The sequence below is a fragment of the Bufo bufo genome, chromosome 1 (genome assembly GCF_905171765.1).
Source record: "Bufo bufo chromosome 1, aBufBuf1.1, whole genome shotgun sequence".
In the NCBI taxonomy this organism is placed as follows: Eukaryota; Metazoa; Chordata; class Amphibia; order Anura; family Bufonidae; genus Bufo; species Bufo bufo.
Genome location: NC_053389.1, coordinates 484356378 through 484644735, shown reverse-complemented (window position 1 = coordinate 484644735; position 288358 = coordinate 484356378). Strand labels below are relative to the sequence as shown.

Below are 288358 nucleotides of genomic sequence, written 5' to 3'. Positions count from 1 at the left end.
GTCCGTCATAAAGGGAATCAACTCGGTAAAGGAAGAGAGCATATTTAAAAGAAGAAAAACTACCACAAGAGGACACAGTTTTAAATTAGAGGGGCAAAGGTTTAAAAGTAATATAAGGAAGTATTACTTTACTGAGAGAGTAATGGATGCATGGAATAGCCTTCCTGCAGAAGTGGTAGCTGCAAATACAGTGAAGGGGTTTAAGCATGCATGGGATAGGCACAAGGCCATCCTTCATATAAGATAGGGCCGGGGGCTATCCATAGTATTCAGTATATTGGGCAGACTAGATGGGCCAAATGGTTCTTATCTGCCGACACATTCTATGTCATCCACAGATCCCCCCCATAAGTGTCCGTCATCCACAGAACACCCCATAACAGTGTCCGTCATCCACAGATCCCCCCATAAGTGTCCGTCATCCACAGATCCCCCCATAAGTGTCCGTCATCCACAGATCCCCCCATAAGTGTCCGTCATCCACAGATCCCCCTATAAGTGTCCGTCATCCACAGATCCCCCCATAAGTGTCCGTCATCCACAGATCCCCCCATAAGTGTGTGTCCGATCCACATTTCTTATTTTTTTTATTCTCTTATACGTTAATAAGGATAGTGTTATGCAGAGGTGTACTTATAACAATTTTATAGACAAATGATACTATTTACAGTCGCGCGGGGGGCGCAAAATGTTTTCTTCTTCCTAGGGGGGGCATGACAGAAAATAATTGAGAAGCACTGATCTAATGCATTGAAGGAAACTGATATATTAATGTAGTACACTGAATTCACTAAAACTGCACAGTGTATTAAAGTAATACAGTGCATTCACTAACATAGGTATACTAAAGCAGTTATTGTAGTACAATATGTTTACTAACATGGGTATACTATACTTAATTTTTGCAACAAAATGCGTTTACTGAAAGCTCACATCTTAAATTATTACGTGTTCACTAAATTGGGTATACTAATGCAGCTATTGCAGTAAAATGAGTTTGCTGAAACTGCACAGTATATTGAAGTAATACAACACATTTTCTAAAACAGTATAATGATGCAATTTTTGCAGTACAGTGCATTCATTAACATGGTTAAACTAATGCAGTCATAGCAGTGAAATGTGTTTGCTGAAACAACACGGTATCTTAAAGTAATACAATATGTTAACTACCATTAGTATACTAGTGATGAGCGGCAGGGGCAATATTCGAATTCGCTATATTTCGTGAATATTTAGAATATTCGTCATATATTCGTGAATTCGCGAATTCAAGATTATTTTCTTGATTGTGAAAATCGGCTATGTATTATTCATGTAATGCGAGCAAAATACCAGCGTGGGGTAAGCAACTTTTTTATTGGTTGCTAGGGATGTTGCTAAGCTGTGACAAAGCCTTCTCATTGGCCCACATGCTAGAAGAAGGGAGGGATAATCACCTGATGTGTATTGTTTTAAAAAAATAATATGAATATTCCATTTTACGAATATATAGCACTATATTCAAAATATTCACAAATTCTCGAAGTGCCAATATTCGCAATAAAAATTAGCTTTTTGAATATTCGCGCTCAACACTAGAGTATACCAATGCAGTTATTGCATTAAAATGTGTTTGCTGAAACTGCAAGGTCTCTTGAAATAGTACAACATATCAACGTAAACAGGTATATTGATTCACTGAAGTGCACTGAAATGCCCAAATACAAATGGTAGATACATTGTAACTGTTTTGTAGGAAAAATTTAAAATTACTCAGCAAAGTACTCTGGCAAAGTCCACTTAATAGATCTGCCATTGCTGACAGTGGCTATTTATCGCCAGCTCAGTCATGCAACTGTCACTGTCTGTCTGCTTATGATGTTCCATACTGTATTGCTGCTGCTACTCCCCCTACTGCCACTACCATTACCTCTACAATGCTGCACATCTATTGCCTTGCCACTACTATTACCCCTTCTCAGCTGCACATCTTCTGCCTTGTCCAAGAGGTTCTACATCCACACTTTACTGATGCTACTCCCAAAAAGGGAACATTTTTGGAATCTTGTTCAAAACAAGCTGCAACTTTTTCAAAATAGTGATCAGGTCCAAATGAGATGCCCAATTACTGTATGTATAATAATTAAAACACCAAGGCCTTTTCTACAGGATTTTGAAGAAGTATGATAAATCTCATGCAATGCCCCTAAAAACATACTGTATATGTATATAATGTTCAGCTAAAACCTCACAGCATTATAATAAATGTAATAAATGCAGATTAAGGGCTCGTTCACACGATCCGGAAAACACTGATGGCGCCCATGTGCCTTCCGCGCCCATGTGCCTTGCGGAACGGAACAGGAGGCCTATTATAGAAATGCCTATTCTTGTCCACAAAACAGACAAGAATAGGACAGGACTCATAATTCTTGCGGGGCCACGATACATAGCAACGGATGCGGACAGCACACAGAGTGCTGTCAGCATCTTTTTGGAGACCCATTGAAATGAATGATTCCGTATATGGACCGTATGCGGAACGCAGAAAACAGCCTGTATACGGAACGCAAAATACGTTCGTGTGAACGAGCTCTAACACTGAGAAAGAATGCTGGCAAGAGGGGATAATGAAAGGGTATATTAGACCATACATTGGTATTACGCCCTATATATGCATTCATAGAAGCTTTAAGTAAATACAAAAATTAGCAAATCTGTTGAACTCTCTCTAAGTCAATTAAAAATTTTAATGGAGCTCTGGGCCAGGGAGAACTAAACCATGACTCAGCCATAACAATGTTAGTTGTCATCAGTCATTTCATTTAAAACATTCCCAATGCATTTTATTGAATCAGTTGGGCTGCTAGTCATGTATATAATGCTCAACTTGGTTTCTCCCCCTTTAAAAAAGCAAATAACAATGTGTAACTTCTGGGCACAAGCAATGTTAAATTGAATAATCTGAGCAGTTCTAAAAGTCATTTAACCAGTTTACTGATTGATGGCAGTGCCACAAGCTGATCTTTAATACTTAGGCTATTTCCATTTTACCTACATACTAGACTCTGTTCACACCACATTTTTGTAGTGTGCTGCTGTTTAGCTGCTTTGTTGAAGAACAAGGTCCAGTTAAATCCTATTTTTTTTTTCTATAGAGATTTATTTCTCTTTGATGGAGCCAGGACTAGTGTTGAGCGAACCTGAACTGTAAAGTTCGGTCGGTACCGAACTTTACGATTTTTGGTACCTGAACACGAACTATGCCGTAAAAGTTTGGGTTCGAGTTCGGTGTTTGGGCATTTAATAAAGCTTGTTGAAAGGCTGCAGGGCAGCCAATAAACAAGCTTTTAAGCTGTGTGCCCGTAGAAGCCATCATAGCCATGCCTACTAATGGCATGGCAGTGATTTATCCAGTGCATCATGTGATCCACCCTTTATATAAGCTGGATCACGTGTAGCACCACCTATCAGCTCTCAGTAGTGAAGGGACAGAAAGCAGGCAACTGAAGTAAGGGACAGTGTTAGTGCGATTTTTTTTTTGTGGGTGCAATACACCATCTTTGCAACCCTGACACAGTAAGCTAATCATTAATCTGGCTGTTAATTATGTGGGTGACCTATAGTGATGAGCGGCAGGGGCTATATTCAAATTCACAATATTTCACGAATATTTGAGTGAATATTTGTCATATATTCTCAAATTATTTTCTTAATGGCGAAAAATCGGCAATGTAATATTCGTGTAATGCGCACAGAATACAGGCGTGGGTGACTTTTGCTAAATTTTCCAAGCTGCTAGAAGTTTCCTGAGACTGGAGAAAATGGTTGGCATGGCAGAACATTAAAAATGGCCTTATATGCCGTTAGAGTGCTCTAATATATTAGCAATAGCGCTAATCGGCACTAATGATGCAAATATTTTGGCGCAATACGTGAAACTTCACATTTTAGCATGTCTGCATGTATGTATGGACAGCAGAACCTATCACACGACCTAACACCCTACACTGCAACAGCTACACTATATCAGGATATAACCTACACTGACTATCTGTATATATATATATAAGCTATCTAACTATCTATCTACTGTAGTTTGGAAAGTACAGAGCCCAGCAATGACACTGCTGTCTCTCTCAGAACTTTAAAAACTGTAGAAAATGGCTGTTGGGGAGGTTCTTATATAGTAAGGGGTAGGCAACTTTCCTATTGGTTGCTAGGGCTGTTGCTAAGCTCAGACAAAGACATTTTAGCCTACTCATTGGTCCACAAGCAAGAAGGGAGGTTACTGATGGAAAAAAAATCTAAAATATTCAAAATTACGAATATATATCACTATATTCTAAATATAGATTTGCATCATTTAATTTTCTGAACATACCCACAACTTTGAAGATGTTTTTTTTTTTTATTGTGAAGTAAACAACAAATAGGATAAAAATAACAGAAAAAGTCAATGTGCATAACTAATCACCCCCCTAAAGTCAATACTTTGTAGAGCCACCTTTTGTGGCAATCACAGCTCCAAGTCGCTTTGGACAAGTCTCTATGAGCTTGCCACATCTTACCACTGGGATTTTTGCCCATTCCTCCTTGCAAAACGGCTCCAGCTCCTTCAAGTTGGATGGTTTGCGCTTGTGAACAGCATTCTTTAAGTCTGACCACAGATTTTCTATTGGATTGAGATCTGGGCTTTGATTAGGCCATTCCAACACATTTACATGTTTCCCCTTAAACCACTCAAGTGTTGCTTTAGCAGTGTGTTTGGAGTCATTGTCCTGCTGGAAGGTGAACCTCCGTCCTAGCCTCAAATCATACACAGAGTGGTACAGGTTTTGCTCAAGAATATCCCTGTATTTAGCACAATCCATCTTTGCCTCAACTCTGACCAGTATCCCAGTCCCGGCTGCTGAAAAGCATCCTCACAGCATGATGCTGCCACCACCATGTTTCACTGGTGTTCTTTGGGTGATGTGTTGGGTTTGCGACAGACAGTGTTTTCTTTGATGGCCGAAAAGTTCAATTTTAGTCTCATCAGACCAGAGCACCTTCCTCCATACATTTTGGGAGTCTCCCATATGCCTTTTCGCCAACTCACAACATGCCTTTTTGTTGTTAGCTGAAAGTAATGGCTTTTTTTCTGACCACTCTGCCATAAAGCCCAACTCTATAGAGTGTACGGCTTAATGTTGTCCTATGTACAGATACTCAAGTCTCTGCTGTGGAACTCTGGAGTTTCTCCAGGGTTACCTTAGGTCTCTGTGCTGCCTTTCTGATTAATGCCCTCCTTGCCCGGTCTGTGAGTTTTGGTGGGCGGCCGTCTCTTGGCAGGTTTGCTGTTGTGTCATGTTCTTTCCATTTGGTTATGATAGATTTGATGGTGCTCCTGGGGATCATCAAAGATTTGGATATTTTTTTTATAACCTTACCCTGACTTGTACTTCTCAAAAACATTGTCCCTTACTTGTCTGGAGAGTTCCTTGGTCTTCATAGCAGTGTTTGGTTAGTAATAAGTCTTGCTTAGGTGTTGCAGCCTCTGGGGCCTTTCAAAAAAGGTATGTATATGTAATGACAGATCATGTGACACTTAGATTGCACACAGGTGAACACCATTTCACTAATTATGTGACTTCTGAAGGTAATAGGTTGCACCAGAGCTTTTTAGGGGCTTTCTAACAAAAGGGGTGAATACATCCGCACATGCCAATTTTCTGTTTTTTATTTCTAAACAATAGTTTTATTAATATATTTTTCTCATTTCACTTCACCAACTTAGACTATTGTGTTCTGATCCATCACATAAAATGCAGATTAACAAAACATTGAACTTAGGTCTGTAATGTAACAAAATACGAAAAAAGTCAAGGGATGTAACAAAATACGAAAAAAAAAGTCAATGGGGTAAATACTTTTGCAAGGCACTGTACATGAAAGGGAAAATAATATAGTTAATCTGTCTGTTAGTTCAGTGGGTGACCTCAAAGAATGAGGAGAGCATCAAATAAGGGATGTGGCCCTGATTGTGGTGATGCTGGGGTTGGGGGAGCTCCTGTTGAAGGGAGAGGATGTGGTTGATCTGTGCCAGCTACACGCCCAAATGAAACACCTTCCTCAGGTGCACGTAGGTGACAGAACGTTTAGTGTTATTTTGTAGGCCCGAATACCGATGTACAAATGGTGAGGCCAGAACAAGTAGAGGCGGTAGTAGATTGGGTGGCTGACAGTGCCTCCAGTTCCTTCACATTGTCTCCCACCCTGCCCCCTGCTTAAAGTGCAGAATTTGCACCTGCAGCCCATGGGCATCTGTCTTTCACCTCATCCTATTGCAATCAGCCAAGCAGTCTAAGCCCCAAGTCATGCAGCAGTCTCTTATGCTTTTTGATGACTCTGCTGGCAGGGCTTCTGAGGGCCGTCCACATAGCCCTGCTCCTGAAGTGGAAGAGATTGAGTGCACTGATGCCCAACCACTTATGTTTCAGGATGTGGACATGGGAGGACCACCGCAGCACATCTCTGATGATGACGAAACACAGGTACCAACTGCTGCGGCTTTCTTCTGTGTGCAGACCGGCAAGGAGGGCAGGGGTGAAGAGTGGGTGGAAGATGATGTGGAGGATGATGAGGTCTGTCACGACCCCCCCCCCCCCCCCGTTTAAATCAGACTTATGACTGCCAGAACACCCCAGCGGGGAGAAAAGCCCAACCGAGGTTGAACAGTGACAGAGGGGAGATTCAGGATTACCCAAACAGTCAATCCTGGACCCCCCTTATTTTCTGCTGCCACCACGTTCGTGAGTGAAAGACTCTATAATTGTAGGGATAGGGGTTCGGACCACTCACAGATCAGCCCCACTATCAGGCTACAAGCTAACACCAATCGAGTCATACTATAAACTATAAACAGTCTACTATAAACAGGAAGGTCTCTTCAAGGCATACAAGTACTGTGTTGCAGTGGGGCTTAGGGCGAAAAGAGCGAGGTAATGGAAAAGATATGAAAATATCTTTTACTTTAAGTAACACAGAAGTGAAACAAACAATGCATACAAAAATTTAGAAAAAGATTAGAATAGCAAGCTGGCAAGAATGTGGAAAATAAACGGGGATAAAAAGAGAAATTACTATCTTGGATTTTGCCTATGCAAAGTCCAGGCACAAAACTTACATTCCAACTCACAGCCTATTGGTGATGTGACCACAGGCCAAAAAGCTCCCCTCTCACATTGCGCTCAGACTTTTATGCCCCATTTTGTGGAAGGGTAAGGGGGGGGTTGGCCAAGGGCTGCACGGTGGGGATTCCTGAAGGAGGGTTTGGGAGGGCTTGTTCGCCCCTCCCTGCTGCTGGCCAGGCCAGTTTTGTCTAATTTTACAAAAAATGGCCCATAACGTAATAAATAATGTGCTGGGTCCCCAATGAATTTATGGACAATTCCATGGGTGACACCACACCTCTCCCCCCTCTAGATGACTAGTAACCCATTTCCCAGTCTGGGAAGACCCCAGAGCTGCCAAGTTTGGACTCTCCCGCTTCCTCTGGGTGAGAGGTGCATTTTGAGTGTACCTACATTTTTGTGTCATAATTCCATATAGCCCAAATATGCTTTTTGGGGTTCTCAGAGCAAGGTTCACATGTCTCTCCTTATGTGTTTCCCCCTCCCAGCTCTCTCTGCTTCTGATGTGTAAATTGACCAGGCTGCAAGGAAAGGCCAACTAGCATGTGTTTAACTTTCATGGTTTCAAAGTGGCCAGGAGACGCATGGTCTGGGAATTGTCCTTTGAAGCTGTCCTAGGTGTGAGGTGATCTCAGCAGGGGGTGATTAGAGTCTGTGGTCTACAAAGGGCTACAGGAATGGCCATATATGGACGTCCTGTTCCCTGGCTAGAAGTGGTTAATTTCTTTAAACTGACAGTCAACCAGATTCTACTCAAGAAACATTTTTATGAGTAAGATCCGGAAGGGGACGTGACATCGCATCACAAGGTCCTAGACCCCACATGGAATCAAGGTCATGCGAGTGACGTGTGCAGTTCAGAGGAAGAGGTGGTGGTCACACAGCACCAGACGCACAGCAAAAGAGGGTGCAAAAGCAGAGTGGCCGTCCCCTAGCCAGTACGCCTGCTACTGCCAACCGCAACCATGGACTGAGCACATCAATGCCAGCTTCAAGGAGTTCCCTTGCGTGGAAGTTCTTCAGACAATGTGCTGACGACAAAACGCGATTGGTTTGCACGCTGTGCAATCAGAGCCTGAAGCAAGGCATAAATGTTCTAAACCTGAGCACCACCTGCATGACCAGGCATCTAAATGCAAAGTACGAGCTGCAGTGGAGTAAACGCCTCAAAAACCATGAAAGATCTCAGGCTCCTCCTAGTCCCTCTTCTGCTGCAGTCTCGGCCTCTTCCTCCCCCTCTGAAGTGACAGTGGCACCTGCCACCCTACAAACAGAGGATGCTGCAGAAACGCCACCATGTCCGTCAACAAAAATCTCCACAATATCCCATGGAAGCGTTCAGCTGTCCATCTCCCTAACACTGTAGAGGAAGAGAAAGTACCCCCTACCCAGCCGCGATCCCTGAATGTCAGCATTAAAAAATTCCTGGCCTTTGAAATGCTGTCATTCCGTCTGGTGGAGACAGAGCTTTTTAAAAAACTTATGGAGGTGGCTGTCCCACAGTACGTGGTTCCCAGCCGCCACTACTTTTTCGGGCGAGCCATTCCCGCCCTGCACAACTAAGTGGCGGACAAAATTAGGTGTGCACTACACAAAGCCGATACATGGACCAGTAGGCACGGGCCGGGAAATTATATTTCCCTAACTGCACACTGGGTAAATGCAGTTTTGTTCCCTGGGCCTGAGGCAAATAGCATTTTGGCACATGTCCTACCGCCACTGAGTATTGCAGGACGTTTCTCTTTGCCTCCTCCTCCTACTCCGCTTCCTCGTCTACTGCCTCCTCATCTGGTCAGCGTAACACCTTCACCACCAACTTCAGCACAGCCAGGGGGAAATGACAGCAGGCTGTTTTGAAACTCATCTGTTTGGGGGAAAAATCCCACACCACGCAGGAGCTGTTGACGGGCATGGAACAACAGACTGATGAGTTGTTGGTGCCACTGAGCCTCAAGCTCTGCCTGGTGGTGTGCGATAATGGGCGAACTGTCGTAGCAGCTCTGGGCATAGCTGGTTTGATGCACATCCCTTGACTGGAGCATGTGCTCAATTTGGTGGTGCAGAGGTTCCTGAAAAATTTCCCTGATATGTCAGAGATGCTGCATAAAGTGCGACCTGTCTGTGCGCGCTTTCAGCGTTCTCATCATGCTGCTGCTCGCCTGTCTGCGTTGCAGCGTAACTTCAGCCTTACCGCTCACCACCTTATATGCAACGTGCCATAAGGTGGAACTCCACCTTGCACATGCTGGAGAGACTGTGCTAGCAGCAGCAGGCAATAGTGGAGTTTCAGCTGTAGTGCTCACTGGTGAGTCACTCTGCGGAACAGCACCACTTCACCACCAACGAGTGGGCCTCCATGCGGGACCTGTGTGCCGTGTTGCGCTGTTTCGAGTACTCCACCAACATGGTCAGTGGCGCGTGAACGGAAGATGTGTGAGTACAAGCGCACGCTGGTAGACATGCTGCTGATGGCATTTCCACCTGACACCGGATGCTCAGCGGAAGCACAAGGCGATGGCAGAGGAGGAGGAAGAAATCGCCAACGCAGCTGGTGCCCCGCAAGCACCTCAGAAGGGAGGGTTAACATGGCCAAAATGTGGAAAAGCTTTGTCAGCACGCCACAACAACCAGCACTACCAGCTGATTTTGAACATCTTAGCAGGAGGCAACATTTTAGCAACATGGTGGAACAGTACATGTGCATAAGTCTACACGTACTGACTGATGGGTCTGCCCAATTCAACTTCTGGGTCTCCTAATTGGGCACATGGCCTGAGCTTGCCCTTTACACCTCGGAGATGCTGGCCTGCCCTGCGTCCAGTGTATTGTCTGAACGTGTTCAGCACGGCAGGGGGGTGATCACAGACAAGCGCAGCCTCCTGTCCACAACCAATGTGGACAAGCTCATTTTCATTAAAATGAACCAGACATGGGTCCCACAGGACTTGTCCGTACCTTGTGCAGAATAGACAAGGATACCGGCCGCACCCAGCCATTGTTATACTCCAGCGCACTTTTTCTTTGTTTTCTTTTTATATTTCCCAATGTTTTGGGGTCTTCCCAAATTTATAAAAAAAATAAAAAAATAAATAGTGTTGGCTACCTTCTCCATCTCCACCACCACTTTTACCTAAACCGCCATGTCCACTGCCTCCTCAGCCTCCTACTCCACTTTGACCTCCACCTCCTAGCTCAATATTATAACTTTTCACATTTTTTCAAATTCTATGTTATTTTAATTCATTTCCCTAACCACATTTGTGTGCATGGCAATTGTCCTGTTCTTACCCCTATTTTTTTTTTCCTTTTGCAGCCCTCTAGCCATTTCTATGACTTTTTTAGAATCAATTTAGTGTCCCAAAGTTTGGGTCCCCATTGACTTCAATGGGGTTCGGAGTCAAGTCCGGGTCTAGTTTGGGTCCCAAAACCGAACTTTGCGGCGAAGTTCGGCAGAACCCGGCGAACCCGGACTTCCAGGTGTTCGCTCAACCCTAATCAGGACCGCTTTTGAGACCCCCCCTTCATAATATATCAGGTGGAACATCATTTTTCTACTATACCATTCATAATGTACATACTTTGTGACTATTTTCTTATACTACAGTACAACAGCAGCATGGGTGGCATCACTGTGAGCAAACCAACAAACAACAATTCAATAAAATCATGTGTCGAACATAGATTCTGTTTGCTGTACAAATTTAATGTTAAATTCTTGAGGTTTCTGTCCTCTAATTCTTCCAGTACCCTTGCTATTGTGAATTGGCTGAGCTAAAGATGATCGTGTGAATAAATAATTATAGATGAAGCATTATATTCATTAACAACAAAGTGAGAAAATTAGCTTTCATGACTGGAGGCTAATCTCATTCAGTATGTTTTCAATCACGTCTATTAACCATGGTATGGTTCAATGTACTGTATAACCACACTATACATGGCATTTAGAGTACAGTTACTAAGCAACAGCACACTGATTACATGAATGCTACTATACATTCATTGTACATGGCAAACTTAAGCTGGCATGCATGTTTCTTTACTTTTCTTTTTTTTTTAAACTAGCAGAACGACCCGGCTTCGCACGGGTACATTTTATGTATTTTATTTAATGTTTGTATGTGTCGTTAAAAGATATCGACAGTATCCACTATAACAGTGACATCTACAGCACCCCACCCCCTTAACACTGACCCCCATAGTGCCACGTCTCCTTAAAATGGGACCTCCACAGCAACCCACCCCCTTAACTTTGACCTTTACAGCAGCCTGCCCCTTTAACAGTGAGTTCCACAGCAGCACACCCCCTTGACGGTGACCTCCACAAGGGCTTGCGTCCTTAACAGTGACCTCTACAGCACCCACCCCTTAACACTGACAATAGGTTACAGTCTCCTTAACTGACCTCCACCATCCACAGCCCCTTAACAGAGACCTCCACAGCGATTTCCCCTTTAACAGTGACTGCTACAGTACCACACTGCCTTAACAGTGACCTCACAGTACCCTGCTGCCCCTTTGATAGTGGCCTCCACAGTCTCTTCCTCCCTTAAAAGTGACCTCCACAGTGCCCACCCCTTTAACAGTGACCTCCACAGCGGCCTGCCCCCTTAATAGTAACATCCACAGCGCCCTCCTCTTTGATAGTGACCTCCACAGTGACCTCTCCTTTATAAGTGACCTCCACAGTACCCCGTCTCGTTAACAGTGATTTCCACAACAACTCACCCTCTTAACAGTGACCTCCACAGAGCTCCGTTCCCTTAAAATGTGACCTCCACAACACTCCTCCCCCTTAACACTGACCTCTACAGCACCCGCCCCTTAACACTGACCTCCATAGCGGACCGTCCCCTTAACTGTGGCCTCCACCGTTCCCTGCCCCATAACAGAAGACCTCCACAGCGCCTGCCCCTTTAACAGTGACCTCCACAGCATCCCGGCCCCTTAGCATTGACCTCCACAGCGGCCCGCCTGTTTATTAGTTATCTCCACAGTACCCCATCTTCTTAACACTGATTTCCACAACACACCGACCCTTAACAGTGACCTCTACAGCAATCTGCCCCTTAACACTGACCTTCATAGTGGACCGTCCCCTTAACTGTGACCTCCACAGCAGCCTGCCCCTAGGGAGGCCGGAGGTCTGGTTTTAAGCTGGACAGTCTGACTTTCAGACTCCCTGTCCTCCGTCCGGCACAAGGCCTGGATGGACACAGGGATGTCTTTTTGAACAGCTCACTCTCAGACAGCAGCACTATGCTGTCTGAGTGTGAGCTGCAGGGAGAAAGTCACCATTGCTAACACCCCTGCAGCTGACAGAAGTTAATTTTTTCAATCCTCATCAGCTGTGGAGTGGGAGGGGCATGGCATAACCAGTTTGGGGTGTGGCTTAGCGGGACCTGGGGGAGTTTTTTTTAAGTCTGCCTTTTGAGGGTGGCTCGAATGGCCACCCTAAGCCTACCCCCTTAACTGTGACCTCCACAGCGCTCCGCTCCCTTTACAGTGTCATCCACAGTGCTGACCTACAGCAGTGAAGAAAAATTGCTGGGTTGTTATGGAAACCTGGTGTAATACTGTGTGTATGTGGAAACTAGGGTCTGTGAGCTTCTATTGGCAGATAAGGGTCATGTGACCGTGTGTATGGCAGTTGGGATATGAGGAGAAAGACCTGAAGGCTTCTATTGGCTAATGTAAGTCATGTGATGTGCCATATTTGCATTTTTTGGGGAATATCTCAGGAACGGTACATGCTAGAGAGCCTCATGTACCTGTGTGCCAAATTTTGTGATTGTAAATGCGACGGTGAAGATTCCTTTAGCAGACATACAGTACATACACACACATACATACACTCAGCTTTATATATTAGATAATACTTCTTTGTTCAGTTAAAGGGGCTTCAGGAAATTAAAGATTGATTACTTAAATTAAGGATATGTCATCATAAATATCATATCAGTGGAGGTCTGAGTCCTGGGACCCCATCTGATCAAACATTTGAAGGGGGTATGTCTTTCAAGCAACCTCTGCAGCCTCTTCACTGTATACAAAGCACAGTGCTATACATTGTGCTTGGTATTGCTGCTCCATCTCATTAACTTGAATGCGACAGAGCTGCTGATAGTCAGATCACCACTGGTTAGATATTGGTCATTAGTATTGAAATCCCCAAAAAAACCTTTTAACCAGAAGATAATAGTAATTAAAGTGTTGAATATAAAACAAAATGAGCAGCTAGCTTTCGGGTCTCTTGAGTCCCTTTGTCACATAGGGTAGACAATTTACAAATTGTAATAAATGAGGTTCCCTAGACATCGACATATTCGTACATTGTGTGGTCATCACCTCTCACAGCCAAGCATTAATTAAAAGCCAATACACATCTTGTCTACAACATAATCTGTTATGCAGAGGTGTCAGTGTAGCGAAAAACAAATAAAGTAAATCAGAAAACAAAAAAAACTCTTATGATGACCTACATCCCTCAGCTTAAAGCAGTAATAAAATACAAATGCTGGGAGAACCTTATTTTAGAAATTTCCCTCAAATTATTCAAAGCTGAATTTAGAAACTTGATTATCCCATTAGGTGTTCAACAGGAATTAATGCAAAATGAAGGTAAAATTGAAAAATGTAACAGTTTATTCTTTGCAGAATTTTGGTTTTAATAAATAATTATTAATAAATGTAATACATTTCCCTGTAACAAGTGTTAACAGCAAAACAAACCTTGGAATTGATTACCCCGATTCTGCAGTTTCACAGCAGGCCTCAGAAGGGAAGCCATATGGTTTTTGGAGAGTAGATTTTAGTGCAATGAGATGTTGCATTTGAAGAGATCCTGAGGCACCCCAACAGTCAAAATCCCCAAAAAGTGACCCCATTTAGGAAACTACACAACCCAATTTGTTTTCAAGGTGTGTAGTTAGCAGTATGACCCAAAATATATTTCATAGAATTTTGAAAAACTTGGCTGTGAAATGGAAAATTGCATTTTTCAAATAAAATGATGCTTTGAGACCAATTTTTTTTATTTTCCCAAGGGGTAACAGGAGATGATCACTCTACAATCTTCTGAATACAGCAACACCTCATATATGAATGTAAACTGCTTTTCAGAAAGACTACAGGGTTCAGCATGGAAGGAGAGCCATATGGATTTCGGAGAAAAAAATTTGGGCCCTATGTCATCTTTGAAGAGACTTTGAGGTATACCTACAGTGGAAACCCCAAAAAGTGACCTCATTTTAGAAATCACACCCCTCAACAAATTTAAGGAGGGGTCTATTGAACATTTTGAGAAAAGGGAAAGAAAAGTCACATAAATATTGTAGGTAAACATCTGAAAATTATTGCCCCTGTTATAACCCCAATATCCTAATAATAGGTCGTCAATATCAGATCAGGGGGGTTCTGACTCCCGACAACCCCTGCTAATCAGATGTTTGAAGAGGAAGTGATGCTCGGGCAAGCAGTGTGCCCTTTTGAATGTTTCCCTGCACGCCATTTACTTTGTAGTAGCAGTGCAGGGTAATTACAGCTTCCACTTCACACTGCACTTCTTCTACAAAGTAGAGGTAGATATGGCTATCTATACTGAGGACAGGTCATCAGTATCATGAAACTAGACAATCCCTTTAAAATTAGGTTAAGTAAAAGTTTAAGCAAAAGATAAAAAAGGTGACCTTACCTGCCTGACATGCCACCTATAAAAATTATATTCTGTGAAAATGATCTCATCCTCCAGGGAAGAAGGCAAAGTCAAGGGTATCATTGTATTGCACCTTAATTTTGGATCCATTGAGGTTTCAATTAAAATAGCAAATTAGGGAAATAATATTGCCACTAAAATTACTGTAATTATCTGGACAATTTATTTTAGTCAGAACAATCCCCATTTGATAAACTTATTCCATTGTGCTGCTGGGATCCACAGTGATCAAAGGAAATCTAAGACAGTGATCGATTCCCCCTACATCACTACTGCAGGGTAGATTATACCACAATGTGCCGGTCTTCCAGCATGAGAGACACTTTTAGTAACTGATCTCCTTTTCAGCTAAACAATGATACTGAAAGAAGCACCACCTTTATTAAAGAGGCCATCCAGGATTAGAAAAACATGGCTGATTTATTAAGAAAATAACATTTCTGGTACTCAAGTTTCTGCACAAAAACAAGCATGGCAGCAAATTTTCTCAGCTGTAAGTAATGTATATCTGTAGAGAGTATGTGTGTATAATTAATATATATATATATATATATATATATATATATATATATATTGTACATTATAGGGTTGTAAACAACCCTTATGCTCCTAATGTTATATGGAGAAATCAGTAATTACATCATTTTGTGTGAGGAACATAGCTGGTAAGGTCGAAAGAAAAGTTATCTTCTCTGTATCTAACACAGAATGTGTATTGATTGGACATGCTGAACTTTTATTCCATGGGATTACTGAATATCATTCGGTCTCTGGATCAGTGGAGTAATGGGTAGGCATGTAATTGACCCGTGTTAGTTATATGCAATACAAAGTTGTCGTTTCATCGAGCTAGCTAAAGACTGATTGACTTTTTAGAACTTTCTTAGTTCCTGAAATTAGATGCTGAGGTTTTTATACCAACTATTGCAATTATTTATTTCAGCCTTAATTCACAATAGATTCAGCTTTCATTTGCTTCTATATCTCCATGTGGATGAACATGCTCAATTTTATCTGACCATCATTTGAGATAATGAGTTGTACTCTGAAATTCAAGCATTCTCATTTTCTCACTTTATCCGGTTATTATGAAACAGAGAGACTCAACCGACAATGACAAAACAAAAAAAGAGTAAAATGGTTACATTTTAAAGGGATCTCCAAATAAAGAGCAATTCAATATATAAAAAAAAATATATTTTTTTATGTAATTGCATTTATTTTTAGCTCAATCATTTTTAAGTTGCTTTCTATTAAAAAAATATCTAATGGCTAGCTCTACAGGCCTCTCTCTCCTCTCCAGAATGATCATCTAAAGTCAGTTATAACTACATCATACAATAGTTCAACCTATTTGCTTGCTGAGCTGAATCTCTATGTGGGCATAATTTCAAATAGTAATCAACCTGTCAGTAAAACCATGCTGCCCTATATAGCATGGTTTAGTGATCTGTCTGATCTTAAAGGGGTTGTCTCACTTCAGCAAACAACACTTATAGTATGGATTAAGTTAATACAATTCACTTACTAATGTATTGTGATTATCCATATTACTTCCTTTGCTGGCTGGATTCATTTTTCCATCACATTATACACTGCTCGTTTCCATGGTTACGACCGCCCTGCAACAGCGGTGGTCATGCTTGCACACTATAAGAAAAAGCACTAGTCTATGTGAGCTCCCATGGTCCCGGCCACCAGAAAGGCTGGCGCTTTTTCCAACAGTGTGCAAGCACGACCACCACTAATGGATTGCAGGGTGGTGATAACCATGGAAATGACCAGTACATAATGTGATGGAAAAATGAATCCAGCCTGTAAAGAAAGCAATATGGATAATAACAATATATTAGTAGCTGGCTTGTATTAACTTCTTCTACATAATAAATGCTGAATTGAGACAATTTCTTTAAAGGGGTTATCCAGGAATTGATAATAATGACCTATCCTCAGGAGTCCTGGCAACCCCACCCAACAGCTGTTTCAGGGAGCTGCTGCGTGTAGACCATATAACCTATGTACAGTGACAGCACATGGCCTAGGAAGACACTGTGGCGCTCACAGAACGCTGGCCTCTTCTAGCAGCCGATTAGCAGGGTCTCAAGTGTCAGACCCCTGCCAATCTGATATTGATGACCTATCCAGAGAATACATCAATATAAATTCCAGGATGGCCCCTTTAATGAACTAAAGCACTGCCTTGTCATAGACAAAGCATAGTGGGCCATGACCCAATGGTCCATGTTATTTGCGGGCCAGCATAATGTTGCATGTTAATGCATTGTTCTGCTATTAGCTGCCATTAAGAAAAATATACAGTACATGAGGTCAATTGCATATCACAATCTCAATCTAGACAATACTCTTCAGTTTTTCATGTGATTATTATGGTAGAATTTTAGACCAGAATTAGGCTACTTTCACATCTGTGGCACTGAGATCTGGCTGCCTGATCTATCAGAGAATGCCGTGAATCCGCTTAACGCAAACCAGTGTGCAGCGGTTTGTGTCTGGACGAATCTTATTGGAGGTTGGGAGAGCATTCCGTTTGCATCTGGCACTGCCGGACCCGTATAATTCCAGCAGAGAATCCATGCTGCAGATGTGAAAGTAGCCTTAAAGATGTATAATGGTTTTAAGAAAGGGAAAGACAAATTGGTAAACGATGTCAAGCTTCCCAGCTAAGAAGAAGAACCCATCACAATGATTCTGCATCTTACGAGCCCAGCTTCCATATAGGTGCAAACAGAGATAGATGTTAGATTCTGATACGACTACCCACTGGGTGTCTAAGTATAGAAGGAACATAGATTGAAATGAAGAAAATACAAGTTATACTGCATCTTTGCTCACTATACATCTACTCAGCTCCCCCTGTTCTACAAAATGCTACCTGCAGATCAAACTGCATGTTCAACATGATGGGTTGAAGCTTACATGGCCAAGTACACACAGTTTGTGGTGACATTTTTTAGCAACAGGATAAAATACTAAGTATTCTAGGGTTTGCAGTAACTTTTGTAAAAGGGAGTAGGACCTATCCATCACTTCTTTATCGTATTTTGTCCTCATTGTCATCATGTAAAAACAGTGACCACGGATTTCATATGTAGTACCATAATAGTTTCCCAAGGGCTCCTTCAAGTAAACTGGCCCACATTCCCTTATGTGAGTGCATGCGGTGTGGCTTCATATGAAAGATGGTATGAACTAAGAGTTGCACTAAAATTTTGACACAATTTTAGTGTAAAATTCTGTCACAAGCAAAGCAAACCAATAGGTGGTATAAAGTTACACAAACTATGTAGCCATGCACGAAATGTATCATCCAGCCTGAGTCACTGTGATAAATCTGTGGCAGGTCTAGACAGCCTGTCTAAAGCTGCTTCATCTTTAGGACTAATAAATCTGTCCCACTATATGTAGACACATCAATAATTTGTCATTGACTTTAAAATAATATATGGCCAGTGTTTTTGACCTAAAAAGACACCTCCGCAAATTGCTATGTGAATCTAGCCATAGACTAGGGCAACAATCCAGCAGGTGGCTCAACAAAAAGCTTTTAAAAAAAAGTCAAGTGACCAAGTATATTTGGGCTAATTGACTGCAACTTGCTGTCACATGACTATTTTAGAGCTGTGATTTAGCTATAAAAATGCACAAAAATCGCTAAAAGTTTATATATGACTTGGTTTGTGATCTATGATGACAATGTCATGTGCAGGGTTTTTTGTGCTGGTTACAGTGCAGCCACAATAGGTCTTAAGTCACACAAAGAACCACTACCTGCAATCTCCATGCCGTAGCACATATGTAACCACAGTCTAAAGTCAGTTTTTGGACCACTTTTTTGGCACTCGCTCCTTTAAAAAGGACAAGACTAGTGTTGCGCGAGCATGCTCGGCCGAATACCTGTTCGGCTCGAGCATCGCTATGCTCGGCACATGGCGGTACCACATGTGTTCGAGCACCATGCCCGAGTCTCCTCCCCCCACATTTTGTGGCTTCTAAGCAGCCAATAAACGTGCAGGTAAGTACTGCCATCACTGTAATGCCAGTAGCCATGTTGGCTACTGGCATTACAGTGATTGACTGGCCAAAACGCGTCATCGGGTGCTATATAGCACCCGATGAACCGGGTTCGGCTCATTGCGAGTCATGGAGAGCTGCACTTAGGAAGGGACAGATAGTGTAGGGAGTTTGTGATCGCAAATTATTAAATTTTTTAAACATTTCAAAGACCCAAATGTCCTTTTAAGAAATATTGTGTGTGGTTCCAGCAATTTAATCTTGCAAAGTAGTCTTCGATGTTTTTCTCCATACTTTCCGATTATTTTTCTATAGAGGGTGATAGACTTGTGACATCTGTTCAGCAATACCTTCTGTGTGTCAGGGCCAGAGATAGGAAGAAAATTATTGAAAACAATGATATTTTTTCCATAATTTATTCACACTTTTCCTATAAACGGTCCTTGCATTGAATTGTCACATCTGTGCTGCAATAGCATGTGTGTGTCAGGCCCAGACATTGGGAAAAATATTAGCGAAAACAATTATATTTTTCCATAATTTATCCACATTTTTCCTAAAAACGGTCTCTGCAGTGAATTGTCACATCTGTGCTGCAATAGTGTGTGTGTGTCAGGCCCAGATATTGGAAAAAATATTAGCGAAAACAATTATATTTTTCCATAATTTATCCACATTTTTCCTAAAAACGGTCCCTGCAGTGAATTGTCACATCTGTGCTGCAATAGTGTGTGTGTGTCAGGCCCAGATATTGGAAAAAATATTAGTGAAAACAATTATATTTTTTCCATAATTTATCCACATTTTTCCTAAAAACGGTCCCTGCAGTGAATTGTCACATCTGTGCTGCAATAGTGTGTGTGTGTCAGGCCCAGATATTGGAAAAAATATTAGTGAAAACAATTATATTTTTTCCATAATTTATCCACATTTTTCCTATAAACGGTCCCTGCAGTGAATTGTCACATCTGTGCTGCAATAGCATGTGTGTGTCAGAACAAGATATAGTAAAAATATAAGAGAAATCTATTTTTCTTTTTCCATACTTTTATGTACTTTTTCCATATACTGTGCTTGCTGTGAACTGTGACATCTGTGCCACATCTTGTGTGTCAAGCCTGCATATAACATTTAATAAGAAGAAGGCAAGCATTAAAGGACGGGGAAGTGGCCGTGATGCTGATGGTGCACGCAGAGGCCGTGGCCCTGGGCGCAGAGAAACTGTGCCTGCTGCCAGAGCACAAGAAAAACAATCATCCAAGATACCTAGCTTCATGTCCCAGTTTTCAGGGCGACGCAGGACTCCACTCTAGTCTTGAAGTGAGACCAGTGTGAGCAGGATTGCAGCAGATAGTGCTTCCAGTCGGTTAAGCACCACCCTGTCTTCCACCAAGTCCAGTCTCAGTAGCCAGGAGTCTGGTCCACACAATCCTCACCCTGATCCTCCTTCCTCCCACCATTTACAGTCTGGCCAAACAAGTGATCCTACACTTTGATATTCCGAGGACCTCTTTTCATCGCCATTAATTGATTTGGCCCTCTCGCCAAGCACACTTGAAGAGGGACCTGAGATCTTGTGCCCTGATTCCCAACCTCTTGAGCATCCAGAGTCACAAGAACATGATGCTGGGGAACGGCAATTAGTGTTTAATGAGGTGGATGATGATGAGACAGGGTTGCCAATGACTCAACAGAAATTACTGTCTCAAAAGGCTAAGGAAGAGGACGACACACAGTTGTCAATCACTGAGGTTATGGTTAGGTCAACAAATTAGTAGGATGATCAGAGTGAGGAAGTGGAAGAGGAGGTGCTGAACGACGAGGTCACTGACCCAACCTGGGAAGGTTGCAACAAGCTGAGCAAGCAGAGCAGTTCAGAGGGGGAGGAATCTGCAGCACTGCAACAGGCTGGAAGAGGCAGTGAGGTTGCAAAAGGTAGAAGACGGTCACCACCCCCGCAACTGTTCCACGGAGCACCCCCTTGCATAAATCTCCCTTGCCAATGGGTAGGTGTTCGGCAGTATGGCACTTTTTTAAGGAAAGTGCAGACGACAAAAGAATAGTAGTTTGCAACCTGTGCCACACCAAAATGAGCCGTGGCGTGAACAATAGCAACCTCACCACCACCAGCATCATCCGCCATAATGGCATCAAAGCACCCTAATAGGTGGGCCGAACGCCTGGGTCCACAATCTGTGTCTGAGGGTCACACCACTGCCTGCTCTTCCCCTGTGTTACGTGCTGGCCAATCCCCTGTCCAAGACGCAGGCCCGGATGCCTCCCGCCCTGCACCTGGATCTTCGCAAGCACCATCAGCAACCACATCCACTTTCCTGTCCCAGCGCAGCATACAAATGTCATTACCCCAGGCATTTGAACGCAAGCGCAAATACCCAGCCACACACCCACAGGCCATAGCATTAAATGCGCACCTTTCAAAATTACTTGACTTGGAAATGTTGCCATTTAGGCTTGTAGACACTGAGGCCTCCCGCAGCCTGATGTTGGCGGCCGTCACTCGTTATGCAGTCCCCAGCCGCCACAATTTTTCAAGGTGTGCCGTGCCAGTCTTGCACCAACATGTGTCCCTTAACATCACATGTGCCCTGACCAACGCAGTTACTGGGAAGGTCCACTTAACCACGGACACATGGACAAGTGCTTTCGGCTAGGGACGCTACATTTCCCTGACGGCACACTGGATAATGTTGTGGAGGCCGGGAGCGACTCGCACCCTGCGATGGCACAGGTGCTACCGACGTCAAGGATTGCGGGCCCCAATGCCATCAGGGTTTCCGCCACCACCTACGTTAGTGGCTCCAACCCCCACTTCTCTGCCTCCTCTTCCTCCACTTCCACCTCCAAATTTTCCGCGTGCAGCACCAGTCAGTCATCAGTCGGTAGCTAGAAGCAGTGTAGCACTGCAGTGGGGAAGCTACAACAGGCCGTGCTGAAGCTGATCTGCCTAGGTGACCAACAGCACATTGCCGCAGAGCTGTGTCAGGGGATAAGAGACCAGACTGAGCTGTGTCTATTGCCACTTAACCTAGAACCAGGCATGGTTGTGTCTGATAATGGCTTAAACTTGGTCGCGGCTTTGGAGCTGGGCAACCTAAGACATATCCCATGCCTTGCCGACGTATTCAACCTTGTGGTTCAGCGGTCTCTAAAAACATACCCCAATGAGCTACTGGTGAAGGTGCGCCGCGTGTGTGCACATTTCCAACAGCTTCATCCGGTCTGTCAACGCTGCAGCAGCGCTTGAAATTGCCAGTTCCCCGGCTGTTGTGTGACGTGAGCACGCGCTTGAACTTGTTGGCCAGGTTTTGTGAGCAGGCAGTTGTGGAATACCAGCTGCAACATGGTTGTCTCCTTTCCAGTTAGCTTCCGCTATTCACAAACGAGGAGTGGGCATGGATGTCCTCTGTGTGGTTTTACGCAACTTTGAGGAATCAACACAGATGGTGAGTGGCGATAACGCTATTATCAGCCTCACCATCCCACTTCTGTGTCTTCTCAAACACTCGCTGCTCACAATTAAGGATGATGCTTTGCATGTGGAAGAGGTGGAAATGGGGGAAGGCATTACACAGGTTGATGATAGCCAGACCACCCTCAGTTCGTCTTTTCAGCGCGAATTGGAGGCTGAAGAGGAGGAGGAGCAGGAGACGGTTGCCTCCACTACAGAGGGTAGTACCAATGGAAGTTTTAGTCCATCTGTTCTGCGTGGGTGGGCGGAAGAGGATGGGAAGATTGGGAGTGATCCTCCTGATGACAACAGCGAAGTCTCGCCTGTTGGTACTCTGGCACACATGGCTGACTTCATGTTAGGCTGCCTTACCCGCGACCCGTGCATGATACGCATTTTAAACTACACGGATTACTAGTTGTTCACTCTTATTGACCCCCGCTACAAAGAGAACTTCTCATCTCTAATTCCTCTGGTGGAGAGGACGAGCAAAATGGTGCACTACCAGAAGATCCTTGTTGAAAAATTGCTCCACAATTTTACATCTGACAACGCTGGCGGCAAAGTCCGTACTTCCTTGGCCAACCGAGGAGGGGAGACAAGGGGAACACACAGCAGTTCCAACAGAGGCAGGGCAACACTTGCCAAAGCCTGGGACAGTTTCATGGCACCCCGCCAGCACCCTCACCCTGATGTGCGGCCTACTGCCACAAGGAGAGAAAATTTTGGAAGATGGTGAAGGAGTACATAGCAGACCGTGTCAGCATCCTCAATGATCCCTCAGTGCCTTACAACTACTGGTTGTCCAAGCTGGACACGTGGCACCAACTAGCACTCCGCTTTGGAGGTGTTCGCCTGCCCTGCCACCAGCGTTTTGTCTGAGCGTGTATTTAGTGCTGCTGGTGGCATTATAACAGATAAGTGTATCCGCCTGTCAACTGAAAATGCTGACAGGTTGACTGATATAAAAATGAACAAGGCCTGGATTAACCATGACTTCTCAACTCCACCAGAGGAATGCTGATGAACATAAAGGCACTTTACATGTGTTTTTAATGTAGTTAATAGACTGTATTCCCATGCACCCCTTCCACCACAAACCAGGGTATATGGTTGAATCTTCCTTTTCTCATCCTCCTCCTCCTCTTCCGTCATATCAACATGCATTGCTTATTCGTCACATATAATGCCCTCGCATATATGGCCTTCAAATATAATTTTTTAGAAGGTCCGCTCACCAGCAGGCCTTCATATATAATTTTTTAGAGGGTCCGCTCACCAGCAGGTCCTCACATCTAATTTTTTACAGGGTCAGCTCACCAGCAGGCCCTCACATATAATTTTTTAGAGGGTCCGCTCACCAGCAGGCCCCCACATATAATTTTTTTAGAGGGTCCGCTTACCTGCAGGCCTGCAACTCAAATCTTTTACAGGGTCAGCTCACCTGCAGGCCCGCAAATCAAATCTTTTACAGGGTCAGCTCACCTGCAGGCCCGTAATTCAAATCTTTTACAGGGTCAGCTCACCTGCAGGCCCGCAACTCAATGTGAATGAGGCCCTCCTTTATGTGATAGACAGGTTGTATTGGAGTGCCTCTTCCTTGTAATTTTTGGCAGAACTTGCACTTTATATACAAGTAAGTATACAGGAAAGAATGTATTCAATCAATTGTTCCTATAGAATCGATTTTTTTTACTTTGGTTTTGTGTGTAAAACCTTAATTAGATTGTGGGCCTGGTGATCAGCTTAAAGCCTTTTAAGTAGCATCAGCAGCAGCATGGTGATAAAAAAGAGGTGCCAATTTGAAATACTGTGGAGATGGCAGCATGAGGAGGCCACATAGTGGCACAATGACTGAGTCTGGATAAAAGACTAAGGACACAGATTGTTTAGAAAGATGCAGATGGAAACAAATCTGTGAATCTGTATGATGGTCACCTGTAGATTAATGCACTCCAGGGGCTTAAACTATAGGGGAAGCAGGGGCAACTACAGATTTGGGGCCCTGACCCAGAAGGGGCCCACATAGAAGGAGGAGGACTGAAGGAATTGGTCAGGGCCCCCTCAACAGTATTACACAATGAAATTATATACAGTGACAGTATAGACAGTGTATAAAACGGATGGAACAGCTGCTGACCTTGGTCTGAGAGAGCGATCTTTACTAGCCACAGGGTTAGGGGTGGCATGAAAGGAAGGGGTCGCTAAAAAATTACTGTGGGATGGAGCCCCATTTAAAAATTTGCTGTGGGGCCCAGTCATTTCTAGCTAAGCCACTGATGCAGCCCACAAAAGCAAGTTGGGTTTATCGATTCCAAAACCTTAACCACCTGCCATCTGGGCCATTTGCCCCCTTCCTGACCAGGGCAAATTTTGCAAAACTGACATATCTCACTTTATGGGGTAATAACTTTGGAACGCCTTTATTTATCCAAGTCATTCAGAGATTGTTTTCTCGTGACACATTGTACTTCATGATAGTCATAAATTTGAGTCAAAATATTTCACCTTTATTTATGAAAAAATCCCAAATTTACCCAAAAATTTGAAAAATTCGCAATTTTCTAAATTTCAATTTCTCTGCTTTTAAAACAGAAAGTGATACCTCATAAAATATTTATTACTTAACATTCCCCATATGTCTACTTTATGTTGGCATCATTTTGGAAATGTCATTTTATTTTTTTAGGACGTTAGAAGGCTTAGAAGTTTAGAAGCAATTCTTCAAATTTTTAAGACAATTGCCAAAACCCACTTTTTAAGGACCAGTTCAGGTCTGAAGTCACTTTGTGGGGCCTACATAGTGGATACCCCCATAAATGACACCATTGTAGAAACTACACCCCTCAAGGTATTCAAAACTGATTTTACAAACTTTGTTAACCCTTTAGGCGTTCCACAAGAATTAAACGAAAATGGAGATCAAATTTTGAAATTTCACTTTTTTGGCAGATTTTCCATTTTTTTTATTTTATTTTTTCTTTAGGAAGGAAGAACGAAACACACAACGGATCCCGTCCGCACAGCAGCCGCAAGGCCTGCAGGGCCCCACCAGAACCGGCCCGCGACCCGGCAGCCAAAAGCAGGAGTGGGCACAAAACACAGAAGACACGCAAATATTCCATTCAAGTGTCATTTCTGTTTTGGATCCACTCCTGTTTTTTTGGCATTAGCATTACTGATGGATTACTGACCAGCCGCTGACCGAGCGAAGGCAGACGCCCAACAGACAGGATCCGCCCTCCGTGGGCCATCGCTTTTTTTTTTAAATAAATTTTTTTCTTTAACACATCGATGGTTAACAGCCAAACAAAACTCAATATTTATTACCCAGATTCTGCGGTTTACAGAAACACCCCACATGTGGTCATAAACTGCTGTATGGGCACACGGCAGCGCGCAGAAGAAAAGGAACTCCACATGGTTTTTAGATGCCATGTCCCATTTGAAGCCCCCTGATGCACCCTTACAGTAGAAACTCCCAAGAAGTGACCCCATTTTGGAAACTAGGGGATAAGGTGCCAGTTTTATTAGTACTATTTTTGGGTACATATGATTTTTTGATCATTCATTATAACACTTTATAGGGCAAGGTGACCAAAAAATTGGTTGTTTTAGCACAGTTTCTATTTATTTATTTTTACAGCGTTCACCTGAGGGGTTCAGTCAAGTGACATTTTTATAGAGCAGATTGTTACGGACGTGGCGATACCTAATATGTATACTTTTTCTCATTTATTAAAGTTTTACACAATAATAGCATTTTTGAAACAAAAAAATTATGTTTTAATGTGTCCATGTTCTGAGAGCTATAGTTTTTTTTTTTTTGGAGAGATTTTCTTATGTAGGGGCTCATTTTTTGCGGGATGAGGTGATAGTTTTTTTGGTACTATTTTGTGGGACATACGCGTTTTTGATCACTTGGTGTTGCACCTTTTGTGATGCAAGGTGACAAAAATTGCTTGTTTTGACACTGTTTTTTTCGTTTTTTTTTTTACGGTGTTCACCTGAGGGGTTAGCTCATGTGATATTTTTATAGAGCTGGTTTTTACGGATGTGGCAATACTTAATATGTATACTTTTTTTAATTTGTTTCACTTTAACACAATAATAGCATTTTTGAAACCAAAAAAATTATGTTTTAGTGTCTCCATGTTCTAAGAGCTATAGTTTTTTTTTTTTTTTGAGAGATTTTCTTATGTAGGGCTCATTTTTTGCGGGATGAGGTGACGGTTTTATTGGTACCATTTTGTGGGACATACGCGTTTTTTATCACTTGGTGTTGCACCTTTTGTGATGTAAGGTGACAAAAATTGCTTGTTTTGACAGTTTTTTTTTTGTTTTTTTACGGTGTTCACCCGAGGGGTTAGGTCATGTGATATTTTTATAGAGCTGGTTTTTACGGACGCGGCAATACCAAATATGTCTATTTTATTTTATTTTTTCTATTTTTAACATTTTTTTTTCATTCCTTACTTTGGGCCTTTTTTTTTTTTACATGTGAAACTTTTTTTATTTTTATTTTTTCATCTTTATTTTACACTTTTCGTCCCCCATAAGGTCATACAAGACCTCTGGGGGACATTTACTTCACTTTTTCTTTTTTTTTTCACTGTTGATTTCTCCTGTAACTGGGGCTGACATAGTAGCCCCAGTTACAGAAGAAATGCACCCCCCAGAGAGGCTGTACAGCGTAATTCTGCGCTGTACAGCCTCAGAGCAGGGCTGATCGAGGTCTCTGAAAGACCTCACACAGTCCCTGCACTCTCCGGTCACGGCGGTCCCATGACCGCAGGGCCGGAACAGGAAGCGCACAGCACGATTAGCGTGCAGCTGCTATTTCTGAACGGACGTTTTAAAACGTGCTTTCAGAAATAGAGATCCACCCATAGGACGTTTATATCCTATGGGCGGACGTAAAGTGGTTAAATAAATTGTGGGCCTGGTGATCAGTTTAAGGCCTTTTAAGCAGCAGCAGCATGGTGATAAAAATGAGTGGCAAGGTGACATACTGTGGAGATGGCAGCATGAGGAGGCCACATAGTGGCGCAATGACTGAGTCTGGATAAAAGACTGAGGCCACAGATTGTTGAGAAAGATGCAGATGGAAACAAATCTCTAGAGCTGTATGACGGTCACCTACAGATTAATGCAGCCATCAAAATCAAGTTGGGTTTGTGAGTTCCACCTCAGCTCTCCAGCAGGCCTGCAACTCAAATCTTTTAAAGAGTTTGCTTACCTGCAGGCCCTCAGCTAATTATACCTAATAGGTAATTTGCGCGCATGCTGCCTTGCTTGGATGTGGTAGCAGTAGCAGTTTCTCAGGCTCCCTCTCCGGAATCAAACACTGATTCCCTGTTACCTGTAGTTACAATGGTTTTGAGCTGACTGTTACATAGAAAGTGGATAGGGAAGATATCCAAATGGATCGTGGACATCACAGGGATGTGCGATCAGGCAGAAGTTATCTAGAGTCAACAAAGTGGCAGCAGGGCCTCTCCTGTATAATGTTTCCTCATCCAAAATACTTCAGTGACATTCCCTGTAATTTTTTATTACTTATTCCAATAACAGGGCATCTTAAGAGTCCTGTATTGTTATTTATCGTCACTACCTCCACAAGCCGGGAGTGTGTGATTTGCGCGCCACCCGCTTGCCTTCCTTGGATGTGGTAGCCATTTCTCAGGCTCCCTCTCCGGAATCAAACACTGATTCCCCATTACCCGTAGTTTACAATGGTTTTAAGCTGATAGGCCATCAAAAGTTGATAGGCCAGACATCCAAATGGATCGTCACTGTCACGGGGACGTGCCATGGGCCCCAGGTTAACTAGAGTCACCAAAGCGGCGGCAGGCCACTGCCCATAATGTTTTAGATGGTCAGATTAGCAGGCCCTTGCTCCTAATGTTTTTGAGGGTCACCTGCAGGCCATCAATCATAATTTTTAAAGGGTGTATATGATGCCCTCCTTTATGTGATTTACAGGTTGTATCGGAGTGCCTCTTCCTTGTAATTTTTGACAGCACTTGCACTTTATATACAAGTAAATATTCAGGAAAGAATGTTTTCTATAAATTTTTCCTCTAAAATTGATTTATTTTCCCTTGGTTTTGTGCGTATTATTGTCATTATGTAAAAGTGCCGTACTATTCAGACAACATAGTTCCAAGCAGCGACCAGGGAGTCCAAGATGCATCCATACATCCTCCCCATGTTGTTACAGAACCATTTTGGTGGTGTTACCAGCAATTTCTGACATTTTCTTATGAACTAAGCACCCTCCTCTCTTCAGAGCAGGGGGTACCTGGTTTAATGCTCGGGTTCTCCCATTGACGTCCATTATACTCGGGTGCTCGGTCGAGCACCAGAATATCACAATGTGTTCGGCCCGAGCACCCGAGCACTATGGTGCTCGATCAGCACTAGACCATACCAATTTTTTGTCAATTTTTTTTTGGTCATTTTAGACCAGTTTTATAGAAGTCTGAGCCCACCCTAAAGCATTAGAAAATAAGTATTATTGAGTGTGTGTAATAATTAAGACCTTGACTACTGATCACTTTTCGAAGAATTGTGCATTTTATTTTTGGCTTTGGAATATTTTGTTGTACAATAATTCTACTGTGTATGCTCCTAACTAGTAACGAGTAATAAGTGTTTCCATCACTCCAGTAATGATTGCTTTAGCACTTTGATTTAGCATTGATCTACGTCAAGTAAAGTTCTGTGGCAGCTGGAATACTTCAGGGCTTTGAAATTGTTGTCTATCTTCATGTACTCAAAAAAATAACATAGTCCATATGGACTTTATAGAATTGTGTCCTCCACACTCCCAAAACATACCCCTGCAAATGAGCTAGAGTGGATAGCTGCTCACAAACAGCCAAACCAGATGGTTCAGTCTAACAATTTAAGGCTTTGAATTGCTTACTTTTGGCATGTTACAAATTCTGTTGAACAGATTCATAGAGATATCTGATCCTGAGAAAGCTAGGTGATTTCCTGTATGGCTGTCTTTACTATTCTCAAATGGATTGAAGTCCATAATGTCAAATCTGTCACTGACATTATGGGTTGTTTCATCCCACATACCTACATTAACTCCTAACTAGGCAGACTTGCCATTCAGGACACTAGAAAAGCTGAGTAAGTATCTCCTGTAAATGTTATTGTCCCCCTAGTGCCCATACTGTCCCTCAGCTTTGCCCGAAAATGGGATAAATGAGGAATGGCTAAATAGCATATGAAAACAAGACAGCTGCCAGAATCTTAATTCAAATCAGGGACATTTGTCTATGTTGAGAGACGCTCTTTAAAATGCAACATGTGAGTTTTTTGTCTACAGCAGCCACATGTATCACCTTAAATATTAACATAGAGGATCAAACTACTTACAAGGATGTGTCAAAGAGGGTGTATTGCTAAGGAGAACCTGAAGCTCCCCAGAGACTGAATTTTACAAACAAGCACATATTGTTAATAATTTAATAAGGAATGGCTTTACTTGCAAAACTAGGGCAAGGTGGTGTAAATTGTGCTTATGTTTGTCGGATGCAATTTACAGTAGCTGTCATTTTTACACACTGTGGCATGCACTGTGTGACACTGTGCTGGAGGCTTTTCAATTATATGCAAATTATACAAATTAGGAGTAGTTTATGCAGATTTTGAGAGTCTACCCCATTGCAGTAATTAAAAGGAAGGCATAGCAAATAAAACGCATGCTAATGAGATTTTGCGGTATGAAGTTTTGCTGTTTTTTTTACTGTCAGTTGGGAGCTAGCGGTAAAAGGAAAAACTGACACTTCTCTTTTATCCCCAAACACATGACAAATCAAATGATGGTGATGGAAGCCAATAACCATGTACTTTATTATTACTGAAACCTGGATAAACAAGATAATTAACTGCATGCGGATGTGTCCCATCGCTGCTTTCCACGTGATGTATTGCACTCTCAAATCAATATGAAGATCTTAATTGCTACAACAGGGGAGGAAAAAGTAAAACAACCTCTAGACTGCCAACACCTTCCCACAGGGGTGCACTGTGTCTACTTCTATTTTACATAGTAACACAGCAGAGTTGAGTTTAGTACTAGGGTATGTGTTAGTGTGGCGCTAGTAGAAATTTGATTATTGATTTTTTTATTTTTTTTATTTGTTTTTTAGACTATTGTTTGTTTTTTAGACTATGTAAGTAAAAAGCAGCAGTGAATCATATAGGGAAAGAATAGATACTACTTATCCACTTTTTTAAATTCACTCTTGGTTTTGGCAGGGAGCCTGACCATGTGACTGTACACTAACTTTGTCTTGAGGCACAGTCCTTCTTTGCCTGGTATGCAGTATAGACAACAGGTACCTATATAGCAGTGCTGTTGCATGTTGGTATATTTGCTGTTGCATGTTGGTATATTATATATATATATATATATATATATATATATATATAATATTATTAGAACCTGTAACTGTCTAATATGTGCTATGTGCAAAGTAACTGTCTTGAGGAACCTTCTTTAAATAGTTGCTCCCGCTATAAACAGCAGGTAAAGACAGATCAGGTACATTTGTTGCAGCTCCTTGTACTTTCTTTCAATGTAATGTCACAATACATTCAAAATATGGGGATAAAAATGTCTCCCATATGTAAAGTAACTATAGTAGGCTCAGTGCATATAGTAGATGCACATACTTGATGCATGAACACATAGGAGGGGAAGACCAAGGAGTACAAAAGGAATACTATGTCCTATAATTTGACACATCAGAAAGACATCAAGCTTTGTTGCTGAAGTAGATGTATCAGCAAGGAGCCTGCAGTTTCCCCAGCTGCATATCCTGCTATTTGCAGACATGAACTGGATATGGGGGATGGAGGAAATGGGATCATATTATAAAAAAATAATAATAATAATCTGGAAGAATGAATGTCAAGGAAAGCTACAATAGGAAACAGTTCAGTCACAGTAGTATAGGGGAAATATTGAAACATGGAGAAGGTTGGAGCATCTGCTGACACAGCTGAGTGGGTGTTTTTATGTCATGACATTAGCTATAATACACAAAGGTGGAAGCACACAATACAAACATCTGATAATCAGTTATGGAGAGCTTTCTATTGGATATGCTGTACATCACTGTTCATTGGTGGTATGGTTATAGTTACCTTCTTTCTCCGTGTATCACATAAGAACTCCTGAAGAAGCCAAGCAATTCATTCTCTATAATAGCATTATAAATGATCTTCAGGTTATAACTTTTCTGTGCCTCCAGGGTCCTGTTTAGAACAACCACTAAGACCTGGTTGGATGGATAAGCAAAGAAGTTTGAAACTTTGACTTCCCCTGCCACCTTGTCCTCTGCTACTTGGACCATCTCCACATTTAATCTGTGAGCATGGACCACAATATATCTGCTAGAGTTCAGACATTCAATCTCCACATTAAGTTCTCCAGAAAAAGTGAAGTTTACCATAAATGCAGAAATCATCAGATTATAGTGTAGTGGTCTTAAGTGTGTTGGTAATCTCAGGTAAGTCCATGGCTTCCAGTCTTCTTCCTGGTCCTTATCCTGCAGATGATTGGTCCCATCCCCAGCATCCTTACCTACCTCCAGATTTTGGTTAAACCTGGCTGCTTCCAGGATGCTGTTGTTAATTGTCCTAGTGGATCCATCTGTACATTCCTCAAACCTAACACTAAGGAACACTGCAACGATAGTCACAACGATCAAAGCCAAGATAGACAAAGCAAAGCCCAGAAGTAGCTTCCTGTGAACAGTGATCTGCCTCTCAGTGGTCCTTGGTCTCACAGCCACAGTATCTGCCCACTGGTCCTGCAGACCTCTGCCGTTCCTCATTCCGGAGTCTTGGATCACCATGGAGCTGTGAAGTAAGCTGTTTTTTTGTCCCTTATTGGTCACATCCATGGCAGCTCATCCTGGAACTCCAGACAAATACAGGTACCAGACAATCACTTTGCATGCAGATAGCCCACACTAGAACTTGGGGCATCACATTCCACTTCATATTCTGGAAGGAAAGAGTGAGACAGTTAAACCCTTATTGCAGGATGTCATCACTGGTGGAATCCTTCTTGCTCTAGTTAGAATGCTGTCACTGAGCAGGAGCTGCAGGAACTTGGCAAGGAATGGCTTTGGTTCTGGACAAGCCACTTTGTTTATACTGGGATATTCAAGGCAACTCTGGGCTTATGAGGGGGAGGAGAAGTGACAGGACTGCATGACATTTCACAGAACTCCAATCCTAGGCAAGGAAATCACACACACTTCTGATTGGGCTGGTGTCCCCTTCTCATAAAAAGAGCACAGATCCAAGACACAAATACATCCCGGGGAAGTTGCTGTGCTTCCAGCAGGCTTGTGTCCTAGAGCATCCCCATCTGGCCAGCACAGCTTTCCTGAGCTCACTCTACTCGGTGGATGCGGATTCTTCTTGCAGCATCTGCTCTCCTCTGTGTCAAGCAATGCCAGGGACAGTGCACCAGGACTGCTCAGTCACCATCATCCAGGGATCCAAGCAGGATGCTAGCAGACAAGGCAAGTGGAACAGTCTATGGACTAGTGTTTCCTAGCTAGTGATGTAAGGTTAGAATGATATACCAAACCTCCAGCTTGATGTAGTGAGTGTATGAAATGAGCAGAGCAGATGCCCCCACCATCTGCATGTCTCATTAATATCCCTCCTATACTACAGTGGCTGCAGGTTTCCCTCTCAACCTCTCCTTCCTTCTCATTCTTCCTTTTCTATTTGTTTTTCTTAATCCATTTCCTGCTCTTTACCTCCCCCATATCCAGTTCATGAAACATATGTTTGGCAATAACAAGATTTGCAGCTGGGGAAATGTAGCCTCTTTGCTGATACATCTACCTTGGCAATGGTGCTTCCTAATGTGTCAATTCCTTGATCTTCCCCTTATGTGTGCATGCATCAAGTAAGTGTGGAGTTTCATCATTAACTGTGTGCATCCAGCAGGCATAGCTACATCACACACAGGACCCAGTTTCATAGATTTTGCTATGATGTGCATAAGTCATACTGTGTTTAGAATAAAGCAGGAAAAGGACAGCAATTGAAACCATGTTCAAATTTGTCGAGCTGTCTGTATGGCATAAAATGTATTGTAAATAGGATATTCTGAATAATACATAGACAATGGAAGTGAACGCATCTAACAATGTTTTTAGTCATTAAAACAACAGTAGTGAATAAGTGCCAACTGTGCCAAGGAACCAGAGGAGTAACTCTGTTTATTTATTTATTTATTTATTTATTTAAATTATTATTTTAAGCCATTTCATCATTATAAGTAGCCTTGGAAAGCTTGGTGATAACCAGTATAATACAAATATTTGTAGTTATACAATAATATAGAAGGGGATAGATAAATGGCAAATCTTAGAAATCTAAATGCTGAGAAAGTTGGGTCAAAATCCCATTTGAGCAGTGACCGTGGTTGCATTGATTGGCACCCAGCTTTCCTAGAAACCATTATATCTAAGAAAAGGCAGATTAGAATTTGCAACAGATTGACAGAAGTTACAGCATGTAATCCGTATGTATGGAATGCAAGCAACAATTAGATTTGTTCTATTAGCCGATGTTCAAACAATTTTACAGGTTTCGTGCTTTATCACAGAAAGCACCCATCCAGTTGAAACATATGGAATTACTCAGCTTTCTAAGGCTACATGCACACGACAGTGAAAAACGGACATGTGATGTACATTTTTTTTTTTGTCTGTTTTACGACCAATGGTAGTCTATGGGGTTATTCACACGGCAGTTTTTTTGACTCGGTGAAAAACGGACGTCAAAAAATAGAACATGTTCTATCTTGTCCGTTTTTCACTGACAGACTGCCCCCATACAATTGAATGGGTCCATTTTTAAAGTCCGTTTCTCAGAAAGGCATCAGTGAAATAAACGTCTGTTAAAAATGTCTGTCGCGTGCATGTAGCCTAAGAGTCCTGAACGGTAAGTGATCCTAATTGTGTAATAAAAGTCAGCGGATAGATCACTGTGTAAGTTGGCAAGTTTGCTTTTCTGTAACCTAAGAAAGCTAGGTGATAATCCATGCGGAAATAGTAGTGGCAGCAAAATTTGTTGTCAGTAGAACTTCCAAGCAGAAATAAAAACTAAGTCACAGCTGAACAGATTGTTTTACAACTTGAAATGAGTGCTAGCTCATGCATTTACCAGTTTTTGCAACTGAAGATCTTAATTTATAGGTCACAAAAACAATTAGATCTGTTTGCTGAATATTTCACAACATTTACACAATATGGCAAGCACTGATATTTGGGGATATGGGGGAGGAAGAGAATGGGCAAGCACTGAATCTGAAAAATGAATCAGAGAGTGCGGGTAGAAGAGAGGTAGAGAGGGAAACCTTGCAGTCACTGTAGTCAAGGAGGGACATTAATGAGACATGCAGATGGTGGGGGCATCTGCTCCTCTCATTCTATACACTCTATACATCAGTGAGCTGGCTGTTTTATCTTCATTATAACCTTACATCACTAGCCTGAAAATACTGGTCAATAAACTTGCATTGGGATAGGTTTCACTCCCTAAATGATGGTGGCTGAGTAGCCCTGGTTCACTTTCTCCGCCAAGAGCAAATGCTGCAAGAAGATTCCACATCCAGTGTGTAGTGTCTGCTTACGCAAGGTATGCTTCTTCATTCTACAAGGTTTTCTAAACCAATCAGTTCCCCATGCTTTCCATCACCATTATCAAGTTGACATCTGTAAGTCTGGCAATAACAGGGTCTGCAGCTGTGTAACAGTGCTTAGGGCATTCTGATGTGTCAAATCATGTTAAATCATACATGGAATTGAGGGCATTCGGACCACCGTGAGCTGCTCTTCTCTGACACCATCAAGTGCTTCACCTGTTGGTCATGTAGAGCTGAGTTGAGTTCTCTCTTCTGTAAACATTTAGCAAATCAACTATTTATTGGCAGTTTTCAGCCTTACCTCTCCTGAAAAAAATTCAAATTATTATTTATTATTACTATATTAATTATTGATAAATATGGTATCAATTGCAGCAACCACACTGATACCTCATCACAATTTCTATTATCAGAGTGAGTTACAAGAGTGCATCTCCTTTATCGTATGGTCTCACTTAAAGGGCAAGATATGGCCATCATGAAGCTGAAAAACTCACCTCCATGGTCAGCAGTTTTCAATAGGATTAATAAAATTAATGACCAGTCACTCCAGTCTGATGAACGCCCTAGTATATGTCGTAATCAAATTGCGATCAGATTTGGTCCATTTGTAATGCAAAATGATGTCTCAAGTTTTTAAACCTATTTTGAAGCAAATGTGCCAAAAACAAATATCCAAGTCACAAATGAAATTCCCTCCTAGTCTGCAACATTTGAGTATATGGAGAAAGCGGCTACAACAAGTACATCTCGCCACCTTTCACATACAGGTGAGCTAAACAGGATGGTAGGTATTCTTGATGGTCTTCCTTTATAGTCCATGATTTCTTGTTTCCTTTCAGAAACTTTTGTGTATCCTCAGATCTTGTAATTCCACAGAACTTTTCAACTTGATCAGATCAGAAGACATAGTGCAGACCATCAGAGTAAATGGGAACACAGGATATTTTATTCACCATACTTACCATATGCCCCACTATGTTGTCTTTGCTCTTCTGATCTGATCTAGTTGAAAAGCGCTGTAGAATTACAAGATCTATGGATGCGCTATGTGTGAACAAGGAAGCATATATTGGACGACCATCAAAAATACCTACTATCCGTTTTACCTCATCTGTGTACGGAAGGTGGTGACTTGTACCTGGTGGAATTGCTTTCTCCATATACCCCAATGGTACAGCCCTGGAGGAATCTTTTTTGTGACTCTTATATCTTGGAACTTATTGGACTAGTTCCTTTCACTCTGTCATAGGCTGTGTTTGGAAAACAAATTTAGAACTTTCTAGTTTTATATATATATACTGTCCCTCCCTTTTTGAAGGGGTGTGGCTTGGTGGGGTAAAGGGGTGTGTTTACCAATGGGGTGTGGCAGAACATGCAACTATATGCACCAAATTGTGCTAAAATATTGTCACAATGAATAGGTGGTATAAACTCAAATAAAAATGTCTAGCCACGCACCAACTTTATCAACCAGCATGAGCCACTGTGATCAACTTGGTGCATCTTTAGACTGTCTAGTGTAAGTTTACACTAACCGGCACATTTATTAAGACAGGCGTTTTAGACGCTGGTCTTAATAAAGCCCCATAGCCGGCAGTGGTTCCGCAGAAGTTATGAAGAGGCGCCGGCCTCTCTGTAACTTGGTCTCATCCAGCGCTGCTTCTAATTGTAAGACAACTTCCTTGTTGTCTTACATTTAGACCTTTTTCTAGTGAATCTCCCCCATTATGTGAAATTATTTATACAGTCTTTCTCTATGGTCTAAAGGCAGCATGTCCCAGAGCTGGAGGAGCTGAGCAGATTGATATATAGTTTTATGGGAAATGATTCATTAAAACTTGTATTTTAGTCATTTAGATCTCTACTGTTTCTATGCTTAGGAGTCCAGTGGGCAGTCCTATTCAATGACTGACAAGTATCTCTGAATGTGCAGTCATATAGAAAAGGCTGTCAATCAGGGAGTAGGACTGCTCCTCAGACTCCTATGCATATAAAGAGCAGAGATTTAAATAAAAATGAAATACTAAATAAAATAAAAAATACAAATTATGCTGAAAGTTTTCCCACAAAATTACGGATGTAGCAGGGTTAACACACATGCTTTATGAGACATGTTATCTAAACTAAATGCAACTAAATGCGTTAAGCAATTGCTTTTCAATGGCTTTTGTTTCAAGATAACACGATGAGTTAAGAAATTTGAGTTAAGAATGTGAGCGTTAACTCTACTACATCTGTATATATCAATTTGACTGTCTCTTCCTGCTTTATTACATGCTACCTATAGATGGCCAGTATTTTCAGTGTGATGAACATTTAGGTGCTCTGACTTTTTTTTTCTTGCTTCAATGTCTGAGATAACTGCTACTATAAACCATATTATTAGGTATTTATATCCCTAATTCTTTGTCTTTTGATCTGCCAGGGAGTCATCCCACCTACCTCTCTCAGGTCTTAATCTTCTGAAACCATTCTTCACACTTTATACCCATAGATTCAATCAAGAACATGTCTGTGCTGTGAGAGGAATGGTAAGGGCATTGTGAATTACCTAGCAGTAAATCGCAGTGCCCTTTCCAACCCTCTCATTGTATAGAAATGTTCTTAATTGATTCCAAGTGTGAAGAATTGTTTAGAAGATTGACTAAATAGAATGCCTTGATGGGTTATTCATAGGTGACATCAGTGTGGGAAGAAGTTACAAGCTCCCTCTAGTGTTTAAAGCCTGAATGGAAAAGTAAGAAATCATAGATTAATTGCAGAGAGTGATCCACATATCTAAAACAACATTTGCTTCAGGCTTTGAAATCCACATTAAGGCTGTTTTCATGAAGTCAGTGTTTGGTCAGGGATGTCCTTCAGTGACTGTGTGCCAAAACCAGGTAGGAGTCAAAAACACAGAACAGGTAAAATCTTTCCATTATACGTAATCTCTATGTAACCTCCACCTTTGGTTTGGGCTCACAGTCACTGATGGAAATCTCTGATCAAACACTGACCAAACACTGACTGTGCAAAAAACAGCCTAAGCAAGCAATCTGTGTTGCTAAGGCTGTTTTATAACAGCTACATGTAGCAAATTCAAGAATTAAGAGATGTAAAGCCAAGAGTCTATAATAGCTTTTTTAATCACATACATTACTGTTACGAAACATTCATCTATTATGAATGTAAGAGCTTGGGAGAAAATAGAGAGAGACTGCTAATATAACATCTGCCATCTAAAGGTTACAAACTTGCATCTGCTCATCATTGGTTTACTTAGGACACTGCAAGAGAAACAAGTCATTTGGGGGAAGTCAGCCTAGATACAACTGGAAATGATTGCTAGTTCTAGCTAAACTCATACGATGACTTTGCTGAGAGTGAATCTGTCAGTGTAGGTTAGGGGGTCTGAAGAGAATAAATAGGTGTATTTTACCAAGTGTCTGATAAGTCATAGGAGGATTATTATAGCAATTCAGATACCAGCAATGTGTCACTCGGGCGTATTGTTCTCAAGTGAGCTATGAATTCAGCTTGATTTGATGTGTATGTATTTATGCACTTAATATTGTTGTTTGTGGATAACGTCAGAAATTAGATTGTATATTATCAAAAAAATCTATAATGTCAGTTAATATTTGTTATTTCATTTCAAAGGTAAAATGCGAGCTCACAGGAAAAGTGACATGTTCTGGAAATGCTTATGGGAATACGATGTCAGTCCACACATTCAGGCTTGTCCGATTGTTTTGCCTCATTTCCTTAAACAGGACCTGTCACCACAAAATGCCGTTTAATCTGCATGCAGAATGTTATAGAGCAGGAGGAGCTGAGAAGATTGTTAGTTTGGTGGGTAAAGAATCAGTAAAACTTACAAGGTATACAATAAAATTCCAGCTTTTTCTAAGTTTAGTTGTACACGGGGAGGTGATTGATAGTATTCTCTGTGGAAATAACACTCATTTCAGATAATCTGCCCATGTAAAGGTGCAGCTGAAACTGTCATTCGTGTAGTCATCTAAATTGTTTCTGGGCAACAAATCATGATGTCTAAACAGCAATCTGCTCTCCTGAAACAATGCAGCTGTATGAGGACGAGCGATCACAATGGCAATGCCTCGTCCTCATACTGTGGAGGTGATTACTGCATGTAAATGCAGCACTTTACCTTCACTTAGTGAGCAGCCAACTGTTAGGAAGGAATGCTTCCTTTCTGACAATCTGCTGCTCGTCGGTCCATGTAAATCAAACTGAAGTATGTATCCATAGAAACCCATCAGTCACTGATAGTTGTACACATTGGTGGCATTATCAGTGATTGATTCTCTGTGTAAGTGTGTATACATAAATAGCTGTCAGTCACTGATAGTTGTACATGGGGAGGTGTTCTCAGTGATTGATAGTATTCTCTGTGTAAGTGTGTATACATAGATAGTTGTCAGTCACTGATAGTTGTACACATTGGTGGCATTATCAGTGATTGATTCTCTGTGTAAGTGTGTATACATAAATAGCTGTCAGTCACTGATAGTTGTACACAGTGGAGGTGTTATCAGTGATTGATAGTATTCTCTGTGTAAGTGTGTATACATAAATAGCTGTCAGTCACTGATAGTTGTACATGGGGGAGGTGTTATCAGTGATTGATATCATTCTCTGTGTAAGTATGTATACAGAGATAGCTGTCAGTCACTGATAGTTGTACACAGGGGAGGTGTAATCAGCGATTAATAGCAGTCTTTGTGTTAGTGTGTATACAGAGATAGCTGCCAGTCACTGATAATTGTACATGGGGCAAGTGTTATCAGTGATTGATAACATTCTCTGTGTAAGTGTGTATATAGAGATAGCTGTCAGTCACTGATAGTTGTTCACAGGGGAGGTGTTATCAGTGATTGATAGTATTCTCAGTGTTAGTGTGCATACAAAGATAGCTGTCAGTCACTGATAGTGGTACATGGAGGAGGTGTTATCAGTGACTGATAGCATTTTCGGTGTAAGTGTGTATATAGAGATAGCTGTCAGTCACTGATAGTTGTTCACAGGGGAGGTGTTATCAGTGATTGATAGTATTCTCAGTGTAAGTGTGCATACAAAGATAGCTGTCAGTCACTGATAGTGGTACATGGAGGAGGTGTTATCAGTGATTGATAACATTCTCTGTATAATTGTATATAAATAGATAGCTATTGATCACTGATAGTTTACATGGGGAGGTGTTATCAGTGATCAGTGATAGTATTTTTTGCATAAGTGTGTATACAGAGATATGTCAGTCACTGATAGTCATACATGGGGAGGGGTTATCAGCGATCATGTGTACGCGTGTATACACAGATAGTTGTCAGCTACTGATGTACAGTTGTACACAGGGCAATTGTTAGTGACTGATAGCATTCTCTGTGTAATTGTGTGTAAAGAGATAGCTGTCAGTCACTGATAGTTGTACACAGGGAGGTGTTATCAGTGATTGATAGTATTCTCTGTGTAATTGTGTGTAAAGAGATAGCTGTCAGTCACTGATAGTTGTACACAGGGAGGTGTTGTCAATAATTTGTAGAATTCTCTATGTAAGTGTGTATACATGGATAGCTGTCAGTCACTGGTAGTTGTACACAGGGAGGTGTTATCAGTGATTGATAGTATTCTCTGTGTAAGTGTGTATGCATAGATAGCTGTCAGTCACTGGTAGTTGTACACAGGGAGGTGTTATCAGTGATTTATATTATTCTCTGTGTATGTGTGTATGCAGAGATATCTGTCGGTCACTGATAATTGTACATGGGGCAAGTGTTATCAGTGATTGATAGCATTCTCTGTGTAAGTGTGTATACAGAGATAGCTGTCAGTCACTGATAACTGTATACAGTGGAGGTATTATCAGTGATTGATAGTATTCTCTGTATAAGGGCACTTTCACACTAGCGTTAAAGTCCGATATTGAGTTCCATCATAGGGGCTCAATACCGGAAAAAAAAACCACTTTAGTTTTGTCCCAATGCATTCTCAATAGAAAGCAATCCGTTCAGTATGCATCAGGATGTCCTCAGTTCAGTCCCTTTTACGGTATTTGGCTGCGGTATATTCTCCGGCCAAAATTACGGAACAATTGCCGGATTGCCGGATCTGGCATTCATTTCCATTGAAATGTATTAATGCCGGATCCGTCTGACAAATGCATTGCAATACCGGATCCGCAGACCGGGAAACAGATCGGGTTTCGCAGGCTGCGCATATGCAGACCTTTAAAAATGTGAAAAAAGTAAATACCGGATCCGTTTTTCAGGATGACACAGGAGAGACGTATCCGGTATTGCAATGTATTTATCAGATCCGGAAGCAAATCATATCCGTTTCCATACAGATTTTCGGATTCTTCTAACGCTAGTGTGAAAGTACCCTAAGTGTGTATAAATAGATAGCTGTTGGTCACTGATAACTGTACACAGGGAGATCTTAATTCAGAAAGAGCGGGGGCTAAAATGTACAAATTTACTGAATCTTTTCTCACAGAATGGACCAGAATAGAAAATGGAGTGAGAATCTCAAATTGGGCATACAGATCCATGAAAAAAGACGGACATGTGAATAGCCCTTTAAATGATTAGCAAAGAAAATACAGTTGCGTGCATGAGGACTAAGACTTTAAAATATTTTGCATAACAGAAAGTAGGAGCCAAACTAAAAGTTTGTAAGGCATTGCCAGAACCATGGCAATCTCCTGATCATTGTGGCTGCCTCACTCAGATAAGGCACCATAGCCATGGTCAAATATTACAAGTAGCGAAGAGCTTCAAAGATTCCCAGTAAATACATACTTATAAAATACTTTGTTTGCTCAGTTTCTTGATTTATATGCAGCTTTCGTGTTGCACTTCATTTTATTTTTCATAGAACAGTAATTACCAAACAGGCCAGAAAGTCTTGTTCTTCAAATATATCTCCTCTTAACCGTTAATCCGATGTGCAGGAGTCATTAAATGCTAATAAATGCTAATAACTCTCACAAGGAGTAAACTGCAGACAAGATATAACATTTCTTCCTTAAAATGTCCTTAAGATATATTGGTTTGTTTTCATTTTTTTCATTTATGTACATTACAGAGCTTTATGTGTCCTCTGCGATATTAATGGATTGCAAAATGTTCTTATGCACAGGCTGTTTCCGATATACATTGTAATTAAGGAAGCAGATCATTTGTATAAAGATCAATACCATGCAATTTATTCAGGACCTTGGGAAACAAGGGGTCATTAATTTTTGTTCTTTCCTGTAAAAACAATAATTCAGGCTAGAGTGAAACAAAATGATTTCATTACTGGAGCCACTAATGTTTAACTTTGCATGCTGTAATTTTTAAGCAAAGCATTGTGCTACATTTCTCCACGATATATATCATGTAAGAGAAATATCTACATAATAGAAAATATGTTTGAAACATATGGTTGTGGTACTGTGCATGCAGTAATTTGCCAATAAATTGTTTAAGTTGTGATTGCTTTTCCCAATAAAATCTGAATTTTAGTTTGTGTGTTTTTGTAAATACAATGCTACATTTTAAAATCATCCTCTCTAGCGCCATCTTGTGGTGCACAGAACAATACCAGCTAACATCACCTATCTCCCTGTATTGGCCTAACTACAAAAATGAGCCTTAGGCTCTTTTCACGCACTTACCGTATATTTAAATGAATTACTTACATACTTACTGGTTGTATTATGGTCCAATGTTATCATATTGATACTTGTTTCACATATCTCAAATATGCAGTGTCTGTTTTCTAACTTACAGATACAAATGGCTCATTAAAGTCTGGAGATTGTTCAAGATGTGGATAGCTCTGAATAGCATAGGTATTGCATCAGCATGTAATATGTATTGCATTTGTATTTAAAAAGCTTTATGTGATTCCTGCTTTTTCTGCTTCTTCTAAGAAGACAGTCCATGATGATTATGGAAGCATTACCGTTGCAGTTCTGATGATATGAGGATCACAATAATAAGCATACTACATAAATCAATGTACCCTCAAGCAGTGGCTTGGGAGCGCTGAATTACAGTATGAACACATGCACCAGATGGGGGTACTGACATGGTAAGGTTCCCATACAGGAGGAGTACATTGATTTCTTGATTTCTCTCAAATAGTTCAGCATAGAGCTTTGCCCCTTATGCCTCTCTAGTTGAAAGCCATAAAATGTATTAGCTGAGTCCTTTAGGCAGCCGAGCTATGCAGGGGTGGTGTGGTTTGGCTAGATGTAAATAGCTACACTGTGCGGTTGTACCTTATTACTTTTTCATTTACAGGGTTGAACCCAGTCACGACAATATCTTCATGGGACATTTTCTTTGCAATACAATTAAGTAGATAAATAGAAATGAAAAAAGACACAAGGGCATATAGTTGACTATCATCCTACAGTGTTGATCCATAAAAATGCAAAAACCCTTATGATGTAGTAGCCAATTGGCTTATTTTAGGGGGAAATCCTTCTTAATTCCAAATAAGATCTATGCACAATCTCCAACTGCAGTGTCTTACTGCAGAGCAGTGCTCTACTGCAAAAAGTGAGCTTGCTGCATATTTTCTATATTTAGGCTGCTAAAAAAACTAAACTGCAAAACTGTGATTGACTGTGTATTTGTTTAGTGATCAGATTTGAGATAACATGCTTTATCCACCAGCCACTAGGTGGAGCTGTTTCCTCTCCCCACATACAGGAGTGAGTCAGCAAAGAGTAAAGCCATTCTGTGCCTAGACAGGGAGGTGTGAGGAGCTACAAGATGACACCAGCGCTTGAATAAATCATCCAGAGATAAGAGAAAGATAAAAGAAAAGAGCAAATAGATACTTCAAGAGAAGGCCAGATGTATAGAGTATGTGTAGTGTAGAACCCCATGGAGAATTGCTGTATGATAAGGACCACCAAGCTCCAAAGCCACGTGCTAAGAAGTTTTCTTCTGGTGCCTAGGCACAACTAAAGAGCAGACTGGCCATCTGCTTAAGAAAGATCCATATCCCAATGAGAACACTGGACGTGTACCTTGTGAGTACGGCAACCGGTGAAAAATATGCACAGAATGTAGTCTGATGTTGGGGTCCATCCCATACAGGGGCTTAATTACCATAGCGGTAGACCATGTGACTGCTATGGGGCCCAGGGCAAGAGGGGGCCCTGTCTTATTTGGAATTACCTCCTCTTCTACTGGAGGTGAAAACTGTAAAGGAACAACTTTTAGCAGATAAAGCAGTGGAAGAATGGCCCAAGGTTCATTGAAAGGGTTTAGGCAGAAAACCTTCTGTCCAGTCTGGCCTGGTTTGATCCTTGCTATGGGGCCCTTACTTCTCTATGTACTCCACTGATCCCGTAGTTTCATTCCATAAAAAGAGAAGACAAAGTGCTACAGCCCCATGCCCCATGCCTCAGCTAAAGCAGGAAAAGTGCTCCTGTGAGAAAACTGTGCCTGTTAACTAAAATCACAGTAATGGAACCTGTAAGACCTTAATACACTTGAACTTGTACCTTCAATAAAGAATTGCTTGCTCTTAACTTGGCCTGATTGTTTCCTGCGCTGCTTCACTGCACCAACATCTGTAGCTGGATCGAGGGACACTGCCTTGCACCTTAAAACCCTGGACACCAAGGGCACCTCAACCATCATTGAGCACCCCAGAACTGGAGTGTGCCCCTAAGGGAGGAAAAGGTGAGCCCTTCCACATCACTGCAGGCAAGTCTAGGAGGCATCAGAACCATGAGTACCACAACTAATACCCCTAAACTCACATACATGCCCCTGCAGCCTGGTCGCTGCACAACATTTTAGGACACATTACTTATAGTATATATTTCAAGTTAGTAATTGGTCATAAGCACCAGGAGAAAAATATCTAGGCACAGACACTTTAAAGAAAATTGACACCATGATTTGCAACTATTATCTATAGTAATACATAAGTAGTATTGCAATTAAATGCTATGTACACTTTTGGAGGCAATTTTTTTTATGATTGCATGTTACTCATTTTTGGCAAAAAAATATTTTTTTTGCAATTGCCGTTTATTAAAATATTGAGCCGTTCTGTTTTTCTCGCTGTGTGACTGGTACTTTCACTCTGTGCTGGTCATCTTATAAACCTTATCTCTAAACTACTGAGAGGTCATAAACACTTATTTGAGCCACATTCTTATCAGTAAGACAAGAACTGATATAATGAGTTTTTAAAATGTCTGAGAGCAGAGATAAGGAGTTTGTCTCCTCCTGGTCTGACGGAAAAGACAGAAACTCCAAAGGGTGCTACTAGAGCATGTCAGCTCTGTACAGAAAAAAGGATGCCATATTTTAATAGACCAATTAAAAAATATATTTTTAGCTCAAAATGAGTACAATGCAACAATAAAAAAAATGCCCCCAAAGGTGTACAAAGCCTTTAAATATTCCATAATGGAATTTTTAATTTTCCTGCTGCTCCACATTCCCCTGCTGTCAGCACTCAAAATTGCATTTAAAAACACAGTCTAGGCTGAGTCAACACTAGTGAGGACCTTTGCACAGCAGTCCTCACAATGTACATCAATTGGGCATTAAACGCTGACAGTGGGGAATAGAGGGCAGGAGAAAAAATAATAATGATCTATATTCAATATCTGCAGTACTATTCATGTATATAGATAATAATTCAAGATTGTGATTCCCTTTTTGTGATCCTTAGGATTTCTTGGAGAAGCATGCTACACAAATTCTGTAAAATGATACACATATTTTTCTCAAAGTAATCCCAAGAAAAAACGTGTGGTCCAGCTTCCTATAAAAACTTGCAGCTTTATTAATAACAATAAAAAACTGTTATCCAAACACGAATCACATACAAGATCCACTATGTCTACATATTTTTCTCAAGCAAAACCGCCTCAGTATTTTTAGGACTATAAGACTTTTTTAGCAATGAAAAAAAATGTGCTTAAAAGTGCCTGAATCTTTTAGAATGCAGTTACGGTGCTCCAGAAGTACCAGACCCCCATGACTGCTTCCTTAATGATCCAGCAGAGCTCGTTTACTCAACTTTGTTGGATCTATATGAGAGCTGTGCATTTGAGCACTTCTCTGTCTCCTGGCCTGACACCAATATGCAGTGTCGTAACTAGAACTTACTGGCCCCACCTCAAGTTTTTGAATGGAGCCTACCCAGCAACCCCCACCTCCCATGCAACTCTCACTCCTGCGCCTAGTCAAAATTGTTTTCTCAGACAAGGTAGCCATTCCCTTTCCTAGGTAGCCTATATATATTGTATGCTATGTCACTGTATATACTGTCACTGTATATAATGTCATTGTATAATGTTGAGGGGGCCCTGACAATAAAATCTTTTAATCCTCCTCCCGGGAGGGCACCTTCTGAGTTCGGGCCCCATAACAGCGGTTTCCCCAGCCAATATGTTTAATCAGTGCAGGAAGGAAAGGAGGCTGAGAGATCATTCAGATCATGGAGAGGGGTGTGAGAAACCCCAGGTAGCAGGGAAATACATGAAAGCTCTTATTGTAGATGTAGGACCTTTGATGATGTCACCAGTTTGAGGAGTCAGACCTTATTATGATTTTTATTCTCCTATCACTTCATCACAAGCACCATTGCTATTTGTTTCAATGGTCAAAAGATGCCACACTAGGATTAACAGGAGCTGACTTTAAACTTAGAACTCCCTCTACCCTTGTGTCTAAACCTCGCGTCTTATGGTCCAAAGAAATGTGATAATTTATTTCAATAATTCAAGCATAATCTGTCAGAAAATTTAGGAAGGTTTTAAAACGTTTTGAACCTATCAAATGTATGCTATTACATTTAAAGAGGACCTTTCACTACAATAAAAAATGTAAAGTAAGCATACAGACATGGAGAGCGGCGCCCAGGGATCTCCCTGCACTTACTATTATCCCTGGGCGCCGCTCCGTTCTCCCGGTATAGGCTCCGCTATCTTCATATGTTCGGCTCAACTGGGTGGAGCCTGCCGGCGTCTCCTTCTAGCGCTGGCCAATCGCAGCACTCAGCTCATAGCCTGAGAGGTTTTTTTTTCTCACAGGCTATTAGCTGAGCGCTGCGATTGACCAGCACTCCAGCCTGGGAGAAGGAGACGCCGGCAGGCTCCACCCAGTTGAGCCGAACATATGAAGATACCAGAGCCTATACCGGGAGAACGGAGCGGCGCCCAGGGATAATAGTAAGTTGCGGGAGATCCCTGGGCGCCGCTCTACATGTCTGTATGCTTAGTTTAGATTTTTTATTGTAGTGAAAGGTCCTCTTTAATAATATACTAGCATTAGATTTGGATAGAAGTTTATTAAGCATGGAAATTACTTATTAATGAAGATAAATATTTGACCAAAAAGTGCATCTACAGACCAAAAACCAAAGGCAACCAAATAACAATGATTAGAAAAATAAATGACAAGAATGAGCATAACACTCAAGTTTAAAGCTTTTAGATTAAGTTTGATTTCAATTGTTATACAAAATATAACATATGCAATCTTTTGACCGGTCATATGCCCTTCATCAGGCCTAGCATAGAATATGACATAGACTGTAATAACATTTATAGTAGACTATTACCACTATTATAGTTTCATAGTTATAGTTGCAGATTATAATATTGAATACATGAACCTACGTGCAACACCTGACACTAACATATCAACCTTTAGCAATTCTCTATGACTGTTGGGCTGTGTTTAGACCATTGTAAATGAAAAATGATGCTGCAGACTAAATTGTATTATTCATTGTTCCTTGTGTTTAGTTTCATTGAAAAATCTGGCTGAAGTAAAAGGCATCTGTTACAGCCCCATAGTTTGAATGAAAAACATCAATATTCTTTTGTGATTTTAATTGTATGTCATTGATGGATGTGAGTTTAGCTGTGAAAAACAAACATGTGTATTAGTGTAAAATACATTTGATGCATTAACAAGTCATCACAGAGTGATTATGACCATTGCCCTGACCATGAATGAAACCACACAAGAAAGCTTTGAAAAGTCAATCCACTGTCATTCTGGTGTGCATACAATGTATATAGATCAATCACATAAGAGCCTGATGTGATTAAGGATATTGTATCTGTGGGAGACCGCCAAGCTACTGTAGAGTCCTGTTGAGTGACCTTCCATATTGTAGCCCAGATGCTTTGATATATTGATAGAGATTCCAGTAGAGGGGGGCAGGGGCGGGGGCGCGGGGGGGGTCACAATTGTGTTCTTGTGCCCACACATTAATTCATCCTTATGTTTAACAACATTCTTGCTAGATTTTTTTATGCTCTTATGTTCTATCTGAGGATACCATCTCTTTGGAAATATCACCATTAGGTCTCTGTCATAACTGTTTTAATATTTTCCTGTTCCATGACATACTATGACATTTTGGGAATTATGCTATTAATTTATTATTTTTTAATATTGTATTTGCTGTATTATACAGTTGTCAACCCACTGTGGTGGCCAATATTGGAGTTCACTCTGATCCCTGCGATGCAACCAGGGATGCCCATGAGGCCTAAAAAAGGACTGCATGGTCTGCCATCTTATTATAACTATTAGAGTCTGCCAGAGGCAGTACCTAAAATTCTAAGTTGCCTGACATGCATTACACTGACAGGTTCAGTACACTGTTTATCATGTATAATAGGAGACAGCATGCCTGTACATTTATTTGATTGCTTCTTTTATTTAATTCATTTTCAACACCAGTGGTATAAAGCACATTTCAGTGCATAATATTCATCAGTGCAACATTTCGGGCATGCATTGGACTAGCTTGAAAAAGGGCAGCCACTTAAACGGCCCAAAACCACGTTGCACTGATGAATATTATGCACTGAAATGTACTTTATACCACTAGTGTTGAAAATTAATTAAATAAAAGAAGCAATAATACAAATCTATTAGCGTGTTGTCTCCTATTATACATGATAAAGAATAGAACAGGCCTTCTGGTGGAGGGAGACCAACCCTGGGGACACACACACACACCAAAGTCTTTGATGGGAAGAGTTCTGTGGTCAATACCTTGTTTACTCTGGTATAATACACTGTAATACATAAGTAGACAAAAGGAAAATCACTGCAGCTCTCACCTACCATCTCCTGGTGGAGCACGGATGATCAGACCTGGACTCAGTCTGGATAGTACACAAGGGCGATACCTCTGCGTGCAAGGTGTGCAAGGTGTCGAAAGAGTTACTGTTCCGGTTAGAGGGGGAGACCGTAGACAAAAACTTTATAGTAGAGAAACATACTGGATGTTCAATCTTGGAACATGTATACCTAAAGGGTTGAACAGGAAACATGATTTAACCCTACAATACAAATTATTTGGTTTTCTTCGATTAAGGGCTCCGTCCCACCTGATTGAGATTGTTTTCCCTATGACCAGTATTCTATAGCCACCAGGTGTTGGCTTCAGGTGATGGAAATCATTCAATCAAGTGGGCAGGTCTTCAGACTGTGTATAAAATGGAGGTTTTTAGTTTATTTGTTTGTCTTGATGAAGGGCTAGGATGTAACAGCCTGAAACGCGTCACTACAACATGTCTCACTTTTGATGTCGGATTTTATATGGAAGTCGAATAAAAGCCTTTTTGTTGTGAAGAGCTGGAATCCGTGTTCTTTTCATATACTGTAATACATAAGTATTTCATTGGATTATGTGAGTAAACAGGTTAGTATTTATAATTGTGAAGTCCCCTATCTTGTAATTTAACCTGCTTGGTGAATGCCGTTACAAAAAAATTAAGAAAAAAAAAATAATAATAATTATTGTCTGTTGTGCATTCCACTTGTAAAAATTATCAAAATGTTGTATGCACATAAAAATCTCAAACCCTCACACAGCGGCTCTATAGATGGGAAAAACAAAAGTTGTGATAGAAAAGCAAAACATTTTAAGTGCTTCTATTGTACAAAAGTGGAAAACATAAACAACTGCTAAAGTTTGGTATTGCTGTACACATGTCAATCATACCACAAATTCCATAAACGCAAAACAAAAAAAAAAGCTAAAAAAGTTTAGAATTGCTGCTATCTTTTTCCATTCCTTCAAAAATAAATAAACTTTTCCAATGCATTATATCTATCCCAATATAGTGACATAAAAAAATGCAGCCTATTCCATAAAAACAAGCCTTTACAAAGCTATGTTGATGGTAAAAAAGAAAACAGTTATGGCTCTGTGAAGTCTTGGGTCCAAAATAGATTGAAGAATTACTTGGAAAACTGTAAGGGTGGGAGTTGCAGATTTTGGGACATCCCGTGTTAACCCCTTCTGGCCCAGCGCCATACATGCATATCACAGAGCAGGTCTTTAAAGATGGCGCCCATTTGTAACTGAGCACCATAGCATCTGAAAGCACAAAAACCTGTAAGTGTGCTTCCAAGCATACACTGGCTCCCTCTAGTGGGGATCAGGGGAATCTAGTGGGAATCAGGGGAATAGTGTATGAGGCTGCCACACATAAGTTCCTATGGAGACCCTGCCTGTGGCAGGACCACATAGGAACATAGTGTAATCCTCATAGAGCTCAATGCTAATGCATTGGGTGTATGAGGGGTGTATAGGGGAATTATAAAAAATTGTAAAAAAAAAAATGCTTTAAAAAATATTTCCCAAATTCAAAATAAACAATACAAAAATAAACATCATGGGCAATCGCATCTTGTGAAAATGCCCTTATTTTTAAAATATAAGAACATGGCAAATAAAGAAATGTAAAAAAGTCAAAATGGCTTATTTGCTTTTTTTTTATTGCTTCACCTCTCGCTAAAAATTGTAAAAAGTAATCAAAAAGTTGTACACACTCCAAAATGCTATCAATGAAAAGTATAGATCGCTCCACAAAAACGATCGCTTGTACAGCTGGCGATGGCGATGAAAATAAAAAAAAAAAACGATTTTTTTAATAAGGTTTTTATTGTTCTTCAATATTAAAAAGAAAAAGTATGCAAATGGAGTATTGCTGTAATTGTACTGTCCCTGAGAATGAAAGTAACAGGTCAGTTTTATTGCAGTTTATGACTCCACAGTCCACAACCACTTTGAACCTCCGGTCAAGGACAGCTAGCTTACAAATAGACAACAGATACATTCAGATGTGGCCACTGTAAGGCCTGTGCATACATTAGACCGGATAACAATTATTTTTACTGCCAGCTCAGGCAGTACTACCTATTCCTTCCGCAGTTTTGAAAACTGTAATATGAATGGAGTGGTATTCCTTGCTTGTTGTATTTGTGACTCCATGTATATTGGAAAGACCTGTAGAGAACTAAAAGAAAGCTTATCCTGGAACAGATAGGTGATAAAAGAAATAAAAGGGATAAACCCATAGTAAGACATGTCATCAGAGAGCATGCTGGTGATCCCAAAGTCCTGAACTTCTTGGCTATTGAAACCATTAACATTTCTTTGAGGGGTGGTGACATGGGCAAAATCCTGAGACAGAAAGATGGATTTACCGCCTGAACACTGTGACCCCACAGATTGATTTTACCTGTTTTACTGATTAAATTGGCCTTTTATGACATGTTATTTGGTTACATGTTTATATGGGGGTTCTGTAACTCCCCCTTAGTGAAACCCCCTTTATACCCATCTATGTTTGTGTTTCTTATATCCAGCATTACATTTGATACTTCACATGGTATTTATTTTAATAAAATTGTTTGTAACAGATCTCCTGGCACTCCGACTGAGTACCTCCGTTGCTGGATGCTCCTAGTGCTTCCCAAGGGCTCCAAGCACTCCACTTGACACCATAAGCACTGCCGACCCCATGAATGGCCACAGCTTGGTTGGGATCTCGCTGTCTTCTACCCACCCTGGACCTACGACAAGGCTTCCAGGTTCCAGTGGGTGAACCTCTCTTCCTTCAGAGAGCGATGCAGGAACAAGCTCTTAAAAGAGCTCAAGGATTATATCCAGGGGAGTATACAGCATATAGCATTCCCCAGTGTAGATGCAGCCTTTTCCCCACACACATGAGATGAGGCTCTATGTTGAAGGTAAAACAGGAACTATTTAATGGGGCTACATGTTAGCCTTTTATGCAGGTCTTCCAGCAAGGAACACTCCCCTGGGGACCTTGTGGAAGACTGAGACAGTTTTTTCATTAGCCAATCACATGCATTTACAGTATGGAAACACTCCCAGAAATTGTACACTCCCCCCCCCTCTGCCTGTGATACAATTAAAAAAACTCAATGGGCTCTGCCTCTGATACAGTTACCAAACTCAATGGGCTAACTTAATCACTCCCAGAAATTGTACACTCCCCCCCCCCCCTCTGCCTGTGATACAATAAAAAAACTCAATGGGCTCTGCCTCTGATACAGTTACCAAACTCAATGGGCTAACTTAATCACTCACAGGCAGAAAACACAAATTTTTCCCAAAACACAGAAAACACCTCAAAGCCCCACATATTCCTATAAATTATACATCCCTGGATAGCTCTGATCTGGGCAAGCAACATATCCAGAAATCACCCAGATCTGAGCAGGGGTTCCCGAATCCCATGAAAGTCACATTTGACCAACCGCAAGCATGGATTTCCTGCCCAAAATAGTTCCACAGATTTAGGCTGTGCAGCATGTCTACCTTCTCCTTCAAAGTTTTAGTACATGGGCCATAATCCTGAGGCAAAAGGCTGGCAAACAGGCCCCTCCAAAACCCAGTGGTGAGATTATTTCTGCCACACATCTCCCCCTTCCAGGGAAGACTAACCAGGAACCTGACCTCCGGTCGATACCTGCGTTAGTCTGGCAGCCCATCCATAACCAAATACTGGACCTGTTAAATTTGGTAGCCTATCTCTGTCCAGTGAGTCCACCAAGGTTGTATTGGTAACTGGTACTCCCGGTCTCTGTGTTGCTCTCTGGCTGGGAGTGGAGGTTGCTTTGTGGGCAGAGATCAGCAGTACTCTGCCCTGGTGCCAGCGCTTCAGCTGGGCAAACTGGTGCGCAGTCCTGCTCTGTAACAAAGGGACAGGTAGGGCAGAGGCCAACAGCTCTCTGCCTGGATGCCAGTGCTTCTGCTGGAGTAGCCTGTGGGGAGACAGGCTCTGGACAAGAGGATAGGGGAGGGCAGAGTCCAACTGCGCTCTGCCCAGATGCCAGCTTTCCGCTGGGATGTGGTCAGGGAATCCTACCCCCAGGACATGGTTGCGGATATGCTGTGGAGAGTAGGGATCGCTTAGCTCCTCCTCCTGGCATTACTGCGGGGTTGGTTGGGGGATCTGTACCGGCCGTCCAGCATCCCTGTAGGTCTGGTGCAGAGACCGCGGTCCCATCTGCCCCATCAGAGTTAGGGGTGCTGTCCCCCTTTGGTTGAGAAGAGAGACCAGTTTTCTCCTCTCCCTGCAAGGTACACTGCCGCTGGGGAAGGGAGACAATGCTTTCCTCTCCCTGCAAAGTACACTGCCACTGGGGAAGGGAGACGATGCTCTCCTCTCCCTGTAAGGTACACTGCCGCTGGGGAAGGGAGACGATGCTCTCCTCTCTCTGTAAAACATACTGCTGCTGGCGAGCAGGACCGACTGTCCCTACTCCCTGAAACTCTGGCTGCCATTGGGGATCTGGTCCGACCGCCCAGCATCTCTGTTGGGCCGGTGGAGAAACCTCGGACCCATCTCCACCTGCCATATGGAGTTCCACCCTGAACCCGTTTATCAGGTCCCCTACCTCTGTAGCTAGTAGTGAAGTAGGGGGTACCTCAGCCGGGTCTTCCCCACCACAGGGCTTTAAGTTTGGGACTGCCACCCAACTCTCCTGCAGGTTATTATCAATAACGTGGAGCAGATGCTGGTAGTCCTGCTCCAGTCCACACTCCAGTATCACTAGATATTCCAAGTCTGGTCTCACCTCGTTGGGGTCAGCCCAATCTTGCATACCCTCCCTGAAGTCGTAGATGTCATAAAATCGGGTCTCCGTAGTGTTCCCGAACTCTGGTTCTGTGAAAGCCTCCCACAACAGGCCAGGGCCATCATAATCATACCCCTCTAGGTTGTCATGCTCCGCCGTCCAGGGTGTATGCCGAGCGGTATACCACCAGAGCGCCTGGTAGGCATTCTCAAGCCACAGCTCCTGTCACACCCAGAGCTTGAGCTCCTTCACCCACTCCTCCAGGGGCTGCTATCCCATGACTGGTCCTCGCTGGGGAGTCTCTCACCCCGCCTATGTTGTACGCCATTCAGAGCCTCATACCAGACTCCTTTCCGAACTGTATCCCGATCGATCACGTACTCCTCCTCGTGTTGGGACGCTGCTTGGTTACAAACTGGTTCCATACTGCTGTAGCCAGGGGCGCTGTATGGGGACAAGCGTTGCCCTCAATTTTGTAAATCCACAAACTGCGTCTCTGAGCTGCTGCTCCTCGCACTAAGACGCCATCCCACCTCTGCCACCACTGTAATGGATCTCATGGCACCCAGACTGAGTACCTCCATTGATGGATGCTCCTAGTGCTTTCCAAGGGCTCCAAGCACTCCACTTGACACCGTAAGCACTGCCGACCCCACGATCTGCCAACTTCTACCCACCCTGGACCTAAGACAAGGCTTCTAGGTTCCAGTGGGTGAACCTCTCTTCCTTCAGAGAGCGATGCAGGAACAAGCTCTTAAAAGAGCTCAGGGATTATAGCCGGTTAGTATACAGCGTATAGCATTCCCCAGTGTAGATGCAGCCTTTTCCCTACACACATGAGAGGAGGCTCTATGTTGAGGGTAAAACAGGAACTCTTTAATGGGGCTACATGTTAGCCTTTTATGCAGGTCTTCCAGCAGGTCTTCCAGCAAGGGACAATCCCCTAGGGACCCTGTGGAATACTGTGACAGTTTTTTCATTAGCCAATCACATGCATTTGCAGTATGGAAACACTCCCAGCAATTGTACACAACCCCCCTTCCTGTGATACAATTAACAAACACAATGGGTTTTGCCTGTAATACAATTACCAAACACAATGGGCTAACTTAATCACTCATAAGGAGAAAACACAATTTTTTCCCCCCAAAACACAGAAAACACCCCAAAGCCCCACATATCCCCATAAATTATACATCCCTGTATAGCTCTGATCTGGGCAAACAACATATCCAGAAATCACCCAGATCCGAGCAGGGGTTCCCAAATTACATGGAAGTCACATTTAACCGACCGCAAGCATGGATTTCCTGCCCAAAACAGTTCCACAGATTTAGGCTGTGCGGCTGGTCTACCTTCTTCTTCAAAGTTTTAGTATATGGGCCATAATCCTGAGGAAAATGGCTGGCAAACAGGCCCCTCCAAAACCCAGTGGAGAGGTTATTTCCGCCACATTATTAATTTGTTACTTTGTAATGGGGAGGTAAAAACATCCAACTCACCTGCAAAAACAGCATGTGCAAGGATACATTTTGTGTCTTGTCTGCTTCCTTCCATGGTCTGATTTCTCCCCTCAATATCTCCCAAATGACTAAGGCCAGAAACAAGGGGCATGATCTGTCCCCACACATTGTGTCAAGCCTGCAGCACTCTCACCTTTCTGGCAAGCATAGCACTGCACTGGAGTCACCGGCGCAGAGCCATGTCAGCAAGACAAGCAGAGAAGAAAAAGGGACATCATGTATGGAATATTCCAATAATACTATATGAAATGCTATTTTCATCACATAGTAATACATTTTGTGGAATGACCCATTTAATGCAATAATTTGGCATCTCTTATACTTTTATCCCAATAGCATAAGGTAGATAGATGCTCTCTGCAATACACAGAAACTGACTGTGGGAGCTGGTGCCACTAACATGACAGGATAGACAAATGGCAAGTGGCTTCATGTGTTTGTGTTGAGGTCAGCCAAAGACATTTCTAATATCCATCCTAATCAGGGGCTGTAACAGATTGACTAAGAGAGTACAGCAGTGATGGCATGTTGCTGAGCTGGCCCTATTCTTATGGATTGGTGCATTTCATTATACAACTGGGCAACATCCAAAGCTAATGTAAAATATATTGAGAAATGGCTTTGATTATCCCATTACAGTTTTTTCTATATAACAGTTTAATGCCCTTTTTATTTAATAGATAATATATTTCACCTGCATTTTATTTGGGATAATGTACACAAAGGTAATATGTTATTACAATGTTTTATGAAGTTATGGAATTACACTATAATTATTCATTTACAGTTTTATGGTTTACTTTTCTAGCACTTTTCTAGACATTGTATCCAACTGAATAACATTCTAGTAGTCTTCAGAAAAAAATATGTTTTTTTTTCAAATGGCAGGGATTGTAAGAGCTGACACATTCATTCTATCATGTTTAGTAAGTATATTACACTGTTGTGTTGGCCGAGGGCTACACTTCTAATGTGAGAAGCCTTAAGGTCTAAAGCATCAATAAGGTGTTTTCTAACAGTGTCCTGGCTTGTGGTATGACTTCAAATAGAGATTTTTTTCATAAGAATAATTTATTGCTTACATTTTCAAATTGACTTTTGTTCCTGCAACAGTTTTAGATGTGTCTCTATCCTGTTGTGTTTTTAATGATTTTTTGCTTTGTTGTTGAAATGACTTTAGTCAAACTTTATGTACATAATTGCTGCATTCATTGGCACATATCTCCTAATATCAGTGCACCTAGATTCTGGCAAAAATTGCACCAATATGTTTAGAGAAGGTTTAGAGAAAATGATCTGTACCTAGCACTACAAGAAGTTGTGATATTGGAAAAAGGGATGCAGTTTCATAGGAAATAGGACAATTCATAATGTTTAACATTTAGCACCAAAATTGCACCACAATTCTGGGGTAAAATTCTGTATCAAACTAAGGCTTCACATCACCATTTAGCTTTCCGTTCTTCTGATCGGTCAGAAGAAGAAAGAGAAGATTGAAAATCCCAGGCAAGATTTGGGATCTTTAATCAAGATCGTCATGAGGGCCTCTTTGGACTCAAATGGATGAGTTGAGTATGATTTATTTATTTTTTTAACCGGCATTTAATTGAAAATTGATTTCTTACTGTGAAGCACGAGGAAATTCGGTTTCGCAGCAAATCAAATTTTCCCTGAAATTCAGATCAAAGTCCACTTAGGATACTTCGATTTCCTGATCACTATTTGTTATGTAATGTGTTGAATTGTTATGTACTGTTATGTTATCTATTGCACCCATTGTAGCTATGTATAGATGCTACAGCCAGAGTTGATAATTCCGGTTGAGCCCTTGTAGGAGGCTAGGTGGTAGCTAGTTCCACCCCTAGCTTGAGATCATTCTAGGAAGACTTCAGAGTGATAGGAGGCAAAGTCCATGTGCTGCAGGGAGGGACACCATTAATATACTGTCACACTTGGGTACATCCTGGCCAGACATGCCTTTGAAACTCTGTCATAGTGGGCACTACAGTCAACATTGCAAGAGTACTATTGCCAACCATACTTTCTACTCAGAGAGAAATTAGCAAGATAGTGTACAAAGAGCGCCATAACTCCCATCCTTATCTAAATCCAAACATCATTATCTGAGAGAATACTGCACTGTGTACAGTTGGAACTGTGACTGCTATAGTTGGATGTACTACAACTTCTACAACAGATATGTTCATTCTTCTACCTCTGACCTGGTTTTCTGACTCCTTGCCTTGCACCAATACAGACACTTAACATCACGGACACCCCAAATATCATCAGACGAAAGCCCCAAAACCAAGGTATGCCCCAAAGGATGAAATGGAATGCCTTATTTTCACTACATTGCCCTAGGGAGCAATTATATGAGGAAAGCCACTATGATTGACTCTTCGCTGCACAAGTAAGCCCAAAAAGTCACAAAGCCCTGTTTTGCAAATTTTGAAGCCAAAGTACAGGAGTGAAGGTATTAATAAACTCCCCTCCCCCATGCATCCAAAGCTTAGGTCATTGATCAATTGTTGAGCTGGCCATAGCAGCACCAGTACTAGTCTTATCAATGGTAGAACATTTGCAGTCTAAATAAAAATACATTTTCTAATTAGTGTTGAGCGAACAGTTCGAGCATAGTTCGGGTCCGTACCGAATTTTGGGGTGTTCGTGACACGGACCCGAACCCGAACTTTTTCGTAAAAGTTCGGGTTCGGGTTCGTCGTTCGGCATGTATTTTGGCGCATTTTGAAAGGCTGCAAAGCAGCCAATCAACATGCATCATACTACTTGCCCTAAGATGCCATCGCAGCCATGCCTACTATTGGCAAGGCTGTGATTGGCCAAGTGCAGCATGTGACTCAGCCTCTTTATAAGCTTGTGCGCACGTCGGGACGTGCTCACTCCCGATGTGAATAGAACAGGGATAGACGCAGCTGATGCTAGGGCGAGAATAGGCAGGGATAATTGAATAACTGGAAGCAAATTTCTCTCCTCCACCTGTGATTCATCTGAACAACTGCAGCTGAGCTGCTTTTTTGATAGGGATTGGCTATTTTTAGAGTGGCCAGAGTGATTTTTCCATCCACATGTACCTGGGCTGACCGCCGGCCGCCATTTTGCGACTTGTAGTGCTGCAGCAGAAGCTGCCACAGTGTGCATTCCAAAGCTCCAAACAAGTCAGACATCTACACCTGGGATTCAGACCAATAGCGATTTAGCAGCACAGTCCAAGGCTATTTTTTTTAAAGGTTGTGCAGACCATTTTGTGGCACATGTTACTGGGCTGATAGGCGGCGGCCATCTTGGGACTAGTGCTGCAGCACAATCTCTCCCAACGTCCATTAATCACTTGTACTAGAATCTGTCAAAGAAAGCGGTACTCACATATAACAGTCATTCCATCTGTAATCCATACAGTCAAAAGACTGAAAGTATTCCAGTGAGGGAATTTTTTATTTATTTAAAAAAGGCCAAGTTAGTTTATCTGGCGTTCAATATACTAGATACAGTTAGGCCTGCGTTTCATACATCTGGAATTAGCAAACTAATGTGCTGGGGTTGGGAAAACATATATGTACCCATACTAGAATCTGTCAAAGAAAGCGGTACTCACATATAACAGTCATTCCATCTGTAATCCATACAGTCAAAAGACTGAAAGTATTCCAGTGAGGGGATTTTTTTTATTTAAAAAAGGCCAAGTTAGTTTATCTGGCGTTCAATATACTAGATACAGTTAGGCCTGCGTTTCATACATCTGGAATTAGCAAACTAATGTGCTGGGGTTGGGAAAACATATATGTACCCATACTAGAATCTGTCAAAGAAAGCGGTACTCACATATAACAGTCATTCCATCTGTAATCCATACAGTCAAAAGACTGAAAATATTCCAGTGAGGGAATTTTTTTTATTTAAAAAAGGCCAAGTTAGTTTATCTGGCGTTCAATATACTAGATACAGTTAGGCCTGCGTTTCATACATCTGGAATTAGCAAACTAATGTGCTGGGGTTGGGAAAACATATATGTACCCATACTAGAATCTGTCAAAGAAAGCGGTACTCACATATAACAGTCATTCCATCTGTAATCCATACAGTCAAAAGACTGAAAGTATTCCAGTGAGGGAATTTTTTTTATTTAAAAAAGGCCAAGTTAGTTTATCTGGCGTTCAATATACTAGATACAGTTAGGCCTGCGTTTCATACATCTGGAATTAGCAAACTAATGTGCTGGGGTTGGGAAAACATATATGTACCCATACTAGAATCTGTCAAAGAAAGCGGTACTCACATATAACAGTCATTCCATCTGTAATCCATACAGTCAAAAGACTGAAAGTATTCCAGTGAGGGAATTTTTTTTATTTAAAAAAGGCCAAGTTAGTTTATCTGGCGTTCAATATACTAGATACAGTTAGGCCTGCGTTTCATACATCTGGAATTAGCAAACTAATGTGCTGGGGTTGGGAAAACATATATGTACCCATACTAGAATCTGTCAAAGAAAGCGGTACTCACATATAACAGTCATTCCATCTGTAATCCATACAGTCAAAAGACTGAAAGTATTCCAGTGAGGGAATTTTTTTTTTATTTAAAAAAGGCCAAGTTAGTTTATCTGGCGTTCAATATACTAGATACAGTTAGGCCTGCGTTTCATACATCTGGAATTAGCAAACTAATGTGCTGGGGTTGGGAAAACATATATGTACCCATACTAGAATCTGTCAAAGAAAGCGGTACTCACATATAACAGTCATTCCATCTGTAATCCATACAGTCAAAAGACTGAAAGTATTCCAGTGAGGGAATTTTTTTTTTATTTAAAAAAGGCCAAGTTAGTTTATCTGGCGTTCAATATACTAGATACAGTTAGGCCTGCGTTTCATACATCTGGAATTAGCAAACTAATGTGCTGGGGTTGGGAAAACATATATGTACCCATACTAGAATCTGTCAAAGAAAGCGGTACTCACATATAACAGTCATTCCATCTGTAATCCATACAGTCAAAAGACTGAAAGTATTCCAGTGAGGGGATTTTTTTTATTTAAAAAAGGCCAAGTTAGTTTATCTGGCGTTCAATATACTAGATACAGTTAGGCCTGCGTTTCATACATCTGGAATTAGCAAACTAATGTGCTGGGGTTGGGAAAACATATATGTACCCATACTAGAATCTGTCAAAGAAAGCGGTACTCACATATAACAGTCATTCCATCTGTAATCCATACAGTCAAAAGACTGAAAGTATTCCAGTGAGGGAATTTTTTTTATTCAAAAAAGGCCAAGTTAGTTTATCTGGCGTTCAATATACTAGATACAGTTAGGCCTGCGTTTCATACATCTGGAATTAGCAAACTAATGTGCTGGGGTTGGGAAAACATATATGTACCCATACTAGAATCTGTCAAAGAAAGCGGTACTCACATATAACAGTCATTCCATCTGTAATCCATACAGTCAAAAGACTGAAAGTATTCCAGTGAGGGAATTTTTTTTATTTAAAAAAGGCCAAGTTAGTTTATCTGGCGTTCAATATACTAGATACAGTTAGGCCTGCGTTTCATACATCTGGAATTAGCAAACTAATGTGCTGGGGTTGGGAAAACATATATGTACCCATACTAGAATCTGTCAAAGAAAGCGGTACTCACATATAACAGTCATTCCATCTGTAATCCATACAGTCAAAAGACTGAAAGTATTCCAGTGAGGGGATTTTTTTTATTTAAAAAAGGCCAAGTTAGTTTATCTGGCGTTCAATATACTAGATACAGTTAGGCCTGCGTTTCATACATCTGGAATTAGCAAACTAATGTGCTGGGGTTGGGAAAACATATATGTACCCATACTAGAATCTGTCAAAGAAAGCGGTACTCACATATAACAGTCATTCCATCTGTAATCCATACAGTCAAAAGACTGAAAGTATTCCAGTGAGGGAATTTTTTTTATTTAAAAAAGGCCAAGTTAGTTTATCTGGCGTTCAATATACTAGATACAGTTAGGCCTGCGTTTCATACATCTGGAATTAGCAAACTAATGTGCTGGGGTTGGGAAAACATATATGTACCCATACTAGAATCTGTCAAAGAAAGCGGTACTCACATATAACAGTCATTCCATCTGTAATCCATACAGTCAAAAGACTGAAAGTATTCCAGTGAGGGAATTTTTTTTTTATTTAAAAAAGGCCAAGTTAGTTTATCTGGCGTTCAATATACTAGATACAGTTAGGCCTGCGTTTCATACATCTGGAATTAGCAAACTAATGTGCTGGGGTTGGGAAAACATATATGTACCCATACTAGAATCTGTCAAAGAAAGCGGTACTCACATATAACAGTCATTCCATCTGTAATCCATACAGTCAAAAGACTGAAAGTATTCCAGTGAGGGGATTTTGCTTATAAAAAATAATATATTTCATTGTGGTGCGAGTTGAATCGCAACAATGAAGAAAAATACTATTAAGGGACGAGGACGCGGTCGTGGTGGTGTCCGTGGAGCCTCTGTTGCTGGTAGAGGACGTGGCCGTTCGGCCCCAGGCGCACACAGTAGGGAACGAACTCCCTCAACTAGCCGGCAGAATGTACCGCAATATCTCGTGGGGCCCAATGCCGCTCTTAGGATGGTAAGGCCTGAGCAGGTACAGGCATTAATCGATTGGGTGGCCGACAGTGCTTCCAGCACGTTCACCACATGGTCTTCCACCCAGTCTTCTGCGGAAAGCGCACAGGTGGCACCTGAAAACCAAGCCCATCAGTCTGTCACATCACCCCCAAGCATATCCTGGAAACGGTCTGAGCCACAAGTTATGCAGCAGTCTCTTCTTCTGTTTGAAGACTCTGCTTCCAGGGTTTCCCAGGGGCGTCCACCTAGCCCTTCCCCAGTGGAGGAAGACATACCATGCACTGACGCACAACCACTTATGTCTCCAGATGAAGAGGACATGGGAATACCACCACAGCAGAGTCACCGACTCTCTGATGATGACGAAACACAGGTGCCCACTGCCGCGTCTTTTTGCAGTGTGCAGACTGAACAGGAGGAGGTCAGGGAGGGAGACTGGGTGGAAGACGATGCAGAGGACGATGAGGTCTTAGACCCCACATGGACTGAAGGTCGTGGCGATGACTTTCACAGTTCAGAGGAAGAGGTAGTGGTGAGACCGAGACAACAGCGAAGCCAAAGAGGGAGCAGGGGGCCAAAGCAGACGAGCCGCCGCCCCCAGAGTTCGCCTGCTACTGGACATCGCCAACAGGGACCCATCCCCACAAAGGCAGCTTCAAAGAGTTCCCTGGCATGGCACTTCTTTAAACAATGTCCTACCGACAAGACCCGAGTGACTTGCACGCTCTGCCATCAGAGCCTGAGGTGAGGCATTAACGTTCTGAACCTCAGCACAACCTGCATGACCAGGCATCTACATGCAAAGCATGAACTGCAGTGGGGTACACACCTTAAAAACCAGGCACTCGCTGAGGCTCCCCCTGCTCCCTCTACCGCTGCCGAGCAGCAAACAGAGGATGTGCCACCGACACCACCACCACCGCCACCGTCAACTAGCGTCTCCACTATATCACACAGCAGCGTTCAGCTCTCAATATCTCAAACCTTAGAGAGGAAGCGCAAATTCCCCCCGAGTCACCCTCGAGCCCTTGGCCTGAACGCCAGCATTTCTAAACTGCTGGCCTTTGAAATGCTGTCATTCAGGCTGGTGGACACAGACAGCTTCAAACAGCTGATGGCCATGGCTGTCCCGCAGTATGTGGTTCCCAGCCGCCACTACTTCTCCAAGACAGCCGTGCCTTCCCTGCACATGCAAGTGTCCGATAAAATCAAGTGTGCACTGCGCAACGCCATTTGTGGCAAGGTCCACCTAACCACAGATACGTGGACCAGTAAGCACGGCCAGGGACGCTATATCTCACTAACTGCACACTGGATGAATGTAGTGGCGGCTGGGCCCCCGGCGGACAGTTCCTTGGCGCACGTCCTTCCGCCCCCTAGGATCGCAGGGCATCATTCTCTGCCTCCTGTAGCCTCCTCCTCCTACTCGGCTTCCTCCTCCACTGCTTCCACCAGCTCATCCGGTCAGCCACACACCTTCACCACCAACTTCAGCACAGCCCGGGGTAAACGTCAGCAGGCCATTCTGAAACTCATATGTTTGGGGGACAGGCCCCACAGCGCAAAGGAGTTGTGGCGGGGTATTGAACAACAGACCGACGAGTGGTTTCTGCCGGTGGGCCTCAAGCCAGGCCTGGTGGTATGCGATAATGGGCGAAATCTCGTGGCAGCTCTGGGACTAGCCGGTTTGACGCACATCCCTTGCCTGGCGCATGTGCTGAACTTGGTGGTGCAGAGGTTCATTCACCACTACCCCAACATGTCAGAGCTGCTGCATAAAGTGCGGGCCGTCTGTGCGCGCTTCCGCCGTTCACATCCTGCCGCTGCTCGCCTGTCTGCGCTACAGCGGAACTTCGGCCTTCCCGCTCACCGCCTCATATGCGACGTGCCCACCCGGTGGAACTCCACCTTGCACATGCTGGAGAGACTGTGCGAGCAGCAGCAGGCCATAGTGGAGTTTCAGCTGCAGCACGCTCGCGTCAGTCGTACTGCCGAACAGCACCACTTCACCACCAATGATTGGGCCTCCATGCGAGACCTGTGTGCCCTGCTGCGCTGTTTCGAGTACTCCACCAACATGGCCAGTGGCGATGACACTGTTATCAGCGTTACAATACCACTTCTATGTCTCCTTGAGAAAACACTTAGGGCAATGATGTTAGAGGAGGTGGCCCAGGTGGAGGAGGAGGAGGAGGATGAGGGCTCGTTTCTAACACTTTCGGGCCAGTCTGTTCGAAGTGGCTCAGAGGGAGGTTTGTTTAAGCAGCAGAGGACAGGTTCACAAGTCGCCAGCCAAGGCACTGTACTGGAGGACGAGGAGGATGAGGAGGAGGAGGTGGAGGGGGACGAGGATGACGCAAGTTCACAGCGGGGTGGCAGCCCAGGCCCATCACTGGTGCGTGGCTGGGGGGATACGGTGGACGATGACGATACGCCTCCCACAGAGGACAGCTTGTCCTTACCCATGGGTAGCCTGGCCCACATGAGCGAATATATGCTCCAATGCCTGCGCAACGACAGCAGAGTTGCCCACGTTTTAACGTGTGCAGACTACTGGGTGGCCACCCTGCTGGATCCCCGGTATAAAGACAATGTGCCCACTTTAATTCCTGAACTGGAGCGCGACCGTAAGATGCGCGAGTACAAGCGCACGCTGATAGAGGCGCTCTTGAGAGCATTCCCACATGTCACAGGGGAACAGGTGGAAGGTGAAGGCAGAGGAGTGGCAAGAGGTCGCCAACGCAGCTGTGTCACGGCCAGCTCATCTGAGGGCAGGGTTAGCATCGCAGAAATGTGGAAAAGTTTTGTCTCCACGCCACAGCTATCTGCACCGACACCTGATACGGAACGTGTTAGCAGGAGGCAGCATTTCACTAACATGGTTGAACAGTATGTCTGCACACCCCTCCACATCCTGACGGATGGTTCGGCCCCATTCAACTACTGGGTTTCGAAATTGTCCACGTGGCCAGAGTTAGCATGTTATGCCTTGGAGGTGCTTTCCTGCCCAGCGGCCAGCGTTTTATCTGAACGCGTATTCAGCACGGCAGGGGGCGTCATTACTGACAAGCGCAGCCGCCTGTCCACAGCCAACGTGGACAAGCTGACCTTCATAAAGATGAACCAGGCATGGATCCCACAGGACCTGTCCCTCCCTTGTGCAGAGTAGTCCTTATTAACTGCCTAAAACATGTCTTGTTGTGCTACGGGCCACTTCTTTATTTGATACAAATTTTATGAAACCCACAGTTGAATGAAACTCTTCTCTGTCTGGGCGCCGGGGCCTAACCAGATGAAAGTGGCTGGTTAAACTAACGGGTGACATGAAGCCATAACCTCTGCCATGCTACCTCTGTCTTCTGTCTGGGTGCTGAGTCCTAAGTCAAATAAAGCGGTCTTCTGCTGTGCTGGGGGATATGAAGCTAATCTCTGACCTCTCTCCTCTGTCTGGGTCCAAAGGCCTAAATCACTGAAAGAGGCCTTCTCCTGTGGTGTGTGATATGATGCCAGAATATGTGCTGTGGGGCCTCTCTCCTCTTCCTGGGTGCAGGGGTCAAATAAACTAAATTGTGGCCTACTCCTGTGGTGGCTGATATGATGCCAGAATATGTGCTGTGGGGCCTCTCTCCTCTTCCTGGGTGCAGGGGTCAAAGTAACTCAATGGTGGCTTCTCCTGTGGTGGCTGATATGATGCCAGAATATGTGCTGTGGGGCCTCTCTCCTCTTCCTGGGTGCAGGGGTCAAAGTAACTCAATGGTGGCTTCTCCTGTGGTGGCTGATATGATGCCAGAATATGTGCTGTGGTGCCTCTCTCCTCTTCCTGGGTGCGGGGGTCAAAGTAACTCAATGGTGGCTTCTCCTGTGGTGGCTGATATGATGCCAGAATATGTGCTGTGGGGCCTCTCTCCTCTTCCTGGGTGCAGGGGTCAAAGTAACTCAATGGTGGCTTCTCCTGTGGTGGTTAGTATGATGCCAGAATATGTGCTGTGGGGCCTCTCTCCTCTTCCTGGGTGCAGGGGTCAAAGTAACTCAATGGTGGCTTCTCCTGTGGTGGCTGATATGATGCCAGAATATGTGCTGTGGTGCCTCTCTCCTCTTCCTGGGTGCGGGGGTCAAAGTAACTCAATGGTGGCTTCTCCTGTGGTGGCTGATATGATGCCAGAATATGTGCTGTGGGGCCTCTCTCCTCTTCCTGGGTGCAGGGGTCAAAGTAACTCAATGGTGGCTTCTCCTGTGCTGATTGATATAAAGCTGATGGTTGTGCCATCTGACATGGTTGCCAGGGTCTGATTCAATGGGGGCCTACTCCTGTGGTGGGTGATCTAAATGCCTGATTCTCTGCTGTGAAACCTCTCTCCTCCGTCTGGGTGTAGGGGTCAAAGTCTTTCAAAGTCGCCTTCTCCTGTGCTGATTGATATGAAGCTGATGGTTGTGCCATCTGACATGGTTGCCGGGGTCCCATTAAATTGTGGCCTACTCCTGTGGTGGTTGATATGATGCCTGATTCTCTGATGTGGAACCTCTCTCCTCTGTTTGGGTGTAGGGGTCAAAGTAACTAAATGGTGGCTTCTCCTGTGGTGGCTGATATGATGCCAGAATATGTGCTGTGGGGCCTCTCTCCTCTTCCTGGGTGCAGGGGTCAAAGTAACTCAATGGTGGCTTCTCCTGTGGTGGCTGATATGATGCCAGAATATGTGCTGTGGTGCCTCTCTCCTCTTCCTGGGTGCGGGGGTCAAAGTAACTCAATGGTGGCTTCTCCTGTGGTGGCTGATATGATGCCAGAATATGTGCTGTGGTGCCTCTTTCCTCTTCCTGGGTGCGGGGGTCAAAGTAACTCAATGGTGGCTTCTCCTGTGGTGGCTGATATGATGCCAGAATATGTGCTGTGGTGCCTCTCTCCTCTTCCTGGGTGCAGGGGTCAAAGTAACTAAATGGTGGCTTCTCCTGTGGTGGTTGATATGATGCCTGATTCTCTGCTGTGAAACCTCTCTCCTCCATCTGGGTGTAGGGGTCAAAGTCTTTCAAAGTCGCCTTCTCCTGTGCTGATTGATATAAAGCTGATGGTTGTGCCATCTGACATGGTTGCCAGGGTCTGATTCAATGGGGGCCTACTCCTGTGGTGGGTGATCTAAATGCCTGATTCTCTGCTGTGAAACCTCTCTCCTCCGTCTGGGTGTAGGGGTCAAAGTCTTTCAAAGTCGCCTTCTCCTGTGCTGATTGATCTGAAGCTGATGGTTGTGCCATCTGACATGGTTGCCGGGGTCCCATTAAATTGGGGCCTACTCCTGTGGTGGGTGATCTAAATGCCTGATTCTCTGCTTTGAAACCTCTCTCCTCCGTCCGGGTGTAGGGGTCAAAGTCTGTCAAAGTCGCCTTCTCCTGTGCTGATTGATATAAAGCTTATGCTTGTGCCATCTGACATGGTTGCCGGGGTCTGATTCAATGGTGGCCTACTCCTGTGGTGGGTGATCTAAATGACTGATTCTCTGCTGTGTAACCTCTCTCCTCCGTCTGGGTGTAGGGGTCAAAGTAACTAAATGGTGGCCTACTCCTGTGGTGGGTGATATGATGCCTGGTTCTCTGCTGTGGGACCTCTCTCCTTTGTCTGGGTGCTGTGGTCAAAATAATAGTAAGTGACCTTCTCCATTGGTGGGTGACTTGAAGCCTGATTCTGTGCTATGGGACCTCACTCCAATTAATATTGTTTAATTTTTATTTATTTTATGTTAACTCATCATTTCCCTATCTACATTTGTTTGCAGGGGATTTAACTACATTTGCTACATTTTGCTGCCTTTTGCAGCCCTCTAGCCCTTTCCGGGTGTGTTTTACAGCCTTTTTAGTGCCCAAAAGTTCGGGTCCCCATTGACTTCTATGGGGTTCGGGTTCGGGATGAAGTTCGGGTCGAGTTCGGATCCCGAACCCGAACATTTTTCGAAAGTTCGGCCGAACTCGTCGAACCCGAACATCCAGGTGTTCGCTCAACTCTATTTCTAATATCTTGTTTATGCACTGTTTGTGCTATGATGCCAGTTTCTAATTCCAGAAAAAATTCCAAGCGATTACTGTGCAGCTCTCCTGCCCTTCTAACTCACTTTAATATTTCATATTTGATAGAGCATTTTAGTGTAACCAAGTACTATAATGTGCTGTCAAACAGCTCTTTAAAATGTACGGCATTGGGAAGGAAGTGGAGCTACATGAAAGCATGTGTCTGTAGATTACTTTCTTTCCAGGGAACTGAGTAATGTGTAGGGTCTGCACAACACTTAATAGACAATAAACTGTCCTTCCTTATAGAAATTTAAGGAAGAGGAAAACAAATATGATTTTCACTAGTGAGTTTATTTAATAAACATACAGAATAGATAATATGGGGGTCATTTATTAAGATCAGCATTTTAGACGCTGGTATTAATATACAATATACCATTAGCTGGCAGTGGATGTGCTAAATTTATGTACAGGCGCCGGTCTCTACATAACTTTGGCGTATCCACTGCCTGTATAACTCTATACCTGCTCCCTTGCTGGTGTACATTCATACCATTTTCTACGCCTAAAACAGGTGTAAAAAATGATAAATGAGATAGGTCTGCCGTCACACCCCCTTCCTCACCCACACCATGTACCCTTTTTTAGACCTGGTGTGAGTGGAGAAAAGTTGCAGATTATGGAGCAAATAACCTTTGTGCCTCAATCTGCAAAAGATGTACACTAATATGTTTATTTATGCATATTTATTGAAATAAAATGGAAGAGTCTCAAAGTTTAGTACGAGAGGTACAACTTAAAAAAAAAATGTTTTGTACTTATTTTTTTACTAGTCCCACTAAAGTTCTACCTTGTGCTATGCAAGTGTCCCTCACTAATGATGCCACCAGAGTGTACTTGTTAATAGTCAGTCAGACTGATCCACCTAGGAACCAAAGGATCTCTAAAAGGGCCCGCCCCTGCCAATTTAACTACTGTACATCTGCTTGAGCCATGCTGTTCAAGTGCTTTTTCCCCATAGAAAGACTTGATCCTGTAGACTAAGCCCTTCGTTCGTTCGTCCACAGTGCTTTATTATAAGTGCCATCAATGGAAACACTTCACTATTGATAACATTTCGGCACATGTGCCGGTGATCTCCCATTTAGATGTGTCTCCTAGGTTACAGGACTATTGTTGTCTGCAGCTCTGTTTTCCAGTGAGCAGGCACAGAACATTCTTAATTGTGTTACTTTTTGTAAATAGCTGCCTTGTATTATGTACTTTGAGGTATTTCACATGGACATGCTCTTAATTGTTTTCTTTGTATACTTTAGATTGAACCTTTATGAACCCTGCCCCTATGGGGAAAATCTTCCTTAATGGATTTGTACTTGTTTAAACCATACAGTATGTGCTTCTTGTCCTTATGTATGTTTTTTGACCTGAAGAAGGGGTTAAACCCTGATATGGATTGTCTAAATTGTATCTTATTCCCTGTGTCTGTATATGTTTTTAATAAAGACACATTTACTGTTCTTACCATAGAACCTGTCTTCATTTTCACTTTTAAAATCTTTGATCTACTGGATGCTCCCTATTTCTGGTCATTTTTTTTCTTTTTCTTCTTACCTAGTTTCATTCTGTTTGTGGAAAGATTCATGGACAGTGGTTCCAGTGGCTCTGGCACCTGGGCAAAATGGCCATATATGCAAATATAGTTGTTGCGTCTGACACAACCATCAGGTGAGCACCTCTCAGTTGGAGAAAGGTGTTAATACTGATGTCCTGATGGTATTAGACTGGGGAGTACTGTATGTCTGTTTACTTCTGTTGGCATACTTCTATTCTTCTAGCACATGGGTTTTGAAGGAACTCATCAGGGAGGCTATTCCAAACATATTCGAAAACTAAGCACAGATCTCCTGTGGATATAGGCCTGCTGATATTCTTCTGTCTATTCCATGACAAACTTGATAATGTTGTGATCAGGGCTTTGTGAAGGCCACATCATCACTTCCAGGACTCCTTGTTCTTCTTTAAGCAGATGATTGTTCTTAATAACATGGCTGTATGTTTGGGGTCTTGTCCTGCTACAGAATAAATTTGGAGCCAACCACACACCTGATGGTTCTATGATGGATAAGCATCTGCGGGGCGCTGTCAGGCTTGTGCAGCATTTCCAGGATAGGACTGCTCCACAGGAGAACAGGTGAATCCCCTGGAGGGACCCTGAGCAAGGAGGGCCCCTGGTTACCCACCTTCTACATAACTAGCACATGACACAGTACATTGTCTGCACTAAATATAGACAGGCATTATACAGCATCTCAACCAGTCTATGTTTGTATACAAAATTGGGTAGGTTAACAGACTACCTAGTTTATTATTATAGAAACACCGGTTAGCTAAGATGACTTATAAGGACAGAGGTATGTCAGAGAGTATCCTCTTTCCCCAGGGACCTGCCTTGTTGAATTTGCTGCAGGGAATCATCTTGTAGGGTCTGCTGCTGCTGCTGCCACTGTGTGAGCAGGTAATATTTGAATGTAGCTGAGAATAAATTTAACTGGTGGGCCCTAAGCAACTCAGTCTGACACTGGGTCACCTATCTTTGCTTCGAGCAGCCTCTTCAGTACATGCATGCCTCCTGTTGCTCATAGCCTACGGAAGCCTGCCACAGTTTATATAAGGCATCCTCTCTCTGGGACAGGTGCCTGGGCAATAAGTTCTAGTTGCAAGGTTCCTGAAAAGGTGTACCATTGTCTTGTTTTTTTGCCTGTATACCAATCTCTGCTTCTTTCTGGATTTGACCTTTCACTGCCTGACATCTGCCTGTTTATTGTTTTGTCCCTGTGGTCTAACCTTTGCACTGTTTATTGGATTGCTTGTACTATGCCTGCTCTAACTTCAGCTTGTTTCTAACTACGGTTGTACCTTATCTGTCAGTGCTCTGCACCAGTGTTCCTTGAACTCATGGCTCAGCAGTCACTTGACAGAGACTACTGACCAAGAGGTAGTGACTAGAACCTATTACCCAGGCACCTGTCCCAGTGAGAGGATGCCTTATATAAACTGTGTATGGGTTAAGGAGTGAAGATCAGGGGAACCACTTAGATAACTCCCTTAGATGTAGCTAGAGTCAAATTTGTTCAGTGGCTCAGCAAATCCAGTTTTTCCTTCTCTTCAGGGGCATTCAGTTGATCCCTAGATAGAGTTGGGATAACCTCGTTTTCTTTTTTCTTTTTTCTTTTTTACGCTCAGCAAATCCAGCACATCCACTTCTGTAACAATATATTTTACACATTATATGTGTAAAATGTGGATACATTTGTGTATGAGTCCTGTCACAGAGTGTTCACTGTGACACTGTGTTGCCATGTAGTCTGGCTGCTGGCTCTATTGTGTACTGGCTGCGGAGTTGTGTAGATGTGTGTCTAGGACCGTATGCTGGTGGAGAAATGCTATTACTCTTTCCATATACAGTATGTTGGTTGTCAGTGTTGTGTGTTCAGGCTGCGGTCTTCTGTGGCTGTGTTTGAACTGCCTCATGTGACTGTGTTTCCCTGTGTTCTGTGTTTGTCACGTTCTCCATCTCCCTTGTATGGGCTAGGTGCGGTGAAAGTGTATCTAGGGTGTAACAGTGCACATCCTCCTCCATTGTGCAGACCAGATCCATGTATAGTGGGTGAAGACCAGGGGCGCATCAGAATAACCCCTTAGGGGTCTAAAGTCAAACTGGTCACTTCTCACAGTGATTTCACATCTGCCACTGATCTGCATGATTCGTAACATGTATGTATATAAACATGTGTGTGTGTGTATTTATATATATATATATATATATATATATATACACACACACTCACCTAAAGAATTATTAGGAACACCTGTTCTATTTCTCATTAATGTAATTATCTAGTCAACCAATCACATGGCAGTTGCTTCAATGCATTTAGGGGGGTGGTCCTTGTCAAGACAATCTCCTGAACTGCAACCTGAATGTCAGAATGGGAAAGAAAGGTGATTTAAGCAATTTTGAGCGTGGCATGGTTGTTGGTGCCAGACGGGCCGGTCTGAGTATTTCACAATCTGCTCAGTTACTGGGATTTTCACGCACAACCATTTCTAGGGTTTACAAAGAATGGTGCGAAAAGGGAAAAACATCCAGTATGCGGCAGTCCTGTGGGCGAAAATGCCTTGTGGATGCTAGAGGTCAGAGGAGAATGGGCCGACTGATTCAAGCTGATAGAAGAGCAACGTTGACTGAAATAACCACTGGTTACAACCGAGGTATGCAGCAAAGCATTTGTGAAGCCACAACACGCACAACCTTGAGGCGGATGGGCTACAACAGCAGAAGACCCCACCGGGTACCACTCATCTCCACTACAAATAGGAAAAAGAGGCTATAATTTGCACGAGCTCACCAAAATTGGACTGTTGAAGACTGGAAAATGTTGCCTGGTCTAATGAGTCTCGATTTCTGTTGAGACATTCAAATGGTAGAGTTTGAATTTGGCGTAAACGGAATGAGAACATGTATCCATCATGCCTTATTACCACTGTGCAGGCTGGTGGTGGTGGTGTAATTTTGTGCGGGATGTTTTCTGGGCACACTTTAGGCCCCTTAATGCCAATTGGGCATCGTTTAAATGCCACGGGCTACCTGAGCATTGTTTCTGACAATGTCCATCCCTTCATGACCACCATGTACCCATCCTCTGATGGCTACTTCCAGCAGGATAATGCACCATGTCACAAAGCTTGAATCATTTCAAATTGGTTTCTTGAACATGACAATGAGTTCACTGTACTAAAATGGCCCCCACAGTCACCAGATCCCAACCCAATAGAGCATATTTGGGATGTGGTGGAACGGGAGCTTCGTGCCCTGGATGTGCATCCCTCAAACCTCCATCAACTGCAAGATGCTATCCTATCAATATGGGCCAACATTTCTAAAGAATGCTATCAGCACCTTGTTGAATCAATGCCACGTAGAATTAAGGCAGTTCTGAAGGCAAAAGGGGGTCCAACACTGTATTAGTATGGTGTTCCTAATAATTATTTAGGTGAGTGTATATATATATATATATATATATATATATATATATATATTGTGAGACGGGACCACTCAAACAGTCTCTTTTCAGGGTTTATTAGGAAGACAGTACCGTACAGGCTTGCTTTCTTCAAATAACAGAACAGTCCAAATGAAATAACAAAACACAGTGATACAGGCTTCTCACCAGCTGCAGTTTTCTCCCAGCAAATCCTCACTGCCAAGAGGTTTGGTTCAGTAGTCTTCCTCTCAGACCACCATCCACACACACTGCTCTCTGGCAGAGTGTCTTTTTTAAAATCACCCTCGCACCTGTGTGTGTGGCGGTAACACCCGAGATGGAGTATGGGAGTGACCTTCCCACCCAAGCTCTTCAGTCACTCCTAAATCCCGGACCCAAATTCCAGCTACAACCAACTCAGTGATCTACCACCACTGGTCACTACTACCTCTGGGATTTACATCACTGAGCGTAGCAGCCTCAGTGACACATACCTACCATCTATGATGTCACCCACTGCATGCTTACATATCCCCCCCCCCCCTCTACCTAAAGCCGGGGGGCTTGGCACTTTCCATAACCAAACAATGGACTCTTGACAGGGCATCTGCATTGATGTGCAATTTACCTGGCCTGTGTTCCACCACATAGTCAAAATCCTGTAATGCCAGGAACCACCTTGTTACCCTAGCATTATTTCCCTTGTTTTGACTCATCCACTTCAGTGGGGCATGGTCTGAGACGAGTCTGAACTTTCTGCCTAGCAGGTAATACCTTAGGGACTCTAGGGCCCATTTTATTGCCAGACATTCCCGTTCCACAATCGAGTAATTCCTCTCACAGGGGTTCAGTTTCCTACTTAGATACATGACAGGATGCTCTTCTTTGTTAACCTCCTGGGACATAACAGCCCCTAGTCCCACCTCTGATGCATCTGTCTGTACTATAAATTCCTTGGAGAAATCTGGCGCTATTAGTACTGGTTGCCTACAAAGAACGGACTTTAGTTCTACAAATGCCTTTTCTGCCTCCGGGGACCACTGAACCATAACTGACTTTTTCCCTTTCGTGAGGTCAGACAAAGGAGCAGCAATACTGGCAAAGTTGGGGACAAACCGCCGGTAATACCCGACTATCCCTAAGAAAGCCTGCACTTGTTTTTTTTTAAGAGGCCGGGGCCAACTCTGTATGGCTTCTACCTTGTTGGCCTGGGGTTTAATCATGCCTCTTCCCACAACATAACCCAAGTATTTGGCCTGCTCCATACCTATGGCACACTTCTCTGGGTTGGCTGTAAACCCTGCTTCTCTGAGTGAGTCTAGAACGGCCTGGACTTTACTTAAATGGCTTTTCCAATCCAGGCTGTAGATAACAATGTCATCTAAGTAGGCTGCTGCATATTCCCTGTGGGGAAGCAAAATGTCATCCATTGCCCTTTGAAATGTAGCAGGGGCCCCTTTCAACCCAAATGGCATCCTCACATAGTGGAAACATCCCTCTGACGTAGAAAAGGCTGTTTTCTCTCGGGCCTCTCTTGCTAATGGTATTTGCCAATACCCTTTGGTGAGGTCTAATGTGGTTATATACCTGGCGGGACCCAACCTTTCAACCAGTTCATCCACCCTAGGCATAGGGTAAGCATCCATCTTGGAAACCTCATTAAGTTTCCGAAAGTCATTACAAAAGCGCCAGCTTCCATTTGGTTTTGGTACCAACACAATTGGGCTGGACCATTCACTTTTGGACCTTTCAATTACCCCTAATTGTAACATCCTCTGAACCTCTTCTGAGACTGCTTGTCTACGGGCTTCTGGGATGCGATACGGTTTTACTTTAACCCTTATGTGGGGTTCAGTGATGACATCATGTTCCACCACATTGATGCAACCTGGTAAGCTAGAGAATATGTCCGTATTACGTTGCAACAACTCTTTAGTTTCCTGTCTTTGGGGACGTGATAAGGAACTAGCAATTGTCACCTTTCCAAACTCAGGACCGAAAACAGTGGGAGATACTGTAAGAGCGTAGCTGACAAGGACTCCCGTTCTCTCCAAGGTTTCATTAAGTTTACATGATAGACCTGCACTGGTTTCCTTTTCCCTGGCTGATGGACTCTATAATTTACTTCCCCAACTTTTTCCATTACCTCAAAAGGTCCCTGCCATTTAGCCAATAACTTGCTCTCAACCGTAGGTACCAGAATTAATACCCGATCCCCTGGCTTGAACTCTCTGATTCTGGCAGAACGGTTGTACACACTTCTCTGAGCTTCTTGGGCCCTCTGGAGATGTTCCTTCACTATGGGCATCACCTTGGCAATTCTCTCTTGCATTTGTACCACATGATCAATGACACTTCTGTATGGAGTAACTTCAGTCTCCCATGTCTCCTTAGCTATATCAAGCAAACCCCGAGGGTGTCTACCATAAAGCAACTCAAAAGGCGAGAACCCTGTAGAAGCTTGAGGAACTTCCCGGATTGAAAACAACAGATATGGCAACAAACAATCCCAATCCTTGCCATCTTTCTCAATGGCCTTTTTCAACATGGCTTTAAAGGTTTTATTGAACCTTTCTACAAGGCCATACGTTTGGGGATGGTACACTGAAGTTTTTAACTGTTTAATTTTCAGTAGTTTACACAGCTCGACCATGACCCTGGACATAAATGGGGTCCCTTGGTCAGTCAAGATTTCTTTGGGGAGTCCCACTCTCGTGCATATATGAAACAACTCCCGAGCAATAGTTTTAGTGGAGGAGTTTCGTAACGGCACGGCCTCTGGATACCGGGTAGCATAATCCAGCACTACTAGAATATACTGGTGTCCCCTAGCTGATTTGTCTAATGGTCCCACTAAGTCCATGGCGATCCTTTCAAATGGTATCTCAATAATAGGAAGTGGCACCAACGGACTTTTAAAATGAGACAGTGGGGCCTTTAATTGGCATGTAGGGCAGGATTTGCAGTATTCGTCTATTTCTTTATAACACCCCGGCCAATAGAACCTCTGAAATATTCGTTCGCAGGTTTTATCTGTACCTAGGTGACCCCCTAACACATGAGTATGGGCCATTTCTAGGACCATTTTTCTATAGGGCCCGGGGACCACTAACTGTTCTATCACCTCATTGTGAGCTTTGGTAACCCGATATAAGAGGTCATTGTGCATTTCAAAATACGGATACCTGTGGTCAGCACCCGGCTCTTGGGGAACACCATTTAGAACAGTCACATTTGCTAAAGCCCCTTTTAAAGTGGGGTCTTGCGCCTGGGCCGTCCCAAAATTCCCTTGCGGGATATCCAGAACGGGTATGGTCTGCTCAGATTCTACGGTCTCACTCTCGTCTCCCACCAAGACAGATAGCGGAAATCCCTCAACTATCTCAGCTGGTTCACTAGGCATAGCCTGGTTTGTGATTTCCTCAACATGAGACACATCATAAGCAGGTGCAAATTTTACTTGTTTGGGTGACATTTTACCCCACAGTTCCCAAAACAACGGAAGATCCCGCCCTATTATCATGGCATGCAATAAGTTCTTCACCATGCCCACCGTATGCAATACAGTCCCACATTCAGTGGCTATGGTGACCTGAGCAACTGGATAGTTCTTAACATCCCCATGCACACACATCACCCCTATGCCCTGACCAGGTGCTGGCAATACGGGAACAAGATTTTCTCTAACAAGTGTAACCAGGCTTCCTGAGTCTAGTAGTGCAGTCACAGGGCTAGCATTGACAGTCACCTGGCACATATGAGGCCCGGTTGCCTGGTACTGGATGGCACTGCAGGCGGGATGGGCAAACAGGGAGCACCGTCGTGCCATATCACAATCCATATGTTCATTTGTCATGGGACAGTGAGCTGCAATGTGCCCCAGGTTATGACACCTCCAACAAACAAGACGGCGGGGTGGAGGTCTAGAACCAGTTTCTGGTGATTCTTTTTTCGTTTCCACGGGCACTTGTCCCCGCTCTCCCCTGGGTTTAAACCCCCTCTTACTGGGTTCCGCATAAACCCTGGGGTTACCGGGAGTTATTTTTATTTTCTCAGCTCCTGCAAGGAGGTTCTCCGCTGCAGTGTACCTCTCAACCAGGTTTATCAGCTGGTCAGCATTCTGGGGATCTCCCTGGGCAACCCAGCGTTGTACTGGCCCGGGAAGAGAGTGCAGGTAACGATCCATTACCACTTTTTCCACCATCTGCTCTGGGGACGACGACTCTGGTTGCAACCACTTCCGTACCAAGTGGAACAGATCAAACATCTGTGACCTCGGTGGTTTGTCTTGGCAAAAGATCCACTGTTGTACCCGCTGGGCCTGGAGTGCAGGACTGACTCCCATGCGAGCCAGTATTTCCGCTTTTAATTTGCGGTAGTCTCTCGAATCCTGCAAGGTCAGGTCATAGTATGCTTTCTGCGGCTCCCCAGTCAAATATGGAGCCAGCACCTCAGCCCACTGATCTACAGGCAGTTTCTCTCTGTCTGCAATACGTTCAAAGACAGTTAAATAAGCCTCCACGTCGTCCTCATAAGCCTCCAGTCATTCTCTGTAAAGCAGACTGCACAGTTTTCCGCACACCACCTGAAGCTTGCCCAGCCATATGCACCACTTGTGGTGCTGTCACAGCATCTCTGAGGGCCGCAATTTGCTCAGTTAATAGACGGTTAGTCTCGTGTTGCTGCGCATTAGCCTGCCGTTGAGCCTGTAAAGCCTCTGTATGGGCTCTTTGCTGCAGCTCCAGTGCCTGCCGCTGCTGTAGATTACTCTGCACCATCTGCTTGAGGAGCTCCTCCATTTCAACAGATTCTTGTTGCAATCCTGCTGCTGCCTTAACCCACGACATTCACCACTGACAGGTTTTCATGTCGTTGCTCCTAGCAACCAATTGCCCGCATCCTCCACCATATGTGACCACTCAAACAGTCTCTTTTCAGGGTTTATTAGGCACACAGTACCGTACAGGCTTGCTTTCTTCAAATAACAGAACAGTCCAAATGAAATAACAAAACACAGTGATACAGGCTTCTCACCAGCTGCAGTTTTCTCCCAGCAAATCCTCACTGCCAAGACGTTTGGTTCAGTAGTCTTCCTCTCAGACCACCATCCACACACACTGCTCTCTGGCAGAGTGTCTTTTTTAAAATCACCCTCGCACCTGTGTGTGTGGCGGTAACACCCGAGATGGAGTATGGGAGTGACCTTCCCACCCAAGCTCTTCAGTCACTCCTAAATTCCGGACCCAAATTCCAGCTACCACCAACTCAGTGATCTACCACCACTGGTCACTACTACCTCCGGGATTTACATCACTGAGCGTAGCAGCCTCAGTGACACATACCTACCATCTATGATGTCACCCACTGCATGCTTACAATATATATATATATATATATATATATATATATATATCGTTTTTCTCCAAAAAAGAGGCAGCACTCCAGTGTAAAAGATGAAATGACCCGCTTTATTCCCCTCTGCAACGTTTCAACTGCTCATTGCAGTCTTTATCAAGCATACAAACTGGTGCCAAAATATCCACATTGATACCCACAATACCTTGTGAGTCAATTAGTGAGTTAATCAGTGACAATTACATAATCAGATATACAAAATGTTAAAAATACATAATCCAGTGTAAGAAAAAGATACAAAACATATAATGTATCAGTGAAGTGTACATCTCGTGAATCCATAGTTGTTGATCTTCCAAAATCACATACATCGCTGTATATTTTCATAAAGTGCCATGTGCATTAATCAGAGTGATCACCTGTGCATGTTTAAATAAACGGTCAATCAGCCGCATAAATTATACAAAAATAAACATACACAGCACTGTACTTTGATGGCGTCCATCTCAGCGTCCCCCGTCCGTCAGTGCGCATGCCCGGTTACCCAGATACCAGTAGACACAAGATCACGTGACCCGCCACCTGACCACACGTGATCAGTGACGTCGGTCACGAGGCGTGCAGTGGCAACCCGACTCCGCCCCTGGTGCGTGACGAGCCAGAAAGAGGCATCCCAGCAACCAAGTCACAGGATCACATGAGCGCGTCACATGAGCCGTAGCTTGGCAACCGGAGAGCGTCCCAAAGCCGGCACATCACTACCACCCAGGGCGGACAGGGCACCGCTAGATCCAGACTTAAGAGGGGAAAAGTCACATGCAGGGCACCATAGGGATGCGTAATCCTACTCAGGAAGTTAATACTAACTGGACAGGTATTCAAGCCACATATTTCGGAAGCAACTAGAGTCATAAGTTCCCTATGGAAACAATGACTCCATATAGTATAGTAAAAGAATACAGGTAATAGGAGAGGGTGCGGTTTTTATGGTTTATGTCACATCAGTGACCATCACAACACACCAGTTATGGCACCTAGGTGTCAAGTGCGATCAGCACCCAGCATCCTCTGAGCCAAGATCCACCCATTTTCCCTCATCATGAGCTAAGTAACAATCTTCCATATGCGACTTATCCACAATAATTTTATCTGAGTGAGTCCAACCCCATTAGCCCAACATGAGACTAAAAACACCGTAGATGGCCGCCATCTTTTTCTACCACTGTGATGATAACCTTGAAAAAATCTATCAGATCCGATAAAATCTGAAAATAAAAAGAAAAACATGATAAGTAAAATATTTGACACCATAAGAGTATCAAATAAAGGAGACAAATCCACAGGAGAGAAGAGAGGATTCCCAAAAATACATATTACATGATATTCCATTTGAAATCGACATTCAGGCCCTGTGGTTTGAGGGTCTGAAGACGATGTATCCAACGCAGTTCCCTTTGTTTAAGGGTCAAGGTGTGGTCCCCACCTCGTTTAGCCCCTGGAACCTGGTCAATAATCATACATTTTAGTTCTCTCTCAGTATGGATCTTGGCTCAGAGGATGCTGGGTGCTGATCGCACTTGACACCTAGGTGCCAAAACTGGTGTGTGGTGATGGTCACTGATGTGACATAAACCACAAAAACCGCACCCTCTCCTATTACCTGTATTCTTTTACTATACTATATGGAGTCATTGTTTCCATAGGGAACTTATGACTCTAGTTGCTTCCGAAATATGCGGCTTGATATCCTGTCCAGTTAGTATTAACTTCCTGAGTAGGATTACGCGGCCCTATTGTGCCCTGCATGTGACTTTTCCCCTCTTAAGTCTGGATCTAGCGGTGCCCTGTCCGCCCTGGGTGGTAGTGATGTGCCGGCTTTGGGACACTCTCCGGTTGCCAAGCTACGGCTCATGTGACGCGCTCATGTGATCCTGTGACTTGGTTGCTGGGATGCCTCTTTCTGGCTCGTCACGCACCGGGGGCGGAGTCGGTTTGCCAGTGCACGCCTCGTGACCGACGTCACTGATCACGTGTGGTCAGGTGGCGGGTCACGTGATCTTGTGTGTACTGGTATCCAGGTAACCGGGCATGCGCACTGACGGACGGGGGACGCTGAGATGGACGCCATCCAAGTACACTGCTGTGTAAGTTTCTTTTTGTATAATTTATAATTGACCGTTTATTTAAACATGCACAGGTGATCACTCTGATTAATGCACATGGCACTTTATGAAAATATACAGCGATGTATGTGATTTTGGAAGATCAACAACTATGGATTCACGAGATGTACACTTCACTGATACATTATATGTTTTGTATCTTTTTCTTACACTGGATTATGTATTTTTAACATTTTGTATATCTGATTATGTAATTGTCACTGATTAACTCACTAATTGACTCACAAGGTATTGTGGGTATAAATGTGGAAATTTTTGGCACCAGTTTGTATGCTTGATAAAGACTGCAATAAGCAGTTGAAACGTTGCAGAGGGGAATAAAGCGGGTCATTTCATCTTTTACACTGGAGTGCTGCCTCTTTTTTGGAGAACTACTACCATTGATGACCGTCTTGCCCATGGTCTGAGGATTTTGCACCGGGATTTACCATATAGTGCTGCTGTTTTTCTTTGGTTGATATATATTTATATATATATATATATATATATATATATATACACTCACCTAAAGAATTATTAGGAACACCATACTAATACAGTGTTGGACCTTCTTTTGCCTTCAGAACTGCCTTAATTCTACGTGGCATTGATTCAACAAGGTGCTGATAGCATTCTTTAGAAATGTTGGCCCATATTGATAGGATAGCATCTTGCAGTTGATGGAGATTTGAGGGATGCACATCCAGGGCACGAAGCTCCCGTTCCACCACATCCCAAAGATGCTCTATTGGGTTGAGATCTGGTGACTGTCGGGGCCATTTTAGTACAGTGAACTCATTGTCATGTTCAAGAAACCAATTTGAAATGATTCGAGCTTTGTGACATGGTGCATTATTCTGCTGGAAGTAGCCATCAGAGGATGGATACATGTTCTCATTCAGTTTACGCCAAATTCGGACTCTACCATTTGAATGTCTCAACAGAAATCGAGACTCATCAGACCAGGCAACATTTTTCCAGTCTTCAACAGTCCAATTTTGAGGAGCTCGTGCAAATTGTAGCGTCTTTTTCCTATTTGTAGTAGAGATGAGTGGTACCCGGTGGGGTCTTCTGCTGTTGTAGCCCATCCGCCTCAAGGTTGTGCATGTTGTGGCTTCACACATGCTTTGCTGCATACCTCGGTTGTAACGAGTGGTTATTTCAGTCAACGTTGCTCTTCTATCAGCTTGAATCAGTCGGTCCATTCTCCTCTGACCTCTAGCATCCACAAGGCATTTTTGCCCACAGGACTGCCGCATACTGGATGTTTTTCCCTTTTCACACCATTCTTTGTAAACCGTAGAAATGGTTGTGCGTGAAAATCCCAGGAACTGAGCAGTTTGTGAAATACTCAGACCGGCCCGTCTGGCACCAACAACCATGCCACGTTCAAAATTGCTTAAATCACCTTTCTTTCCTATTCTGACATTCAGTTTGGAGTTCAGGAGATTGTCTTGACCAGGACCACATCCCTAAATGCATTGAAGCAACTGCCATGTGATTGGTTGACTAGATAATTGCATTAATGAGAAATAGAATAGGTGTTCCTAATAATTCTTTAGGTGAGTGTATATATACACACATTACAGACCAAAAGTTTGGACACACCTTCTCATTCAAAGGGTTTTCTTTATTTTCATGACTATGAAGGCATCAAAACTATGAATTAACACATGTGGAATTATATACATAACAAACAAGTGTGAAACAACTGAAAATATGTCATATTCTAGGTTCTTCAAAGTAGCCACCTTTTGCTTTGATTACTGCTTTGCACACTCTTGGCATTCTCTTGATGATCTTCAAGAGGTAATCCCCTGAAATGGTCTTCCAACAGTCTTGAAGGAGTTCCCAGAGATGCTTAGCACTTGTTGGCCCTTTTGCCTTCACTCTGCGGTCCAGCTCATCCCAAACCATCTCGATTGGGTTCAGGTCCGGTGACTGTGGAGGCCAGGTCATCTGGCGCAGCACCCCATCACTCTCCTTCATGGTCAAATAGCCCTTATTTTCAAAGTTTTCCCAATTTTTCGGCTGACTGACTGACCTTCATTTCTTAAAGTAATGATGGCCACTTTTTTTCTTTACTTAGCTGCTTTCTTCTTGCCATAATACAAATTCTAACAGTCTATTCAGTAGGACTATCAGCTGTGTATCCACCTGACTTCTCCTCAACGCAACTGATGGTCCCAACCCCATTTATAAGGCAAGAAATCCCACTTATTAAACCTGACAGGGCACACCTGTGAAGTGAAAAACATTTCAGGGGACTACCTCTTGAAGCTCATCAAGAGAATGCCAAGAGTGTGCAAAGCAGTAATCAAAGCAAAAGGTGGCTACTTTGAAGAACCTAGAATATGACATATTTTCAGTTGTTTCACACTTGTTTGTTATGTATATAATTCCACATGTGTTAATTCATAGTTTTGATGCCTTCAGTGTGAATGTACAATTTTCATAGTCCTGAAAATAAAGAAAACTCTTTGAATGAGAAGGTGTGTCCAAACTTTTGGTCTGTACTGTATATATATATAAAGTGGGGATTTGCTCTGGTAGGCAGCTTAGCGGATGCAGTATAGAGGCAACCACAAAGTATTTAACTTAAATAGTTCAGTGTTTATTCACACAAAAGGCAAAACAAAATAACAGTTCGTAGTATTGGTGTATGTTCACACCATGGAAAGTCCACAGAACACAAACGTTCACCTGGTTAGCAGTTTTTCATCAGCCATCCACTGCAGGCTTTAGGGGGCCTGTTTTCCAGCAATGCGGCTCTCAGCCCTTTAGCACGGCACACCTCATGCAGATCCCAAAACCACAGCGTCTCCACAGCTTCACTGTGAAGTGGAGGATAATCCACACAGCAGAGACTGCTGGCTGGGTTTTTATATCCCAAACCAAAACCCGGCCTGGAACGTGGGGAACAGCGACACAACCTACACTTTGGCTGCTCTCAGTAAGATCCGGCCCGGATCGGCTCTACAGCCATACTACATAACAAATAGTGTCAGTCAATAGAGTTGAGCGAACACCTGGATGTTCAGGGTTCGAGAAGTTCGGCCGAACTTCCTGGAAATGTTCGGGTTCGGGATCCGAACCCGAACCGAACTTCGTCCCGAACCCGAACCCCATTAAAGTCAATGGGGACCCGAACTTTTGGGCACTAAAAAGGCTGTAAAACAGCCCAGGAAAGAGCTAGAGGGCTGCAAAAGGCAGCAACATGTTGGTAAATCCCCTGCAAACAAATGTGGATAGGGAAATGAAATAAAATAAAAATTAAAAAAATGACCCAATATCAATTGGACAGAGGTTTCATAGCAGAGAATCTGGCTTCACGTCAGCAGAGAATCAGTCTCTTCATGCCATAGCAAAGTATCTGGCTTCATGTCAGCAGAGAATCAGTCTGTTCATGCCATAGCAGAGAATCTGGCTTCATGTCACCCACCACTGGAAGAGGCCACTGTCACATATTTAGGCCCCGGCACCCAGGCAGAGGAGAGAGGTCCCGTAACAGAGAATCTGGCCTTATGTCAGCGCAGAATCTGTCTTCATGTCATAGCAGAGAATCAGGCTTCACGTCACCCACCACTGGAACAGGCCACTGTCACACATTTAGGCCCAGGCACCCAGGCAGAGGAGAGAGGTCCCGTAACAGAGAATCTGGCCTTATGTCAGCGCAGAATCTGTCTTCATGTCATAGCAGAGAATCAGGCTTCACGTCACCCACCACTGGAACAGGCCACGGTCACATATTTAGGCCCAGGCACCCAGGCAGAGGAGAGAGGTCCCGTAACAGAGAATCTGGCCTTATGTCAGCGCAGAATCTGTCTTCATGTCATAGCAGAGAATCAGGCTTCACGTCACCCACCACTAGAACAGGCCACTGTCACACTTTTAGGCCCAGGCACCCAGGCAGAGGAGAGAGGTCCCGTAACAGAGAATCTGGCCTTATGTCAGCGCAGAATCTGTCTTCATGTCATAGCAGAGAATTAGGCTTCACGTCACCCACCACTGGAACAGGCCACTGTCACATATTTAGGCCCAGGCACCCAGGCAGAGGAGAGAGGTTCCGTAACAGAGAATCTGGCCTTATGTCAGCGCAGAATCTGTCTTCATGTCATAGCAGAGAATCAGGCTTCACGTCACCCACCACTGGAACAGGCCACTGTCACATATTTAGGCCCAGGCACCCAGGCAGAGGAGAGAGGTCCCGTAACAGAGAATCTGGCCTTATGTCAGCGCAGAATCTGTCTTCATGTTATAGCAGAGAATCAGGCTTCACGTCACCCACCACTGGAACAGGCCACTGTCACATATTTAGGCCCAGGCACCCAGGCAGAGGAGAGAGGTCGCGTAACAGAGAATCTGGCCTTATGTCAGCGCAGAATCTGTCTTCATGTCATAGCAGAGAATCAGGCTTTACGTCACCCACCACTGGAACAGGCCAGTGTCACACATTTAGGCCCAGGCACCCAGGCAGAGGAGAGAGGTCCCGTAACAGAGAATCTGGCCTTATGTCAGCGCAGAATCTGTCTTCATGTTATAGCAGAGAATCAGGCTTCTTGTCACCCACCACTGGAACAGGCCACTGTCACATATTTAGGCCCAGGCACCCAGGCAGAGGAGAGAGGTCCCGTAACAGAGAATCTGGCCTTATGTCAGCGCAGAATCAGTCTTCATGTCATAGCAGAGAATCAGGCTTCACGTCACCCACCACTGGAACAGGCCACTGTCATACATTTAGGCCCCGGCACCCAGACAGAGGAGAGGTTCATTCAACTTCGGGTTGCCCCGCAATATAATGGTAAAATGAAATTAAAAATAGTATTGAATGAGGAAGTGCCCTGGAGTAGAATAATATATTGTTAAGGGAAGGTAGTTAATATCTAATCTGCACAAGGGATGGACAGGTCCTGTGGGATCCATGCCTGGTTCATTTTTAAGAACGTCAGCTTGTCCACATTGGCTGTAGACAGGCGGCTGCGTTTGTCTGTAATGACGCCCCCTGCCGTGCTGAATACACGTTCAGACAAAACGCTGGGCAGGCCAGCACCTCCAAGGCATAAAAGGCTAGCTCTGGCCACGTGGACAATTTGGAGACCCAGAAGTTGAATGGGGCTGAACTATCAGTCAGTACGTGGAGGGGTGTGCACAGGTACTGTTCCACCATGTTAGTGAAATGTTGCCTCCTGCTAACACGTTCCGTATCAGGTGGTGGTGCAGTTAGCTGTGGCGTGTTGACAAAACTTTTCCACATCTCTGCCATGCTAACCCTGCCCTCAGAGGAGCTGTTCGTGACACAGCTGCGTTGGCGACCTCTTGCTCCTCCTCTGCCTTCGCCTTGGGCTTCCACTGGTTCCCCTGTGACATTTGGGAATGCTCTCAGTAGCGCGTCTACCAACGTGCGCTTGTACTCGCGCATCTTCCTATCACGCTCCAGTGTAGGAAGTAAGGTGGGCACATTGTCTTTGTACCGGGGATCCAGCAGGGTGGCAACACAGTAGTCCGCACATGTTAAAATGTGGGCAACTCTGCTGTCGTTGCGCAGGCACTGCAGCATGTAGTCGCTCATGTGTGCCAGGCTGCCCAGAGGTAAGGACAAGCTGTCCTCTGTGGGAGGCATATCGTCATCGTCCTGTGTTTCCCCCCAGCCACGCACCAGTGATGGGCCCGAGCTGCTTTGGGTGCAACGAGATTTCGCCCATTATCGCACACCACCAGGCCGGGCTTGAGGCTCACCGGCAGCAACCACTCGTCGGTCTGTTGTTCTATACCCCGCCACAACTCCTGTGCGGTGTGGGGCCTGTCCCCCAAACATATGAGTTTCAGAATGGCCTGCTGACGTTTACCCCGGGCTGTGCTGAAGTTGGTGGTGAAGGTGTGTGGCTGACTGGATGAGCAGGTGGAAGAAGAGGAGGAGGAAGCTGAGTAGGAGGAGGAGGAGACAGGAGGCAAAGAATGTTGCCCTGCGATCCTTGGCGGCGGAAGGACGTGCGCCAAATAGCTCTCCGCCTGGGGCCCAGCCGCCACTACATTTACCCAGTGTGCAGTTAGGGAGATATAGCGTCCCTGGCCGTGCTTACTGGTCCATGTATCTGTGGTTAGGTGGACCTTGCCACAGATGGCGTTGCGCAGTGCACACTTGATTTTATAGGACACTTGTTTGTGCAGGGAAGGCACGGCTCTCTTGGAGAAGTAGTGGCGGCTGGGAACAACATACTGTGGGACAGCAAGTGACATGAGCTGTTTGAAGCTGTGTGTGTCCACCACCCTAAATGACAGCATTTCATAGGCCAGTAGTTTAGAAATGCTGGCATTCAGGGCCAGGGATCGAGGGTGGCTAGGTGGGAATTTACGCTTTCTCTCAAATGTTTGTGAGATGGAGAGCTGAACGCTGCCGTGTGACATGGTTGAGATGCTTGGTGACGCAGGTGGTGGTGTTGGTGGTACATCCCATGTTTGCTGGGCGGCAGGTGCCAACGTTCCTCCAGAGGCAGAGGAAGAGGCCGAGGCGGCGGCAGCAGCAGCAGAAGAGGCCGAGGCGGCGGCAGCAGCAGAAGAGGCAGCAGGGGGAGCCTGAGTGACTTCCTTGTTTTTAAGGTGTTTACTCCACTGCAGTTCATGCTTTGCATGCAGGTGCCTGGTCATGCAGGTTATGCTAAGGTTCAGAACAATAATGCATCGCTTCAGGCTCTGATGGCACAGCGTGCAAACCACTCGGGTCTTGTTGTCAGCACATTGTTTGAAGAAGTGCCATGCCAGGGAACTCCTTGAAGCTGCCTTTGGGGTGCTCGGTCCCAGATGGCGGCGGTCAGTAGCAGGCGGAGTCTCTTGGCGGCGGGTGTTCTGATTTTGCCCACTGCTCCCTCTTTTGCTACGATGTTGGCTCGGTCTCACCACTGCCTTTTCCTCCGAACTGTGAAAGTCAGTGGTACGACCTTCATTCCATGTGGGGTCTAGGACCTCATCGTCCCCTGCATCGTCTTCCACCCATTCTTGATCCCTGACCTCCTGTTCAGTCTGCACACTGCAGAAAGACACAGCAGTTGGCACCTGTGTTTCGTCATCATCAGAGACGTGCTGAGGTGGTATTCCCATGTCCTCATCATCAGGAAAAATAAATGGTTGTGCGTTAGTGCATTCTATCTCTTCCACCCCTGGGGAAGGGCTAGGTGGATGCCCTTGGGAAACCCTGGCAGCAGAGTCTTCAAACAACATAAGAGACTGCTGCATAACTTGAGGCTCGGACAGTTTCCCTGATATGCATGGGGGTGATGTGACAGACCGATGGGCTTGGTTTGCATGCGCCATCTGTGCGCTTTCTGCAGAAGACTGGGTGGGAGATAATGTGAACGTGCTGGATCCACTGTCGGCCACCCAATTGACTAATGCCTGTACCTGCTCAGGCCTTACCATCCTTAGAACGGCATTGGGCCCCACCAAATATCGCTGTAAATTCTGCTGGCTACTGGGACCTGAGGTAGTTGGTTCACTAGGACGTGTGGCTGTGCCAGAACGGCCACGTCCTCTCCCAGCACCAGAGGGTCCACTAACACCACCACGACCATGTCCACGTCCGCGTCCCTTATTAGATGTTTTCCTCATTGTTCCCGTTCACCACAATTTTGAGAATGGCAAATTTGGGAATAGTTTTTCAACCCAGAAAATAAATATGTGCTTTTACGGTCAATACAAATAACTTGACCAGCTAAAGCAGTACAGATTTGGTTGAATAGAGATGTGAGGCCTGTTTTTTTTTTTGCGCTGTGTGACAGGTATAGGTTTAATCACAGAATCAGACTTCTATCTGCACGGTAGCGTGTGTCTTAGGTTTTTCTGAATGACACTATCAGCACCTTCAATGTAAGATATCCTTTTTGGGATAGATTTTAAGTAGGCCTCAAATATCAGAAACTAGTTATTTTGAGAATGGCAAATTTGGGAATAGTTTTTCAACCCAGAAAAAAAAATGTGCTTTTACGGTCACTACAAATAACTTGACCAGCTAAAACAGTACAGATTTGGTTGAATAGAAATGTGAGGCCTGTTTTTTTTTTGCGCTGTGTGACAGGTATAGGTTTAATCACAGAATCAGACTTCTATCTGCACGGTAGACTGTGTCTTAGGTTTTTCTGAATGGCACTATCAGCACCTACAATGTAAGATATCCTTTTTGGGATAGATTTCAAGTAGGCCTCAAATACCAGAAACTAGTTATTTTGAGAATGGCAAATTTGGGAATAGTTTTTCAACCCAGAAAAAAAAATGTGCTTTTACGGTCACTACAAATAACTTGACCAGCTAAAACAGTACAGATTTGGTTGAATAGAGATGTGAGGCCTGTTTTTTTTTGCGCTGTGTGACAGGTATAGGTTTAATCACAGAATCAGACTTCTATCAGCACGGTAGCGTGTGTCTTAGGTTTTTCTGAATGACACTATCAGCACCTTCAATGTAAGATATCCTTTTTGGGATAGATTTCAAGTAGGTCTCAAATATCAGAAACTAGTTATTTTGAGAATGGCAAATTTGGGAATAGTTTTTCAACCCAGAAAAAAAAATGTGCTTTTACGGTCACTACAAATAACTTGACCAGCTAAAACAGTACAGATTTGGTTGAATAGAAATGTGAGGCCTGTTTTTTTTTGCGCTGTGTGACAGGTATAGGTTTAATCACAGAATCAGACTTCTATCTGCACGGTAGCCTGTGTCTTAGGTTTTTCTGAATGGCACTATCAGCACCTACAATGTAAGATATCCTTTTTGGGATAGATTTCAAGTAGGCCTCAAATACCAGAAACTAGTTATTTTGAGAATGGCAAATTTGGGAATAGTTTTTCAACCCAGAAAAAAAAATGTGCTTTTACGGTCACTACAAATAACTTGACTAGCTAAAACAGTACAGATTTGGTTGAATAGAGATGTGAGGCCTGTTTTTTTTTTTGCGCTGTGTGACAGGTATAGGTTTAATCACAGAATCAGACTTCTATCTGCACGGTAGCGTGTGTCTTAGGTTTTTCTGAATGGCACTATCAGCACCTTCAATGTAAGATATCCTTTTTGGGATAGATTTCAAGTAGGCCTCAAATACCAGAAACTAGTTATTTTGAGAATTGCAAATTTGGGAATAGTTTTTCAACCCAGAAAAAAAAAATGTGCTTTTACGGTCACTACAAATAACTTGACCAGCTAAAACAGTACAGATTTGGTTGAATAGAGATGTGAGGCCTGTTTTTTTTTTCTGCTGTGTGACAGGTATAGGTTTAATCACAGAATCAGACTTCTATCTGCACGGTAGCGTGTGTCTTAGGTTTTTCTGAATGACACTATTCAGCACCTTCAATGTAAGATATCCTTTTTGGGATAGATTTCAAGTAGGCCTCAAATATCAGAAACTAGTTATTTTGAGAATGGCAAATTTGGGAATAGTTTTTCAACCTAGAAAAAAAAAAGTGCTTTTACGGTCACTACAAATAACTTGACCAGCTAAAACAGTACAGATTTGGTTGAATAGAGATGTGAGGCCTGTTTTTTTTTGCGCTGTGTGACAGGTATAGGTTTAATCACAGAGTCAGACTTCTATCAGCACGGTAGCGTGTGTCTTAGGTTTTTCTGAATGACACTATTCAGCACCCTCAATGTAAGATATCCTTTTTGGGATAGATTTCAAGTAGGCCTCAAATACCAGAAACTAGTTATTTTGAGAATGGCAAATTTGGGAATAGTTTTTCAACCCAGAAAAAAAAATGTGCTTTTACGGTCACTACAAATAACTTGACCAGCTAAAACAGTACAGATTTGTTTGAATTGAGATTTGAGGCCTGTTTTTTTTTGCGCTGTGTGACAGGTATAGGTTTAATCACAGAATCAGACTTCTATCTGCACGGTAGCGTGTGTCTTAGGTTTTTCTGAATGACACTATCAGCACCTTCAATGTAAGATATCCTTTTTGGGATAGATTTCAAGTAGGCCTCAAATACCAGAAACTAGTTATTTTGAGAATGGCAAATTTGGGAAAAGTTTTTCAACTCAGAAAAAAAAATGTGCTTTTACGGTCACTACAAATAACTTGACCAGCTAAAACAGTACAGATTTGGTTGAATAGAGTTGTGAGGCCTGTGTTTTTTTTGCGCTGTGTGACAGGTATAGGTTTAATCACAGAATCAGACTTCTATCTGCACGGTAGCGTGTGTCTTAGGTTTTTCTGAATGGCACTATCAGCACCTTCAATGTAAGATATCCTTTTTGGGATAGATTTCAAGTAGGCCTCAAATACCAGAAACTAGTTATTTTGAGAATGGCAAATTTGGGAATTGTTTTTCAACCCAGAAAAAAAAAGTGCTTTACGGTCACTACAAATAACTTGACCAGCTAAAACAGTACAGATTTGGTTGAATAGAGATGTGAGGCCTGTTTTTTTTTTGCGCTGTGTGACAGGTATAGGTTTAATCACAGAATCAGACTTCTATCTGCACGGTTGCGTGTGTCTTAGGTTTTTCTGAATGACACTATTCAGCACCTTCAATGTAAGATATCCTTTTTGGGATAGATTTCAAGTAGGCCTCAAATATCAGAAACTAGTTATTTTGAGAATGGCAAATTTGGGAATAGTTTTTCAACCTAGAAAAAAAAAAGTGCTTTTACGGTCACTACAAATAACTTGACCAGCTAAAACAGTACAGATTTGGTTGAATAGAGATGTGAGGCCTGTTTTTTTTTGCGCTGTGTGACAGGTATAGGTTTAATCACAGAGTCAGACTTCTATCAGCACGGTAGCGTGTGTCTTAGGTTTTTCTGAATGACACTATTCAGCACCCTCAATGTAAGATATCCTTTTTGGGATAGATTTCAAGTAGGCCTCAAATACCAGAAACTAGTTATTTTGAGAATGGCAAATTTGGGAATAGTTTTTCAACTCAGAAAAAAAAATGTGCTTTTACGGTCACTACAAATAACTTGACCAGCTAAAACAGTACAGATTTGGTTGAATAGAGTTGTGAGGCCTGTGTTTTTTTTGCGCTGTGTGACAGGTATAGGTTTAATCACAGAATCAGACTTCTATCTGCACGGTAGCGTGTGTCTTAGGTTTTTCTGAATGGCACTATCAGCACCTTCAATGTAAGATATCCTTTTTGGGATAGATTTCAAGTAGGCCTCAAATACCAGAAACTAGTTATTTTGAGAATGGCAAATTTGGGAATTGTTTTTCAACCCAGAAAAAAAAAGTGCTTTACGGTCACTACAAATAACTTGACCAGCTAAAACAGTACAGATTTGGTTGAATAGAGATGTGAGGCCTGTTTTTTTTTTGCGCTGTGTGACAGGTATAGGTTTAATCACAGAATCAGACTTCTATCTGCACGGTAGCGTGTGTCTTAGGTTTTTCTGAATGACACTATCAGCACCTTCAATGTAAGATATCCTTTTTGGGATAGATTTCAAGTAGGCCTCAAATACCAGAAACTAGTTATTTTGAGAATGGCAAATTTGGGAATAGTTTTTCAACCCAGAAAAAAAAATGTGCTTTTACGGTCACTACAAATAACTTGACCAGCTAAAACAGTACAGATTTGGTTGAATAGAGATGTGAGGCCTGTTTTTTTTTGCGCTGTGTGACAGGTTTAGGTTTATTCACAGAATGAGACTTCTATCAGCACGGTTGCGTGTGTCTTAGGTTTTTCTGAATGACACTATTCAGCACCTTCAATGTAAGATATCCTTTTTATGATAGATTTCAAGTAGGCCTCAAATATCAGAAACTAGTTATTTTGAGAATGGCAAATTTGGGAATAGTTTTTCAACCCAGAAAAAAAAATATGCTTTTACTGTCACTACAAATAACTTGACCAGCTAAAACAGTACAGATTTGGTTGAATAGAGTTGTGAGGCCTGTGTTTTTTTTGCGCTGTGTGACAGGTATAGGTTTAATCACAGAATCAGACTTCTATCTGCACGGTAGCGTGTGTCTTAGGTTTTTCTGAATGACACTATCAGCACCTTCAATGTAAGATATCCTTTTTGGGATAGATTTCAAGTAGGCCTCAAATACCAGAAACTAGTTATTTTGAGAATGGCAAATTTGGGAATAGTTTTTCAACCCAGAAAAAAAAATGTGCTTTTACGGTCACTACAAATAACTTGACCAGCTAAAACAGTACAGATTTGGTTGAATAGAGATGTGAGGCCTGTTTTTTTTTGCGCTGTGTGACAGGTTTAGGTTTATTCACAGAATGAGACTTCTATCAGCACGGTTGCGTGTGTCTTAGGTTTTTCTGAATGACACTATTCAGCACCTTCAATGTAAGATATCCTTTTTATGATAGATTTCAAGTAGGCCTCAAATATCAGAAACTAGTTATTTTGAGAATGGCAAATTTGGGAATAGTTTTTCAACCCAGAAAAAAAAATATGCTTTTACTGTCACTACAAATAACTTGACCAGCTAAAACAGTACAGATTTGGTTAAATAGAAATGTGAGGCCTGTTTTTTTTTTGCGCTGTGTGACAGGTATAGGTTTAATCACAGAATCAGACTTCTATCTGCACGGTAGCGTGTGTCTTAGGTTTTTCTGAATGGCACTATCAGCACCTTCAATGTAAGATATCCTTTTTGGGATAGATTTCAAGTAGGCCTCAAATACCAGTAACTAGTTATTTTGAGAATGGCAAATTTGGGAATAGTTTTTCAACCCAGAAAAAAAAATGTGCTTTCACGGTCACTACAAATAACTTGACAAGCTAAAACAGTACAGATTTGGTTGAATAGAGATGTGAGGCCTGTTTTTTTTTGCGCTGTGTGACAGGTATAGGTTTAATCACAGAATCAGACTTCTATCTGCACGGTGGCGTGTGTCTTAGGTTTTTCTGAATGACACTATCAGCACCTTCAATGTAAGATATCCTTTTTGGGATAGATTTCAAGTAGGCCTCAAATACCAGAAACTAGTTATTTTGAGAATGGCAAATTTGGGAATAGTTTTTCAACCCAAAAAAAAAAATTTGCTTTTACGGTCACTACAAATAACTTGACCAGCTAAAACAGTACAGATTTGGTTGAATAGAGTTGTGAGGCCTGTTTTTTTTGGCGCTGTGTGACAGGTATAGGTTTAATCACAGAATCAGACTTCTATCAGCATGGTAGCGTGTGTCTTAGGTTTTTCTGAATGGCACTATCAGCACCTTCAATGTAAGATATCCTATTTGGGATAGATTTCAAGTAGTCCTCAAATACCAGAAACTAGTTATTTTGAGAATGGCAAATTTGGGAATAGTTTTTCAACCCAGAAAAAAAAATGTGCTTTTACGGTCACTACAAATAACTTGACCAGCTAAAACAGTACAGATTTGGTTGAATAGAAATGTCAGGTCTATTTTTTAGGCGCTGGGTGACAGGCTCAACTTGCCCCTGATGTAGTATATGGCCAAAAAATAACCACACTGTTGATGGTTAAATGCACTTGGGTGACACAGGCTCAGCCTGCACCAGATGTAGTATATGGCCAAAAAATAATCAGACTGTTGATGGTAAAATGCACTTCGGTGACACAGGCTCAGCCTGCAGCTGATGTAGTATATGGCCAAAAAATAACCAGACTGTTGATGGTTAAATGCACTTCGGTGACACAGGCTCAGCCTGCAGCTGATGTAGGATATAGCACAAAATAACCACACTATTGATGGTTAAATACACTTGGTGATAGCTTGTGCTGGCGCACCACAAGTCACAAAATGGCCGCCGATCACCCCAGAAAAAAAGTGATCTAAAAACGCTCTGGGCAGCCTCAAAAAATGTGAGCAAGTCAATATTAGCACTTCAATGATCCACAGCTGCAGATCGATCACAGAATGAAGTCTTTTGGAGTAGTTAATCTGCCTAATCTCGCCCTAACGTCGCAGCTGCAACCTCTCCCTATGCTTGAATCAGCAGAGTGACGTGCAGCGCTACGTGACCCAAGCTTATATAGAGGCTGGGTCACATGCTGCACTGGCCAATCACAGCCATGCCAATAGTAGGCAAGGCTGTGATGGCCTCTTGGGGCAAGTAGTATGACGCTTGTTGATTGGCTGCTTTGCAGCCTTTCAAAAAGTGCCAAGAAAGCGCTGAACACCGAACCCGGACTTTTACGAAAATGTTCGGGTTCGGGTCCGTGTCACGGACACCCCAAAATTCGGTACGAACCCGAACTATACAGTACGGGTTCGCTCATCCCTATCAGTCAATACTAACTGCCGCTGACACTTAAAATTACTGGCTCTTACCTGACCGAGACCAGGAATCTCGGTGACACATACCTTCTGTCAATGACGGACCCTTGCGCCTTCCTACATACCTCCCCCCTTTGTTCAACCCTGAGGGGGTGAACACTTGCCAGACAGTGTACGTGGGATAGGGCATCCACGTTTCCCTGTAACCTGCTTGCCCTATAATCCACTGAAAACTTTGTCAGGACTGGAATAGTGATCAGGTATGGTATCTTTTGGCAGGGACGAAATAATCCCAAAAATTAGCGTAGTACAAAAAAGGTCAATCCAATCGGGTAGTCGCTTCCAGTTCCGGGTCGTGGCGGGCAGCAGAAATCGTAATCGAGGAAACAGGCAAGGAGTCGGTAGCTGGGAAGTCAGATTAAACAACAGGTTCACAGGAGGGAGCTGGGTGTTCACCATAAGGTTGAATAACTCAGCAATGAGTCAAGGCTCTGACTGGCTTTAAGTACACAGTGAACCCAGGACCCCCCCCCCCCTGGTTGCCGGGCAACCAGGAGGCTTCCTTAGTCAGAAGCCAATCATAAGGCTGAGGGTGGTGACGGAGGCTGAAACCCTCCCCCAGCCTGAGTAGCACCTGTTGTCTGGAATGGAGCATGTGCACTAGGCTTGTATCCCTGCGCACGCGGCTTGTGTACCGCGCACGCGCACTCGGCTTCCGACTTGCGCAGGCGCACTGGCCACATTGACGTCAGGTGTTCTGTCAGGAGGAAGAGGAGGAGCTATCTGCGCCCGCCGCCCGCGCCTGCGAACCCGATGCGGAACGGCCCCCCTGGTTCCCTGACAAACTTAAAGTTTTGTAAAGAGAAGAACCACCTGGTGACCCGAGCATTCCTCTTTTTGGCTTGGCTCATCCACTTGAGAGGGGAGTGGTCTGTCACCAGACTGAACTTTCTCTCCAACAGATAATAGCGGAGAGACACAAGTGCCCACTTGATGGCCAGGCACTCTCTCTCTCTCTCTCTCTCTCTCTCTCTCTCCACTATACTGTACCTAGTCTCGGCTGGGGTAAGCTTTTGGCTCAGAAAAACAATGGGATGTTCCTCCCCATTGATTTCCTGAGAGAGTACAGCTCCGAGGCCTGTACCACAAACTCCCTCTTTAAGTCGGGCGTCACCAATAATGGGGACCCACACAGGGCCAACTTCAAAGCGGAGAAAGCCTTTTCCGCCAGCTCATTCCACTGGACTGTCACTGATTTGCGTCCCTTCAAAAGACCTGTCAATGGTGCGGCGACTGTAGCAAAATTGGGGACAAACCTCATATAGTACCCCTCCATACCCAGGAAACTACTTTACTTGCCGAGTAGTGACAGGTCGGGGCCAAATCCTAATTGCCTCAGTTTTGTTCACCTGAGGTTTATCATTCCGCGCCCAATTACAAGAAATTCTCCTGCCAGTGTTTACGGTTTCAGGCGTACCCTCCAAGACATTGATGTGTTAATTCAGTCCGATACAATTGTATGTGTTCCAAAAGTTTAAAACCAAAACTTTTTGTATTTGAGTTTTGGTTTTAAGGTAACATTTACTTTTTACTGAATCTAAATGTATATAGCAAGACTTCATGTAACTGAAGTTTTCTATGTTGTCTTGTTTCTCTCCTTTTTACAGGTTTTCTTTTACTAACCCATTTTTATTTTTAGGTTTTTATTGTTGTAATCAAGTTTTTTCAGGTTTTTCCTTTTTCATATTTTCGCATCTTATTTGGTTTTATTTTTGTCTATTTTTGTTTGGTTATTTCTTTGATTAATTTATTATTTACCTTTTTCTGCAGTTCTATATTCGATCTTAGCATACTTTTTTCCTTCTATTTCTCTTTTCCAAGTGACAGTTCTCCACTTCAGGACTCTTCTCTCTTTAACAACCAGAGGTTAACCCCGTATTTCTTTTTACTTTATCAGCTGTAGATTGACTGGAGGAGCTACATTTTGCTAGAAAAAAGCGGGTCTCATTTATTGGGTAGCCTTAGCTGGCTAAACACAGGCGTAGCTCAGCTGTGTGTATAGCCCTTTAGGAGGCATACTGGGAATCCAGCAAAAGGAGCTCTGGCCTAAAGGCCCTGTGGGAGTGGAAATAGCATTGAGAGTAGCAATAGGCCACTCTCAGTGCACGAGATTTCTAGCTGTCCGACATAGGCTGTGTAAAAGTCGGGGTCGGACAGATGTACCATGAGAAGGAGCCGGGCATGGACACAGGCAACACTGGCAAGGCTTGGTTAACCAAGGATGGGTTGTGGCAGATCCATGTACGGGGGAAAAAAAATAGTCCCCTTGTGGGGTCACATGGCTGCTCAGTACATGAGATCTAGATATGGGGTGAAGGCCACAAAGCCCCTTAAACAATGGGGTAGGTGGTCTAAGGGAACTAATTGGAGTATCCCTCTGGAAGGTATTTTTGACATATGGAGATGGAAAAATTTTATTACAGCGTTCAGGCCCAGGCTCCAGTCAGCAAAAACGTTGGAAGTAGCGCAATGGTGGCTGCAAAAGTCAATTATGGTAATTAACCAGGGCGTACAGAAAACGGTTTCAATCCGGAAGAACCGAGTGATGTACACCTCGCCTGAGGGGAAAACTGAGGTTAGGGAAGCAGAGTGTCACGGGGTTCCGAAGGTGCACTCGGTCCCCCATTGCCCGCAGAACTGTTGCTTAGCTTTTGGAATGAGGTTCTGTGTTTGACCTCATTCCTAGGGCGGCTTTACTAGCTGGGTGGCTCCTTGCTCCTAAGTCTGCCTTGAGCGCCGAGCTGATCACTCGGTGCTCGACTGGTTGGTCTGTCGGTCATGTGACGCTGGCCACGTCACATGACCCTCACTCCCCACTATAAATACAGGCAGCCTGCTGGCTACAGGTTGCCTGTTAATTTCTAGGTTCCTGGTATTTGTTGGACTGCTGAATACTTACCTGATCCTGTTCCTTGACCATCCTTTTGCCTGATCCTCCTGTACTGCGCATCCGTCCTGGTATTGTGACCTCGGCTCCCACCTGACTACTCTCTTAGGACTCCTCTTGTACTTCTCTGCTCTCCTGGTATTTATGACCCCGGCTTCTCCTGACAATTCTCTGCTTGCTCCATTTGTACTTTGCAGCTTTCCTGGTATTGACTCGGTCCGTTCACGTCCTGTTGTTTGTCTGTCTGTCATCCCTGCACTTACTCCAAGTTAGGGATTGCCGTCCAGTTGTCCCCTGTCATTAGGACTCGCGAGGCAAGTAGGCAGGGCCAGGGGTAAGGGTGGAGCGCAGTGGTCACTTCCCTTCCCCCTGTGTGTGTGTGTACGCGACCATTACAGATTAACAGGCCCAATAACCACTGTATTATGAATCCTCTGGTGACCCTGACTGACTATGTCTCTAATCTTACGCAGATGGTGCAGGAGTTAGGGGAAAAACTCAGCTCTTTTGAGTTAGGGCAAGGCTCTTCCACTCCTCAGGCCTCCAGTCCGCATTTTGAGCCCCAGATTAAGCTCCCAGAAACCTTTTCTGGAGACCGGAAGAAGTTTCTCTCTTTTAAGGAGAGTTGTAAACTTTACTTCCGTTTGCGCCCCGTGTCCTCTGGCCCCGAGAGTCAACGCGTGGGCATTATCATTTCCCGATTACAGGGTGATCCCCAGGACTGGGCGTTCTCTTTACCTGCTGGCGCCAGTTGTTTATATTCTGTGGAGGGGTTCTTTCAGGCCCTAGGTACCCTCTATGATGAACCAGACAGGGCTCTAGTAGCCGAGACGGCTCTAAAGGCACTAGTTCAGGGCAATTTACCAGCGGAGGATTATTGCACCCAATTCAGAAGGTGGTGTGTCCCCTCAGGATGGAACGAACCAGCCCTGAAGAGTCAGTTCAGGTCAGGTCAACTTCCAGAGACCTTAGAGGAGATGATGACCCTTGTTGTCCGACTTGACCGACGGGTTAGAGAGAGACGACAGGAACAACAGTTCTCTTCCCAGATGGTGGTCCAGCCAGAGGCCTATCCCAGAGACAATGCTGAGGTCTCCACCGAGGAACCCATGCAGGTTGGCATGACCCGAGGGAATCTTCGCCGCAGACGTGGAGAATGCTTTTACTGTGGAGATTCTGACCATTGGATCAACCAGTGTCCTAAGAAGGTCCTCTCTGTCAAGTCTCCTAAGGCAAGGCAACCAAAGACCAGGTACACCCTGAATTTTCTAAATGTAAGCTTTCGGTACCCATTACGATTTCTCTGGGAGTAGATAAATGGGCGGGTAAGGCCTTTATTGATTCTGGCTCAGCGGCTAGCTTTATTGACTCTGAGTATGCTGTTAGATTGGGTATTCCTATGTTTGCCTTACCAACTCCTATCCATGTCATGGCTATTGATGCTACTCCTCTTATTGGTGGTACAGTGAGCTTATGTACCTCGGAGATTTCTCTAACCGTGGGTGTGTGCCACTCAGAGAGATGTTCGCTTCTAGTCCTGGAGAACCTACCTGCTGAGGTGGTACTAGGGTTGCCTTGGCTCCGACTACATAACCCCACTATAGATTGGTCCAATGGGGAGTTGGTGAGATGGGGGCCTAAGTGTGACTCGTGCCTGTCCGTGGTACAGGCTGGGGTCTCAGTAAAGTCTGATACTTTACCCTCTGTTGTTAGAGAATATTCTGATGTATTCTCATCACCAACCCCAGAGGTTCTACCCCCCCATAGACCTTATATTGTACCATAGAGCTAGTAGAGGGGGCCAAGTTTCCTAAAGGACGAATTTATAATCTTTCTATGCCCGAACGCAAGGCCATGGAAGATTATATTAAGGAGAGCCTTGGTAAAGGGCATATTAGACCTTCTGTCTCTCCTATGGGGGCAGGGTTTTTCTTCGTTAAGAAAAAAGATGGTGGTCTTCGGCCATGTATCGATTACCGGAGATTAAATAAAATCACTGTCCAGAATAGATACTCCCTCCCATTGATTCCGGATTTATTTAACCAGGTCCTGGGGGCAACCTGGTTTTCCAAAATTGACCTGAAAGGGGCATACAATCTAATCCGAATCAAGGAGGGAGACGAATGGAAGACGGCGTTCAATACTCTGGTAGGACACTTTGAATATCAGGTGATGCCTTTTGGACTCAGCAATGCCCCAGCTGTGTTCCAAAACTTCATGAATGACATTCTTAGGGAATTCTTAGGTAAATTTGTTATTGTCTATCTTGACGACATTTTGATATTCTCTCCTGACTTCGAATCCCATGTGTCTCATGTTAGACAAGTATTAGAGGTGTTGAGGGAGAATCAGCTATCCGCTAAACAAGAGAACTGTGTCTTTGGTGTGCAGGAGATTCTGTTTCTAGGGCATGTTCTGACTCCTCACGCCTTCAAGATGGATCCTGGTAAGGTACTAGCAATTAAGGAATGGGTAAGACCTTCATCCTTAAAGGCCTTACAACGGTTCTTAGGTTTCGCCAATTACTATCGTAAATTTATTATGAATTTTTCCGTAATTGCTAAACCGTTGACCGACCTTACTAAGAAAGGGGCGGATTTGGAGAATTGGTCTACTGAGGCCATTTCTTCATTTGAAAAATTAAAAAAGGCATTTAGTAGCGCTCCCATTCTGATCCAGCCTAATCAGGAGGAACCTTTTATTGTGGAGGTGGATGCGTCCGAGGACGGCGCAGGAGCAGTCCTTTCACAAGGTCCTGCCAGCCTCACTAATCTGAGACCATGTGCCTTCTTCTCCAGGAAATTCTCTCCCACGGAGAGAAACTACGACATAGGGAATAGGGAGCTGCTGGCCATTAAATGGGCATTTGAGGAGTGGAGGCATTTTCTGGAGGGGGCAAGGCATTGTGTAACTGTTGTCACTGACCATAAAAACCTTATGTTTCTCGAGTCTGCTAAGAGGTTGAATCCCCGTCAAGCCAGATGGGCTCTGTTTTTTACTCGTTTTGATTTTTCCATCACGTTCAGGCTGGGAAGTAAAAATGTGAAGGCGGACGCATTATCTCGGAGCTTCCAGGCTTTTCAACCTACTGAGGTACCACCTGAATCCATCCTACCAGCAAAAATCTTCTTAGCATCTCTTACCCAGGATATCTCGGCTCACATTAGGTCGGAACAACATCTGGCACCGGTATCCACCCCAACAGATAAGTTGTTTGTTCCCGTACAATTTCGTCTCCAGCTGTTGGGTGAGTGTCACGATTCTGCCTTTTGTGGACATCCGGGTGTTGAGGGCACTAAGGATCTGGTTTCTAGATCTTATTGGTGTCAGCCTGTGAGGTTTGTGCCAGGTCCAAGACACCTAGGACTCGCCCTGCTGGTAACCTACGACCCCTACCCATTCCCAGTAGACCCTGGTCCCATATCTCGATGGACTTTATAACTGACCTACCGCTGGCGGAGGGTAAGACTGTAGTGTGGGTAGTGGTGGATAGGTTTAGCAAGATGGTCCATTTCATTCCCCTGTCTAAACTCCCGAATGCCAAAACCCTGGGGTCTATTTTTGTGAAAGAAATTGTTCGATTGCATGGTATCCCGGAAAATATTGTTTCGGACAGGGGTGTGCAGTTTGTGTCCAAATTCTGGAGAGCCTTCTGTCAAAGATGTAAAATTTCGTTGTCTTTTTCTTCCGCCTACCATCCTGAGAGTAATGGGCAGACTGAACGCCTTAATCAGTCTGTGGAACAATTCCTGAGGTTGTATGTTGCTGATGACCAGCAATTATGGGTCAAATTCCTTCCATTGGCTGAATTTGCTCTGAATAACCGTGTCAATTCTTCTGCTGGGGTCTCCCCTTTCTTTTGTAACCATGGTTTTCATCCCCGTTTTCATTCTGGGTCGTCCGTCTCCTCCTCTAACCCTGAAGCTGATAAACTCTCCTCCGAACTGTGCACAGTTTGGGCCCGGGTTCAATCGAACCTAGAAAAGGCTCAATGTTCTCAAAAACTCAAGGCCGATAGGAGACGTTCAAGGGGGGTAAACTTTCAGGTTGGGGAGAAAGTATGGTTGTCCTCCAAGAATCTATCTCTCAAGGTAACTTCTAAAAAATTTGCTCCTCGTTTTATTGGACCATATAAGATCACGGAAGTGATTAACCCGTTATCTTTTAGGTTGGAGCTGCCTGAGTCATTCCACATTCATAATGTGTTCCATAAATCTCTGCTTAAAAAATATTTTGAACCGGTAGTACCATCAAAAGCCTCGCCTCCGCCAGTTCTTGTTAATGATGCTGTCGAGTATGTGGTGTCTAAAATAGTGGATGTCAGAAAGGTGCGTAATTCCTTGCAGTACCTGATTCACTGGAAGGGGTATGGACCTGAAGAGAGATCTTGGGTACCTGCCAGGGAGGTTCATGCTCCTAGACTTGTTTCTTAAATTTCATTTAGAACACCCTGAAAAGCCATCGCCTGAAGTCTTGGGTCCGGTGGCCCCTCGTAAAAGGGGGGGGTACTGTCACGGGGTTCCGAAGGTGCACTCGGTCCCCCATTGCCCGCAGAACTGTTGCTTAGCTTTTGGAATGAGGTTCTGTGTTTGACCTCATTCCCAGGGCGGCTTTACTAGCTGGGTGGCTCCTTGCTCCTAAGTCTGCCTTGAGCGCCGTGCTGATCACTCGGTGCTCGACTGGTTGGTCTGTCGGTCATGTGACGCTGGCCACGTCACATGACCCTCACTCCCCACTATAAATACAGGCAGCCTGCTGGCTACAGGTTGCCTGTTAATTTCTAGGTTCCTGGTATTTGTTGGACTGCTGAATACTTACCTGATCCTGTTCCTTGACCAACCTTTTGCCTGATCCTCCTGTACTGCGCATCCGTCCTGGTATTGTGACCTCGGCTCCCACCTGACTACTCTCTTAGGACTCCTCTTGTACTTCTCTGCTCTCCTGGTATTTATGACCCCGGCTTCTCCTGACAATTCTCTGCTTGCTCCATTTGTACTTTGCAGCTTTCCTGGTATTGACTCGGTCCGTTCACGTCCTGTTGTTTGTCTGTCTGTCATCCCTGCACTTACTCCAAGTTAGGGATTGCCGTCCAGTTGTCCCCTGTCATTAGGACTCGCGAGGCAAGTAGGCAGGGCCAGGGGTAAGGGTGGAGCGCAGTGGTCACTTCCCTTCCCCCTGTGTGTGTGTGTACGCGACCGTTACACAGAGGAGGCTCTATCTGGGCTGACTTTGTTGAAGCAGGCCGGATCCACTAAATCCAGGCCTACTGAAACACAACCAGTACCCGAGGTAAGTGAGTCCCCAACTGTCATTTCCACCTCCACTACTGACAGGTTCGCTTCTCTCTCTCTCTCTCCTTCTCTCTGTTTATCTCTAGTCCCTCCCTCATCTCTCTATCTAACCTTGAGACGATGCACCATGTTGAATCCAGCTTCTCTTCGTCCTGGTTTTAAGGATAATGAGAAGGGGGAAAAGTGGTGCAGAAAACAACAATCTTCAAACTTTGTACTAACCATTTAATTTTCTAACCTTAGTAGGGAATCACGTCAAGAACCATCATGACTGCTTTTTTCTGACGGTACTTGGGTCAGATTTTTGCAAAGAAAAAATCATGGCCGATCCTTGGCCTGAATGTTCCGCTGTAGCCTCTTATTCCATCAGGGATGCCCCCAGGCAGCCCTAAAGGTTATCACCCGATGTACATCGGGTTCGGGAGTCTTTCCCGGACCCAGACTCAATAACCAGTGTTCATTCTGGTCAACCAGATGATTGGGTCGTGCTAAAGAAACATCTGAGGGCGGGACTAGAGCCGAGATATCTTGGGCCATTCCAGGTGCTGCTGATGATGCCAACCTCTCTGAAGTTCGAGGGACGAGACAACTGGATTCACACCAGTCACTGCAAGAAGCTTCTGAACTACATCAAAGAATGAAGAGTATCACTTTTGTTTATTTGTTTAGTTTAATTTTTAAGGAGGCAAACGCATATCAAACTAGCAAGGGCCACAAGGAGACATTTGTTGATAACACATAACGATACATTCCTAAAGGGTAATATCAGCTATAGGTTTAATAGTAGCTCCTTGCTTGTTAATCCTGTATGGGTGTCCGGGCAGCTAGGCGGCCCGTAGATGTGGTAAAGGGCCTAAGTTTGTGGGATCCTCCAGTTGTGAGGAAGGTATAATGGTCAACCTTACTAATAAAACCCCCGATCTCTTTAATAACACCGATAGACCAGATTATATCTGCTGGAAAGAAGGGTGTGACATTCAGACTGAGGGAGCGATCCCCCAGTCTATTCAGTTATTACTGGAGGCCCGTGCCCGTCAGAAGTTCTTGTGTGGAGTTGACGGGTCAGTACTATTTCCTATGCGGGTTAGCCGCTTAGAAGGTAATTCCCCCTAATGCCAGAGGTTCATGTGTCCTGGTGAAGCTTGTCCCTGCATCTTACGTTGCAGCCGATTGGGAGGAACAGATGGTGTGGAAGGAGGTAAGAAGGGCAGGGAGAGCTGGAAGGGAGTTTTTTTCTAGCTGGACGGGATGGGGAGATGGACTTATGAAGCGATTGAACAATTTCTCGTCCATAGTGGATGAGATGTTCAATAAAACCGTTGAGGCAGTGCTCAGCAGAAGTCTACAATGAAGCACCATATCTGACTCTTGAGGAGGCTTACCTTTCCTTACACAAAAGAGCTTGATACATGTGCTTGATGCAAACAAGCACATGTATCTACTACACGATCGGCTCGAATGGACCCTCAATAATTGGGAGAGGGACCAGGGGACTACGGAAATGTGGCTGGGGGCTGGTTATCTGGCAAGTTATGCAAGACTAGAAATACTCTTCCACATCTCTGAACAATTTGGGCTAGTAGAACCGCTGTAGAATCTGGTCCTGCATTTTCTGCTGGCCCAGGTGTCCCCCAAGTACATGTTGGTGGGCTAACTCTAACACGAGCTTGCGATGCGCCTTGGGCACCACCAGCTGTTCAATATGCTCACCCCGAAGTTGTTTTACGTGGTACAGCAACTCCTGTTGAACCACAAAACGGGGGAACATAGACTCGGCCCCCGGTAGTTGCAGCTCACCCTCAACTACTACCACATTTTCCCAGGCTCGAGATAGAATCGGTTCCTGGTGCTGTGCTGTGCTGTATCAAAGTTATCTCTGGAGACGTTGAGGTCTGCCAACTCCAAACCCTGCGGCAAGTCCTCCACATCTCCCACCATCACACTTAGTGCGGTTGTCTACCCCTCTTCCACCGAAGTGAAGATCACCCCTACCGCTGGCCCTTCGGACCCAGGTTCCCAGGGTTCTGGTCTACCCCCTGAGCCGGGCCACTCTGCTAGGGTCACATCTGTCTCCCAGGTATCGGTAACTTGTGTATCCAGCCATAGTGCTGGGAAACCAGGGAAGTCTCTCCCAATTATTAGTTCATAGTGCAACTTTGTGGTGACGGCCACCTCATGCCAGGCCACCGGCCAGTCCACATGCCGGCCACCGTGGATAATGAGACCAGGGCGGTGGGATAGTTCTTTTAGTCTCCATGGATGCACACTACACCTACTTTTCGGCCAGTATACTTGGCGGGCTGCACCAGGGAAGCTTTTACCAGGGACACCAGGCTCCTTGAATCCAGCAGTGCCACTGCCAGGGTATCTCCCACTTGCACCTGGCACAGGTGACTATTGTCTATTGTCTTGGGGTTTACTGGATGCACACAGCCTCCTGGCATACATTGAGGTGTGGTAGCCAAAGTTAGTGTCCATGGGTTCCCCCCCGATGGGGACAGTCGGCCCTTATGTGTCCAGGCTCGTGACACCGCCAGCAGACCACCAGGCTTGGTCTGCAGAGGGTACGTCCCGGGCGGGTTTGGCTGGCACCAGTGCCCACTTGATGGCCAGGCACTCTCTCTCTCTCTCTCTCTCTCTCTCTCTCCACTATACTGTACCTAGTCTCGGCTGGGGTAAGCTTTTGGCTCAGAAAAACAATGGGATGTTCCTCCCCATTGATTTCCTGAGAGAGTACAGCTCCGAGGCCTGTACCACAAACTCCCTCTTTAAGTCGGGCGTCACCAATAATGGGGACCCACACAGGGCCAACTTCAAAGCGGAGAAAGCCTTTTCCGCCAGCTCATTCCACTGGACTGTCACTGATTTGCGTCCCTTCAAAAGACCTGTCAATGGTGCGGCGACTGTAGCAAAATTGGGGACAAACCTCATATAGTACCCCTCCATACCCAGGAAACTACTTTACTTGCCGAGTAGTGACAGGTCGGGGCCAAATCCTAATTGCCTCAGTTTTGTTCACCTGAGGTTTATCATTCCGCGCCCAATTACAAGAAATTCTCCTGCCAGTGTTTACGGTTTCAGGCGTACCCTCCAAGACATTGATGTGTTAATTCAGTCCGATACAATTGTATGTGTTCCAAAAGTTTAAAACCAAAACTTTTTGTATTTGAGTTTTGGTTTTAAGGTAACATTTACTTTTTACTGAATCTAAATGTATATAGCAAGACTTCATGTAACTGAAGTTTTCTATGTTGTCTTGTTTCTCTCCTTTTTACAGGTTTTCTTTTACTAACCCATTTTTATTTTTAGGTTTTTATTGTTGTAATCAAGTTTTTTCAGGTTTTTCCTTTTTCATATTTTCGCATCTTATTTGGTTTTATTTTTGTCTATTTTTGTTTGGTTATTTCTTTGATTAATTTATTATTTACCTTTTTCTGCAGTTCTATATTCGATCTTAGCATACTTTTTTCCTTCTATTTCTCTTTTCCAAGTGACAGTTCTCCACTTCAGGACTCTTCTCTCTTTAACAACCAGAGGTTAACCCCGTATTTCTTTTTACTTTATCAGCTGTAGATTGACTGGAGGAGCTACATTTTGCTAGAAAAAAGCGGGTCTCATTTATTGGGTAGCCTTAGCTGGCTAAACACAGGCGTAGCTCAGCTGTGTGTATAGCCCTTTAGGAGGCATACTGGGAATCCAGCAAAAGGAGCTCTGGCCTAAAGGCCCTGTGGGAGTGGAAATAGCATTGAGAGTAGCAATAGGCCACTCTCAGTGCACGAGATTTCTAGCTGTCCGACATAGGCTGTGTAAAAGTCGGGGTCGGACAGATGTACCATGAGAAGGAGCCGGGCATGGACACAGGCAACACTGGCAAGGCTTGGTTAACCAAGGATGGGTTGTGGCAGATCCATGTACGGGGGAAAAAAAATAGTCCCCTTGTGGGGTCACATGGCTGCTCAGTACATGAGATCTAGATATGGGGTGAAGGCCACAAAGCCCCTTAAACAATGGGGTAGGTGGTCTAAGGGAACTAATTGGAGTATCCCTCTGGAAGGTATTTTTGACATATGGAGATGGAAAAATTTTATTACAGCGTTCAGGCCCAGGCTCCAGTCAGCAAAAACGTTGGAAGTAGCGCAATGGTGGCTGCAAAAGTCAATTATGGTAATTAACCAGGGCGTACAGAAAACGGTTTCAATCCGGAAGAACCGAGTGATGTACACCTCGCCTGAGGGGAAAACTGAGGTTAGGGAAGCAGAGTGTCACGGGGTTCCGAAGGTGCACTCGGTCCCCCATTGCCCGCAGAACTGTTGCTTAGCTTTTGGAATGAGGTTCTGTGTTTGACCTCATTCCTAGGGCGGCTTTACTAGCTGGGTGGCTCCTTGCTCCTAAGTCTGCCTTGAGCGCCGAGCTGATCACTCGGTGCTCGACTGGTTGGTCTGTCGGTCATGTGACGCTGGCCACGTCACATGACCCTCACTCCCCACTATAAATACAGGCAGCCTGCTGGCTACAGGTTGCCTGTTAATTTCTAGGTTCCTGGTATTTGTTGGACTGCTGAATACTTACCTGATCCTGTTCCCTGACCATCCTTTTGCCTGATCCTCCTGTACTGCGCATCCGTCCTGGTATTGTGACCTCGGCTCCCACCTGACTACTCTCTTAGGACTCCTCTTGTACTTCTCTGCTCTCCTGGTATTTATGACCCCGGCTTCTCCTGACAATTCTCTGCTTGCTCCATTTGTACTTTGCAGCTTTCCTGGTATTGACTCGGTCCGTTCACGTCCTGTTGTTTGTCTGTCTGTCATCCCTGCACTTACTCCAAGTTAGGGATTGCCGTCCAGTTGTCCCCTGTCATTAGGACTCGCGAGGCAAGTAGGCAGGGCCAGGGGTAAGGGTGGAGCGCAGTGGTCACTTCCCTTCCCCCTGTGTGTGTGTGTACGCGACCGTTACAGATTAACAGGCCCAATAACCACTGTATTATGAATCCTCTGGTGACCCTGACTGACTATGTCTCTAATCTTACGCAGATGGTGCAGGAGTTAGGGGAAAAACTCAGCTCTTTTGAGTTAGGGCAAGGCTCTTCCACTCCTCAGGCCTCCAGTCCGCATTTTGAGCCCCAGATTAAGCTCCCAGAAACCTTTTCTGGAGACCGGAAGAAGTTTCTCTCTTTTAAGGAGAGTTGTAAACTTTACTTCCGTTTGCGCCCCGTGTCCTCTGGCCCCGAGAGTCAACGCGTGGGCATTATCATTTCCCGATTACAGGGTGATCCCCAGGACTGGGCGTTCTCTTTACCTGCTGGCGCCAGTTGTTTATATTCTGTGGAGGGGTTCTTTCAGGCCCTAGGTACCCTCTATGATGAACCAGACAGGGCTCTAGTAGCCGAGACGGCTCTAAAGGCACTAGTTCAGGGCAATTTACCAGCGGAGGATTATTGCACCCAATTCAGAAGGTGGTGTGTCCCCTCAGGATGGAACGAACCAGCCCTGAAGAGTCAGTTCAGGTCAGGTCAACTTCCAGAGACCTTAGAGGAGATGATGACCCTTGTTGTCCGACTTGACCGACGGGTTAGAGAGAGACGACAGGAACAACAGTTCTCTTCCCAGATGGTGGTCCAGCCAGAGGCCTATCCCAGAGACAATGCTGAGGTCTCCACCGAGGAACCCATGCAGGTTGGCATGACCCGAGGGAATCTTCGCCGCAGACGTGGAGAATGCTTTTACTGTGGAGATTCTGACCATTGGATCAACCAGTGTCCTAAGAAGGTCCTCTCTGTCAAGTCTCCTAAGGCAAGGCAACCAAAGACCAGGTACACCCTGAATTTTCTAAATGTAAGCTTTCGGTACCCATTACGATTTCTCTGGGAGTAGATAAATGGGCGGGTAAGGCCTTTATTGATTCTGGCTCAGCGGCTAGCTTTATTGACTCTGAGTATGCTGTTAGATTGGGTATTCCTATGTTTGCCTTACCAACTCCTATCCATGTCATGGCTATTGATGCTACTCCTCTTATTGGTGGTACAGTGAGCTTATGTACCTCGGAGATTTCTCTAACCGTGGGTGTGTGCCACTCAGAGAGATGTTCGCTTCTAGTCCTGGAGAACCTACCTGCTGAGGTGGTACTAGGGTTGCCTTGGCTCCGACTACATAACCCCACTATAGATTGGTCCAATGGGGAGTTGGTGAGATGGGGGCCTAAGTGTGACTCGTGCCTGTCCGTGGTACAGGCTGGGGTCTCAGTAAAGTCTGATACTTTACCCTCTGTTGTTAGAGAATATTCTGATGTATTCTCATCACCAACCCCAGAGGTTCTACCCCCCCATAGACCTTATATTGTACCATAGAGCTAGTAGAGGGGGCCAAGTTTCCTAAAGGACGAATTTATAATCTTTCTATGCCCGAACGCAAGGCCATGGAAGATTATATTAAGGAGAGCCTTGGTAAAGGGCATATTAGACCTTCTGTCTCTCCTATGGGGGCAGGGTTTTTCTTCGTTAAGAAAAAAGATGGTGGTCTTCGGCCATGTATCGATTACCGGAGATTAAATAAAATCACTGTCCAGAATAGATACTCCCTCCCATTGATTCCGGATTTATTTAACCAGGTCCTGGGGGCAACCTGGTTTTCCAAAATTGACCTGAAAGGGGCATACAATCTAATCCGAATCAAGGAGGGAGACGAATGGAAGACGGCGTTCAATACTCTGGTAGGACACTTTGAATATCAGGTGATGCCTTTTGGACTCAGCAATGCCCCAGCTGTGTTCCAAAACTTCATGAATGACATTCTTAGGGAATTCTTAGGTAAATTTGTTATTGTCTATCTTGACGACATTTTGATATTCTCTCCTGACTTCGAATCCCATGTGTCTCATGTTAGACAAGTATTAGAGGTGTTGAGGGAGAATCAGCTATCCGCTAAACAAGAGAAATGTGTCTTTGGTGTGCAGGAGATTCTGTTTCTAGGGCATGTTCTGACTCCTCACGCCTTCAAGATGGATCCTGGTAAGGTACTAGCAATTAAGGAATGGGTAAGACCTTCATCCTTAAAGGCCTTACAACGGTTCTTAGGTTTCGCCAATTACTATCGTAAATTTATTATGAATTTTTCCGTAATTGCTAAACCGTTGACCGACCTTACTAAGAAAGGGGCGGATTTGGAGAATTGGTCTACTGAGGCCATTTCTTCATTTGAAAAATTAAAAAAGGCATTTAGTAGCGCTCCCATTCTGATCCAGCCTAATCAGGAGGAACCTTTTATTGTGGAGGTGGATGCGTCCGAGGACGGCGCAGGAGCAGTCCTTTCACAAGGTCCTGCCAGCCTCACTAATCTGAGACCATGTGCCTTCTTCTCCAGGAAATTCTCTCCCACGGAGAGAAACTACGACATAGGGAATAGGGAGCTGCTGGCCATTAAATGGGCATTTGAGGAGTGGAGGCATTTTCTGGAGGGGGCAAGGCATTGTGTAACTGTTGTCACTGACCATAAAAACCTTATGTTTCTCGAGTCTGCTAAGAGGTTGAATCCCCGTCAAGCCAGATGGGCTCTGTTTTTTACTCGTTTTGATTTTTCCATCACGTTCAGGCTGGGAAGTAAAAATGTGAAGGCGGACGCATTATCTCGGAGCTTCCAGGCTTTTCAACCTACTGAGGTACCACCTGAATCCATCCTACCAGCAAAAATCTTCTTAGCATCTCTTACCCAGGATATCTCGGCTCACATTAGGTCGGAACAACATCTGGCACCGGTATCCACCCCAACAGATAAGTTGTTTGTTCCCGTACAATTTCGTCTCCAGCTGTTGGGTGAGTGTCACGATTCTGCCTTTTGTGGACATCCGGGTGTTGAGGGCACTAAGGATCTGGTTTCTAGATCTTATTGGTGTCAGCCTGTGAGGTTTGTGCCAGGTCCAAGACACCTAGGACTCGCCCTGCTGGTAACCTACGACCCCTACCCATTCCCAGTAGACCCTGGTCCCATATCTCGATGGACTTTATAACTGACCTACCGCTGGCGGAGGGTAAGACTGTAGTGTGGGTAGTGGTGGATAGGTTTAGCAAGATGGTCCATTTCATTCCCCTGTCTAAACTCCCGAATGCCAAAACCCTGGGGTCTATTTTTGTGAAAGAAATTGTTCGATTGCATGGTATCCCGGAAAATATTGTTTCGGACAGGGGTGTGCAGTTTGTGTCCAAATTCTGGAGAGCCTTCTGTCAAAGATGTAAAATTTCGTTGTCTTTTTCTTCCGCCTACCATCCTGAGAGTAATGGGCAGACTGAACGCCTTAATCAGTCTGTGGAACAATTCCTGAGGTTGTATGTTGCTGATGACCAGCAATTATGGGTCAAATTCCTTCCATTGGCTGAATTTGCTCTGAATAACCGTGTCAATTCTTCTGCTGGGGTCTCCCCTTTCTTTTGTAACCATGGTTTTCATCCCCGTTTTCATTCTGGGTCGTCCGTCTCCTCCTCTAACCCTGAAGCTGATAAACTCTCCTCCGAACTGTGCACAGTTTGGGCCCGGGTTCAATCGAACCTAGAAAAGGCTCAATGTTCTCAAAAACTCAAGGCCGATAGGAGACGTTCAAGGGTGGTAAACTTTCAGGTTGGGGAGAAAGTATGGTTGTCCTCCAAGAATCTATCTCTCAAGGTAACTTCTAAAAAATTTGCTCCTCGTTTTATTGGACCATATAAGATCACGGAAGTGATTAACCCGGTATCTTTTAGGTTGGAGCTGCCTGAGTCATTCCACATTCATAATGTGTTCCATAAATCTCTGCTTAAAAAATATTTTGAACCGGTAGTACCATCAAAAGCCTCGCCTCCGCCAGTTCTTGTTAATGATGCTGTCGAGTATGTGGTGTCTAAAATAGTGGATGTCAGAAAGGTGCGTAATTCCTTGCAGTACCTGATTCACTGGAAGGGGTATGGACCTGAAGAGAGATCTTGGGTACCTGCCAGGGAGGTTCATGCTCCTAGACTTGTTTCTTAAATTTCATTTAGAACACCCTGAAAAGCCATCGCCTGAAGTCTTGGGTCCGGTGGCCCCTCGTAAAAGGGGGGGTACTGTCACGGGGTTCCGAAGGTGCACTCGGTCCCCCATTGCCCGCAGAACTGTTGCTTAGCTTTTGGAATGAGGTTCTGTGTTTGACCTCATTCCCAGGGCGGCTTTACTAGCTGGGTGGCTCCTTGCTCCTAAGTCTGCCTTGAGCGCCGTGCTGATCACTCGGTGCTCGACTGGTTGGTCTGTCGGTCATGTGACGCTGGCCACGTCACATGACCCTCACTCCCCACTATAAATACAGGCAGCCTGCTGGCTACAGGTTGCCTGTTAATTTCTAGGTTCCTGGTATTTGTTGGACTGCTGAATACTTACCTGATCCTGTTCCTTGACCAACCTTTTGCCTGATCCTCCTGTACTGCGCATCCGTCCTGGTATTGTGACCTCGGCTCCCACCTGACTACTCTCTTAGGACTCCTCTTGTACTTCTCTGCTCTCCTGGTATTTATGACCCCGGCTTCTCCTGACAATTCTCTGCTTGCTCCATTTGTACTTTGCAGCTTTCCTGGTATTGACTCGGTCCGTTCACGTCCTGTTGTTTGTCTGTCTGTCATCCCTGCACTTACTCCAAGTTAGGGATTGCCGTCCAGTTGTCCCCTGTCATTAGGACTCGCGAGGCAAGTAGGCAGGGCCAGGGGTAAGGGTGGAGCGCAGTGGTCACTTCCCTTCCCCCTGTGTGTGTGTGTACGCGACCGTTACACAGAGGAGGCTCTATCTGGGCTGACTTTGTTGAAGCAGGCCGGATCCACTAAATCCAGGCCTACTGAAACACAACCAGTACCCGAGGTAAGTGAGTCCCCAACTGTCATTTCCACCTCCACTACTGACAGGTTCGCTTCTCTCTCTCTCTCTCCTTCTCTCTGTTTATCTCTAGTCCCTCCCTCATCTCTCTATCTAACCTTGAGACGATGCACCATGTTGAATCCAGCTTCTCTTCGTCCTGGTTTTAAGGATAATGAGAAGGGGGAAAAGTGGTGCAGAAAACAACAATCTTCAAACTTTGTACTAACCATTTAATTTTCTAACCTTAGTAGGGAATCACGTCAAGAACCATCATGACTGCTTTTTTCTGACGGTACTTGGGTCAGATTTTTGCAAAGAAAAAATCATGGCCGATCCTTGGCCTGAATGTTCCGCTGTAGCCTCTTATTCCATCAGGGATGCCCCCAGGCAGCCCTAAAGGTTATCACCCGATGTACATCGGGTTCGGGAGTCTTTCCCGGACCCAGACTCAATAACCAGTGTTCATTCTGGTCAACCAGATGATTGGGTCGTGCTAAAGAAACATCTGAGGGCGGGACTAGAGCCGAGATATCTTGGGCCATTCCAGGTGCTGCTGATGATGCCAACCTCTCTGAAGTTCGAGGGACGAGACAACTGGATTCACACCAGTCACTGCAAGAAGCTTCTGAACTACATCAAAGAATGAAGAGTATCACTTTTGTTTATTTGTTTAGTTTAATTTTTAAGGAGGCAAACGCATATCAAACTAGCAAGGGCCACAAGGAGACATTTGTTGATAACACATAACGATACATTCCTAAAGGGTAATATCAGCTATAGGTTTAATAGTAGCTCCTTGCTTGTTAATCCTGTATGGGTGTCCGGGCAGCTAGGCGGCCCGTAGATGTGGTAAAGGGCCTAAGTTTGTGGGATCCTCCAGTTGTGAGGAAGGTATAATGGTCAACCTTACTAATAAAACCCCCGATCTCTTTAATAACACCGATAGACCAGATTATATCTGCTGGAAAGAAGGGTGTGACATTCAGACTGAGGGAGCGATCCCCCAGTCTATTCAGTTATTACTGGAGGCCCGTGCCCGTCAGAAGTTCTTGTGTGGAGTTGACGGGTCAGTACTATTTCCTATGCGGGTTAGCCGCTTAGAAGGTAATTCCCCCTAATGCCAGAGGTTCATGTGTCCTGGTGAAGCTTGTCCCTGCATCTTACGTTGCAGCCGATTGGGAGGAACAGATGGTGTGGAAGGAGGTAAGAAGGGCAGGGAGAGCTGGAAGGGAGTTTTTTTCTAGCTGGACGGGATGGGGAGATGGACTTATGAAGCGATTGAACAATTTCTCGTCCATAGTGGATGAGATGTTCAATAAAACCGTTGAGGCAGTGCTCAGCAGAAGTCTACAATGAAGCACCATATCTGACTCTTGAGGAGGCTTACCTTTCCTTACACAAAAGAGCTTGATACATGTGCTTGATGCAAACAAGCACATGTATCTACTACACGATCGGCTCGAATGGACCCTCAATAATTGGGAGAGGGACCAGGGGACTACGGAAATGTGGCTGGGGGCTGGTTATCTGGCAAGTTATGCAAGACTAGAAATACTCTTCCACATCTCTGAACAATTTGGGCTAGTAGAACCGCTGTAGAATCTGGTCCTGCATTTTCTGCTGGCCCAGGTGTCCCCCAAGTACATGTTGGTGGGCTAACTCTAACACGAGCTTGCGATGCGCCTTGGGCACCACCAGCTGTTCAATATGCTCACCCCGAAGTTGTTTTACGTGGTACAGCAACTCCTGTTGAACCACAAAACGGGGGAACATAGACTCGGCCCCCGGTAGTTGCAGCTCACCCTCAACTACTACCACATTTTCCCAGGCTCGAGATAGAATCGGTTCCTGGTGCTGTGCTGTGCTGTATCAAAGTTATCTCTGGAGACGTTGAGGTCTGCCAACTCCAAACCCTGCGGCAAGTCCTCCACATCTCCCACCATCACACTTAGTGCGGTTGTCTACCCCTCTTCCACCGAAGTGAAGATCACCCCTACCGCTGGCCCTTCGGACCCAGGTTCCCAGGGTTCTGGTCTACCCCCTGAGCCGGGCCACTCTGCTAGGGTCACATCTGTCTCCCAGGTATCGGTAACTTGTGTATCCAGCCATAGTGCTGGGAAACCAGGGAAGTCTCTCCCAATTATTAGTTCATAGTGCAACTTTGTGGTGACGGCCACCTCATGCCAGGCCACCGGCCAGTCCACATGCCGGCCACCGTGGATAATGAGACCAGGGCGGTGGGATAGTTCTTTTAGTCTCCATGGATGCACACTACACCTACTTTTCGGCCAGTATACTTGGCGGGCTGCACCAGGGAAGCTTTTACCAGGGACACCAGGCTCCTTGAATCCAGCAGTGCCACTGCCAGGGTATCTCCCACTTGCACCTGGCACAGGTGACTATTGTCTATTGTCTTGGGGTTTACTGGATGCACACAGCCTCCTGGCATACATTGAGGTGTGGTAGCCAAAGTTAGTGTCCATGGGTTCCCCCCCGATGGGGACAGTCGGCCCTTATGTGTCCAGGCTCGTGACACCGCCAGCAGACCACCAGGCTTGGTCTGCAGAGGGTACGTCCCGGGCGGGTTTGGCTGGCACCAGTGCCCACTTGATGGCCAGGCACTCTCTCTCTCTCTCTCTCTCTCTCTCTCTCCACTATACTGTACCTAGTCTCGGCTGGGGTAAGCTTTTGGCTCAGAAAAACAATGGGATGTTCCTCCCCATTGATTTCCTGAGAGAGTACAGCTCCGAGGCCTGTACCACAAACTCCCTCTTTAAGTCGGGCGTCACCAATAATGGGGACCCACACAGGGCCAACTTCAAAGCGGAGAAAGCCTTTTCCGCCAGCTCATTCCACTGGACTGTCACTGATTTGCGTCCCTTCAAAAGACCTGTCAATGGTGCGGCGACTGTAGCAAAATTGGGGACAAACCTCATATAGTACCCCTCCATACCCAGGAAACTACTTTACTTGCCGAGTAGTGACAGGTCGGGGCCAAATCCTAATTGCCTCAGTTTTGTTCACCTGAGGTTTATCATTCCGCGCCCAATTACAAGAAATTCTCCTGCCAGTGTTTACGGTTTCAGGCGTACCCTCCAAGACATTGATGTGTTAATTCAGTCCGATACAATTGTATGTGTTCCAAAAGTTTAAAACCAAAACTTTTTGTATTTGAGTTTTGGTTTTAAGGTAACATTTACTTTTTACTGAATCTAAATGTATATAGCAAGACTTCATGTAACTGAAGTTTTCTATGTTGTCTTGTTTCTCTCCTTTTTACAGGTTTTCTTTTACTAACCCATTTTTATTTTTAGGTTTTTATTGTTGTAATCAAGTTTTTTCAGGTTTTTCCTTTTTCATATTTTCGCATCTTATTTGGTTTTATTTTTGTCTATTTTTGTTTGGTTATTTCTTTGATTAATTTATTATTTACCTTTTTCTGCAGTTCTATATTCGATCTTAGCATACTTTTTTCCTTCTATTTCTCTTTTCCAAGTGACAGTTCTCCACTTCAGGACTCTTCTCTCTTTAACAACCAGAGGTTAACCCCGTATTTCTTTTTACTTTATCAGCTGTAGATTGACTGGAGGAGCTACATTTTGCTAGAAAAAAGCGGGTCTCATTTATTGGGTAGCCTTAGCTGGCTAAACACAGGCGTAGCTCAGCTGTGTGTATAGCCCTTTAGGAGGCATACTGGGAATCCAGCAAAAGGAGCTCTGGCCTAAAGGCCCTGTGGGAGTGGAAATAGCATTGAGAGTAGCAATAGGCCACTCTCAGTGCACGAGATTTCTAGCTGTCCGACATAGGCTGTGTAAAAGTCGGGGTCGGACAGATGTACCATGAGAAGGAGCCGGGCATGGACACAGGCAACACTGGCAAGGCTTGGTTAACCAAGGATGGGTTGTGGCAGATCCATGTACGGGGGAAAAAAAATAGTCCCCTTGTGGGGTCACATGGCTGCTCAGTACATGAGATCTAGATATGGGGTGAAGGCCACAAAGCCCCTTAAACAATGGGGTAGGTGGTCTAAGGGAACTAATTGGAGTATCCCTCTGGAAGGTATTTTTGACATATGGAGATGGAAAAATTTTATTACAGCGTTCAGGCCCAGGCTCCAGTCAGCAAAAACGTTGGAAGTAGCGCAATGGTGGCTGCAAAAGTCAATTATGGTAATTAACCAGGGCGTACAGAAAACGGTTTCAATCCGGAAGAACCGAGTGATGTACACCTCGCCTGAGGGGAAAACTGAGGTTAGGGAAGCAGAGTGTCACGGGGTTCCGAAGGTGCACTCGGTCCCCCATTGCCCGCAGAACTGTTGCTTAGCTTTTGGAATGAGGTTCTGTGTTTGACCTCATTCCTAGGGCGGCTTTACTAGCTGGGTGGCTCCTTGCTCCTAAGTCTGCCTTGAGCGCCGAGCTGATCACTCGGTGCTCGACTGGTTGGTCTGTCGGTCATGTGACGCTGGCCACGTCACATGACCCTCACTCCCCACTATAAATACAGGCAGCCTGCTGGCTACAGGTTGCCTGTTAATTTCTAGGTTCCTGGTATTTGTTGGACTGCTGAATACTTACCTGATCCTGTTCCCTGACCATCCTTTTGCCTGATCCTCCTGTACTGCGCATCCGTCCTGGTATTGTGACCTCGGCTCCCACCTGACTACTCTCTTAGGACTCCTCTTGTACTTCTCTGCTCTCCTGGTATTTATGACCCCGGCTTCTCCTGACAATTCTCTGCTTGCTCCATTTGTACTTTGCAGCTTTCCTGGTATTGACTCGGTCCGTTCACGTCCTGTTGTTTGTCTGTCTGTCATCCCTGCACTTACTCCAAGTTAGGGATTGCCGTCCAGTTGTCCCCTGTCATTAGGACTCGCGAGGCAAGTAGGCAGGGCCAGGGGTAAGGGTGGAGCGCAGTGGTCACTTCCCTTCCCCCTGTGTGTGTGTGTACGCGACCGTTACAGATTAACAGGCCCAATAACCACTGTATTATGAATCCTCTGGTGACCCTGACTGACTATGTCTCTAATCTTACGCAGATGGTGCAGGAGTTAGGGGAAAAACTCAGCTCTTTTGAGTTAGGGCAAGGCTCTTCCACTCCTCAGGCCTCCAGTCCGCATTTTGAGCCCCAGATTAAGCTCCCAGAAACCTTTTCTGGAGACCGGAAGAAGTTTCTCTCTTTTAAGGAGAGTTGTAAACTTTACTTCCGTTTGCGCCCCGTGTCCTCTGGCCCCGAGAGTCAACGCGTGGGCATTATCATTTCCCGATTACAGGGTGATCCCCAGGACTGGGCGTTCTCTTTACCTGCTGGCGCCAGTTGTTTATATTCTGTGGAGGGGTTCTTTCAGGCCCTAGGTACCCTCTATGATGAACCAGACAGGGCTCTAGTAGCCGAGACGGCTCTAAAGGCACTAGTTCAGGGCAATTTACCAGCGGAGGATTATTGCACCCAATTCAGAAGGTGGTGTGTCCCCTCAGGATGGAACGAACCAGCCCTGAAGAGTCAGTTCAGGTCAGGTCAACTTCCAGAGACCTTAGAGGAGATGATGACCCTTGTTGTCCGACTTGACCGACGGGTTAGAGAGAGACGACAGGAACAACAGTTCTCTTCCCAGATGGTGGTCCAGCCAGAGGCCTATCCCAGAGACAATGCTGAGGTCTCCACCGAGGAACCCATGCAGGTTGGCATGACCCGAGGGAATCTTCGCCGCAGACGTGGAGAATGCTTTTACTGTGGAGATTCTGACCATTGGATCAACCAGTGTCCTAAGAAGGTCCTCTCTGTCAAGTCTCCTAAGGCAAGGCAACCAAAGACCAGGTACACCCTGAATTTTCTAAATGTAAGCTTTCGGTACCCATTACGATTTCTCTGGGAGTAGATAAATGGGCGGGTAAGGCCTTTATTGATTCTGGCTCAGCGGCTAGCTTTATTGACTCTGAGTATGCTGTTAGATTGGGTATTCCTATGTTTGCCTTACCAACTCCTATCCATGTCATGGCTATTGATGCTACTCCTCTTATTGGTGGTACAGTGAGCTTATGTACCTCGGAGATTTCTCTAACCGTGGGTGTGTGCCACTCAGAGAGATGTTCGCTTCTAGTCCTGGAGAACCTACCTGCTGAGGTGGTACTAGGGTTGCCTTGGCTCCGACTACATAACCCCACTATAGATTGGTCCAATGGGGAGTTGGTGAGATGGGGGCCTAAGTGTGACTCGTGCCTGTCCGTGGTACAGGCTGGGGTCTCAGTAAAGTCTGATACTTTACCCTCTGTTGTTAGAGAATATTCTGATGTATTCTCATCACCAACCCCAGAGGTTCTACCCCCCCATAGACCTTATATTGTACCATAGAGCTAGTAGAGGGGGCCAAGTTTCCTAAAGGACGAATTTATAATCTTTCTATGCCCGAACGCAAGGCCATGGAAGATTATATTAAGGAGAGCCTTGGTAAAGGGCATATTAGACCTTCTGTCTCTCCTATGGGGGCAGGGTTTTTCTTCGTTAAGAAAAAAGATGGTGGTCTTCGGCCATGTATCGATTACCGGAGATTAAATAAAATCACTGTCCAGAATAGATACTCCCTCCCATTGATTCCGGATTTATTTAACCAGGTCCTGGGGGCAACCTGGTTTTCCAAAATTGACCTGAAAGGGGCATACAATCTAATCCGAATCAAGGAGGGAGACGAATGGAAGACGGCGTTCAATACTCTGGTAGGACACTTTGAATATCAGGTGATGCCTTTTGGACTCAGCAATGCCCCAGCTGTGTTCCAAAACTTCATGAATGACATTCTTAGGGAATTCTTAGGTAAATTTGTTATTGTCTATCTTGACGACATTTTGATATTCTCTCCTGACTTCGAATCCCATGTGTCTCATGTTAGACAAGTATTAGAGGTGTTGAGGGAGAATCAGCTATCCGCTAAACAAGAGAAATGTGTCTTTGGTGTGCAGGAGATTCTGTTTCTAGGGCATGTTCTGACTCCTCACGCCTTCAAGATGGATCCTGGTAAGGTACTAGCAATTAAGGAATGGGTAAGACCTTCATCCTTAAAGGCCTTACAACGGTTCTTAGGTTTCGCCAATTACTATCGTAAATTTATTATGAATTTTTCCGTAATTGCTAAACCGTTGACCGACCTTACTAAGAAAGGGGCGGATTTGGAGAATTGGTCTACTGAGGCCATTTCTTCATTTGAAAAATTAAAAAAGGCATTTAGTAGCGCTCCCATTCTGATCCAGCCTAATCAGGAGGAACCTTTTATTGTGGAGGTGGATGCGTCCGAGGACGGCGCAGGAGCAGTCCTTTCACAAGGTCCTGCCAGCCTCACTAATCTGAGACCATGTGCCTTCTTCTCCAGGAAATTCTCTCCCACGGAGAGAAACTACGACATAGGGAATAGGGAGCTGCTGGCCATTAAATGGGCATTTGAGGAGTGGAGGCATTTTCTGGAGGGGGCAAGGCATTGTGTAACTGTTGTCACTGACCATAAAAACCTTATGTTTCTCGAGTCTGCTAAGAGGTTGAATCCCCGTCAAGCCAGATGGGCTCTGTTTTTTACTCGTTTTGATTTTTCCATCACGTTCAGGCTGGGAAGTAAAAATGTGAAGGCGGACGCATTATCTCGGAGCTTCCAGGCTTTTCAACCTACTGAGGTACCACCTGAATCCATCCTACCAGCAAAAATCTTCTTAGCATCTCTTACCCAGGATATCTCGGCTCACATTAGGTCGGAACAACATCTGGCACCGGTATCCACCCCAACAGATAAGTTGTTTGTTCCCGTACAATTTCGTCTCCAGCTGTTGGGTGAGTGTCACGATTCTGCCTTTTGTGGACATCCGGGTGTTGAGGGCACTAAGGATCTGGTTTCTAGATCTTATTGGTGTCAGCCTGTGAGGTTTGTGCCAGGTCCAAGACACCTAGGACTCGCCCTGCTGGTAACCTACGACCCCTACCCATTCCCAGTAGACCCTGGTCCCATATCTCGATGGACTTTATAACTGACCTACCGCTGGCGGAGGGTAAGACTGTAGTGTGGGTAGTGGTGGATAGGTTTAGCAAGATGGTCCATTTCATTCCCCTGTCTAAACTCCCGAATGCCAAAACCCTGGGGTCTATTTTTGTGAAAGAAATTGTTCGATTGCATGGTATCCCGGAAAATATTGTTTCGGACAGGGGTGTGCAGTTTGTGTCCAAATTCTGGAGAGCCTTCTGTCAAAGATGTAAAATTTCGTTGTCTTTTTCTTCCGCCTACCATCCTGAGAGTAATGGGCAGACTGAACGCCTTAATCAGTCTGTGGAACAATTCCTGAGGTTGTATGTTGCTGATGACCAGCAATTATGGGTCAAATTCCTTCCATTGGCTGAATTTGCTCTGAATAACCGTGTCAATTCTTCTGCTGGGGTCTCCCCTTTCTTTTGTAACCATGGTTTTCATCCCCGTTTTCATTCTGGGTCGTCCGTCTCCTCCTCTAACCCTGAAGCTGATAAACTCTCCTCCGAACTGTGCACAGTTTGGGCCCGGGTTCAATCGAACCTAGAAAAGGCTCAATGTTCTCAAAAACTCAAGGCCGATAGGAGACGTTCAAGGGGGGTAAACTTTCAGGTTGGGGAGAAAGTATGGTTGTCCTCCAAGAATCTATCTCTCAAGGTAACTTCTAAAAAATTTGCTCCTCGTTTTATTGGACCATATAAGATCACGGAAGTGATTAACCCGGTATCTTTTAGGTTGGAGCTGCCTGAGTCATTCCACATTCATAATGTGTTCCATAAATCTCTGCTTAAAAAATATTTTGAACCGGTAGTACCATCAAAAGCCTCGCCTCCGCCAGTTCTTGTTAATGATGCTGTCGAGTATGTGGTGTCTAAAATAGTGGATGTCAGAAAGGTGCGTAATTCCTTGCAGTACCTGATTCACTGGAAGGGGTATGGACCTGAAGAGAGATCTTGGGTACCTGCCAGGGAGGTTCATGCTCCTAGACTTGTTTCTTAAATTTCATTTAGAACACCCTGAAAAGCCATCGCCTGAAGTCTTGGGTCCGGTGGCCCCTCGTAAAAGGGGGGGTACTGTCACGGGGTTCCGAAGGTGCACTCGGTCCCCCATTGCCCGCAGAACTGTTGCTTAGCTTTTGGAATGAGGTTCTGTGTTTGACCTCATTCCCAGGGCGGCTTTACTAGCTGGGTGGCTCCTTGCTCCTAAGTCTGCCTTGAGCGCCGTGCTGATCACTCGGTGCTCGACTGGTTGGTCTGTCGGTCATGTGACGCTGGCCACGTCACATGACCCTCACTCCCCACTATAAATACAGGCAGCCTGCTGGCTACAGGTTGCCTGTTAATTTCTAGGTTCCTGGTATTTGTTGGACTGCTGAATACTTACCTGATCCTGTTCCTTGACCAACCTTTTGCCTGATCCTCCTGTACTGCGCATCCGTCCTGGTATTGTGACCTCGGCTCCCACCTGACTACTCTCTTAGGACTCCTCTTGTACTTCTCTGCTCTCCTGGTATTTATGACCCCGGCTTCTCCTGACAATTCTCTGCTTGCTCCATTTGTACTTTGCAGCTTTCCTGGTATTGACTCGGTCCGTTCACGTCCTGTTGTTTGTCTGTCTGTCATCCCTGCACTTACTCCAAGTTAGGGATTGCCGTCCAGTTGTCCCCTGTCATTAGGACTCGCGAGGCAAGTAGGCAGGGCCAGGGGTAAGGGTGGAGCGCAGTGGTCACTTCCCTTCCCCCTGTGTGTGTGTGTACGCGACCGTTACACAGAGGAGGCTCTATCTGGGCTGACTTTGTTGAAGCAGGCCGGATCCACTAAATCCAGGCCTACTGAAACACAACCAGTACCCGAGGTAAGTGAGTCCCCAACTGTCATTTCCACCTCCACTACTGACAGGTTCGCTTCTCTCTCTCTCTCTCCTTCTCTCTGTTTATCTCTAGTCCCTCCCTCATCTCTCTATCTAACCTTGAGACGATGCACCATGTTGAATCCAGCTTCTCTTCGTCCTGGTTTTAAGGATAATGAGAAGGGGGAAAAGTGGTGCAGAAAACAACAATCTTCAAACTTTGTACTAACCATTTAATTTTCTAACCTTAGTAGGGAATCACGTCAAGAACCATCATGACTGCTTTTTTCTGACGGTACTTGGGTCAGATTTTTGCAAAGAAAAAATCATGGCCGATCCTTGGCCTGAATGTTCCGCTGTAGCCTCTTATTCCATCAGGGATGCCCCCAGGCAGCCCCAAAGGTTATCACCCGATGTACATCGGGTTCGGGAGTCTTTCCCGGACCCAGACTCAATAACCAGTGTTCATTCTGGTCAACCAGATGATTGGGTCGTGCTAAAGAAACATCTGAGGGCGGGACTAGAGCCGAGATATCTTGGGCCATTCCAGGTGCTGCTGATGATGCCAACCTCTCTGAAGTTCGAGGGACGAGACAACTGGATTCACACCAGTCACTGCAAGAAGCTTCTGAACTACATCAAAGAATGAAGAGTATCACTTTTGTTTATTTGTTTAGTTTAATTTTTAAGGAGGCAAACGCATATCAAACTAGCAAGGGCCACAAGGAGACATTTGTTGATAACACATAACGATACATTCCTAAAGGGTAATATCAGCTATAGGTTTAATAGTAGCTCCTTGCTTGTTAATCCTGTATGGGTGTCCGGGCAGCTAGGCGGCCCGTAGATGTGGTAAAGGGCCTAAGTTTGTGGGATCCTCCAGTTGTGAGGAAGGTATAATGGTCAACCTTACTAATAAAACCCCCGATCTCTTTAATAACACCGATAGACCAGATTATATCTGCTGGAAAGAAGGGTGTGACATTCAGACTGAGGGAGCGATCCCCCAGTCTATTCAGTTATTACTGGAGGCCCGTGCCCGTCAGAAGTTCTTGTGTGGAGTTGACGGGTCAGTACTATTTCCTATGCGGGTTAGCCGCTTAGAAGGTAATTCCCCCTAATGCCAGAGGTTCATGTGTCCTGGTGAAGCTTGTCCCTGCATCTTACGTTGCAGCCGATTGGGAGGAACAGATGGTGTGGAAGGAGGTAAGAAGGGCAGGGAGAGCTGGAAGGGAGTTTTTTTCTAGCTGGACGGGATGGGGAGATGGACTTATGAAGCGATTGAACAATTTCTCGTCCATAGTGGATGAGATGTTCAATAAAACCGTTGAGGCAGTGCTCAGCAGAAGTCTACAATGAAGCACCATATCTGACTCTTGAGGAGGCTTACCTTTCCTTACACAAAAGAGCTTGATACATGTGCTTGATGCAAACAAGCACATGTATCTACTACACGATCGGCTCGAATGGACCCTCAATAATTGGGAGAGGGACCAGGGGACTACGGAAATGTGGCTGGGGGCTGGTTATCTGGCAAGTTATGCAAGACTAGAAATACTCTTCCACATCTCTGAACAATTTGGGCTAGTAGAACCGCTGTAGAATCTGGTCCTGCATTTTCTGCTGGCCCAGGTGTCCCCCAAGTACATGTTGGTGGGCTAACTCTAACACGAGCTTGCGATGCGCCTTGGGCACCACCAGCTGTTCAATATGCTCACCCCGAAGTTGTTTTACGTGGTACAGCAACTCCTGTTGAACCACAAAACGGGGGAACATAGACTCGGCCCCCGGTAGTTGCAGCTCACCCTCAACTACTACCACATTTTCCCAGGCTCGAGATAGAATCGGTTCCTGGTGCTGTGCTGTGCTGTATCAAAGTTATCTCTGGAGACGTTGAGGTCTGCCAACTCCAAACCCTGCGGCAAGTCCTCCACATCTCCCACCATCACACTTAGTGCGGTTGTCTACCCCTCTTCCACCGAAGTGAAGATCACCCCTACCGCTGGCCCTTCGGACCCAGGTTCCCAGGGTTCTGGTCTACCCCCTGAGCCGGGCCACTCTGCTAGGGTCACATCTGTCTCCCAGGTATCGGTAACTTGTGTATCCAGCCATAGTGCTGGGAAACCAGGGAAGTCTCTCCCAATTATTAGTTCATAGTGCAACTTTGTGGTGACGGCCACCTCATGCCAGGCCACCGGCCAGTCCACATGCCGGCCACCGTGGATAATGAGACCAGGGCGGTGGGATAGTTCTTTTAGTCTCCATGGATGCACACTACACCTACTTTTCGGCCAGTATACTTGGCGGGCTGCACCAGGGAAGCTTTTACCAGGGACACCAGGCTCCTTGAATCCAGCAGTGCCACTGCCAGGGTATCTCCCACTTGCACCTGGCACAGGTGACTATTGTCTATTGTCTTGGGGTTTACTGGATGCACACAGCCTCCTGGCATACATTGAGGTGTGGTAGCCAAAGTTAGTGTCCATGGGTTCCCCCCCGATGGGGACAGTCGGCCCTTATGTGTCCAGGCTCGTGACACCGCCAGCAGACCACCAGGCTTGGTCTGCAGAGGGTACGTCCCGGGCGGGTTTGGCTGGCACCAGCCACCGGGCCTGGGGTGGAGATTTCCGGGGTTTGACTGCCCCTCTCCCAAAAGAACCCCCCTGCAGATTTCTGGTGGCCTTGTAGCGCTCCACCAGGTCGACCATCTCTAGGGCATTACCAGGAGACACCTGGCCGATACAGTGTTGGAGAGGGTACGGCAAAGCCTTCCAGAACACATCCGCCAACAGGCGGTCCAGCATAGCAGTGGCACTCAGTACGTCAGGCTGCAGCCATTTTTGCCACTGGTGTAGCAGATCATAATGCTGCGGTCTGGCGGGTTCAGCCGGGTTAAATTCGCACTGGTCGAAAAACATCTGCTGTGGTCCAGACGCCAGGAACGGAGTGATGACCTCAACCCATTGGTCTCGGGGTAACTTCTCCCGCACGGCCACCTTTTCGAACACCGCCAAATACATCTCGACGTCGTCCGATTGGGTTATCTTAGGGATCGCCGCACGAACAGCTTTCCGGGCATCGTGGTCTTTCTGGGATGCTCCTGCCGCTTGTAATACCATCACATGCTTTAATAGAAGCTGGTTGGTTTTCTGCTGCTGCTTGTTTGCTTCCCGCTGCTGCAAGTTAGCCTCCATGAGGGCTTTCACGACCGAATTCATTTTGTCAGGGAATACAGGTCGTTTCCTTGCCGGCTTGATAAAAGACATACGCACGGAAAAAAACTAAAACTTTTCGGCCTTCAGGCCAGCCTCACTGCGTTTGCCCGCATCAGACACCAAATGTCGGGATTTGCTCTGGTAGGCAGCTTAGTACGCAGTATAGAGGAAACCACAAAGTCTTTAACTTAAATAGTTCAGGGTTTATTCACACAGAAGGCAAAACAGAATAACAGTTTGCAGTATATGCAGTATTGGTGTATGTTCACATCATGGAAAGTCCACAGAACACAAATGTTCACCTGGTTAGTAGAGTTGAGCGGACACCTGGATGTTCGGGTTCGACGAGTTCGTCCGAACTTGAAAAAAAAGTTCGGGTTCGGGACCCGAACTTGACCCGAACTTGACCCCGAACGCCATTGAAGTCAATGGGGACCCGAACTTTTTGGCACTAAAATGGCTTTAAAATAGTCCTGGAAAGCGCTAGAGGGCTGCAAATTGCATAAAAATTTGCTTAAGAGCATGGCAACTGTTCTGCAAACAAATGTGGATAGGGAAATGACTTAAAATAACATAAAATACAGAAAAATTAAAAATAACAATCTGGATCTAGGAGTAGGAGGTTGAGGAGGTGGTGGATAGGTGGATCTGGCGGTGTAGGTTGACGTGGCATTGTAGGTGGAAGCGGCGGTGAAGGAGGAATAAGTAGCCAACACTGATTTGTGTTATTTTTAATTTTTTAATTGGGGTATCCCCCAAAAGTATTGAGACATATAACAAAATAAAACAAAGAATAAGTGCACTTGAGTACAAGAATGGATGGTTGAGGCTGGTATAAATGTCTATTCTGCACAAGGTACGGACAAGTCCTGTGGGATCCATGCCTGGTTCATTTTAATAAACGTAAGCTTGTCCACATTGGCTGTGGCCTGTGATAATGCTCTCTGCCGTGCTAAACACACGTTCACACTATACACTGGCTGGAGGGCAGGTCAGCACCTCCAAGGCTGACAAAGCTTTTCCACATTTGGGCCATGCTAATCCTGCCTTCTCAGGTGTTGGTGGTGCCCCAGCTGCGTTGGCGACCTCTTCCTCCGCCTCTGCCTTCGCCTTGTGCTTCCACTGTGCTCCCGCTGTCAGGTGGGAATGCTATCATCAGCGTGCGCTTGTAGTCGCGCATCTTCCGATCAGTAACAAATGTTTTCACTAAGTTTAGTTCCCTGTCAGCAATGCAAAGCAGGGGTTCATTCACGGCAAAAGGAGGTTCATGTCACCCAGCAATACAACAGACAATTTTGAGAGATTTAGGCCCCTGTCACCCAGGCACAGCAGGGGTTCATTCACGGCAAAAGGTAACTCCCCCGTCGCAGCCACCACGTTCACAGGCCCGTAGAGCCCTTAGTCTCCCAGAGGTGCTGGCAAACCCAAATTGGCAATCCCCTGCTTCCGCCGCACCCGTATTGCCCCCTTTCACCGCCCAGTCTGGAGTTTGCGTGGAGACAGCTCATTTAGGATCAGTCCTTGAGTTTTTTGAGCTGTTCTTCACCGCGGATCTCTATGACTTAGTTGTGGCAGAAACCAACCGCTACGCCACACAGGATATAACCGCCAATCCGGAAAGCTTCTATGCCCAGCCTTTCCGGTGGAAACCAGTCACAGTTTCCGAATTTAAAATATTTTTGGGCCTTATCCTCAGCATGGGTCTAACTAAAAAAAAATGTATTGCGGTCCTATTGGTCTAAAGACCCAATACATTACATGCCCATGTTCTCTGCTGCTATGTTGAGGGCACGTTTTGAGGTCATCATGCGCTTTATGCATTTCACTGACAATAAAACCTGTCATCCAAGAGGCCACCCTGCTTATGACCGGCTCCACAAAATTCGGCCCCTCATAGACCATTTGTCATCCAGGTTTGCAGATGTGAATACCCCCAATCTTAACATCTGAATCGACGAGTCCCTTGTACATTTTACCGGGCGCCTTGGCATCAAACAGTACATCCCCAGCATGCGCTCCCGGTATGGGGTCAAACTGTATAAACTCTGTGAAAGGGCCACAGGCTATACATATCGTTTTAGGGTCTATGAGGGAAAAGACTTAAAAACTGGAGCCGGTCGGATGCCCTGACTACCTGGGGAGCAGTGGCAAGATTGTCTGGGACTTGGTGTCACCCTTACTCCACAAGGGGTACCACTTATACGTGGACAATTTTTACACAAGCATGGCCCTATTTCGGCACTTACATATAGTCAGAATTCAATGCTGTGGCACCGTGCGACCTATTCACCGGGGCTTCCCCCAACTGCTCGTTAATACCCGACTTGCACGCAGACACGACTGTACAAATTGAAAGGGCAACTGGAGTCATTGAGAAACCCCTCTCTGTCCACGACTATAACCTTCACATGGAAGGGGTGGACTTCAATGACCAGATGTTGGCTCCCTATTTAGTGTCCCGCCGCACCAGACGCTGGTAAAAGAAGGTGTCTGTTTATTTAATTCAATTGGCTGTGGATAATAGTTTTGTTCTCATCAGTAAGGCTGAGATAACGGGATCCTTCCTAAAATTCCAGGAAGAGATCATTTCGTAACTCCTGTATCCAGGAGGGTCCATGCCCCAAGTCCCTGATGTAGTTAGCCGGCTACATGACAGACACTTCCCGTGTGTCTATCCTGGTACCCCAACTCACCGTTCCCCAAGAAAAAGATGTTGTGTCTGTAGCAGGGCTGGAATAAGGCGTGACACCACCGTTTTTTGTTCTGACTGTCCTGACCAGCCTGCCCTATGCATAGTGGAGTGTTTCCGCAAGTAACACACACAGGTACACTATTAGTGTAGGGATCGCGTGACACAGGACAGGCACACAGGGGTCTTAGGGCCCTTTCACACAGAGCTGCTACAAACCTCTCCTTTCACCTAGGACAAAGTGCATAATGTACTTCGCCACATCTCGGGGCGATTTGCACTTTGCACATTTTCCCATGGGCAAGGAGAGGTTTGTCCTCTAAAGGTAAAAAACAAAAAAAAAATCACAGGTAAGCAAAATAGTTAATGTTCTGTTTCAAATGTTATATAAAGTTTATAAAAGTTGATGTTAATAAATTTATTGTGTTGCTGGCAGTTATTTTAATTTTTTTTTAGCTTCTAGGTGGACCAAGCGATCAACCAGCTGCAGCACTGATGTGCATTCTGACAGAAGCATTGCGCTGCTGTCAGATTACACAAAGTCGGTGTATGTGGCTCTGCAAGACGAGATTTCTCCTTTGCAGTAAAAAAGATACGTTTGCCAAGGCTTATGAGCTGAGGGGCGGTGGTTATATGCTTTGGCAAACACTGTATAAAAAAAATACAAATTCTGGCAATGATTTATTCATCCACATCGATTGATGTGAATGGAGAAATCGGGTTTGCCAGGGCATACGAGCTGAAGTGGGTTTGGATGTTGGGCGGAGCTCCTATGTCCTGGCAGACACCTTTCACCTCTTTTTTTATTTTTGTGCACATTTTTTGGCAGAGATTTTTTCATCCACATTGATCGATGCGAATGAAGAAATCTGGGCCGTTAATCTTTTCTTTCAGCCCAGAGGCTGAACGGAAAAAAAAATCTCATTACCCGTATGCTCAATATAAGCAGAATAGCAGAAACTCATAATGCTGGCTGTAACGGATCGTTTCAGCAGACAAGGGGTTAAAATCTGTTTAGGCGATATGCCCCTTTCTGAGAGACAGGCACAGCTACTGCAGAACACCAAACTCCCGAACTGGATACAAAATAGCACTCCAAACTGGAACCTCACGAATAGCTGCTAGCAGACGAACAGGAATCAGCTTACATTCCTGGCAATCAGTCTCTAACAGCATACAGTGGATCCTCCCAATAAGACAAGGCTCCGTGTTGAGGGTCAAGCAGTGGTCTGACTGTACTTCAAGTAGAGCCTCTTTTATTCATAAACCACAAACATAGTACTGCCCACAGGGTTTTGAAATACAACCAATCAGTAATTTACAGCACATACAATGTAAGTACAGCAACCAATCGTTCACGCCCCCAGAGGACCAGAAGGGATACTGCAACACAGGACAGATACAACATATTCCCACAATGCATCATGGTTTCCTCCTCTCTGTCCCGGAGACAACCGAGGAGCAATCCAATTATCTCTCAGGACAAAGGGAAATCGCCAATACACATGTGGATACAACAGGACAGACATCACCATTTAAACACACAATGGGACAATGGCACAATAGAAACACACCCAGCATATTCCTCCCAAGCTGACAAGTTACACTTATTATAAATTGTTACAACTTTGTGAGTTTACATTGTCCATACATATAACTTACATCAATTTAAACAGTATAACTTGGGGACAAACCTATCCAAAATTCACTTGAATAGGTTCAGGGGTTTAAAAGTTAGTATGGGCCATAATCCTGAGGCAAGAGGCTTTTAAACAGGCCTCTCCAAAACCCAGTGGCGAGGTTGGTTTCGCCACACATCTCCCCCCCCCACGGTCAGTACCTGAGTTAGTCTGGCAGTCCACCCACAACCCAATACTGGACCTGTTGAATTTGGTAGCCTGTCTCTGTCCAATGAGTCCACCAAGGTCATGTTGGAAGCTGGTACTCCCGGTCTCTGTGTTGCTCCCTGGCTTGGAGTGGAGGTTGCTTTGTGGGCAGGGATCAGCGGTACTCTGCCCTGGTGCCAGCGCTACCACGGAAGAAGCCTGGTTGGAGCCTGGTTGTTGGAGGGGGGGACAGACTGTCTCCCCTTTGGATACCCAGCTTTGCTGCTGGAGAGGGTGACCGACTGTCCCTACCCCCTGTGCTGTAGGTGCAGAGACCACGGTCCCATCTGCACTGTTGTGGGGCTTACTGTCTCCCCCTGGTGCGTTAAGTTGCCGCTGGGGAGAGGGGGTAACGAGCTCCTCTCCCATACATACTTCCAGCCGCTGGGGAGGGCGACTGACCGTCTCCGCTCCCAATACCGTGTCCTGCTGCTGGGGAAAGGAGACTGGGCTCTCTATTCCCTGCTGGACACTCTGCCGCTGGGGGACAGGACCGACTGTCTCTGCCCCCTGTAACTCCGCCTGCCGCTGGGGAATGGAGACTGGGCTCCCAATTCCCAATAAATCACACGGCCACTGGGGAATGGAGACTGGGCTCCCAATTCCCAATAACTCACCCAGCCGCTGGGGAATGGAGACTGGGCTCCCAATTCCCAATAAATCACACGGCCGCTGGGGAATGGAGACTGGGCTCCCAATTCCCTGTACATCACACGGCCGCTGGGGAATGGAGACTGGGCTCCCAATTCCCAAAAAATCATGCTGCTGCTGGGGGGCAGGAACAACTACCTCTGCCCCCTGCAACTCAGCCTGCCGCTGGGGAGGGAGGACGCTACTCTCCTCTCCCTGCATTTCACACTGCCTTCCCGGCATATCACTCTGCTGCTGGGGGGCAGGAACAACTACCTCTGCCCCCTGTAACTCAGCCTGCTGCTGGGGAATGGAGACTGGGCTCCCAATTCCTTGTAGATCACACAGCCGCTGGGGAATGGAGACTGGGCTCCCAATTCCCTGCAATTCACACTGCCGCTGGGGAATTGAGACTGGGCTCCCAATTCCCTGCTGGACACTCTGCCGCTAGGGAGAGGAGACTGAGGTCTCTCTGTCCCGCAACTGTAACTTTCGATGGAGGTCCACCCAACGTGGCAGCTGACCGTCACCTTCTGCCCGGTATTGTAGGGTCTTGAACACTAGACTCCTCACGAACTTCACGGATTTCTCAGCTGGATTGGGTCCGAAGAAGTTCAGCCGCAACCACATCATACGGTCAAATTCCTCAACAGAGTATCTGTACTCCACTGCTGGTTCCATCCTGGTGCTTTTAGGGTCGCTGTACTGAGACATGCGTTGCCCTTAAGTTGTAAAATCCAAAGAAATGGTGTCTCCTGTAGCTGTCCTTCTGGCTGTAGAAACGATCCCGCTGCTTGCCACCAATGTAATGGACCGTTTCAGCAGACAAGGGGTTAAAATCCGTTTAGGCGATATGCCCCTTTCTGAGAGACAGGCACAGCTACTGCAGAACACCAAACTCCCGAACTGGATACAAAATAGCACTCCAAACTGGAACCTCACGAATAGCTGCTAGCAGACGAACAGGAATCAGCTTACACTCCTGGCAATCAGTCTCTAACAGCATACAGCGGACCCTCCCAATAACAAGACAAGGCTCCGTGTTGAGGGTCAAGCAGTGGTCTGACTGTTCTTCAAGTACAGCCTCTTGTATTCATAAACCACAAACATAGTACTGCCCACAGGGTTTTGAAATACAACCAATCAGTAATTTACAACACATACAATGTAAGTACAGCAACCAATCGTTCACGCCCCCAGAGGACCAGAAGGGAGACTGCGACACAGGACAGATACAACATATCCCCACAATGCATCATGGTTTCCTCCTCTCTGTCCCGGAGACAACCGAGGAGCAATCCAATTATCTCTCAGGACAAAGGGAAATCGCCAATACACATGTGGATACAACAGGACAGACATCACCATTTAAACACACAATGGGACAATGGCACAATAGAAACACACCCAGCATATTCCTCCCAAGCTGACAAGTTACACTTATTATAAATTGTTACAACTTTGTGAGTTTACATTGTCCATACATATAACTTACATCAATTTAAACAGTATAACTTGGGGACAAACCTATCCAAAATTCACTTGAATAGGTTCAGGGGTTTAAAAGTTAGTATGGGCCATAATCCTGAGGCAAGAGGCTTTTAAACAGGCCTCTCCAAAACCCAGTGGCGAGGTTGGTTTCGCCACACACTGGCCATACATGTAATGATTGTGGAGACCCTCAAATGCCAGGGCAGTACAAACACCCCACAAATGACCCCATTTTGGAAAGAAGACACCCCAAGGTATTCGCTGAGGGGCATATTGAGTCCATGAAAGATTTAACTTTTTGTCACAAGTTAGCGGAATGGGAGACTTTGTGAAAAAAATATAAAATAATAAAATTTCCGCTAACTTGTGCCAAAAAAAATAAATCTTCTATGAACTCGCCATGCCCCTCACGGAATACATTGGGGTGTCTTCTTTCCAAAATGGGGTCACATGTGGGGTATTTATACTGCCCTGGCATTTTAAGGGCCCTAAAGCGTGAGAAGTCTGAAATCCAAATGTCTAAAAATGCCCTCCTAAAAGGTACTTATTGGAATTTGGGCCCCTTTGCACACCTAGGATGCAAAAAAGTGTCACACATGTGGTATTGCCGTACTCAGGAGAAGTAGGGCAATGTGTTTTGGGGTGTTTTTTTCACACATACCCATCCTGTGTGTGAGAAATATCTCTGTAAATGACAACTTTAAAAATATATATACAAAGTTGTCAATACACCCCAAAACACATTGCCCTACTTCTTCTGAGTACGGCAATACCACATGTGTGTCAATTTTTTGCAGCCTAGGTGCACAAAGGAGCCTAAATTCCAATGAGTACCTTTTAGGAGGGCATTTTTAGACATTTGGATTTCAGACTTCTCACGCTTTAGGGCCCCTAAACTAACTTGTGCAAAAAAAAAAAAATCTTCCATGAATTCGCCATGCCCCTCACGGAATATCTTGGGGTGTCTTCTTTCCAAAATGGGGTCACTTGTGGGGTATTTATACTGCCCTGGCATTTTAGGGGCCCTAAAGCGTGAGAAGTAGTTTGGAATCCAAATGCGTAAAAATGCCCTGTGAAATCCATTTTTTGGGGTGTATTTTGACATATACCCATGCTGGGGGAGAGAAATATCTCTGCAAATTGACAACTTTGTATAAAAAAATGGAAAAAGTTGTCATTTACAGAGATATTTTTCACACACAGTATGGATATATGTAAAAATACACCCCAAAACACATTGCCCTACTTCTTCTGAGTACGGCGATACCACATGTGTGACACTTTTTTGCAACCTAGGTGCGCAAAGGGGCCCAAATTCCAATGAGTACTTTTAGGATTTCACAGGGCATTTGTACTCATTTGGATTCCAAACTACTTCTCATGCTTTAGGGCCCCTAAAATGCCAGGGCAGTATAAATACCCCACAAATGACCCCATTTTAGAAATAAGACACCCCAAGGTATTCCATGAGGGGTATGGTGAGTTCATGTAAAATTTTATTTTTTGTCACAAGTTAGTGGAATATGAGACTTTGTAAGAAAAAAAAATAACATTTCCGCTAACTGGTGCTGTTCCGCAGTGCGACTCACCCGTGCGTGCTGCAGCTGAAACTCCACTATGGCCTGCTGCTGCTCGCACAGTCTCTCCAGCATGTTCAAGGTGGAGTTCCACTTGGTGGGCACGTCGCATATGAGTCGGTGAGCGGGAAGGCCGAAGTTACGCTGTAGAGCAGACAGCCGAGCGGCGGCAGGATGAGAACGCCGGAAGCACGCACGGACGGCCCGCACTTTATGCAGCAGCTCTGACATGTCGGTGTAGTTAAGAATTAATTTCTTCACCACCAAATTCAGCACATGCGCCAGGCAAGGGATGTGCGTCAAACCAGCTAGTCCAAGAGCTGCAACGAGATTTTGCCCATTATCGCACACCGCCAGGCCAGGCTTGAGCAACCACTCGTTGGTCTGTTGTTCTATACCCCGCCACAACTCCTGCGCGGTGTGGGGCATCAGTTTCAGAATGGCCTGATGACGTTTACCCCTGGCTGTGCTGAAGTTAGTGGTAAAGGTCTGTCGCTGACCGGATGAGGAGGCGGTAGAAGAGGAGGAGGAAGCCGAGTAGGAAGAGGAAGCAACAGGAGGCAAAGAATGATGCCCTGCGATCCTTGGCGGCGGAAGGATGTGTGTCAAACAGCTCTCCGCCTGGGGCCCAGCCGCCACTACATTTAACCAGTGTGCAGTTAGGGAGATATAGCGTCCCTGGCCGTGCTTACTGGTCCACGTATCTGTGGTTAGGTGGACCTTGCCACAGATGGCGTTGCGCAGTGCACACTTGATTTTATCCGATACTTGGTTGTGCAGGGAGGGCATGGCTCTCCTGGAGAAGTAGTGGCGGCTGGGAATGACGTACTGTGGGACAGCAAGCGACATGAGCTGTTTGAAGGTGTCCATCTCCACCAGCCTGAATGATAGCATTTCAAAGGCCAGCAGTTTAGAAATGCTGGCATTTAGGGACAGGGATCGAGGGTGGCTAGCTGGGAATTTACGCTTTCTCTCAAAGGTTTGTGAGATAGAGAGCTGAACGCTTCCTTGTGACATGGTGGAGATGCTTGGTGACGGAGGTGGTGTTGTTGGTGGCACATCCTCTGTTTGCTGGGCGGCAGGTGCCAACGTTCCTACAGAGGCGGAGGAAGAGGCCGAGGCAGCAGAAGAAGAGGGAGCAGGAGGGGCCTGATCCCTTTATTGATTCAAAGGTGCTTACTCCACTGCAGCCCGTGTCTCACATGTAAATGCCTGGTCATGCAGGTTGTGCTAAGGTTTAGAACGTTAATGCCTCGCTTCAGGCTCTGATGGCACAGCGTGCAAACCACTTGGGTCTTGTCGTCAGCACATTGTGTGAAGAAGTGCCATGCCAGGGAACTCCTTGAAGCTGCCTTTGGTGTGCTCGGTCCCTGTTGACGGTGGCCAGTAGCAGGCGAACTGTTTTGGCGACGGCTGCTCTGCTTTTGCACCCTGCTCCAGCTTTTGCTACGCTGTTGGCTCAGTCTCACCACTACCTCTTCCTCCGAACTCTGAAAGTCAGTGGCACGACCTTCATTTCATGTGGGGTCTAGGACCTCATCTTCCCTTGCATCGTCTTCCACCCAGTCTTCCTCCCTGACCTCCTTTTTGGTCTGCACACTGCAGAAAGACGCAGCAGTTGGCACCTGTGTTTCATCATCATCAGAGACGTGCTAAGGTGGTATTCCAATATCCTCATCAGGAAACATAAGTGGTTGTGCGTCAGTGCATTCTATGTCTTCCACCCCTGGGGAAGGGCTAGGTGGATGCCCTTGGGAAACCCTGCCAGCAGAGTCTTCAAACAGCATAAGAGACTGCTGCATGACTTGAGGCTCAGACAGGTTCCCTGATATGCACGGGGGTGATGTGACAGACTGATGGGCATGGGTTTCAGGCGCATGGGTTTCTGTGCGCTTTCTCCCGAAGACTCGGTGGGAGATGTGAACGTGCTGGATCCACTGTCGGCCACCCAATTGACTAGCGCCTGTACTTGCTCAGGCCTTACCATCCTTAGAACGGCATTAGGCCCGACCAAATATCGCTGTAGATTCTAGCGGCTACTGGGACCTGAGGTAGTAGGTTCAGTAGGACGTGTAGCTGTGGCAGAACGGCCACGTCCTCTCCCTGCACCAGAGGCTCCACCAACACCACCACCACGACCATGACCGCATCCCTTATTAGATGTTTGCCTCATAGTTAGCGTTCACAAAGCAAAGTAAAAAGTGGTTAAGTATGTTAAAAATAATTAACCGCCAATATAAACCCTGATGTAGGGTATTGTACTCCATTATTATTTTTTTGAAACTCTATATGACAGCGGTATTTGTGGCCTAAATGTGACAGTCACCTATGCATGTGTAATCCCAGATGTGCAGTATATCAGAGGGATTTTTCACCACAGTATCCTAAAAGCCTTATTTGTGGCCTAAATGTGACAGTCACCTATGCACGTGTAATCACAGATGTGCAGTATATAAAAAAGTGTTTTTTTTAACAACAGTAACCTAATAGCCGTATTTGTGGCCTAAATGTGACAGTCACCTATGCACGTGTAATCACAGATGTGCAGTATATCAGAGGGATTTTTCACCACAGTATCCTAAAAGCCTTATTTGTGGCCTAAATCTGACAGTCACCTATGCACGTGTAATCACAGATGTGCAGTATATGAAAAAAAAGGTGTTTTTAACAACAGTAACCTAATAGCCGTATTTGTGGCCTAAATGTGACAGTCACCTATGCACGTGTAATCACAGATGTGCAGTATATCAGAGGGATTTTTCACCACAGTATCCTAAAAGCCTTATTTGTGGCCTAAATCTGACAGTCACCTATGCACGTGTAATCACAGATGTGCAGTATATGAAAAAAAAGGTTTTTTTAACAACAGTAACCTAATAGCCGTATTTGTGGCCTAAATGTGACAGTCACCTATGCACGTGTAATCACAGATGTGCAGTATATCAGAAGGATTTTTCACCACAATATCCTAAAAGCCTTATTTGTGGCCTAAATCTGACAGTCACCTAAGCACGTGTAATCACAGATGTGCAGTATATCAGAGGGTTTTTTCACCCTAGTAACCAAAAAGCCGTATTTCTGTCCTAAATGTGACAGTCACTTATGCACGTGTAATCCCAGATGTGCAGTATATTAGAGGGTTTTTTCACCCTAACCAAAAAGCTGTATTTCTGTCCTAAATGTGACAGTCAGTTATGCACATGTAATCCCAGATGTGCAGTATATTAGAGGTGTTTTTCACCGTAACCAAAAAGCTGTATTTCTGTCCTAAATGTGACAGTCACTTATGCACGTGTAAACACAGATGTGCAGTATATCAGAGGCTTTTTTCACTCCAGTATGCCAAAGCCGTATTTATGGACAAAATGTGACAGTCACTTATGCATGTGTAATCCCAGATGTGCAGTATATTAGAGGGTTTTTTCACCCTAACCAAAAAGCTGTATTTCTGTCCTAAATGTGACAGTCACTTATGCACGTGTAATCCCAGATGTGCAGTAAATGAGAGACTTTTTTCACCCCAGTATACCAAAGCCGTATTTATGGCCTAAATGTGACAGTCACTTTTGCATGGGTAATCCCAGATGTGCCGTATATTAGAGGGTTTTTTCACCCTAACCAAAAAGCTGTATTTCTGTCCTAAATGTGACAGTCACTTATGCACGTGTAATCCCAGATGTGCAGTATATCAGAGGCTTTTTTCACCCTAACCAAAAAGCTGTATTTCTGTCCTAAATGTGACAGTCACTTATGCATGTGTAATCCCATATGTGCAGTATATCAGAGGCTTTTTTCACCCCAGTATTCCAAAGCCGTATTTATGGCCTAAATGTGACAGTCACTTATGCATGTGTAATCCCAGATGTGCAGTTTATTAGAGGGTTTTTTCACCCCAGTAACCAAAAAGCCGTATTTATGTCCTAAATGTGACAGTCACTTATGCTTGTCTGTTCCCAGATGTGCAGTATATTAGAGGGGTTTTCACCCTAACCAAAAAGCTGTATTTCTGTCCTAAATGTAACAGTCACTTATGCACGTGTAATCCCAGATGTGCAGTATATCAGAGGCTTTTTTCACCTTGACCAAAAAGCTGTATTTCTGTCCTAAATGTGACTGTCACTTATGCATGTGTAATCCAAGATGTGCAGTATATCAGAGGCTTTTATCACCCCAGTATTCCAAAGCCATATTTATGGCCTAAATGTGACAGTCACTTATGCACGTGTAATCCCAGATGTGCAGTATATTAGAAGGGTTTTTCACCCTAACCAAAAAGCTGTATTTCTGTCCTAAATGTGTCAGTCACTTATGCATGTGTAATCCCAGATGTGCAATATATTAGAGGCTTTTTTCACCCTAGTAACCAAAAAGCCCTTATTTATGTCCTAAATGTGACAGTCACTTATGCTTGTCTATTCCCAGATGTGCAGTATATTTGAGGGTTTTTTCACCCTAACCAAAAAGCTGTATTTCTGTCCTAAATGTAACAGTCACTTATGCACGTGTAATCCCAAATGTGCAACATATTAGAGGCTTTTTCACCCCAGTAACCCAAAAGCCGTATTTCTGTCCTAAATGTGACAGTCACTTATGCTTGTCTATTCCCAGATGTGCAGTATATTAGAGGGTTTTTTCACCCTAACCAAAAAGCTGTATTTCTGTCCTAAATGTAACAGTCACTTATGCACGTGTAATCCCAAATGTGCAACATATTAGAGGCTTTTTCACCCCAGTAACCCAAAAGCTGTATTTCTGTCCTAAATGTGACAGTCACTTATGCTTGTCTATTCCCAGATGTGCAGTATATTAGAGGGTTTATTCACCCTAACCAAAATGCTGTATTTCTGTCCTAAATGTGACAGTTAATTATGCACGTGTAATCCCAGATGTGCAGTATATGAGAGGCTTTTTTCACCCTAACCAAAAAGCTGTATTTCTGTCCTAAATGTGAAAGTCACTTATGCACGTGTAATCCCAGATGTGCAGTATATGAGAGGCTTTTTTCACCCCAGTATTCCAAAGCTGTATTTATGGCCTAAATGTGACAGTCACTTATGCACGTGTAATCCCAGATGTGCAGTATATTAGAGGGTTTTTTCACCCTAACCAAAAAGCTGTATTTCTGTCCTAAATGTGACAGTCAGTTATGCACATGTAATCCCAGATTTGCAGTATATTAGAGGGTTTTTTAACCGTAACCAAAAAGCTGTATTTCTGTCCTAAATGTGACAGTCACTTATGCACGTGTAATCCCAGATGTGCAGTATATGAGAGTCTTTTTTCAAACCAGTATGCCAAAGCCATATTTATGGCCTTAATGTGACAATCACTTATGCACGTGTAATCCCAGATGTGCAGTATATTAGAGGGTTTTTTCACCCTAACCAAAAAGCTGTATTTCTGTCCTAAATGTTTCAGTCACTTATGTTTGTCTAATCCCAGATGTGCAGTATATCAAAGGCATTTTTCACCCCAGTATGCCAAAGCTGTATTTTTGGACTTGCAGATAGCCTGTGCTGGTGCACTATCGTTGCATAAAATGGCTGCCAATCATGTATTGATATTGACTAACTGAAGAAAAAAAAGTTCGTTTTCAGCAGTAGTTGGCTCAGGGCAGGCTTAAAAAATTTGTGCACTGCACCCACAAAACACTTTTTCTGTAGATCGCTGAGTACAAAAAACAGTTCTTGATAAGATTTCTCCCTGATCTCTCCCTCACAGCAGCTGCAGCCTCTCCCTACACTAATCCGAGCAGAGTGACGGGCGGCGCTACGTGACTACAGATTAACCCCTTAGGGACTTAGGGCGTTCCGGTACACCCTGTTTCCCGCGTCCTTAAGGACCCAGGGTGTACCGGTACGCCCTGTTTCCCGAGTCCTTAAGGACCCAGGGCGTATCTGACAGGATGGGGTGACAGAAGGAGGGAGCCCTCCTCCCTCCCCTTCCCAGTCTGCTCAGTTGTGGCAGAAGGAGAAGGTTCCCATGGCAACAGGATGCCTTCTCAGGCATCCTGCTGTCCATGGTGCTGAACAGATCTGTGCTAAAGGCAGAGATCTGTTCAGACAAAGTGTGAGTGAAATACAGTTCAGTACACTATATAGTGTACTGTACTGTATGATACAGACATCAGACCCACTGGATCTTCAAGAACCAAGTGGGTCTGGGTAAAGAAAATTTGTAAAAAAGTGAAAAAAAGTAAAAAAAAAACAAAACACATTTATCCCTGATTAAAAATTAACAAAAATAAAATTCCCTACACATGTTATATATCACCGCGTCCGTAACGACCCTATCTATAAAACGGTCATGTTACATTCCCCGCACGGTGAACGCCATAAAAAATAAAAACTATGATGAAATTGAAATTTTGCTCACCTTACTTCCAAAAAAAGTTAATAAAAGTATGTACGCCAAAATAGTACCATTCAAACTGTCGTCTCATCCCGCAAAAAATAAGCCCCTACATGAGACAATGGCCCAAAAAAAAAAAAAAAAACTATGGCTCTCAGACTATGGAGACACTAAAACAAGTTTTTTTGGTTTAAAAAATGATATTATTGTGTAAAACCTTAATAAATAAAAAAGGTACACATATTAGGTATTGCCGTGTCCGTAAGATATCCTGCTCTATAAAAATATCACATGATTTAACCCCTCAGGTGAACAACGTAAAAATAAAAAATAAAAATGGTGTAAAAAAAGCCATAATTTTGTCACCTTACATCACAATAAGTGTAATAGCAAGTGATCAAAAAGGTGTATGCACCCCAAAATCATACCATTATAACAGTCATCTCATCCTGCAAAACATGAGACCCTAACTAAGGCTCTCAGACTATGGAGACACTAAAATGATTTTTTTTGTTTCAAAAATGATATTATTGTGTAAAACTAAAATAAATTAAAAAAATTAAACATATTAGGTACCCCTGCATCCGTAACAACCTGCTCTATAAACATAGTACATGATCTAATCTGTCAGATGAACGTTGTAAATAATAAAAAATGAAAACGGTGCCAAAACAGGTATTTTTTGGCAAATTTTCCATTTTAATCCATTTTTTCCCGTAACAAAGCAAGGGTTAACAGCCAAACAAAACTCAATATTTATTGCCCTGATACTTTAGTTTACAGAAACACACCATATGTGGTCATAAACCTCTGTACGGGCACACAGCAGGGCGCATAAGGAAAGGAATGCCATATGGATTTTGGAAGGCAGTTCTTGCTGGACTTGTTTTTTGACACCATGTCCCATTTGAAGCCCCCTGATGCACCCCTAGAGTATAAACTCCAAAAAGTGACCCCATTTAAGAAACTACACCCCTCAAGGTATTCAAAACTGATTTTACAAACTTTGTTAACCCTTTAAGTGTTCCACAAGAGTCAAGGGCAAATGGAGAGGAAATTTCCTAAAATAGTACCAAAAAAACTGCCACATTATCCCGTAGTTTCCAAAATGGGGTCACGTTTTTGGAGTTTCTACTCTAGGGGTGCATGAGGGGGCTTCAAATGGGACATGGTGTAAATAAACCAGTCCAGCGAAATCTGCCTTCCAAAAACCACACAGCGTTCCTTTCCCTCTACACCCTGACGGGGGGCCATAGAGTGGTGTAGGAACACATATCAGGTGTTTCTGTAAACCGCAGAGTCAATTAATATAGAGGTTTTTTTTGGCTGTTAACCCTTGCTTTGTTAGTGGAAAATATGGATTAAAATAGAAATTTTGTCAAAAAATTTTAATTCTGAAATGTCATCTCCATTTGCCAACTCTTAGGGAACACCTAAAGGGTTAATAATGTTTGTAAAATCAGTTTTGAATACCTTGAGGGGTGTAGTTTCTAGAATGGGGTCACTTTTAGGTTGTTTCTATTATGTAAGCCTCACAAAGTGGATTCGGACCTGAACTAGTTGCTAAAAAGTGGGTTTTTGAAAATTTCTGAATATTTTCAAGATTTGCATCTAAACTTCTAAGCCTTGTAACGTCCCCAAAAAATAAAATGGCATTCCCAAAATGATCCAAACATGAAGAAGACATATGGGGAATGTAAACTAACAGCTATTTTTGGAGGTATTACTATGTATTATAGAAGTAGAGAAATTGAAACTTGGAAATTTGCAAATTTTTCCAAAATTTTGGTAAAATTTGTATTTTTTTATAAATAAAAATGATTTTTTTTTACTCCATTTTACCAGTGTTATGAAGTACAATATGTGACGAAAAAACTATCTCAGAATGGCCTGGATAAGTAAAAGCATTTTAAAGTTATCACCACATAAAGTGACACTGGTCAGATTTGCAAAAAATGACCAAGTCCTTAAGGTGAAATAGGACTGAGTCCTTAAGGGGTTAAATAGAGGCTGGGTCACATGCTGCAGTTGGCCAATCACATCCATGCCAATAGTAGGCATGGCTGTGATGGCCTTTTGGGGCAAGTAGTATGACGCTTGTTGGTTGGCTGCCGTGCAGCCTTTCAAAAAGCGGCATAAAAATCGCCGAACACAGAACCCGAACTTTTGCGTAAATGTTCGAGTTCGGGTCCGGGTGCCGAAAACCCTAAAGTTCGGTACAAACCCGAACTTTACAGTTCGGGTTCGCTCAACATAATTTTTTCCATCTGAAGTCATGATTCCTCCCTGCTTAAACTGCTTTTGTAACAATCATGTTACGCGATCATTACCTTCCCGATTTTCGAGTAAAAATTTCGAATTCGCGAATATTCGACAAATATTCTACAAAATATTCGCTAAATATCGCAAATTTGAATATTGCCCCTGCCGCTCATTACTATTAATAAGATTTACTTATTATTGCATTGTTTCTATTTAAATTTATTTACATTTTACACTGCATCCCAACTTTTTTGGAAATAGGGTTGTAAACTACCAACAAAGAGTTGAGCCGCAACAGGAGACAAGAACTGATATAAATGGTGAAAATTCCTGTACAGTGGATTAGTTGCCGCCATATAAGCTACAAAACAAAATAACTAGATATATTCATATTTGGGACATTAATGCTTATCGAATGTTTTCATAGTCAATCTCTCTTCACATTACCTTGATAATATGCTTAAAAGCTATTTTTACATGAATAAAATAATGGTGTCAGCTAAATAATAAATGAAAAGCAGACTATAAATAGACTTCATTAGAGCATTAGAGTGATGCACATTTGAAGACTTCTTTCGTTACAGCTATACAATATACAGTGTAAGAGGAATAATCACAGTAGGTGGCAGATAGTAAACTATAAATGTCACAAGTGGTCATTAGTGCCATTAAAGTAAATGGTCCTAAGTATTATCTTTTCTTTGTTATAGGATCTAAGCACCAGGGAAAATCATTATATATAAAGAGCTTATTGATGAGTTTTATAGTACTTGCAATAACATTTATAATTTTACAGTTCTTCAAGCACAATATTCCTTACGAGTTCAGTTTAATATCTAGTGAATGGGACACCAGTCTCTGTAATGTTAACAGTCTATGAACACGGTGAATATATTACTTAAAAATCTAAAACTATTTTATTACGAAAAGGTATAAAATAATATATAATAATTATTAAATAAAGTATCTGAGCTTTAAAAATACTAGGGTGGCTGTGTAGCCACCTTTGGACAATAACTTTTACTTTCCTAGTATTAGTGATAATCCAGTATGCTTGGCCGAACACTTGTTCTGCTCGAGCATCTCGATGCTCGGCACATGGCGGTACTCGGCTGGGTACCGCATGTGCTCGAGCACACTGCTTGAGTCTTCTCCCCGCATGTTTCTTGGCTGCTACGCAGCCAATAAACATGCAGGGAGGTACTGGCACGCACTGTAATGCCGTAGCCATGTTGGCAACTGGCATTACAGTGATTGGCTGGCCGGAACGCGTCATCAGGTCAGGGAGAGCTGAGCATAGGAAGGGAAAGACAGTGTAGGGAGTGTTATTGGAAGATTTTTATTACAAAAACTTTTCAGAAACCCAAAAGTCCTTTTAAGGGCTATTGTGTGTGAAAGCAGCAATATATGTTCGTAGCGCAACCTGCTCTAAATTGCTCAGTCTTAGGGAGAGTTGTGCATAGGAAGGGACAGAGTGTAGGAAGTGTTATTGGAAGATTTTTATTAGAAAAACTTTTCAGAGACCCAAAAGTCATTTTAAGGACTATTGTGTATGACAGCAGCAATATATATATTTAGCACATTCTGCACTAAAAAGCATCTAATAGGCCACTGCACACAGTTAAATTATCGGTGCCACATCTCCTGTGTAAAGTGTGCGCTTCCCTAAAATATTAGTGACATCCAGTGTACTTTTTCCGTAGACGGTGTCTGCTGCGAACAGTTAAATCATCCGCGCCACATCTCCTGTGTAAAGTGTGCGCATCCCTTAAATATCAGTGACATCCAGTGTACTTTTTCCGTAGATGGTGCCTGCTGCGGACAGTTAAATTATCCGTGCCACATCTCCTGTGTAAAGTTTGCGCATCCAAAAAATATCTGTGTACTTTTCAACAGACGGTGTCCGCTGCGGACAGTGAGATTAGCTGCGCCACATCTCCAGTGTAATGTGTGCACATCAAAAAAATCTGTGACATCCAGTGTACTTTTTCCATAGACGGTGTCCGCTGTGGACAGTGGGATTAGCTGCACCACATATCAAGTGTAAAGTGTGCACATCTAAAAAGTATATCTGTGACATCCAGTGTACTTTTTCAATTGACCGTGTCCGCTGCGGACAGTGAGATTAGCTGCGCCAAATCTCCAGTGTAAAGTGTGCGCATCCAAAAAATATCTGTGACATCCAGTGTACTTTTTCAATAGACGGTGTCCACTACAAACAGTGAGATTAGCTGGGCCACATCTACAGTGTAACGTGTGCGCATCCAAAATATATCTGTGACATCCAATGTACTTTTTCAATAGACGGTGTTTGCTGCGGACAGTGACATTACCAGTGCCACTTCTCCAGTGTAACGTGTGCGCCTAAAGTTTTTATCTGTGACATATAGTGTACTTTTTACGTAGACGCTTTGGACAGTGAAATTACTGGTGGTACCTCTCCTATATAACGTTTCCTTTATCTCAAATACCTGTGACATTCCCTGTAATTTTTTATTAGCCGCTGGTGACAGCATTGACATTATCTGCAGGATATCTCCTGTGTGACGTTTCCACATCCCAAATACCTTTTTAATTTTTTTTGCGCATACACTTCCAAATCGTACGCTACTGTATGTGTGACATAATTTCAAGCATATATCACATTTAAAATGAAGAAGGCGAGCAGTAAGGGACTAGGAAGTGGCCGTGATGCTGATGGTGCACGCAGAGGCCGTGGCCTTGGGCGCGTTTAAACTGTGCCTGCTGCCAGAGCACAAGAAAAACAGTCATCCATGATACCTAGCTTCATGTCCCAGTTTGCAGGGTGGCGCAGGACACCACTCTTGAATTCAGTCCAGTGCGACCAGGTGGTCAGTTGGATTGCAGCAGATAATGCTTCCAGTCGGTAAAGCACCACCCTGTCTTCCACCAAGTCCAGTCTTGATACTCATTCCTCCCACCATGGAGAGTCTGGCCAAACAAGTGATCCCCTACTTGAATATTCTGAGGACTTCTTTTCCTCGCCATTCCTTGATTTGACCCTCTTGCCAAGCACGCTTGAAGAGGGACAGATCTTGTGCCCCGATTACCAAACTCTTGAGCATCCACAGTCACAAGACGATGATGGTGGGGAACGGCAATTACTGTTTAATGTGGTGGATGATGATGAGACACAGTTGCCAATAACTCAACAGCAATGACTGTCTCAAGAGGTTGAAGAAGAGGATGAGACACAGTTGTCAATCACTGAGGTTGTGGTTAGGTCAACAATTCAGGAGGATGAGCAGAGTGAGGAAGTGGAAGAGGAGGTGGTGGACGATGAAGTCACTGACCCAACCTAGGAAAGTGGAAAGTCGAGCAAAGACAGCAGTACAGAGGAGGAGGGATCTGCAGTACCGCAACAGGCTGGAAGAGGCAGTGGGTGGCAAAAGGGAGAAGGCAGGCTACACCAAACAGGCCCGCAACTTTTCCAAGGAGCACCCCCTTGCGTAAATATTACAGTGAGTAGCTGTTCTGCAGTACGACGCTTTTTTGAGGAAAGTGCGGACAACAAAAGAATTGTAATTTGCAACCTGTGCCATATAAAAATGAGCAGGGGCGTGAACACTAGCAACCTCACCACCACTAGCATGATCCGCCACATGGCATCAAAGCACCGTAATTGGTGGGCCGAATGCCTGGGTCCACAATCTGTGTCTGCGGGTTACACCACTGCCTCCTTTTCCCATGTGTTACGTGCTGGCCAATCCCCTGTTCAAGACGCAGGCCCGGCTGTTGTGCTATGTGAACACGTGCTGGAACTCGACGTTCCACATGTTGGAAAGGCTTTGTGAGCAGCAGAGTGCAGTAGTGGAATACCAGCTGCAACATGGTCGTCGCCTTTCCCTTCAGCTTCCGCTATTCACAAGCGAGGAGTGGGCATAGATGTCTGACCTCTGTGAGGTTTTAAGAAACTTTGAGGAATCAACACAGATGGTGAGCGGTGATAATGCTATTATCAGCGTAACCATCCCACTTCTATGTCTACTCAAACGCTCGCTGCTCACAAATAAGGACGATGCTTTGCATGTGGAAGAGGTGGAAATGAGGGAAGATATTACACTGGGTGATAGCCAGACCACCCTCAGTTTGTCTTCTCAACGTGAATTGGACGATGATGAGGAGGAGGAGCAGGAGACGGTTGCCTCCACTACAGAGGGTAGTACCCATGGAAGTTTAATTCCATCTGTTCAGCGTGGGTGTGCAGAAGAGGAGAAAGAGGGTGAGAAGATTGAGACTCATCCTCCTTATAACGACAGTGAAGTCTTACCTGTTGTTACTCTGGCACACATGACTGACTTCATGTTAGGCTGCCTTTCCAGTTACCCGCGCGTTATACTCATTTTAGACAACATGTATTACTAGTTGTTCACACTTCTCGACCCACGCTACAAAGAGAACTTCTTATCTCTCATTCCTCTGGTGGAGAGGACGAGCAAAACGGTGTGATCCTTGTTGAAAAATTGCTCCAAAAATTTTCATCTGACAACGCTGGCGGCAGAGTCTGTAGTTCCCTGGGCAATAGAGGAGGGGAGACAAGGGGAACACACAGCAGTTCCAACAGAGGCAGGGCAACACTCTCCATGTCTCTCCATGACAGTTTCATGACACCCCAACAGCACCCTCACCCTGATGCGCTGCCTAGTGTCACAAGGAGGGAAAAATTTTGGAAGATGGTGAAGGCGTGCATAGCAGTCCGTGTCAGCATCCTCAATGATCTCTCTGTGCCTTACAACTACTGGGTGTTCAAGCTGGACACGTGGCACGAACTGGCGCTCTATGCCTTGGAGGTGCTGGCCTGCCCTGCCGCCAGCGTTTTGTCTGAGCGGGTATTTAGTGCTGCTTTTGGCATTATAACAGATAAGCGTATCCGCCTGTCAACTGAAAATGCTGACAGGTTGACCATGACTTCTCGACTCCACCAGAAGAAAGATGATGAACATAAAGGCACTTTAAATGTGTTGATTATAATGTACTGTACTATTATAATGTACTGTACTACTGAATATACAGTATTCCCATGCACCCCTTCCACCACAAACAAGAGTATATGGTTGAATCTTTCTTTTCTCATCCTCCTCCTCCTCAACATGCTTATTTGTCGCATATAATGCCCTTCGCATATAATGTTTTACAGGGTCAGCTCACCAGCAGGCCATCGCATATAATTTTTTAGAGGGTCAGCTCACCAGCAGGCCCTCACATATAATGTTTTACAGGGTCAACTCACCAGTAGGCCCTTGCATATAATTTTTTTGTGGGTCAGCTCACCAGCCGGCCCCTCGCATATGTTTTACAGGGCCAGATCACCTGCAGGCCCGCACCTAAAATCTTTTACAGGGCCAGCTCACCTACAGGCCCTCACCTAATTATACCTAATAGGTAATTTGCGCACATGCTGCCTTGCTTGGATGTGGTAGCCGTAGCCGTTTTTCAGGTTCACTATCCGGAATCGAACACTGATTCCCACTTATCCGTGGTCACCGTGGTTGGAGCTGAAAATAACATCGAAATTTAATAGGGCAGACATCCGAATGGATCGTCGCCATCACGAGGACGTGCGATCGGCCCCAGGTTATCCAGAGTCACCAAAGCGGCATCAGGCCCTCGCCCATAACGTTTTAGATGGTCAGATCAGCAGGCCCTTGCTCCAAATGTTTTTGAGGGTCACCAGCAGGTCATCAATCATAATTTTTCAAGGCTTTGTATGATGCCCTCCTTTATGTGTAACTGTAAAAGGAAATATTAATTAATAATGTTTTTGGTAATCTCAATAATTATTATTCATAAATAGGCGTGAGTCGTCTGTTGATGACTCCGCCTATTTATACCTAAAAAGAAACTAACTCTATTGCCTCACACTTCACTGAACTAAACTACGTGTGACTTACTGCTACAACGATGGCTACAACAAAAGACTATAAGCAGTGTATTATGTATAATAAAGGAATATTTATTACACAATAAAAATACAGTCTATTACGCTATATCTATATATATTTATATATCAATGGTTATAAATATATATACAGTCATGGCCAAAAGTTTTGAGAATGACACAAATATTAGTTTTCACAAAGTTTGCTGCTAAACTGCTTTTAGATCTTTGTTTCAGTTGTTTCTGTGATGTACTGAAATATAATTACACGCACTTCAAACGTTTCAAAGGCTTTTATCGACAATTACATGGCATTTATGCAAAGAGTCATGATTTGCAGTGTTGGCCCTTCTTTTTCAGGACCTCTGCAATTCGACTGGGCATGCTCTCAATAAACTTCGGGGCCAATTCCTGACTGATACAACCCATTCTTTCATAATCACTTCTTGGAGTTTGTCAGAATTAGTGGGTTTTTGTTTGTTCACACGCCTCTTGAGGATTGACCACAAGTTCTCAATGGGATTAAGATCTGGGGAGTTTCCAGGCCATGGACCCAAAATGTCAACGTTTTGGTCCCCCGAGCCACTTAGTTATCACTTTTGCCTTATGGCACGGTGCTCCATCGTGCTGGAAAATGCATTGTTCTTCACCAAACTGTTGTTGGATTGTTGGAAGAAGTTGCTGTTGGAGGTTGTTTTGGTACCATTCTTTATTCATGGCTGTGTTTTTGGGCAAAATTGTGAGTGAGCCCACTCCCTTGGATGGGAAGCAACCCCACACATGAATGGTCTCAGGATGCTTTACTGTTGGCATGACACAGGACTGATGGTAGCGCTCACCTTTTCCTCTCCGGACAAGCCTTTTTCCAGATGCCCCAAACAATCGGAAAGAGGCTTCATCGGAGAATATGAATTTGCCCCAGTCCTCAGCAGTCCATTCACCATTCTTTCTGCAGAAGATCAATCTGTCCCTGATGTTTTTTTTTGGAGAGAAGTGGCTTCTTTGCTGCCCTTCTTGACACCAGGCCATCTTCCAAAAGTCTTCGCCTCACTGTGCGTGCAGATGCGCTCACACCTGCCTGCTGCCATTCCTAAGCAAGCTCTGCAGTGGTGGCACTCCGATCCCGCAGCTGAATCCTCTTTAGGAGACGATCCTGGCGCTTGCTGGACTTTCTTGGATGCCCTGAAGCCTTCTTAACAAGAATTGAACCTCTTACCTTGAAGTTCTTGATGATCCTATAAATTGTCGATTGAGGTGCAATCTTAGTAGCCACAAAATGCTTGCCTGTGAAGCCATTTTTATGCAACGCAATGATGGCTGCACGCCTTTCTTTGCAGGTCACCATGGTTAACAATGGAAGAACAATGATTTCAAGCATCACCCTCCTTTTAACATGTCAAGTCTGCTATTTTAACCCAATCAGCCTGACATAATGATCTCCAGCCTTGTGCTCGTCAACATTCTCACCTGAGTTAACAAGACGATTACTGAAATGATCTCAGCAGGTCCTTTAATGACAGCAATGAAATGTGGAAAGGTTTTTTTTTTATTAAGTTAATTTTCATGGCAAAGAAGGACTATGCAATTCATCTGATCACTCTTCATAACATTCTGGAGTATATGCAAATTGCTATTATAAAAACTTAAGCAGCAACTTTTCCAATTTCCAATACTTATGTAATTCTCAAAACTTTTGGCCACGACTGTACATCTGTTGTAGATTGTGGTGCAAATAACCTTTGCTCCGCAATCTGGGACTTTTCCCTTCTCACGCCAGGTATAAAAAAAAGGAGACGTGACATTGGCAGGGAAGAGGGGTGTTCCGCCAGGCCTGTCTCATTTATGATTTTCTATGCATGTTTAGGCATAGAAAATTTTCTAAATCTACGTCAACAAGGAAGCTGGCGAAGATTTAGACCGGCGGTGGATGCAGCAAAGTTATGTAGAGGTTCGGGTTCGTGCCGAACTTTAGGTTTCTCAGCACCCGGACACGAACATTTACATAAAAGTTCGGGTTCGAGTTCGGAGTTCGTCATACTACTTGCCCCAAACGGCCATCACAGCCATGCCTACTATTGGCATGGCTGTGATTAGCCAACTGCAGCATATGACCAAGCTTCTATTTAAGCTGAAGTCACGTAGCGCCGCCCGTCACTCTGCTCGGATAGTGTAGGGAGAGGCTGCAGCTACTGTGAGGGAGAGATCAGGGAGAAATCTTATGAAGAACTTCTTTTTTACACAGAAAATGTGTTTTGTGGGTGCAGTGCACAATTTTTTTAATCCTGCTCTGAGCCAACTACTGCTGAAAACGAACTTTTTTTACTTCAGTTTGTCAATATCAATACATAATCGGCAGCCATTTTATGCAACGATAGTGCACCAGCACAGGATATCTGCATGTCTGCAAGTCCAGAAATACAGCTTTTTGCTTACTGGGGTTAAAAAAAACATCTGTTTCATATAGTGCACATCTAGGATTAGACATGCATAAGTGAGTGTCACATTTAGGCCAGAAATACAGCTTTTTGCTTACTGGGGTGAAAAAAAAACATCTGTTTCATATAGTGCACATCTGGGATTAGACTTGCATAAGTGAGTGTCACATTTAGGCCAGAAATACAGCTTTTTGCTCACTGGGGTGAAAAAACCCTCTGATATACTGCACATCTGGGATTAGACGTGCATTAGTGACTGTCACATTTAGGCCAGAAATACGGCTTTGTGCTTACTGGGGTGGGAAAAAAGACATTTGTCCATCCAGTTCGGCCTGTTATCCTGCAAAAGAAAAATGTATTTCATATACTGCACATCTAGGATTAGACATGCATAAGTGAGTGTCACATTTAGGCCAGAAATATGGCTTTGTGCTTACTAGGGTGAAAAAACAAACATCTGTTTCATATAGTGCACATCTGGGATTAGACATGCATAAGTGAGTGTCACATTTAGGCCAGAAATACGGCTTTGTGCTTACTTGGGTGGAAAAAAAATCTGATATACTGCACATCTGGGATTAGACATGCATAAGTGAGTGTCACATTAGGCCAGAAATACGGCTTTGTGCTTACTGGGGTGAAAAAACCCCCATCTGTTTCATATAGTGCACATCTGGGATTAGACGTGTATAAGTGAGTGTCACATTTAGGCCAGAAATACGGCTTTGCGCTTACTGGGGTGAAAAAAATACATCTGTTTCATATAGTGCACAACTGGGATTAGACATACATAAGTGAGTGTCAAATTTATGCCAGAAATACGGGTTTGTGCTTACTGGGGTGAAAAAAACCCTCTGATATACTGCACATCTAGGATTAGACATGCATAAGTGAGTGTCACATTTAGGCCAGAAATACGGCTTTGTGCTTACTAGGGTGAAAAAACAAACATCTGTTTCATATAGTGCACATCTGGGATTAGATGTGCATAAGTGAGTGTCACATTTAGGCCAGAAATACGGCTTTGTGCTTACTGGGGTGAAAAAACCCTCTGATATACTGCACATCTGGGATTAGACGTGCATAAGTGAGTGTCACATTTAGGCCAGAAATACGGCTTTGTGCTTACTGGGGTAAAAAAAAAAAAACATCTGTTTCATATAGTGCACATCTGGGATTAGACATGCATAAGTGAGTGTCACATTTAGGCCAGAAATACGGCTTTGTGCTTACTGGGGTGAAAAAAACCCCATCTGTTTCATATAGTGCACATCTGGAATTAGACGTGTATAAGTGAGTGTCACATTTAGGCCAGAAATACGGCTTTGTGCTTACTGGGGTGAAAAAAATACATCTGTTTCATATAGTGCACATCTGGGATTAGACATACATAAGTGAGTGTCACATTTATGCCAGAAATACGGGTTTGTGCTTACTGGGGTGAAAAAACCCTCTGATATACTGCACATCTAGGATTAGACATGCATAAGTGAGTGTCACATTTAGGCCAGAAATACGGCTTTGTACTTACTGGGGTGAAATAACCCCCATCTGTTTCATATAGTGCACATCTGGGATTAGACGTGTATAAGTGAGTGTCACATTTAGGCCAGAAATACGGCTTTTTGCTTACTGGGGTGAAAAAAATACATCTGTTTCATATAGTGCACATCTGGGATTAGACATACATAAGTGAGTGTCACATTTATGCCAGAAATACGGGTTTGTGCTTACTGGGGTGAAAAAAACCTCTGATATACCGCACATCTAGGATTAGACATGCATAAGTGAGTGTCACATTTAGGCCAGAAATACGGCTTTGTGCTTACTAGGGTGAAAAAACAAACATCTGTTTCATATAGTGCACATCTGGGATTAGACGTGCATAAGTGAGTGTCACATTTAGGCCAGAAATACGGCTTTGTGCTTACTGGGGTGAAAAAACCCTCTGATATACTGCACATCTGGGATTAGACGTGCATAAGTGAGTGTCACATTTAGGCCAGAAATACGGCTTTGTGCTTACTGGGGTAAAAAAAACAAATATCTGTTTCATATAGTGCACATCTGGGATTAGACATGCATAAGTGAGTGTCACATTTACGCCAGAAATACGGCTTTGTGCTTACTGGGGTGAAAAAAAACCCATCTGTTTCATATAGTGCACATCTGGGATTAGACGTGTATAAGTGTGTGTCACATTTAGGCCAGAAATACGGCTTTGTGCTTACTTGGGTGAAAAAAAACTCTGATATACTGCACATCTGGGATTAGACATGCATAAGTGAGTGTCACATTAGGCCAGAAATACGGCTTTGTGCTTACTGGGGTGAAAAAACCCCCATCTGTTTCATATAGTGCACATCTGGGATTAGACGTGTATAAGTGAGTGTCACATTTAGGCCAGAAATACGGCTTTGCGCTTACTGGGGTGAAAAAAATACATCTGTTTCATATAGTGCACAACTGGGATTAGACATACATAAGTGAGTGTCAAATTTATGCCAGAAATACGGGTTTGTGCTTACTGGGGTGAAAAAAACCCTCTGATATACTGCACATCTAGGATTAGACATGCATAAGTGAGTGTCACATTTAGGCCAGAAATACGGCTTTGTGCTTACTAGGGTGAAAAAACAAACATCTGTTTCATATAGTGCACATCTGGGATTAGACGTGCATAAGTGAGTGTCACATTTAGGCCAGAAATACGGCTTTGTGCTTACTGGGGTGAAAAAACCCTCTGATATACTGCACATCTGGGATTAGACGTGCATAAGTGAGTGTCACATTTAGGCCAGAAATACAGCTTTGTGCTTACTAGGGTGAAAAAACACTCTGATATACTGCACATCTAGGATTAGACATGCATAAGTGAGTGTCACATTTAGGCCAGAAATACGGCTTTGTGCTTACTGGGGTAAAAAAAACAAACATCTGTTTCATATAGTGCACATCTGGGATTAGACATGCATAAGTGAGTGTCACATTTAGGCCAGAAATACGGCTTTGTGCTTACTGGGGTGAAAAAAACCCCATCTGTTTCATATAGTGCACATCTGGAATTAGACGTGTATAAGTGAGTGTCACATTTAGGCCAGAAATACGGCTTTGTGCTTACTGGGGTGAAAAAAATACATCTGTTTCATATAGTGCACATCTGGGATTAGACATACATAAGTGAGTGTCACATTTATGCCAGAAATACGGGTTTGTGCTTACTGGGGTGAAAAAACCCTCTGATATACTGCACATCTAGGATTAGACATGCATAAGTGAGTGTCACATTTAGGCCAGAAATACGGCTTTGTACTTACTGGGGTGAAATAACCCCCATCTGTTTCATATAGTGCACATCTGGGATTAGACGTGTATAAGTGAGTGTCACATTTAGGCCAGAAATACGGCTTTTTGCTTACTGGGGTGAAAAAAATACATCTGTTTCATATAGTGCACATCTGGGATTAGACATACATAAGTGAGTGTCACATTTATGCCAGAAATACGGGTTTGTGCTTACTGGGGTGAAAAAAACCTCTGATATACCGCACATCTAGGATTAGACATGCATAAGTGAGTGTCACATTTAGGCCAGAAATACGGCTTTGTGCTTACTAGGGTGAAAAAACAAACATCTGTTTCATATAGTGCACATCTGGGATTAGACGTGCATAAGTGAGTGTCACATTTAGGCCAGAAATACGGCTTTGTGCTTACTGGGGTGAAAAAACCCTCTGATATACTGCACATCTGGGATTAGACGTGCATAAGTGAGTGTCACATTTAGGCCAGAAATACGGCTTTGTGCTTACTGGGGTAAAAAAACAAATATCTGTTTCATATAGTGCACATCTGGGATTAGACATGCATAAGTGAGTGTCACATTTAGGCCAGAAATACGGCTTTGTGCTTACTGGGGTGAAAAAAAACCTATCTGTTTCATATAGTGCACATCTGGGATTAGACGTGTATAAGTGTGTGTCACATTTAGGCCAGAAATACGGCTTTGTGCTTACTGGGGTGAAAAAAATACATCTGTTTCATATAGTGCACATCTGGGATTAGACATACATAAGTGAGTGTCACATTTATGCCAGAAATACGGGTTTGTGCTTACTGGGGTGAAAAAAAACCTCTGATATACCGCACATCTAGGATTAGACATGCATAAGTGAGTGTCACATTTAGGCCAGAAATACGGCTTTGTGCTTACTAGGGTGAAAAAACAAACATCTGTTTCATAAAGTGCACATCTGGGATTAGACGTGCATAAGTGAGTGTCAAATTTAGGCTAGAAATACGGCTTTGTGCTTATTGGGGTGAAAAAACCCTCTGATATACTGCACATCTGGGATTAGACGTGCATAAGTGAGTGTCACATTTAGGCCAGAAATACACCTTTGTGCTTACTGTAGTGAAAAAAATATATCTGTTTCATATAGTGCACATCTGGGATTAGACATACATAAGTGAGTGTCACATTTAGGCCAGAAATATAGCTTTTTGCTTACTGGGGTGAAAAAACCCTCTGATATACTGCACATATGGGATTAGACGTGTATAAGTGAGTGTCACATTTAGGCCAGAAATACAGCTTTGTGCTTACTGGGGTGAAAAAACACTATGATATACTGCACATCTGGGATTAGACATGCATAAGTGAGTGTCACATTTAGGCCAGAAATACAGCTTTGTGCTTACTGGGGTGAAAAAACACTATGATATACTGCATATCTGGGATTAGACATGCATAAATTAATGTCAAATTTAGGCCAGAAAGACGGCTTTGTGCTTACTGGGATGAAAAAAAACCATCTGTTTCATATAGTGCACATCTGGGATTAAACGTGCATAAGTGAGCGTCACATTTAGGCCAGAAATACAGCTTTTTGCTTACTGGGGTGAAAAAATCCTCTGATATACTGCACATCTGGGATTAGACGTTCATTAGTGACTGTCACATTTAGGGCAGAAATACGGCTTTGTGCTAACTGGGGTGGAAAAAAAAACCCATCTGTTTCATATAGTGCACATCTGGGATTAGACGTGCATAAGTGAGTGTCACATTTAGGCCAGAAATACTGCTTTGTGCTTACTGGGGTGGAAAAAAAAACCCATCTGTTTCATATGGTGCACATCTGGGATTAGACGTGCATAAGTGAGTGTCACATTTAGGCCAGAAATACGGCTTTGTGCTTACTAGGGTGAAAAAACCCTCTGATATACTGCACATCTAGGATTAGACATGCATAAGTGAGTGTCACATTTAGGCCATAAATACGGCTTTGTGCTTACTGGGGTGAAAAAAAAAACCATCTGTTTCATATAGTGCACATCTGGGATTAGACATGCATAAGTGAGTGTCACATTTAGGCCAGAAATACGGCTTTGTGCTTACTAGGGTGAAAAAACCCTCTGATATACTGCACATCTGGGATTAGACTTGCATAAGTGAGTGTCACATTTAGGCCATAAATACGGCTTTGTGCTTACTGGGGTGAAAAAACAAACATCTGTTTCATATAGTGCACATCTGGGATCAGACGTGCATAAGTGAGTTTCACATTTAGGCCAGAAATACGGCTTTGTGCTTACTGGGGTGAAAAACAACCCATCTGTTTCATATAGTGCACATCTGGGATTAGACATGCATAAGTGAGTGTCACATTTAGGCCAGAAATACGGCTTTGTGCTTACTGGGGTGAAAAAACCTTCTGATATACTGCACATCTGGGATTAGACGTGCATAAGTGAGTGTCAAATTTAGGCCAGAAATACAGCTTTGTGCTTACTGGGGTGAAAAAAATACATCTGTTTCATATAGTGCACATCTGGGATTAGACATACATAAGTGAGTGTCACATTTAGGCCAGAAATACAGCTTTGTGCTTGCTTACTGGGGTGAAAAAACCCTCTGATATACTGCAAATCTGGGATTAGACATGCATAAGTGAGTGTCACATTTAGGCCAGAAATACAGCTTTGTGCTTACTGTGGTGAAAAAACTCTCTGATATACTGCACATCTAGGATTAGACGTACATAAGTAAATGTCACATTTAGGCCAGAAATACAGCTTTGTGCTTACTGGGTTGAAAAAATCCTATGATATGCTGCACATCTGGGATTAGATGTGCATAACTTAATGTCACATTTAGGCCAGAAAGACGGCTTTGAGCTTACTGGGGTGAAAAAAAAACCATCTGTTTCATATAGTGCACATCTGGGATTAAACGTGCATAAGTGAGTGTCACATTTAGGCCAGAAATACGGCTTTGTGCTTACTGGGGTGAAAAAACTTTCTGATATACTGCACATCTGGGATTAGACGTGCATCTGTGACTGTGAAATTTAGGCCACAAATACGGCTTTTTGCTTACTGGGGTGAAAAAACCCTCTGATATACTGCACATCTAGAATTAGACATGCATAAGTGAGTGTTACATTTAGGCCAGAAATACGTCTTTTTGCTTATTGGGGTGAAAAAACCCTTTTGATATACTGCACATCTGGGATTAGACGTGCATCTGTGACTGTGAAATTTAGGCCACAAATACGGCTTTTTGCTTACTGGGGTGAAAAAACCCTCTGATATACTGCACATCTAGGATTAGACATGCATAAGTGAGTGTCACATTTAGGCCAGAAATACGGCTTTGTGCTTACTGGGGTGAAAAAACAAACATCTGTTTCATATAGTGCACATCTGGGATTAGACGTGCATAAGTGAGTGTCACATTTAGGCCAGAAATACGGGTTTGTGCTTACTGGGGTGAAAAAACCCTCTGATATAATACACATCTGGGATTAGACATGCATAAGTGACTGTCACATTTAGGCCAGAAATACGGCTTTGTGCTTACTGTGGTGAAAAAAATACATCTGTTTCATATAGTGCACATCTGGGATTAGACATACATAAGTGAGTGTCACATTTAGGCCAGAAATACGGCTTTTTGCTTACTGGGGTGAAAAAACCCTATGATATACTGCACATCTGGGATTAGATGTGCATAAATTAATGTCACATTTAGGCCAGAAAGACGGCTTTGAGCTTACTGGGGTGAAAAAACCCCCATCTGTTTCATATAGTGCACATCTGGGATTAGACCTGCATAAGTGAGTGTCACATTTAGGCCAGAAATACAGCTTTGTGCTTACTGGGGTGAAAAAACACTATATTACACTGCACATCTAGAATTAGACATGCATAAGTGAGTGTCACATTTAGGCCAGAAATACGGCTTTGTGCTTACTGGGGTGAAAAAACCCTCTGATATACTGCACATCAGGTATTAGACGTGCATAAGTGAGTGTCACATTTAGGCCAGAAATACGGCTTTGTGCTTACTAGGGTGAAAAAACCCTCTGATATAGTGCACATCTGGGATTAGACGTGCATAAGTTACTGTGAAATTTAGGCCACAATTACCGCTGTCATATAGAGTTAAAAAAAAAAAAAAATTGTGCAATAATTTACATCAGGGTTTTTATTGGCGGTTAATTATTTTTAACAGACTTAACCACTTTTTATGCTAACTATGAGGCAAACATGTAATAAGGGACACAGTCATGGTCGTGGTGGTGGTGTTGGTGGAGCCTCTGGTGCTACGTCCTACTGAACCTACTACCTCAGGTCCCAGTAGCCGCCAGAATCTACAGCGATATTTGGTCGGGCCTAATGCCGTTCTAAGGATGGTAAGGCCTGAGCAAGTACAGGCGCTAGTCAATTGGGTGGCCGACAGTGGATCCAGCACGTTCACATTATCTCCCACCCAGTGTTCTGCAGAAAGCTCACAGGTGGCGCCTGAAACCCATGCCCATCAGTCTGTCACATCACCCCCGTGCATATCGGGGAACCTGTCTGAGCCTCAAGTCATGCAGCAGTCTCTTATGCTGTTTGAAGACTCTGCTGGCAGGGTTTCCCAAGGGCATCCACCTAGCCTTTCGACAGGGGTGGAAGACATAAAATGCACTGATGCACAACCACTTATGTTTTCTGATGAGGACATGGGAATACCACCTCAGCACGTCTCTGATGATGACAAAACACAGGTGCCAACTGCTGCGTCTTTCTGCAGTGTGCAGACCAAAAAGGAGGTCAGGGAGGAAGACTGGGTGGAAGACGATACAGGGGACGATGAGGTCCTAGACCCCACATGGAATGAAGGTCGTGACACTGACTTTCAGAGTTCGGAGGAAGAGGCAGTGGTGAGACCGATCCAACAGCGTAGCTAAAGCGGGAGCAGGGTGCAAAAGCAGAGCAGCCGTCGCCAAAACAGTTCGCCTGCTACTGGCCACCGTCAACACCGATCGAGCACACCAAAGGTAGCTTCAAGGAGTTCCCTGGCATGGCACTTCTTCACACAATGTGCTGATGACAAGACCCGAGTCGTTTGCACGCTGTTCCATCAGAGCCTGAAGCGAGGCATTAACATTCTAAAACTTAACACAACATGTATGACCAGGCATCTACATGCGAGACACGGGCTGCAGTGGAATAAGCACCTTCAAAACCAAGAAAGGGCTCAGGGCTCCTCCTGCTCCATCTTCTGCTGCTGCCTCGGCCTCTTCCTCCGCGTCTGGAGGAACGTTGGCACCTGCCGCCCAGCAAACAGAGGATGTGCCACCAACACCACCTCCGTCACCAAGCATCTCCACCATGTCACACGGAAGCGTTCAGCTCTCCATCTCACAAACCTTTGATAGAAAGCGTAAATTCCCACCTAGCCACCCTTGATCCCTGGCCCTGAATGTCAGCATTTTTTAACTACTGGCCTTTGAAATGCTGTCATTCAGGCTGGTAGAGACGGACAGCTTCAAACAACTCATGTCACTTGCTGTCCCACAGTACGTCATTCCCAGCCGCCACTACTTCTCCAGGAGAGCCGTGCCCTCCCTGCACAACCAAGTATTCTATAAAATTAAGTGTGCACTGCGCAACGCCATCTGTGGCAAGGTCCACCTAACCACAAATACGTGGACCAGTAAGCACGGCCAGGGACGCTATATCTCCCTAACTGCACACTGGGTAAATGTAGCGGTGGCTGGGCCCCAGGCGGAGACCTGTTTGGCGCATGTCCTTCCGCCGCCAAGGATCGCAGGGCATCATTATTTGCCTGCCTCCTTTTACCTCCTCTTCCTACTCGGCTTTCTCCTCCGCTTCTACAACCTCCTCATCCAGGCAGCGACAGAACTTCACCACCAACTTCAGCACAGCCAGGGGTAAACGTCAGCAGGCCGTTCTGAAACTGTGTTTGGGGAACAGTCCCCACACCGCGCAGGAGTTGTGGCAGAGTATAAAACAACAGACCGACGAGTGGTTGCTGCCAGTGAGCCTCAAGCCCGGCCTGGTGGTGTGCGATAATGGGCAAAATCTCGTTGCAACTCTGGGACTAGCCAGTTTGACGCACATCCCTTGCCTGGCGCATGTGCTGAATTTGGTGGTGCAGAAATTCATTCACAACTACCACGACATGTCAGAGCTGCTGCATAAAGTGCGAGCCGTCTGTGCGCGTTTCCGGCGTTCTCATCCTGCCGCCGCTCGGCTGTCTACTCTTCAGCATAATTTCGGCCTTCCCGCTCACCGCCTCATATTCGACGTGCCCACCAGGTGGAACTCCACCTTGCATATGCTGGAGAGACTGTGCGAGCAGCAGCAGGCCATAGTGGAGTTTCAGCTGCAGTACGCACTGCAGAACAGCACCACTTCACCACTAATGACTGGGCCTCCATGCGAGACCTGTGTTCCCTGTTGCGCTGTTTCGAGTACTCCACCAACATGGCCAGTGGCGATGACGCCGTTATCAGCGTTACAATACCACTTCTATGTCTCCTTGAGAAAACACTTAGGGCGATAAAGGAAGAGGATGTGGCCCAGGACGGGGAGGAGGAAGAGGTGTCATCTCTAACACTTTCAGGCCAGTCTTTTAGAAGAGGCTCAGAAAGAGGATTTTTGCAACAGCAGAGGCCAGGTACAAATTTGGCCAGCCAGGGCCCACTACTGGAGGACGAGGAGGAGGAGGATGAGGAGGAGGAGGATGGGGATGAAGCATGTTCATAGCAGGGTGGCACCCCAACGCAGCTCGGGCCCATCACTGGTGCGTGGCTTGGGGGATACGGAGGACGCAGACGATACGCCTCCCACAGAGGACATCTTGTCCTTAACTCTGGGCAGCCTGGCACACATGAGCGACTACATGCTGCAGTGCCTGCACAACGACAGCAGAGTTTTTTTCACATTTTAACGTGTGCTGACTACTTGGTGGCCACCCTGCTGGATCCCTGTTACAAAGACAATGTGCTGTCCTTAATTCCCTCACTGGAGCGTGATCGGAAGATGCGCGACTACAGGCGCACGCTGGTAGACGCACTCCTGAGAGCATTCCCGACTGATGCCGGGGGACAAGTGGAAGCACAAGGCGAAGGCAGGGGAGGAGGAAGAGGTCGCCAACGCAGCTGTGTCAGCACCAGCACCTCAGAAGGCAGGGTTGGCATGGCCGACATGTGGAAAAGCTTTGTCACCTCGCCGCAACAACCAGCCCCAACTGCTGATATGGAGCGTGTTAGCAGGAGGCAGCATTTGAACAACATGGTGGAACAGTACCTGTGCACACGCCTACACGTACTGACTGATGGTTCTGCCCCATTCAACTTCTGGGTCTCCAAATTGTCCACATGGCCAGAGCTTGCCCTGTATGCCTTGGAGGTGCTGGCCTGCCCTGAAGCCAGTGTACTCTCTGAACGTGTATTTAGCACGGCAGGAGGCGTCATTACAGATAGACGCAGCCGCCTGTCCACAGCCAACGTGGACAAGCTCACGTTCATTAAAATGAACCAGGCCTGGATCCCACAAGACTTGTCTGTACCTTGTGCAGAATAGACAGTTCTATCAGCCTCAACCATCCATCCTTGTACTCAAGTGCAATTATTCCTTTTTTTTTTTTATATGTCCCAATATTTTCGGGGATACTCCTATGTAAAAATGCAAAATAACACACATCTGTGTTGGCTACCTATTCCTTCCCTTCACATATTCATTCCAAATCTATAAATGTTTATTTTAATGTACCTAGTTAAAGAAGAACGTCCACAATTTTTTTTACCAGTTAGAAAGGTACATAATGTAAACTGTAGTGAAGGTAATTTTCTTGCCAGGGACTGTATATGTGAGTTATTTCCTTCCTTCTGCTTCACAGTTGTGTTAGGGGAACAGCACTATCACTTTCCAAATAACACAGCATATTTTGTGTGGACAGGAAGCCAGTTGCTCTGTGTATTTCTTTGGGAGCCTCAATGGCTCATAGGAATGAATAGAGAAGTAACTTACTTCCTGTCCTGTGTCAGTTGGAAATCAGAGTATTGGCCAGATGGCATACTAAGGAACAAAAGGGAGGTTATAACTCACAAGTACAGTCACTGGTAAGAAGATTCCCTTCATTACAGTTTACATTATGTACCTTTCTAACAGGTCAGAAAATAAAGATTTTTGTGGGAGTGCTTCTTTACTTTTGATCTAGATTTAATCAAACCTTTCTTACGGATCATTTTGTTGCTAGTAACATAATTCCTTTTTGTTGTTGTTTTTTTTCCAGCTCTTTCATTCTTTTCTGGATTAACATGGCAGTACTGTACAATTCAGGCCCCATTTTTCTCGGGGGACCCATTTATTTCAATGGGTCAGCAAAAAAATGCTGAAAGTTCATCCGTTTGTGTTCCGCGTCCGTTGTCCGTGTTTCCCTTCAGCAAAAAAAATAGTGCATGTCCTACTTTTTTTCACATTTGCGGACAAGGATAGGCATTTATTACAAGGGATCTGTGGAAAAAAACGGATTCTCCAAAAAAAACTTGATGCCACATCCGGTTTTTTTGGCGGACGCACAATTTGCGGACGCAAAAAAACAACTGTCGTGTGCATGAGGCCTTACTCTCTCAATTTTACCACAATGTTATAGTAATCAATACCTTTATTAGACAATCTATAGCTCTGTTTTGTATAGTACAGGGCCAAAATTGTAAAACATATCTGAGCATTGCCAAGAGGACTAACATAAAAGATGCTGTATTCTCTAGTTCTATATCACATGGGGATTTTGATCTGTTTTAAAAACAAACAAGAGTGTTGTAATTTGAACAAATCTACAGGAGCACCAAGGTCTCCCACTGAGTTTCAGCTACTTATTATGAATTTTCAGATGTCAAGTGAAGAAATTGCAAAATTGGCATGGATCACCACAGATTTGTTAAGTAGAACAGGTGTTCTTTGGCCCATAATAGTTTTTGCAATAAAATACTAAGAGTTGTGCAGTGTTTCTGAGATTACAATGATAATGAAAGAATTGACGGCTTCATGGCTATGTCTCCCATGCTGTGTTTTTAAAATGATCGTGGTACTTTCAATGCATACTTAACAAGCTTTCTTAAAAAATAAGAAAGAAGAACATATTGCCATGAATAAGATGTATATAAAATAATGTTTTTTATTTTATTTATTATGGTTTTTAACCTGTTATGGAAAAAGGATACAATTCCTTGGACACTAAGATATAGACAGTAAAATGTAAATTTCCGACTAAGGAACCTGCATCAGATATTCTTTTACGATGCATGTTTCTCAATTATTTAGATTCAATATATGTTATTTATTTGTAAAATTCAACTAGTTTATTTTAATACAGAAACGTCAGTCAAAAAATCAGAACTATTCAAATCCCCTGTTGTGCAAGTAATAGTCCCATTATTTTACATAGACCCTTCTTAATTCATTAACATATAAATGGAATTAACCTGCCATCATTTTGCATTTCTATATTCAAAGGTGATTTTCTCTCATTATTTTTATGTATGTACCACTCTTGCTGAATTCATTTCATGCATTGACAGGACATTTGATTAGGCTGCATTCTAACGATATGCATACAAAATATATAAAGATAGCAATGAACAAGGGCATTTCTGATGCTTCAAATACATATCTTTGCTATTGGTGTGGAGTGTAACCCATTATTGTTTTGTTTGAAATAAGGAACAATATCTGATTCTCATCAAAGGTTTTCTCCTGCTTTTAGATTTTTAGTGTATAGAGGCTAATATGCCTGTCAGAATGGTTATGCTTTCTGTAAACAGAACTGTAAGCTATATTCTTCATATATAGCAAATGCATGCAAGCAATGTGAGAAGACTCAATATAAAAATGAAAATGGGCAACATCTGCAGGCACGTGCGCTCAATCATTAGCTTACACTTCAATCCAACCTCATCCTATATTATGAATAGTCTCTAAATAGTATTAATACTGAAAAAGTCACTCTTTTCCCCACAATTTCAGTTTAAATCCAGCCCTAATGTTTGCATTAAGGATGATCCATAAAGAGCTCAATTAACAATTGTTGTTGGTATACCGGTTTCTAGTATATCTCTTCCAAAAATAGGAATTTCAGAGTCTGGTACCAGTATTTGGGATTTTGAATCTCTACAGGTTGTTGAACTTATCTGGAATCCTATCCATGAACCAAAGCAGAAAGTGGCCACAAAGAATGGCTTTGGATGACTGTGGATGACCAGGTGTGCCCATTGGATTTAGTGGACATCATTTAATGCTTCATGTCCCCTGAGATGGCACTGTAGGGGAATTTAACAATTGCTTCCATGTTCTCCTGCAAGAAAGAGTTAAAAGAAAAACACCTCATGTCTTAGGCTACTTTCACACCTGCGTTTAGGAGCGGATCCGACTGGTATCTGCACAGACGGATCCGCACCTATAATGCAAACGCTTGTATCCGTTTAGAACGGATCCCTTTGCATTACCATGATTTTTTTTTGTTTATGATAATGCAAACGGATCCGTTTTGACTTACATTGAAAGTCAATGGGAGGCGGATCCGTTTTCAATTGCACATTATTGTATCAGTAAAAACGAATCTGTCCTCATTGACTTACATTGTAAGTCAGGACGGATCCGTTTGGCTCAGTTTTGTCAGACGGACATCAAAACGCTGCAAGCAGCGTTTTGGTGTCCGCCTCCAGAGCGGAATGGAGGCTAAACGGAGGCAAACTGATGCATTCTGAGGGGATCCTTATCCATTCAGAATGCATTGGGGCTGAACTGATCCATTTTGGGCCGCTTGTGAGAGCCTTGAAACGGATCTCACAGGCTGACCCAGAAACGGCAGTGTGAAAGTAGCCTTAGCACATCCGCATTAAACAATAACTTTATTGATAACAGTGGGCAATTGCTTTACAGCTATCTCTGAGGGGAAATCTCTTATATATGCGCGTCCAGTGACGATATACGGTATATAGAAGATGTAGGCCTAGCTTGTATGGTGGTTTCAGAAGAAATCATTGACCCATTGCTGTTTTTTTTTTTAAAAATTTTTTGCATATACAAAAAACTGTGAAAGCAGTAATGCTTTTTGGTGCTTGTACAATACCCCTGTTATGGTTCCCCTGGCTGCTGGCAAGTCCAACCACTCACTATATAAGGCCGGCGCCTGCATGCGCAGTGCCAGTGAATTTCTGTCCTCTGGCTACCCCTGCTGTTTGCTTGTGATATTGAAGACTCCTTTGGCTTTTGCATCTCTGTATTGGTATTGTGACTATGATTTTGGCTTCTGATGATTTGGTATTGTATTGATCTCCTGGCTCGGGACTCTTTGGCGTGCAGGTTTTCTCGCTTGCCTCTGCCATTTTTTGCACTTTTTTGTTCAACTGGCATTTTGACCCTTTACCGAATGACTACTCTCTTGTGGTCTGTCTGTTTGTTGTTCCCTGTTTGTGTGTTGTCCTTACATTTATTTCAGAATAGGGGTGCAGCCCAATTGGGAAATCATTGCCTAGGTTGACCATGCAAGTAGGTAGGGATAGTGGGTCTGTGAAGTTTTAGGGCTGCATTATCCGTGTTTGTGTGTGATGGTAGTCGCCTTATTCGGACAGTCCCTTCCTTAGACCTTATGTAGGATTAGTATACACTTTAATAAATGCCATGGTGTTTAATAGAGATGAGCAAATAAAAAAAAATGTGATTCGCAAAAATTTTGGGGGGAAAATTTGGTTTGATGCAAATAAATTCACAGAGAATTACGTAAAAAATTGCTATTTCCTGGCTGCAGAGAGCCTATAGTGATATAGAACACTCTGCCTTGCAGTAACGCGCATATGGAGTCTACTTTGGTAGTGAAATAATACTGTAAGTCCGTATGACATGCAGATGACAAGTGTTGCACATAGAATCACTGCACACTTCACTGATTTGGGCAAACACGGGGCCAAAACTGACCAAATAAGTCACGTATGAACTCAGCCTTACTAGTCAATGTTAGCGCCAAGAAGAAGAGTACTCCTTTTACACCGTCATCAGCTTATTCCACATGGATGTCTACAGAATCTGTTCTATTAAACGCTTATACAAGTAGAGCCCTCCTATAAAGTGGAGAGGGTGTCAACAGTAAGTTTGTGTTGACGTCACTGATTAATTTGCCCTTCCTCTGATCCATCAGAACAATAACCCACAAAAAATGGAACCTGAATAGATGTCTTGGAAATAGCTCACCGACCCCACAACCACAGGAGGTGCACAATCTGATGATTCACCCTTCAAATTGAAATAACTGTTAATATAAGATTGGCACACTCATACATGCGGAGCCCCACGGAGTTTGAACAATTTATTATAACTGTACTTGGTTAAAATATAATAAAATACAATAAAATACCTTTATAAATAAAATGTATAAGAGAAAATTAAACAGTATATTCAGCTATTTCTATATTGCTCTAGTATACTTATTGCAGATACTGATATTATCCGAAATAAGTACAAATGCCCTGGATATAACTTGGTTACATATACAGTACAGACCAAAAGTTTGGACACACCTTCTCATTCAAAGACTTTTCTTTATTTTCATGACTATGAAAATTGTAGATTCACACTGAAGGCATCAAAACTATGAATTAACACATGTGGAATTATATACATAACAAACAAGTGTGAAACAACTGAAAATATGTCATATTCTAGGTTCTTCAAAATAGCCACCTTTTGCTTTGATTACTGCTTTGCACACTCTTGGCATTCTCTTGATGAGCTTCAAGAGGTAGTCCCCTGAAATGGTTTTCACTTCACAGGTGTGCCCTGTCAGGTTTAATAAGTGGGATTTCTTGCCTTATAAATGGGGTTGGGACCATCAGTTGCGTTGAGGAGAAGTCAGGTGGATACACAGCTGATAGTCCTACTGAATAGACTGTTAGCTGCTTTTTTCTTGCCATAATACAAATTCTAAGTAAAGAAAAATGAGTGGCCATCATTACTTTAAGAAATGAAGGTCAGTCAGTCAGCTGAAAAATTGGGAAAACTTTGAAAGTAAGGGCTATTTGACCATGAAGGAGAGTGATGGGGTGCTGCGCCAGATGACCTGGCCTCCACAGTCACCGGACCTGAACCAAATCGAGATGGTTTGGGGTGAGCTGGACCGCAGAGTGAAGGCAAAAGGGCCAACAAGTACTAAGCATCTCTGGGAACTCCTTCAAGACTGTTGGAAGACCATTTCAGGGGACTACCTCTTGAAGCTCATCAAGAGAATGCCAAAAGTGTGCAAAGCAGTAATCAAAGCAAAAGGTGGCTACTTTGAAGAACCTAGAATATGACATATTTTCAGTTGTTTCACACTTGTTTGTTATGTATATAATTCCACATGTGTTAATTCATAGTTTTGATGCCTTCATAGTCATGAAAATAAAGAAAACTCTTTGAATGAGAAGGTGTGTCCAAACTTTTGGTCTGTACTGTATATCTCTTGTAGACCTATATCTGGATCATATAATCACATATCAGGCTTGGTAGCAACTATCTGCTGAGTTTCAACAGTAAATCACCAACATACATATGTAACACTTCTTATTTGCGTAGTCCATACACTTCCCAAAAAGTCTGTAATCAATTTCTCATGAGAATCCTCTCACGGGCTTTCATTTGAATTTTCGTGAGTGTCCGAAAATTTTCTTTCGAAAATATCCAAAAAAAGGGTTTTATCCGAAAGATTTTTCTATCCAGACTTTCATTTATATTGGCATTCGAAAAAATGACATCACAGAATCAATGTAAAAAATCACATGCGAAGATTCTCTATAAACAGAAACTGTGCTGATGTTTTTCGCAAGATGTACGTTAGAGTTATAGTCGATACCAATAACCCACAGGTGTGGGCTTACCTTTCCTTTTTATTCAGCTGTTTTTTTTTCGAGTAGTTAGTTCCGATTGCAGGCCGGCGTCCCGATCTTTACTGTGTCGGTTTTTCAGTACTCTATATTTTGCATGGGATGTGTTCCCAGTAATCACTTTCAGCTGATTGAAGGTGCCACTGAGGAAGGGGAGAGTTATCCCTGAAACGCGTCTGGCGTAAGTTTCACCCCTGAAAGACTTGAACCCCGATCAAACAGTGCACTGTTAACAACAAAGAATATCGAGGATTCAAGAAAGAGGCTTTTTGCATACACCTACCTTCAATCAGCTGAAAGTGATTACTGGTAACACATCCCATGCAAAATATAGAGTACTGAAAAACCGACACAGTAAAGACCGGGACGCCGGCCTGCAATCGGAACTAACTACTCGAAAAAAAAACAGCTGAATAAAAAGGAAAGTTAAGCCCACACCTGTGGGTTATTGGTATCGACTATAACTCTAACGTACATCTTGCGAAAAACATCAGCACAGTTTCTGTTTATAGAGAATCTTCACATGTGATTTTTTACATTGATTCTGTGATGTCATTTTTTCGAATGCCAATATAAATGAAAGTCTGGATAGAAAAATCTTTCGGATAAAACCCTTTTTTTGGATATTTTCGAAAGAAAATTTTTGGACACTCTCGAAAACTCAAATGAAAGCCCATGAGAGGATTCTCATGAGAAATTGATTACAGACTATTTGGGAAGTGTATGGACTACGCAAATAAGAAGTGTTACATATGTATGTTGGTGATTTACTGTTGAAACTCAGCAGATAGTTGCTACCAAGCCTGATATGTGATTATATGATCCAGATATAGGTCTACAAGAGATATATATGTAACCAAGTTATATCCAGGGCATTTGTACTTATTTCGGATAATATCAGTATCTGCAATAAGTATACTAGAGCAATATAGAAATAGCTGAATATACTGTTTAATTTTCTCTTATACATTTTATTTATAGAGGTATTTTATTGTATTTTATTATATTTTAACCAAGTACAGTTATAATAAATTGTTCAAACTCCGTGGGGCTCCGCATTTATGAGTGTGGCAATCTTATATTAACAAAAATGGAACCTGTCTGTGGAGCATCTACTTTACTCGGTCAGCATTTGGTCAGTAATCCATCAGTATTGCTAATGCCAAATAGAACAGGAGTGGATCCAAAACTGAGATGACACATGGATAGAATACTTGCATGTCTTCTGTGTTTTGTACCCACTCCTGCTTTTGGCTATAAAATCATAAGCCAATTCTGATGGGACCATACAGGCCTTAAAGCTGCTACACAGACAGGATTCGTTGTGATTCTCATTTTTCCTTCCTTCTGACAGATCAGAAGATGGGTCAAATAAATGATGATGTCAGCCCGGCTGAAAGGCAAAATAGTGGCCCAGTCATTAAGTGGGGAGGGTGGGGACAACATGAGAAGTCCACAGAGTGGCCCTATGACAACTGGAGTTGTAATTCATAGCTGAATCTGCAAATAATACAAAACAAAGAGTGTTACTCATTATAAACAATTTATATTTAAGCTTAGTTGCATTATACACATGTCCAATATGACTACACCAGGGGATAAGAACAACACGGTACACGGGGAGAGACACCACTAATCCACCCTAAAGTCAACATTCAAGCCATTTGGCTTGAGAGTCTTCAAAGTAAATATCCAAAATAGCTCTCGCTTTTTGAGGAGAGCCTTCATGTCACCACCATGTCTACCCATCTGTACCTGCTCCAATATACGAAACCTCAAATCTTTTTCAGAGTGACCCACCTCCTTAAAGTGCTTGGAGACTGGCAAATCCATTTTTTCTTTTCTGATAGAATATCTATGCTGATTTAAACGTGATTTAACGTCCCACGTGGTCTCCCCAACATACCACGCCTCACTTGGGCATGACAGTAGGTAGACCACGTAGGACGAGTCGCACGTCAAATACTGAGCAATCTTGATTATTTTGTTTGTCACTGGGTTACTAAAAGAGTCCCCCTTAAGCATGAGGCAGCAATTCACACAATGATGGCATGGATAACATCCAGTCCGTGTGGAGCCACATAACGATCTCACAGTGGTCCTGTTGCTACCCACATCGGACTTGACCAACCTATCACCCAAGTTCCGCCCCCTTCGGTAAGAGAAAAGTGGGGTATCCGAAACTCTTCAATCTGAGGAAAACTATTCCCTATAATTATCCAATGTTTTCTGATGACAGATGCTATTTGCGGACTGTCAGCAGAATATTGTGAAATGAAAGGAATACGTGGGGCTCTTGTAGTATCATTGCATGGGGTTTGCGCATGGTTGGTGTCAACTCGCAACATACTCCCAGCAATGAGTTTCTTAGGGTATCCTCGAGCAGCGAATTTCTTACTCATTTCCATGAAACGTACCTCCCTAGTGGGTTTATCCCTCACAATCCTCTTAACACGGAGGAATTGACTATAAGGTAACGACTGAATCATGGAACGTGGGTGATGACTGTCAAAGCGTAGCAATGTGTTTTTATCAGTGCTTTTCACATATAGATCAGTGGTTAGGCCCTGACCCATGACCTGAACTTCTGTATCCAGAAATTGTAATTTATGAATCGAGTGGACAACAGTGAATTTCACAGTAGGATCAATTTCATTGAGAAATGCGTGGAACGCATATAGCGCCACCACCCCAGAACATGCCTGAAGTGGTGGCTGCCATAAACGAATGACTCCTCAAGGTGGGACATGTATATGTTAGCATAGATGGGCGCCACGTTGGACCCCATCGCGGTCCCACGCATCTGTACAAAGAAATCGTCTTGAAATAAAAAATAATTATTGGTCAACACAAACCTCAGAAGTGTCAAAATGAAGGCTTGACAAGCCTCAGTATAATCCAATTGTCTCAGACAGTCTTGTATAGCCTGAAGGCCCAACTCATGGTCAATCGACATGTACAAGTTGCACACATCGAATGATACAAGGGTGGCCCCCACAGGCACATAAAGGTCATCAATTTTGGACAAAAAAATCTCCTGTATCCCTGATGTACGATTTAGAGGAGATGACATACTGGCGTAAAAGCTTATCTAAAAAAATGGCCACATTGCAAAATAAGGAGCCCCTCCCAGACACAATGGGTCGCCCGGGAGGGGACTCCAACCTCTTGTGAATCTTCGATAAAGTGTTCAAAATAGGTGTACAAGGTTTGTCACAATATAGATATGTAAAGAGCTTAGCATCAATGATACCAGCCTCCAAGGCCTGGTTCAAAATATTGCGTAGTTCCCACAAAAGACCAAATTTAGTATCTTGTGTGACACGCCTGTACACCTGTGCGTCATTCAATTGATTATGGATCTCCTGTATGTACTCCCTGGTGTCCATGACCACAACCCCACCACCCTTGTCCGCAGACTTGATGGTGAGACTGTGGTCGGAGGCCAGGGAATCCAACGCAGTGATCTCATTGGATGTAATATTACCATATTTCAAGCAATTAGTATCAGAATCCTGCTACAATGTGTCAATATCTCTCCTCACAGCCAGAAAGAAGGCATCAACCGCTGGGTGATCTATAATGGGATTAAAATTGCTTTTCAAATACAACCCCATATTACATAGAGATAATTCAGATTGTCTATCATCATTACACCTTCCCATCTGATGTTGTGTGGAAAACCAAATCTTTAACTTGATAGTCCGCAAAAATCTATGCAGATCTAATTCCGTGTTGAACCAGTCTGTCTTGGAGACCGGGCAAAAAGAAAGCCCCTTATCCAGAACAGACCGTTGTGCATCATTTAATGTAATAGAAGAAATATTTACCACTGTGTCCTCTTTTTGTTTACTACTTCCTGGCGTTGAGGTCTCTGGATTTTGGTTTTGTCTTTTCCACTTGTCATGGCGTTTGCCACCCCGCCTGGTTCTAATTGGTCGGGACTGAGTCCTCAAAAAGGCGCAGGCGGTGTAGCTTGTGAGGCATTATCCCGTCCATGTTTTTTTTTGTATTATTTGCAGATTCAGCTATGAATTACAACTCCAGTTGGCATCCTGTGTGAAGATACGAGCATCTCGGTCCCCATCAGCTATCCACATTCCGTTTTATAGATATTTTGTTGATATCTTCTATGATGGCTGCATTTGTACAGTGCCATACACGTGAGGTGTTACATATTGCAATTTTTGGTCCACCTATACACTTAATTATTTGTATTATTTGAAACTTGAGATTTTGTTGTCCCCCCTTTTTAAAGGGTCACACCTTCTCTGGTTTTAATTCATGTAGGGTACACGTGTGGATATGTTTAGTGTCCTTTTGGGTGCATTGATGGTTTGACACGGTGACCCGTGCCAACGCCATTGCTGCCCTAGCACAGTGATGACTCTACTGCTGACCCCGTTGGTCCTGACTGTGAGACATTCTTTCCCACGTTGAATATTTGCCTTATGAATGGGTCTGTATAGCGGTAAGTGGGTTGGTGGGCCGCTTAGCTCTGGGGCCCCATGGCGGCGTCTCCACCACAGACTATTAGGGTATCATTGACTGCTGATACGGTCTTGATTCACTCTTAATCGCTCTGATCCTCTATATTTCCATAGTTTTGTTTACCTGCTTTTATGTGGATCATGTGACAAGGATCACATGACTTTGTATTGGGTGGCCACTATTGCTCGAGCATGTGCGCATGTGGACATTCTCGGATTAGGCCATCTTTGATGAGGCTTCCATTGAGCTCCCTTGCGCCGGAGTAATCGCGAGATCTATAGATCTCGAGCATGCGCAGTAACTGAATGTGGAAGCCCCGAAACCGCTATGCTCGGTGCGGGCAGTTTACCAGCTGGTTTTATGAGTTTTTAATCTACACTATGTATTGGGCACACATGTATTTTTTATTATCAATTAGATCTAATCATGTACTGTCATCATATATTAGGTATTGTTTACGAGGCACTGTCACTTTATTTGAATCACAGGTATTTCTCACATTGATGCTGATGAATTTGTATCTTTTTAACCACCTCAGCTCCCCTAGCTTAAACACCTTTAATGACCAGACCACTTTTTACAATTCTGCACTACACTTATTTCACGGTTTATTGCTTGGTCATGCAGCTTACCACCCAAATGAATTTTACCTCCTTTTCTTCTCACTAATAGAGATTTCATTTGGTGGTATTTCATTGCTGCTGACATTTTTACTTTTTTTGTTATTAATCGAAATTTACTGAAATTTTTGCAAAAAAATGACATTTTTCCCTTTCAGTTGTATTTTTTTTTTAAAACTACATTTCTATATAAATTTTTCTCTAAATTTATTGTTCTACATGTCTTTGATAAAAAAAAATGTTTGGGTAAAAAAAAAATGGTTTGGGTAAAAGTTATAGCGTTTACAAACTATGGTACAAAAATTTGAATTTCCGCTTTTTGAAGCAGCTCTGACTTTCTGAGCACCTGTCATGTTTCCTGAGGTTCTACAATGCCCAGACAGTAGAAAAACCCCACAAATAACCCCATTTTGGAAAGTAGACACCCTAAGGTATTCGCTGATGGGCATAGTGAGTTCATAGAACTTTTTATTTTTTGTCACAAGTTAGCGGAAAATTATGATTTTTTATTTTATTTTTTTTATTACAAAGTCTCATATTCCACTAACTTGCGACAAAAATTAAAAATTATAGGAACTCGCCATGCTCCTCACGGAATACCTTGGGGTGTCTTCTTTCCAAAATGTGGTCACTTGTGGGGTAGTTATACTGCCCTGGCATTATAGGGGCCCTAATGCGTGAGAAGTAGTTTGAAATCAAAATGTGTAAAAAATGCCCTGTGAAATCCTAAAGGTGCTCTTTGGAATGTGGGCCCTTTTGCCCACCTAGGCTTCAAAAAAGTGTCACACATGTGGTATCACCGTACTCAGGAGAAGTTGGGCAATGTGTTTTGGGGTGTCTTTCTACATATACCCATGCTGGGTGAGATAAATATCTCTCTAAAAGACAACTTTCCCATTTTTTTATACAAAGTTGGCATTTGACCGATATATTTATCTCACCCAGCATGGGTATATGTAAAATGACACCCCAAAACACATTGCACAACTTCTCCTGAGTACGGCGATACCACATGTGTGACACTTTTTTGCAGCCTAGGTGCGCAAAGGGGCCCAAATTCCTTTTAGGAGGGCATTTTTAGACATTTGGATTCCAGACTTCTTCTCACGCTTTAGGGCCCCTAAAATGCAAGGGCAGTATAAATACCCCACATGTGAAAGTCTTATATTCCACTAACTTGTGACAAAAAATAAAAACTTCCATGAACTCACTATGCCCATCACAAAATACCTTGGGGTGTCTTCTTTCCAAAATGGGGTCACTTGTGGGGTAGTTATACTGCCCTGGCATTTTAGAGGTCCTAATGCGTGAGAAGTAGTTTGAAATCAAAATGTGTAAAAAATGCTCTGTGAAATCCTAAAGGTGCTCTTTGGAATGTGGGCCCCTTTGCCCACCTAGGCTGCAAAAAAGTGTCACACATGTGGTATCGCCATACTCAGGAGAAGTCGGACAATGTGTTTTGGGGTGTCTTTTTACACATGCCCATGCTGAGTGAGATAAATATCTCTCTAAAAGAACACTTTTCCAATTTTTTTATACAAAGTTGTCATTTGACAGAGATATTTCTCTCACCCAGCATGAGCATGTGTAAAAAGACACCCCAAAACACATTGTCCGACTCTAAAAAAATGGGAAAAGTTGTCTTTTAGAGAGATATTTCTCTCACCCAGCATGGGTATATGTAAAAAGACACCCCAAAACACATTGCCCAACTTCTCCTGAGTACGGCGATACCACATGTGTGACACTTTTTTGCAGCCTAGGTGGACAAAGGGGCCCACATTCCAAAGAGCACCTTTAGGATTTCACAGGGCATTTTTTACACATTTTAATTTCAAACTACTTCTCACGCATTAGGGCCCCTAAAATGCCAGGGCAGTATAACTACCCCACAAGTGACCCCATTTTGGAAAGAAGACACCCCAAGGTATTTTGTGATGGGCATAGTGAATTTATGGAATTTTTTTTTTTTTGTCACAAATTAGTGGAATATGAGACTTTGTAAGAAAAAAAAATCATCATTTTCCGCTAACTTGTGACAAAAAATAAAAAATTCTAGGAACTCGCCATGCTCCTCACGGAATACCTTGGGGTGTCTTCTTATCAAAATAGGGTCACTTGTAGGGTAGTTATACTGCCCTGGCATTTTAGGGGCCCTGATGCGTGAGAAGTAGTTTGAAATCAAAATGTGTAAAAAATGCCCTGTGAAATCCTAAAGGTGCTCTTTGGAATGTGGGCCCCTTTGCCCACCTAGGCTGCAAAAAAGTGTCACACATGTGGTATCGCCGTACTCAGGAGAAGTTGGGCAATGTGTTTTGGGGTGTCTTTTTACATATACCCATGCTGGGTGAGAGAAATATCTCTCTAAAAGTCAACTTTTCCCATTTTTTTATACAAAGTTGTCATTTGACAGAGATATTTATCTCACCCAGCATGGGCATCTGTAAAAAGACACCCCAAAACACATTGCCCGACTTCTCCTGAATACGGCGATACCACATGTGTGACACTTTTTTGCAGCCTAGGTGCGCAAAGGGGCCCAAATTCCTTTTAGGAGGGCATTTTTTAGACATTTGGATTCCAGACTTCTTCTCACGCTTTAGGGCCCCTAAAATGCAAGGGCAGTATAAATACCCCACATGTGAAAGTCTCATATTCCACTAACTTGTGACAAAAAATAAAAACTTCCATGAACTCACTATGCCCATCACGAAATACCTTGGGGTGTCTTCTTTCCAAAATGGGGTCACTTGTGGGGTAGTTATACTGCCCTGGCATTTTAGGGGTCCTAATGCGTGAGAAGTAGTTTGAAATCAAAATGTGTAAAAAATGCTCTGTGAAATCCTAAAGGTGCTCTTTGGAATGTGGGCCCCTTTGCCCACCTAGGCTGCAAAAAAGTGTCACACATGTGGTATCGCCATACTCAGGAGAAGTCGGACAATGTGTTTTGGGGTGTCTTTTTACACATGCCCATGCTGAGTAAGATAAATATCTCTCTAAAAGACAACTTTTCCCATTTTTTTATACAAAGTTGTCATTTGACAGAGATATTTCTCTCACCCAGCATGAGCATGTGTAAAAAGACACCCCAAAACACATTGTCCGACTCTAAAAAATGGGAAAAGTTGTCTTTTAGAGAGATATTTCTCTCACCCAGCATGGGCATATGTAAAACGACACCCCAAAACACATTGCCCAACTTCTCCTGAGTACGGCGATACCACATGTGTGACACTTTTTTGCAGCCTAGGTGGACAAAGGGGCCCACATTCCAAAGAGCACCTTTAAGATTTCACAGGGCATTTTTTACACATTTTAATTTCAAACTACTTCTCACGCATTAGGGCCCCTAAAATGCCAGGGCAGTATAACTACCCCACAAGTGACCCCATTTTAGAAAGAAGACACCCCAAGGTATTTCGTGATGGGCATAGTGAATTTATGGAAGTTTTTTTTTTTTGTCACAAATTAGTGGAATATGAGACTTTGTAAGAAAAAAAAATCATCATTTTCCGCTAACTTGTGACAAAAAATAAAAAATTCTAGGAACTCGCCATGCTCCTCATGGAATACCTTGGGGTGTTTTCTTATCAAAATAGGGTCACTTGTAGGGTAGTTATACTGCCCTGGCATTTTAGGGGCCCTGATGCGTGAGAAGTAGTTTGAAAAATTAAAATGTGTAAAAAATGCCCTGTGAAATCCTAAAGGTGCTCTTTGGAATGTGGGCCCCTTTGCCCACCTAGGCTGCAAAAAACTGTCACACATGTGGTATCGCCATACTCAGGAGAAGTCGGACAATGTGTTTTGGGGTGTCTTTTTACACATGCCCATGCTGAGTGAGATAAATATCTCTCTAAAAGACAACTTTTCCCATTTTTTTATACAAAGTTGTCATTTGACAGAGATATTTCTCTCACCCAGCATGAGCATGTGTAAAAAGACACCCCAAAACACATTGTCCGACTATAAAAAAATGGGAAAAGTTGTCTTTTAGAGAGATATTTCTCTCACCCAGCATGGGTATATGTAAAAAGACACCACAAAACACATTGCCCAACTTCTCCTGAGTACGGCGATACCACATGTGTGACACTTTTCTGCAGCCTAGGTGGGCAAATGGGCCCACTTTCCAAAGAGCACCTTTAGGATTTTACAGGGCATTTTTTACTCATTTTGATTTCAAACTACTTCTCACGCATTAGGGCCCCTAAAATGCCAGGGCAGTATAACTACCCCACAAGTGACCCCATTTTGGAAAGAAGACACCCCAAGGTATTTCGTGATGGGCATAGTGAATTTATGGAAGTTTTTTTTTTTTGTCACAAATTAGTGGAATATGAGACTTTGTAAGAAAAAAAAATCATCATTTTCCGCTAACTTGTGACAAAAAATAAAAAATTCTAGGAACTTGCCATGCTCCTCACGGAATACCTTGGGGTGTCTTCTTTCCAAAATGGGGTCACTTGTTGGGTAGTTATACTGCCCTGGCATTTTAGGGGCCCTAATGCTTGAGAAGTAGTTTGAAATCAAAATGTGTAAAAAATGCCCTGTAAAATCCTAAAGGTGCTCTTTGGAATGTGGGCCCCTTTGCCCACCTAGGCTGCAAAAAACTGTCACACATGTGGTATCGCCGTACTCAGGAGAAGTTGGGCAATGTGTTTTGGGGTGTCTTTTTACATATACCCATGCTGGGTGAGAGAAATATCTCTCTAAAAGACAACTTTTCCCATTTTCCCAGCTTAGGTGGGCAAAGGGGCCCACATTCCAAAGAGCACCTTTAGGATTTCACAAGGCATTTTTTACACATTTTGATTTCAAACTACTTCTCACGCATTAGGGCCCCTAAAATTCCAGGGCAGTATAACTACCCCACAAGTGACCCCATTTTGGAAAGAATACACCCCAAGGTATTCCGTGAGGAGCATGGCGAGTTCATAGAAGTTTATTTTTTTTGGCACAAGTTAGCGGAAATTTTATTTTTTATTTTTTTCTCACAAAGTCTCCCTTTCCGCTAACTTGTGACAAAAAGTTCAATCTTTCATGGACTCAATATGCCCCTCAGCGAATACCTTCGGGTGTCTTCTTTCCGAAATGGGGTCACTTGTGGGGTATTTATACTGCCCTGGAATTTTAGGGGCCCTAAAGCGTGAGAAGAAGTCTGAAATATAAATGTCAAAAATTTTTTTGCCATTTGCATTCCGTGAGGGGTATGGTGAGTTCATGTGCGATTTTATTTTTTTGTCACAAGTTAGTGGAATATGAGACTTTGTAGGAAAAAACAAACAAACAAAAACAAAAAAAATCTATTTCCGCTAACTTGTGACAAAAAAAAAAATCTTCTATGAACTCGTCATGCCCCTCAAAAGTGAACTTTTTATAGCGCTGCAGCGATTTTACGGTGTTTTTGCAGTGATCCGAAAAAAAAAATTCTGTCACTGCGGTGGGGCGGACTGAACGCAAGTGTGCGCACAAGATCAGGCCTGATCGGGCGAACACTGCGTTTTTTGTAGAGCCTAAAGAACATGTCCTATTCTTGTCCTCAATTGCGAACAAGAAAAGGCATTTTCTATATAGCTCTGGCAATGTGCGGATCCGCAAAATGCGGAAAGCACATTGCCGGTGTCCTTGTTTTGCGGATCCGCGGATCCATGGATCCGCGGATCCGCAAAACACATACGGACGTCTGAATGGAGCCTTACAGGGGGGTGATCAATGACAGGGGGGTGATCAGGGAGTCTATATGGGGTGATCACCCCCCTGTAAGGCTCCCTTCAGACGTCCATATGTGTTTTGCGGATCCGCGGATCCGTGGGTCCGCGGATACGCAAAACACATTTGGACGCCTGAATGGAGCCTTACAGGGGGGGGATCAGGGAGTCTATATGGGGTGATCACCCCCCTGTAAGGCTCCATTCAGACGTCCGTATGTGTTTTGCGGATCCGCGGATCCGCAAAACACATACGGACGTCTGAATAGAGCCTTACAGGGGGGTGATCAATGAGAGGGGGGTGATCAAGGAGTCTAATATGGGGTGATCACCCCCCTGTCATTGATCACCCCCCTGTCAGGCTCCATTCAGACGTCGGTATGTGTTTTGTGGATCCACGGATCCGCAAAACACATATGGACGTCTGAATGGAGCCTTACAGGGGAGTGATCAATGACAGGGGGATGATCAGTGACAGGGGGGTGATCAGGGAGTCTATATGGGGTGATCAGGGGTTAATAAGTGAAAGGGGGGGTGTAGTGTAGTGGTGTTTGGTGCTACTTTACAGAGCTGCCTGTGTCCTCTGGTGGTCGATCCAAGCAAAAGGGACCACCAGAGGACCAGGTAGCAGGTATATTAGACGCTGTTATCAAAACAGCGTCTAAAATATAACTTTAAGGGGTTAAAAAAAATCAAATCTACAACCTGCCAGCGAATGATCGCCGCTGGCAGGCTGCAGATCCACTCGATTACCTGCAGTTCCTGTGAACGTGCGCGCCTGTGTGCGCGCGTTCACAGGAAATATGGCGTCTCGCGAGATGACGCGCCGGCGAGTCCACTCGGAATAACAGGGCCGCCGCAAAGACGCAATCCTGCGTACGGCGGTCCTGTAGTGGTTAAACATAATTTTCCATGAATTTTGCTTGTTTTAAAGTTAATTGGATATTTTATATTATGAATTGACACACCTTTATATACTGCTGTTGTAACTCATGTGCACATAGCTTGAGAAAGACCCAACAAGCAGTTGAAACGTCGCTACTTGACACTGTGTGAATAAACCACACGTGTACTTTGATCTTATTGGAGTGCTGCTGGCTTCTTTCTTTATATATACACTGCTCAAAAAAATAAAGGGAACACTTAAACAACACAATGTAACTCCAAGTCAATCACACTTCTGTGAAATCAAACTGTCCACTTAGGAAGCAACACTGAGTGACAATCAATTTCACATGCTGTTGTTCAAATGGGATAGACAACAGGTGGAAATTATAGGCAATTAGCAAGACACCCCCAATAAAGGAGTGGTTCTGCAGGTGGTGAACACAGACCACTTCTCAGTTCCTATGCTTCCTGGCTGATGTTTTGGTCACTTTTGCATGCTGGCGGTGCTTTCACTCTAGTGGTAGCATGAGACGGAGTCTACAACCCACACAAGTGGCTCAGGTAGTGCAGCTTATCCAGGATGGCACATCAATGCGAGCTGTGGCAAGAAGGTTTGCTGTGTCTGTCAGCGTAGTGTCCAGAGCATGGAGGCGCTACCAGGAGACAGGCCAGTACATCAGGAGACGTGGAGGAGGCCAAAGGAGGGCAACAACCCAGCAGCAGGACCGCTACCTCCGCCTTTGTGCAAGGAGGAACAGGAGCAGCACTGCCAGAGCCCTGCAAAATGACCTCCAGCAGGCCACAAATGTGCATGTGTCTGCTCAAATGGTCAGAAACAGACTCCATGAGAGTGATATGAGGGCCCGACGTCCACAGGTGGGGGTTGGGCTTACAGCCCAACACCGTGCAAGACGTTTGACATTTGCCAGAGAACACCAAGATTGGCAAATTCGCCACTGGCGCCCTGTGCTCTTCACAGATGAAAGCAGGTTCACACTGAGCACATGTGACAGACGTGACAGAGTCTGGAGACGCCGTGGAGAACGTTCTGCTGCCTGCAACATCCTCCAGCATGACCGGTTTGGCATTGGGTCAGCAATGGTGTGGGGTGCCATTTCTTTGGAGGGCCGCACAGCCCTCCATGTGCTCGCCAGAGGTACCCTGACTGCCATTAGGTACCGAGATGAGATCCTCAGACCCCTTGTGAGACCATATGCTGGTGCGGTTGGCCCTGAGTTCCTCCTAATGCAAGACAATGCTAGACCTCATGTGGCTGGAGTGTGTCAGCAGTTCCTGCAAGACGAAGGCATTGATGCTATGGACTGGCCCGCCCGTTCCCCAGACCTGAATCCAATTGAGCACATCTGGGACATCATGTCTCGCTCTATCCACCAACTTCACGTTGCACCACAGACTGTCTAGGAGTTGGCAGATGCTTTATTCCAGGTCTGGGAGGAGATCCCTCAGGAGACCGTCCGCCACCTCATCAGGAGCATGCACAGGCATTGTAGGGAGGTCATACAGGCACGTGGAGGCCACACACACTACTGAGCCTCATTTTGACTTGTTTTAAGGACATTACATCAAAGTTGGATCAGCCTGTAGTGTGTTTTTCCACTTTAATTTTGAATGTGACTCCAAATCCAGACCTTCATGGGTTGAAAAATTTGATTTCCATTTTTTAATTTTTGTGTCATTTTGTTGTCAGCACATTCAACTATGTAAAAAACAAGGTATTTTAGAAGAATATTTAATTAATTCAGATCTAGGATTTGTTATTTTTGTGTTCCCTTTATTTTTTTGAGCAGTGTATATATATAAAGCTGGGGGATGTGTCAAGTCAGTTAGTGATGAGCGGCATAGGCAATATTCAAATTTGCTCTGACTCCATATATAGCTATGTCCATATATGAAGTTAGTGTTTGAGGACACCCCAGTGTATTTAAATCTAATATAGCCTCTATTTCGGAAAAGTTTCTGGCGGGATTTGAACTCTCAACCTTCTACATTACAGCCCAGAATGTTAACCACTACACTATAGAGCTGCACGGCCAGTTACGTAACCTCTTCTGGACACAGGGTTTACAGGTACGGGACACAGGGTTTACAGGTACGCCCTGATGTCCAAGTACTTAAGGACACAGGGCGTACCTGTATGCCCTGTGTATTTCCGATCACCGCCAAGCGGCGGGCGGTGATCGGAAGCCAGTGCCTGCTCAAATCATTGAGCAGGCACCTCGGCTAAATGCGTGGGGGGGTCCCGTAACCCACCCATGTCGGCGATCGCCGCAAACCGCAGGTTAATTCAGACCTGCGGTTTGGGGCTTTTTATGGTGCGGGCGGCGGCGGTGCCATCGGGTCCCCATGGGGCTGTAGGGGGGACCCAATAGCATGGAACGCAGTGCGATGCCTTCCTGTGACATGCCTGTGAGATCCAGTTTTGTTTGGCTGTTAACTGGAAAAAAAATATAAAAATGGAAAATCTGCCAAAAAAGTGAAATTTAGAAATTGTATCTCTATTTTCCATTAATTCTTGTGGAACACCTAAAGGGTTAACAACGTTTGTAAAATAAGTTTTGAATACCTTGAGGGGTGTAGTTTCTAGAATGGGGTCTTTTTTGTGTGGTTTCTATTATGTAAGTCTCACAAAGTGACTTCAGACCTGAACTGGTCCTTAAAAAGTTTTTTTTTTTACATTTCTGAGAAATTTCAAGATTTACTTCTAAACTTCTAAGCCTTGTAACATCCCCGGAAAAAAAAGTCATTCCCAAAATGATCCTAACATGAAGTAGACATATGGGGAATGTAAAGTAATAACTATTTTGTAGGTATTACAATGTATTATAGAAGTAGAGAAATTTTTGGCAAATTTGGTATTTTTTTATAAATAAGAATTATTATTTTTGACTCCATTTTACCAGTGTCATGAAGTACAATATGTCACGAAAAAACAATCTCAGAATGGCCTGGATAAGTCAAAGCGTTTTAAAGTTATCACCACTTAAAGTGACACTGGTCAGATTTGCAAAAAATGGCCTGGTCGTTAAGGTGAAATAAGGCTGTGTCCTTAAGGAGTTAATATTTAAAAAAAAAAAAAGAGAGACTTCTACTGTATAGGAATACTTACTAGTATACAGCAGAAGTCATATTGTCATGCCCTGCTCTGACTATGTGCGGAGGTCGGCCGGAATAGCAGCAGGTGTTTAGTTTTTTGTTTTGTTTTGGAGTCGTGCTGGATCCGCCTCCCTTCAGGTGCACTGGGTGGGGTCATTGGTTTAAATCTCACTCAATCCCAGTGTTCTGTGCGGGTTATAGAAATCAGTCTGGCCTTGGAAGCAAGCAAGGAAGGAAGGATTGTCTGTTCCAGCTCAGATAAGATAAGTTTGGTTTCTGTTTTTGTTGTTTGCTGTCTAGGTTGTTTGTGTGTCATCTGTCCCCTCCAGGTTCTGAGGGAGCAGGCTGCTCCTATTCCCCTTTTCACCATCTCAGGGATTCTAGGGTATTTTAGCCCAGGCACGAGGACACATTATTCCTACCATCAAGGTCTGAATGTGGGCTTAGCAGTGTAGGGAGAGAAGTCAGGGATTTGCTAGGAGGTGACCCTTCCCCTGCTTCTTGCCTAGAACCTGGTTTGTTGGTTTATCTGTGTATCTGAGATCCCATCCGCCGTGACATTAAAACTCGCCAATACTTTGACTGTCATTGCTCAGCGGTTTTGTGATGGCGTCAATTGATGCGTTAGTTGACCGCATGCAGGGGCTATCCCTAGAGGTTGCGGAGCTACGTGGTTCGGTCACACGGTGTCAGAATGCTCTGGCATCAGGTGCAGGTCAAATTTGTGGGGAGCCTAAAGTTGCTCTTCCTGATAGATTTGCAGGGGGTACGGATGACTTTATCCGTTTTAGAGAGTCTTGCAAATTGTATTTTAGGCTGCGTCCATCGTCGTCAGGTGATGAAAGTCAGAGGATAGGTATAATCATTTCTCTGCTTAAAGGGGACGCGCAATCCTGGGCCTTTTCTCTGCCGCCCGGTTCTCGGGCCCTCCGGTCGGTGGAGGAATTTTTTAAGGCCCTGGGATTAATCTACGATGACCCAGATCGGGTCTCAATGGCGGAATCGAGATAACGTAATTTATTACAGGGTGAACATACTGCAGAGGCTTACTGTGTTGAGTTTAGGAGATGGGTTACCGAATCAGAGTGGAATGATCCCGCGTTACGTAGTCAGTTTTGTCAGGGGTTATCTGAGAGACTGAAAGATGCCCTTGCTTTTCATGAGTACCCAGATTCTTTGGAGAATGCAATGTCTTTGGCAGTACGGTTAGATAGACGTATTAGAGAAAGGTGTAGGGCTCCCTCCGCGCAAGGGATCCCTTCTGTGAGTGGTTTTGTCTTTACTGCTTCCCAGGGTGATGTTACAGGTAACTCTGGGGTAGGGGAGGAACCCATGCAGCTGGGTCAGGTTTCTTGCCGTTCTGGTAGTAGAGACTTTAGGAAATTGCATAAACTATGTTACTACTGTGGGAAAAGTGGTCATTTTATTTTTGCTTGTCCTTTTGTTAAACCGCAGGTGGAAGAGAAAAAGAAAAAAATAACTTTCCTGACTCTTGGTAGCGTGAATGGTGTGGTCGAGCAGGCAGGTATGCAAGCTCCCTGTAATACCCGTTTTCTCCTTCCAGCTATGGTGGCGCTAGACTCAAGAATTTTTTTTGTTGAAGTATTCCTTGACTGTGGTGCTGGGGTAAACCTAATTGACTTTCTTTTTCTTCAAAATCTGGGTCTAAGTACTTGCACTTTAGAAAGAGAGATTCCGATTTTTGCAATTGATTCTTCCTCTCTTTCTCAAAGGAGTCTCACTCATATTGCTCATGTTATTCACTTAAGGGTGGGTGATTCACATGTTGAGATTATGTCTTGTTTTGTCATGAAGGATTTTCCGGCTCCTTTAGTTTTGGGGTTACCATGGTTGACTAAACATAACCCAATTATAGATTGGCAAGCGAGACAAATCATTGGTTGGAGTGAGTTTTGTTCGGATAATTGTCTTATCACATCTATCTCTGGTGTGTCCACTACGGCTTTACCTCAGTATCTCTCAGATTTTGCGGATGTCTTTTCGGAGGGTGGGGCTCAGGAATTGCCCCCTCATCGTGACTATGATTGTCCAGTTAATCTCATCCCAGGGGCTAAATTGCCAAAGTCTCGGCTTTACAATCTTTCTCAACCCGAAAGAGAGGTCATGCGAAAGTATGTCGCCGAGAGTTTGGCAAAAGGTCATATTAGGCCATCTAAGTCTCCGGTGGCAGTAGGTTTTTTCTTTGTAAAAAAGAAGGATGGATCGCTGAGACCTTGTTTGGATTTCCGGGAATTGAACCGTATTACTGTCCGGGATCCATATCCCCTGCCTTTGATCTCTGACCTTTTTGATCAGATTGTTGGAGCCAAGGTGTTCTCCAAGTTGGATTTGAGAGGGGCCTACAATCTGATCAGAATCAAGGAGGGGGGTGAGTGGAAAACGGCCTTCAATGCGCACGAGGGTCATTTTGAGAATCTGGTTATGCCTTTTGGGTTGAGAAACGCGCCAACAGTATTCCAGCGATTCGTCAATGACATTTTCCATCATTTGGTGGGGAGGTTCGTGGTGGTTTACTTGGATGACATTTTGATTTACTCTCCTGATCTGAAGACCCATCAGGATCATGTGAGACAGATTTTGACGATCCTTCGGGAGAATAAATTATATGCCAAATTGGAGAAATGTGTGTTTTCGGTGCAGGAGCTTCCATTCTTGGGATATCTGCTTTCTGACTCTGGTTTTCGTATGGACCCTGAAAAGGTCCGGGCGGTTCTGGAATGGGACCGACCAGAGAATCAGAAAGCTTTGATGCGGTTTTTGGGGTTTACTAATTATTATAGAAAATTTATTTCGAACTATTCTACCATTGTAAGACCTGTCACTGATATGACTAAGAAGGGCGCAGACGTCTCTGTCTGGTCGGATGAGGCATTGCAGGCCTTTTCGGCTATTAAGGAGTGTTTTGCGTCTGCTCCCATTGTGGTGCAGCCCGATGTGTCTCAGCCATTCGTGGTGGAGGTTGATGCATCAGAAGTGGGGGTTGGAGCGGTGCTGTCACAGGGTTCATCTCCTGGCAAATGGGTCCCGTGTGCTTTTTTCTCCAAGAAGCTATCGGTCGCCAAGAAGAATTATGATGTTGGAGATAGAGAGTTGCTGGCTATCAAGTTGGCCTTTGAGGAATGGCGTCACTGGTTGGAGGGGGAGTCTCACCCCGTTACAGTATATACAGACCATAAGAATTTGGCTTACCTGCAATCTGCCAAGCGTCTGAACCCTAGACAGGCCAGATGGTCACTGTTTTTTACCAGGTTCAATTTTGTGGTTACCTTTCGCCCAGGGGTTAAGAACGTCAAGGCAGATGCCTTGTCTTGCAGCTTTCCTGGGGGAGTTGATTCAGAGGATCCTGCTCCGATTTTGGCTGATGAGGTGGTTGTCTCCGCTCTGTACCCCGAATTGGAGATGGAGGTGTTGGGAGCCCAGGAGGGGGCTCCTGGTTCTTGTCCCCCAGGGAGGTTGTTTGTTCCTGAAGGCCTGCGATACAAGGTATTCAAGGAACATCACGATACTGTCCTTGCTGGACATCCTGGTGATAAGTCCACCTGTGATCTGGTGTCCCGGAGGTTCTGGTGGCCAGGGTTACGTAAGAGCATTGAGGATTACGTGGCAGCTTGTGAAACCTGTGCTCGGTCAAAGGTTGCTCATACTCGACCGGCTGGTTCACTTCTTCCATTGTCTATTCCGTCTCGTCCTTGGACGCACTTGTCTATGGACTTTATTACGGATCTGCCGAGTTCCTCCGGGAGAACAGTAATTTTGGTGGTAGTTGACCGTTTCAGTAAAATGGCTCACTTTATATCATTAACTAGTCTGCCTAACGCTAAGACTCTTGCGCAGATTTTTGTTGATAATATTGTGAAATTGCATGGTATTCCTTCGAATGTTTGTCTCCAGGTTTTGGAGGACGTTCTGTTCTTGGCTTGGCATTCAACTTTCGTTCTCTTCGGCTTTTCATCCGCAGTCGAATGGACAGACAGAGCTTACTAATCAAAACCTGGAGACCTACTTGAGGTGCATTGTGGCTGAGAATCAGGAGGACTGGTCCTCATTCTTGTCCCTAGCAGAGTTTGCTAGGGGTGATCTGGTGTGGTTGTCCACTAAAAATATTAAATTAAGAGTGCCATCTTGGAAACTGGGTCCAAGATTTATTGGTCCGTACAAAATATCTGCGGTGATCAATCCAGTAGCGTTTCGGCTGGATCTTCCGCAGACTTGGAGGATTCATGATGTGTTCCACAGGTCTTTACTGAAAAAATACGTGAAACCGGTGGAACCATCGCCATTGCCTCCTCCTCCTGTTCTGGTCGATGGAAATTTGGAGTTCGAGATCTCCAGGATTCTCGACTCTAGAGTTCTTCGGGGTTCCCTTCAGTACCTGGTACACTGGAGGGGATACGGCCCTGAGGAGAGGATGTGGGTTACGGCGCTGCATTTCAGTGCCAGCCGACTGGTAAGGGCTTTTCATAGATCCCATCCGGATAAGGTTGGTCCGGGGTGTCCGGAGGTCACCCGTAGAAGGGGGGGTACTGTCATGCCCTGCTCTGACTGTGTGCAGAGGTCGGCCAGAATAGCAGCACGTGTTTAGTTTTTTGTTTTCTTTTGGAGTCGTGCTGGATCCGCCTCCCTTCAGGTGCACTGGGTGGGGTCATTGGTTTAAATCTCACTCAATCCCAGTGTTCTGTGTGGGTTATAGAAATCAGTCTGGCCTTGGAAGCAAGGAAGGAAGGATTGTCTGTTCCAGCTCAGATAAGATAAGTTTGGTTTCTGTTTTTGTTGTTTGCTGTCTAGGTTGTTTGTGTGTCATCTGTCCCCTCCAGGTTCTGAGGGAGCAGGCTGCTCCTATTCCCCTTTTCACCATCTCAGGGATTCTAGGGTATTTTAGCCCAGGCACGAGGACACATTATTCCTACCATCAAGGTCTGAATGTGGGCTTAGCAGTGTAGAGAGAAGTCAGGGATTTGCTAGGAGATGACCCTTCCCCTGCTTCTCGCCTAGAACCTGGTTTGTTGGTTTATCTTTGTATCTGAGATCCCGTCCGCCGTGACATATATATATATATATAAAATTATTATTATTTTTTTATTTTTATTTAACACTAACTGGCCATGCAGCTCTATAGTGTAGTGGTTAACATTCTGAGATATAATGTAGAAGGTTATGAGTTTGAATCCCATCAGAAACTTTTCAGAAATTGAGGCTATATTAGATTTAAATACACGGGGTGTCCCCAAACACTTACTCCATATATGGACATAGCTATATATGGAGTCAGAGCAGGGACTCCTAAGCCGAACCAGAGTCCCGACACCCTCCCCTCTTCAGAGCTTGGTGTGCCTGGTTTAATGCTCAGGTTCCCCCATTGACTTCCATTGTGCTCAGGTGCCCTGTTAATCACTCGAGCAGCGGGAAGTGTTCTACTGAAGCACACAAGCACTTTGGTGCGCGACCAACACTACATATTAGCTTAGTTTTTAGTTCCTATATTACATAGCCCCTTCTTCAGCAGATATCACTGCTAATACTACAATAGTAATCTATTATTATGAGTTAGTTACAGGAAAACAGTTCAACTTCTCCATCTGCTACAGAAAAAAATAACACAAGGAGCAATATTTAAAAAAATATATATCATAAAGATTCCAAAAGGGTTGCAAATGTTTTGGCTGTATGAACTGCCCATTTATGTAGAATATGCACCCACCCTATGGCATTTTAATCACATCTCGAAAAGAATGTAGTTACAGACCACAAATGAGATACTATAAACTAATATAGAACCCTTAAACAAAAATGTCCCAAACCAGCGGGTGTTTACCCACTGTGCCACTTTTCCTACCTCCTTTAAGGGCATTGTCTAAGTGAACCCCTCAATCTTCACAGTACACCTGTTGGTGGGGATAGATTTCCTAGGGGAACACCAGGTCGCTACCTCTTTAGGAGGATAGGCACACGAGGCAGCTGGTCCAGGTGGACCAGGAGGTACCTAAGAAAGGTAACAGAGGTACAGGTGTTGTCAGCAGGCTGAGTCATTACCAGGAGCAACAGTGCAGGACCGAAGGATGAGGCAGAGGCCAAGTCAGACAGGTGGCACAGGTCAAGCAATCTGGGTCAGCAACAGGAGAGTCAAGGCAAGCAGGCAGGGATCAAACAGGTAGCAGAGTCCAGGAACACAAGTATGAGTCAGGGACAGAACATAGGAACAGAAGCAGATATCAGAAACCTTAGCAGGACACAAGGATCTTTACACTGAGGCATCTGGGAAGGGGGGCTCAGCCACTTATATATGTGAAGGGGGGCTAGGATTGGTTGACAAGGTCACATGATCTAACCCATAACACACAGGAAGTGACGCGCGCCGGCCTTAAGGAAATGCTGTAGCAAACAAGCAGCAAGTATGCTGTGGCCAGGGCTGAAAGGAAACACTGGGAGCAGATCACTGCTGAACACGGGGCCCGGGACTGGGACCGTGGCGGTAAGCAGGGGAACAGCAGCACACCCCATTAACTAATATGGACTCCAGAGAAGACCTCTAAAATAAATACAGGCCCCAACTGAGACCATCAAAACAATTAAAAATCTAGACCAGATCTCCTAAATAAATACAGACCACAGACTTGTTAAATACAGACACCACACAAAACTTCTCATATACAGATCTCAGATCATCTAAAGAAATTAAAAAACCTGTCCAAAGCCGCCTAAAGATATACAGACCACAAAATAGACAGAAAAAAATATATAATGAGAGAACTACAGACCTCCTAAATACAAATTCTGGGACCCTTGGCTAGATATAAGAATCCTTTATTGTTACCAATCCTGAGTTGTCTGCAGTGGCACGTAGGAGTCTTGAAGATGTTGGAGAGAAGACAATGAAGTAGTATATTTTTAAGAAAAACAACTGCCTGGACATTTGCCTGTAATTTGAGAGTCTAGAAGATCTCCCTTTTTTTAAGGAATCTCTGACATTGGCAAGTATGAGGTAGCCATCTATGCCTACAATGTTTTGTTAACCATGTCCTCCTTTAATTAAACTAGGAAGCAGAATTGATTTTCAAATAAAGTCACAAACAGAAATTAAGAATAATCTTTAGGCCCCTTTCACAAGGGCGAGTTTTTTTGCGCGGGTGCAATGCGTGAGGTGAACGCATTGCACCTGCACTGAATCCGGACCCATTCATTTCTATGGGGCTGTGCACATGAGCGGTGATTTTCACGCATCACTTGTGCGTTGAGTGAAAATCGCAGCAAGCTCTATTTTGTGCGTTTTTCACGCAACGCAGGCCCCATGGAAGTGAATAGGACTGCGTGAAAATCGCAAGCATCCGCAATCAAGTGAGGATGCGGTGCGATTTTCACGCACGGTTGCTAGGAGACGATCGGGATGGAGACCCGATCATTATTATTTATAATAACCATGTTATAAGGGAAAATAATAGCATTCTTAATACAGAATGCATAGTACAATAGGGCTGGAGGGGTTAAAAATAAATAAATAATAATTTAACTCACCTTAATCCACTTGATCGCGCAGCCCGGTCTCTTCTGTCTTCTTTCTTCAGGACCTGGGTAAAGGACCATGGTAAAAGATCATGTGATGGACCATGTGATGAGCGCAGTGACGTCACCACAGGTCCTTTACCCAGGTCCTGAAGAAAGAAGACAGAAGAGAAGCCGGGCTGCGCGATCAAGTGGATTAAGGTGAGTTAAATTATTTTTTATTTTTTTAACCCCTCCAGCCCTATTTTACTATGCATTCTGTATTAAGAATGCTATTATTTTCCCTTATAACCATGTTATAAGGGAAAATAATAAAATCTACAGAACACCTAACCCAAACCCGAACTTCTGTGAAGAAGTCCGGGTTCGGGTCTGGGTACCAAACATGCCAATTTTTCTCACGCGCGTGCAAAACGCATTACAATGTTTTGCACTCGCGCGGAAAAATCCTGCATTTTCCTGCAACGCACCCACATCTTATCCGGGCAAAAAACATGACGCCCGTGTGAAAGAGGCCTTAGAGTACATTGTGAGTTTTCATTTTTTGCTGTAGGATTATTATATTATAGAATCTGCAGCTTTATTGACTTGGTTACTAAACAAAAATAATTCAATGTACATCTACTAGCCTTCAGTAGTCAGTAAGTAAAAAGAAATACATAGTTATCAGTAAATACTTGTGAATAGAGATGGCCTTTTGGTTCGCCCAGCGGTCGTTTTGCTGTGAACTTTGCTCGTTCGCGGTTTGCTGAACGGGTGAATAGAGATGTCGCGAACAGAAAATTTTCTGTTCGCGAACGGCGAACGCAGATTTCTGCAAATGTTCGCGAACGGGCGAACCGGGCGAACCGCCATAGACTTCAATAGGCAGGCGAATTTTAAGACCCACAGGGACTCTTTCTAGCTACAGTAGTGATGGAAAAATTGTTTCAAGGGGACTAACACCTGGACTGTGGCATGCCGGAGGGGGATCCATGGCAAAACTCCCATGGAAAATTACATAGTTGACGCAGAGTTGGATTTTAATCCATAAAGGGCATAAATCACCTAACAATCCAATTTTTTTTTGAACAACGTGGTTTAAAACATCCAGTGTGTGTATACGATCAGGTATGATGTTGTATCGAAAAAAAGGGTATAGGATGGCTCACCCTTGTGATGGTGATGTCTAGGTGCTCCAATCTAGTGCGACACCCTACTCACCAAGTTAATAAAATATATAGAAAGTGAAAGGGCACTCTGATAGATGGAGTCATATATCGAACAAAATCAATATAAAGTTTATTTGTATCACACAATAATATGTCACTATGGTATATTAATATTGGCTGTTAAAAGGTCCTGACATAGGTAAAAGATATATAAAATATATATGAATAAGAATAAAATATACAATCAATATAAAAATATGGGTGATTGGTTTCTTCCTATCAGATCCAGATGGGAAGGAACCAGTTAATAGCACATTGTGGAAGCTACATGCAATTCTATGAACTAAACAGGCACAGTAAATATATATATATATCCAGGTAGGTATCTATTGAGAAGGCCTCTGGTATACTAAGACGGTTAGTACTGTAGTTAATATTCATAAATATGAGGTCAAGAGTCTGGAGTTCCTCAAAATTGTATAGATGATAATCCTACAATCGTTATACAAGCTCGGATTTGTTTATCAAAGCATAATGGTACTTGTCAGAGAATAATAGTTCTTTCTTGTTCCACAGTTATATGCGTGTATCGGTAATGGCATACAAACAATGGCACTTGCAAAATGGACCAATGTTCTAAATAACACAGCAGAAGGTGATTGTTACAGAGGTTTAGTAAGCTCTCAGTGTGAGCAGATAGTACTCACGTTTAGCAGCCTCAGTTCGTGGCGTCCCACGTGCTGTGCTTATATAATAAGCTTACTGTTTAAACATCTTTCTTGTGGTTGTATACCAGATTTTTAGTATTCTGCTGGATTGTAGCTGTGTCAAGCTGTTACACACGCGGTCCCGATGTTTCCACTGGTTGTATGGTCAGCGAGATTCCTTTAGCGTCCCACGTGTCTCCAAGTCTGTGGAGCCTCAGTGTTTGATAGTATAACGGCTGTGTGCCGGTTGCTTACAGAGTGGCAAACTCGGGATTCCGCTAGTGGGTACCTTTGGTGAAGCGCTTCACTTGTGAACCATCCGATCGGTATTGTCCGACATTTGACCGGCTGTTTGAGTCCGATGACCGAGTGTTACCGCCAGACGCGTTTCGGGGGCTATGCTTGTCTCCTTTCTCAGTGGCTATGCTCAGTCTTTGTGTGCAGCCGGGTTTTATACGTGCCCTCTCCAGATTGTCTGGAAAAAGTGGACTGAAATCCATGATAGGTCAATGAAAGTTTATCTTTGCAGTTATCTCACCATATAGATGCAATATAGATGCGTCTTTTCATGGCCTCATGCGTTTTTTTGGGTCCAAAGGGTCTCCATCTACTGTTCTACAATTTCTTTCCAGTTAATATTTTACATTAAGAAGTGACTGCATATTTATAAATTACTCATACAGAATGTAGCATCAAAGGAATGATTATTCAAACATTATAAAATATAACCGATGTGATATATAAAATGAATATCTCTCAATCATAGGTAGAACTAAAGAGGTGTTTCTTTATGGGTGTTTCTTTATTTCAAGAACAAATTGTATATTGGTTTATATTCACTATATAATGATAAGACATTTTAATTTTATCTTATGTTGGCAGTAAAAGAGTTAAAAGATACGAACATTATGGATAGATCGTTCTACTTGCATAAAGCATACCGTTCATTTTGTTGTCTACATATTCTTTTATTTTGCTTCTATTGGTATACCAATATTTCTATACGGGAGAGTGTCCTTACAGTTATCTTGCGGTATATGTGCGTTTTTAGATATATTGGCCTCTGTTCCCTATGATCTGAGGTACCTCCGACTCTTATGATGGAATTACTATATTTTATCTTATTTTGCACTGCGTGTATTGCACAAGTGTCATATAAGCAATTATTATCAGTGTAGAAAAATCTTAGATAGATATTGGATTATATTGACAGTACCATTTAATGTGGATGTGTCTCTAGGGCTTTTAGTGCCAATTGGAGAACAGATTTTAATGATACCTTTGCGGTTATCTTGCGGTATGTATGCGTTTTTATATAAACTTCTGCGTTTTTTGGTCCACCGGGTCTATGACTACTATAGTGAGATTCCTATATTTCATTTTGCAATGAGTACATTGCATTAGTGTCATATGGTTCAATTGATTCAAAGTGATGATGTTGTATCGATCAGGTAGTGTAAGGGTTACGCCCGCTTCACAGACATTAACAGACCAAACTCCCCTTTTAATGCACCGCAAACAACCGCAAACAGTCAATTTGCCCAACCGCAAACTCCCCATTTGTACAAGGTTGGATACCAAGCTAGCCATGTCCCGTTGATGTCATTGAAGGTTTCTTCCTCCACCCAGCCACGTACAACACCAAGAGTCCTGGAAAGGTGAATTGAATTGATTTTTCGAACGGGGAGATGGTTAAAAAAACGCTGGCTCCCTCCCCTTTGTTTGAATCCACGGTCACTGCGTCTGTGCCGTGCAATTTACTGTCCCACCAGATATGAGTGGTATTTTCTGTAGTTCTCTCTTCTCATCAGTTTAATCCCTGTTACGTCCCCAATCTGGGGTCCATTTATTAAATAGATTTTTCGAACGGGGAGATGGTTAAAAAAACGCTGTCTCCCTCCCCTTTGTTTGAATCCACGCCACGGTCACTGCGTCTGCGCCGTGCAATTTACTGTCACACCCGATATGAGTGCTATTTTCTGTAGTACTATGCTCATCAGTTTAATCCCTGTTACGTCCCATATCAGGGTGGGATTGCCTTTCGTGAAAAAAAATTTAGGCCGGGTACCTTCGACTGCCTTCACAGTGACAGACCAAAATCTGATACACCAAACTGAATTGATTTTAGGAACCGGGAGATGGAAAAAGCAGCTTGGTCGGTCCTCTTACTCCCAAGTTGGTGCATTGCACGTGCACGGAGCAATGTGCTGTGACACCCTATATGAGTGGTGTCTTAACTAGTACTATTCCTATCAGCTTAATCCCTGTTACGTCCCCTATCCGGGGACGTGTGTCGAATTGATTAACCAATGTTGAATTAACGAACCATTACGACATCCTGGAATAATTTAGTTCTGAGCTTTGTACTTGCTTTGTATTGGAATTGATGGGGATTTTTTAAAATTGTCTGCATTATTTCTAATAAACTATTAAGAGACTTTATTATGATTTTTTTTATTTTATGTATTAAAAACCCACCAATACATTTTTTTAAAGTTTTTTCTATAAAAAAATTATACAGCCGATCGCTTTTGGTCTGATCATAATGAAGCAATGGCCTTATCATCTGGGGTGTGGCTAACACACTCATAGAGGTGATGATCGCTTCATTGTGATACGCAAGCCCCTTTACCACAACAAGGTAACGATCACGAAGGGGAATTGACACTTGTATGTGCCTTTTTTTTTTGTTTTGTTTTTGCAGCCACAGTGCAGCACCAAAGGCCAGAAAATGTAGGCATGTACACATGCCTGAAAAATAATGTTATTGTTGCAGCCGCTGTTGTAGCAGCGGCCGGAAAAATGTATGTTTTCAAGGCAGAAAGGTGACTAAAACATTGCGGCTTGAACCCTAGTTGGTGGCAGAGAATTCACGAAAGTCATCCGGTATGCAGACATTAAATACAGCAGCGTGGGGACCATTTTGAGGCCAAGGCATGTCATCAGGCCTTTTGTTAGTCAAACGTATCCCCCACTGTCAGTCCCTTCGGCATCCATGCCTCATTCATCTTAATGAAGGTAAGGTAATCAACACTTTTTTGACCGAGGCGACTTCTTTTGTCAGTGACAATGCCTCCTGCTGCACTGAAGGTCCTTTCTGACAGGACACTTGAAGCGGGGCAGGCCAGAAGTTCTATCGCAAACTGGGAAAGCTCAGGCCACAGGTAAAGCCTGCACACCCAGTAGTCAAGGGGTTCATCGCTCCTCAGAGTGTCGATATCTGCAGTTAAGGCGAGGTAGTCTGCTACCTGTCGGAGGAGTCTTTCTAGAAGGCTGGATCCCGAAGGGCTGTGGCGATGTGTAGGACTGAAAAAGCTCTGCATGTCCTCCATCAACAACACATCTGTAAAGCGTTCTGTCCTTGCCACCGTGGTCGTGGTAGGAGGAGGATTACTTTCACCTCTTCCCCTGTTAGATTCCCGTGTGCTGTGACATCCCCCTTATATGCTGTGTAAAGCATATTTTTTAGTTTTGTTTTGAACTGCTGCATCCTTTCTGACTTTCGGTAAGATGGTAACATTTCCGCCACTTTCTGCTTATACCGGGGGTCTAGTAGCGTGGCCACCCAGTACAGGTCGTTCTCCTTCATCCTTTTTATACGAGGGTCCCTTAACAGACATGACAGCATGAAAGACCCCATTTGCACAAGGTTGGATGCTGAGCTACTCATTTCCCGTTCCTCGTCCTCACTGATGTCATTGACTGTCTGTTCTTCACCCCAGCCACGTACAACACCACGGGTCCCAGATAGGTGACAACAACGATCACCCTGGGATGCCTGCTGTGGTTGGTCTTCCTCCTCCTCAAAGCCACATTCCTCCTCTGACTCCTCTTCCTCATACTCCTCTGGCAGCATTGCCGCAGGTCCGGCAAGCGATGATGACAAGGCTGTTTCTGGTGGTGATCGTGACCACAACTCTTCCTCTTCACGCTCATCTACAGCCTGATCCAGCACTCTTCGCAGGGCACGCTCCAGGAAGAAAACAAATGGTTCCGTCAGTGCGACTGACTAGGTTTGTCACCTCCTCAAAAGGACGCATGAGCCTACAGGCATTGCGCATGAGCGTCCAGTAACGTGGCAAAAAAATTCCCACCTCCGCAGAGGCTGTCCTAGCACCCCGGTCATACAAATACTCGTTGATGGCTTTTTCTTGTTGGAGCAGGCGGTCGAACATTAGGAGTGTTGAATTCCATCGTGTCGGGCTGTCGCAAATCAAGCGCCTCACTGGCATGTTGTTTCGGCGCTGAATGTCTGAAAAGTGCGCCATGGCCGTGTAGGAACGCCTGAAATGGCCACACACCTTCCTGGCCTGCTTGAGGACGTCCTGTAAGCCTGGATACTTAGATACAAAGCGTTGTACAATGAGATTCAACACATGTGCCATGCACGGCACATGTGACAACTTGCCCAGATTCAATGCCGCCAACAAATTGCTTCCATTGTCACACACCACTTTGCCGATCTCCAGTTGGTGCGGGGTCAGCCACTGATCCACCTGTGCGTTCAGGGCGGACAGGAGTGCTGGTCCGGTGTGGCTCTCTGCTCTCAGGCAAGTCAACCTCAAGACAGCGTGACACTGTCGTATCCGGGATGTGGAATAGCCCCTGGGGAGCTAGGCGGATTCAGTTTATGTGCAGCCAGACACCGCAGCAGAAGAGGACTCAGCCGAGGAGGTTATGGAAGAGGATGGAGTAGGAGGAGTAGAGGAGGTGGCAGTAGGCCTGCCTGCAAGTCGTGGCGGTGTCACCAACTCCGCTGCAGAGACACGCATTCCATGCTTGTCAGCCGTCAGCAGGTTGACCCAATGCGCTGTGTAGGTGATATACCTGCCCTGACCGTGCTTTGAAGACAAAGTATCAGTGGTCAGATGGACCCTTGCCCCAACACTGTATGCCAGAGATGCCATGACTTCCTTTTCAATCACTGAGTAGAGGTTTGGGATTGCCTTTTTTGAAAAAAAAATTTGTCCGGGTACCTTCCACTGTGGTGTCCCAATAGCAACAAATTTTTTGAAGGCCTTAGACTCCACCAGCTGGTATGGTAAAAGATGGCAGGCTAGAAGTTCCGTCAAGCCAGCTGTCAGACGCCGGGCAAGGGGGTGACTCTGGGACATTGGCTTCCTACGCTCAAACATTTCCTTTACAGACACCTGACTGTGGGCAGATGAGATGGAACTGCTGAAGGTGAGAGGCGGAGTGGCGGGTGGTTGAGAGGGGGCAAGGAAGACAGCAGTGGTTGACGTGGCTAAAGATGCTGGACCAGGAGGAGGATGGTGGCTTTGAGGTTGTGTGCTGCTTCTACTCGTCATCATGTGTTGATCCCATAGGCGTTTGTGATGTGCTATCATGTGCCTTCACAAAGCAGTTGTACCTAGGTGGGTGTTGGATTTCCCACGACTCCGTTTCTTTTGGCACAGGTTGCAAATGGCATCGCTGTTGTCAGAGGCAGACACACAAAAAAAATGCCACACTGCTGAGCTTTGCAATGACGGCATTCTGGTGGTGGCAGCAGCATGTGTTGATTGGCGTGCTGTCTGGCTGACCCCGGGTGCCGATACATGCTGTCTGACTGTGCCACTAGCTCCTTGCGACGACCTCCCCCTGCTTCCAACTCGTCTCCTCCTTCTCTCTGTCTCCCCTTCTGAACTTTCCCCCTCTTCTTCTTCTCTTCGAGCAGGCACTTTACGTGGCATCCACGGACACATCGTCATCATCAACCACTTCACTTGTATCTGACACGTCAGCAAAGGAAGCAGCAGCGGGTACAACATCATCATCATCATCACACTGTACGTCCATGTGTGTAATGCTGCCTGACTGAGACATATCCCTGTTATCTCCATCCTCTGGCAATAATGGTTGCGCATCACTAATTTCATCCAATGATGTGTAAATAACTCCTCTGAGGGATCAAGTGAAGCGGCTGTGGTGGCTGTGGTGGTGGTGGTGGTGGTGGCGGCGGGCGGGCGGGAGAGTGTTAACTTGAGAGCAGGTGACCAAAGCTGAGGAGGATGGTGCGTCAAGGTTCTTAGCGGAAACTGTTGAAGATTGGGTGTCCTGTGTAAGCCAGTCAACTATTTTCTCAGAATTTTTTGGGTTCAGGGTACGTGGCCTCTGAACACTGGGCATTATTCCAAGGCCAGTGGAAATCACAGCACCACGAACACGACGGCCCCTGCGGCGTGGCCTGCCTCTGCCTGTCATTTTTTATTAGATAAGTGTTACGATGCGTGCAAGGTACTGTGCCACCCTATATAAGTGGTGGGCACAGTGCAGTCTGTGTGGGCCTGACACACACTGGCTTGCAACTGTGATTATATCACAGAAAAATATTAAATAGAATTTTTATTTATCTGCGAGGTATTTGTGAGTGAATGACACCCTGTAACAGTATAAGTGGAAGTCTAGCCACTAGCCAGCGGACACAATACAGTCTGTGTGGGCCTGAAACACACGGGCTTGCAACTGTGATTATATCACAGAAAAATATTAAATAGAATTTTTTTTATCTGCAAGGTATTTGTGAGTGAGTGACACCCTGTAACGGTATAAGTGGAGGCCTAGCCAGTGGCCACAATACAGTCTGTGTGGGCCCCAAACCTTTTGAGATCCTAACAATGCCCCTGTTTATGATCATTGCAAGTAAAACTGAAGTTTTCTGCATGAAAAAGATGTGGTGCACCAAGGGATACACAAATGTTTTGATCAAAATATATTGACTAAGAGTCTCAGATATTATCATATCAGAGTGAGGACTTTGTCCATATACACTGCTCAAAAAAATAAAGGGAACACTTAAACAACACACTGTAACTCCAAGTCAATCACACTTCTGTGAAATCAAACTGTCCACTTAGGAAGCAACACTGAGTGACAATCAATTTCACATGCTGTTGTTCAAATGGGATAGACAACAGGTGGAAATTATAGGCAATTAGCAAGACACCCCCAATAAAGGAGTGGTTCTGCAGGTGGTGACCACAGACCACTTCTCAGTTCCTATGCTTCCTGGCTGATGTTTTGGTCACTTTTGAATGCTAGCGGTGCTTTAACTCTAGTGGTAGCATGAGACGGAGTCTACAACCCACACAAGTGGCTCAGGTAGTGCAGCTTATCCAGGATGGCACATCAATGCGAGTTGTGGCAAGAAGGTTTGCTGTGTCTGTCAGCGTAGTGTCCAGAGCATGGAGGCGCTACCAGGAGACAGGCCAGTACATCAGGAGACGTGGAGGAGGCCGTAGGAGGGCAACAACCCAGCAGCAGGACCGCTACCTCCGTCTTTGTGCAAGGAGGAACAGGAGGAGCACTGCCAGAGCCCTGCTAAATGACCTCCAGCAGGCCACAAATGTGCATGTGTCTGCTCAAATGGTCAGAAACAGACTCCATGAGGGTGATATGAGGGCACGACGTCCACAGGTGGGGGTTGTGCTTACAGCCCAACACCGTGCAGGAAGTTTGGCATTTGCCAGAGATCACCAAGATTGGCAAATTCGCTACTGGCACCCTGTGCTCTTCACAGATGAAAGCAGGTTCACACTGAGCACATGTGACAGACGTGACAGAGTCTGGAGACGCTGTGGAGAACGTTCAGCTGCCTGCAACATCCTCCAGAATGACTGGTTTGGCATTGGGTTAGTAATGGTGTGGGGTGGCATTTCTTTGGAGGGCCGCACAGCCCTCCATGTGCTCGCCAGAGGTAGTCTGACTGCCATTAGGTACCGAGATGAGATCCTCAGACCCCTTGTGAGACCATATGCTGGTGCGGTTGGCCCTGGGTTCCTCCTAATGCAAGACAATGCTAGACCTCATGTGGCTGGAGTGTGTCAGCAGTTCCTGCAAGACGAAGGCATTGATGCTATGGACTGGCCCGCCCGTTCCCCAGACCTGAATCCAATTGAGCACATCTGGGACATCATGTCTCGCTCTATCCACCAACATCACGTTGCACCACAGACTGTCCAGGAGTTGGCAGATGCTTTAGTCCAGGTCTGGGAGGAGATCCCTCAGGAGACCGTCCGCCACCTCATCAGGAGCATGCACAGGCGTTGTAGGGAGGTTATACAGGCACGTGGAGGCCACACACACTACTGAGCCTCATTTTGACTTGTTTTAAGGACATTACATCAAAGTTGGATCAGCCTGTAGTGTGTTTTTCCACTTTAATTTTGAGTGTGACTCCAAATCCAGACCTCCATGGGTTGAAAAATTTGATTTCCATTTTTTAATTTTTGTGTGATTTTGTTGTCAGCACATTCAACTATGTAAAGAACAAAGTATTTCAGAAGAATATTTAATTAACTCAGATCTAGGATGTGTTATTTTTGTGTTCCCTTTATTTTTTTGAGCAGTGCGTATATATATATATATATATATATATATATATTCACGAGGTGGAGGGCACTCAGATGGCTGGGTCTATAGATATATATATTCTATATTCCCATGCAAATTAAGTGGGGGATGTATCTACTGTAATGATGGATTGGTCCTTTTACTGGAATGCAGAATGATGATTGCAGTTTATGTATATATACACACACACAAGCAGAGCCCTTGTAGCACTCAGTGAATATTTTTTGCTGGAGTAGGGTTCCCACCCCTTTTAACAATTAGTACAAAAACTAACTGGAGTTTTTGTACTATACACACACACACACGCGTATATTTATGTGTGTGAAACGTACAAAATCAGCCTGTTACATTATAAATCTCTACCTCGCTGTGTGTATAAATGTATATATACACTCACAGTGATGTAGAGATGTATGATGCAAATGGCTAATTTGCTACGTGTCACACCAGGTACTAAGTAATCATTTATAAAGGGATGAAATACTTATTTGCATAACTGTGTATATATACATTACAGAGTGTTGGCAAGAGATACAAAAGTAATGTAAGCATTGTACCTGGTCATATTCTGTCACAGATCTCCCTGATCCACTCTGAGTTCCTCCTCTTCAGATCAGACCATTTCTTTAATAAGGCCATCTTACTATGCCTGCCATTGTACTTCCTCCATAGCTCAAAACGGATCTCCCTCACAATCCTCTGTTTCTCAGACTGGACCCGGGTCCTGTCATAGCCCCGCTCCAACATGCGCTGCTGGATAAAGATGCAAGCATATAATCCCAATTTTTTTTTTTAATACAAGTATTGAAAATAATGTCCTCAACAAAACAGCAAAAAGTATTTAAGCCTTTGAAGCGGAAATATTAGATTTACTGTTACCATTATAAGATCGGATTGTATTGCGATTGTATGTGTGTGGGGTTTGAGCAATCAGATATTGGCCAGCTGAGCAGAGATGTACCTGTATAGTGAAGTGACGGTACGCTATGGGTTGTAAAGCTGGTTCGCCTCCCCGTGGTGCACCCTGGGTAACTCTAAATGAACCAGCAAATACTGGCGGTCATACAAATAAAGCTTCTCCTGAGTCCTGAACAACAGGACACAAATTCAAATCTATAGACTGGGTGTGTGTGTGTGTGGGGGGGGGATTATATAGTGTATGGCAGGAAAATGGATGTGCAATGTACATGTGAGAGATGTTTCTCTGCTGTCCATACATACATGCTACAGACATAGTGCTGTGATGTCACTCACAACAATACTTAGTGCACCAATCAGTAATATCTACTGAGACCTGATAAAATGGAAAGTTGTATGTATTGCAAAAAAACATTTGAATCATTAGCGACGATTTTCACAATCGCAAATATTTTAAAACACTCTATCCCATATAAAGCGATTGTTCTGAAATGCATATGAAATGTAATCAAATACACTATAGTGATCAGGAGTTCTTCCTCACTGTCGCGAAAATTGCTGCCAACCATGTTTTTTAATCTCCTCAAACTTCGGGTAGTTTGAAAACTGTTGCTAAACTAGGCCACGCCTGCTTTGCACATGCGCAATACGCAAATATTACATTGCTGACTTTCGCAATAAAGAAAATAATGAATGGAGATTGTGAATTCTTGAATTTGCAAATATATTACCAATAATCAAATGAAATTTTGCGAATTCGAATATAGCCCTTGCCGCTCATCACTACTTGTTAGTGCCTGCAATTTTTGTTTTCCTGGTTCCAGATTGTTCTGTGAACTCCGAACGGTACTGCATTTCTGATGTACCCTCCAGTTTATTGACCTTGACTTATTTCAGGATTTATACATTTCTTACCCATTCATTCCAAACCTATAAGTATGATTCTACTGATTTTCCTGGCTTTGACTTTTCAGTTTGTTTCTAGAATAGCCCCTGGTCTTCTGGTTTGGCTTCTAATGACTCTCTTGGCTTAGACTATGGATTATTTTACTCTCCTGCTACTCCTCTGCATCTGATAGGTCTGCTACCTGTGAGATTGAAACTGTTTTCTTCCATCATAACTCAGACATTTACCCTGGGTCCCTAGCAGCCAAGTCTACGCAGTCTTGTAGTCGACCCTGAACACCATAGGGTAGCCTTGGATCTATGTATCACACTAATGAATGAAGATAGGTAGCAGATTTAAAATTTTCTGGTGTAATTCCGAATGGTAACACTGTATTCTTACAGTGATGAATATAGCACCTATTCCTGGTGTGATATGGCTTTAACAAATTGAGATTTTACACATTTACTGTACTTTCTTTGCATTTATTGTTTTGGAATCTACTCTACATAAAATATATTTGGGGAAAAGATGAGAATTGTAAAATACAAAGTAGTTATTCTGCATTGTTGAACGGAAATGTATTGCATGTGTAATTGAATCCTCATAAAGTCTATTATTAGCTCTTAAAATCAATTTTATTATGTACAAAAAACAATTGTGGTATCAGTTGTCTGCTTCTCTTCCAGCTTGCTTTTGTGTTTTAGAGCACTATTGTTTTGATATATTGTTATCCTTCAGTGATACCTTGTACATTTCATTGTCCATTCCAAAACTATAAGTAGGCTACTAATGGAGCAACAATCCCTCCTCCCATAGCAGCTGTTACAGACAAACATAGCTTTTTTGTTTTATGGTTATTATATTTAAACTGTTAAAATGGCAAGTAGTTCTGAATTTCTACCATACCATGTATTGTGGAAAACTCAGTAGGGTAATATAAAACAAATGCAATCTGTATGGACACAGACTGAGGTTTCTGCTCTAGGGGAAAAAAGACTAAGAGGATTAAATGATCATGCAAACTAATGGTAACTGTGTGTTCAAAAGCCAACTGGCTCGTCATTCTTTGACTAAATAGAAGAGGTTCTGCATGAGAAACATCAAACCAACAGGCTGGAACTGCAAGAAGCTAAAGTACTTGAGAAGAATGCCAGTCTCACAAAATACTTTATTCTATAATTTGTTCAGAGACTGTACCTGTATTGCATGAAGTTTATGTAATCTCTGAATGAATATGATTTACAATTTGTAATTGATCACTGGACTGTAAATGCTATGACAAAAGACAAGATTCTGAAGCAACACTTCACTCAAATTAATATGGAGCGTACATTCATTACCAAAAATTGTAAAAAAAAAATTCAAAAAGGGAGCAGCATGATTGCACTAAACTGAAGATTAAAAAGGAAAAAATACAGTGTCATCTTTATTCTGACTGCCTTTGACACAATTTTACTGCATTATGTACAGTGCCTTGGAAAAGTATTCATACCCCTTGAACTTTTCCACTTTTTTTATGTTACACCTACAAATCCAAAGTCAGAATTGTAACACGTCACAAAATTTCCCTATGCATAAGTATGCCTAAATGAATTAAGCAATTGGAAAGCATCGAATAATTTTTAACAGAACGAGTTTTACTCCAACAATTACCTGATCTACATCAAAGTTTGCGTAGTAAACAGTGTATGAAAATGTAATGGAATAACAAAATTTCAAAAAGTCACATTTTTCAGTTTAAAAGTCTTACTTTAGCAAGGCCCAGTACTGTTAAGTGCTTCAGGCATCTGCTTTTGCGTTTGTAAATGGTCATATTTCCCTGTTGCAAAAACCAGCAGTAGTTCCCATCATGTTGGGATTCCAGCGGCCTTGATACCTGTTCTCCATTGTAGAAATTGTAGAAATATCTTTATGTCCCAAATTGGGTGGAAAAAAGTCAAGATGGGAATGTAAGAAATGCACTTTCAATGACATTCGGCAGCCAAGTTGTTCATATGCTGTAAGCATGTTGTCTACTAATTCAGCATAGTTTGCAGCTCGTCTGTTCCCAAGGAAGTTCTGCACTAATAGCACAAATGCATCCCAAGCTGCAAGACGCAGTGTATTTGCCACATATGTAGCAGAAATTGTCTGGATTGTCAACACATTTGCATTTATCTATCTAAAGTTTGAAAACTGATAGCACTATAACAGATCACTTTACTAAAAGCTGTCCAGCTTGCCTTATATACTTACTGCTGGCATCAGCCTGATTGTGTCCGAACAGGTCTGGACATGTCCATTGGAATATCTCCAATATAATGCATTAATATTATAACTAAATAGGCTTTGCATATATAACTTAACCCTTTAAGCAAGTTCGGTCCCCAAACATGTCATAAGGCTGATCGCATACATTTTCCCTTTCTGCACAGTGCAGAACCAGAAGTCGCGCACTTCCGCTCCGGTAACAACGTTTCCCGGCTGAGATCGGGTACCCTGTTACAATGATCTAATAGGCTGAAGCCTCAAGCAGGCTTTGGTGCCTATTAGATGACTATACCAATACAGGCCACTAGGTGGCAGCATTGTATTGGTATAGCGCAAATGAAGTGTTCAATGGTGTCTATATAGACATCAATGAACACAATAGGCAATCTAATGATAAAGGTGACAAAAATAATGGAAAAAAAAGTTTTTGCAAATAAAAATAAAAAATAAAAGTTTAAATCACCCCTTTTCCTTAAAATAAAAAAAAAATATTTAAACAATAAAAAAGTAAACATAATGGGCATCACAGCGTGCAAAAATGCCCATATCATTAAAATATAACAATATTAATAGCATACAGCAAACAGCGTAACAGGAAAAAAATTAAAACAGCCAATTTGGCTTTTTTTTTTCACTTTTTGTCACCCAATAATTTTTTCATAAAGTGATCAAAAAGTTGCACACAGTGTAAATTTCTATCACTGAAAAGAACAGATAGTCCCGCAAAAAATGAGCCCTCACACATCCCCGTACACATAACTACAAAAATGTTATAGGGGTCAGAATATGGTTCTAAATGATTTTTTACTCAAAGGATTTATTTTTTTCAGTATTAAAACACAAGAAAAATTATATAAGTGTGGTATAGTTGTAACCGTACTGAGCTGGAGAATGAAGATAACAGGACAATTTTACTGCATAGTGTACAGTGTAAACAAAAGAAATAAAAACCTTTATCAGAATTGTGTTTTTCCCAATTTTACCCCATTTGGAATTTCTTTCCCGCTTCCTACTACATGGTATGTAACTGTAAATGGTGCCATTAGAAAGTACAACTTGTTCTGCATAGTTTTCACAAGGCTATGTGAATGGAAAAAATAAAAGTTTGTACTATGGGAAGGCAGGGAGTGAAAAACAAAAACGCAAAAATGGAAAATCCCAGGGTCCTTAAGGGGTTAAAATCTAGATGTGTCAGGCAAATTTCAAGTTCATATTTGGAATCAGCACGCTCATTTTAGTGTAAATCACATGTTTTTCTCTCAGTAGCAAAACATTGTAGCGTGGTGTAATTGCAGCAAAAGGTGGTCCTTTAAAGTATTGACTTAATTGTAAACCAAGTATCATTTTATTTTCACTTTATACATACTATATTTGCTACTTTGTGTTGGTCTATCACATAAAATCGCAATCAAATACATTTAAGTTTGTGGCTGTAACGTGAAAAAATGTGGAAAAGTTCAATGGGCATAAATACTTTTTCAAGGCACTGTAGCTGGAATCCAATATATACAATCATAGACTGAGGGCAAGATTTTAAAATCTGAAGAGAAAGGACAATGTGAGACTTCTAAGTATTTTCTATGATCCATATGCAAAGCATGCGTGTTCACCATTATGCCTCAACATATTTCATCTATTCAGTATACAATACAACAGTAATGGCACCAGTCAATTTTGCCACAGTTTTTGCTGCATCTTTGTGTGTGTGTGTTTTTTGGTAAAAAAATAACAAATATATTTTCTTGTCATTTTTACCAAAGCATGTAAAAGAAAATTTTGTTCATGAACATATCCTAAGAATAAGAGAAGAGGCTGGATACCATAAAGTTCAAGTTTCAACTCTTTTATTGCCAGAAAACCTACAGGCTGTACTTGCTCAGAATGTTACCGTATTTTTTCCCCATCCATATTCATAGCCATAACAGCAATAACTTTATTATTTGTATGTCAACATTGCTTGTTTTGTGTGAAATAAGCTGTCATTTTTTTAGGTGCCCTTTTTGATAATTAATTTATATAAAATTTTATTCTGGGTTAAATGTGGAAAAAAGTCTGTTGCACAGACTGATTGCTATGAATAATATGTTAGCTGTTTTGTACAGTATGCCACAATTCTGGAGATAAATAATATATCTACGTTATTTACTGTTGTGTGATGCTAATTTCATAAAGTTTATAAAAATAATTTAATGATCAAATTTTTTTTTTTTACTTTCTCCACATATAATAGAGACAATATCTAATAGAACACACTGCATCTTGTAGCTTACTTTCAAGCACTATTCAAGCACAAGTCACTGTGGGTATTTATTTGCCAGCAACAGTAACATGCATGTAGTTGGCAATTTAAACTTCCAATACAGTGGTGATTGGAAACAGGAAGGGATTTTTATATTAAGGACCCATACGAGAGAGGTCACCTTGAAGTGGTGAGTGGGCTTATGCATTTTGATAGAAAATTTGTGATTGAAAAATTAAGTACCTTATGTACTGTTTTTATAAATTATGCAATCCATGTTTTTTTTTCAGAATATATATTTTTTTCATATTTAAATCTCTGCTCAACACGGCCCATTCAGCTATTATCATTGATTAACAGCATTCTGCGTGTGTGCGTGTGTGCGTGTGTGCGTGTGTGCGTGTGTGCGTGTGTGCGTGCGAGTGTGTGCGTGTGTGTGCGTGTGTGTGTGTGTGCGTGTGTGTGTTTATAGCTCCCCCCACCAGCTAATTACACAGACACTCCCCTGTCACTGACCATAACAACATACAGCTAGTTTATAGCTCTTCCCACCCATATAGTTAGATAGACACTCTCCTATCACTGCCCCTAACAATGCCAAGCTAGGTTATAGCTCCTCCCACCCAGCTAGTTACATAGACACTCCCCTATCACTGCCCCTAACAACGCCAAGCTAGGTTATAGCTCCTCCCACCCAGCTAGTTACATAGACACTCCCCTATCACTGCTCCTAACAACGCCAAGCTAGGTTATAGCTCCTCCCACCCAGCTAGTTACATAGACACTCCCCTATCACTGCCCCTGTTGCTGCTTTGACATGTCCATGGACTTAACTGCACAGGAAATAAGAGAGAGCAACATGGACATGATCATGCGACCACAGCCCAGAATGGGCAGCTGCAAAGCAGTATAATACATTACAAATCTCATAAATGATAATCATAAATGATTATTTTAAAGGAAGTTGATGCAAACCAGAAAACTCCTTTTAGGTTTATCCATTCAAACATTCATCCATCACTAAGTTGTAAGAACATACAACATATACTACAAACTAAACAAAAATCACAGAAAAAAGATAACAGATGATACAACATATACTGTACATAGTTGAGTTGCCATCTCTATAGTAACTTCAACAGGTGTCAGGGTTAAATCATACCTGGACAGAGACAGAAAAATCTATGGATCCCCCCCCCCCCCACATTTTATTGCAACATAAGAGAGTGTACATGCTTCCGTTAGATATACAGTTTATTTAATAAAAATTCCAATATAAAGCTTGGCACTTGCAGCATAGAGGTGTTTTGGTATCTTAGTGACATCACCTTTTAGAAAGCATTAGAACCCACCATCTGAAGAAATGATAATGAGCCACTAATAAAGATTTAAAGTTAAAGCCAGTCTATAGTAACATTATTGCGATAGGTTTAAATGACCATTTGCTGTATAGTAACATATCATCAATATCAGTTCATTTTGCATTGGCACGTACAGTGGACAGCAAGCATGATACCGAGAGAGGGACTGTGTGCAATGGGAGAAAATTATTTTGGCATATAATAAAGTAAACTTTTTCTTTCATTTAAAGGACAAATCCCTAAATACCTTGAAATCTAACAATGGATTAGTGAGGCTGTACTTAGGACAGTTTTAATCACCCATGGGGCATTGTGATTTGACCTCACTATTACAAAGTAGTGGGGCTGGTGATTGCCAGATCTGACAGTTATAAGGGAGAGCCCTGAACCTCAAAAGGAACCTCACAACTGTCAAGATAAAATCAAGGTTAGGGAATACCTGAGGCCTTTCGATAATATTTTTCCGTTCATTTTGACTACACATAGGCAATTAAATACATTATAATAGTAATAATAAAAGCATTAATAGAAAAAAAATATATCCTTGTCATTTTGCTTAAAAAACCCACAAGAAACATAACAAAATAGATTTCAGGGAATATTTTACATTTTTAAATGTTTATACATTTTTCCTGAGATTTACCATTTTCCTTCAGATGTAGGCAACAAAGTATAGTTGTTTTACCAGCCCAGATATTTTCAAGTCACTCAACAATTATTACATATATTTAAAGACGTGGTTTATGATAAAAATACTTTCAAATTATCATTATCAATATAATTCTTCTAAGAATATTATGCATTCATGTCCATATTAAAAATAACAATGAGCTAACAATAGAGCTGCCAGTCTCTGCAGTACATGTGCTAAGTGACAAATATACGTAGATAAGTCTTTACGACTTCTTAGGTAAAAACAAATAGAAATATTTATAAAATAAACAGTAAGAATTCTCGTTGGATTAATTAGATGGCCAACATTTTTAACAAATACATAGTTGCCATGTTTCATAATATTTCATTGCTAAGAAAAATTGGGCTGTTTATTTTATATCGTTACACAGTGTTTGATATTAGGCAGCGTATAATCATCCTTTAGGATATACATTGTATAAGGAAGTGTTAATTAGGCTAGTTTATAATGAAGAGAAAGACATATTTGAGAATGTTAATGGAGTAGATAATTATACTATTTGGTGACTAAGAATTGAAAATTTAGAGATGTATTTCCCTTATAGCAACATATAAATTATAAATGTTAACACTATGCCAAATATTTGGACTTAAAAAATTGGACAATGTAAGCAAGAAAATTAGAAAATATATGTGTGCATTTCAAATACATCGAATCAAATGCTGATTAAATGCTCTAATTATGTAGGGAAATAAAATTACAAAAGGATAATTAAGGGCAATATACACAGAATGTTGAAAGGAATACTAAGATTTTAAATGAACCTTCAAATTGATCGTTGCTGCTGAGGATGGGTAAAATTAAGGTGAGCATCTTCCCAGATTTTGTACTTGTGTAAGAGGGGGACCCGAGTGAGTCAGTTAAGTTACCGTGAACCACACAAGAATGAATGCACGGGCAGTGAGCTGTGTGAACCAAAATAACTTTACTGACTCTAGAGAAGAAAACTATATACAATATAATGTACACCGTGATCCCAAGATTGTCCTCAGTGGGACCCAAGCTGGGAATTCCCTAATTTAGGTACTGTACCTTTAAGACCCCTTTCACAAGGGCGAGTTTTCCGCGCGGGTGCAATGTGTGAGGTGAACGCATTGCACCCACACTGAATCCGGACCCATTCATTTCTATGGGGCTGTTCACATGAGCGGTGATTTTCACGCATCACTTATGCGTTGCGTGAAAATCGCAGCATGCTCTATTTTGTGCGTTTATCACACAACGCAGGCCCCATAAAAGTGAATGGGGCTGCGTGAAAATTGCAAGCATCCGCAAGCAAGTGCGGATGCGGTGCGATTTTCACGCACGGTTGCTAGGAGACGATCGGTATGGAGACCCGATCAATATTATTTTCCCTTATAACATGATTATCAATGAAGACTACAGATCCTCATTATCAGGCAGCAGATCTTCAAAAATCATCCCTTGCTCACTGTGGATGAAGCCTTGGATCTCTGGCCGATCACAGGACACCTCAGGTAAACAACTTAGCAGATATGTCTTAATCCGTTGTTCTCCAACTGCTGACTTTCTGTCCTCCTGCCACTTCCACTCCCCAGCCCCTCTAGCTTTTCCCAGGAAGTCAGGACATCGCAACAAGATAGCAAAATACACAAAATAAATAAGAAGCTACTTTTAACAGTCTATTTCAATAAGAAAGCAAATCCTGTGCAGCTATAAGATTAATATTTAACATTATATAGCATTCAGACATCATTGTCCCTATTCCATTCTAAGGCAACAATCTTCTTTATCTGCACATGGAAACAAATATTTTCTTAAAGGGGTTGTTTAATCATGGACAATGGGGGCATATCGCTAGGTTATGCCCCCATTGTCTTATATGTGCGAGTCCCACTGCTGGGACCAGCATCTATATAGAGAACAGAGACCCGCAAGGTGGTGGCTGGAGGACTCCGGTACGGCCAAAACCAAGCCGGCTCCCCATAGAAGTGAATAGGAATGCACCGCGCATGGGCGGCCCCCGCTCCCATTCATTTCTAATGAGCCAACGGAAATAGCCAAGCCAGCACTCGGCTATTTTCGCTGGCCCCATAGAAAATTAATGGAGGGCAGCTGCGCAGTGAGCCCTCCTTCACTTGCGGGGCTCCGTTCTCGATATAGGTTTGGGTCCCAGCGGTGGGACTTGCACCTATAAGACAATGGGGGCATATCCCAGCAATATGCCCCCATTGTCCATGATGAGACAACCTAAGTTTGTGTAACATTTCCTGTTCCAAAATATTTCCTTTTTTCTAAACATAAGTCACACCTGATGTATGTTTATACAAGATAATCAAAGATGAGCGAATCGAAGCTGATGAAGTGGAATTCGTTCCGAATTGCAACGAAAGCAGAATTTCCTTGCGCTTTGTGGTAACGAATCAAATTTTTTCCTAAAATGGCTGCTGCACATGTGAGGACATTGAGAAAGGATCTCTGGGTAGGCGGGATCACCCATAATGCCATGCATGCAGCCAATCAGCAGCCAGCCCTATTGTCATAGCCCTATAAATACGACAGCCATCTTAAATTATGCCATTTACCAGTGTACTTAGTGCAGGGAGATATGTCTTCAGGCGCCATGGAAAGTGATAGGAAAGACTTGATTGTGGTGAAAAAATTATTTATAAGTGCAGGGAAAGAATAGGGAGGAATCGTTCCACAGCATTTGTGCAGAACATGGTTCAGTAGGGGAGGTTACAGAATGGGTAATAGGAACAATTCTATTACACCTTGGTGCACTGACTGGGGATCCAAATTGCCATTATACAGCTCTTTCATTCCAGCAAACCGTTCTTGTTATTGGGGTGCAAGTGATGTTTGATACAGCCATTGACAGGGTTTATTACAAGGAAATATTTTTACAGTATGTCTTATTTGCTCTTGTGCTGTACAGTTATATGTTAAGCCCTTTTTGCCGTGTATTAGTGGCAAAAGAAAATTATATTTGACATCCAGCGTTGCACTTATCTGTTGAAAAGCCTTTTGTGTAGTGTAAAAGTAGAAAAAAATTAGGCCTAATTGCCGTTCAGCGGTGCAGTGATATATTCTACAGCCCGGTTTGCCGTGTATTAGTGGCAAAATAAAAATATATTTGCTGCCCGGCGTTGCAGTTATCTGTTGAAAAGCCTGTTGTGTATTGTAAAAGTAGAAAACAATTAGGGCCTAATTGCCGTTCAGCGATGCAGTTATATGTGGTGAAGCCCTTTTTGCAGTATGGACCGAATTATGTAGTGGTGAAATTTTTAATGCAAAACAGGCTTTTTTTGGGAAAATTGATGGGTTATGGTAGACTTATGGTAGACTTCTGTATGAAATGAATTTCATTATCCTTTCATTGGTGAAATTTTTATTTCAAACATGTTTTTTTCGGGAAAATCGATGGGTGGTTGTAGACCTCCTTTTGCTGTATGGACCGAATTACATAGTGGTAAAAAAAATTATGTAAAACAGGCTTTTTTTTGGGAAAATTGATGGGTAAGTGTAGATCTCCTTTTGCTGTATGGACCGAATTACGTCGTCGTGGGTCCAGCAGTAAACATAATGAAGATGCTGATGACAACACACCAGCAGACTTTGCCTTTACCACAATTAAATCAAGCAGCTTAAGTAAGTTGATAACATTCATGTGTTTTTATCTGCTCCGTTTGCATTCGATCTCCACAGCACACAAGACATGACAGAAGAGCCTCTGCTTTGGTGTCCAAGTCCAGTTTCTTAAGATCAGAAGTTCCATCAGAATTGTGCATAACATTCTTGCTCCCTGTGCAAAGCCATAACAAAAGGACTCCGTTCAGCGTTGCACTTATATGTTGAAAAGCCTTGTGTAGTGTAAAAGTTGAAAAAAATAAGGGCCTACTTGCCATTCAGAGGTGTAGTTATATGTGAAATTTTTTGTGACACAGGCTTTTTTCGGGAAAATGTATGGGTGATTGTATAGCTCCTTTTGTGGTATGGACCGAATTACTTAGTGGTGAAATTTTTTATGTGACACTGGCTTCTTTTCAGAAAACGTATGGGTGAATGTACACCTCCTTTTGTGTTATGGACTGAATTACTTAGTGGTGAAATTCTTTATGTGACACAGGCTTTTTTTGGGAAAATTTAAGAGTGATTGTACACATCCGTTAACGGTATGGGCCGAATTATGTAGTGGTGAAATTTGTTATGTGAAACAGGATTTTTTGGGGAAATGTATGGGTGACTGTACACCTCATTTTGCTGTATGGGCAGAATTACATAGTAGTAAAAAAAAAATATTTCAAAGCAAACTCCGCTGCTCTTGTGATATCAATGTCTCCAACTATGCTCCTTGGGTGATTTACACCAAATATTTTTTTTTTATGTAGAGATCCAAGAATTATGTTGGAAATATGTAGTGTATGCAAGCCATGTGTGACCCCTCTCATCGCTCTCATGGCTTTCTCCGTGACAACTCAAAATCGGAACCTTGGTGACCGGCAACGGGAAGAACATGGTGTCAGCGCTGCATCAAGGAGTGATGAGCCATGCGCCCTGCCTAGCACACGTGTTCAATCTGGTTGTCAAGCGGTTCCTGAAGTCTTCCACCCATCTGCAAGACATGCTTAAAATGGGCAGGAAACTTTGCATGCACTTCAGCCGCTCATACACCTCAAAGCACACCCTCCTTGAGCTGTAGCGGCAGAACGGTATAACCCAACATAGGCTGATATGCGACGTTTCCACCGGTTGGAATTCCACGCTCCATAAGTTGGACTGACTATACGAACAGAGAAAGGCCGACAACGATTTCTTGATGATTCAAGCGGACAGGAGTACTCCTCTGTGTAACTTTGATGTCAGCCAGTGGCAGCTTATGCGTGACACCTGCCATTTGCTCAGGCCCTTTGAGGAGGCCACGTTATTTGTCAGTCGCCAGAATTACGGAATTAACTATGTCATTTTACTGCTTCATGTCCTGGAACAGATGCTGGTAAATCTGGCTGGTCAGGGGACTGGAGATGTGGCGCCTAGAAAGATGGCAGCAGAGTTTGACACATTTGTCTGTCAAGATCTCTGTTTATAGTCAGTGAACAGGAACACCATTTATCGCAAGGATATACAAACACCAACCGATGGGGTGTTAAGAAGTAGGTCATCGGCACGAAGGAGCAGCCATTTTCACAGCCCGAGGTATCCTCCAGGAATCTTAACCTCTGCACGTCGACGTTCTGCATTGTGAAGCTTGTCTAAAAGAAAAATCCTGCAGTGCACCCCCTTTGAGAAAACTGTTGATCCGGCACAGGTTGCTTTGCTCCTTCAAAAACAATGGACTCTGTACAGCGTGACACCAATGTATAATTTCTCATACACCAGACTGAAAGAGTATTCCAAGCACCTGTCTGCCCACATAGCTGCCGGGAAGCAGAAGGGTCTTGCCATTGAAGGAGGCTCAGAGCTGAACCTAAAAGCCAAATTTTCCTGTTTGCCTGTGGACTCACAGGAAAGGACAGAGATCATCTAGCTGTGCACATTCAGATTTTATCCAAGCCTCCACTCACCAAGGCAAGCACAGAGGACTGGATTTTGTGGACGGGTTGGTTCTGCAGGACGTACACAGAGGACGATCTATTGGAGGTGCTATAAAAGACATTTACTTGCCTCTCACTCTTCCTGTATAAAGGGTCTGAAGCGATCATGGCTATCGTAGGGACGTGGTTCCATTGAAACTTTGACTGCTTTGGTAAGCTGGTGATCAGATCTCAGGACAAGTGATGATCAAGCATGCTCAGCTGAACACCTGTTCAGCTCGAGCATCTCGATGCTCAGCACATGGCGGTACTCGGCCGAGTACCGCATGTGCTCGAGTGCCATTCTCGAGTCTCCTCCCCGTACATTTCTTGGTTGCTACGCAGCCAATAAGCGTGCAGGTAAGTACTGCCCTCATTGTAATGCCAATAGCCATGTTGGCTACTAGCATTACAGTGATTGGCTGGCCGGGACACATCATCGGGTGCTATATAGCACCCGATGACTCATGTTCAGCTCATTCATAGTCAGGGAGAGATGAGCATAGGAAGGGACAGAGAGTGTAGGAAGTGTAATTGAATATTTTTTTGTATAAAAATGTTTCAGAGACCCAAAATTCCTTGTAAAGACTATTGTTTGACAGCAGCAATATATGTTTGTAGCGCAACTTGCGCTAAATTGCTCAGTGTAAAGGAGAGCTGTGCATAGGAAGGGACAGACAATGTAGGGATTGTAATAGGAAGATTTTTATACAAAAAATACTTTTAAGGAGTATTGTGTGTGACAGCAGCAATATATATTTTTAGCGTATCCTGCACTAAATACCCTGTAATAGGCCGTGGCGAACAGTTAAATTATTTGCGCCACATCTCCTGTTTAAAGTGTGCGCATCCCTAAAATATCAGTAACATCCAGTGTACCTTTTTCCATATATACTCTGCGAACAGTGACATTATCTATGGTACCTGTCCTGTATAACATTTCCTAATCACAAATACATTTGTAAATTTTTTTTGCTCATACACTTCCAAATCCTAAGCTACTGTACGTGTGACATACTTTCAAGCATATATCACATTCAAAATGAAGAAGGCGAGCAGTAAGGGACGGGGAAGTGGCCATGATGCTGATGGTGCACGCAGAGGCCATGGCCCTGGGCGCAGAGAAACTGTGCCTGCTGCCAGAGCAAAAGAAAAACAGTCATCCACGATACCTAGCTTCATATCCCAGTTTGCAGGGCGGCACAGGACCCCACTCTTAAAGTCAGACCAGTGCGACCAGATGGTCAGTTGGATTGTAGAAGATAATGCTTCCAGTCAGTTAAGCACCACCCTGTCTTCCACCAAGTCCTGTCTCAGTAGCCAGGAGTCTGGTCAAAACAATCCTCACCCTGAGCCTCCTTCCTCCCACCATGTACAGTCTGGTCAAACAAGTGATCCTACACTCGAATATTCCGAGGACCTCTTTTCATCGTCATAACTTGATTTGGCTCTCTCGCCCAGCACGCTTGAAAAGGGACATGAGATCGTGTGCCCTGATTCCCAACCTCTTAAGCATCCACAGTCACAAGAACTTGACGATAGGGAATGGCAAATAGGGTTTAATGAGGTGGATGATGATGAGACACAGTTGCCAATGAGTCAACTGCAATTACTGTCTCAAGAGGTTGACGAAGTTTTCAATCACTGAGGTTGTTGTTAGGTCAACAAATCAGGAGGATGATCAGAGTGAGGAAGTGGAAGAGGAGGTGGTGGACGATGAGGTCACTGACCCAACCTGGGAAGGTGGAAAGCCGAGCGAGGACAGTAGTACAGAGGGGGAGGGATCTGCTGCACCGTAAGAGGCTGGACGAGGCAGTAGGGTGGCAAAAGGGAGACGGCGGGCCACACCAAACAAGCCCGCAACTGTTCCACGGAGCACCCACTTGCGGAAATCTCCCTTGCCAAGCGGTAGATGATCTGCAGTATAGCGCTTTTTTGAGGAAAGTGCGGACAACAAAAGAATAGTAGTTTGCAACCTGTGCTATACTAAAATGAGCTGGGGTGTGAACACTAGCAACTTCACCACCACCAGCATGATCCACCACATGGCATCCAAGCACCGTAATAAGTGGGACGAATGCCTGGGTCCACAATCTGTGTCTGCGGGTCACACCACTGCTTCCTCTTCTGCTATGTTACATGCTGGCCAAGCCAATCCCCTGTCGAAGCAGCAGGCCCGGATGCCTCACTGGACCTTCGCAAGCACCATCAGCTACCACATCCACTTCCATGTCCCAGCAAAGCGTCCAAATGTCCTTACCCCAAGCTTTTGAACGCAAGAGAATATACCCAGCCAACCACCCACAGGCCATAGCACTAAATGTGCAGCTATCCAAATTACTGACCCTAGAAATGTTGCCATTTAGGCTTGTGGACCCTGAGTCCTTCCACAGCCCTGAGGTTAGCAGCCGTCCCGCGTTACGCAGTCCACAGCCGCCACTATTTTTCAAGGTGTGCCATGCCCGCCTTACACCAAAATGGGTCCCGGAACATCACACGTGCCCTGACCAATGCAGTTACTGGGAAGTTCCACTTAACCACAGACACATGGACAAGTGCATTCTGCCAGGGACGCTACATTTCCCTGACAGCACACTGGATAAATGTTGTGGAGGCCGGGAGCGAGTCGAACCCTGGGATGGCACAGGTGCTACCGACGCCAAGGATTGCGGGCCCTACGTCGATCAGGGTTACTGCCAGCACCTACGTTAGTGGCTCCAAACCCCACTTCTCCTCCTCCGCCTCCTCCTCCACGTCCACCTCTGATTCATCTGCGTGCAGCACCAGTCAGTCATCAGTCGGTAGCTGAAAGCAGTGTAGCACTGCAGTGGGGAAGTGGCAACCGGCCGCGCTGAAGCTGATATGCTTAGGGGACAAACAACACACCGCCGAAGAGCTGTGGCAGGGGATAAGAGACCGGACTGAGCTGTGGCTCTCGCCACTCAACCTACAACCAGGCATGATTGTGTCTGATAATGGCCGTAACTTGGTGGCGGCTTTGGATCTCGGCAAGCTCAGACACATATTATGCCTAGCCCAAGTGTTCAACCTTGTGGCTTAACCACAAGGCTCTCCAGTGCCCCTTATCTTCACACCTTGAACCAGAATATAACACTTTTTGTTTACCGCCAAGTCTTTTCCTGGGACTCTGTGCACATCAGTCTTTATTTTTATAGACTTCATAAATATCACAGTCTCTAGAAAACATTACATTTCCTGTTGACTTTAGTCTTGATTGAAGATATTTTCTTTTTTCCTATTACTACACCAAAGTTGGTGATTATAGCTAACTTATATTATCACAGTATACCATACCATTCATTTATTACCATATGACATTTCAACATACAGATGTTTATATATTATTGAAAATATTTTCCTAATACAAAATCCTTTATCTAAGTGTAGCCTTTTTATCTTTATTTCTTCAGTCATATATCTTTGTGTATGTTTGTGGGATTTTTATAAATAAAAATTATATTGATTAATTTAATTGACCACACAAAATATTTCTTTCTACTGTGAAACCAAATCTTTACCTTTTTTTTTAATAAAGTAATATTCTGCATGATATATGATATATTACTATATTAAATATCATTGTATTCTTCTACTTTAAAATATAACTGTAAAAATAAACCTTTGTTTAGAAAAGCAACAAATATGTATTAACATAATCACTATAGCTGAAATGCCTTCCAATATAGTTGACCCTTATATTTGAATGACCATTTATGAGTTTCAATTCCTATCACTGATCCAGAATTAACTCCTTTTATATTTGGAACCTCTGTAGAATACAATATCCCAAATTACAGTAACTCCATGATCACCAGGTAGTTCATGTATGTCTTACTCACATATCCGTATTATATGATTAATACAATTGTGTAATAGATAACTACATAATATTTCATTATGCACTTGTATTTGCATACTTTCTTCCATATACCAATACTTATTGACTCAAATTAACAAAATTTGACTATTATCCTTAGACTTTAACTCTTTAGACACATGAGTCTGCCTTAACCATCTTTGACCATCACTCCTGTATAAACAAAACGTGAGTGCTTTACCATAAGGTAACCTAAGAATCCTGAAAACCTTACAAATGTTTAATTGGAATATATATATATATATATATATATATATATATATATATAATTCATTCACATTAAGACCAATATATTACTATCATGCATAAAATATATCATATCTTCCTATATATGAGGATATAGTTCTGTATATAAGGATATAGTTGTGTATGTGTGTGTAATATCAATAATAAATCATCACTATAAATAAATAAAACCACTTTTAAAAACCAAAATAAAACAAACAATCTTATAAAAAGTAAATTCCATAAAAATATTACCATGAAACATTTGTAAATTAAATTGAAAAAATTACCTATGAATCTTTATCATTCTATATACTGGATTATCAAATATTTAACTTAATATAACTTATAATGTTATAGGACATTTAACCTGTAACAATAGGATCAAGTGTCTTCTTGGACATATGTATCACATTACTATTATAAGGCCTCAAAATTATCCTTATTCTTAACACAATTTAGACAAATTTCCAGTATAAATGTTAGATATATAATTGTCAAGTGATTAAGAGTCATTATAAATCATTATAAATATTAAAATCTGACCATCTTTTAACTAATAATTGTTTATTAATTTCTAACTCATATTTTATGCTCAGTCTTAAAATATCATTCATACATACTCATATGTCACATACTCACATAACACATACTCACATAACACAGCAGCTGCTCACATCACTCTTACATCATCACATGCTTATATAGCCAATTAACTTCAATTAATACAATTATGTAATAGAACCCATACGTATGTATATTTTGTAATGCAAATTATAAAAGAGATTTCAGTTATAAACCTGAAATACTTCATTTGTGGACCACATATAAAAACTATTTAGTATTTTGCATAAACTTAAGATCTTTGAATTTCTAGAATTTTGCCTTCCCATACCATTAACCAATTCTTAGACAACACAAATGTCATCACGTGTCCTATCAATCAACTGACCACATGGTTTTAATCGCCATGGCTGCACACAAGACAAACCATGCTTCATGCTTTTCCAAAAGAAAGTTATCTTTTTAATATCTTACATTTTGTATTATTTTGTTAGTCAAACATTGTTACATAGATTAACCATTTGATTACTAGACATTCCATGCAATTATGAAACTTATTTAGCAATGTGGAGAAAATTTCTATGGAAGGAAGATTTCACACATTTCGGTCAAATGCTGCTTCATAAGAAATCTTCTACTGGAGAAAATACAAAAATAGAAATATTAAATACAACAGAAAAATATTTCCTAGCAATATTATCTGTAGAAAGAATATACAAAAATATTATTCCTCTATTCTGTGACCTTCTATGGTTTAGAGAGAAATGTCTCTAGACTCAAGACATATGAGAATAGGATTCTGTTACTTTTACAATTATAGCTTCTATCTCCTATACCAGGCATGCTTAAACTCTGCATGTCCTTGTACAAAAATAGAAAAGAGAGGATGGAACCATAATCTAAATGCATGGTTTATCCTACAATGTGTTGAATCTGATCTTACAATAAGTATCCCATTCCTCTGTATATACTTATGTATACCATATAATAATTATGTCCTATTTGTCTCATAATTAATCAGAACTTTTATATAGCTAACTTTAATGGAATTATTCTCTTCCTATCTCTCAGGCTGCTCCTTTAGTGTATTATTCGCTCAGGACTCAGTACTAGGTCCTCTACTCTTCTCCCTCTATAGAGCCCCCATCGGACAGACTATCAGTAGATTTGGCTTTCGATACCATCTCTATGCTGACGACACCCAACTATACACTTCATCCCCTCCATCGTCCCTGCTTTAGTCCAAAACACCAGTAATTGTCTGGCAGCTGTCTCTAACATCATGTCCTCTCTGTATTTAAAATTGAATCTCTCAAAAACTGAACTTTTTGTCTTTCCCCAATCTACTTAACTTGATATTTCTATTTCAGTCTGCAGCACTATCATAACTCCTGTGCAACATGCCAGCTGTCTTGGGGCCACATTTGACTCTGATCTTTCCTTTGTTCCCCATTTCAATCACTTATATGCTCTTGTCGTCTGCACCTCAAGAATATAGACAGAATCCGCCCTTTTCTTACGGTGGAAATGGCAAAAACTCTTGTTGTTGCCTTGACTCATTCTCGTCTTGACTACTGCAACGCATTACTAATCGGTCTCCCTCTCACTAAACTCTCTCCCCTTCAGTCTGTCCTAAATGCTGCAGCCAGGCTCATCTATCCATCCAACCAACCCCTACACTGATGCTACAAGTCTGTGCCAGTAACTTCACTGGTTGCCCATCCACCACAGAATACAGTTCAAACTTCTCACCCTCCCCCACAAAGCTCTTTACAGTGCTGCACCTTCATACATCTCCTCCCTCATCTCCATATTTCACCCTACTCATGCTCTCTGTTCTGTTAGCGACTTAAGATTAATAACATCCATAATTCGTACCTCTTATCTCCCATCTTCAAGACTTTTCTTGAGCTGCACCTACTCTCTGGAATACTCTGCCCCAGAATTCTAGGTCAATTCACAACTTCTCCACCTTCAAACGTGCCCGAAAAACACATCTTTTCAGGCAGGCTAATCAAGCTACCTAAAATGACTTTTACCAGACTAAACCTTTCCCCAACCAACTCCTATGGCCTAACTCGATCCTCTAGTAGTGCCAAACCTGAAGCAGATCGGACGGCACTACTCCTCTCAGTTCAATAATGGCTCAAATCCTACTTATAACACTCAACTACTTTATGTGTCACCCACAATTCCACATAGATTGTAAGCTCTTGCGAGAAGGGCCCTGACTCCTAGTGTTTCAGTTGTATATTAGCCAGTTTTGTTTCATACATGAACCTTATGAATTTGTAAAGCACTGCGGAACATGGTGGTGCTATATAAATAAATGTTATTATTATTTATTATTATTATCCAGTCTATGTCTTTCCTCAATAAACTTATTTCTAGCCAATACTTAAACCTATTCTCATTACCTCTCTATTGATGAGATCCTGGAATATCCTGCTCAAGGTGACTGATTTACAAATTTCAAAATCTCTTAATTCATTTAAGAAATCCATTGACTGCTTTTTCTTAAGTTTTTCATTAATGACAGGAAAATTGCAATGAGCAGGACACTGGATCGTTGGGCCTGCTATGCAGTGGGTCATATTTAGGTGTAACTAAGTTTGTGACGCCAGTTGCAGCTTGCGCAGGTACTGTAAAAGGGCCCTTTAAGATGGTATGAGCACACATACTAGGTTAGGAATGCCAGAGGGGGATATTGTCTCTGTATTGTGTCAACAGTGTCTCCTACCTGTAGTACGGCTGGACTCCTGTATCCTGGCTCACATGCAACAAAATTGAGTGTTGTAAATAGGAGTAATGTAGGAATGATGGAATTCCACACAGAAAAGAGGGTCCAACTTGTCTTTACTTGATGTTATAAGAGGCAGCTTTAGATCCATACAATGTTACAGCAGTAGTCTTTAGGTCCCAGCAGGTATTGGCAATATGTGGCAGGAATTATATCTATATATTCTGCATCTAGTACATACGCCTTTAAGAATCTGGCAGGTATCTGTCTTCTGCTCTGTCTATGTTCTGCTTGGTTTGGGCCTGACTAGCTATGGAGGTACTTATCTTCTCCTTGTATTTGGAATCTGTACTTACAGGACTGCTCGCAGGGAATGATGGTGGTGTCCTGGAGATCTGATAGTTCTGAAGTCTGCTGCTTTCTTGGTCATCCAGCTGAGGTAAGGGACTCAGGCTGGGAAAGTTGATCTTGGGCCTCAGCAGAGGCTTGGATCCCGGGTTATAGGAAAAAATGCGTATAGCAGCACAACGAAAAATTAAAGTCTTATCTTGTGGTGGTGCCAGCCGTGTTGGGAGCCAGTCAGAAGTTCCCCCTTGGATGCGTCATATAGAAGAAACCGCAGCACTCTCCTGTCTTCAATTCAGTGGAATTTATTTCACCAGCAAAAAAAAAAGCGACGTTTCGACCGTAAAGGTCTTTCTCAAGCAACCTAGGTTGCTTGAGAAGGACCTTTACGGTCGAAACGTCGCATTTTTTTGATGGTGAAATAAATTCCACTGAATTGAAGACAGGAGAGTGCTGCGGTTTCTTCTATATGTTGGATCCCTGGTTGGGGTCCCTGTTTCTGGGAGCTCCTATTAACACAGCCTACCCTAACAGGGGGTGGCTGGTACACTCCTAGAACTTTCTTTCCTCCCTCTAGAGTAGGATGTGGGAACATTCCACTCCTCCTCAGATAGGGGGAAGTTAGCCTGGAATGGTCTATTCCAGTCTAGATATACTAACTGGCTTGGTTCTGCTACATACTGCTGCCACCTGCTGTTGTACATGGATATCACAGCATAAATACAATGCAACAGACCTGAAAAATACACATTATGGGGAAAATGATGCAAACTTATACCAGATGACAATATACATACACTTGACATTATGAAGCAGGGGACCAGAAGTTTAGTGACATACTTCAGGATGTTACATAATCACATGTAAAACCCATCTGGTTTTGAATGTCTATACATTTCTCCTCTAGACAGGTAACTGCCTTTGAAATCTGAGCTTGTTCCCTCTGTAGATTAAGCAGTGGAGTCGTTCTATTTATATCTACCTCAGAAATCTATACAGTGACAATTGGTGTCTGTGGATTTGTGTGTATGACTGATTTTATCATATGATAGGGTCTAAACATTACATGTAATTTTCTGCGTTCCTCATAAAGAATATCTTTGCTTCTTTTACATGTATATGATATTTTGGTCTTTTTAGGCCGGATTTTGTCTATTGTTACATCTGCCTTTGCATATAATGGAGACTACTTCATATTTTTCCTCATAATGTCCAGAAACTTTGCAGCCTCAAATGATGTTTGTTTCTCTGATGCCAACACTAAAATAGAAGACTCTAAAAATATTTACTTTCTTACAAACATGTGAATGATATGTAAACGTTTGGCATTCTCAATAACCATTTTGTATCTCTGTTCAAACATGGACATAAATCCAAATGTGGATTCCTTTCTGCCAATTTTTAATTCCTTTAGAATTTCATATGTGGGTATGCTGTCACTTCTAGTGCACCAAATCGGCTCTTTTAATCTTTGTACATCATTATGAAAAATCCATTGAATCATTATCATCAACCTGTTTCATTGCTAGACTCCTAGAAAAATTCACAGGAAGCCACAATCTCAATAATCTATTCTTTTGTTCATTTGATAATTCAAATTTGAGTGGCTCTCAAAAATCTCAGAATTCCTGCACACATGAAGGTTTTCATCATATGTGGGGATTTCTTGGCATATTTTCATGAATTGCTTCTGCAATTTTAATTGTAAGCTGGCCTCTTTAATATGCAGTGTTTGCTGGTGTATAGACTTGTCATTGTCTACTGACACAAGGTCACCTTCAGCAGAGATCTGAAATGTCTTCGCTTGTTGTACTGACCCTTCCTCATCCATACGATTAAGGTCACCTTCAGCAGAGATCATACATATATGTTTCATCTCATCCTGCTGAGTTCTCAAATCACCATTATTCTTCCTTTTCTCTACTTTATTGCCATTTCCACCCTCAATTGATGCATCTTTACAGATCGCAGCATCTGTGGTTGGAACTTCACTAATACAATTATCTGACAATAGTCTGTGAAAAACCTTTACCATATGGAAAATATTCCTTATTTTTTCTGTCTCTATTCTGACTAAAATACGTTCACAGTAGTCTATTTTCTTGTTTTTCTGTTCACATTCTGCATATAAATCTAATCATATCTTCTGAAAATCTTTTTTTTCAGTATGAATAAATGTAATCTAGTTGTAACGGATCTCCTGGCACCCCGACCGGGTATCTCCATTGATGGATGCCCCTAGTGCTTCCTGAGGACTCCAAGCACTCCACTCGACACCATAACTGCCACAGATCCCACGAACCGCCGAAGCTTGGTTGAGGTCTTGCCGTCTCCTACCTACCCTGGATCTACGACAAGGCTCCAGGCTCCAGTGGGAGTAGTTATAGCCAGGGGAGTATAGCAAATCTTCAGCGTATAGCAAACCCCCAGTGTCGATCAGTTACCCAAACACCAGCCTCAACATGATGACGGGTAAAACAGGAACTCTCTTTATTGAACACACAAGCATTGACTTATATACACATTTTCCAACAAGGTTACCACCCCGGTGGACCTGGTTGGGAACTGAGGACATGACATAGCAGCCAATCCTTTACAGCTTCATAGTTTAAACACAAAAACTAACCTTATTCCACAAACACAATGGCATTGTCTGTGACACAATTAGCAAACACAATGAATAACATGCAAACAGACATCTTTACCCCCTCCATAATGAATGAATAGGGAGGGAGGAGATACATATGATGGGATTATCTCCTGAGTGTATCATATGGTGATCTACTCATCTAGGAGTCAGTTGCTATTATAATCAACTATCTTAGTCCCAACACAATCAGTGGGAGTCTCAGTGCAGAGTTAACCCTTTTTGTGTTGCTGAATCCACACCAGGCCTTTTTAATGGGCAATAGGAAATATGTGGCATATAAATGACACACATAAATCAGGGTTCATAGTTCCTTGTAACCACAAAAGGTCTTAGGGGGTCTCCATAGTTCCATACTCACAACCTCAGTAGATTCAAGGCTGGGCTTCCGTCATCAGGAAGTCTTGGAACATCTGGCAATTTTTGTCCTCCTTCAGAAGATTCTTCTTAGATTCTCCAACTTATTAAAGCTTGATAATTATTTTTGAGTACTCTCTTCCCCCTCTTCAAGCTTCAATAAACGTTATGGTAGCTTGCCAATTGTAATATATCTCCAAATGTAAAATATTTATGTATGAAAAATATATCAACCTAACTTGGTAATCCTCTCCAAATCTAGTGTATGCTTATTTGGAGTAAAGAACACCTGGAGGACTCATCACCAGGATTCAACAAGAGTTATTTAAAAAATGAATAATGCAATTATTAATAAATAAATGAATAATGCAATTTATTTTCAGTCTTCATAAGAGTTGATTACTTACAGAAATAGTTTAGGTAAAGTCTTAATTTATTGTCCATGAGTGAATGTTGAAAGTCCTTGAAGTATCATTGTTGAAGGCCAGGAATCCTCTTCTCAAGGCTCCATGTGTCTTCATCTCTAGCCGGCAATAACAACCCCCAACAGAGTGTGAGAGTGAGAAGATGACCACCCCTTGTCATTTATTCCATAGATACAGGCGTGTCTTTACTAATGTATAGGCTTATACATTGTCATATATGGTAGACTTCAAATATAGTTCTTGACGTTCCCATACAGACCTCCCATCACCCTTGTGTATCACTATAAATGGTGTCACTGTGTAGTGTAATACATACTTTATATTAAATACCAATTAATATTATATCACATATTATTTAACAGTCAGCTCACCTGCAGGCCCGCACCTAAAATCTTTTATAGGGTCATATCACCTGCAGGCCCTTACCTAATTATACCTAATAGGTAATTTGCGCACATTCTGCCTTGCTTGGATGTGGTAGCCGTAGCTGTTTCTAAGGCCTCCTCTCTGGAATCAAACCCTGATTCCCTGTTACCCCTGGTCACCGTGGGATGGGCTGAAAATAACATTGAAAGTTGATAGGGCAGACATCTGAATGGATCGTCGCCATCACGGGGACATGTGATCGGCCCCAGGTTATCTAGAGTCACCAATGCAGCAGCAGGCCCTCGCACATAATGTTTTAGATGGTCAGACCAGCAGGCCCTTGCTCCAAATGTTTTTGAGGGTCACCAGCAGGCCATCAATCATAATTTTTCAAGGCTGTGTATTATGCCCTCCTTAATGTGTAACAAAGGGTGCATTGGAGTGCCGGTTCATTGTATTTTTTTGGCAGACCTTTCACGTAGAGCATAGGCTTTATGAGTGTAGGAGTCCCACTACATGAACAATTGTACCACAATGTGAATGAGGCCCTCCTTTTTGTGATATACAGGTGGTGTCGAAGTGCCTATTCCTTAATCCCTTTACTTTATATACAAGTAAATATAAAGGAAAGAATGTTTCCTAACAATTTTTCCTCTAAAATCGATTTTATCTTAGGTTTTGTGCGTATTATTGTCAGTCTGTAAAAGTGGCATACTACTTGGACAACATGGTTCCCAGCAGCGACCTGGGAGTCCAAGATGCATCCAGACATCCTCCTTATGCTGTTCCCAAACCATTTCGGTGGTGTTTCCATCAATTTATGACCTTGTCCTATGAACAAGGCACCCTCCCCTCTACAGAGCAGGGGGTGCCTCGTTTAATGCTCGGGTTCTCCCATTGACTTCCATTATACTCGGGTGCTTGGTAGAGCACCCGAGCATCCCGATGTGTTTGGCCCGAGCCCCCGAGCACTATGGTGCTTGATTAACACTACTCAGGACATTACGTGGCAAGCAGTGATATTGTCACGGCTGTAAGTGAGCAACTAGAGCATACACAGAAAATAGAGCCACTGACCGGACCCAAACTAGGGAGGATAAAAGGTGACCCCTGTCAGACCCTCAAAGCTTTCCCTATGCTGCTAAGCACATACCCGGATCCCAATGGTGGAACGAGGCATGCCCGCGTACCTAAGACTGATGACCACTGTAACCCCTACAATAGTGGAAGGGGCACGGCCACCGGTGCCCTGCTCAGTATATGGAGGGAACCGTGGTCGCCTCGGATCCGGTCAGAAAACAAACAGATACACTACAATGTCTGCACACTTAGCTGAAGGTGCTGCGGCAGCAGAGAAGACGGATCCAAAGACAGGTGGCAAAATCCGGAGTACTTGCTGCAGCAGAACAAAAGTCCAGTGAAAAGATAGCATACAAGTGAAGATACTCAAGCAAGAGCTACAACTCAAATGAGAAATATAATCCACACTCTACAAAAGGAGGAGGGGTAATTTAAAGGCAGAGAAATCAAACATAGGAGGAACAGCTGGAAGGAAGGAAACAGAAAGTAATGACCTTATCCCAGGGGCGGAGAAACAGAGCAGTGAGAACTCCTCCAAGCTCTGGTAGTGACATCATCACAGGGGTGGAGAAACAGAGCTGTGAGAACGTCTCAAAGCTCTGGTAGTGACAGATATGGACCGGGTATGACATATCTGGATCAGTGTCGGCCACAGAGCTTGTTTTCTCTGTGCCCGTCAAACCTCGCATGGACATTTCTTATGTCATCCAGGACTTCAAGACTTTATGGAATGATATTCATAATTCAAACTACGAGGTGAAATTGGAGGAAGAGGACAATTTATTCCAATGTCTTTACTCGCAGTTCTTCAGATACTACTTTAAAATCCACTTATCAGCGACACAGCTTGTCAAGGTGAAGACATCTGTGGCATCAGCGCATTGTAAAGGAAAAGTGAAGTTCCTCAGTAAGGACTACTTAATCCGAGTGCTGGGATTAACCAAGGAGCTGGCCATCAAAAACATCCAGTATTTAACACATGGACGACTTTCATATCGGACCTTGTCCACAATGTTTGGGACCCCCCCCCGGACGTTTTACATGTCTTAGACATGATCTCTGCTGTGCTTACTACATGTTATTATGCTTCTTACCATTCTGTTACAGCGGCTTTGAGACCTGCACATAGTAAGGCTTTTATTTATAAAGATTTTCGGGTGTTGCCTGTACCCACCAGTCACCTTTCAGCTTTGATTGTGTAGCCTGCACTGTAGGAATGAGCTGGAGTTGGTGTGTTTGCTGGACTGTCCTCCAGTTATCATCCATAACCTCATACATTTCATGATCATTATGCAATAACATCATGGTCACCCCAACACTGGTCCTCAATTCATTCTTGTTGATGAAGCACATTTGCTTTTTAGTTTCTCTTTTAAATCTTGTGCTTTTGCCCCTTCTGTGTTGTATTTTATGTGTGTTAATATCCTGTTTGTTAAATAAAGGTGTTTTTTTCTCCCCCATTCCCCCCAAAAAAGCTAAGAATTGGCTTGTAATTTGGTAGCCAAAAGCAGGAGTAGGTACAAAACACAGAAGACTTGCAAATATTCTGTTCACGTGTCAACTTTGTTTTGGATCCACTCCTGTTTTTTTTGGCATTAGCAATACTGATGGATTACTGACTAAATGCTGACCGAGTGAAGCTGGATGCTCCACAGACAGGATACATTTTTTTGTGGGTTATTGTTCTGATGGATCAGAGGAAGGGCAAAATAATCAGTGACATCAACACAAACTTATTGCTGACACCCTCTCCACTCTGCCAGGGGGCTCTACTTGTATAAGCATTTAATAGAACAGTTTCTGTTGACATCTATGTGGAATCAGCTGATGACAGTGTAAAAGGAGTGCGCTTCTTTTTAGTGCTGAGCTCATACTTGAGTTATTTGGTCAGTTTTGGCCCCGTGACTGCCCAAATCAGTGAAGTGTGCAATTGATTCTAAGAGCGGCGCCTGTCATCTGCATGTCATATAGACTCACAGTATTATTTCACTACCAAAGTAGACTCCCTATGTGTGTTACTGCAAGGCAAAGTGTTTTACACCACTATAAAGGCGCTTTGCAGTCAGGAAATAGACTTTTTTTTTGTAATTTGCCACAAATAAATTTGGATCGAACCAAATTTTTGCAAAGAAATTAGGCGAATCGAATTTTTGAAAAATTCACTCCTCCAAAAAGATAATATTTAGAGATGAGCAAATTTCTCAAAAATTTGATTCAACCATTTTGGTGAATTTTACGAAGAAATTTGGTTCGATCCGAATTTATTTGTGGCGAATCGGGTTAAAAAACTTCTGTTTCCTAGCTGCAGAGAGTCTTTATAGTAACACGCATAGGCAGTCTGCTATGGTAGTGAAACAATACTGTGAGTCAGTATGACATGTAGATGACACTCTTAGAGTCACTGCACACTTCACTTATTTGGGCAGTTACTGGGCCAAAAATGACCAAGTAACTCAAGTGTGAACTTAGCCTTACAGGTCAATGTTAGTGCCAGGTATAAAGAACTGTGCAAAGGCCCAAGATTAGGGATGAGCGAACCCGAACTGAATTTTCGTAAAATGTTCGGTGTTCGGCGCTTTCTTGGCGCTTTTGAAAGGCTGCAAAGCAGCCAATCAACAAGCGTCATACTACTTGCCCCAAGAGGCCATCACAGCCTTGCCTACTATTGGCATGGCTGTGATTGGCCAGTGCAGCATGTGACCCAGCCTCTATATAAGCTTGGGTCACGTTGCGCTGCACGTCACTCTGCTGATTGAAGCATAGGGAGAGGTTGCAGCTGCGACGTTAGGGCGAGATTAGGCAGTGATTAACTCCTCCAAAAGACTTCATTCTGTGATCGATCTGCAGCTGTGGATCATTGAAGTGCTAGTATTGACTTGCTCACTTTTTTGAGGCTGCCCAGAGCGTTTTTAGATCACTTTTTTTTTGGGGTGATCGGCGGCCATTTTGTGACTTGTGGTGCGCCAGCACAAGCTATCACCAAGTGTATTTAACCATCAATAGTGTGGTTATTTTGTGCTATATCCTACATCAGCTGCAGGCTGAGCCTGTGTCACCGAAGTGCATTTAACCAGCAACAGTCTGGTTATTTTTTGGCCATATACTACATCAGCTGCAGGCTGAGCCTGTGTCACCGAAGTGCATTTAACCATCAACAGTCTGATTATTTTTTGGCCATATACTACATCTGGTGCAGGCTGAGCCTGTGTCACCCAAGTGCATTTAACCATCAACAGTGTGGTTATTTTTTGGCCATATACTACATCAGGGGCAAGTTGAGCCTGTCACCCAGCGCCTAAAAAATAGACCTGACATTTCTATTCAACCAAATCTGTACTGTTTTAGCTGGTCAAGTTATTTGTAGTGACCGTAAAAGCACACTTTTTGTTCTGGGTTGAAAAATTATTCCCAAATTTGCCATTCTCAAAATAACTAGTTTCTGGTATATGAGGCCTACTTGAAATCTATCCCAAAAAGGATATCTTACATTGAAGGTACTGATAGTGTCATTCAGAAAAACCTAAGACACACGCTACCGTGCAGATAGAAGTCTGATTCTGAGATTAAACCTTAACCTGTCACACAGTGCAAAAAAAAACAGGTCTCACATTTCTATTCAAGCAAATCTGTACTGTTTTAGCTGGTCAAGTTATTTGTAGTGACCGTAAAAGCAGATTTTTTTTTCTGGTTTGAAAAACTATTCCCAAATTTGCCATTCTCAAAATAACTAGTTTCTGGTATTTGAGGCCTACTTGAAATCTATCCCAAAAAGGATATCTTACATTGAAGGTACTGATAGTGTCATTCACAAAAACCTAAGACACACGCTACCGTGCAGATAGAAGTCTGATTCTGAGATTAAACCTTAACCTGTCACACAGTGCAAAAAAAAACAGGTCTCACATTTCTATTCAAGCAAATCTGTACTGTTTTAGCTGGTCAAGTTATTTGTAGTGACCGTAAAAGCACACTTTTTTTCTGGGTTGAAAAACTATTACCAAATTTGCCATTCTCAAAATAACTAGTTTCTGGTATTTGAGGCCTACTTGAAATCTATCCCAAAAAGGATATCTTACATTGAAGGTACTGATAGTGTCATTCAGAAAAACCTAAGACACACGCTACCGTGCAGATAGAAGTCTGATTCTGAGATTAAACCTTAACCTGTCACACAGTGCAAAAAAAAACAGGTCTCACATTTCTATTCAAGCAAATCTGTACTGTTTTAGCTAGTCAAGTTATTTGTAGCGCCCGTAAAAGCCCTTTTTTTTTCTGGGTTGAAAAACTATTACCAAATTTGCCATTCTCAAAATAACTAGTTTCTGGAATTTGAGGCCTACTTGAAATCTATCACAAAAAGGATATCTTACATTGAAGGTACTGATAGTGTCATTCAGAAAAACCTAAGACACACGCTACCGTGCAGATAGAAGTCTGATTCTGTGATTAAACCTTAACCTGTCACACAGTGCAAAAAAAAAACAGGTCTCACATTTCTATTCAAGCAAATCTGTACTGTTTTAGCTGGTCAAGTTATTTGTAGTGACCGTAAAAGCACATATTTTTTTCTGGGTTGAAAAACTATTCCCAAATTTGCCATTCTCAAAATTGTGGTGAACGGGAACAATGAGGAAAACATCTAATAAGGGACGCGGACGCGGACGTGGACATGGTCGTGGTGGTGTTAGTGGACCCTCTGGTGCTGGGAGAGGACGTGGCCGTTCTGCCACAGCCACACGTCCTAGTGTACCAACTACCTCAGGTCCCAGTAGCCGCCAGAATTTACAGAAATATTTGGTGGGGCCCAATTCCGTTCTAAGGATGGTAAGGCCTGGGCAGGTACAGGCATTAGTCAATTGGGTGGCCGACAGTGCATCCAGCACGTTCACATTATCTCCCACCCAGTCTTCTGCAGAAAGCGCACAGATGGCGCATGAAAACCAAGCCCATCAGTCTGTCACATCACCCCCATGCATATCAGGGAAACTGTCTGAGCCTCAAGTTATGCAGCAGTCTCTTATGCTGTTTGAAGACTCTGCTGCCAGGGTTTCCCAAGGGCATCCACCTAGCTCTTCACCAGGGGTGGAAGAGATAGAATGCACTAACGCACAACCACTTATGTTTCCTGATGATGAGGACATGGGAATACCACCTCAGCACGTCTCTGATGATGACGAAACACAGGTGCCAACTGCTGCGTCTTTCTGCAGTGTGCAGACTGAACAGGAGGTCAGGGGTCAAGACTGGGTGGAAGACGATGCAGGGGACAATGAGGTCCTAGACCCCACATGGAATGAAGGTCGTGCCACTGACTTTCAGAGTTCGGAGGAAGAGGCAGTGGTGAGACCGAGCCAACAGCGTCCCACAGTATGTTGTTCCCAGCCGCCACTACTTCTCCAAGAGAGCCGTGCCTTCCCTGCACAAACAAGTGTCCAATAAAATCAAGTGTGCACTGCGCAACGCCATCTGTGGCAAGGTCCTTCTAACCACAGATACGTGGACCAGTAAGCACGGCCAGGGACGCTATATCTCCCTAACTGCACACTGGGTAAATGTAGTGGCGGCTGGGCCCCAGGCAGAGAGCTGTTTGGCGCACGTCCTTCCGCCGCCAAGGATCGCAGGGCAACATTCTTTGCCTCCTGTCTCCTCCTCCTCCTACTCAGCTTCCTCCTCCTCTTCTTCCACCTGCTCATCCAGTCAGCCACACACCTTCACCACCAACTTCAGCACAGCCCGGGGTAAACGTCAGCAGGCCATTCTGAAACTCATATGTTTGGGGGACAGGCCCCACACCACACAGGAGTTGTGGCGGGGTATAGAACAACAGACCGACGAGTGGTTGCTGCCGGTGAGCCTCAAGCCCGGCCTGGTGGTGTGCGATAATGGGCGAAATCTCGTTGCAGCTCTGGGACTAGCCGGTTTGACGCACATCCCTTGCCTGGCGCATGTGCTGAATTTGGTGGTGCAGAAGTTCATTCGCAACTACCCCGACATGTCAGAGCTGCTAGATAAAGTGCGGGCCGAATGTTCGCGCTTCCGGCATTCACACCCTGCCGCTGCTTGCCTGTCTGCGCTACAGCATAACTTCCGCCTTCCCGCTCACCGCCTCATATGCGACGTGCCCACCAGGTGGAACTCCACCTTGCATATGCTGAACAGACTGTGCGAGCAGCAGCAGGCCATAGTGGAGTTTCAGCTGCAGCACACACGGGTCAGTCGCACTGTGGATCAGACACACTTCACCTCCAATGACTGTGCCTCCATGCGAGACCTGTGTGCCCTGTTGCGCTGTTTCGAGTACTCCACCAACATGGCCAGTGGCGATGACGCCGTTATCAGCGTTACAATACCACTTCTATGTCTGCTTGAGAAAACACTTAGGGCGATGATGGAAGAGGAGGTGGCCCAGGAGGAAGAGGAGGAAGAGGGGTCATTTTTAGCACTTTCAGGCCAGTCTCTTCGAAGTGACTCAGAGGGAGGTTTTTTGCAACACCAGAGGCCAGGTACAAATGTGGCCAGACAGGGCCCACTACTGGAGGACGAGGAGGACGAGGATGAGGAGGAGGTGGAGGAGGATGAGGATGAAGCATGTTCACAGCGGGGTGGCACCAAAGCAGCTCGGGCCCATCACTGGTGCGTGGCTGAGGGGAAACACAGGACGATGACGATACGCCTCCCACAGAGGACAGCTTGTCCTTAACTCTGGGCAGCCTGGCACACATGAGCGACTACATGCTGCAGTGCCTGCGCAACGACAGCAGAGTTGCCCACATTTTAACGTGTGCGGACTACTGGGTTGCCACCCTGCTGGATCCCCAGTACAAAGACAATGTGCCCACCTTACTTCCTACACTGGAGCGTGATAGGAAGATGCGCGAGTACAAGCGCACGTTGGTAGATGCGCTACTGAGAGCATTCCCAAATGTCACAGGGGAACCAGTGGAAGCCCAAGGCGAAGGCAGAGGAGGAGCAAGAGGTCGCCAACGCAGCTGTGTCACGCCCAGCTCCTCTGAGGGCAGGGTTAGCATGGCAGAGATGTGGAAAAGTTTTGTCAACACGCCACAGCTAAGTGCACCACCACCTGATACGGAACGTGTTAGCAGGAGGCAACATTTCACTAACATGGTGGAACAGTACCTGTGCACACCCCTCCACGTACTGACTGATGGTTCGGCCCCATTCAACTTCTGGGTCTCCAAATTGTCCACGTGGCCAGAGCTAGCCTTTTATGCCTTGGAGGTGCTGGCCTGCCCGGCGGCCAGCGTTTTGTCTGAACGTGTATTCAGCACGGCAGGGGGCGTCATTACAGACAAACGCAGCCGCCTGTCTACAGCCAATGTGGACAAGCTGACGTTCATAAAAATGAACCAGGCATGGATCCCACAGGACCTGTCCATCCCTTGTGCAGATTAGATATTAACTACCTCCCCTTAACAATATATTATTCTACTCCAGGGCACTTCCTCATTCAATACTATTTTTAATTTCATTTTACCATTATATTGCGAGGCAACCCAAAGTTGAATGAACCTCTCCTCTGTCTGGGTGTCGGGGCCTAAATGTGTGACAGTGGCCTGTTCCAGTGGTGGGTGACGTGAAGCCTGATTCTCTGCTATGACATGAAGACTTATTCTGTGCTGACATAAGGCCAGATTCTCTGTTACGGGACCTCTCTCCTCTGCCTGGGTGCCTGGGCCTAAATGTGTGACAGTGGCCTGTTCCAGTGGTGGGTGACGTGAAGCCTGATTCTCTGCTATGACATGAAGACTGATTCTGCGCTGACATAAGGCCAGATTTTCTGTTACGGGACCTCTCTCCTCTGCCTGGGTGCCTGGGCCAAAATGTGTGACAGTGGCCAGTTCCAGTGGTGGGTGACGTGAAGCCTGATTCTCTGCTATGACATGAAGACTTATTCTGTGCTGACATGAAGCCAGATTCTCTGTTACGCGACCTCTCTCCTCTGCCTGGGTGCCTGGGCCTAAATATGTGACAGTGGCCTGTTCCAGTGGTGGGTGACGTAAAGCCTGATTCTCTGCTATGACATGAAGACAGATTCTGCGCTGACATAAGGCCAGATTCTCTGTTACGGGACTGCTCTCCTCTGTCTGGGTGCCGGGGCCTAAATGTGTGACAGTGGCCTGTTCCAGTGGTGGGTGACGTGATGCCTGATTCTCTGATATGACATGAAGACAGATTCTGTGCTGACATAAGGCCAGATTCTCTGTTACAGGACCTCTCTCCTCTGTCTGGGTGCCGGGGCCTAAATGTGTGACAGTGGCCTGTTCCAGTAGTGGGTGACGTGAAGCCTGATTCTCTGCTATGACATGAAGACAGATTCTGTGTTGACATAAGGCCAGATTCTCTGTTACGGGACCACTCTCCTCTGTCTGGGTGCCGGGGCCTAAATGTGTGACAGTGACCTGTTCCAGTGGTGGGTGACATGAAGCCTGATTCTCTGCTATGACATGAAGACTGAATCTGCGCTGACATAAGGCCAGATTCTCTGTTACGGGACCTCTCTCCTCTGCCTGGGTGCCTGGGCCTAAATGTGTGACAGTGGCCTGTTCCAGTGGTGGGTGACGTGATGCCTGATTCTCTGCTATGACATGAAGACAGATTCTGTGCTGACATAAGGCCAGATTCTCTGTTACGGGACCTCTCTCCTCTGCCTGCGTGCCTGGGCCTAAATGTGTGACAGTGGCCTGTTCCAGTGGTGGGTGACGTGAAGCCTGATTCTCTGCTATGACATGAAGACTGATTCTGCGCTGACATAAGGCCAGATTCTCTGTTACGGGACCTCTCTCCTCTGCCTGGGTGCCTGGGCCTAAATGTGTGACAGTGGCCTGTTCCAGTGGTGGGTGACATGATGCCTGATTCTCTGCTATGACATGAAGACTTATTCTGTGCTGACATGAAGCCAGATTCTCTGTTACGCGACCTCTCTCCTCTGCCTGGGTGCCTGGGCCTAAATATGTGACAGTGGCCTGTTCCAGTGGTGGGTGACGTGAAGCCTGATTCTCTGCTATGAAATGAAGACTGATTCTGTGCTGACATAAGGCCAGATTCTCTGTTACGGGACCTCTCTCCTCTGCCTGGGTGCCTGGGCCTAAATGTGTGACAGTGGCCTGTTCCAGTGGTGAGTGACGTGATGCCTGATTCTCTGCTATGACATGAAGACAGATTCTGTGCTGATATAAGGCCAGATTCTCTGTTACGGGACCTCTCTCCTCTGCCTGGGTGCCTGGGCCTAAATGTGTGACAGTGGCCGGTTCCAGTGGTGGGTGACGTGAAGCCTGATTCTCTGCTATGACATGAAGACTGATTCTGCGCTGACATAAGGCCAGATTCTCTGTTACAGGACCTCTCTCCTCTGTCTGAGTGCCTGGGCCTAAATGTGTGACAGTGGCCTGTTCCAGTGGTGGGTGACGTGAAGCCTGATTCTCTGCTATGACATGAAGACTGATTCTGCGCTGACATAAGGCCAGATTCTCTGTTACGGGACCTCTCTCCTCTGCCTGGGTGCCTGGGCCTAAATGTGTGACAGTGGCCTGTTCCAGTGGTGGGTGACATGATGCCTGATTCTCTGCTATGACATGAAGACTTATTCTGTGCTGACATGAAGCCAGATTCTCTGTTACGCGACCTCTCTCCTCTGCCTGGGTGCCTGGGCCTAAATATGTGACAGTGGCCTGTTCCAGTGGTGGGTGACGTGAAGCCTGATTCTCTGCTATGAAATGAAGACTGATTCTGTGCTGACATAAGGCCAGATTCTCTGTTACGGGACCTCTCTCCTCTGCCTGGGTGCCTGGGCCTAAATGTGTGACAGTGGCCTGTTCCAGTGGTGAGTGACGTGATGCCTGATTCTCTGCTATGACATGAAGACAGATTCTGTGCTGATATAAGGCCAGATTCTCTGTTACGGGACCTCTCTCCTCTGCCTGGGTGCCTGGGCCTAAATGTGTGACAGTGGCCGGTTCCAGTGGTGGGTGACGTGAAGCCTGATTCTCTGCTATGACATGAAGACTGATTCTGCGCTGACATAAGGCCAGATTCTCTGTTACAGGACCTCTCTCCTCTGTCTGGGTGCCTGGGCCTAAATGTGTGACAGTGGCCTGTTCCAGTGGTGGGTGACGTGATGCCTGATTCTCTGCTATGACATGAAGACAGATTCTGTGCTGACATAAGTCCAGATTCTCTGTTACAGGACCTCTCTCCTCTGTCTGGGTGCCGGGGCCTAAATGTGTGACAGTGGCCTGTTCCAGTGGTGGGTGACGTGAAGCCTGATTCTCTGCTATGAAATGAAGACTGATTCTGCGCTGACATAAGGCCAGATTCTCTGTTACGGGACCTCTCTCCCCTGCCTGGGTGCCTGGGCCTAAATGTGTGACAGTGGCCTGTTCCAGTGGTGGGTGACGTGATGCCTGATTCTCTGCTATGACATGAAGACAGATTCTGTGCTGATATAAGGCCAGATTCTCTGTTACGGGACCTCTCTCCTCTGCCTGGGTGCCTGGGCCTAAATGTGTGACAGTGGCCTGTTCCAGTGGTGGGTGACGTGATGCCTGATTCTCTGCTATGACATGAAGACAGATTCTGTGCTGACATAAGTCCAGATTCTCTGTTACAGGACCTCTCTCCTCTGTCTGGGTGCCGGGGCCTAAATGTGTGACAGTGGCCTGTTCCAGTGGTGGGTGACGTGATGCCTGATTCTCTGCTATGACATGAAGACAGATTCTGTGCTGACATAAGGCCAGATTCTCTGTTACGGGACCTCTCTCCTCTGTCTGGGTGCCGGGGCCTAAATGTGTGACAGTGGCCTGTTCCAGTGGTGGGTGACGTGAAGCCTGATTCTCTGCTATGACATGAAGACAGATTCTGCGCTGACATAAGGCCAGATTCTCTGTTACGGGACCGCTCTCCTCTGTCTGGGTGCCGGGGCCTAAATGTGTGACAGTGGCCTGTTCCAGTGGTGGGTGACGTGAAGTCTGATTCTCTGCTATGACATGAAGACTGATTCTGCGCTGACATAAGGCCAGATTCTCTGTTACGGGACCTCTCTCCTCTGCCTGGGTGCCTGGGCCTAAATGTGTGACAGTGGCCTGTTCCAGTGGTGGGTGACGTGATGCCTGATTCTCTGCTATGACATGAAGACTTATTCTGTGCTGACATGAAGCCAGATTCTCTGTTACGCGACCTCTCTCCTCTGCCTGGGTGCCTGGGCCTAAATATGTGACAGTGGCCTGTTCCAGTGGTGGGTGACGTGAAGCCTGATTCTCTGCTATGACATGAAGACTGATTCTGCGCTGACATAAGGCCAGATTCTCTGTTACGGGACCTCTCTCCTGTGCCTGGGTGCCTGGGCCTAAATGTGTGACAGTGGCCTGTTCCAGTGGTGGGTGATGTGATGCCTGATTCTCTGCTATGACATGAAGACAGATTCTGTGTTGACATAAGGCCAGATTCTCTGTTACGGGACCTCTCTCCTCTGCCTGGGTGCCTGGGCCTAAATGTGTGACAGTGGCCTGTTCCAGTGGTGGGTGACGTGATGCCTGATTCTCTGCTATGACATGAAGACAGATTCTGTGCTGACATAAGGCCAGATTCTCTGTTACAGGACCTCTCTCCTCTGTCTGGGTGCCGGGGCCTAAATGTGTGGCAGTGGCCTGTTCCAGTGGTGGGTGACGTGGAGCCTGATTCTCTGCTATGACATGAAGACAGATTCTGCGCTGACATAAGGCCAGATTCTCTGTTACAGGACCGCTCTCCTCTGTCTGGGTGCCGGGGCCTAAATGTATGACAGTGGCCTGTTCCAGTGGTGGGTGACGTGAAGCCTGATTCTCTGCTATGACATGAAGAATGATTCTGTGCTGACATGAAGCCAGATTCTCTGCTATGGCATGAAGAGACTGATTCTGTGCTGACATGAAGCCAGATTCTTTGCTATGGCATGAAGAGACTGATTCTCTGCTGACGTGAAGCCAGATTCTCTGCTATGGGACCTCTGTCCAATTGATATTGGGTCATTTTTATTTTTTTTATTTTTATTTTAATTCATTTCCCTATCCACATTTGTTTGCAGGGGATTTACCTACATGTTGCTGCCTTTTGCAGCCCTCTAGCTCTTTCCTGAGCTGTTTTACAGCCTTTTTAGTGCCCAAAAGTTCGGGTCCCCATTGACTTCAATGGGGTTCGGGTTCGGGACGAAGTTCGGTTCGGGTTCGGATCCTGAACCCGAACATTTCCGTGAAGTTCGGCCGAACTTCTCGAACCCGAACATCCAGGTGTTCGCTCAACTCTACCCAAGATCCTACTATAGAGTGAAAGAGCGCAGCTTTTACACCAATTTACTGATTACACATAGTTTTCTACAGAACCTGTTCTAATAAACGCTTATACAAGTAGTGCCCCCTCGACTGAGTTGAGTGGGTGTCAGCAGTAAGTTTGTGTTGAGGTCATTGATTATTTTGCCCTTCCTGTAATCTGTCAGAACAATAACCCCCCAAAAAACAGATCTTGTCTGTGGAGCATCTGCCTTCATTCGGTCAGCATTTGGTCAGTAATCCATTAGTATTGCTTAAGCCCAAAAAAACAGGAGTGGATCTAAAACAGAGATGACATGTGAATGGTGACATAGTATGGAGGTGGCAGCAGCATTAGGAGACCACAGAGTGGCAAGGTGACATAGTGGGGAGGTGGCAATATCAGTACCAGCTGCAGGTGGTGGGTGAAAGAACGAGCACTTGGCATCAGATGTGTGGCATCAGGCACATGGCTGGCAGCATTAGAATAGTAGCTGATGCAGGTAGCCAGAAGAAACTGGTCTCTTTTGTCAAAGTGTTGGTGTGGCACCATGGATGATCTAGTTAGTGTTGAGTGCGAATATTCAAATTACGAATATTTATCTCAAATATCGCAACTTCGAGAATTCGCGAATATTTCGAATATAGTGCTATATATTCGCTATATCAAATATTCGTCTTTTTTTACATCTGAAAACATGATTCCTTCATGCTTCTTGCTTGTGGGCCAATGAGTCATTGGCCCACAAGCAACTTAAGCAGGGAGGAATGATGACTTTAGATGGGAAAAATTACGAATATTCTAAAAAACAAATATATAGCAGTATATCGAATATATAATTTTTTTTGAATATTCGTCTTTTTTTTTTTTTAATCTGTACAGTTGTTCCACTTCGGCATACTCCTGCCTGACAAGCATCCCCGTCACCATTTGTGATGAGCGGCAGGGGCAATATTTGAATTCGCGATATTTTGCGAATATTTGGGCGAATATTCGCCATGTATTCGAAAATTTGCGAATTCATAATCTCCAGGCATTATTGTCTTGATTGCGAAAATTTGCATAAAATTTGCATAAAATTTTCGCATAAAAATTCGCGTGAACTGGTATTTAAAAAAAAATCTAATATTCGCGATTACGAATATATTTAGCGATATTCTAAATATTCGCGAATTCTCGAAGTGCCGATATTCGCGATTAAAATTCGCAATTCGAATATTCGTGATCAACACTAGTCACCATAGGAATGCCTGGGAGGTTAGAATATACCATCGAAACTGAGTTTTCACGATCTCAGTGAGATCGTGAAAACTCAGATCCGATGGTAAATTCTAACCCCCGGGCGTTCCCATGGTGACGGAGACGCTTGTCGGGGAGGAGTATGCCGAAGTGGAACAACTGTACAGATTGAAAAAATATATACAGTACAGACCAAAAGTTTAGACACACCTTCTCATTCAAAGAGTTTTCTTTATTTTCATGACTACGAAGGCATCAAAACTATGAATTAACACATGTGGAATTATATACATAACAAACAAGTGTGAAACAACTGAAAATATGTCATATTCTAGGTTCTTCAAAGTAGCCACCTTTTGCTTTGATTACTGCTTTGCACACTCTTGGCATTCTCTTGATGAGCTTCAAGAGGTAGTCCCCTGAAATGGTCTTCCAACAGTCTTGAAGGCGTTCCCAGAGATGCTTAGCACTTGTTGGCCCTTTTGCCTTCACTCTGCGGTCCAGCTCACCCCAAACCATCTCGATTGGGTCCAGGTCCGGTGACTGTGGAGGCCAGGTCATCTGGCGCAGCACCCCATCACTCTCCTTCATGGTCAAATAGCCCTTACTTTCAAAGTTTTCCCAATTTTTCGGCTGACTGACTGACCTTAATTTCTTAAAGTAATGATGGCCACTCGTTTTTCTTTACTTAGCTACTTTTTTCTTGCCATAATACCAATTTTAACAGTCTATTCAGTAGGACTATCAGCTGTGTATCCACCTGACTTCTCCTCAACGCCACTGATGGTCCCAACCCCAATTATAAGGCAAGAAATCCCACTTATTAAACCTGACAGGGCACACCTGTGATGTGAAAACCATTTCAGGGGACTACCTCTTGAAGCTCATCAAGAGAATGCCAAGAGTGTGCAAAGCAGTAATCAAAGCAAAAGGTGGCTACTTTGAAGAGCCTAGAATATGACATATTTTCAGTTGTTTCACACTTGTTTGTTATGTATATAATTACACATGTGTTAATTCATAGTTTTGATGCCTTCAGTGTGAATCTACAATTTTCATAGTCATGAAAATAAAGAAAACTCTTTAAATGAGAAGGTGTGTCCAAACTTTTGGTCTGTACTGTATAAAAATTCTAAAAAACAAATTTATTCGATATAGTGCTATATATAATTTTTTTTGAATATTGAGAATATTCTAAAACAAGAATATATAGCAATATAGCGAATATTGGAAAAAACTAATTTTGAGCAATTTAGCTAATATAGTGCTATAATATTCTGTCTAATAGTTGTAATTTTTTTCTCATCTGAAATTCAGATTGGAAAAAAATTACAACTATTAAAAAAAAGATTATAGCACTATATTAGCTAAATTGCTCGATATTAGTTTTTTTCAAATATTCGCTATATTGCTCTATATTCTTGTTTTAGAAAATTACGAATATTCTGAAAAACGAATATAGCACTATTTTAGCTATATTGCTCTATATATTTGTTTTTTAGAATATTTGTCATTTTTTTCCATCTGAAGTCATGATTCCTCCCTGCTTAATTAACTTAAGCAGGGAGGAATCATGACTTCAGATGGAAAAAAATGATGAATATTCTAAAAAACAAATATATAGCACAAAATTCTATAATTAACTTAAGCAGGGAGGAATCATGACTTCAGATGGAAAAAAATGATGAATATTCTAAAAAACAAATATATAGCACAAAATTCTATAGTGCTATATATTAGTTTTTTGACCCACGCCTTTATTGATCGCATAATATTCGCATATTACGCGATCATTACTTTGCCGATTTTTCAAGTTAAAAAAATGTAGAATATAACGCATATTCGAATTCACGAATATTCAACAAATATTCTACTAAATATTTGCGAAATATCGCAAATTTGAATATGACCCCTGCCACTCATCACTAGATCTAGTCTGATGCATCAGACATTGGTGGGTGCAAATCCTGGCTGATCCACGCTTGATTCATCTTGACAAAGGTCAATCTCAACATTTTGGGTGGGCAGGCGAGTTCTTCTTGGGGTTACTATGGCCTCCGCCGAACTAAACACCCACTCTGATGCCACACTACTGACCGGGTAGGACAGCTTTTCCAGGGCAAACTCTGCCAGTTGCGGCCACAAATCCAGTTTGGCTGCCCAGAAGTCCAGCAGAACTTCAATGTGGGGTGGCAGGGTGCTGTCCAAGTATGCCACCACCTGCTGGTTCAGGTCCTGCTCCAGGTCTAGCTGCTGCTGGTGAGTAGTTTCTTCACTAGGTGGGTGAAGAACGCTGTGCATCAGCGACTCTAGACTTAAGTTGCTGCTGATGGACCTGGAACTGCTCCTACCCCCCCCACCCTGCTACGATCAGACCTGTAAGAGGATGGATGATGGCGCAAATAGGCAGCGGCCAACTGACTACATAGGATGTCTCTATAGTAGTTCAGTTTGTCCTCCCTCTTAGCGGGTGTAAAAAAAAATCCTCATTTTGGACCGGTACCGAGGATCCAACAAGGTGGGGAGCCAGAAGTCATCCCTCTGCCGAGTTGTGACAATTCGTCTGTCACTACGCAAGCAAGTGAGCATGCATCGGGCCATTTGTGCAAGTGACTCGGATGGACTCCCTGCCTCTATCCCCACTGCATACTACAACAGTGTGTCTGGATACTCTGTCTGGTCTTCCTCATCGCCCTGTAGCTCTTCTGGCTGCTCCTGTTCCTCCTATCCTGTCACCTGTGTAGAAAAACCACCCATTTCGCTACACATTGCTTGTGCTCCAATGTCCTCCTCCAGTTCAGCCCCCACAGGGCTCATGTGGCCGTGAAATCTAGGCACCACATCTCCAGTCCCCTGACCAGACAGATTTACCAGCATCTTTTCCAGAACATGAATCAGTGGAATTATGTTTTTTATCCCGTAGTCCTGGCGACTGACAAATAAAAAGGCCTCCTCAAAGGGCATGAGCAAACAGCAGGTGTCACGCATGAGCTGCCACTGGCTAACATCGAAGTTACACAGGGAAGCAACTCTGTCCGCCTGTATCATCAAGAAATAGTTTTTGGCCCTTCTCTGTTCCTATAGTCGGTCCAACATATGGAGAGTGGAATTCCAATGGGTGGAAATGTTGCATATCAATCTATTTTGGGGGATACCGTTCTGCTGTTGCAGTTCAAGGAGGGTGTGCTATGCGGTGTATGAGTGGCTGAAGTGCATGCAAAGTTTCCTGGCCATTTATAGGATGTCTTGCAGATGGATGGAATACTTCAGGAACTGCTTGACAACCAGATTGAACACATGTGCCATGCAGGGCACATGGCTCAGCCCTCCTTGACGCAGTGCTGACACCATGTTCTTCCCATTGTAAGTCACTATGGTTCAGATTTTGAGTTGTCGTGGAGAAAGCCAGGATTCGATTTCTTGATGAAGTTCCTCCCCTGTGTGACTCCATTCGCAAACGAGGTGCAGAACCACGTGACACCACCGTGCCCTGCACATGTGTTATGCTGGAGGGGCACTATGAATTGTGCCTGCAGTGGAGACTGAGGACACAGTGGAGGATGAGGAGGCAGAGGCGGACATTTCCCAATGGCGTTACAATGTGGAGGCAAAAGTGGTGTCATCTGGCCAAATTGCTGGTGTGGCTATGCATGAAAACCACATTCACCCAGTGGCCCATAAAGGACATGTATTGTCCCTGACCGTAGTTACAGCTCCACACGTCGGTGCTGCCGTGCACTTTGGCAAACACCGACATGCTCAAGGACTGGCCCACCTTCTCTTCTATATGTGTGTTCAGGGCTGGCACTGCCTTTTTGGCAAAGAAATGATGGCTTGGGACTTTCCACCTCAGCTTGGCACAAGCCATCAGTTCTCTGAAAGGTGCAGAGTTTACCACTTAGAGAGGGAGGGGCTGCAGCACCAGCAACTTGGCCAGGGGCACATTCAGCTTCTACGCCGTTGGATGAGTGCACGCATGCTGTTGTCTGTTGGCAATCGCTTCGGTGATCAATTACTGGCGGAATCACTGACGAGGAGCAGTAGGAGAAGCAGGAGCATCAGGACCAGCAGATGATGGGTGCATGCCGCTGGATGATGCAACAGTTGCTGCAGCAGGCTGGACCACCACATTGGATCCACGGTTCTCCCAGGCCACTTTATGGTGATGCTGCATATGTTGAGCAGGGCCATGATGCCCACATTGGCACCCTGGCCATGTGTCACCTTCTGCCCACAGATTCTACAAATGGCCATGTTCACCTCCTCTGGAGGCTGAACAAAAAAATTGCCACACTGCAGTGTAAGTGATTTTCCCCCAACACTAAGCACTGACTGACTGCTTTCGCCGTTGCTTCTGTGAACCCCTGCACTACTACTTTCCGGGAAGGTAGGCTTCTGGAAAGCGGGTGGTCTACCCCAGGCACTTTTGGCTCTCAACCTCACACTGCTGCCATCTGCTGACCCCCGGCCATGCTAGTGACTTGCTGGCTCCGCCGCTGCCTTACGTGCAAGCTGCCACCCTCTTCTCCCGATGATGATGAAGCTCCTATTTCACCCGGCTCCCAAGTGCAATCAGCTACATCATCATTATCATCGAGTACTATCTGCACGTCACTGATGTCTTCCTCAATGGTCTCTGGGTCAGGAGCCTGAGTGCTCGCAACACCAGCTCTCACTCAACTCTCCTCATCACTACTTGCCTGCCTACCGAAGGAAGCGGATGTCTCCTCCACATCTTGGCTGGCTAATAGCTGCTCACTGTGTCCTCTAGTAGCTCGTCCTCGCTGTATAGTGGAGCTGAGCCCACAGCATATAATACTTGTCTGGCTGAGGGAACAGAAAAGGACAGAGGCAGGTTGAGGAAAGGTGAGGGCTCAGGGCCTGCTCCCAGGCCAAGTCAACTAAGGGTTGTGTCTGACGAACCCACCGACTCTTGGCTGTGAGTGTCTGATGTCAATTGGAACAAATTGGGTGACCGAGTCAACCATTCAAGAACAGCTGGGTTGCTGGTCAAGACACGACTGCTAGATAACACCGGGAGCTCACGCCTCTCACAGCGACTCTTGATGCCATGCCCCCTTACTCTACTGCGACCTGTGCCAGAAACATTTAGGCCTCTGCCACTCCCCTTTGCAGGGCCTGGCACTTCTCTGACATACTGTTAGATCAAATAAATAAATAAAAAGGAAATTAAAACACTCCAAAAAAGTCTGTAATTTTCTCACTACACCACACAACAGCTAATGAGCCCCTTCCCCCCCCCCCCACTAATACACGCCAAAGATGGCTTTAGAACGTATAACTGCACAGATGAATGGCAAATAGGCCCTTACTTTTTTCCACTTCTACATGCCACAAAAGGCTTTAGAACATATAACTGCACTGCAGAACGGCAAATAATATATGTTTTTTTGCCACTAATACACGCCAAAAAGGGCTTTGGAACATATAACTGCACCGCTGAACCTAAAATTGGCCCTTACTTTTTTCTACTTATACACGGCAAAGAAGGCTTTAGAACATATAACTGCACCACTGAACGACAAATAGGCCCTTACTTTTTTCCACTTATACACGCCACAAAAGGCTTTAGAACATACAACTGCACCGCTGAACGGCAAATAATATATATTTTTTTGCCACTAATACACACCAAAAACGGCTTTAGAACATATAACTGCACCGCTGAACGGCAAATAATATATATTTTTTGCCACTAATACACGCCAAAAATGGCTTTAGAACATGTAACTGCACCGCTGAACGGCAAATGTATATATTTTTTGCCACTAATACACGCCAAAAAGGGCTGTAATTTTCTCACTTCACCACACAACGGCAAATAATTTTTTTTGTGCCACTAATTGTCACGGCCTATGACTGACATGGTGGCAACACATGCTGTTGCCTGCGGCAACGTGGTGTTGTGGTTGCATTCGGGGGCAGTGTCACGGCCTTTGTTGTTTTGTGCTGTGACACGTTTGTCACTCATGCAGTTGCCTGTGGCCATGTGTTGTTTATGCATGTGTGAGTGATTTCCCTTTTAGTTGTTTCCCTTCCCTGTCTGGTGTGCGTGGGGTTAAAGGGCTTCTGTCACCCCCCATTTAGCAATTTTCAGTATCGAACATTAGCTATTTGCTAATGTCAGATGAGTCCATATATATCACTGTTACCTGTCTCTGTGCTGTAATTTCTGTAAAAATCTTATTTTTATAATATGCAAATTACTTCACTACCAGCAAGTTGGGCGGTAACTTGCCGGTAGCCGCCGCATCCTAGAACTATTAACACTCCCCGTCCTCCACTTGATCGACAGGGCCAGCAAGTGCTCTCCTCCTCTTGCTGTCCCTCTCTGCCCATAAAATCCTGCGCCTGCGCCATACCGGTCCTCATTCGGCGCAGGCGCTCTGAGAGAAGGACTCTTGCTTGCCCGCTCCTTCCTCAGTGCGCCTGCGCCGATGATGTCAGCCTACACCCAGAAAAGAACCGATGCCCTGTTGATAAAGTGGAGAAGGGGGCGTGTTTATAGCCCTAGGATGCGGTGGCTACCAGCAAGTAACCGCCCAACTTGCTGGTAGTGAAGTAATTTGCATATTATAAAAGTACGATTTTTACTGAAATTACAGCACAGAGACAGGAAACAGTGATATATATGGACTCATCTGACACTAGCAAATAGCTAATGTCCGATACTGAAAATTTCTAAATGGGGGGCAACAGAAGCCCTTTAATTCACTGGCTGGTTTGGAGCAAATTGGTGAGTTGGGTGTGGTCTCAGGTGTCTTTATAGCCTATGGCTTGGAGACTGAGATCAGTTGGTTTGTCTGCCTTGCATGTGAGATGCTTGCTCTGTGCATAGATGAGATCTGAGGGCCATCCAAGTTTGACATCGATGTTCTCTGCAATGTCATCTGCGATGTCATGCGGTGTGTTTCCTCCTTGTCTTCCTTCCTCTCCTGGTGTGTAGTTTTTGGTGTGGGTTTGAGTTGGAGGTTTGTTATACGTCTGGGTGTTTGTTTCTTGTAGGTGTGTACTGGCCTGCATGGACGTTTGATGTTTTCTCCTTTTGTGTGTGTGTCCTCCGGAAGGGGGTTGGTTCCCCGGAGGGGAAACTACTCTACAAGACAGTGTGCTGTCCTGCCTGGAGCTTCCGTGCATCTGGTGTTCGCATGGAGGTCCGTTTAGATGTTGGTGCTGTCTTTCCATCTCTGCTGTGGCAGGTAAGTGTTGGTTGTTTGCAGTGTTCTGTTGTTACACTGTGTACATACCTGCCGTGCAGTTGCTGCATTCTGTATTTCTCCCTGTCAGCTACTCGACCTCTGGAGATGTCTGTCATCCATGGTGATGGATGAACAGAAGGTCTCTGCCCTGTCACGATGTTGAGGGCGATGCAGAGATTCCTAGACTTCTAGGTTCATGGGTAAGAGCCCCCTTACCATTGAAGGTAGCTCATACAGCCAGGAGACTAGGGCTATTTGACGGAAGCTTTAGGAGGTGACCAGCTCCCGTTTCCCTGCCTATGGCATAGCAATTGGCGACATTGTACTGTGGGGAGTTTCCCCTACTCCCTACCGTGACACTAATACACACCAAAAAGGGCTTTAGAACATATAACTGCAGCGCTGAACAGCAAATAATATATATTTTTTGCCACTAATACACGCCAAAAAGGGCTGTAATTTTCTCACTTCACCACACAACAGCTAATAAGCTCTTTTTTTCCCAATAATACAAGCCAAAAAACTGAACTGCACAAGGTCAAATAAGACGTAGAAATATTTCCTTGTAATAAACCCTGTTAATGGCTGTATCAAACAGCACTTGCACTCCAATAACAAGAACGGTTTGCTGGAATTACAGAGCTGTATAATGGCAATTTGGATCTGCAGTCAGGGCAGCAAGGTGTAATAGGATTGTTCCTATTACCAAGGCTGTAAACTCCCCTACTGAACCCTGTTCTGCTTCAATACCGTGGAATGATTCCTCCCTAACCCTTCACTGAACTTATATTCAACAAAATAAAAGTTTTAAAGTATTTTCTACCACTGTCCCTAGCGCCCACTGACTAAGTACACTACCTGTACTAAGTACACTGGATAATGGCTGAATCCAACATGGCTGAGGCTATTTATAGGGCTGTGACATCACAGGGCTTTGCTGGCTGCTGATTGGCTGCATGCATGGCATTGTGGGTGATCACTCGTTCCCAGAGTTCCTTGCTCTATGTCCTAACATGTGCAGCAGCCATTGTTAGGAAAATATGCGATTCGTTACCACGAAGCGTGAGGAAATTAGGATTTGGTGTGAATCAAATTCTTCCTGAAATTCAAAAAGGAATTCCACTTCGATTCGCTAATCTCTAATAATATTATATACTATTATTTTTTGTGCCATTTCAATTATCATGTACTAAAGAGTTAAAGTAATGTGCTGTTTCTCAAGATAGTGTTTAACCCCTGAAAGGCCAAGCCAATGTTGAAGACAATGGTTTTGTTTTACCATCCCTTCCTTCAAAGTGCCATACCTGTTTGTAAAAAAAAAATTCTAAAAATGTGTCCTGTCTTTAATTTATTAATTCAACAATAAAAATCGGTATTGTGCTAATTGTTAAATCTTAATAGTGAGAAGGACTTGAAGGTCATTGTCATTATTGTAGAGAAGAAGCGAGGTGTGGGTAAAATAAACTTATGCTGTACAATACTTAGGCGTGAAGATTCCAGAATACACAGACAAAAGTTGATATTTGTGGTGATCATAATGATTCACATTTTTGGTTTCCTCATCTTGTGGTCTCTAAAATATCCTCATCTCTTCCATGCCCTGTAAATTAATTTTATAAACAATAAGCCTGATATTTTGTTGCTTTTATCAGTAAAACAATGAAAATTGAATTTTACACTAATGTAAAAAGTGCAAAAATTATAATTAACATATTATTTACAATGTGGTAGTCACTCTTTGGAAAAAAGAGTCAAATAAGTGAGAATATTACTGGTTATTAAATAATGTGGCAATTACTTTACATTACATTCTTTCCTATGGGTAATTGTGGTTTTGAATGGACATTTCATTAAGTACATCTTACTTGTTAAAAGCTGCTTTTTCCATATGCCGTCAGCAGAACGTGCATGTCTCAGGTCATGGACTAGACAAGATTTGAATTAAATTTTTCTTAACTATTTGAGCAATGTCCTAGATTTTCTCTCATTTAATGACAAAGATCAGTTATAAACAACCATACTGATGAAATGGACAGATTTTCACTTCACTTCACTTCAAATTCTTAGAGAATGTCAAACATTATTAAATGACAGAATCAAGCTCTAATGTATTGTTGCCTTGATCAGTTTGACCAGGTGCATACTGTATACTTGGTTGATATTACCCATATTCTGCAGCTTCATTCAGCTGTGTAGACTAGGAAAGAGAAAGGAGAAGGTAGGAGATTTCATGTCATACAGTATCTTCTGTACTCTCTTCTGAGAGTAACAACTCTAAAAACAAATCACACAGATAACGCACTGACTGTATCACCTTTGTCTCTACATGTTCTCTGGAAGAGGGGTTGGACATTTTTTCTTATTTTTTTTATTTATTGTCTTTCTATAAATACACCACAATAGCAAGTCAAAAGATACCTGTATAGTAAAAGATACCAAATCAAATCATACAATTACTTTAAAGGTTATCTCACTTCAGCAAATGTCATTTATAATGTAGATAATGTTATTAGAAGGCACTTATTAATATATTGCGATTGTCCATCTTGCCTCCTCTTGCTGACTTGATTAATTTTTTCCATTGAATTATACACTGCTCATATCCAGGGGTTACGACCATCTTGCAATCCAGCAGCGGTGGTCGTGCTTGAACACTATAATTAAAAGCACTGGCTTGGACCGTAAGAGCGTGTATAAAGATGCCTGCGCTGAGGCTCCTGTCCTGGCCACCTCGTATCTGTGCTGCGGCAGTGGATGGAAATGATGCTGAATAGTTTTAACGCTGGTGGGAAACTAGGTGCACATCTTAAGAAATAAATCATGGGCATGCTCTTGCCAATGCATCAGTTCCTCCAACCAGAAAATATGATTTAATTTTTTATTCATTCCTGTACTAATTGGAGGAAGACCTAGGAGATATCTAGTTTAAGCAGAAATTCTGGATCTATTTACCATTTAGAGAGAAGCTTGTAATGATTCTCCTGTATTTTAAGCATCCAAAGGAATGAGATTATATAAAGTACTTACACTCCTCTGAAAAAATGCAGCCCTAGCTTCACCTACCATGTACTCCAAAAATTTTAGAGATCCAGATGAATCACTCAAAATCAGATGTGTGCATAGGGTAGACAACCTGTGCTTTGTTGTCCTTTGCATAAGGGCTCATGCACACAACCGTATTTTGTGGAATGGAACAGCTGGCCCTGAATAGAACAGTCCTATTGTTGTCCGTAATGCGGACAATAATAGGACATGTTCTATTTTTTTGCGGAACAGAAAACGGACATACGGAAAACGGAATGCACACAGAGTACATTTAGTTTTTTTTGCAGACCCATTAAAATGAATGGCTCCACATACGGTCCACACAAAAAATGGAATGGACAAGGAAAGAAAATACATTTGTGTGCATGAGCCCTAAGTATCAGCTTCTCAAACCATGAAAGTGTCAGGAAACCAGTGCCAAGATCTCATATTTGTTGAAGTTTTAGGAATTTTAAAGAGGTTGTCTCACTTCACCAAATTGCATTTATCATGCAGACAAAGTTAAGAGAAGGCACTTACTAATGTATTTTGATTCTCCATATTGCCTCCTTTGCTGGCTCTATTCATTTTTCCATCTCTATCCTGCAGTAGTCGCCGACCTTTCACACTATAGGAAAAATCTCAGACATATCTGATGGTGTGGTCAATGACCATGGGAGTGGACATAGGCATACGCGCACAGCATTGCCCATCCCAGCCACTTTGTATGCAGCAGTGGACGTAACCCCTGGAAATGAGCTGTGTATACACTGCGTGCAGAATTATTAGGCAAATGAGTATTTTGACCACATCATCCTCTTTATGCATGTTGTCTTACTCCAAGCTGTATAGGCTCGAAAGCCTGCTACCAATTAAGCATATTAGGTGATGTGCATCTCTGTAATGAGAAGGGGTGTGGTCTAATGACATCAACACCCTTTATTAGGTGTGCATAATTATTAGGCAACTTCCTTTCCTTTGGCAAAATGGGTCAAAAGAAGGACTTGACAGGCTCAGAAAAGTCAAAAATAGTGAGATATCTTGCAGAGGGATGCAGCACTCTTAAAATTGCAAAGCTTCTGAAGCGTGATCATCGAACAATCAAGCGTTTCATTCAAAATAGTCAACAGGGTCGCAAGAAGCGTGTGGAAAAACCAAGGCGCAAAATAACTGCCCATGAACTGAGAAAAGTCAAGCGTGCAGCTGCCAAGATGCCACTTGCCACCAGTTTGGCCATATTTCAGAGCTGCAACATCACTGGAGTGCCCAAAAGCACAAGGTGTGCAATACTCAGAGACATGGCCAAGGTAAGAAAGGCTGAAAGACGACCACCACTGAACAAGACACACAAGCTGAAACGTCAAGACTGGGCCAAGAAATATCTCAAGACTGATTTTTCTAAGGTTTTATGGACTGATGAAATGAGAGTGAGTCTTGATGGGCCAGATGGATGGGCCCGTGGCTGGATTGGTAAAGGGCAGAGAGCTCCAGTCCGACTCAGACGCCAGCAAGGTGGAGGTGGAGTACTGGTTTGGGCTGGTATCATCAAAGATGAGCTTGTGGGGCCTTTTCGGGTTGAGGATGGAGTCAAGCTCAACTCCCAGTCCTACTGCCAGTTTCTGGAAGACACCTTCTTCAAGCAGTGGTACAGGAAGAAGTCTGCATCCTTCAAGAAAAACATGATTTTCATGCAGGACAATGCTCCATCACACGCGTCCAAGTACTCCACAGCGTGGCTGGCAAGAAAGAGTATAAAAGAAGAAAATCTAATGACATGGCCTCCTTGTTCACCTGATCTGAACCCCATTGGGAACCTGTGGTCCATCATCAAATGTGAGATTTGCAAGGAGGGAAAACAGTACACCTCTCTGAACAGTGTCTGGGAGGCTGTGGTTGCTGCTGCACGCAATGTTGATGGTGAACAGATCAAAACACTGACAGAATCCATGGATGGCAGGCTTTTGAGTGTCCTTGCAAAGAAAGGTGGCTATATTGGTCACTGATTTGTTTTTGTTTTGTTTTTGAATGTCAGAATTTGTGAATGTTGAGATGTTATATTGGTTTCACTGGTAAAAAGAAATAATTGAAATGGGTATATATTTGTTTTTTGTTAAGTTGCCTAATAATTATGCACAGTAATAGTCACCTGCACACACAGATATCCCCCTAAAATAGCTAAAACTAAAAACAAACTAAAAACTACTTCCAAAAATATTCAGCTTTGATATTAATGAGTTTTTTGGGTTCATTGAGAACATGGTTGTTGTTCAATAATAAAATTAATCCTTAAAAATGCAACTTGCCTAATAATTCTGCACTCCCTGTAATGTGATGGAAAAATAAATCATGCCAGCAAAGGAGGTAATATGGAAAAATTGCAATACATTACTAATTGACTTATATTAACTTTGTCTACATGATAAATGCCTTTTGCTAAGGTAAGAAAAAACCCTTTAAGTGTAAGAACAGCAAAAGTGAGTGAATCATTTTAGATGGCTTAATGTATGCTATAGTTTTTTGAGCGAGATAATTTCAGAGGTCAGTTCTAGAAGAGTCAACTGATGTCGCTAAATTCAGTAAAAGAGGCGGCTGGTGTTAATGGAGAATGACTGGGAAAAAACATATTTGTAAGATCCGTTCACATACATGTATGTCCATGAGCAAATATTTTATTTTTAATAAACAAAATTCAGGAAAATGTGTAAAATGTATTAAAGAAAATTATCCTCACAGCAAGAAGTATATCTATTGCATAACAAAAGCAAATTTTGTGCACTGTTTGACATCTGCAGAAAATCTGAGAAAATGGATGAAATAGTGTCAGTAGATTAAAATAGTGTCCAGAAGTATTGACAATTGGTTGCTAAAATTTAAGTGTAACAATTAAAATTGTTGTTAATGGTTGAGATTGGAATAATATAATAAGAGTTCTCTCTTGTCCACTCATAACCCCTTGAAAACCACGCGCATTTTTTAAAAAGTGCATTTAAAAATTGCAAGAGCTATAACTTTTTAGTTTTTTCATCAATGTACTTATTTTTGGCAGGACAAGTTATAGTTTTTAATGCACCATTTTAAGTACATGTAATGATTGATGGATTAAAGCAAGATGTTTAGCTAAAACCCCCTTTGTTTACATCAGTAAAAAGGTGTATTAGTGGTCACTGAGGGGTTAAAATAGATTATTTATGTGTATAATAGTAGATGACCATATTATTGAGTTATCTACCTTTCAAAACAAAATTGGTAATCTATATTATGTTCCATCTGAGATGCACAGGACAATTTCTCTGCATGCTGAGGGTATGATGAATATTAGTGATAAGCGAGCATGCTCAGCTGAAAACCTGTTTGGCTCGAGCATCGCTATGCTCTGCTGAATAATTCAGGTGCTCGAATACAATGGATGTCAATGGGACACAACCAGGCACCCCCTGCTCTGAAGACAAGAGAGTGTCTGGTTCATAAATAAAGGTTAGAAATTGATGGAAACCCCATCCAAATGGTTTGGCAACAGCATTAGGAAGATAGCTGGATGCGTCTTAGACTCCTATTATCTATGACAGTGTTTCCCAACCAGTGTGCCTTCAGCTGTTGCAAAACTACAACTCCCAGCATGCCCGCACAGCCAAAGGCTGTCCAGGCATGCTGGGAGTTGTAGTTTTACAACAGCTGGAGGCACACTGGTTGGGAAACACTGATCTACGACATACAATAGACAACCACACAAAGGCTATATGCCAAAAGCCAGGTATGTACAAGTATCCATCAATCCATGAGACAGATAGCAGCCTTGTGCACTATGAGATATTCCAAACCAGCTCTCATCTGACTGAGAACCAGTAAACCTCAAAGTTATTTGGCATCTGTTGGATGGCTTGGGTGGACCTGCACACCTAGATCAATATCATTAGGGTGACAAAATGTTTTCCGATCGTCCTAACATAATACTAAATAACCTTTCTATACAGTTTTGTCATGTAAAAACAAATTTGCATAAACATGGGCTTGTGGGAAAGACATGCAAATGAGCAGAATCTGCCTTGTTTTTCGGCTGTCATAAGACTATGAAAACCAATAGATGGCGCTATGGAGTTATGAACAGCGCCCTCTATTGGTTTTACAGTCTTATGAGAAGTCTAATATTCTTGTCAGAAGACTATGAAACCAATAGAGGGTGCTGTTCGTAACTCAATAGCGCCCTCTATCGGTTCTATAGTCTTCTGACAAGAATATTAAACTGATTCTTATGACAAGCTTATTAGTGTATCCTTTGGCGAATTTTCCATGCAAAGGCTACACTAATAAGTTTGTCATAAGAAGCAGTCTAATATGTTTGTCAGAAGACTATGAAACCAATAGAGGGCGCTATGGAGTTATGAACAGCGCTCTCTATCGGTGCCATAGTCTTTTGACAAGCATATTAGACTTCTCATAAGGCTCTATTCACACGTCAGTATATTTTCTTTCCACATTTACGTTCCTTTTTTTTGCGGATCCGTGTTCCATTTTTTTTGCGGATCCGTGTTCTGTTTTTTTTCCAAAAGTGCATCTGCATCTTTTCCGTGTTTCTGTGTTTCCGTGTCTCAGCAAAAATCAGAAAAAGAAGGCGGAAAAGATGTTGCTAGGGTACCATAGAAAAAAAAAAAGTCTATAAGAACAGAGGACATGTGCTTGTACAGTCGCCATTTTATTGTGCTTTTGGTGTCGTTCAGAGCTGTGTAAGAAACCTCTGCTTGGCTGGCATAGTTTTCTACCGATTTCTCAGCGATCATCATGGCAGAAGACATGGATAATGTACTATTTTACTGGCTTCTCTCTCAGCGATTTAGACGGCCGACATCTATGCTGGATAAAGAACCGGGGAGGAAGAGGAGACGGCAGTGGGTCCATCCCATTGTTGCTCAGCGCCTTCAGAAAGGACAATTTCATAAGTTATACAACGATCTGCGACAAGACCTTATAAAGTTCAAAAGCTATTGCCGGATGTCCATGGAAGCATTCGATCATCTGCTGGTCTCTCTACATCCTGACCTTAATTTCCTGGACACCAGCATGAGGCGCTGCATATCTGCTGAACAACGGTTGCTTGTCACCCTGAGGTAAGTGAATGTGCCATTTTTAGATACTATATATCAGTGATGGCGACCCTTTTAGATATCGAGTGTCCAAAACTGCAACCCCAAAACCCCCTTATTTATCGCAAATTGCCAACATGTTAACCTAAATCCTACAGTCCAATATAGTATATCTTTCATGTACTTTATCATGTAGTAGCTATAATAGCCTGTCTACATTCAGTTCGCTGCCTGTGCTGTTCATGGTGCGTCCTGCGCTGATGAATGGCAGGAAAGGTCATATTGGTACAGTCAGACTTTTTCCAGGGTGTGGGTGCCCACAGAGAGGGCTCCGAGTGGCGCCTCTGGCACCCGTGCAATAGGTTCACCACCACTGATATATATTCAATATCAATATATTATAATGAAAGTTTGAACTTATTTTTCTTTCCTTTTTTGTATTTTTCAGATTCCTTGCTACTGGAAATTCATTCGCTTCGTTGCATTTTGAGTTTCTGCTTGGAATCTCTACAATCTCTGGGATCGTCTGTCATACCTGTAGAGTTATATGGCAGCGTCTCAGAGAAGTGGTGATGCCCACCCCCAAGGCGGAAGATTGGCTACGTATCGCCGAGGGATTTTACCAATCTGCGCAGTTTCCTAACTGCATTGGGGCACTGGACGGTAAGCATATCCGTGTGAAGAAGCCGCCTCACTCAGGGTCCCGGTACTTCAATTACAAGCAATATTTTTCTGTAGTTCTGATGGCCCTTGCTGACAGTAACTACAGGTTTGTAATTGTGGATATCGGGGCCTATGGGAGCACTTCAGACAGTCGCATCTTTAGTGCTTCCAGAATGGGTGAACGGCTTCACACAAACCAGCTTGCCCTGCCAGAGCCCAGTAGACTTCCCGGATCTGCAGGTCCGCCGGCTCCATTTGTGATCGTGGCAGACAAAAGATTTGCATTGTCACCCCACCTGATGCGGCCCTTCCCTAGACGCGATCTGGATGACAGGAAGCGCATTTTCAACTATCGCGCCCGTCGGTATGTGGAGTGCGCTTTCGCAATACTGTCCACTAAGTGGAGAGTATTCATGTCCTCCATACAGATACAGATGAATCCGGACAATGCCACCTTGGTGATACAGGCTTGTGTACTGCTACACAACTTTACCAGGATCCACGATGCCTCAACAGATGCAGATTTGGGCCTAAATATGACATCTTCAGTCAGTTTAGACCTGAGCCGGCCTGGACGCCCTGGAACAGATGGACTACCTGTTCGGGAACTCTATGCCGACTACTTCTGCAGTCCTGAGGGGGCATTGTCGTGGCAGTTGGATGCCATCCGTGGAAGACGCTGATTTCAGCTGGAATCTGGTTTAAATTTTTGAAAAATGGAAATGAATTAGTTTAGTTAGATCCCCTGTTGTTAGTTTAGATTAGGAACTCGCAAGATAATGAGGACCCTTGACGTTGGCTTGCGGGCTGGGGTATTGTGCCAAATCCAAATTTTTAGTGAAATTTGGTGTAAATACCTTCTAATACCTCATTTCTAATTACGTCTATAAAATAATTTTTTGCAACTTTTACATTTGTTCATGTCCTCACAGCTGAATACGAACATGTCCCATTTTTTATAATAAAATGGTATATGTATGCGTTTAGCTTTCATCAAGGACAACAAAAGACGTAATCTGGCCCGCAATCCACAGAGCAAATCCTTCTACGCAGAAAAGGTAAGTATATTACATCATAATTTCATCCATGTAGACACTGCGATGTGAGAATTGGAGCATTTCATACTCCAATGCTCTCATTTGCACATCACTTGATCGGGCATGGAAATGGGTACCTTATTTGGCCAAAACATTGCCACTGATGGGCAGATGCTTCTACCAAGCACTGTGTTTGGTGATGTCAATAGCACTAATATGTGTGCCTTCTGCACTGACCTGGTCCGTTAAAAGGCTAGGGCTGTGCGAGTGCCAGCCCATTAGAGCTAGTGACATCATCAAAAACACTACTTGCCAGAAGCATCTGCATAACTTTTAAATTTTTTAAATAGTAATTTCCATGCACTAACAAGCAAATAGCTATGGAGAATATTTGACCATTAAAAACCTCGGATGGTCACGCAGGGTGAGCATGGATGAAAATATGGATCCAAATAGTATTTTTTTAGCAAATGACCGTAACCTACTCGTTGCAGTATTGCAGCCCTAACGATACAATTTCGCAATACACTGGCACCTGTCCCTGTGTTCTTCACTGATGTGGACCACTCTACGGCCATTTCCAGGAGCAATCACTTTGATGCAGAACGGACAGATCATGGACTCATTCAAGTAGAATGGGTCTGGATCAGTCCCGACTGCTGAACTTTAGTTCTCTGTGTATTGGGGCCACAAATTGCGGTACCAAATGCATGGAACAGAAGCATCAACTTTTGTGTGCATTAGACCATTTTTAATACAAATGACCTAAATTTATAATAGGTCATCAATATTAATTAAAAAAAAAAAAAAATCTTAAACTTTAAAGAGAAAAATAAATTTTGAAAGGTAAACATTTTTTATTAAGAAAAAACCAAAAACAAAAAAAAAAAATTAGAGGTCATATAAATCCCTCATGAAAGGGCCTGGAGGATGGACCATAGGGGGATCAGGATGGTGACTTGAATGAGGAGTGACCTGAAGCATGACATTTCGGGAATTCATCATATAGTCCATCAGATGATGTGGCTCCTGGGGGCCAGAAAAAAGGTCCATAAGCATTGCAATAGCCGAAACGCAACGTGTTTGCCGTTCTTCGGGCACACGGCGGAAGCAAGGAGCCAGCCCTTTTAATGTAATTTCTTCCTTCCCGTCAGACCGATTCCGGTTTAGATACTCCATCTCCATCATATCTACTCGTTGACGGAGATCTACACCGGAATCGGTATTGACTCTTCTAGCTCGTCTGCCCGAAGAACGGCAAACGGGTTTCTCTGCTGCTTTGTTGCTGGGAGGGATTTGTGGTACTTCCACATTTTCTGAGGTTGGTTCTTCTGTGCTCAGAAGCTGAGAACATGAGGCTTCTTCGGTGCCTTCTTGTTCTTCTATCACCAGTGGTTGGTCCTCCACCATTGTTGAAGTGTGTGGCCTCTCAGCCACTTCTACAGATGTGGTTTGCAAACCAGAATTTTCAGTTAAGTTGTCTACCGTGCTATAATAAAAAAAAAAAACATAAATTAACAAATTAAAAAAATTATTAACATAGTACCTTTCACCAGTTAAAACTCTTTAAATGTGGTACCTCACACTGTAGCACATGTACCCTAATGCCAGATAGAAGAATCACCCTGTGAGAAAAGCAGATGTCTCCTCCTCCCTGTTCCCATACTAGGTATTTACATACAGGGCACATAAATCTAATGGGGACTACTGCACCGCAACGGAGGATATAATGAAGATTCTTTACTACATGACATGTAGGGGACATGTGCTACTGTGTAAGGTACCACATTTTAATGAGTACAAACTGGTGAAAGGTGCACCCAAAAAATATATAACTTAAAAACTTACGGTCTTACGTCCATTATTTGCTTGAGAAATTGGAGCTGCCTCGTAAACATATATGGCTTCTTGCGTTTGGCTCCATCACCGCTCTTTTGGGAACTATTGAGTTCTCTCCGGAACTGATCCCGGCATGTGTACCACCTTTTTTTTATTTGCTCAACTGTAAAAAAAAAAGAATAAAATCTATTCATTAAATAATCTAAAATTGTGCTAACAAAAATTTAAAAGGACATTTATCTCATGTACACACAATCAGTGTTTTTCTTGGACATATGGCCGAATCACAGACCATGTGACTCAGATGCATACGGTCATGTGTAGGAGTGAAAATTCTAATAAAAAATGAGTATTATGGCGCATGCACATGACCGTATTGCGCCCAGCATATGGCACTCCACAATGCATGGAGTGACCACTCAACGGCCATTTCCAGGAGCAATAATAATCATTTCTGACAAGGAGGCCTATTAAAAATTTATATATATGATAGTTTTAGTTAGAAACTTAAAAAATTTGATATTGACTTTGTTAAAAAAGACAATTTTGGAATAGGCCTTTTGGACAAAAACATAAACATGTAATATATATTAAAAAAAAGGGATTTAACATCTGTCATGTACAAGCATAGACTATGTGCAAAATTACAGTCTATGCTGTTCCAGGACATATAGCCCACTCATGGAACAAGTCGTGACGCACACATCCCTGGAGCACGGTCCATGTATACGCAGCCTGCCATGCTCTGTAGTACAGGAGCACACAGCGTCATAGCAAGCAATGATGCTATGCACTCCTGCATGCCAGTACATAGCAGGCTTCGTATACACACACCATGCAACATGAATGTGTGTATTGGCAGGCTGGGTATACACATGTGTACATGGCAGGCTGCCTATACACACACCATGCAACATGAATGTGTGTATTGGCAGGCTGGGTATACACATGTGTGCATGGCAGGCTGCCTATACACACACCATGCAACATGAATGTGTGTATTGGCAGGCTGGGTATACACATGTGTGCATGGCAGGCTGCCTATACATACACCATGCAACATGAATGTGTGTATTAACCAATATTAAATACACATAACTTTAAAGTAAAGTATTTACTCACGCATTTTAATTTGCTTGTCTTTTGATGCAGAGGTCCATGCAGTGGACAGCAACTCTACGCATATTTCATTCCGTGAACGATCTTTGATGGTCCGTTCATGGTATATTTCAGTCCTGGAGTCCCACAGGGCTGGCCTCTCTTGTATGAGGACTATCAGTTTTTCCACTTCAAAATTGCACATAATGTCTGCTGATATATGTGCTGGTCGGCTCAGAAGATGAATCCTGTCTTCCTGCCACCTGTCTCCCTGGAGATTCAAGGTCGCATGGGGCAGGATTCTTTTTCTATTTCCTGCAGATCCGCAATTCACGATCCACAATTGCGGATTACATGCAGATGACATTTGACATCTTTCCGCATGTCAATTTGCGGACAAAAGTAGGACATGCGGTACTTTTTTGACGGATCCGCATTGCGGAACGGTACGGATTTGCGGATGCGGACAGCATACTGAATGCTGTCCGCATCTTTTGTGGACCCATTGAAATGAATATATTCCGCATCTGATCCGCATTTTTGCAGAAAAGATGCGGGGAAAAAATGTGGACGTGTGAATGGAGCCTAAGACTGTAAAACCAATAAACGGCGCTGTTCATAACTGCATAGCGCCCTCTATTGGTTTTCATAGTCTTATGACAGCTGAAAAACAAGGCAGATTCTGCTCATTTGCATGTCTTTCCCACAAGCCCATGTTTATGCAAATTAGTTTTTATATGACAAAACTGTATAGAAAGGTTATTGAATATTATGTTAGGACAATCGGAGAACCTTCTGTCGCCCTAATGATATTGATCTAGGTGTGCAAGTCCACTCAAGCCATCCAACAGATGCAAAATAACTTTGAGGTTTATTGGTTCTCAGTCAGATGAGAGCTGGTTTGGAATATCTCATAGTGCACAATGCTGCCATTGTAAGGAATGCTGAATGTCATCTGACTTATGGATAGATTGGACACATAACTGGCTTTTGGCATATAGCCTTTGTGTGGTTGTCTATTGTATGTTGTACATAATAGGAGTCTAAGATGCATCCAGCTATCCTTGTAATGTTGTTTTCAAACCATTTTGATGGGGTATCTATAAATTTCTAACCTTTTATTATGAACCAGACACCCTCTTCTCTTCCGAGCAGGGGGCGCCTGGTTGTCTCCCATTGACTTCCATTATACTCGGGTGCTCGGCCAAGCACACGAATATAGCAATGTGTTTGGGCTGAATACTTTGGTGCTCGCTCATCACTAATGAATATCACAAAGCATGATAAAAGTCATCGCTGAAGTCTCAATCTTGGGGCTCTTTAAGAAACAGATAAATCCTTTAGGTTGATTTAAAAAAGAATCCTATAAAACTGGTCAACAAGGCACTGAAAAGTAAAACAAGAAAATACATACCAGTAATCCTCTGATGGCAATATACAGCATTGATTGTAAGTCTCATAGATGCTCTTCACAACGGCACTCCTCATTTAGTAAAACATACTTAAACAGTTACTAATAAAAGTGACTGAATTGATTCTAAAGAATCAGAATAAAAAATGTTTTGAAAAAAAAATCTGATTTTATAGAATCTGGATTTTAGGTGATTTTATTTAGGAGAATTTGGAATGAACGGTGGGAGAGGGAGAGAGAAAAAACAGAATGTCATTGCTAGCTTTTTCCATTCAGGTCTGAATCAACTCGGATAGTCAATCTTAGTGTTGAGCGAATGGAAGTGATACAAATTGACTTCGATCTCAATTTCAGAATAAATTAGATTTGCCATGAAGCCGAATTTCATTGCGCTTTGTGATAATGAATCAATTTTTCCTGAAATGGCGGTAAAAAAAAATACATACATACATACATACTTATCCATTTGCTTGCGTAGAGGCTGTCGCGTCCATTTTTATTGAAGAAACTGCGCATCTTTATTGAAGAAATCTCATGTGCAGTGACTAGTGATGAGCGGCAGGGGTCATATTCGAAATCGCAATATTTTGTAAATATTTTGTAGAATATTCGTTGAATATTTGCAAATTCGAATATTCGTTATATTGTACGATTTTTTTACTCGAAAAACCGGCAAGGTAATGATCGTGTAATATGCGAATTTTCGTAATGCAAATTTTTATTGCAAATTTTCCAGCTTACAACTATTAGACAATGAAGATTATAGCACTATATTAGCTAAATTGCTCTATATTCGTGTTTTTTTTCAGAATATTCACTATATTGCTATAACTTCACTTTTTCGAATATTCGTAATATTCTAATACAAGAATATATAGCAATATGACGAATAAAAAAAAAAAAAAACTAATATAGAGCAATTTAGCTAATATAGTGCTATAATCTTCTTTGTCTAATAGTTGTAATTTTTTTCTCATCTGAAGTCCAGACTGTAAAAAATATACAACTATTAGACAAAGAAGATTATTGCACTATATTAGATAAATTGCTCTATATTCGTGTTTTTTTTTCAGAATGTTCACTATATTGCTATAACTTCACTTTTTCGAATATTCGTAATATTCTAATACAAGAATATATAGCAATATAGCGAATTAAAAAAAAAAACTAATATAGAGCAATTTAGCTAATATAGTGCTATAATCTTCTTTGTCTAATAGTTGTAATTTTTTTCTCATCTGAAGTCCAGACTGTAAAAAATATACAACTATTAGACAAAGAAGATTATAGCACTATATTAGATAAATTGCTCTATATTCATTTTTTTCGAATATTCGCTATATTGCTATAACTTCGTTTTTTCGAATATTCGTAATATTCTAAAACAAGAATATATAGCAATATAGCGAATATTCGGAAAAAAAAAGAATATAGAGCAATTTAGCTAATATAGTGCTATAATCTTCTTTGTCTAATAGTTGTAAGTTGAAAAATTCACAATAAAAATTTGCATTACAAAAATTCGCAAACAACACTACTCCTAAAGTCAAATATACTGCAGCCTTCTCATTGGCCCACAATCTAGAAGCAGGGAAGGATCATGTGTACTGATGAAAAAAAATATTGAATATTCAAAATTCTGAATATATATCACTATATTCCAAATATTAGTGAATTTTCAAAGTACCTATATTCGCGATAAAAATTCAAAATTCAAAAATTTGTGATCAACACTAGCAGTGACGTGTGACATCACCACGTCAGCACACTGACCGGGTGCAGTGACTTCATCAGTATGATTTTGCACGGTTCCTTCAATCAAGATGGTCACAACGGCCTCTCCGTAAGCAAATGGATGAGGTGAGTATATATATATTTTTTTTTCACTTAATAACCAATTAAAGAGCTCAATGTTAATGTCAGATACTTCAATCAGTGATGAAAGCGGCATCTGAGGGGTTTAAATGATGGAGGGTGGTACAATGGATTGCAATTTGTGACATAGTAATTTATAACTAATCAAATTCTGTTGTGAAATCTAGCTAAGCAGCCAAATTGAATTTTTGATAACTGCACTCATCTCTAGTCAATTTGGTCGATTGGACACAAATCTAATTTACTGAAGCTCTCACATCTCTAGTTACTTGTGGAAAATGTGGTAGCCCAGAGCCAACAGTAATTTTCATTCTCTCAACAGGTAAAATTTTTAATGCTAAACTTAATATAATATTTTGCATCAATAGCAACAATAGCATATCATTACAAATATTTGAACTACAGTAGTTTAAACCCTTTCTGAAGCTTGATTTTTGCAGCTCAAGTTGAACTTTCTAACAACACCATTTAATATTTCATGAAGTATAAATGAAAGCTTTAAATAAATATATAAATGGGGTGGAATTGGAAATAACAATGTTTTATGGGTTTTGTTTTTACAGTGTTTGCTTTTTGGTACTAGTGATGTTAGAGCATGCTCGGCCAATAAATGTGCAGGTAAGTACTGCCATCACTGTAATGCCACATTGGCTACTGGCATTACAGTGATTGGCTGGCCGGAACACGTCATCGGGTGCTATATAGCACCCGATGACGGGGGTTTGGCTCATTGCGAGTCAGGGAGAGCTGCGCTTAGGAAGGGACAGATAGTGTAGGGAGTTTGTGATCGCATTTTATTCAAGTAAATAACATTTCAAATACCCAAAAGTCCTTTTAAGGACTATTGTGTGTGGTTGGCAGCAATTTATTTTAGCAAAGCAGTACTCCAATTTTTTTTTTACTTACTTTGCAAAATAGCAATTCTTTTTCTATTTAGAGGGTGTCTGCAGTGACTTGTGACATTTGTGCAATACCTTCTGTGTGTCGTGGCAGAGATAGGAAGAATATTAGTGAAAACAACATTTATTTCCCATAATCTATCCACATTTTTTGCTGTCAACGGTGTCATCCGTGAGTTTTCAGATCTGCGCTGCAATACCTTGTGTGGTTGTTAGGGCCAGATATAGGGAAAAAAATATAATACAGAAAACACAATTTTTTCCCATAATCTATCCACATTTTTGCTGTCAACGGTGCAATCCGTGAATTGTGTGATCTCCGCTTCAATACATTGTGTGGTTGTCAGGGCCAGATATAGTGAAAAAATTAGAATACAGAAAACACTATTTTCTTCCCATAATCTATCCGCATTTTTGCTGTCAACGGTGCAATCTGTGAATTGTGTGATCTGCGCTTCAATACATTGTGTGGTTGTCAGGGCCAGATATAGGGAAAAAATTAGAATACAGAAAACACTATTTTTTTCCCATAATCTATCAACATTTTTGCTGTCAACGGTGCAATCCGTGAATTGTGTGATCTGCGCTTCAATACATTATGTGGTTGTCAGGGACAGATATAGGGAAAAAATTTGAATACAGAAACACAATTTTTTTTCCCCATAATCTATTCACATTTTTGCTGTCAACGGTGCAATCCGTGAATTGTGTGATCTGCGCTTCAATACATTGTGTGGTTGTCAGGGCCAGATATAGTGAAAACTATTAATATAAATATAAACTACATCAGAAAACAGTGTCTGTACCGCAGATTCCAATAATCTGGGCCTAAAATAGGTTCCAAATTCTCTGTGTTTCTGTGACATATACTGTCCTGCATCAGAAAACTGTTTCTTTTGGTCAAATTCCAAAAATCTGGGCCTATTCTAGTGTCCATATTTGGTGTGTTTCTGTGACATATACTGTCCTGCATCACAAAACTGTGTCTTTAGGGAAAATTCCAAAAATCTGGGCAGAATCTAGTGTCCATATTTTGTGTGTTTCTGTGACAAATACTGCCCTGCATCAGAAAACTGATTCTTTAGGGCAAATTCCAGAAATCTGGGCCTAATCTAGCATCCATATTCTGTGTGTTTCTGTAACATATACTGACCTGAATCAGAAAACTGTGTCTGTACCGCAGATTCCAATAATCTGGGCCTAAATTAGTGTCCATATTCTGTGTGTTTCTTTGACATATACTGTCCTGCATTAGAAAACGGTTTCTTTAGGTAAAATTCCAAAAATCTGGACCTAATCTAGTGTCCATATTCTGTGTGTTTCTGTGACATACTGTCCTGTATCAGAAAACTATTTCTTTAGGTCAAATTCCAAAAAACTGGGCCTAATCTTGTGTCCATATTCTGTGTGTTTCTCTGAAATATACTGTCCTGCATCAGAAAACAGTTTCTTTATGGCAAATTCCAAAAATCAGGGCCTAATCTAGCATCAATATTCTGTGTGTTTCTGTGACATACTGTCCTGCATCAGAAAACAGTGTCTTTACCGAAGATTCCAATAATCTGGGCCTAAAATAGTGTCCATATTCAATGTGTTTCTGTGACATATACTGTCCTGCATCAGAAAACTGTGTCTTCAGGGCAAATTCCAAAAATCTGGGCCTAATCTAGTGTCCATATTCGGTGTGTTTCTGTGACATATACTGTCCTGCATCAGAAAACTATTTCTTTAGGGCAAATTCCAAAATTCTGGGCCTAATCTAGTGTCCATATTCTGTGTGTTTTTGTGACATATACTGTCCTGCATCAGAAAACTGTTTCTTTAGTGCAAATTCCCAAAATCTGGGCCTAATCTAGTGTCCAAATTTTTTGTGTTTCTGTGACATATACTGCCCTGCATCAGAAAACTGAGTCTTTGGGGCAAATTCCAAAAATTTGGGCGAATCTAGTGTCCATATTCTGTGTGTTTCTGTGACATATACTGTCCTGCATCAGAAAATTTTTCCTTTAGGGCAAATTCCAAAAATCTGGGTCTAATCTAGTGTCCAATTTATGTGTGTTTCTTTGACATATACAGTCCTGCATCAGAAAACTGTGTCTGTACCGCAGATTCCAATAATCTGGGCCTAAATTAGTGTCCATATTCTGTGTGTTTCTGTGATATATACTGTCCTGCAGCAGAAAACTGTGTCTTTAGGGGAAATTCCAAAAATTTGGGCCAAATCTAGTGTCCATATACTGTGTGTTTCTGTGACATATATTGTCCTACATCAAAAAGCTGTTTCTTTAGGGCTAATTCCAAAAATCTGGGCCTAATCTAGTGTCCATATTCGGTGTGTTTCTGTGACATATACTGTCCTGCATCAGAAAACTGATTCTTTAGGGCAAATTCCAAATATCTGGGCCTAATCTAGTGTCCATATTCGGTGTGTTTCTGTGACATATACTGTCCTGAATCAGAAAACAGTGTCTGTACCGCAGATTCCAATAATCTGGGCCTAAATTAATGTCCATATTCTGTGTGTTTCTGTGACATATACTGTCCTGAATCAGAAAACTGTTTCCTTAGGGAAAATTCCAAAAATCTGGGCCTAATCTAGTGTCCATATTCTGTGTGTTTCTGTGACATATACTGTCCTGAATCAGAAAACTGTTTTTTATGGCAAATTCCAAAAATCTGGGCCTAATCTGGTGTCCATATGCTGTGTGTTTCTGTGACATATACTGTCCTGAATAAGAAAACTGAATCTTTAGGGCAAATTGCAAAAATCTGGGCCGAATCTAGTGTCCATTTTCTGTGTGTTTTTGTGACATATACTGTCCTGCATCAGAAAACTGTGTCTTTAGGGCAAATTCCAAAAATCTTAATATCATTAAAACCTGTGCTGTACTAAAATGAGCCGGGGCGTGAAGACTAGAGACCTCACCACCTCCGCTACATTGCAACCAAGCACCATAACAAGTGGGCTGAACGCCTGGGTCCACAATTTGGGTCTGCAGGTCACACCACTGCCTCCTCTTCCCTTGTGTTACACACTGCTGGCCAATACCCTGTCGAAGGTGCAGGCCCGGATGCCCCTCGCCCTGCAGCTGGACCTTTGCATGAACAATCAGCAACAACATCCACTTTCCTGGCTCAGCTCAGCGTCCAAATGTCCATAACACAGTCATTTGAATGCAAGTGCAAATACCCAGCCACCCACCCACAGGCCATAGCACTAAATGCGCAACTTTCAAAATTACTGGCCCTTAAAATGTTGCCATTTAGGCTTGTGGACACTGAGGCCTTCCGCAGCCTGATGTCAACGGCCTTCCCTCGGTACTCAGTCCCCAGCCGCCACTATTTTTCACTGTGTGCCGTGTCCGCCTTACACCAGCATGTGTCCTAGAAAATAACCCACGCCCTGACCAACACAGTTAATGGGAAGGTCCACTTAACCACGGACACGTAGATAAGTGCTGGTGGCCAGATACGCTACATTTCCCTGACCACACACTGGGTGAATGTTGTGGAGGCCGGGAGTGAGTCGTACCCTGGGATGGCAGAGGTGCTTCCCACGCCCAGGATTGCGGGCCCTACGTCCATCAGGGTCTCCGCCAGCAGCTATATTACTGGCTCCAACCCCCTCTTCTCCTCATGCACTGCCTCCTCCCCTACTTCCACCTCCAGCAGCAGTCAGCCATCAGTCGCTAACTGGAAACAGTGTAGCACTTCTGTGGGGAAACATCAACAGGCCGTGCTAAAGTTGATCTGTTTAAGGGACAAACAGCACACCACCGCAGAGCTATGGCAGGGAAAAAGGGACCAGACCGAGCTGTGGCTCTGGCCACTCAACCTACAACCAGGCATGGTTGTCTCTGACAATGGGCGTAACTTGGTGGCGGCTTTGGAGCAGTAAATCAAAACCTACCCCAATTTGCCAGCGTTACTAGTGAAGGTGCGCTGCGTGTGTGCCCATTTCCGCAAGTCGTCCACAGCTTCAGCCAGTCTATCAACTGTGCAGCAGCACTTTCGGCTACCAGCTCACCGACTGTTGTGCGACGTGAGCACGCACTGGAACTCTACATTCCACATGTTGGCCAGGCTTTGGGAGCAGAAGAGGGCAGTTGTGGAATACCAGCTGCAACATGGTCATCGCATTTCGAGTCAACTGCCACTATTCACAAGCAAGGAGTGGGCATTGATGTCAGACCTCTGTGAGGTTTTAAAAAACTTTAATGAATCCACACAGATGGTTAGTGGTGATAACGCTATTATCAACATAACCATCCCACTGCTGTGTCTACTCAAACGATCGCTGCTCACAATTATGGACGACGCTCTGAATGTGGCAGACAAGGAAATTGGGGAGGACATTACACAGGGTGATAGCCAGCCCACCCTCAGTTTGTCTTCTTGGCGCGAATTGGACCATGAAGAGGAGGAGGAGGAGCTGGAAACAGTTGCCTCTGCTACAGAGGGTAGTACCCATGGAACTTTAATTCCATCTGTTCAGCGTGGATGGGCAGAAGAGGAGGAGGAGAAGGAGGAGATGGAGAGTCATCATGATGTCGATATCGATGTCTTGCTTGTTGGTACTCTGGCACACATGGCTGACTTCATGTTAGGCTTCCTATCCAGCGACCCTTGCGTTATACGCATTTTAGATAACACAGATTACTGAGTGTTCACCCTTCTTGACCCCCGCTACAAAGAGAACTTCTTATCTCTGATTCCTCTGGTGGAGAGAACAAGCAAAATGGTGCAATACCAGAAGATACTTGTTGGAAAATTGCTCCAGAATTTTCCATGTGACAACGCTGCCGGCAGAGTCTGTACTTCCTTAGGCAACCGAGGAAGGGAGACAAGGCGAACACACAGCAGTTCCAACAAAGGCAGGGCAACACTCTCCAAGGCATGGGACACTTTCATGACACCCCGCCAGCAATCTCACCCTGAAGCGCCTCCTAGTGGTACTAGGAGGGAAAAGTTTTGAAAGATGGTTAAGGAATACATAGTAGACCGTGTTAGCATCCTAAATGATCCCTCAGTGCCTTACAACTACTGGGTGTCTAAGCCGGACACGTGGCACGAACTTGCGCTCTACGCCTTGGAGGTGCTGGCCCTGCCGCCAGTCTTTTGTCCGAGCATGTATTTAGTGCTGCTGGTGGTAATATAACAGATAAGCGTATCTGCTTGTCCACTGGCAATGCTGTCAGGTTGACTCAGATAATAGTGAACACGGCCTGGATTGCCCCTGACTTCTCAACTTTACCAGAGGAGAGCTGAGCTGATGATGAACATAAAGGCAATTTCAATCTATCATTTATAATGTACTCAATCTACTGTAGTGTATTCCCATGCAACATTTACCCCCCAAATAAAGAGTATATGGTTTTATATTGTTTTCTCCTCCTCCTCCTCCTCCTCCTCCTCCTCCAGATTGTCTATATTCCTTCCACTCTAATGTTTTTTAATAGGGTCAGCTCAACTGCAGGCCCTCAACTCACATTTTTTTTATAGGGTCAGCTCACCAGCAGGCCCTCGCCCATAATGTTTTAGAGGGTCAGTTCAGCAGCAGGCCCTCGCCTCTAATGTTTTAGAGGGTTAGTTCAGCAGCAGGCCCACGCCCCTAATGTTTTAGAGGGTCAGCTCAGCAGCAGGCCATTGCATATAATGTTTTAGAGCTGTTTGAAGAGGAAGCAGTCCTTGGCTCAGAAGTGCAGTGTAATGACAAGTACTCGCTCCATGTCCAATAACAGTTTTATTTTTTCATTTACATAGCTGTATGAGGCTTGTTGTAAGCGGGAGGAGTTATATTTTTAAAGCCACCATTTTGGGTGGCCTCTCTATATAGTCTAACTCTAATTTTTTGAGGTGACAGTGTGAAAACATTGCAATTTCTCCACTGTTTTTAGGGTTTCATTTTCACATGTTCACTACATGGTAAAAAAAATGACATTTTAACTTTATTCTGCAATCAGAACAATTATTGAGATACCTACTTTTATAAAAATAAAAAAAAGATAGCTTTGTGTTGCCATATTCTGACACCCATAACATTTTTATTTTTCTACCAACAGAGTTTTGTGACAGCTTATTTTTTTGTGAGGCGAGCTATAGATTTTATTGATACCATTTTGTGACATATGTGACCTTTCGATAATTTTTGGGGGTTTGCAAGGTGATTACAAAATGGCAATTTTGGCATGGTTCAGGTTAAATAGTCAGATAATGTAATCAAGTTGTTATTGTTGTTGTGATACAAATCATGCTTATCTTAATAGTGGCTTGAACCTGGGGGCCTTCAAAAGCCCACTGGCTACAATGATAGCTATTCACCACCCTGCAAATGCATTCATGAATGCATTCACATGGTACTAATCTCCCCCTAACCAGCCTCTTATTTGCTATTGACCGTGGCATCTGAGTAGTTAAACTGTCGGGATCAGCATTGTCTAGCTCCTGAGCCCATTCCATTACCATGATGTACTATTAATGCACAGTGTTAACCCCTTCCCATCTGTCACCATACATGCAAAAATAACTAAAAAATAAACATCATAGGCATTTCCGCATCCCAAAATACCCCAACTATTAAAATATAAAGATATTTATCCTGTACAGTAAATGCCGTAACGGGAAAAAAAAAAATCTAGATTGCTAATTTGCCATTTTTTCATCGCTTCACCTCCCCTAAAAATGCAATAAAAAGTTTTCACACTCCAAATAATACAGTTGTAGTAATATTAAAATAGTAATAAAAACTACAGATCAACTTGCAAAAAATTAGTCCTCACACAGCTCTTTAGACATAACTATAAAAAAGTTATAGTGGTCAGAATATGGAAATGAAAAGAAAAATACTGTATTTTTCACCCTATAAGGAAAATAAAAATAAAAATATTTTTCATTAGACCTCAGATGAGCCCACCAATCAGACCCTCAATGTTAATCAGACTTCACCTCAGAGCCCCATTCAGACTCCCAATGTTAATAAGACCCCCAATTAGACCTCAGATTAGACCCTCAATGTTAATAAGACCTCAATCAGACTTCAGATCAGACCTCCATTGTTTATAAGAACCCCAATCAGACCTCATATCAAACCCCAATGGGAATGACCAGCAGTTAAACCTCAGATCAGAACCCCAATGTGAATAAGACCTCAGCTCAGAACCCCATGCTCAGAACAAAGAAAAGAAAATCAACTTACTGTACCTCTCCTGCTCCGGACGCTGCTCCTAACATCCTCCTAGTCGTCCTCATGCTGTGTGCATGTCACAGCACAATGTGAGGAGCCTGCAGGAGATGATTACAGAGCCCAAGGAACGCTGCATTTACCACTTTCCCGTCCTCCTGCACTAGTGGAAGCACTCATTACTATTTGCCCTATAAGATGCACTAACATTTTGCTCCCACTTTGGGGGTAAAAAACCTGCGTCTTATAGGGCAAAACATATGGTAAATTTATTTTCCAAAGTTTTTCTTTGTTTCGGTATTTTACATAAGAATACCTATATAAGTGAGGTATCATTGTAATTGTACTTATCCAGAGTTATGGGAAAGTTCTGGGAATGCAGGGAGTAGAAAATGGAAACGCAAAAATGGAAAATCCTTGTGGATGAAATGGTTCAACATCCACACTCATGTCACATAACAGAGATGAAAGAGAATGACAAGATTCATTAAGCAATTTGTGCCGCAAGTGATGACATATAACAATATTTTTGTTGTTACACAGGCCCTTACACTTTCAGTTACTAACGCTGCGGTACCGCAGCGGTATCGCCACCGCTGCTATTCACAAGTGACACGTATATTTTATATTTAGGTACTGCGCGATGCGCTCCGTGTCCACCTTCACTGTTTGTTAGTGCCCAAAAACACAGTATACAGTAGCTCTACAACTTCAGATTGGTAATTAGCTGATTCTGAATTCTTGTCTGTTCAATGGTGTATCCTGTGCCTTCTTTTCTCTTGCTCTCACAACCAAAATGAAGGGGATATGGGAGGCTGGACCCTATTAATTTTAGTTCTACTGAGCTTGCCCCAGCCGGCGGCACAGCTCAGTTTGAAAAATCTGCTTTCTCCTGCTCGCACGGAGCGCTGTGTGACGTCACAGTAGGAGCTACGGATAGCTAGGATATAATAATATTTGTGCTAAAGTTTTCTCATCACTTTTCTCATCATATTAGGAAAGTAACAACAAAAAAGGACAGGGTCATCAATAAAATGTAACTTTAGTCACATTTATTAAGAAAAATGCCTGTATATACTGCAGAACAAATTTTGGCACAGATGCAGATTTGATGTTCCATCAGTACTAAACTCACCAAATTTAGTCTTTATATATATTTGCCACAAATCACTTGAACTAAGATTTGCCAGTCTTAAAAGGGTTTTCCAGGATTATCCTCAAGCACCACTGAGCAGCTATTCAGCAGTAGCTTTGGTGCTAGAAATACACAGCTCTGTCCATTGTGTATTGGATTAAACTGAATTCTACTGAACTGATCCCATTCACTTCAATAGGAGCAGTGCTGAAATAACCAGCTCTGTCTTGTACATAATGGATGGAGCAGTGTAGCTCTTTCACCAACTTGTGGCATTGGGGCTACTACAGAACAGTTGATCATAGTGGTTGCGGGGTGTAAGACCTCCGCTGATCAAATATTAATCACCTCTCGACCGCCTAACGCAGGATTGCCGCCTGCGGGCGGCCGGGTTATTCCTCCTGGACGCATCGGCGCGTCCTCTGGCGAGACGCGAGATTTCGAGCATAGCCGGCCCGCGCATGAGCAGTGTGGGCCGGGAAAAGGTGCAGGAGAAGTTCGTCACCAGCCTGCCAGCCAATGATCAGCAGATTTATAAATATAATGTGTTAAATGGCTTCTGTGCTCTCTGCTGGTTCCTTTTCGTAGGTTGGTCCCAGCAGAGAGCACACATCACTGTGAGTACACCAAACACTATACATTTAGCCCCAGATCACCCCCCCCCATCACCCCAATTAACCCCTTGATCACCCCTGTCAATCACTAGTGAAAGGGAAAAAAGTGATCAGTGTAAACTGTCACTTTTTTTTTCTCACCAGTATTGACTGTTAGGTTTTAGGTTAGTTTAGGCCCCTTTGGTAGGTAGTTAGCATCGGTTAGCGCCCAGCCCACCGCACCACAGTCACTGATTCGCTGATTAGCGTATCGCTAATCAGCATTGGTACTTTTATAGTATCTGTAAGTGATCAGAACTGATCACAGTCAGATCTATAATAGTATTAGTGTCACCTTAGCTCGCCCTTCACCCAAAACGCAGTGTTTGCCCGATCAGGCCTGATCGGTCGCCCACACGTGCATTCACCCACGCCCGCCCCGCCGCAGTGACAAAAATGTATTTTTATTTTTATCACTGCACAATCACTTCACAAGCGCTGCGGCGATAAAAAAATCAGTTTTGATATTTTTTATCAATCGCAGCGGCCTCCGGTACTTCGCTAGCCTCCCATTTGTAAGACAGGCTTGCTTTTTTTCTTGGGTAGTCTCAGGGAATACCCCTAAATTTAGTAGTCCAAATGTCAAACAGGGGGTATTCTTCTGAAGAGGCCTATAGGCTTCTGACCCAGTCGGATGAGGAATGGGAACCCTCATCTGACGAATCCAGCGGGTCAGAATACGAACCTGTAGAAAGCAGTGGCAGTCTGACCCAAAGTTCGGACGATGAGGTTGAGGTCCCTGATACCACCAGGCGTACCCGGCCCCGTGTTGCTAGACCACAGGTTGCACAGGATCCGCTTCAAGGGCAGCAGAGTGGGGCTGGCGCTGTCGGATTACGCGGTGAGGCATACACCAGCAGTGCAGCCCATCCTGGACCTAGTACCAGCACTGCCGTACAACATGGTGAAGTGGCGAGCACCAGAAGGGCAGTTGAAGCTGGTACGGTGGCACGTGCATTAGTTCCCCCATCGCAGCCACCGCACAGACAGGCCCGTAGAGCCCCTAGAGTCCCTGAGGTGCTGGCAAACCCTGATTGGCAGCCCCCAACTTCAGCCGCACCAGTAGTTTCCCCTTTCACCGCACAGTCTGGAGTTCGGGTTGAGACAGCTCAGATCGGATCAGCACTGGGGTTTTTTGAGCTGTTCTTGACTGCGGAGCTCTTGGACTTAGTCGTGGCAGAAACAAACCGGTATGCCACTCAATTTATAGCCGCCAACCCGGGAAGCTTTTATGCCCAGTCTTTCCGGTGGAAACCCGTTCAAGTTTCTGAATTTAAAACTTTTCTGGGCCTTCTCCTCAACATGGGTCTGACAAAAAAGCATGAATTGCGGTCATATTGGTCCACGAACCCAATTCATCACATGCCCATGTTCTCTGCTGCCATGTCCAGGACACGATTTGAGACCATCCTGCGTTTCCTGCACTTTAGTGATAACAGCACCTCTCGTCCCAGAGGCCACCCAGCTTTTGACCGGCTCCACAAAATTCGGCCCCTCATAGACCACCTTAACACCAAATTTGCAGATTTGTATACCCCTGAGCAAAACATCTGCATAGACGAGTCCCTGATACATTTTACCGGGCGCCTTGACTTCAAACAATACATCCCAAGCAAGCGCGCCCGGTATGGGGCTTCCCCCAACGGCTCGTTACCACCCATCTTGCAAGAAGGAAGAGGGCTGCCTTGTGTAACGAAGAACTGCTCGCGGTGAAATGGAGAGACAAGCGTGACGTTTACATGCTCTCCTCCATTCACGCAGACACGACAATCGAAATTGATCGAGCAACTGGAGTCATTGAAAAGCCCCTCTGTATCCACAACTATAATTCGCTCATGGGAGGGGTGGACTTCAATGACCAGATGTTGGCTCCTATTTACTCTCCCGCAGGACCAGATGCTGGTATAAGAAGGTATCTAATAGATATAAGGTAATGTCGCACTCGAATGGGGTGGTGATCCAAATAGAGGTGCTCCCACTAACAGACGACACCCAGTCTGAAAATGTGAAATAAATATAAAAATGGAAGTGGGGCACTCTCTTAAGCAAAGGGAACTTTAATACATATTAAATACAATAAATTGACAATATAAAACAAATACACGGTTTTTCGACGATAGCAGCAAGTAAAAATGGGGTAACAATCCTAAAAAATTATTATTTAAAATTATTAAATTGCAATCAGCATAAATATAGATCCCAATTGACGGTAAAAATATTCCAATTTTCAAATATTCAGTAATATTCGAATAAATATAATATTCACTGGTATTCGTTTGGTATGTTTCTTCACATACGAGATATTGAGGAGGTGAATGCTCGGATAATTCCGGATTATGAGTTGGTAAGCTTACAATTTGTATCAGAAGCATATGCGTGTAATAGCCAAAGTTCCAAGCAAGTGTAACTTTCAATGATTCATGCAGACAATGTAGTAACTGCCTAACAATTTGTATCAAAAGCATATGCGTGTAATAGCCAAAGTTCCAAGCAAGTGTGACTTTCAATGATTCAGCAGACAATGTAGTAACTGCCAATGCGTACAGCGGCGTCCCGCTGTAATTGAAACAGAGCGATCGCTTATGCAGGATATATGTACTCTTACCCGGAGGTCTTTAAGCTGGACGGTATCACCAATAGCGTGGTTGGTTAACTTGACAATTCCTTATTCTTATGGCGATATCCAGGCCTCACCGGAGTTATAGTATCCTTTCTTTCCTTAGGGGGGGGGGATTCACACCAGACGCGTTTCGGGGATTTTAAAGCATTGACCCCTTCCTCAGTGGTTAACATCCCCCTGATGTTGTTCCGCTTTTATAATGGCTGGAGAGTGTATAAAGGACTGGTCTGGAATACCGATTTCTCAGGGATTGGGATCCACATATATTACTTTCAACTTAGAATTAAATATGTTAAAAACATCATAATTACAATGAATAATATAAAAATACTTGCACATAATTAATCACCGGCTCCCCTGGAATCAACTATTAAAGGAAACGCACCGATATCGCATGCGGTTTTAGTGCGTCTTTGGTGCGTTTTCTCTGAATAGTGGATATTTTCAAGAGATTCATCCAGGGGGTTCATTTGCTAGCTTCTTATAATGAATCTAAAACTTAAAAACCATAAAACCATTAAAAAAAACTTGTGAAAACTTTAAATAGGCGACATTCCTAACATTAATATGTTTATATGAGGGGACCTTCACATATTTGATCAACATGTCTTTCAAAATCATATATTGTCAAAAAAACGCACCGGTATCGCATGCGGCTTTTAATGCGTCTCTGGTGCGTTTCTCCTGACAAATGAGTCTTTTCAGCATATATCTCAAGGGGATTTATATTTCACTTCCTTAAGATAGTTCCAGGACATGGGGATATTCCGAATTAACCAGAACGTTGAATGAATGTTTCTTCTCTACTGTTATGGGATAGTAGGGTGGGGGCCAAATGTAGAGGAAAAACTGGACCAGTTTTAAATATAGTCCAGTTGATCATCGACAGTTGGCGCCCATCCTATAGAAAACCGAATAGTTCAAAATCTGCGTTCAGTCCTGACGGTTGTAAAGTATTTAATTCATAAATTCGTTTTGTTTCCAACCGTGACATCTTCTCCACATGGTTTCCTCCTCTCCAGTCTTTCTGTACCCTATCAATCGCTATGAATTTCAAACCTGAGGGGTCTTTGTTATGTGTTGTTTTAAAGTGATATGGTAGAGAGTGAGTTTCAAATCCCTTCTTAATATTGCTAATATGTTCTGCAATACGTTTTTTCAGCGTCCTCTTAGTCCTCCCTACATATTGAAGCCCACATGGGCATTCAATCACATAAATTACGTTTTCTGTACTACAAGTAAGAAATTCATTAATTTTATGACAATACTTGTTTGTAATTGATCTAATTACAGTTGTTTTTTTGGGGAACGACGTCAGTTTGCAGTTGTTACATCTACCGCAATGGAAAAAACCTAGAATATTTGCCCAGGATTGAACCGTGCTCTTCTTCCGAACAGTAGGGGCTATTTTAATATTTAAGTTGGGGGCCTTAGTGAATACGATTTTTGGTTTAGGTGGTATTATAGAATTTAATATTTTGTCTTTTTTCAACAGGTGCCAATGTTTGTGGATAATGGCCCGGACCTTCCCGAAGTCCCCATTGAAAGGTAAGATTAGGCGTAGATTGGAATCTGTAGTCTCAACCTTCTTGACTTTTTTATCGATAAAAAATTCTTTCCTATCCATATCTTTTACTTTATTAAGAGCTGCATCCAGGATTTCTATGGGATATTTTTTATCCAAAAATTGGTCAGTCATGATTTTGGCTTCTTTTTCAAATTCCACGTCCTGTGTGCAATTGCGTTTGGCTCTCCGCAATTGTCCTTGTGGAATGTTGATTAGCCAGTTGGGAAGATGACAACTGTTAAATAAAATATAACTATTGCACGCTGTGGGTTTGACAAAGGTTGTGCATTGTAATTTGCCCTCCTGGTTAGAAATTTTTAAATCCAAAAATTCTAATGAGGTTTTGCTAGTGTTCCCCGTAAAGGTCAAATTCCACTCATTTTTATTAATATCACTTAAAAATTGTTTTAAAGAGTCCCCTTCTCCCTGCCATATAAAAAATACATCATCGATGTATCGTTGCCAGAGCACCAGGTTCGTCCCTAGTTTGGGTTGGATGTTTTCATATTCCCATTGTGCCATAAATAAATTTGCATAACTAGGGGCGAACCTGGTGCCCATGGCAGTGCCCTGCATCTGTATGTAAAAGTCCTCCGAAAAACTAAAATAATTATGTGTTAAGATAAAATCTATAGCGTCCACTACATATTCAATTTGTATTTGGTTCAAAGTACCCTCTAGCGCCAGTTGAGATGTGACTGATTTCTTACCCTGTTCATGTTTAATTACAGTATAAAGCGATTGTACGTCAAGGGTACCCATAATCCAATTTTCTTTAAAAAATAACGATTCTATCATTTTTATGATTTGAGTGGTATCCTTGACATAAGAGGGAACCTTTTTTACTCTGGATTGTAATGTCACATCCACATACTTAGATAGATTTGAGGTCAAGGAACCGATTCCCGATATGATTGGGCGACCGGGTGGGTTGATTTTATCTTTGTGGACCTTGGGCAGGCAATAAAAGACAGGGATACGTGGAGATCTATTAATTAAAAAATTATATTCATCTTCATTTAAAATGCCAATGTCTTTACCTCTGCTGCAGAATTCCTTTAGTTCTGCTAAAAATATTTCCGCAGGGTCATTTGGAAGTTTCCTGTATGTACTACTATCTGAAAGCTGACGTTGACATTCAGAATTATATTTGTCTAAATCCTGTACTACTATTGTGCCCCCTTTGTCTGCTGAGCGGATAACAATATTTGCTTCTTTTTGTAATTCTTTTAATGCTTTCACCTCCGTATTCGTTAAGTTATTGCGTTTGTATCTAATTTTTTCTTTTAATTTTTGTATATCGTGTTCAGCACATTCTTTAAAACTGGCCATCTCTTGGCTTGTTTCGTTTCTGGGATATTTTTTTGATGGTCTCTTGAGGTCAGTATGGATAAATTCATTGTTTATCGATTCCCGATTGATGGGGTTCTTGATGAAATATTTTTTTAGACAGAGACGTCTCATAAATTTTTCGACACCAATGAATGTGTCGAACTTGTTTAATTTGTTAGTAGGGGCAAACTTAAGGCCTTTATTTAATAAAGTGACTTGTGCGTTAGTTAGAATTTTTGTGCTCAAATTAATAATAGAGTCATTAGTGATAGTGGTGTTGGTTATCTGTGCCTTTTCCCTCTCCTTTCTCCCTCATCTACGTATCTTTCCCTTTCCCCGTGATTCTTTGTTCTCATTCGGTGTTCCTGACTGCTGTGGTGTTCCTGTGGCTGTATTCTCTCTGTCCTGTAATGGTGAAATCTGTGTATTTTGTGTGGGGTTTGTGGTCTGTGTCTTAGATTGTACTGGTGATCTATTAGTGATTCTTTGTTCTGTGTCCGTGTTTCTTGTGGTGATTCGTGTCTTGTCCGTGTTCTGTGGTGTGGTGGGGTCCTGTCTAAAAAATGTTCTCGTTCCTCTAAGATCTCAAATCTATTTTGAACAGGTATGGAGAAATCATTCCCAAATCTCTCCCTGTTTTGTATATCCTCATTTTGTGTTAAGTTCAATGTGCCGGGTCTAATTGCTATATCCCGTTGTATTTCTCCAATATCAGCCCTTCTTTTACTAAATCTACTCTCATAGCTCATCTTCTTTGTTTTTTTATCTATAATTTCTTGTTCTATTCTGTCCAGATTGATGCACAATCTGGACTGAAGGGTCAGAAATTCTGTATTTTGTGGCAATTTATCTACCACTGGACGTAATTCATTTATTTTATTGGTTGTGTCTGTCAGAATTTCCAATCTTATATAGAGAATAAACATTCATTCAATGTTCTGGTTAATTCGGAATATCCCCATGTCCTGGAACTATCTTAAGGAAGTGAAATAAAATCCCCTTGAGAAATATGCTGAAAAGACTCATTTGTCAGGAGAAACGCACCAGAGACGCATTAAAAGCCGCATGCGATACCGGTGCGTTTTTTTGACAATATATGATTTTGAAAGACATGTTGATCAAATATGTGAAGGTCCCCTCATATAAACATATTAATGTTAGGAATGTCGCCTATTTAAAGTTTTCACAAGTTTTTTTATGGTTTTATGGTTTTTAAGTTTTAGATTCATTATAAGAAGCTAGCAAATGAACCCCCTGGATGAATCTCTTGAAAATATCCACTATTCAGAGAAAACGCACCGAAGACGCACTAAAACCGCATGCGATATCGGTGAGTTTCCTTTAATAGTTGATTCCAGGGGAGCCGGTGATTAATTATGTGCGAGTATTTTTATATTATTCATTGTAATTATGATGTTTTTAACATATTTAATTCTAAGTTGAAAGTAATATATGTGGATCCCAATCCCTGAGAAATCGGTATTCCAGACCAGTCCTTTATACACTCTCCAGCCATTATAAAAGCGGAACAACATCAGGGGGATGTTAACCACTGAGGAAGGGGTCAATGCTTTAACCACTTCAGCCCCCAGTGCTTAAACACCCTGAAAGACCAGGCCACTTTTTACACTTCTGACCTACACTACTTTCACCATTTATTGCTCGGTCATGCAACTTACCACCCAAATGAATTTTACCTCCTTTTCTTCTCACTAATAGAGCTTTCATTTGGTGGTATTTCTTTGCTGCTGACATTTTTACTTTTTTTGTTATTAATCGAAATTTAACGATTTTTTTTGCAAAAAAATGACATTTTTCACTTTCAGTTGTCAAATTTTGCAAAAAAAACTACATCCATATATAAATTTTGCTCTAAATTTATTGTTCTACATGTCTTTGATAAAAAAAAAATGTTTGGGTAAAAAAAAAATGGTTTGGGTAAAAGTTATAGCGTTTACAAACTATGGTACAAAAATGTGAATTTCAGCTTTTTGAAGCAGCTCTGACTTTCTGAGCACCTGTCATGTTTCCTGAGGTTCTACAATGCCCAGACAGTACAAACACCCCACAAATGACCCCATTTCGGAAAGTACACACCCTAAGGTATTCGCTGATGGGCATAGTGAGTTCATAGAACTTTTTATTTTTTGTCACAAGTTAGCGGAAAATGATGATTTTTTTTATTTATTTTTTTTTTCTTACAAAAACTCATATTCCACTAACTTGTGACAAAAAATAAAAAGTTCTATGAACTCACTATGCCCATCAGCGAATACCTTGGGGTCTCTTCTTTCCAAAATGGGGTCACTTGTGGGGTAGTTATACTGCCCTGGCATTCTAGGGGCCCAAATGTGTGGTAAGGAGTTTGAAATCAAATTCTGTAAAAAATGACCTGTTAAATCCGAAAGGTGCTCTTTGGAATATGGGCCCCTTTGCCCACCTAGGCTGCAAAAAAGTGTCACACATCTGGTATCTCCGTACTCAGGAGAAGGTGGGGAATGTGTTTTGGGGTGTCTTTTTACATATACCCATGCTGGGTGAGATAATTATCTTGGTCAAATGCCAACTTTGTATAAAAAAAATGGGAAAAGTTGTCTTTTGCCAAGATATTTCTCTCACCCAGCATGGGTATATGTAAAATGACACCCCAAAACACATTCCCCACCTTCTCCTGAGTACGGCAATACCAGATGTGTGACACTTTTTTGCAGCCTAGGTGGGCAAAGGGGCCCATATTCCAAAGAGCACCTTTCGGATTTCACAGATCATTTTTTACAGAATTTGATTTCAAACTCCTTACCACACATTTGGGCCCCTAGAATGCCAGGGCAGTATAACTACCCCACAAGTGACCCCATTTTGGAAAGAAGACACCCCAAGGTATTCGCTGATGGGCATAGTGAGTTCATAGAACTTTTTATTTTTTGTCACAAGTTAGCGGAAAATGATGATTTTTTTTTTTTATTTTTTTTTTCTTACAAAAACTCATATTCCACTAACTTGTGACAAAAAATAAAAAGTTCTATGAACTCACTATGCCCATCAGCGAATACCTTGGGGTCTCTTCTTTCCAAAATGGGGTCACTTGTGGGGTAGTTATACTGCCCTGGCATTCTAGGGGCCCAAATGTGTGGTAAGGAGTTTGAAATCAAATTCTGTAAAAAATGACCTGTGAAATCCGAAAGGTGCTCTTTGGAATATGGGCCCCTTTGCCCACCTAGGCTGCAAAAAAGTGTCACACATGTGGTATCGCCGTATTCAGGAGAAGTTGGGGAATGTGTTTTGGGGTGTCATTTTACATATACCCCTGCTGGGTGAGAGAAATATCTTGGCAAAAGACAACTTTTCCCATTTTTTTATACAAAGTTGGCATTTGACCAAGATATTTATCTCACCCAGCATGGGTATATGTAAAATGACACCCCAAAACACATTCCCCAACTTCTCCTGAGTACGGCGATACCAGATGTGTGACACCTTTTTGCAGCCTAGATGCGCAAAGGTGCCCAAATTCCTTTTAGGAGGGCATTTTTAGATATTTGGATACCAGACTTCTTCTCACGCTTTGGGGCCCCTAGAATGCCAGGGCAGTATAAATACCCCACATGTGACCCCATTTTGGAAAGAAGACACCCCAAGGTATTCAATGAGGGGCATGGCGAGTTCATAGAATTTTTTTTTTTTTGGCACAAGTTAGCGGAAATTGATATTTTTAATTTTTTTCTCACAAAGTCTCCCGTTCCGCTAACTTGGGACAAAAATTTCAATCTTTCATGGACTCAATATGCCCCTCACGGAATACCTGGGGGTGTCTTCTTTCCGAAATGGGGTCACATGTGGGGTATTTATACTGCCCTGGCATTCTAGGGGCCCTAAAGCGTGAGAAGAAGTCTGGAATATAAATGTCTAAAAAATTTTACGCATTTGGTTTCCGTGAGGGGTATGGTGAGTTCATGTGAGATTTTATTTTTTGACACAAGTTAGTGGAATATGAGACTTTGTAAGAAAAAAAAAAAAAAATTCTGCTAACTTGGGCCAAAAAAATGTCTGAATGGAGCCTTACAGGGGGGTGATCAATGACAGGGGGGGTGATCAATGACAGGGGGGTGATCAATGACAGGGGGTTGATCAATGACAGGGGGGTGATCAGGGAGTCTATATGGGGTGATCACCACAGTCATTGATCACGCCCCTGTAAGGCTTCATTCAGACGTCCGGATGCGTTTTGCGGATCCGATCCATCTATCAGTGGATCCGTAAAAATCATGCGGACGTCTGAATGGAGCTTTACAGGGGGGTAATCAATGACAGGGGGGTAATCAATGACAGGGGGGTGATCAGGGAGTCTATATGGGGTGATCACCACAGTCATTGATCACGCCCCTGTAAGGCTTCATTCAGACGTCCGGATGCGTTTTGCAGATCCGATCCATCTATCAGTGCATCTGTAAAAATCATGCGGACATCTGAATGGAGCTTTACAGGGGGGTAATCAATGACAGGGGGGGTGATCACCACAGTCATTGATCACGCCCCTGTAAGGCTTCATTCAGACGTCCGGATGCGTTTTGCGGATCCGATCCATCTATCAGTGGATCCGTAAAAATCATGCGGACGTCTGAATGGAGCTTTACAGGGGGGTAATCAATGACAGGGGGGGGGTGATCAGGGAGTCTATATGGGGTGATCACCACAGTCATTGATCATGCCCCTGTAAGGCTTCATTCAGACGTCCGGATGCGTTTTGCGGATAGGATCCATCTATCAGTGCATCCGTAAAAATCATGCGGACATCTGAATGGAGCTTTACAGGGGGGTGATCAATGACAGGGGGGGTGATCACCACAGTCATTGATCATGCCCCTGTAAGGCTTCATTCAGACGTCCGGATGCGTTTTGCGGATCGGATCCATCTATCAGTGCATCCGTAAAAATCATGCGGACATCTGAATGGAGCTTTACAGGGGGGTGATCAGGGAGTCTATATGGGGTGATCACCACAGTCATTGATCATGCCCCTGTAAGGCTTCATTCAGACGTCCGGATGCGTTTTGCGGATCGGATCCATCTATCAGTGCATCCGTAAAAATCATGCGGACATCTGAATGGAGCTTTACAGGGGGGTGATCAGGGAGTCTATATGGGGTGATCACCACAGTCATTGATCATGCCCCTGTAAGCCTTCATTCAGACGTCCGGATGCGTTTTGCGGATCGGATCCATCTATCAGTGCATCCGTAAAAATCATGCGGACATCTGAATGGAGCTTTACAGGGGGGTGATCAGGGAGTCTATATGGGGTGATCACCACAGTCATTGATCATGCCCCTGTAAGGCTTCATTCAGACGTCCGGATGCGTTTTGCGGATCGGATCCATCTATCAGTGCATCCGTAAAAATCATGCGGACATCTGAATGGAGCTTTACAGGGGGGTGATCAGGGAGTCTATATGGGGTGATCACCACAGTCATTGATCATGCCCCTGTAAGGCTTCATTCAGACGTCCGGATGCGTTTTGCGGATCGGATCCATCTATCAGTGCATCCGTAAAAATCATGCGGACATCTGAATGGAGCTTTACAGGGGGGTGATCAGGGAGTCTATATGGGGTGATCACCACAGTCATTGATCACGCCCCTGTAAGGCTTCATTCAGACGTCCGGATGCGTTTTGCGGATCCGATCCATCTATCAGTGGATCCGTAAAAATCATGCGGACGTCTGAATGGAACTTTACAGGGGGTTGATCAATGACAGGGGTGTAATCAATGACAGGGGGGGTGATCAGGGAGTCTATATGGGGTGATAACCACAGTCATTGATCACGCCCCTGTAAGGCTTCATTCAGACGTCCGGATGCGTTTTGCGGATCCGATCTATCTATCAGTGGATCCGTAAAAATCATGCGGACATCTGAATGGAGCTTTACGGGGGGGTGATCAATGACAGGGGGGTAATCAATGACAGGGGGGTGATCAGGGAGTCTATATGGGGTGATCAGGGGTGATCAGGGGCTAATAAGGGGTTAATAAGTGACGGGGGGGGGTGTAGTGTAGTGTAGTGGTGCTTGGTGGGACTTTACTGAGCTGCCTGTGTCCTCTGGTGGTCGATCCAAACAAATGGGACCACCAGAGGACCAGGTAGCAGGTATATTAGACGCTGTTATCAAAACAGTGTCTAATATACCTGTTAGGGGTTAAAAAAAACACATCTCCAGCCTGCCAGCGAACGATCGCCGCTGGCAGGCTGGAGATCAACTCTCTTACCTTCCGTTCCTGTGAGCGCGCGCGCCTGTGTGCGCGCGTTCACAGGAAATCTCGGCCATCGCGAGATGACGCATATATGCGTGACTCTGCGCAGGGCTGCCACCTCCGGAACGCGATCCTGCGTTAGGCGGTCCGGAGGTGGTTAAAATCCCCGAAACGCGTCTGGTGTGAATCCCCCCCCTAAGGAAAGAAAGGATACTATAACTCCGGTGAGGCCTGGATATCGCCATAAGAATAAGGAATTGTCAAGTTAACCAACCACGCTATTGGTGATACCGAGACCGCGTGGAACAAACAATTCATTTGGCGCCACAATTCAAACCTGAAGCAACAGCCCTTGAGACCGGGAGCTTACCAATCTAACTCGCCGAGTCGAGGGCTCACCGTCCAGCTTAAAGACCTCCGGGTAAGAGTACATATATCCTGCATAAGCGATCGCTCTGTTTCAATTACAGCGGGACGCCGCTGTACGCATTGGCAGTTACTACATTGTCTGCTGAATCATTGAAAGTCACACTTGCTTGGAACTTTGGCTATTACACGCATATGCTTTTGATACAAATTGTTAGGCAGTTACTACATTGTCTGCATGAATCATTGAAAGTTACACTTGCTTGGAACTTTGGCTATTACACGCATATGCTTCTGATACAAATTGTAAGCTTACCAACTCACAGCTTGCGATCATCTATAATATGAGAACTCTGGAATCAATCATCGATTGATGTATATTAGAGACTGGTCATAATCCGGAATTATCCGAGCATTCACCTCCTCAATATCTCGTATGTGAAGAAACATACCAAACGAATACCAGTGAATATTATATTTATTCGAATATTACTGAATTTTTGAAAATTGGAATATTTTTACCGTCAATTGGGATCTATATTTATGCTGATTGCAATTTAATAATTTTAAATAATAATTTTTTAGGATTGTTACCCCATTTTTACTTGCTGCTATCGTAGAAAAACCGTGTATTTGTTTTATATTGTCAATTTATTGTATTTAATATGTATTAAAGATCCCTTTGCTTAAGAGAGTGCCCCACTTCCATTTTTATATTTATTTCACATTTTCAGACTGGGTGTCGTCTGTTAGTGAGAGCACCTCTATTTGGATCACCACCCCATTCGAGTGCGACATTACCTTATATCTATTGTATTCCTTTTTCACCCATTATGTCTGCACAGAATGAGGAGGTGACCAAAAGCATCTGGGATCATGTTGAAACAAAAAAACAAAAGGTAGAAAATTTTTATTTTACAACCCTTGAGTCTAAACATAGTAATGATAATATATCCATGAGAGACACCTTTAGGGAACTAGAAACACTCCTGGTTAGACAGCTCAAACAAAGATGGGAAGTCAAAACTCTAACCAGACATATAGAGTGTAATAGTATCCCTAAAGGTTTAACACTAACCAAAAACCCAGCTCAAGATTTGTGTAACCAATCCTTTATTAAGGAATGGGATGAGATGTTACACCAATATTCCCTCTCTCTTGTTAAATTAATTATCAAGAGAAGATTGGAAATTCTGACAGACACAACCAATAAAATAAATGAATTACGTCCAGTGGTAGATAAATTGCCACAAAATACAGAATTTCTGACCCTTCAGTCCAGATTGTGCATCAATCTGGACAGAGTAGAACAAGAAATTATAGATAAAAAAACAAAGAAGATGAGCTATGAGAGTAGAATTTGTAAAAGAAGGGCCGATATTGGAGAAATACAACGGGATATAGCAATTAGACCCAGCACATTGAACTTAACACAAAATGAGGATATACAAAACAGGGAGAGATTTGGGAATGATTTCTCCATACCTGTTCAAAATAGATTTGAGATCTTAGAGGAACGAGAACATTTTTTAGACAGGACCCCACCACACCACAGAACACGGACGAGACACGAATCACCACAAGAAACACGGACACAGAACAAAGAATCACTAATAGATCACCAGTACAATCTAAGACACAGACCACAAACCCCACACGAAATACACAGATTTCACCATTACAGGACAGAGAGAATACAGCCACAGGAACACCACAGCAGTCAGGAACACCGAATGAGCACAAGGAATCACGGGGAAAGGGAAAGATACGTAGAGGAGGGAGAAAGGAGAGGGAAAAGACACAGATAACCAAAACCACTATCACTAATGACTCTATTATTAATTTGAGCACAAAAATTCTAACTAACGCACAAGTCACTTTATTAAATAAAGGCCTTAAGTTTGCCCCTACTAACAAATTAAACAAGTTCGACACATTCATTGGTGTCGAAAAATTTATGAGACGTCTCTGTCTAAAAAAATATTTCATCAAGAACCCCATCAATCGGGAATCGATAA

At 43.4% G+C, this 288358-nt stretch overlaps 1 protein-coding gene and 1 pseudogene across 1 annotated transcript in view; one reads left to right on the top strand and one right to left on the bottom strand.

The window, feature by feature from the left end:
- Window positions 1-32310, bottom strand: part of TRHDE (thyrotropin releasing hormone degrading enzyme) — a 1599235-nt gene extending 1566925 nt beyond the window's left edge. Inside the window, exon 1 of the mRNA XM_040410016.1 lies at window positions 31544-32310. Coding sequence (XP_040265950.1) covers window positions 31544-32304 — 761 coding nt within the window. The 5' untranslated portion in view covers window positions 32305-32310. The remainder of the gene's footprint in view (window positions 1-31543) is intronic.
- Window positions 32311-104026: 71716 nt separating this feature from the next.
- Window positions 104027-228603, top strand: LOC120985545 (annotated as a pseudogene).
- The last annotated feature ends 59755 nt before the right edge of the window (window positions 228604-288358 follow it).